The 287,099-nt window shown below is 46.0% G+C and overlaps 5 protein-coding genes, 1 long non-coding RNA gene, 3 other non-coding genes and 1 pseudogene across 13 annotated transcripts; 5 read left to right on the plus strand and 5 right to left on the minus strand.

The window, feature by feature from the left end:
* The first annotated feature begins 12,459 nt into the window (after nt 1-12,459).
* On the plus strand, nt 12,460-20,112 carry DLL4 (delta like canonical Notch ligand 4). Its single transcript, XM_040969366.1, has 11 exons — nt 12,460-12,872; nt 12,996-13,265; nt 13,741-13,798; nt 14,628-14,891; nt 15,242-15,302; nt 15,399-15,529; nt 16,969-17,138; nt 17,245-17,464; nt 18,466-19,171; nt 19,535-19,643; nt 20,041-20,112. Exons 1-11 carry the CDS (start codon nt 12,804-12,806, stop codon nt 20,044-20,046), a joined length of 2,064 nt encoding a protein of 687 aa, XP_040825300.1. The 5' UTR covers nt 12,460-12,803; the 3' UTR covers nt 20,047-20,112.
* Nucleotides 20,113-33,038: 12,926 nt separating this feature from the next.
* On the plus strand, nt 33,039-35,236 carry CHAC1 (ChaC glutathione specific gamma-glutamylcyclotransferase 1). Of its 2 annotated transcripts, XM_040969297.1 has the most exons (4): nt 33,057-33,339; nt 33,734-33,769; nt 34,178-34,219; nt 34,355-35,236. In XM_040969297.1, the coding sequence occupies exons 1-4, from the start codon at nt 33,115-33,117 to the stop codon at nt 34,577-34,579; spliced, it is 528 nt and encodes a 175-aa protein (XP_040825231.1). In that variant the 5' UTR covers nt 33,057-33,114; the 3' UTR covers nt 34,580-35,236. The 2 variants fall into 2 exon arrangements, with proteins under 2 accessions (XP_040825232.1, XP_040825231.1); XM_040969298.1 differs by having other exon boundaries at nt 33,039-33,339; nt 34,178-35,236.
* Nucleotides 35,237-42,467: 7,231 nt separating this feature from the next.
* Nucleotides 42,468-43,894, minus strand: LOC121149074 (annotated as a pseudogene).
* A 5,285-nt stretch (nt 43,895-49,179) lies between these two features.
* On the plus strand, nt 49,180-49,283 carry LOC121149552. Its single transcript, XR_005882708.1, has one exon. It is a non-coding gene; the product is annotated as a U6 spliceosomal RNA (small nuclear RNA).
* Nucleotides 49,284-50,863: 1,580 nt separating this feature from the next.
* INO80 (INO80 complex ATPase subunit) lies at nt 50,864-165,796 on the minus strand. Its single transcript, XM_040969963.1, has 36 exons — nt 165,488-165,796; nt 149,603-149,787; nt 148,919-149,088; nt 148,759-148,826; nt 146,005-146,166; nt 142,436-142,556; nt 140,889-141,103; nt 137,560-137,613; nt 136,051-136,254; nt 134,206-134,401; nt 133,386-133,453; nt 131,454-131,663; nt 131,016-131,096; nt 130,201-130,296; nt 125,146-125,205; nt 124,647-124,789; nt 123,281-123,365; nt 122,748-122,865; nt 121,807-121,892; nt 118,653-118,820; nt 118,305-118,438; nt 117,225-117,292; nt 115,920-116,013; nt 115,013-115,184; nt 99,062-99,202; nt 90,627-90,852; nt 86,552-86,679; nt 80,343-80,437; nt 72,762-72,834; nt 61,289-61,447; nt 60,173-60,275; nt 59,207-59,295; nt 55,158-55,313; nt 54,710-54,869; nt 53,415-53,630; nt 50,864-51,611 (listed from the first exon to the last, which is right to left on the minus strand). Exons 2-36 carry the CDS (start codon nt 149,743-149,745, stop codon nt 51,394-51,396), a joined length of 4,680 nt encoding a protein of 1,559 aa, XP_040825897.1. The 5' UTR covers nt 149,746-149,787; nt 165,488-165,796; the 3' UTR covers nt 50,864-51,393.
* On the minus strand, nt 142,791-142,953 carry LOC121149716. The gene has a single exon (XR_005882847.1). It is a non-coding gene; the product is annotated as a U1 spliceosomal RNA (small nuclear RNA).
* Nucleotides 165,797-193,735: 27,939 nt separating the features above from the next.
* Nucleotides 193,736-222,246, minus strand: EXD1 (exonuclease 3'-5' domain containing 1). Of its 2 annotated transcripts, XM_040968942.1 has the most exons (12): nt 222,209-222,246; nt 221,344-221,608; nt 215,040-215,108; nt 212,810-212,867; nt 212,418-212,545; nt 210,893-210,951; nt 207,586-207,672; nt 202,845-202,949; nt 202,411-202,491; nt 199,831-199,974; nt 197,567-197,758; nt 193,736-194,941 (listed from the first exon to the last, which is right to left on the minus strand). In XM_040968942.1, the coding sequence occupies exons 2-12, from the start codon at nt 221,474-221,476 to the stop codon at nt 194,276-194,278; spliced, it is 1,722 nt and encodes a 573-aa protein (XP_040824876.1). In that variant the 5' UTR covers nt 221,477-221,608; nt 222,209-222,246; the 3' UTR covers nt 193,736-194,275. The 2 variants fall into 2 exon arrangements, with proteins under 2 accessions (XP_040824876.1, XP_040824877.1); XM_040968943.1 differs by lacking the exon at nt 222,209-222,246 and having other exon boundaries at nt 221,344-221,648.
* On the minus strand, nt 205,222-205,328 carry LOC121149534. The gene has a single exon (XR_005882692.1). It is a non-coding gene; the product is annotated as a U6 spliceosomal RNA (small nuclear RNA).
* Nucleotides 222,247-226,210: 3,964 nt separating the features above from the next.
* Nucleotides 226,211-269,836, plus strand: CHP1 (calcineurin like EF-hand protein 1). The gene is made up of 7 exons (XM_040968867.1): nt 226,211-226,407; nt 236,650-236,722; nt 247,925-248,005; nt 253,369-253,496; nt 261,946-262,007; nt 267,567-267,689; nt 267,815-269,836. The coding sequence occupies exons 1-7, from the start codon at nt 226,341-226,343 to the stop codon at nt 267,866-267,868; spliced, it is 588 nt and encodes a 195-aa protein (XP_040824801.1). The 5' UTR covers nt 226,211-226,340; the 3' UTR covers nt 267,869-269,836.
* A 6,383-nt stretch (nt 269,837-276,219) lies between these two features.
* On the plus strand, nt 276,220-279,909 carry LOC121148305. 3 transcript variants are annotated; one of them, XR_005882548.1, is made up of 3 exons: nt 276,220-276,375; nt 277,878-277,961; nt 278,883-279,909. It is a non-coding gene; the product is annotated as an uncharacterized LOC121148305 (long non-coding RNA). The 3 variants fall into 3 exon arrangements; XR_005882547.1 differs by having other exon boundaries at nt 276,220-276,330; XR_005882549.1 differs by lacking the exon at nt 276,220-276,375 and adding an exon at nt 276,509-276,755.
* The last annotated feature ends 7,190 nt before the right edge of the window (nt 279,910-287,099 follow it).

Consider the following 287,099-nt stretch of genomic DNA (forward strand, 5'->3'; position numbering starts at 1 on the left):
GCTGTGGGGGGGTCACTCTGCCACGTGGTTCGGCACCCAGAGCTACCACCCCTTGCCCAGTCCCAGCACCCAATCTGAGAGGGAGCTCTTGTTTTGAATGTGTACATGTATTGGAAAGGCAGAGAAACAGAGATCTTTCATCTGCTGGTTCACTCTCCCACACGCCCAGGACAGCCAAGGCTGGGCCAGGTAGAAGCCAAGAGCCTGACATTCAACTTCGTTCTCTCACATGTCCTGGAGCTATCACCTGCTACCTCCTGGGGGAAGCAAGAGCAGAAGGCAGAGGGGCTGCAGGACTGGAACCCCGGCACTCCAGTGCAGAGCATGCCAAGCACCCCAACCATAGTGCCTGATGCCTGCCCGAATGAGGCTTCAGCAGGACGGGGAGCTCTCAGGATTGTGCCGGGGCACAGGGAAGGGTCGGGGAGGGGCTGCTGAGTCTTTACACAGTCTAGATTGTGCAGTCCACGTGTGTGATAAGAGCTATTAAAGCTCAATTTGTTTTTTAGTGAAAACAAGTCTTCCACCCCCATGGATGCCCTGCAGGGCATCCGCTGGGTATTGACAGCTGGGAGCACATGGAACTTCCCACCTTGCAAGAGGTAGAAGTGAGTGGTGACCCTCGTCCCAACATGCTGCCGAGCAGTCAGCTGCCAACTGTCATCTGAAGGTCTCCCAGTTCTTGTTGTTGGCCTGCAAAAAAACATGCTCATCTAAGGCAGGGGCCCTGTTGGCTGCAGAATGGTTACACTGTGGGACCCCTCCCAGCTGGGCAAAGCAGCCTGTCCCCAGCACCCTAGTAGCCCAGTCTATGCAAGAGGAGCATGCTGGCTGTGAACACACAAGTGCATGTTCAGGGCAGGCTCAGCAGCAGCAGCTCTGCCCTCGGGTATCCAGATGTGGAGGTTTCCCATGGATGGCACAGGTGCTGATAGGTGCCATTCAGGACCCCTGACGCTGAGTCAGCTGCTGGATCGCTTCTGTGGCTTCACATTGGTGCTGTTGGGGCAGGTGAGGCAGGCATCAGCGTGTGGATATGGGAGGGGGCATCCCAGGGCCTGGGGCCATGTAGGGAGCACCACAACTGGGGTACTCCTTTTCCCTACCACTGCCCTGCCTCCACAGGACTCCATTCTGATGTGTCCAGGGCCACAGCTGAGGGTTTGCCTGCCCTGTGTGCCCCACTAGCTTTTGTTGGGAAACAGGGGACCCATGTTGAGGGCAGAGATGCCTCCTCCATTCAAAAACTGAACATCAGAGGTAGCAAAAGGGGAGGGTGCAGGCGTGGGGCAAGCTCAGCCTCCAGCCCCCTCCCCCTTACCTTCAGCTCTAATCTGCCTGGGAAAATCTCTCTCTCTCTCTCTCTCTCTCTTTTTTTCCACACAGGAAAAAATACTAGTTGTCCTGATAACAAGGAAAACAAGATCCAGCGCAGGGCATCAGACTTCCTGAGGCGGGAAACAATGACCCCTGAGAGCTTGGAGGAGTAGGCCAAGCTAGCAGGAGCCCAGAGGGGACACTGGGCCAGTCCTATCCGGCCACTGGAGGGGCGGGGCAGAGGGTGCACACAGATCGAGGAACTTGGAAACAAGACTCCCCCCAACCCCTAAAACCTTGAAGTCTTGGCTGTTAAGCTACATCCGGGAAATGATTCAGGAGCAGAGCATGCCCCTTCATGGGACAGGGCCCCTCGGCTCAGGTGCTCGGCCGCCTCACCACCCTCCTCCCAGCCCCCATGCAGCCTGTTCTCCCAGGTGCTGGCCCCAAGCCCAGGGGTTTGGGAGGTGAGGCAGTAGATGTCTGCTGGGGGCTATGGGTTCATTGTGGTGTCTGCCCACAGCTGCCTCCCTGGTAACTTTCCACTGGACGGTGGGGGCAGAGTGAGGGTGTGGGGGGAGGGAAAGGCGTGGACCAAGAAGAGGACCTCTCTGCTGCCCATTTCCCTCGGGGCCACTTAGTACTGTGGTCCAGGGGGTGGGGGCAGGGTGGCCTCTGGGTAAGCAGTATGGAGAGGGGGAGGGGAAGTCCAAGCAGGCCCTGAGTTCGACTCAGCTGCACATGTGGTCACCTAGGGAGCTTCAAGAAGACACTAGGGCCTCCTACTGCTCCTCTAGACCAGCGACATGAGAGGTCTCGAGAGAGAAAGAGAGAGAGAGAGCTGCGCAGGTGGTGCGTGTGTGTGGTGGGGGCTGAGAACTCTGGGGCCGTGGCCAGGTAGCCCATTTAGTCACTTTCCAGGCAGTCCCCCTGGACCTCCAACATTAGAACTGGCCCCTTGGAAACGGCTACCTACATGGTGGCCTCTGGAGGTGCTGGCCCTGGTTGCAGGCCAGCTGCCCAGCCCACCCGCAGGGTCTAGGTTGCCCGCCCCTCCTCTGTTCCTTCACTGCCCCCTGGGCCCTGACGCCAGGGCCCTTTGTTCTCAGCCAATAGGAGTGTGACCAGAAACCTGCGGACAGTTTAATTACAGCTGCATTCAGTGGCCACGAGCTGGTCCCCACTCAACATGCCCAGCCCCGCTGCTTAGCATCACCCCAGCCTGTGGCTCCTCCCTGCCACCCAGGGCCACACAGCTTCCTCTTTAGGACCTAGGTGTGTGTCCCTCACAGCTCTGCATGGGCCGGGGAGTGCAGAGGCAGTCACCTCCCCAGCCAGGGGCCAGGAGTGCTGGCTGGCACTGCTGCTGGGGCATGCCACATCCTCAAATCCCTGCGGACCCCTCAATGTCCGAGCGCACCCCTGGCTCACTGCCCACCTGCTAAGTCTGCTCTTGAAGGCCTCGAGCTGGACGTACGACTGCCAAGAGCCATCCCAAGGCATGAGCACCTGCGTCCCTGAAACCTTCTCAGGAGCTGTCCCCGACCCCCTGTAGCCTGGTGCTGCAGCTGCTCTGCATCTGTTGAAGGAATATTTCCTTCCTAAGTGAAGTGGAGCTCCCTGATGCTACAAATAAAGGGGACCGCCAGGATCAGGGCCAGAGGGAGGGTGGTACAAGCCAGGGCCTATCACCTGCCCCACTGGCCTTTGCCAGCTGAGAGGCTCATGAGGGCCTGTGGGTCAGTGCCCTCTAACCAAAGAGTCTGGCCCAATGGGGTGGGTCACCCAAGTTAGCTTCCTCCTCCTCTAAGGGGTCCTTCTTGGCTTCAGATCCCTGCCCTCTGGGTCTCCTTTTTCCCTCTGGTGGAGCCCTCCCTACCCACCCCCTGCTCCCCACCCACCCTCAGCTCCTAGATAGCTTCACAGTGTTCTCCCAACAAGTAGAAGAAGCTGGGGACAAGGGGGGCCCTGGCTATGGGCTTCTGTCTCTCCAGGGACACTCAGCTGGTCCAGAAGCTGCAGCCTGTCTCCACCAGCTTAGGCTCTGACCCTTGGCCCGGGGCAGTGGGCAGCAGGCTTGAGGAGCTGGAGTGTGGCGCCCGGGAGGGAGGGAGGGGTCCAGGCCCAGCTGCCTTGCTGTGGGTACGAACAGGCCACGCCGGGGGCAGCAGTGGGGATGGGGGGGCACCACCACCTGCTTTTCCTTGTCTTGTTTTCAGGGCACTAATTACCGTGTGAGCTCCCAAGCTGCCTAATGAGGCCGTTTGGATTTCCTGTTGTTCTGGCTGCCCAAGACCCTTAAAGGGCCAGCACCACACCAGGAGCAGGCCCCCAGGGTAGAAAGTTGATGCTCCACAGGGGAATGAGTGCAAACTGGGCTGGGACTGGGCTGAGCCGGGACGGGGGACGCTGGGGGCAGTGACAGAATGAGGGGCTGCTCCAGTCCATTGCTCCTGCACCCTCCACCAGCGCCCACTCAGCAGTGCCCATGCCGGAAGCAGGAACTTGAGAACTGGGCACGGGCCACACGGGGAGGGGAGGGAAGGAGGAAAGGCTGGTGATGTCACCGGTACCCAGACTGTGAGAACCTCTGCAGCAGCAAGCAGGAGGGAAACGCCATGACGTCCTGTCCCCTACCCCACCTCCCCTGGAAAATAAACACTTGTTGTCTGAGCTGGCCAGCCGCTTGCCCAGGGCCAGGGCTGGGGGCCCAGAGGCAAGCCCTGGAGGCTGGTGCAAAGCAGGAGAGTGGACAAGGGCTGGGGGAAGGGGAGTGCAGGCCAGGCTACCCTCACCCTGCCCCTCTGTGGACTCCAGCCTGCCAGGCTTGCAGGATGCATTTGTGCCTCTGCCCCATCAGGGTGACCCTCATAGGCAGAGGAAGCAGCGCTGGTTAGAGGTGCCAGTTGAACTGCCTTCCAGGTGAGGGGGAGTCACCTGCTTGCTTCATACCCTCCCCAAGGGAGGAGGAACAGCCTGAGATCAGGGCCAGTCCTGACTGCCCCTCAAGTGGTCCCCTGGGTCCCTAGGCGCCTCCCCCCCACAGACAGGGTGACGACATTGTTGTTCTACGGGGCCTTCCGCCTGCAGTTCCGGCCCCACTAAATGGTGGGAATGAGGGTCCGCGGGACAAAGCCAGCCTGGTTCCCGCAGCCACCGCAGAATGGACGGAATCCCCATTGTGTGCGGGCGCCTAGTGCCCGCCCTCCCTCAGCCTCAGCCCGGACGTGCCAACAAACAGCTCATTGAGTTGGGGAGGGGCCCTGGAGACAACAATGTCCCCCAGCCGGGCCAGAGCAGTGAGCTCAGCTGGGGGTGGGAGCTGCCACAGAGGCCCATGATCTCAGGCTGGGAGGGGCTGGTCCCGTGTGTGCCCGACAGCCTGACCTGGGCCTGGCCTCCCTGGTGAGGCTGAGTAGGGCTGACCTGGGCAGCCGAGTGGGCGAGCCATCTCACTCTGGCTACTCCACCCCTAGGCTGAGCTGGGAACATCAGAACTTTCTGTGCTTAAATGGGCTGTGCCCAGTGTTGCAAGCAGGTGCAACAGGTGAGCCCCAGAGGATCCAGCCAGGCCATCCCAGACCTTGGTGGGCCCTCCTGCTGGCAGTGCTATACCTGAAGCTCTCAGCAAGATCCAGACCAGGGGCTGGTGCTGTGGCATAGCGTGATAAGCCTCTACCTGCAGTGTTGGTATCCCATCTTGCCACCAGTTTGAGTCTCGGCTGCTCAACTTCTGATCTAGCTTCCCAAGCTTGTGACCTGGGAAAGCAGCAGAGGATGGTCCAAGTCCTTGAGTCTCTGCATCCATGTGGCAGCTCTGGTAGGGAAGCTCCTGGCTCCTGGCTTCAGATTGGCTCAGCTCTGAGGCCACTGAGAGAGTGAAGTAGCAGATGGAAGAGTCTCTCTCTCTTTAACACTACCTTTCAAATAAAAATTAAAAACCTTATATAGGAGCCTGGTACAATAGTGTAGTGGTTAAAGTCCTTGCCTTGAGTGCACCGCGACCCATATAGGTGACAGTTCTGATCCTGGCGGCTCTACTTCCCATCCAGCTCCCTGCTTGTGGCCTGGGAAAGCAATCAAGGCCAGCCCAAAGCCCTGGGACCCTGCACCTGCGTAGGATATCCAGAAGAGGCTCCTGGCTTCAAATTGGCTCAGCTCCAGCCGTTGCAGCCGCTTGGGGAGTGAACCATCGGATGAAAGATCTTCCTCTCTGGCTCTCCCCCTCTCTGTATATTTGCCTTTCCAATAAAAATAAACAAGTCTTTTTTAAAATACATACACACACACACACACACGATCCAGACCAAACAGCATCCTATGTTGACCACAGCCAGACCGGCATATCTATAAGAACTCCCTAAAGAGCATGGACAGCCTGGAGAAGGGGCAACAGTCCTGTCCCAGAAAGCATCCATGCCCTTGAATTCAGGACATGAGAGCCATCCAGATGTCCTTAGGAGCTCAGCTCACCCCAAGCTTCTTGGAGATCCAGGCCTCTCTGGCCTCCGGGCCAGGCCAAGGTGGAGATTCAGGCCTCTGAGGGAAATGGGGAGGTCCTCCTGAGGAGGCCTCAGATATGCAGGGAAGGGGGTCTATCTGGGAATCAGGGAGCGAGAAGAGAGGGCAGCTGGCAGCTAGGCAAGTCTGGGGCTCCCTTAGTAGGTCGCCAAGCCCTGGCAGTCTCCAGTGTCCAGCCACTTAGGCATGGGAGCTGCCAACTCAGAAACAGGACTGGGCATTAGGAAGGCAGGCACTCTGGAATGGGCTGTGGGCATCTCCTGCAGCCTCTTAAGGCCTGTCCCTTGGTGGCACTTTTTTTTTTAAAGACTTATTTATTTTTATTGCAAAGTCAGATATACAGAGAGAAGGAAAGACAGAGAAGAAGATCCTCCATTCGATGATCCACTCCCCAAGTGAACACAACAACCGGTGCTGCGCCGATCCGAAGCCAGAAGCCTGGAACTTCCTCCAGGCCTCCAACACGGGTGCAGGGTCCCAAGGCTTTGGGCTATACTTGACTGCTTTCCCAGGCCACAGGCAGGGAGCTGGATGGGAAGTGGGGCTGCTGGAACTAGAACTGTCACCCATATGGGAGCTCGGTACATTCAAGGGAAGGACTTCAGCTGCCAGGCCACCTTGCCCGGCTCTATGGCACTTTTGGTGGAACTGTCTCAGGCCTCCCCAGATTCCTCCGCATACTTGGAGAGGGACTTGGTAATGGGGGAGGGGAACAAGCCACCTGGGAGAGGAAGGATTGAGGGAAGGGCAAGTTTGCCAGGGGCAGCATGGGAATCTCCAAGCCAGAACTGCTCCAGCTATAGAAGGGCTCATGTTGCCCCCATAGGATGTGTAGGATGCATGAGCCCAGCAAGACCACCCTCTGTCTCTGAGTGGATGGCTAACTGAGCTGCCATAGAGACCCCTGGCACTGCAGACTCCACAAATTCTCAGAAGGCACCCAGACCTTAAATGTAGGCTGCCTAGGGTGTGGCTGGAAAGGTTCCCAAGACTTGGTTTTTTGGAGACCAACCCTCCAGGTCTCAGGCAGGAGACACCTAGTGGCATTGAGTTAGGGTGGTCTAAACACTGTACCCCATACTCCCTGAGGCTAAAGGAGGTACTCGGTGCCTTTTGGGACTCACTGGACTTCTTCCCTGGGGACAGTCTAGACACCAGGAGAATCCTGGGCTGAAGTTCTTTGCTAATCACTGGCAAAGCAAGTTACTCATTAGCAAGCGTCAGCATGCAATTCTCATCAACTCCAGGGGAGAGTTCAACCTGGATTAGCAGCTGGGATATACACAGTGTAGGCGCTGTCACAGGAAGTTCTCCCATATGTCTCACTGAAATCCTTCCTCCAACGAAGCCAGTTTCCTCTCATTCTGACCACGGTGAGAAAAGCACATAGTCAGTTCCCATCCGCTGCTGGAGACCCATCACCTACTGGTCCTTGCCCATCAGAGTCCTCCTTGGACTTCTTCAGGGAACGATGGCCAGCCTGCTCAGGCAGCTGTTTGCAGAGTTGGCACCTGTTCTCAGTCTGTATGTGTGTGTGAGGATTTGAAGCAGCACTTCCTGGTTCAGGCCTGACCTTGCAGTCCCAGGGGGACTGCAGGGGACCACAGCTGCTGGTCTATATGAACCCCAGTCTCAGGCTCCTGCTGCTGAGAGGAGGGGTTTGGGCCCAACCCCTGCCCCTTGCGTCCAGGGTGGCAGCAGCTGGGATCAGAGATCAGAGGCTGTGTGGGGCAATGAGGAGAGGTCAGAGTTTCTTCCAGAAGCTGAGTTGCAAGGACTCAGGACGCCAGGGCTCAGGGTCCTGCGGAGGCTGGGATGCTGCTGGAAGGCGGCACCTGAAGAGGGGATTGGAGGCTGGGGGGCAAGCCTTCCTGCCTGGCACAGTGTACAGAGCAGGGGGGCTTTCAGACTTGGCTGGGGAGGGGACTCCAGCATGGCCAAGGTTAGCAGGGTCCCAAAGGGACTGAGCAGGTGAGGAAGAGGCTGGTTGGCAGGCAATCTCCAGCCTCAGGCTCTCCTCTGCTGCCATACTGCACGTGTCCTGTCCCACGACGTCTCCCGCGTCGGTGGATTCCCAGCAATGCCTGTGCCCTCTGCCCCATGTCCTGCCACCCTACAGGGTCGCTGTCCGAGGCGTCAGGGCCTTAGGGATCTAGGTCAGGAGGCAGCTGCAGGCTGGGGCAAGGCCTTGGGGCGGGGTGGGGAGGAGGGCAGGGTCTCTGGACAGGGGCTGCGGTTGGTCCTCCCCAGCCTCTGGGCTCGGTGACTCGGGTGGGGCAGGAAGCTGGGGAAGGGGAAGCCAGGAGCTCTGGGAAAGTTGCTGGGGAGGCTGCCCTCCGCCCCAGCCCCCTCTGGGCCTGGAAATACCCGCTGCTGGGCTCCTGGCTCTTGCCTTCCAGGCAAAGGAAACCGCGCTGGTAGCCAGGGCAGGCCTCCCTCCTCTTATCGCCTCCTGGGCAGGACTCTGGAGCCCCAGGCATGGGTAGGAGGAGCATCTCCTGATGTGGGCTGAGAACCCACCATGGCCGTTCTCCCCTCTTGGGCCCACCGCCTCTGCAGGCCCAATTCACACCAGTTGCACTAGCTGTTCCGGGGCCTTTAGGGGAAGGCACAAGAGAGGCCACACGTGGACATCTCCCCCAGGGCTCATGATCTGTCACTCAGCGGACAGCCCTGCAAATCCATGCCCCTTCTGGATGACACTGAGGGAGGACGGTGGAGTCGCCCTGTGATTTCAGGCACATCCCTGAGTGTGGCTGAAGGAGAAGCGAGTGCTGGTGTGAGACCCACTCACGGCCCTGGCAGGAAGGCGGCTCTGACTCCTTCCAAACCTTCCTCTTCCTCAGAACTAGCGCTGAGGGCCAAGCCCCAAGCCCTGTGGCCAGAACGGGTCCACCAGGCTCCGCCCTCCCTGATGGAGACTGCTTGCGGCTCAGGGTCCCTCACAGTACAGGGGACCATCATACACCTCCGACCCCCCAAGGAGCCTTCATCTTCCTCTCGTGGCAGCCAGCGTCAGGCCTATGCTATGGGGGAACCCGCTCTGTCCCGCGGCTGGATGGGGGGAAACCCGGAGGAGCAGGCAGTTCCCGGGCGGGGTTGCAGCGCAAGGTGCACAGGGCCCCGCGGGGGGCGCCTCCTGTTGAGCGGGAATCCCGTCCCTAACCGCTGGGGAGGGGAGGGGCGAGGTGGTTCTGCGGCGGCATCTGTCCCAGGCTGGCGGGCGGGAGGGCGGGCAGGCGGGAAGCTGCTGCATTAAATTGTAAAATCGATTTATTGACCGGCAGGTGCGAGCGGCGGCAGATGGAGAGTAGCGCTGCCGGGGCGCATCTGCGGGGAGCGGCGGCATCGATCCCGGTCCCCCTCGGAAACCCGTGCGTCTGGGTCCTCTCTGCCCCTCTCGCTCCCAAGGGCAGGGCCAAGGTCCGAGAAGGCGCGGCGCCCGAGTGGCTGGGGCAGCTCCCCTGGCTGTCCCTAGCCGCGGCACGCCGCAGGGCCCGGCCGTGCCCCCGCGGCTGGCAGGCTGCGCCAGCCCCACTGCCCCAGTTGGCACTCGGCGGGGCCGGGCTGACGCGTGGCAGCACCCGGCGGCAGATGAGGCACGCGCCGGCCTCATTTCAATGTGAATGGAGCGAATGGAGCAGCCATGTGGCAGCAACAGTTTGCAAATCTCCCCCGCCTTCTGTGCAGCTCCGGGGCAGCCCGCTCCCCCTCACGTGGCCCCTTCTCCGCGGCGACCGCAGCGGCGCCCCTCTGGGCTTAAGCGCCCCGTTTCACCAGGCCTGGGCAGCGGCCGCACTGGCCGCCCCGCACCCACCCGCATCGCTGCTCCCGGGGCGCAGCGTGCCCAGTGGACAGAGGTGTCCTCCGGGAGGCCCCTGCAAGCCTCTCGGGCTGCTGCAGCCGCGCCGGAGTCCCCGGGCTCAGCGCCCGCTCCCGCTACACCCCGATAACCCGGGGTCAGCCTAAGGGCATGCCTGGAAGGCAACCTTAGCGGTTCCCTGCCCTGGTGTTGCCTCTCCCTATGGGGTGACTGGGGGTAGGGGAATACGGTACACAGCGGCTACCTGGAGGAACTAGCCAAGGGCCCTGTGGGGAAAGCCAGGCCTGACCAGTGCGCAGGACCCCGTTCCCGCTCTGGGCAGTGCGGAGGAACCGCGCGCGGAAGGTCTACAGGTGTGAGCCCCTCCCTCCCACTCACCCGCCTTCCCCAGTGCTGCCGAGCGTCTGCCCCAGGTGCAAGGCCAGTCCCACCGACTCCAGCGGCCTTGGATTACCTCCCAGGCTCCCGCTCCGGGCGCGCCCACAGGTGCGGGAAGGGAGGAGCCCGGCTGCCCGCCTGCCTGCCGCGAGCGAAGAAAAGAAACGCGGCCTGCGGGCTCGAGTTCCCCGCAGGCAGTGACCCTCTCCTGCCCAGCCCTCCCCCCCCATCTGGGGCTTGTACTCGCTGCCCAGGACCGGGATGCCCTCCGGGCCGGGTCACTAACAAAGCTTCCTAAACTTAGTCTTCTGGTGAGAAATCAACTCTTTCTTGGCCCCGCGGGGGACTTAGCAAGTCTCTAACTACCTCTGTACGTCGCCCATTCCCCCCCATCCCAACTTCTGTTCGAAGGGCGTCAATGTGTAAAGTGCTTTGGGGTAGTTATTCCCGGTGAGTGTGAGAAATGCCTCATGTGGGACGCGATGTCTGATGTCTCGGTAACGGAGTGGGGAGTGGGCCGACCAGCGTGTTTCCAAGAATCCTTAGGCTGGGGTCGGCGGAGGGAGCGGGCAGAGGCTGGTTCCATCTCGGAGTGGGGTACTCCGTGGCATCCCGGAGGGTCTAGGGATCCAGAGGGCGTCCACTTGGCAGGCTGGCCAAAGGCACGCCCCAGCTCCCCCTCCCTCGGGCCTGCCCATAACCTACATTAACTCTCAGCGCAGCCTGGGCCCATCTGCCGGCCCCCGCCCTACCTCGGTTCCCCACGCCAACCCGCTCACACCAGATGGTGGCTGGGAGGGGTGGCCGTGCGTGGGGGACCCCGGAGCCCGTCGCCTCACCTCGCCCCTCCCCCGGCCCACGCTCCAACCTCTTGTTTCCCATCCTTTCTCCTCCCAGTCCTTTACCACCGTCACCCAAGCCAAAAAAAAAAAAAAAAAATCATACCATGATCAGCATCGGCAGCTGTCAGGCTCCTCACCCCCCCCCCCAAACACACACAACGGCCTCCCCAGGGCCCGTGCCGCGTCCCCCTCCCCTGCTGCGCTGATCTTATCGCCCGACGACAGCCATCACCGCGCGGGCGGGCTGACAGCTGAAGCCGCAGGGCCCCGCCGCCCTCAGCGTCCCTGCGAGCGAGCGCTGCCCGGCACTCCCGAGACTGGGAGAAGCCGGTGCTCTGGAGATCACGCCCGGTTCCGGGAAGCAGCTGCGCCGCCGCAGCCGCCGCTCGGAGGAGTGGGGTCACCCGGGGGATACGCGCGAGCGAGAAGAGCGAACAAATCGACCCAAACTATAGCCACCACTCCTGCGCGCTTCCAGTTCCAGTCCACGGCCGCGTTATGGGGTGGGGACCTGCCTGGTCTCAGCCCCTCACCTGGACTCCCAGGCGCCCGAGCCAACCCTGCAACCGGGAGCGTCCCCTTCCTGCCCCAGCGGAGCGGCAGGACGCGGGCGGGGGGCTTGGAGTCGCCGGGGTGTGGAGGAGGGGAGGGACACGGTGGGCGCAGGGAGCAGAAGCGGGACCCAGGTGAAGGGAGGCACTGGAGGCGGGACCAGGGCCTGATTACCATACAGCTGAGGACGCGCCCCCTCCTTACCTCGGGGGCCCCGCCCCGCCTCCCCGCCCCCACCCCGGGGACCACGCGTCCGGGCGCTGGCACGCGCCAAGCGCGGGCGGGAGGCGCAGGGGAGCAGGCACGCGCTGGGCACGCCCCGCAGCCAGCGAGGAGACGCCCACCAGGTGCTGGGCAGGCGGCAGCGCCTCCGACGCGGGCCCCTTGGCTGGTGCCGAGCGGCTGCGGGGAGGCCGACACGTCCGCCTGTTCTGCGGGTGGTGGGCGCGTAGGCGCTCGTGCGTTGGAGGCCGGCGAGGCGAGGGCTGTCGCAAGCAAAGGAGATCGGAGTCGTCCCACCCTCCCTACCCCCACCCCGTCCCTGGCTTTCGCTGGCTGGACTTCAGTTCTTATCACCTGTGCTAGGACCGCAGGTAACTGCCTCCGGCTGCGGATGCGCCGCCCTCGGGGACTCCCTAGTGTCTCCGCCTCCAGGGCCAAACGCCGGGAACAGCTCCAACAGCTCGCTTCCCTCCCCGTTTCCCCTCCCCTCCACCCTCCCGATTTTGCCCTCCCCCCCCCCCCAGGGCAGGGTCTCTACCGGTAAAACGGTGGTCGCGGAGGACGGGTCCTCCCCCCTCCCGCAAAGCTCCCAGCTGGGCGGCCCAGGGGTTAGGAGCGACACCGAGGGGCGGGGACACCCCTGACTGGCAGGGAGGGGCGGTGGGGGCGGAGGCCCCCTCCGGGCGGCGCTGGGACTGTAGCAGCTCCGGACCGGGAGGGGAGGGGAGAGTGACCACGAGTCTGAGTGACAGGCGATGAGAAGGGGACGCCAATATATAAAGCTGGCTCCGGAGCGCGCAGGTTTCAGTAGCGGCGCTGCGCGCAGGCCACAAACATAGAGCCGGGAGCCGCAGCCCACGCCGCGGTGGAGCAGCGTCCCCCGGGCAGCAGCCCGCTCGCAGGCTCAGGATTAGCCCCGAGGACACATCCTTAGCGCGGCCGCCGCTCAGCCACCTCCACCTGGATTACCTACCGCAGCAGCTGCAAGCGGAGCTGGCCTGAAGGCGAGGAGCGGGGAGCAGCGCCCCGACAGGAGTCCGGCTTTTCGGGGACCCCCGCCAGCCCCCGAAAAAGGAGGGAAAGAGGCGTCCCGAATAGAACCAGATTCGGGGCCGACCCGCGGGGTGGAGAGAAGGACAGCGCAGGGGATGGCAGCCGCGTCCCGGAGCGCCTCGGGCTGGGCGCTGCTGCTGCTGCTGCTGGCTCTCGGGCAGCAGGTAACGCCCCGTGCCCTCTCGGCTCCTGCCCGCCGCGCTCCCGGCCCGGAGCTCCCCGGAGCCCGCCGCGCTGACCGCCCCCTGTCTCTCTCTCTCTCCTGCCCTCCGTCCCCCGGGCCACAGCGCGCAGCTGGCTCCGGCGTCTTCCAGCTGCAGCTGCGGGAGTTCGCCAACGAGCACGGCATGCTGGCCAGCGGGCGGCCGTGCGAGCCTGGCTGCCGGACGTTCTTCCGCGTCTGCCTGAAGCACTTCCAGGCGGTCTTCTCGCCCGGACCCTGCACCTTCGGCAGCGTGTCCACTCCGGTCCTGGGCACCAACTCCTTCGCGGTCCAGGACGACAGTAGCGGCGGGGGGCGCAACCCTCTCCAACTGCCCTTCAATTTCACCTGGCCGGTGAGCACCGCGTGGGTCCCGGGGGTGACCACGAACCCCAACCCCCCACCCCCGGGAGGGAGCACCCTGCCGCTAAAGCCCTCTCCCACCCCACCACTCCCACCCCCTAAAGGTCCTCAGAGGCGCACCCTCCCCTGTCCCTTTCCCACTCTCTCCTGGGACTTCATCCCTCAAAAGGCTCGCCCCAGTCTTCCACCCCACCCCACTCCAGCTCCTGGGACATGGTTTTCATTTCCTGTCACCCTGACGCCCCCCTCTCACCCTGCCTACAGCTCTCACTTACACCTGCCCCCGCCTCCACTCGGGGTTCTTTGCCTTCCCTGCGCACAGACCCGTTATGTTGACCGGGAGCAGTAACTGTATCCTCCAATTAGATTAATTAAACCGGCTGCCACAAGGCACCCCCACCTCTCTCCCCTCCCGGCTCATCTCGCTTTCTCTCTTCCCCCAACCCCCCCCCCCTTGCTCTTCCCAGGGAACCTTCTCGCTCATCATCGAGGCTTGGCACGCGCCTGGAGACGACCTGCGGCCAGGTGAGTGGCTCTCCCGGCCGCCACAGGGGGGCGACACGCGCAGCGCCGAAAGAGTTAAAGCTGCGGCCGGGGGCGGGGGGCAGGACGCGGGCCCGGGACTGCGCCCCGCGCTGGACGCTCCGATTCCGCCCGCTGCCTGGACTCGGAGCACAATTGCGTTTCCTGCGGGTTATTTTTGGCGTGGGAACGCGGGGAGCACGGCGGTGAGAAAGGCCAAAGCTGCCAGCGCCGCTGACGGGCCCCTTCCTGTATTTTACACCTTTTGCGAATTCCGCTCCTTTGGAAAGGGAATAATGGCTTTGGGATGTTGTTCTGACACAGAGGAAGAGGATATTTCAGCAGCACAACAATTCTCACTTTGAAAAGGAAAAAGAAGACCAGCACCCACCTCTGGGGGCAACCCCCCCATGGGGGCACCAAAGGATCCCCTGCTGGGGGAGCCCCCAGCCCGCAGACCTCTGTCTCCTCCCCCTTTTTTAAACTTTTATACTTTTTATTTTTTGGCTTTCCCACTCATTTTGATTTCTTTTCCTCTTTCCCCTCCCTGTCTGCTTCCAGAATGCAGGGATCTCTTCATATCCTTCTATTGTCCCCTTTTTGAATGACATCAGGCCCCCCTCCATCCACATGCTTGTACACACACACACGCACACATGCACACACGCAGAGCAACTATGCATTGGGCCGTTTCATTCCCTCTTGGATTGTGCTTGCTGGCTGGCAGGTAGATTCACCTGGGCTCCATCACTTCAGCGGAGAGGGGTCGTGGGGAGCAGCTGCTGGCAGCCCCAGGGCCTGGCTCCCCTAACCTGCCCCTCTGCCCTCCCAGAGGCCCTGCCCCCAGATGCCCTCATCAGCAAGATCATCATCCAGGGCTCCCTGACCGTGGGCCAGAATTGGTTACTGGATGAGCAGAGGAGTACCCTCACCAAGCTGCGCTACTCCTACCGGGTCATCTGCAGTGACCATTACTACGGGGACAACTGCTCTCGCCTGTGCAAGAAGCGCAATGACCACTTTGGCCACTACGTGTGCCAGCCCGACGGCAGCCTGTCTTGCCTGCCTGGATGGACTGGGGAGTACTGCGAACTACGTAAGCAAGTCAAGTGCCCCTCCTGCTGGGACAGGGAGGGTGCCCCCCAGCACACTATGGCCATGCCTCTGTCGCAGGGCTGGTCTACATGCGAGCAAGGCCTTAGGACACCAGGGAAAGCCGAACAGTGGGTTTGGATGCAGACCCCTCCCAGGGCCCCTGCCCGTTGTGGCAAGTGCACAGAGCCCTGGTATTGCCTCGCATCCTGTGTGGTGTCAGCTGCCCTGTGCTAGGATTTCCCTTTGAGCTATTCAGAGCTCTTCTGGGAGGCCAGGAGGGCTGTTCCCCACTTCCAACCTGGGAACTTCTTTAGCACCCCAAACTTATGCAGGCCTGCTTTCCTCCCTTAGCTATCTGCCTTTCTGGCTGCCACGAACAAAATGGCTACTGCACCAAGCCGGCAGAGTGCCTGTGAGTAGGGGCTCAGGGAGCGGGTTCTAAGGCACCTTCAGCAGCCAGCCGGGCCTCTCACCTCACTCTCAGCCCATCCCCTCTTCTGTTCCACAGCTGCCGCCCAGGCTGGCAGGGCCGCCTGTGTAATGAGTGTATCCCGCACAACGGCTGTCGCCACGGCACCTGCAGCATCCCCTGGCAGTGCACCTGCGACGAGGGCTGGGGCGGCCTGTTCTGTGACCAAGGTGAGCCTGGACTGAGAGGTGCAGAGGAGAGAGCAGAGACAGAGTGGGGTGAGGAGGGTGGAAGCCATGGCTGTTGCCTGAACCCAGCTTTCCCAAATGGGCCTCAGGCAGGACTGCAAGTCCTTGGGTGCTGGGAAGCTGGGATGGCGGGAGAAGTCAGGCTGTGATAGGCCGGCAGCCTGGAGGTTACGCTCATAAATCCTGGCCAAAGAGAGAAGGAGGTCAGGTTGAGTTCCTCTTTCTACCTGTGGTTACCTATTAACCCCCTAAGTGTTTGCTCACCTCCCAAGGCTGTTTGAGCAGCTCTCCCCTAAACAGCTGTCTGCTGGGGTGTGCCCACCGGCTGCCCTGGAACCTTCAGGGGGCCGGGCCTCTGGGCGGAGTGCTGGCTAACCAACGGGCACTGGGGGCACTAGCAGCCTGCCTTGCTCCTCAGCAGTGGTTCCTGCCACACAGTGGCCAAGCCCACACTGATTCTGCCTGCTTCTTGGGCGCGGGCCAGTTGCACAGGACTCTCTGAGTCCCAATCCTTGGTGGGGTAGTGGAGGAGAGCCAGCAGCAGCAGCAGGGGCCTCCCACCATTGGGGTCATGTGGTGTGGCCACCACAAGGAGAGATGCCTGAGACCTGGGTAGCGTGTGCAGCAGGGTTGTCAGGCTGGGAAGAGCTCACCCGGGTCTTCCCTTGCTGTCAGCCAGGGGTTTGGAATGTGGTCCCTCTGTTCCTCTGTGTGTGATTGTGTGAGACAGAGACCTTGTCCTTCACCCCTCCCCCAACACACAAACATGCACATGCGTGCACCTGGTTCCTGCTCATTCATTTTCCTCTCTCCAGTCATTTCCAGGTGACATGGTCATGTATTCATGATATGCAAACACAGCTCTACAGTCCCTGTGTTTGCTCTGTCTGGTTCCCTCTTTCTCTACTCTCCAAATAAGAAGACAAATACTCATATTTCAGAATGCACTTGTCACCCCTCTATCCTGAACAAAGGCCTGCTCACTGCCCAGGACAGCTGCCCTCTCCACGCCACCTTTAGCCTGAGTGGAGCGTTCACCCCTCTCTCCACCTTCCTCCTCTCAGCTGCCGCTCCCCAACCAAGCCCTTCTCACTTCCTCCCCAGCAGTGGCCATGGCCTTGCCCACCCCTGCTCTTTTGTACCTTTGACCTCCTCGGGCCCCCAGCATCTGGAAGCTCACCTGGCAGGATGCTGTCCAGTTGTGCATTTCCCATCTTGATGGGCTACCCTGGCCACATGCAGTTTAAGGTGCTTCAACACTCAGAATCTTGTTGCCAGAGAAGGAAGGCTGTGTGGGCCTGGAAGACTGAGTTGAAGCTTCTCTGAGTGAGCCAGCGCTGGGGGTGAACCGGCCTGGCAAGGAGCCTGGAGGAGGCAGCGCTCCCTGGCCCTGCTCAGCAGCTTGGTTCCTGTTTCTGCAGATCTCAACTATTGCACCCACCACTCCCCATGCAAGAATGGGGCCACCTGCTCCAACAGCGGGCAGCGGAGCTACACTTGCACCTGTCGCCCTGGCTACACTGGCGTGGACTGTGAGCTGAAGCTGAGCGAGTGTGACAGCAACCCCTGTCGCAATGGAGCTAGCTGTAAGGTGAGGCCTGGGAGAGATGTGGATGTGTAGCCATGGACAGGCAAATCCCTGTCATGCATCCCTGGCTCTGTCGGGTCTGACTCTGGCCCCTTTGTGGTTTCTTCAGGACCAGGAAGATGGCTACCACTGTGCATGCCCCCCAGGCTACTATGGCACGCACTGTGAGCACAGCACCCTGAGCTGTGCCGACTCCCCCTGCTTCAATGGGGGATCCTGCCATGAGCGCAGCCAGGGGACCAGCTACATCTGCGAATGCCCCCCCAACTTCACAGGCTCCAACTGTGAGAAGAAAATGGACAGGTGCACCAGCAACCCGTGTACCAATGGTGCGTCCTGTTGCTTTGCCAGCCCTGGAACCCAGTCTTGGGGCTGAGAGCAGGCTGGAGGGGCCTGGCTATTACACCAGGCTGTCTGAGAGGGACACCTGTCTGCTCTGGAGGGTGAAGAGGGGTGTTTTGGGTAGAGGGAGCAGCTGAGAGCAGTGACACACACTCCTCTCAACCCAGTGTCAGGACTCTAGGTCTGTTGGGGTGACCTTGGACCTGAGCCAGGCAGTCCTGGGGCAGGGGATGTGGTCAGAGCCATACTCCTGCAGGCTGCATCTTGCCCCATGTGCAGCACAGCATGACAAGGCTTCTAGAATGTTAGGCTGCCTTTGGGATACAACAAAGCATGTTGGTAATCCCTGTGCACCTGGCCCACAATGACCATCAGCAAGGCAGGTTGACAGCAGTGAGGGCACAGGGGAGCTCGGGAACCAGAGAAGGTTTGGGAGAGCTGAGATGAAGGCTGAAGTGTCACTCTACTCCCTGGGGTCACCGTCCCTTCACCGGCCCACTGTCTGTAGTCCTTGGAGTAGCTGTGAAGGCAGAATGAGGCAGTGGGTGTCCCATGAACTTGAGCATTTGCTGTCTGCCAAGCATGAGCAATAGTCACAGGGCACCTTGCTACCTGCCCCTCTCAGAAGTAGCCTGTGAAGGGCACAGCCTTCTGCTCCAACAGAACAACAAGGAAGCTGAAGCTTAGAGATAAGGCAGAGTGACAGGTGCAGCTAGGCCGGGTCCCCCAGCCAGAGACAACTGAGCTCCAAACCCTAGCAAGCTTGGCTGAGCCAAAAGTTCTGTGAAATGCTAGCATCTTCTGTGTGTGAGCCCATGGAGGTGGAAAGCATTCCAGCCTCCCTGAACTCTGGCCCTCCTGCCTGTCTGTGCAGTTGTGAGTACAGTAGACTCCATCTGTGCTGGCTGTGTTCACGGAGGCAGGAGGACCCTCTGCACCAGGGACCTTCAGACAGTTTTGTTGACCTACGTCCTGTGTGTCCCCACAGGGGGCCAGTGCCTGAACCGAGGCCTGAGCCAGACGTGCCGCTGCCGTCCTGGATTCACAGGCCCCCGCTGTGAGCTCCACGTCCGCGACTGTGCCCGCAGCCCTTGCGCCCATGGTGGAACTTGCCATGACCTGGAGAATGGATTTGTGTGCACCTGCCCTGCCGGCTTCTCTGGGCGACGCTGCGAGGTGGCACCAATGCCCGGTGATGCCTGCGCCTCTGGGCCTTGCTTCAACGGGGCCACCTGCTACGCTGGCCTCTCCCCGGACAGCTTCGTCTGCAACTGCCCCTATGGCTTCGTGGGTGGCCGCTGCGAGTTCCCTGTGGGCCTGCCGCCCAGCTTCCCCTGGGTGGCCGTCTCCCTGGGCGTGGGGCTGGTTGTGGTCCTGGTGCTGCTGGCCATGGTGGCGGTGGCTGTGCGGCAATTGCGGCTCCGGCAGCCTGAGGATGGTGGCAGGGAGGCCATGAACAACCTGTCAGACTTCCAGAAGGACAACCTGATCCCTGCCACCCAGCTCAAGAACACAAACCAGAAGAAGGAGCTGGAAGTGGACTGTGGCCTGGACAAGTCCAACTGTGGCAAACAGCAGAACCACACATTGGACTATAATCTGGCCCCTGGGCCTCTGGGCCGGGGGACCCTGCCGGGAAAGTACCTCCACAGTGACAAGAGCTTAGGAGAGAAGGTGCCGCTGCGGTTACACAGGTGAGCTGCACCTGAGGGCACAGGGCCCTGACTCAGTCCTTTGGGGGCTTCTGCTCCAAGGCCCTTGTGACTGCCAGCACCAGAGTTCTGCTGGGGCGCCTCTGCCCTCACTTCCCATTCACTGTGTAGTCACAAATGTTGCAGCAATGGACTTTCCCCCCACCCCCCCCCCAGCCTGAGATTTAAGGCTGGAGAGATCTATGATTCCCCTACTCCCCGTCCCTCCCAGCCCCCACCACCTTCCCCAGCACCTTCTCTTCCAGTAAGAGCCCTGCCCTGCCGCTGTGCGAGGTCCAGGCTGGCCCCCTCCCCGAGCCGCTCCCCAGCCTGCTCGGGCTCAGCACCTGTCTTGTATTCCCTCAGTGAAAAGCCCGAGTGTCGGATATCTGCGATATGCTCCCCCAGGGAGTCCATGTACCAGTCTGTGTGTTTGATATCAGAAGAGAGGAACGAGTGTGTCATTGCCACAGAGGTGAGTGCTGGCCCCACTGTGCCCTCCTGCCTTTCAGGTGGGGGTATGGCCCAGTCCCTCTGGATCTTGTGGGCTGCTCCTTCAGGCTGGGGCACGGCCCCTCCCAGGGCAAGCTTTTGGGTCCCTGCTGGCCAGGCTACCACCAAGGGAGGGGTTGAAACAGGAGACAGATGCTACCACGGTCCGCCTGGTCTCTCCCGCCGTGTTGGCGGAGAGTTGGGCAGCTGTGGTGCTGGGGGACCAGTTCTTAGAAGCTGCTTCCCAAGTGTTGGGAACCAAGGTGGTTGCCTGGGGCCCTCCCAGCCCTTCCCCAGCATGTGGGAGGTATGTCGGGGTGGGAGCGTGGGCTCCACCCCTGGCAGCCCTGGCTCAGGCCCGCCTCCCATGTGTTCCACAGGTATAAGATGGGGCCTCCCCAGGTCAGCCTGGCATCGCCCAGCAGCTGGACCTTCCTGCTGCATTGTTTACATTGCATCCTGAATGGGGCGTCTTCCATATGCAACATGCTGCTCTCAGAGGAGGGAGGACGGCGGGAACTGGACAGACTGTGAACTGGCCAAGCGATGCAACTCCCCTGCACACCTTGGGGCATCCGCCTGGCATCAGATGGGCAGCTGCGCCAGCCAAGGCAACAGAGGAGAGGAGAGGCGCCCTTCGAACCTGCCCTGCCAGCAGTGGAGCCACATATGGCTCCTTGGGACCCTCAGGGATCCTCAGGCAGAGGGGCACTCCGGCCTGTTTTTCCAGAGTGGCAGTGGTTCTGTGGGCCTCCACTGACATCAGTGTTTCCAAAAGTGCCTTCGGCCCAGGCTCCGTGGAGATGGCCGGGCCAAAATCTGAAGGGAGATGGGACTAGGCAGGCAGGGCAGGGCCTGCTGGCGGACTGACAACAGGCCATCGGGGATGGCTTTTGGCAGGAGTTGGGTAGTGGCCCTGAAGATGAGGCAAAAGGTGCACTTTCCATGGCCCCTGCCCTCCACCACTGTGTGTGGGCCTTTCTCATCCCTCTCCCTGGCACGCCTCCCCTGAGCAAAAACGTGGGTAAGTCTTACCTGGCTCCCACTGCCTGCTGGCCCTGGCTGCCTCTGGGCAGAGGACCTGGTCCTTGGGCCCAGTTTGGCCACCAGGCCTACCAGAGATGCTCCGGGAACTGGTGGTTGGAATTCCACTGGGGGAAGAGACTGGGTGCTGAGATCCTTGCCTGCAACCTGGAGCCCGGGCTCTGACCGTGCCCACTACTGCCCTGCCCCACCCCCACCCTGGAAGCCGATCTTCAGAAATCAATAATATGAGTTTTTATTTTATTATTTTTTTTGTAGTTTATTTTGGAGTCTAGTATTTCGGTAATTTAAGAATCAGAAGCACTGACCTTTCTACATTTTATAACGTTATTTTGTATATCATGTGTATTTATAACATGGAAGAGATGTGTACAGGAGCTTATGCCTGCTTGGGTTCTGTCTTTGGGATGGCAGAGTGGGACGGGACCCTGTGCTTCCCTTCTGAGCCCAGGGGATGCCTCGTGCTGCTGGCCTGGACCCAGCTGAGGCCCTGGCACCTCTGTGTGCAGGTGGGCCTGGCTGGTCGCATCCAGGGTCCCTGTTTCCTCCTGGTTCCTTGGCTCACCTCACTAGTGTCCGACCTCGGCCAGTCTTCCTTGCCTTCTGGCTTTGGGCCTGGTCTGTCGGCTCTCATTGTCCTCCCTGGACCTGCACCCCTCTTCCCTTGCCAGAAGGTATCCTTAGTCCTGCCCGTTATTGCTTCATAAAAAGGATTCTCTTGTCAGATGCCCAGAGCTCTGCCCAGCCAACTCTGCTCCTCCTCCTGCCTACCTAGGGGTGGAGAAGGACAGGGCCCCTGTTCCTTCTGCACTCGGCTGGATATGGGTCCCAGGAGGCTGAGGCAGGAGATAGGGTGGCCTTGGATTTGTCCTTGCTGGTGGCAGCAGCAGCAGCTGTTTATGAATGGCTGCAGGGACTGGGAGGTGCAAGGCCGGGTCTCTGGCTGGGGTGCTAGAGAGGGAGTTTCCAGTTTCCAGTTCATGCTTGGCTTCCTCCAAAGCATAGGACACTCCCTAGGGTGCCACAGCACAGACCTCTTGCTACAGTCACAAAAAACCTTCCATGAAGAGCACACAACAGCCCCTGAAAGAAAAAAAAAAAAAAAAAAGCCATTGACACAAAAGTTGTGTAGACGCTACCAGCTCCACAGGGCTGCCTACCGGCCATGGGGCAGTCCTTGAGGCCAGGCGCCTGCACCTGCGCGCTCAGGTCAGTGAGCCAGGCGTGCACACCCCACGTCCCACTCAGCGCTCCCTGCTCCCTGCGCTGCGCACACAGGGTATCAAACAGGAAAGCATTCAGGGAACCGTTCCCACAGCCTGAGCCGGCAGCAGGGGGAAGAACAACACGACCTCACTCTTCCTGCCCAAAATGAAACAGGAAAGCAGCTCCCGGGCCCTGGGGGGCGGGGGAAACTGGGCTGGGACACAAGGCGATTTGACGAGGCTCCCATGTGGGGGCCAGGTAGGACACCCGCGGGCCTGCACGTCCACACCACGGGACTGTGCAGGGCCGCACGGGCCACTGGCCATGGTGGCAGGCCCCGGAAGGAGGGCTCGCTGCCAAAAGAGCTTTCTAGGGAATGTGGGGCCAAGTGCGTGGGCTCCATGGGTGGCCTGAGCACTCCAATCTGGTGCCTCTACTTTACACACAGAGAAGGAGCTGGGCCAGGCACCTGGGGTGTGAACAGGCCACAGCCCTGGGTTTCCTAGGATTTCCGGTGGGTCACCTCCCGACCTCCCCTGACTTCTCTGTGTGAGGTTCCCAAGACCTTTCTGACTCCTAGAGTGTCCAGAGATGCAGGAGGTAGCAGAGGCTGGGCAGGTGCATCCAGGACCAGGTACATCCAGGTCCAGGAGGCTTACTGTGAAGTACTGGCCCAAAGGTTAGCAAATGCCCAAATGCCAGGCGTTAATTTGCATGGCATTTTACAAGAATATTCAGAGCTGATCAGTTCCTTAAGGGCCTGGAGCCAGTGCCCGTCTGGAGAAAAATCTGACCCCACAGTGACCTCCAGCCATAAGGCCAGCTGCTCTTCCAGGGCTCTGGGCCCATCGGTAACCACCTGTAGAGTTGGTCTGGGAGGGGCTGGGAGGGAGGGAGCACAGCCTAGCTCTGCTGGGACCTGGGCCCCTTGTCCATCCTGCCTGTCCAGCAGCGGACCCTGAAGCCCGTACCCCCTTCACCCCCTCCACCCCCAGCCTCTGGCCCTGGGTCTGCAAGATCTGCCGACCCAGCCCTCCGCCCCACGTGGCCAGCTGCATTCCGGGAAGGAGATGGGAGTGATTCACTCAGGGAAACTGTGACTGTCCCTTCCCGGGGAAGGGATGCTCCTGGGAGGTCCCAGTGGCCTTCCCCAGGCCACCACGCCCTCCCCCTCACCCAGGGCGCACAGCCCAGCCCTACGGCCCGGCGGGATCCGGCGGGATCCGGTGGGATCCGGGCGTCCCCCACCCCGCTGTCCCCCGCGAGCGGCGGCGGCCGGAAGAGGCAGGTGCGCCCGCTGGCCGGGGTCAGGCCTCCACCTGCCGCAGCCGCCGCCGCGGCGGGGCATCCGAGAGGTCCCGCGGCTCCCCGCCCCCGCGCCCTTTGTTACCGCCCTACTTCCTGTTTGCGGCCGCCGACCCCGGCTCACTTCCCGGGCCGGGAAGCCGCCGAAGGCCGCGGGTTTCTCAGAGACTGCCCCCCTGCCGGGCTCCGCCTCCCGCGGCCGCGGATCCCGCCTCCGGCTCCCGAGCCCGCTCCGAGCGGCGGCCGCGGACAGCGGAGGCTGCGGGAAGGCCGCGCGGGCCCCGCTGCCCGGCACTAGGGGGCGCCGCGCGCCGTCGGGGCTGCCGTCTAGCAAGGCCCTGGGGTCCGCAAGGCGCCCGGCGAGGGGCTGAACCGGGGCGCTCGGACGCCTCAGTTAAGTTTGCGTCCTTGTCGGACAGACCTCTCTCCAGGCGCTGCGCCTTGGGCCGAGGGATCCCAGCACGATGCCCCCCGCCCCCGCCGCCCATAACGTCGGGGAGTGCTGAGGCGCTGGGCCCTGCTGCCTGCTCCGGCTCTCACAGTGGCCCGATTGGGGCGCATGGTGGGCCAGTCCTTCTGTGGCAGCCAATCGGGGGCTGTAGGTAGAGGGACTGGGGAAAAGATGCAGGCGTGCAATTTGGAGCCTGAAGCTCCCATTGCCTGCCTGCCCACCCACTGTGGCCACATCCACCCACGTCTTCTTCATTCCTTCAGCACCCAGCAAGATCTGCCAGACAATGGCTGCCGCAGCACGTGGTGGCCGCAAGCAACTGCTGTGGCTAAAGCTGGAGTCCCATGCCCTCCCAGCAGGAACCGAGGAAGGACCTCAGGAGCGCACTGTGAGCCCTGCCTGAGGCCGCTGTTGGGCAGGGCCCCTAGGCTGTCGCTGGGAGACCATTCCAGAGGCTGACGCCCCTTCCAGCTAGACTCCAGGGTGCTGGTGGGACCTCTGGCCACCACGATGTGTCAAAGATAGCAGCCCCACCCTTCATTGCAGCAGCCAATCAGTTCTTCCTGCTGGCGGACTGCAGCTGGTGTCCTCTAATTCAGCTTAATGCTGATGCAATGCTCCTGTAGATGGGCTCAGCTCCCGCAGGTGGAAGGGTCAGCCCCACAACCTGACCTCAGGCCCAGGGCCAGCCGCACGCACACTCGGACCGTTTCACAAGTGCCGCCGACCAGAGGTTCCACGGCGCCTTACCCACGACCCTCCAGGTGAATACGGTTTGCCCCAGTGGCTCACGGAGCTTGGGGCTCCGCAACTTCTCTTAGCTGAAGCTGACATCTCACCGAGGACCCCAGTGGTGGAGCGCCTGCGGGAAATGGAATGGAGGAGGGCGTGGCCTACTGTGCCCCCTCCCAGCGGTGACTGACGCAGACGTGGGCTCTTCGTTATCAACAAACTTCTGTGTCTCTTAGCTCCCCAGAGGAGGACACAAGGACACCTGTCCGGATGTTTCTGGTGACTTGCTCCAACCAGAAGCTACTTAAGGGCTGCCGACCACCAGTCATCTCATTAGCATATAAAAGGACATCTGTTATCTTGGGGAGTCCCAGGGTTTTAGGAGTGTGTCCCAGGAAGGGGATGGAGATCCAGTGTGTCTGTTGCAGTGTCAAAGAGTCAAGTGGCAGTGTCTCAGGCATCTGAGTGTAGCAACAGGTGGGCTGCGGCCACAGGTGTGCTCTGAGACTGGGTAGCCGCTGAGGGCCAGGCCTGAACTGCCTGTCTGTCCCCCAGTGACCCCTGTACCTGGCAGGGCTGAGGGTTAGTTGCTCTGAGGATTACTGTTCTATGTACACAGTGGCGTTTCTGGCCAGGTTTCCCCACCCAAGCTGGGTGTGTTCCATTCCACTTGTCCCCACCAATTCCCATCCCTTGGCACTTGCCCCTCAGCCTCACAGGCACGGAATGCTGGGAAGTTCTGGGATCCTCTGCTTTCACTCCCTAGCGTGCCTGTGGCTGCTCTTAACAACTCAGCCTCCTCTGCTCTCTGGGGGCTTCAGAGTCTGTCCTCTCTCCCTGCCCCCGTCAGGATCTCAGAGAACACTTGTGCATCCCAACAAGGGCTCTTTTCCTAGGGCTAGCTTCTGCAGTCAGGTGCCACCACACTGCAGAATTCCACTGCGTCTGAAGTGCAACCTTGAGTTTGCAGTTGGCTAACACCCGCTGACATGCTCCCGGTTGGCAGCAGTAAGCCGCTGTCTGCTACCCCTCACAAACTACACCTTGCTCTCTCCTGGGACTCGGGACACCACACCCTCATCCCTGCCCCCAGTCGGGCCCTGGTCCACCCACCCCCCCCTCCCCGCGCCCTTCCAAGTGGACTGCAAAGAACTGGGACATTGGCCCCCTGCAAGTTGCCCTGGCAGAAGGTCTTGTCCTGCGTAGAAGGCAGGAAACAGGCATGGAGCCAGGTTTCTCCGGCATCCCACAGGGCACCGTTCTGCCAGGGCAAGGGCCACATCCTCTCAGTCCCTGCTTTGCTGGACGCAGGGTCAAGCAGCCTGCCCCACTTGGCCCTGAGGCCAGCGGGCACAGCCAGCAGGTCCGCTGCCTCCCACCCTCTCTCCCTCTTCTGGGGAGCCCTGCCAGGAGTTCAGGAAGCTCCAATCCTAAATGTACTCCCTAGGGGTCCAGAGTGCAGAGGACCCTGGGAAGTGCAGAGTTGGTGACAGATGAAGTTCCCAGAAGCTCCTGACAAGTGCTGGGAGGAGCCTGCACCAGACTTGCCCTTTCTGCTTTAAAAAAAAGAAGAAAGAAATAAAAGTGCATCTTCATTGCATGTACATAATGTCTCCTGTCACTCCCCAAAGAGCATAGCGTTCTCATCGCATTGTACCATACTGAGGAATGTGGGTCATACAGGGTGGATTTAAAGTGCTAAGGCCAGGGCAGAGTCTGTGAGCACGTGTAGGCACACACACATGCTACTGCATTGTATGTGAGGACTGCCAGCAGCTGCAGAGTTTGGTGTCCAGAGGGGCCCCTAGATCCAGTTCCCTGCGGAGGTCGAGGGGTAACCATGTTGGAACCAACTCTCGCTCTCTCGCTGGGTTCAGTTTGTTTTCTTCTTGGTGTGCTGCCCCCGGGCACATGCGTATGGTATGCCTTTTCTGTTCACCTCCTGACTCATTTCATCAACTCAGTGGATGCTGCCTCCCTCAGCAGGGCAGAGCTGTCCCTACCCGACAGGCTGCGGGAGGGCCAGCCCATGAGGGAGGGTCAGCCCATCTACCTGTCCATTTGCCGGAGTGTTGGTGTGAGCAAGCACATGGGCTGCAGGCCTGAGGACTGGCTGATCTCCCAGAGGTCTGTGGGAAATGTGGCCCTCAAGGATTGTGGGTTATTTGTTTTGTTAATTGACTTTAGCATTCCCCCACTACCCTCAACACCTCTCTTTACTAAAGCACCAACCTATTATGCAGGCTGGGAGCAGGGTGTTAGCCATTCTGCCTTTTAAAACATGCTCCTTGCGTGCATGGTGTGGCACAGTAGATTAAGCCACTGCCTGCAATGCTGCATTCATGGTCCAGCTCCTCTGCTTCTGATCCAACTCCCTGCTAATGCACCTGGGAATGCAAGAAAGATGGCTCAAGTACTCAGGCCCCTGCCATCCTCACAGGGGACCAGGATGGAGTTTCTGGCTCCTGGCTTCAGCCCAAGGTATCCCTGGCTGTTATAGCTACTGAGGGAGTGAATCAGTGGTTGGGAGCTTATTCTTTTCCTGTCCAGTAAAGGTTAATTTTAAAAACCTTAAATAATAGAAAAATTGTAACAACCAAAAATCCTCCATTATCAACCTACTTGCTGGAACAATTTATGAATTTCATTTAATTGTGGACTTAATGGAGAATGAGGTGGTAGGAAAATTCCTTCATTGAATCTGAACGGCCATTTGGGGAATGAAGTAGCAGATGGAAGATCTTTCTGTCCCTCCTTCTCTTTGTAAATCCGCCTTTTCCCAATGAAAATAAATATAATCTTTAAAAAATGCAAAATGAAAAGTGTGAAGCAGCAATCATAAAAAGTTCACGTTTATTGCTTGCTCCCACACATTGAGTGCTCCCTCTTTTAATTCTTGCCAGACTCTATTAAGGTAGATGCTGATTCTGTTATTCTCCCACTTCACAGCTGAGAAAACAGAGGCCCAGAGGCACTGTGTCTAGGGCTCCTGGCTGAGTCAAACATAAGCAAGGACAGCTGAGAGTCCATGTTTCTCATTCTTCTGGAATCACAGCTTTTTAATTTTTTAAAAAAGATTTATTTATTTTTATTACAAAGTCAGAAATACAGAGAAGAGGAGAGACAGAGAGGAAGATCGTTTGTCCGATTATTCACTCCCCCCAAGTGACTGCAACGGCCGGTGTTGAGCTGATCCAAAGCCAGGAGGTAGGAGTTTTTCCAGGTCTCCCACACCGGTGCGGGATCCCAAAACCCTGGGCCATCCTTGACTGCTTCCCCGGGCCACAAGCAAGGAGCTGGATGGGAAGCAGGCTGCCAGGATTAGAACTGGTGCCCATATGGGATCCTGGCTTGTCCAAGGCAAGAACTATAGCCGCTAGGCTACCACACTGGGCCCGGAATCACAGCTTTACAAATGATTTTCTCATTGGACCTTGGAGACCCTCATCATCCACTTCCTCCCAAAGCCCCCTGCCGTCGTGGAAGTGGCTGCTTTAACCCCCCCGTGGGAGCTGACTGCAAGGTCTGGAATGAAAAGTGACAAGGAAACAAGTAGTGCCTGAAGGGGAACAAGCAGGAAGCATTAATTTGGGAAAGGCCCAAAAAGGAAGCCAGCACATGCACATCAGATGCCCGTCAGGTGCACTGCACCAAGTGGAGGTGACCTCACCCCCCTGTGACTTGGTCTCTGTGGTAGGGGCTGCTCTTCCAGAGGGGCCTTGGCGACAGCCATGGTAGAACCATGGCCAGCAGTGCCTTGTTGGGAGGGAGGGAGACAGATATTGTTGGCAAGGAATGGAAACAGGAAGATGTTTAAGATCCTTTTGGCCAATGTGTATAGAGATTCCTATTTTGAGAAGGTCAAGGTTGAGCCTGTGTCACACAGGACATGAGCCATAGGCCCGGGCTTTTCTAAGTCAGCGTTTCCCTTGTTTTACCCACTGTGTGAGCAACCTTGGACATGTCGGCGCTGTGGCAGCCTCTCCAGGCTTTCAAAGATGAGCTCTGCTCTGGGAGCAAGGTGGGTTAGAGGGGATGAGGAAGTCAGCCCACTGGCAGCCAAGAGTTCTCCAAAGGGGAGCACTCTCCACACAGGTGGAGGCCAGGGGACATGGACAGGCTGTCCACCCCCAGCCACGAGACAGCCACTCCTTTCTCTGCAAAATAACTTTTTGGTACTTGCAGACTGCATTTCAGGGGTGGAGGTTTAGCCCTGCAGTCAAGACCTGGGTGAGCACGCCCACACCTGAGGCCTGGGCTCCTTACAGGAAGTTCCTGATCCAGTTGCCTGCCAGTGCAGACCCTGGGAGTCAGTGGTGATGGCTCCAGCAGTTGAGGCCATGCCAGCCACAGGGTGGCCTGCACTGAGTTCCCACCTCTAACTCTCTGTCCCTCTGTTGTGCCTGTCAGGGAGTGAAGTGGCAAATGCCAGTTCTCCATCTCTTGCTCTCTCTGTTATTCAACTTAAAAACAAACAAAAACCCTGTCTTTTAGGAAGGGAATCACTATAATTCCAACATGACTATCACCAAATATTTGGTGCCCTCCATTTTTATCCTGTATGCATTTGTGGTTGCTTTTAGTAGTTTTCATCATGATGCATATTATAGGTCATATTGGTATTTCTGCCTTACTATGTAATCACAAACATTTATGTAATGTAGTTTTCACAACGGATTTTGATTTTTAACTTTTTTTTTATTTTTAACTTTTAAGCTAGATAGTCTTTAAATACAGAAAGCCTTCACGTTCTCATTTTAAAATTCCAGTTGGAATTGGCATACAAAAGTACAAATCTCATGTCATCATGTTAATATGTTCTCAAAGATTTTTCTGTGCAAATAAACACATATGGACTTTTTAAATTAAAAGTCATTAGTTTACTTTATAACCTGCTTTTTCACTTAATTATACTTTATAAATGTTTCCCTGTCAGTAAGTATAAGCAAACACAATTGTTTCGGATGGCTACACAGACTTAATGGACTCCGTCAAATGTGTGCTACCCTCTAGAGTTAAGCTCTTTCCTGTTTGTTTCTCCAGCATGTGAATTGACTGTAATTTACATACACATGTAGTTATATTTGGACATGTAGGTACTTTTCTTATTTTGTTTCTTTTTTCTCTTTACTATAAAAAATAACAATGCGTTGAAGCTTCAGGCATATGGCTTTTCTCATATTTTGAATAATTTCCTGGAATGGAAATATCAGGTCAAAGGGCAGAGGCATTTTATGATCCTTGATTTGAATCACCAAGGTGCTTTCTCAAAGGGTTGTTTGTGCCAATTCAGATCCTTCCGGCAACATGTTGGTACCAGTTTCCCACCTGCTGCTTGTTCTCCAAACGTGGACTTGTTCCTGAAAATGCTGGTGGCAAGGCAGGGGCCCTAGGGACTGCGGAGGTCAGGAGAGTGGGATGCAAAGGGGGGCTTGGGAACAGAGGCAAGGGGGACAGGGAACTAGGGACCAGTACTCATTTTTCCTGTCACTTTTTTTCTAATTGAGAAAGTAATTCATGCTCTTTGTAAAAAGAAATCCAAGTTTCCCCCCAAATGTTTAAATGTTAGCTGCTCCCCTCCCCCCATTGACAACAGATTGGGTTTATTTATTTATTTATTTATTTATTTTTTTATTGGAAAGGCAGGTATACAGAGAGCAGAGACAGAAAGATCTTCCATCTGCTGGCTCACTACCCAAGTGGCTGCAACAGCTGGAGCTGAGCTGATCCAAAGTCAGGAGCCAGGAGCTTCTTCCAGGTATCCCATGGGTGCTCTGGTTCTGATCTAGCTCACTGCTATGCACCTGGGAGAGCAGCAGAGGATGGTCCAGGTGCTTGGGTCTGGACAGTTGCTCTGGATTCATCGCAGTCCAGCTATGGTCATTGTGGCCATTTGGGGAGTGAACCAGTGGATGGGAGATCACAGTCTGTCTCTCCTCCACCTACCACCCCCCAGCTCTTCCAAAATAAAGCTTAAAGAACCCGGTACAGTAGCCTAGTGGCTAAATCCCCGACTTGCATGTGTGGGATCCCATTTGGGTGCCAGTTCATGTCCTGGCTGCTCCACTTTCCAAGCTCCCTGGCCTGGGAAAGCAGTAGAGGATGACCTGGAACCTGGGACCCTGAACCTGTATGGGAGACCTAGGGAAAACTGGCTCCCTATTCTCAGGGTTTAGACCTGCCAGCAGGCCCCAAGGTCACCGAGGGTGTGGCAGACAGTAGCCTTTGTCCCCAAGAACCACTGGAGACAAGCTAGTGAGGAATGTCTCCTTTATTATGTAAAGGTTACAGGTTTTAAAGGGTAAGGAAGGGGAGGGCAGGAGGGAGCCTTCCGGCAGACCCCAAGCCCACCAAAGATGCTGTAATTGGCTGTGTGACAGGTCTACTCCCTAGATCTTCCAGTGATGCCAGAGGTCATGTTCAGGCATACTCCCCTGGACCTGATATTCCTGTTGGAAGTCACATTCCACGTGCAGGCCTAAAGGCTGTGCCTCAGGCCATGGGGAAGGTTAGGCTTAAGCCAATCCTTCCAGGCAGCAGGGCAGGGGTCGAGGGATTGCCCACACCCTACTTTGGATCAGTTCAGCTCTGGCCCTTGAGGAAATTTAAGGAGTGAACCTTTCCAATAAAAATAAATACTTTTTAAAAAGATTTATTTATTTTTTTTTAAAAGATTTATTTTTATTGTTTTTTTGATTGGAAAGGCGGATATACAGAGAGGAGAGACAGAGAGGAAGATCTTCTGTCCGATGATTCACTCCTCAAGTGAGCGCAACGGTCGATGCTATGCTGATCCGAAGCCAGGAGCCTCTTCTGGGTCTCCCACGCGGGTGCAGGGTCCCAAGGCTTTGGGCCATCCTCTGCTGCTTTCCCGGGCCACAGGCAGGGAGCTGGAAGGGAAGCGGGGCTGCCGGGATTAGAACTGGCGCCCATATGGGTGCGCCACCGCATCGGGTCCCAAAAATAAATATTTTTAAAGATTTTTATTGGAAAGTCAGATGTACAGAGAAGAGGAGAGACAGAGAGGAAGATCTTCTGATTCACTCCTCAAGTTGGCTACAATGGCCAGAGGTGGGCCAATCGGGAGCTAGGAGCCTCCTCCAGGTTTCCCACACGGGTGCAGGGTCCCAAGGCTTTGGGCTGTCCTCCACTGCTTTCCCAGGCCACAAGCAGGGAGCTGGATGGGAAGTGGAGCTGCTGGGATTAGAACTGGCGCCCATATGGGATCCCAGTACGTTCAAGGCACACACACCAGCCCAGCATGGGATCCTGGCATCACTTGTGGCACTGTACCCACTTCAGCACATCAGTCCCCAGATTATTTCTTACAAGTATCAAATGTGTAACTTGTTTTCAAAGAAAGGGCTTCACCCTACACACAAGGTTGTGCAATACTGGGGGACATATGTTAAGGGCTCTGGAACGAGTATGCAATGTGTGCAGATAATCGGAAATCTCTAGATAGATGCAATCTCTATCTCTCTCTCTCTATCTCTATCAATCAATCTCTCTATCAATCTCTATCTCTCATCTATCTCTAATACATGCAATCTCTAGATGCAAGCCTGTCCATTCTCCTGTTGGGGCCAGTTCCTCCAGGGCAGAGACCTTCCATTTCCCTTTTCCCCTCCAATACAAGCTCCTGGTACAGCCTCTTGCTGCCGCCACAGGAGCCAGTGCCAGGAAGAAGGCCTGTGCCCTCTCCCAGCTCTCTGAGGGTTTCCTCGCTCGCTGCCCTTCTCTGCAAAATGCACTGCGGGGCGGGGGGTTGGGATGTTGGGGGCAAGACCGGTCTGGCGGGCCAGCTCTGAGGACCTCTGCCCAACCCAGCTTTGCAGAAGGCCTGAGCCCACCTGGCCAGGGGCGTGGTCCTCACGTGAGGCCTGCGTGCACGCGTCGCCCGAGCCTGACTCAGTCCCGCAGGCTCTGCAGAACACTGGACAGACCCCGTGACTCAGTTTCTCCATTCGCTCACGCGAGCCAACAGCGTGAGGCACCGGAGCGGAATGCGGAGGGTGCCTGTACAAGCTTCCCCGAGATGCGTGCTCTCGGGCGGGGCCCCAGGGGCGGGAGGTGATGCCACCCAGATAGTTCCTTCGGGGCGTGCCCAGCACCGGCCTCGGGCAGCGTGAGTGCGCGCTGCCCCGGCGTGGCCGTAGCTCGGCCTGGGGGACTGCCGAGACGCCGCCTGAGCCCCGCCTGGCCGGGGTTCACTCAGGGCGGCCGGCAAGGAGGGACTGCCAAGGAAGAAACCCTGTTCCCGCGTCCCGGAACGGCCCGTGCCCACCGCTGCCGCCGCCTGACGCAATCCGGGGCACCCTTGCTGCATGCCTGGCGCTGGGGAAACCTCCCCTGCCCTTGCATCACTCCTGCCAGATTCACCTCAGAGCGGGAGCCGAGCCAATCAGCGGGCGCGCTGGGTCCGGGGCCGGCCGCGCGGCTACCCACTCAGAGGGCGGCGCGGTTAACCGGGACGCCAAGACCGAAAGTAATTGGCTCAAAGGGGATTCGCCCCGCCCCAATCGCAGCAGCTGCTGGCTGCCGGGGGGGCGGGGTCGGGTGGCCGGAGGATTTAAAGGGCGCCGCTGGAGGGGCTCCGGCAGCTGAAGCGGCCAAGAACGGTGCCAGGCCAGGTGAGCGCGTCCGTCGGTCCTTCCGCGCCCGCGCCGGAGACCAGCCCCGGAGGCCGCTCGGGCCCGTCCCTGAGCCGGGCACCATGAAGCAGGAGTCTGCAGCCCAGAACACCCCGCCCTCCTCGCCATCGCCGTCCACGCAGCCCCCCGGGGGGGACAGCGACCCCCAGGCACTGTGGATTTTCGCGTACGGCTCCCTGGTGTGGAGGCCCGACTTCGCCTATAGCGACAGCCGCGTGGGCTTCGTGCGCGGCTACAGCCGCCGTTTCTGGCAGGGAGACACCTTCCACCGGGGCAGCGACAAGATGGTGAGCATCCATCCGACCATGTCCCGGGGGGCGCGGGGTCGGGGCGCCGGGTTCGGCTGGGTATCCGTGCCCTCTGGGCCGAAGGAAGGCAACGTTCCTAGTTGTGTCCCAGGTTGGCAGCTGCAGCGCCGGCCTGGTTGATGGCTGGGTTCCATGAACCTGTGCGGCTCCTGGTGCTGGTGACTAGACTGGGCCACTGCTGCTTGGGTCGGAGGCTTTTTGCAGCGTTCCTGCGTGGTTGCCTCCGCACCCTGCTCCCAGGCGCGTGGGACTTTGAGCACACACAGAGGGGTTTACCTAGGTCTGGAAGGGCCAGCTGAGTTTCTTCACACCCATGGCAAAGCTGTTTTACAACGTGTCTTTAATCTCCTCTCCCCCCCACCCCCATCTCCAGCCTGGCCGTGTGGTGACCCTTCTTGAAGACCATGAGGTGAGTATCTGAGTGACCTTGGCTCAGCATGCAGGGGCCAGGGCTGGTGGGCCTTGGCTGCAGGCTAGGGGCCAGAGTGGAAGCTGAAGTAAGAATCACCTATAGGTCCTGCTACAATGCAGACTTTGATTGAGCAGGGTTAGCATGGGGCCCAGGGGGAAAGCACTCCTAACAAGCCTACAGGTGCTGTGGCTGGTGCCTGGGTACGCCTCGAGCAGGAACCTTGTCCTATGAGCTCCCTATGGAGACAGACCAGCTAGTCTCCTCCCCCCTACCCCCTTCAGAGCAGAGTTCTGGGGCCTGGGAGGAGGGGGTTGGGGAAGGGTACAAGGGGTGGTGATTCCAGGAAGGGGTCTGGACCAGCTGGGAGCCCTGGAGGCTGACGCCTGGCATCCCATTTCTTCCCAGGGCTGTACTTGGGGTGTGGCATACCAGGTGCGCGGGGAGCAAGTGGCGGAGGCACTGAAGTACCTCAACGTGCGCGAGGCGGTGCTGGGCGGCTACGACACCAAGGAAGTCACCTTCTACCCCCAAGATGCTCCTGACCAGCCTCTCAAGGCCCTGGCCTATGTGGCCACCCCCCAGAATCCTGGCTACCTGGGCCCGGCTCCCGAGGAGGCCATTGCTACGCAGATCCTGGCCTGCCGCGGCTTCTCTGGCCACAACCTTGAGTACTTGCTGCGGCTAGCTAACTTCATGCAGCTCTGTGGGCCGCAGGCGCAGGACGAGCACCTGGAGGCCATTGTGGACGCCGTGGGCACCAAGCTGCCCTGCTTCTGCCCCACCGAGCAGGCCCTTGCTCTGGTCTGAGGGTCAGAGCCCGCGTGGACACTGTGGCGCTGATCCCTGGCCCAGTGCCTTGGTCAGACTTGACACAGACACAGACAGGAGCTGCCGGGGAGACCCAGGGGCAGATGATGTGTATGTGGTGGGGAGGGCTTCTCTTCTCTGCACCTGCCTGCCCACCTGGCTCTCTGGCTGGGCATTGACTCACTACTTGAAGCTTTATTTATTGCACCATGTTGGTGTGGCAGGCACCTGCCCTGGATTTGGGGTCCTGCTGAGTGGGGACCCCTACCCTGGCCCCTTGGGTCTGACCAGATCCCCCAAGTGCTGCTGCTGCTAACCGCATACGCTACTGGCCTCGACCTCCCCAGGGGCTCCCAAGAGCCTTGATCCCACAACCTCACATCTCCTACCCCAGGCCCCTGAGGCTTCCAGCCTGCTGGATGTGGCAGGACAGGGAGTGCAGAGAGGGGTCCTGGCAGTGGCTGGAGCTCCTGCCAGCTCTGCCAGTCCACTAGGTGCCCAGGGCTGGTGCCTGGTTCAGGGCCTCTGACCCCTCCCTACTTCTCTGGGTCATTCCTGTCTGTCCATTGGTTAATTCCTGAAGCTATTCATCCCTACGGGCCCTGGCATTTTCCCCATCTGTCCCATCTTCCCACCCATAAACGTACCTCTTCCTCCTATCTGTGCTGTGCTGGTCTGCTCTGCTTTCTTTTGGTGGGGAGGGATGCTGGAGGATGAGTGAGGATGGGGCCTTGGGAGGCTCCTCAGAGGGGAGGGGTTTCTTCCCCCCCCCTTCCAGGGAGCTGGGGTAACTGAGCGGCCCCCCTCCTTGGCACAGCTCCTGTCCTCTTGGTGTGGGCCAACAGTGCCCTCTGCATGGGGTAGAACTTGGTCCAGGTGGTGCCAGGTTCTGAGGACTGTGGCCTGCTGCTGAGCTGGGACACTGTGTGCTCCAGCTGTAGGGCCAACGTCTTGTAGTAGCCAGTGGATTAGGGCTGGCTGGGGACATGCTGAGAGCTGTCGGCAGGGACCTGTGGCCTGGAGGAGCTGGTAATAGCTGGCCCTTTGACTTTCCAGTGCCTACTCTACCCTGCTGTCTCCTGGGACTGCGGTGTCACCCACGCTGGCGTAGTTGTCCGTGTGCCCTCCAGACTGCTATTCCTGTCCCAGATGCCCTACCTCCCATCCTGACTCCCAGGAGACAGGTCCCAGCTTCCATAGCTCAGCCTGACCCGGGTTCCCTAAATCCTGGCCCCGCAGAGGGGAGTCGGATGGAGACGACTAGGCTTGTGCTGCCGATGGTCCTGGGTCTAATCCAGCCCTAGCCCATCCTCAGCTGTGACTTTGGCATCAGTTGACTGAGCCGACAACATCATCGACCGATATGTGGGTGAGGCTGCATGCTGCCTGCAGTCCTGAGACCAGTGATCTGGATGGGTCTGGGTGTCCCCTGCAGGTTCAGCTGTGATGGCTCCCCCATAAATGGGACCGCCATCATGCCCAAGTCCTGGCAGCCTTGCGTCTTGACCGTTGATGGGAAGAGCATGGAGTGTAGCCAGATTCTTCTGGGAACTTGATCAGGACCAAGAGGAGGAGGTGCATAGCAGGCAGTCCTGGGCAGTTGGCCAGTTGGGCCAGGGCAGAGAGCAGAGCCCTGCTTTATGCTGGGGTAGGCTGCTTGCCACCTGTCCTTGGGCCCAACCCTTCCATTCGGGCACCATTTGGAGAGCAGGGGGATCAAGCAGGGAGAAACTCCTTGTCCAGGGACTTGAAATCTGGAGGCCGAGGGAGACCATTCTGCAGGAAAAGGCCATGATGGGAGAGCTCTAGCCTACCCACCTACGCACCTGCCTACTAGGGTGTCGGGAGAGGGGCGGGCAGGGAAGGCTTCCTGGGAGAGGGAGCAGAAAAAAGACGCTTGGACAACCAGCAGCCAAAGAACAGTGTGTGCCTCAGTGAGAGGTAAACCAGAGCCGGGCCAGTGGCATGGGACGGGGCTCAGGCCTGCTGAGCCGGGAGGCCACAATCCTTCCGGGTCAATGTGGCCTCCGGGTGAGTAGGGGTCACAGGCAGCCATGGAGATCCAGGGAGGTGAAGGCGGCCAGAGCGGAGGTGGGACAGGGAGAGTAGGGGAGGCCCACGAGTTTGCTTGGTGACCAGTTGGTGAGAAGAGACCCTCCACGCGAGGTTCTCCTACTGCACTTCCCAGCTCACTTCAGACTTCATGTGTGTGGTTCCTAGCTTAGTTCAGGTTTGTTTCATTTTGACTTATTAGAAGGGCAGAGTTAGAGTCAGAGGGCGCTTCCATCTGAGGGTTCACTTCCCTGATGGCTGACAACAGCTAAGGTTGGGCCAGGCTAAAGCCAGGAGTCAGGAGCTTCTTCCAAATCTCCTGTGTGGGTGCTCAAGAACTTGGGCCAACCTCCACTGCCTTCCCAGGCACATTAGCAGGGAGCTGAAATGCAAATGGAACAGCCAAGACTGGAATTGCTACCCATATGGGACGCTGGCACCACAACCCTCAGTTTAACCTGCGTGTCATAGCTTCTTTTCCCATGTGTTCGTATCCCCCTCAGATGTGGATAATTGTTCTAGAAGTTCACAGGATTTAGGGAGCCAGGATGAAGAGTAGTTGTGTGGGGTGGGGGAGGCGTGCTGAGCTTTCTTGCTGCCTCTGTCCTTTCTTAAAAGAAGATTAAAAATTCTCTGTATGTATTTGTTTTATTTGAAAGGCAGAGAAAAGGAGAAACAGAGAAACATCTTCCATCTGCTGGTTCAATCCCCAAATGGTCAAACGGCCAGAGCTGAGGAAATCTGAAGCCAGGAGCTTCTTCTGGGTCTCCCACATGTCGTCGACTGCTTTCCCAGACCACAAGCAGGCGGCTGGAAGGGAAGCAGGGCAGTTGGGACACGAACTGGTGCCCATGTGGGATGCTGGTGCTGCAGGTGTGGTCGTACACGCTACACCACAATGCTGGCGCCCCCTCAGTTCAGTTCTGACCCCCGTTACCTGGAGGCAGCGTCAAAGGGACCACGCCTGCTGGGTGAGGCCTTGGCTCCGTGCCTGCCCTGGCTTCAGGTGCCGCCATAGACTTGGCTGTTTTTCCCATGCGGCGCACGACCCCCTCAGGTGTGGTTAATTTGCTCTAGGAGCCACAGGTGAGGAGGAGCGTGGGGTGGGGGAGGGGTGCTGAGCTTCCAGGCCCCCTCTCAGGAGCTTCACGAGTTCGGCTATCAGAAATCCTGTGTTTTCTTAAACATTTAAAATTTGTATTTTAAAAACAATTTAAAAATATTTTTGTTTGAAAGGCAGAATTACAGAGACAAGGAGAAACAGAGACGATCTTCCATCTGCTGGTTCATTCCCCAAGTGGCTGCAACAGCCAGAGCTGAGCTTATCTGAAGGCAGGAGCCAGATGCTTCTTCCGGGTCTATGTGGGTGCAGGGTCCCAAGGCTTTGGGCCATCCTCCTCTGCTTTCCCAGGCCACAAGCAGAGAACTGACTTGTGAATGGAGCAACCAGGGCACAAACTGGCACCCATGTGCTATGCCTACTATGCACCAGAACATTTAAAAATTTTTACTTATTTTATTTCAAGGGGAAAGAGAGAAAGAGAACTATCTTTCATCTGCTGGTTCACTTTCTAGTGGTCAGGTCTGTGCCAGGCTGAAGTGAGGAACCTGGAACTCCATTTGGTCTCCCACATGGGTGCAAGGCCCAACTATTTCCTGGTGTGTATGAGGGCGTTATCGGGCAGCTGAGTCAGAAGGGGGGCAACCGGCCGGACTTAACCCAGTGAGTGCTCTGTATGTAGGAGGTGTCACAGTGTTAACCCAGGGTCAAGAAGCTCACAGCATTGATAAGTTTAAAATTTAAAACTAATTTTAGAAAATGTTTTTAAGAGATTTACTTGGAAGGCAGCATAGCAGAGGGAGAGGGAGACAGATCTTCCCTCTACTCATTCACTCCTGCAATGCCCACAACGGCTAGGGCTGCGCCAGGTCGGAGGCAGGAGGCAGTGTGCCGGGTCCCAGCGCGTGGGCCGCCCGAGGGGTCCCAGCACGTGGCAGGAGACACCGCCAGGTCCCAGCACGTGGGCCGTCCGAGGGGTCCCAGCACGTGGCAGGAGGCAAGAGTGCGGGGGGAGGGGCGGGGGGTCCCAGGGTCCCAGCCCGAGGGCCGCCATCCTCAGCGCCTTTGCAGCTGCTCCGCCGCGGCGTGGGGGCGGGGCCTGAGCCACAGCAAGGAGTCCACGGGGGAGGGGGGGGCAGGGCAGGGCGCGGAGACATGCCGTGTGTTGGAAGCCCAGAGCTGGCCCTGAGGGCTTCGTTTGTGTTGTGGTGCTGTTCCCCCGTCCAGGATCTTCTGGGGTGGCAGGGGGAGCGACTTTGAGGGCCAAAGTGGGAGGGAGCACAGGGTCCAGCCGAAGCGACCAAGGCTCCCCGTGCCCAAGCCCCATCCCCCAACGGTTCACTAAGGTGTCACCATGGTAGCGTGGTGCCACTGGTGGGACAGGAAATGCCCGGCCAGGGAGCGTGGCTGGCTAAGCAGGCTGGGGGGCAGGCAGAGGGTGTGACCAAGGCCTGACTGGCAGGGGCCCCCAGCCCACCCTACCTCCACAGCCCAGGACACACAGCTTCTGGAGGAGGAGGCCTGGCTCTCTCCTCTCCCCTGCCTCTTGCTGGCTGTGCGGAGCTCCCCTCTTCCTAGGTCCACCTTTCCTCGGCCCTGCCTGCCTTGGGCCCTGCACTTATTGGGCATGGAGAGAGCACGCAAAGCTTCGTCCCTGCTCCCTCTGAGCTGCTCTGGTGGGCTTGCAGGCTCCTGTCCTCGCAACAGCACACGCTGTGTGGGGCCGGGGATTGTGCTCCTGCGCATGCTGCAGCACTGCTCTCCGGAAAAGAGGCTCCCGGCGGACGGGACCGTCCTGACCGCAATGTCACTTGTGTCCTCCCTGGGGAAAGCCTCCGTGAGACCTCATTTATCGCCACCACGGGCTACAGGCTGATAAGTCACCGTGGGTGTTTATGGGGCAAAACCCAGCCACGCAGGGTATGGGAAGACCAATAGGGGCCTGCTGCCATCCAACACAGGCCCTTCTCTCTCGCTGCTCCCCTCTTCCCTCCCGCCCCTTGCCCCACCAGGCCCTGGGACATGCACCAGGGGAAGGGGCTGCCCTCACAAGTTCCCAGTCCCCCTACTCAAGGCGCTCAACTGTGCTTCTCTCCTGCGGGAGTAGAGGAGGAAAGCAAACCTGGGTTCAGGAATACATCCCCAGTCCAGCCATGGCTTCCAGTCAGACTCAGCCCAGCCATGGTCCAGGACAGATGGGCTGGGCCAGGGAGGCCCTGCTGGGAAGGACAGTGTGCTGCCGTACTGCTCAGCTGGGGTGCCTGTCATCTGTGGAAGACCCTCTCCACTCTCTGGCCCAGCCCAAGGGTTCCCAGAAGAAGACCCAGTCCTGTGGAGCCCAGGCTCTGGAGAGAGGGGCAGGTGGGCCAAGCTGCCCCAGCACCAGCCCTTCCCCCCAGGGGCGGGGGCCTCTATCCTGGAGGTCTCTCCCTGTCCCTGGCCTGGCTGATGTGTCCCCTCAGGGGTTAGGGCTTAGTGTACCTGGCATCTCCTTCACCTCAACCAACGTGCTTGCTCAGAGTCACATGTCTGCTACCCCCCTCAGTGCTTACTTGCGTGTGTATGCACACTCTGTCCCGCACCTTTACACCTTTTCCATTCTATTTGAAAGGCAGAGAGATGAAGAAAGTTACATGTGAAGACACAGCCATCTTCCATCTGCTTCCTGCTTCCCCAATTGAACACAACGGCCAGAGGCTGAAGCAGGCTGAAGCCAGGAGCCTGGAACTCCATCCGGGTCTCCCAAGTGGGTGCCAGGGGCTCAGGCACTTGGGCCATCACCTGCTGCCTGCCAGCATGCACATCAGCAGGAGGCTGGGTCAGAAGGTGAGCAGCTGTTATCTACTGTGCCTAACACCTGTCCCTTCTGTGCTCCCTTAAAACACCCACGGCACTCTGTCCTTGCCAGTTCCTCCCTGCTTTCTGTGGCCCCCCAGCTTACTGTGAGCCCTGTGGCAGGTGTGCTAGCATAGCCTGCATTCAATAGATGCCCACATCATGTAGATGGCAAGAGGAGTGCAGTGAAATGCCTCCCCAGCAACACTGCCACAATGATCCTTCATCCTCAGCCATGTGGCTTCTTCCCCTGGGCCACCTACTCAGACACAAAGACAGTACTGGGCCAGGAGCCCGAGGTCCCTGTCCCCAGCTGGCAAAGGAAACCCTGGGGCAACAGCCTTGACAAGGCACTTCCTGGGCCTCCACTTGATGTCAAAGGCAGGGAGAGCCCTGAAACAGGGCAGGAAGCAAGTGCTTCCGGGCTGCCGGGTGCGGCCACATCGGCAGGGAGGGTGGGAGGAGAGGCAAGTGGAGAACAACAGCAGAAAGGAACCAGGGGGCTGGGGGACAGGGCTGCTGCTGCCTTAGGCAGTGACTCCTCTGCCTGAGTTCCTCAGGACCCTCCCCAAGCTGACTTACTAGGGACAGGGAGGAGCACCAGGGCTGGTTTAAGCCAGGCCACTCCAGTTTGTTTACCAACATTACAGCCTTCCAAGGTCAGGGCCCAGCCAGCAGCCTCTGACCAGGCAAAAAATATCCCCTCTGCCGGGTTGGACCACACAGCCAGTCTCTGTGGAGCCTGCAGGCCAGGGACCACCCACTCATCCCTCTTGGGCTGGGCCCTGGGCTGCCTCCTGACCCTGGAGCCCCTACATCCCCAGGGAGCAAAGAGCCAACCAGGTCCAAGCTTAACTGCAGTCACATCAAGATTGAGATCACAGGCGGACTCAGGGCCACAGCATGTACGTGTGGGCGTCTGTCCCCCCTGGAGAGCACTTGCCTGTACAACGTGCTTTCCCTCACCACTGTGAAACCGTACTCAGCTACAGGGACAAGGACAGCCCTGGGGTTTGGAAAGAATGTAAGGATGCCGGAAGGAATCGTCAGCACTGGCCACTTCTGGGAGAATACTCCCTGGGGCCATGGGAGTTAATGGTGGCTGCACCAACACTTTTTTTTCCTGTTGTGTGCTGTGGGACCTTTCTGATTATGAGCTGTGCAAGGTTGTAACTTACTCAGAATAGAATGCAGATCTGAAAAACAGGGAGGAAGAAAAGAGGGACAGGGAAGATGGTCTGAGGTTGAGTGTCCTCATTTGGGTGGGGATGGGGGCAGTACATGCAAGAGACTCCTCGTACTGCTTAGAGGGAAAGCTCAGTGAAGAACCAGCAATGCTTGCTCCCTCCCTCCCGCATGGCTCTCAGTGGCTAGCTCCCAAGATGAATTAGCAGGTGCCAGGAATCAAACAGGCACTCTAGCATGGTGATGGCTTAACCCAAGGTGCTGCAACACCCATCCCGACTGTAAAGCACTCGGTAGTCACAATTCCACTTCCAGAAGACCTCCCCCTCCCCGAGACTGGGAGAGAGGAGGTTGGTCCAGGTCTCCCACACGGATGACAGGGACCCAGCTGGAGTTGAATTCACATGGGAAGGTAGTAAAAAGCCAAAGTCCAATGCAGCTCATGCAATTTCCTAATACCTCGGGCAGGCTGTACAGTCGGCAGTCTCTGGTTTGCCTGCACATGATCCTGCCCTCACAGACATGCGCTTGGTTCTGGGTTTGGTCCTGTCTGGGGGAGGTACAGGACAGCCAGATCGCAGAATGGCAGATGGAGGCAATGACTGATGGGCCAGGCACGAGGACTCAGCCACTGGTCTGGGGGACAGGGTAAGGCTCAATCACAGGCTTTGTTGGGCTTTGTCTGTCCAGGGCTCTGTGAGGGGGCAGAGCAGAGGTGTGGAGACCTCTGCCATCCCACCATGGGACAGGCAGTGCCTAGAGTTTCAGGTAATCTGGCTCACCCCAAGAGTGGAGACATCCCTACAGCCTTGGCAGGGAGGGGAGGGGCTGGCAGGCCCAAGGGCTGGGGACAGCACTGACGCCCCTCTTAGTTCCTGGGGTCAGACAGGGCAGGACAGGGGACCACATGCTCATGTAGACATGGGAAGTTAGTGAGGCTCCTGGGACATGTTCCACATGTTAAGGCACCATGGTTAGACAGTCACAGAAACAGATGAACCGGTGGGGTGCAGCGGTAATGAGCAGAGGGCGGCCTCCCAGAGGCCTGGCATCATGCACTTTGCGAGGGCTGGGGTTCCCACCACAGGCCCTACCCCATTCTCCAGGCCAGGGCCTCAGCATGGCAGGGGAGGGGCCTGGAGGGAAGCAAAGTGGGTGGTGGACACAAGGAGGGCTGAGGGGATGGGTTGTGGGGTACTGGGCACAGGAGGGCTGAGGGGCCTTGTCAGCACTTTGGTTCGGGGAGGGTCCATCCATTTGTGGGTCTGCCAGGGGCTCAGTCCTTCCCCTCCTTCTTGATAATGAGGTTCTACTCGAAGGCCAGGTGGTGCATCTTGTCTGTGAAGTTGGACTTGATGCTATAGCTGCCCTGCTCCAGCACGCCTTTGTGCGCCTCCTCCTCTGGCGTCAGGAACTCACACTCCTTGGTGTGGGGCCCTAACTCCCCACCATGCATTCGGTCTTGTCGATCTTGACTACTTTCTTGAAGGTGTGCTGGATGTATTTCATGCCAGACATGATCTCTCGGTTCACATGGAAGGAGATCTTTATCCAGTACTTCATGCCTTCCTTCAGTTTCTTGAAGCTCTCCAAGTTGCCAGTCAAGTCTAGCTCCAGGGGTCCAGGTGCTGAGCTGCACACCAGTGTGAGGTGTCACCACTACGTTGGGCATGTTGGGGTAGGCAGACACAGTCATGTGGCTCATGACAGCACCTTTTAAAAATATATATTTATTTTTATTGGAAAGTCAGATATACAGAGAGGAAGATCTTTTGTCTGCTGATTCACTCCCCAAGTGGCCGCAGCAGAGTTGAGCTGATTCAAAGCCAGGAGCTAGGAGTTTCTTCCAGGTCTCCCATGCAGGTGCAGGATCCCAGGACTTTGGACTGATTTCCCAGACCACATGCAGGGAGCTGGATGAGAAGCGGGGTCACCGGGATTAGAACTTGTGACCATTTGGGATCCTGATGCCTGCAAGGTGAGGACTTTAGCTGCTAGGCTACTGCACCGGGCCCTGACAGCTCCTTCTTATACTTGTACAGGCTGGTGTCGTCCTTGTCCAGCTCCTGGATCTCCTGGATGCTCTTCTGCGCGGATGGCTTGTAACTGACCGAAGTGCTTGTCCTCCTCATTCTTGGCAGTGATCTGTGCCAGCTCTCGGTCGTGGGCTCTTGCTCAGCCATGCTCACTGCTCGTGGATGCTGGAACCTTGACCATGCAGCTTGCTCTTGCTCCTGAACAAGATGACAACTGCTGCCTGTTGCCCACTACTGTGCCTTCTTCCAGATTTCAAGGACTTGGGGTCATCTTCCACTGCCTTCCTAGGCCATAAGCAGGGAGCTGGATGGGAAAGGGAGCAGGCAGGACATGAACTGGCACCTGTACGGGATGCCAGCACTTGGAGGTAGAGAATTAGACAGTTGAGCCAAAGCACTGGATCCCATCCCATCAGCTCTTTTCTGGTCTGTGTGGAACCTGACACAATGGAACATTTCCCCATATAATTATTACTCATGCGTGTGTGTGCATGTACACACATTTCTTATCATGTACAGCACTTGGCATTTAGGTAGTACTTTAAAAATAAATTTTAAATAACTGTTTATGCCTTCTTTCCACTGGGGCACTGTGTCCCAAGACCAACAGGCTCTTTTTTTTTTTTTTAAATAAAATTTATTTTGATATTCTTTACATACTTAGTTAGAGTAAGAAGGTTCAAGGGCTACAGGAAAGTGGATAATACTAGTATGTTTTCCATATTGTTACCTTCATGTTTAAAAGGGGGGTATTAAGGGAAAAGGCCCACCCAATTTCCCACCCTCCCCAGGTCCCCAACAGGCTCTTTTTCAGCAAGGTACTAGGGTTTAATGTTCTCCCTGGCAGAATGTAAGGCAATGTACTGAGTCACTTAAGTGTCTAAGTGTCTGTCCCCTCCCTGACTCTCTTCTGCTCAGATGCTGCTGCAAGCTCGCCAAGGCATGGGTGGCAGGGAAACAGGTGTGCTGAAGCTGGGGCCCTGAGTGGCGGGACTGTGAAAGGATCCGTGTTTCACCTTTCCCGTCCCCATTGACCTCTAATATTGGCTAACATGGGCAGAGCTGCCCATGTGCTTAAGTATATATATATATATATTTTAAAGAAATTAAAGTAAAGTCAACAAAACTTCAGTGACTAGTTTCAAAGCAGAACACATCCAGCTACTACTTATTTACCCAAAACTTGAGCACTGGGGTGTAGAAGGGTTTGAATTAGGTGAAATTATTTCTAAATCCCCAAGAAAAGAGAACAAAGCGAATCAGAGGAAAAGGATTGCCTTGGTGTACAGGAACAGTGAGGTGGCAGCCCAGGCACTATTCAAAGGTGCCTTAGGGGTCATGCATGTCAGGATGACTGCTGGCATCATTGTCGGGCAGATGCAGCAAGCCTGGTAGTGCCAGAGGGTACCATGATCCAAGCCCTCAGGAAAGGATGAGATAAGTTCAGTATGTTCTATTTAATTAAGCAGAGTCCGCCCTAAACTGTCTTTATAGAGAATTCTAGCTGAGAGAAATCCTGGTACATACAGGGGTTAAGATGTCTGCTGCTCAGAATTTTGATGCTGAGTTTTCCAAACCCACCTGGCTGCCAATGGTGCAAGGAGCCAAGGCCAAACTGCACTAAGAATCCCCTGGGTTGGGTCCTGCCCCCATCCCACCCCACCCTACCCTTCAGACAAGTGGCATTACCTCTGGGGAAGGGGGTACAGGGCTTGGACCCCAGACCTGGTTCTGGCACTGGCAGTGGCACCGGAGCCCTTCTCTTTGTTCCAGCTGACTTAAGGGTTGTGCTGGAGATGGGACAGTGCACAGGATGTGGGTACTCTCCTGGAGGGCTGCTCTTGAGGAGGATACCAGCTGGGCTGGGGGAGTTTAAGAAATTCCCAATCTTCCTCTGCAATTCTGAACCTCTATGCTCCTGTTACCTCTCCCAGCCCATGTCAGACCGAGACACCATCCCACCTTGGGCCAGGCATCCAATATGGAGCTTTGCACCCCAGGACGAAGAAACTTTTTTTTTTGTTTTGGAGGCATGGAGTGGCGGGGAAGAAACTCAGAACTCTTCAAGAGGATACCTGAGTGAGGAAGCCCCTCATGCAGGAATCCTAGTTTATTTCCCCCAGGGGGTGAGGAGCGGCAGGCAAGGGACTCAGGTTGAACTCTGGAACACTGGAACTCCCCACATCCCGTATGCTTGAGCAAACTACCCACTCCCAGCAAGACACTATGCTCCTTTCTGGCTGCTGCTAGGAGAGAAATAAGGGCAAGACTCCCAGCAGCCAGCGTGAGGGGGAAGCTGGGATGAGAGTGGGTGGTGGCGGGAAGCCCCCTGATCTGAAGCAGATTAGAACTGAGCAGACAGGCCAGGCCTTGGCCATAAAGGAGGCTCCCAGTTTCCTGAGGGTCCCTGGACAACCAGGAAGCAGCCTTAGGCACGTCCTCTTACATTGGTCCCAGGGGAGTGGGGGAGGGCTTGGAGTGACCATCACTCAGGACTGGAAACTCCACAGCACTTTCTGGATGGCAAACTGGGTGTGGCTGGGTTGTTATTCCTACGAGGGATGAAACAGTCCAAGCTCTGGTCACCCCAAGTTCTCAGGCTCTCCCCTAACCCCCAATCAGACACCTTCTGTAACATCATTTGCTGCTATACAACTTGGATCTGGGTACACGAAGCTTGATGATGTCAGAACAGGATCAGCCTTCTTACCTCAGCGGCTTGAGTGTGATTCATGAAGGTGGTTGAGGTGGGCAGCCAGACTGACCGCAGAAGCTGCACTCCCCAGCAGCTACAGAAGGCAATGGAGTTACCCAACTTCTCCATCCCGTCCACCTACGCCCCCAGAAGAACTTAGCACCAGGAGAATGCCGACTGACACCAAGGAGGTGGGGAAAGCACAAGGGGACACATTGCAAGGGAACAGGGTCATTCTAGTGACAGCAGAGACAGTTGGGTCTTTGGAGGGCACACAGGAGAGGGACAGCAGTAAGTCACAAATCTGGGTAGCACAGTGGCCCCAGGCCCACTGTGCTACCCAGGACACTCACAAAAGGGAAGTATCATGAATTGACAGGTTTTTTTTTGTTTGACTGATTTATTCCTATTGGGCATGTCTCAGCTGTTTCTTCAAGGGACTGGACTGAAAATGGGTTCAGGGAACTGCACTATGCTGAAGACAGAGAAGATTTGGAAAGCTCAGATCCTTTTCAGGAGTCTCGCCTAACCACATGGGGTGAAGCCGATCCAGGCTCTCAGAGCTGTCAGGTCTCCAGAGAGGTGGCCATGGCTGACCTTGGCAAGGCTCCCATGGGAATGTCATCAAGGTCCCTGCTCAGGGAACTGGTGGATCTGGTGACACACTAGGTCACAGCAACCCCCCTGGTGATGGTCACAGGGCACTTAGTTGGGAAACCGATGTTGGTCTCTTCTGTGAGAGGCCTCGATCGAGTTTATCAGCTAGAAAAAGCAGGCCCAGAGTATCTGATGGAGCTATGGAGACCAGCAAGATGAAGCTGCTGATCCTTGTGACTCCAGCTGAGATGCAGCTGTCTGGAGCCTGCCAACTCTGATCAACAGTGCACAGGGTGAGCCAAGGGGTGGGAGGCCACATGGCTAGCACACTTGGGAACGGCATGAGCCTTCTCAAGGGTGACATCAGAGGGAGTCCGTGTGTTCTCACTCACAGAGATGCTGGCTGTCAGTCCAGACCAGGGCCTGGGCACATTCTTTCCCAGTGCTGACTGAGCTGTTTCCAGAGCCTGGGTGTCACTGGAATCCCAGAAACACATTTCTAGTTTCCTTCCAGGATTCCTAAAGGCACAGTGAACTCTGAAAACCACTTCAGGATTCAGATGAATACTACCTGCCTGCTGGTAGAATAGGTCAAACTGCCCATACTGAGTCATCAAGAGCCCGCCCCGCCCCCCCCCCCCCCCCAATACTGCCAAATGCTGAGACAAGGGGCAGGCATGCCGACTTGGCTTCAGTACCCACTGATATGTGTAAGACCCAATGCTGGGAGCACACCTAGTAGGGGAACCTCCAGGAGTCTCCTTCTGGGTTGCTGCATCTTTTAGTGTGTATTAGGACCAGAATAGGTGCAGGCCAGCTGGGCTAGGCCATGGAACGAGCTAGGAAGTGTCAGGACTTGGTGTGAGTCATGTAAGACTTGACTGCAGTACTTTGTGGCAAGTGCAACATCTAGGGCTGGGGACATGCATGGCAGGCGAACTCTGGGCACTACCCCTGCTAGGCTATACCTACTGCTGCTGATATCAGCCCTAGTATGTGAACCAGGACTGGGGACAGGCCAGGCTGGACAAGGCAATGGCATTTGCTGTCACATATGAGGGCTGGGTCTGGGAGAGGAGTGGGCTGAGATAAGCCACAGCACCCATAGGTGTGCACTAGAGCTGGATGGGATGTGGGTTGGGCTGGGCTGGGCTAAAGTGCAGCAGAAGCTGGCATGTGGAACATCTGGAGCTGGGAGTAGGCTTGGAGGGGATTACTGGGGGTTGTCCTGATTAGGCCTTGGCACCTGTTGGTATGTGTGAGGACAATGCTGTGGTGGGCTGGCTGGGCTTGGCCACAGCACCCACTGGTGTGAGATATGGGGCTGGGGCAGAACGGACCATCCAGCTGCATTCATCTGCATGTATGTGACTTGGCTGATGTTGGTTACAGACCATACCTGACACTGTACTGGCTGGTGTATCTAAAAGTCAAGTCTGAGGTCACCCCAGTGAGGTTTCCTGGGGAGTCCACAACTGGGCTGCTGGACTCAGACCCCAGCCATAGGGAAAAAAACCAAAAAAGCCCCAAAACACGCCACACAATTATGTGGTCTGACCTCGGAATGCACGTATTGAGACGGGGCCTCCTCAGTTGCTAATGCAGTGAACAGCATGCTGGATGCAAGCGGGGGCTATGACAGCCGACTCATCTAGGCAAGTAGGGGTCGTTGACTGCCTCGTTAGAGGATGGTAAACAGAAGAGGTTGGACAATTCTGGCCAAGCCCTTTAGCATGTTCCTGGGTATAGGGTTGCACTGAGGTGGACTTTGGCCAACTAGTAGACCTTGGAAAGATTTTCTCAACCCTGATGTAACAAAACAAACGTCTCAGAACTATCAAAACTACATTTGTTCCACTCACCTTCCTCCATACCTCGACTTTCTCCACCCTAATCAGAGACCTAAAAGGTGTATATCCCTCTCAATTATGTAAACAATATTTAAGATAACAGAAATTAAAAAAAAATCTAATATCACAGCAGAGGATGGAGGGCAGAACATACTGGACAACTATTCCAGCCATGCACTGAAAACAACTATCTCCAAGGTAGATTGTGTCAGCCAATGGACCTTGGCACGACCTCCTCATTTTTGGAGCAATGACATCAACAGCATTTCAGAACTATTGAAGCCACCTGAGTGCTTGCTTCGGCAGCACATATACTAAAATTGGGACGATACAGAGAAGATTAGCATGGCCCCTGCGCAAGGAAACCACTTGAGCAGAAACCTTGAAACATGCTCCACCCTGGGATGACACCGGGTGGCTGTTTTGCATCCCCAGGGACTGATGCGGTTAGGATGTGGGGGACAGCTTCCCCCTTTTTCTCCTTCCCCCAGATACAGGAAAAAGGAAAAGAAAATTGAAAACAATGGTCACATCTACTTTCCCCTAATTTTTGACCCTTCCTACCCTAATCAGTTTCCCACACAGGGATGCATCCTTCTCAAATAGGTAAACACCAAACCAAAGGGAAAAAAAGAGCCCACATGTAGATATAAGTTTAATGAAGACTGTGGGTAGGGCCCAGTGCGGTAGCCTAGCAGCTAAAGTCCTTGCCTTGAACATGTGACAATCCCGTATGGGCACCGGTTCTCCCGGGGACCCCGCTTTCCATTGAGCTCCCTGCTGTGGCCTGGGAAAGAAGTTAAGGACAGCCCAAAGCCTTGGGACCCTGCACCCATACAAGAGACCTGGAAGAGGCTCTGGGCTCCTGGCTTCGGACTGGTGCAGCTCTAGCAGCTGTGGCCACTTGGAGAGTGAATCATTAGATGGAAGATCTTCCTCTATGTTTCTCCTTCTCTCTGTATATCTGACTTTCCAATAAAAATAAAATAAATCTTAAAAAAGACTGTGGGTGAGAAACTCTCATGGTCCATGTAGCAGTCCTACCAACTCCATCTTCTGCGGCCACAGAATGATGCTTCCTCTCACTCTGCCACTGCTGCCAAGAGCCTTACTTTGTTTCCAAGAACAAAGACCACAGATACCCCAATTTACATAAAATTATCTCACTCCATTTTATTTAAGATTTTTTTTATCCAGTTAGTAAAAGAAAGATGTGTCTCTCTTTATACATATGTACAAGTTCAGTTATAAAAATAGACAGACATTCAAAGAGAAAAAAAGGCTTGGCATTTTTCTGATTCCCTCTAAATAGCATCTGTACACAGGAGTCTGGGCTGGGGCAGGGGAATCCTAATGATTTAAATTAAATGATTCCCCTACAACCCTCACTCCAAAAAGTTTTAAAAATCAATCTATCTAAATTCAATTCCGCGATTTTCAGGTGTGCAAATTAGAGGCTGGCCCGCGCAGAAGCACCTGCTCCACCAGGGACATCAGGCGGGGTGTGGGCGGAGGGGCAGAACTGCCTCCCATGCAGACATGACCCCTCTGCCTCTCTTGGAGGGCAGTGAGCTCAGGCTGGCGGGGCTGGGGCTGGGAGGGTGGCGCCGAGCTTGCCCTCTCTCTACCCTCTGACTCACTCCTGCTGTCCCTTCCTTTCTCAGTGCAATACAGACAGTGCATACAGCCAAGCTGGGAGCTGAATGGCAAGTAGGGGGAGACTGTGCATTCAGGATGGGCAACAGGGACCCTGCGACAGGGAAGGGGGCTGTCCTGCTGAGGCGGCTCCTAGTCTCTCCACTGACTTGTGAGAGATCCCGGTGTGAGCTGTTGTTGCTGCTGGTGGGACCTGAAGGTTCTATGGCGTGAACCACCCAGGATGGGGGAGGAAACATGAGAAAAACACCTGCCTGTTGCTGTCTCCTCAGTTCTCCATCATCCTTTGAAGCCACCACCTCCTCTAGTACTTACTGCTTCTCTTCAACAATGACACTGAGGCAAATGTGATTTGGAGACCTGGGGTGGTGTGGAAAGACTGTGGGCAGCTGCTACACATGGTCCTCCCTCCATGGCTCTACAACCTTAAGGTCAGTCTCCTCCCTCGACTGCAGGTACCTGTACACAGTACCTGTACAGTCTTCACGAGGAACATGGTCAGAGCCAGAAAGTGGAATGGGGATGGAGACAATGTGCCTGAGCATCTACAGGGGGTCTGTCTAGACCCTTCCCCAGTAAGAGGCTTAAGACTCGGCTTCAGGGGTCAAGTGAGATTCTGGAGGCCTGGCAGACTAATTCCTGTCCCTTCTTCCCATAGGCTGCCCCACAACATTCCTTTTGAGACAGGTGATAAAAATACTCCCACCTGCCCACCTGCCCATCTTTCCCCTGTTGCAACTGGTCACCTCCACCCTTTGATGAGAGATGTGAGATGCCGCCTGGGGCAAGTGTGCAGACAAGGGCTCCCACCCTGGATTAGGCTGAAGGAAGCTGGAAGCCGGAGGCAGTTACCGTCCTCCAGAGGAGTTGGTGCCCTTGGCCTGTTTCCGGACCAAGGAGTCCGAGGCCAGGCTGCTGGTCACGTGCAGGCTCTTAGGAGTCCCAGGTACATTGTTCCCTTTACTCAAAGGGGAACTCAAAGGAGAAGAGGCGCTTGAAGGTCCAAAGTCAGTAAGACCAGCAGGTCGAACAAGTGACGTCTGTAGAGGACTACTAGCGGAGATTCCTGTGGGGATGCAGAAGGAGACATGAGGGTAAGTGCCAGTTCTGCAAGGGTTGCCCTGCCGCCTGCTGAGGTGGCTCCCTGAATCAAGGTTGGAGGAGACAAGTTGGGCAATCTCTCTAGCTACTCCTACCCAGCCCCACATTTGCTCGCTCTTCCGGTCAACAGTCTTCATCGAGAAGGATGGGTTTTAAGAGAAAAGGACATCTACCTCTCCCCACAGGACCTTTTCACAAGAAGGAAATGTTGTTGTGATGCTGTGTACAGAATATACGATGCACAATCTGGGAGATGGGGGCTGCACTGCACTAAGCCCCCTTCTTGTCTCTTCTTGCTTAGGAGATGCCTTAGGATGAACTGCTATTCCCTCAATCCGCTTCTCCCTAGCGAGCAGGCTGCTTCCCCTCTATCCTGCCAATCCACACGCTGCTTTCTGTGCACTGGCCAGGGCCATCACAGCTCTCCAAGCCCTGCCATTGTCAGGAGCCAGCTCAAGGCTCTTGTCCTACCCTTGTCCTAGGGGATGGCTCTCTGGCGTGAGCCAAACCCACTTGTATATGCCAGCGTGCTGTCTGGTTTGACTTCTTACTGCTTTCTGTGTTGCTTTTCCTGCCCTACATTGTTCTGAGTGCCTGATGGGTACACAGGTCTCCCTCCAGTTCTACACATTTCTGCATCAATCCTTTATCTTCTTTTTCCATTCTTAGTTACCAAGCACTGTGGATGTTCCTTGTGCCGCCCTACCCTCCTGGTCTTCCCTACCAAGGTGTGCTCTGTCTCATGCCTTGCTTGTCAAGGATATGAACTGGCAATGGGTTAAAAAACACTGGAATAGGCTTTTATATTTTGTATTTCCTGAATAAACCAGCAAGGGAAAGTGGAATGTCCCATTGCAGGAGCAAGGGGAGGTGAAGTAACAATTACAGGGCACTTCCTCCAGCCCAAGCACTTTCCACTCAAGATCGTCACAATCTTGCTAATAGGGAGGTAGTCTGCTCTGAATAGGGTCTCCCTCCTTCCCAGGCTCAGCTGTGCTGCATCTCATGCCACAACCATCCTCTTCATATTATGGTCACAGCAGCCACTTCATTTCTCAAACGGTCAAAGCTCCTTGTTATGTACTGCTAGACTCTTGTCCTGCAGGCCTCACTGTGACCTTCCAACCCTGACTCCCAGTACTCCTCTTTTCAGCTTAACCTGGCTCATCTGCTCAGTGATGCCCTGTCCTACTGGCGCTCTGTTGTCCGTACAAATCCTGCGTAAACCTTGTCTTCCTTCCAGAATTACAGCCTGGCATCCCAATCAGCAGGTCCACATTTCCTCTTCCTTCTGACCCACAACCACAATTAAGCCTCCCCTCTTCCCACTTCTCTTTATCCTGCTGTCTAGCAAACATATTTCATGCATGGCTTCCCTTTCTCACTTCTAGTATACATCAAGTGCAGGGCCCATATGCTGTGCACACAGCACGTGCCTAATACCTAGGGGGACAGATGACTAGTTGAGTGAAGGTTAACTATGCCAGTCTGGATTACAGAAATGTAGTTTCCAGGAAACAATCTAGGTTCTCAAATAAGCAACAATTCTGAATATTCAAAGCAATATAGTCCACAGTTCAGTTAAGCTCTCCATTTTCACAGCTACCTATATATCCAAAGTGGCACCAAGCCACAAGGACCGAGGAAAGTCCAGACTACAGAACTCTAAACTTGGGTGCTGGGGAAGGGTCCTGGCCCGGAGGTGCCCCACATATTCCATGTGGCAGAATGCTCAACAGACTTTGTCAACTGCCTGTGGTCTCCGCACCTTTAGACACATTATACCCGTATGCAGCATAGGCAGCTGCGGATGCCGCCGCAGCCCCAGCCTTAGCTCCTGCCATGGCGGCAGCACTGCCTGCAGTGGACTTCCGGCTTCGGCCTTTCCCTGCTCCTTTGGCTGTGCTTCCGGAACCTTTGGGGCGGCCTCGGCTTCGGGCTGAGTGACCGCGTCCTGCAGCTGGCATTTCCTGAATGGAAATTCCTGTGGAAACAAATGGACCAAGGAGAGATGGGGAATGAAAACTCTTCAAAATGTGACTAGTCTTCCCTTGATGGGGAAAGCGGGTTCTATGGGTGTTTGCTCCAGACTCTGGGGAGGTCCAAAAGTCCATTTAAACCAGAGGATGGAAGGTTTTCTTCCCCTTCTCCGCCACTCTGCCTTCCAAATGAACAAATATAACAAAAACAATAACTCAGGGGTTTCCCTGTGAAATAACAGCAATACCAGGCCCACAACAAAGTGAGAGAAGGGCCAGAAAAAATAACTTGAATCAAAAGCTAACAAAAATTAAAGTGAAATGTGAAAGACAAGGGTGACTATACAACATACTTTATTTTTCCTTACATTATTTCTTTTTTTATTTATTTACTTGAAAGTCAGAATTGCCCAGAGAGAGAAAAAGAGAGAGATCTTCCATCTATAGGGTCACACCTGAAATGGCTGCAATAGCTATAGGTGGGGCCGATTTGAAGTTAGACATTAGGACGTTTTCCTGGGTTTCCTAGTTTCAAGCCGGGGCCCGTAGCTTTACTTCTTATGCCACAACTCCACCCCTACCCTTAAATATTTTTACATGAGAAGTTATCAGAAAATGAGCCTGTCAAAAATCTTTTTGCCCTATTCCATTCTTCGTTAAAGAAAGAAGAAAATGGGGCTGGTATGGTAGCGAAGCAGGGTAACCCTGCAGCACTAGCATCCCATATGGGCACTGGTTTGAGTCCTGGCTGCCATACTTCTGATCCAGCTCCCTAATGTGCTTGGCAAAGCAGTGGAGGATAGTTCAAGACCTTTGGACTCTGTATCTTAATGGCCCACTCAAAAGAAGCTCCTGGCTATGGATTGGTTTATCTCTGGCCATTGTAGCCAGCAGATGGAAGATTTCTTCTGTGTGTCTCTTTGTAATTCTCTTTCAAGTAAAACAAATAAATCTAAAAAAGACCAAAACCAAAAAACAAACTGTCACCCTAGGAAGAATCAGTACATCACCCAGCACACTGAGCTAATCAAGGTGTTTCCTGAGGCTACAGGGCAACCCAACTATGCATGGCAGCATCACCTACCATTCACGGTGTCTGAGACAGAGCCTGTTATGGAAGCAGGTGAGTTGGTGGCTCGGGACTGTGGGGCTGAGGAGGCTGGGTCATCCACAATGACCAGCATGTCACTGCTGCTCTCATCAGGAGGAATGGAGCCAGTATGCAGCTCACTGCTGATGGAAATCTAGAAGAGGAAGAAGGGCTGGGGTTATGATGACTGACAAAAGTGTGCAGTTACAGCCCTGTACCTGGAGGAGACCCTGTTTTGTAAAACATACCCTGTGTTCCCTTTCCTGGCTTGCTGCTGAGACGCAGCCCTTGTCTGGCTTCTGAAAAGCAGGCCTGCTCTCACTGGGTTTCCTTCTGAAGGGTCTCCTGCTCAGCCCCCTTCTACCACCCAGCCAGGAGATGCTCCCACATGGTCAGCCACAGTGGCTATTGCTGTGACAAAGGCCGGCTGAAGGAGTCTGACCTCACTGAATGGACTGGGCATGGCTGAGTCCACGCTGATAAAGGAGTCATCCCCGTCAGCTGAGAGGTTGGAGTTATCAGCTGAAGGAAGAAATGGGATCCCAAGGTTCACGCCTTCTTTCCTTCTCTTCCCGTCCAACTCATCTTCCTTTTTCTTCTGGGAACACACAGATCAGGAAAAATGAAAAAAAAAAAAAAAAAAAAAAAAGGCATGAGAACACATTCCAAGACAAAATGTGGGCCAGGGGAAAAAGATGGCAGAAGTTTTTTTTTTTTTTGACTTTGTAAACTTCTCAATGAGCACATTTATGAAGAAGAAACACCACATGTAAGGAAGGAGAGGGATAAGTTAACAAGATTTCATATGTATTTGGTCACAACAATGGAAGTGGAATTTAACTGAATTGGAGCCACTCCAAGCCAGATCCTCAAGGGTGAAGGGACAGCCAGCTAGGACACCCAGGAAGCAGCACACAACCTTAATGACTGCAGTCCCACAAATGGGAAAGCAATTTATTTTACTATTATTTAAAACATTTACTTCTTTTGGAAGAGTTATAGACAGCAGGGAAGAGAGAGATCTTCCAACCGTGGGTTCACTCTTCAGATGGCCTCAATGGCCAGTACTTGGCCAGGCTGAAGCTAGGGGCTAGGAGCTTCATCCAGTTTTCCCTGTGGTGGGTAGACTCAAGTGGGTGGTGGGACCCCAAACACTTGAGTCATCTTCTGCCTTTGCAGGTCAACAGCAGGCAGCTGGACCAGAAGTGGCACAACTGGGAATAGAACCAGAGCATTTGTGGTGCCAGTGCTATAGGAAACAGCATCTTCGCCCAACCCACCACAATGTCTGCACCTAGCCAGTGTTTCACTGTTTTCGCTTTACATCTCTTTTTAAAAACCTGTTTACTAACTTATTTTAATTCACCTGAAATGCTGAACTATGGGGAGAGAAGGGGGGGGGAGAGAGAGAGGTTGGGGTTAGTTCACCCCTAAATGCCTGCAGTAGCTAAGGTTGCACTAGGGTTAAACAAGCCTGAAACTGTATCCAACTCTCCCATGTGGGTAGCAGTGGCCCAAGTATTTGGGCCATCTTCTGTTGCCTTTCAGGATGCGCATTAGGAGGAAGCTGAGTTGTGGGCAGAGGGGCTCAGCTGAGACTCATACTATTCATTCCACTACGGGATGCAGGCATTCTAAGTGACTTATAAGCAGTGCCACACATGCTGCACAAATAAAATCTTTTACAGTATTTGTAGATTCACAGCAAATTTGAGAAAATATATGTGTGTGATCATTCCATGTGTTTATAGTAAATACAAGGAGAATGAAGAGTCTTGGGTTCCAAAAATAGTGCATTGCTTTTTCATTATTTCTGTAATTTCCACAGAAACTTGTATGGGTTGAGCAGCTGAGCTAGACTAAGTAGCTATAGATACTGAGTTCAATAAGCCTGTGTGGCAAATTTAGGACCTGGAATGACAGAATATGCTTGGTTATCCCTAGGATCTTATCTGCCTATGGCACCTGTATGTATACCTAGAGGTTACCTCTGCTATCACTGGGCATGTATTTTTCTACATTTAGCACAGGGAAGGGAAGACATTTGAAGCAAACCTTAAGACCCTGTGGGAGGACCACCTTTTCATCTTTGGTACTCTTTCTGAATACTATAAAGCCATAAGTACATACTTAAAAAAAAAAGATTTATTTTTATTGGAAAGTCAGATACACAGAGAGAGGAGAGATAAAGATCTTCTGTCTGATGATTCACTCTCCAAGTGGGAAGTGGAGCAGCTAGGTCACAAACTGGCGTCCATATGGGATCCTAGTGCATGCAAGGTGAGAATGTTAGCCTCTGAGCCACCGTGCTAGGCCCTGCGATTTTTAAAAATTTATTTATTTTTATTGCAAAATCAGATATACAGAGGAGGAGAGACAGAGAGGAAGATCGTCCATCTGTCGATTCACTCCCTAAGCGGATGCAACGGCTGGAACTAAACTGATCCGAAGCCAGGAGCTTGGAGCCTCTTCCAGGTTTCCCACACAGGTACAGGGTCCCAAGGCTTTGGGCCATTCTCACCTGCTTTCCCAGGCCACAAGCAGGGAACTGGGTGGGAAGCAGCCACCAGTATTAGAAGCAGTGCCCATATGGGATCCCGGCACATTCAAGACAAGGACTTTAAGTATTAGGCTATGATGCCAGGCCCAGACCTTACACTTTTTTTTTTATTGGAAAGGCGGATATACAGAGAGGAGAGACAGAGAGGAAGAGCTTCCGTCCGATGATTCACTCCCCAAGTGAGCGCAACGGGCCGAGATACTATGCCGATCCGAAGCCAGGAGCCTCTTCCGGGTCTCCCACGCGGGTGCAGGTTCCCAAGGCCTTGGGCCATCCTCGACTGCTTTCCCAGGCCACAGGCAGGGAGCTGGAAGGGAAGCGGGGCTGCCGGGATTAGAACCGGCGCCCAAATGGGATCCCGGGCGTGCAAGGCGAGGACCTTTAACCACTTGCGCCACCGCGCCGGGCCCCAGACCTTACACTTTTAAAATCAGTCAATAATTTTTTAAAAAAGAGAAGTTTGGAGCAGGAAATACAAGTGGCAGTGGGGGCGTTATTTATTCCACATGTCTGCTTCACCTAGGACTGAGCCAAAGGTGATGCTGGCAAATCAATCCAGATCTCCCAAATGAGTGGCAGAGGGGTAGTGTCCTAGGCAGGCAGGCTGCTTGACCAGGTCTGGGAACCTGCGCATGTTCTTGGGTCCTGGGTAAGTGTGCAGGGCCCCATGTAAGCAACCCACCCCACCACCACACTAGAAGACTGGGCTTATGAACCTTAAAGTTTGCGTTCATAGCACTGGGGGCCATGGATTGCTCAGGGAAGAGGGTATGGAGATGTTGGGGAGAGGGGTACTGCTGAGGGAGCACACTGCAGGTGAGGAATGACTTCTGGGGGACTCACACTGACTAGGCCACTGTACTTGGAGGTACGCGAGGGGGCTGAGACCAAGTGGGTTGAAGGAGGAAAACTGGAAGACCTTTCTGTGTTAGACCAATGTACCCATCCATGTGTGAGACCTGAGCTGGGCTAGTTATCACTGACCATCGCTGTCAGCCACCTAGCACCCACAGCCACACATGAAAGCTAGGGCTGCCAGATCGGCATCTGGTAGGGCTGGACCACAGTACCAGCCAGTGAGTGTTGGAATAATGGATGGGACATGTTAGGCTGGACCATGACACTAAGTGGCACGTGAGAGAAATGCTTCTGGGGGCAGATTCTATGGGAGATATGTGGGCTCACCCTTGTAGGACTACAATACCTGCTGGTTATTTTATTTGCTCTTTAAAGATTGATTGATTTATCTGAGAGTCAGAATTAGAAAGGGAAAGATACAGAGGAGAGATTTTTCACCTGCTTGTTCACTCTACATGACTGGAATGGCCCAGACTGGGCCAGGCTGAAGCTAGATGCTTCACCTGGGTCTCCTACATGGGTGTGTAAGGATTTGGTTACTTTGACCCTCTTCTGCTGTCTTCAGCAAGGAAATGGACTAGAAGTGAACAGCTGGGACATGAGCTGGTTCCCACATGGGATGCTAGTGCTGTAGGTGGTGGCTTTGTTGACTAGGCAACAACATAGCCCTCACCCCCCACCTTTATTTTAAATACTAGTAAGTAATAGGATTGACATAGGAGAATGTAGTTATACAACAGACAGAACAGATTGGCAGATTGATTTTTGTAGCAGGATATGACACTAAATGTAAGCAGAATTACGGTAGAATGAATGGACCTCATGATATCTGAGCCCCTTGCCAAAGGTCTATAGAACCTAGAAACTAATGGACAGAGCATCGAACCACTCACATGTAGCCTTGACATATGGTTTCAGTAACTGAACTGTGACCCTCCAACAGGTGATTTAGCACTGGACTGTTGCTAATCATTACACATGACTACAGTGATTACCAATCACCAGGCAAGATGACAAGTTCTAGGCCCTGAGCCTTTCTGTAAGCCCCCTATGCCTCCCCAGGCTGGAGATACCTTCTCTGCGTACTTTTCCCGCTTGCGCTTGCGCTCTTTCACTCGGTTGGTTTCCTCCTGCTGACGTTTCTCTTCCTGCCGCAGTCTCACTACCAAAAAAAATAAAACAACAACCCAATGAAGTGCCTATGGCAACCTTAATCACCATCCTCCGCAATCCAGGTGGCCTATTCCCTGCTGTTTTTTGGTCAGGACACGACTTCTATTTGTTTAAGGCAGGTAACTGGCATGTTTGTGACTTGGAGAAGGAGGGCTCAAGTCATGATTCAGATTAATTATTATGGGTCTTGCTTCTCCTTTTTCAGTCTTTCATTGTCTGCTGTGATGCTGTGGGTGTGCTCAGAGGTTTGCAGGATGAAGCTGAAATGCCATGTTCTCTAAAGCTAGAACCAGGAGAAAAGGGCTTGTGTGGTTGGGGTACAGTGCTTGTCCAGCTTCATTATTGCTGGAGGAGGATGTTGTCTTCCTCATGTAAGCAATGTTTATCTGGAGTGTATTTACTCTGAAATGCATACAGGGGTCGGTGTTTGGTGCAGCAGTTAAGACATTATCTGGGATTTTTGGATCCTTTATTTGAGTGTGGGATTCAGATTTCAACTTCCTACACAATGTGCACCCTGAGAAGCAGCTGGTGATAAGCTCCAGTACTTGGGTCTCTGCTACACATATAGGGATCTCAGGGTGAGTTCTGGCACCTGGCACTGGCCTAGCACAGCTGTGTTATCTGTTGGCATTTGGCAGAATGAACCAGTGGATGAAAGATCTCTTTCTCCCTTTCAAATAAAAAAAAAAAATGTCTTTAGCTATAAATTTTGTCTGCTATTCCACAATACATTATTTCTTCAAGTTTTCAAAGAATATACTAATATAATACTTTTTCTCCCCAAATGTTTCCCCTTTTCCTCTTCCATTCTCAGGAGTATGGGGCTGGAGAGGGGTGAGCAAGAGGAGGCTGAGAGTACGTACGCTTCTTCTCCAACTCTTCATCGTCTAGAAGGAGACTAACCACCTCTTTGGGTTTCAAGGTATCTGGTTTGAAGTTTCCACCCGAAATCACCATCCGCTGAATCTATACCAAAGCAAATCAAAATGTCACTTCTAGCCATTCATTCCCAGCCAATATCCAGAAACATCCCCTTCAACTCATTCCCAAGGTGAGTCGTCTGGTTTCCATACTTCCTTGTCTTTCATCTGACTAATTTACCCAGATCATTCTCCCTGTCCATCAGAGAGGACAATATGAGCTTCTTGCCTGAAGGTTAACCGATAGATGGAAAATTTGACAATATGAAGGATGGAAAAAGAGCAAAATAATCATTGATTTGGAAGCTATGGCACATGATACACAATTTTCTCACTAAGAACTTTAGAAATGATCCCTGAAAGTACAGTCTTTTTTTTTTTTTTAAAGATTTATTTTATTGTTATTGCAAAGTCAGATATACAGTGTGCAGCAGAGACAGAGAGGAAGATCTACCGTCCGATGGTTCACTCCCCAAGTGACCACAACGGCCGGTGCTGCACCAATCTGAAGCCAGGAGCCAGGAACCTCATCCAGGCCTCCCACACGGGTGCAGGGTGCAGACTGCTTTCCCAGGCCACAAGCAGGGAGCTGGATGGTAAGTGAGCTGCCAGGATTAGAACTGGCGCCCATACGGGATCCTTAAGTCCCTTAGTGGGACTTCAGCCACTAAGCCACAGCGCCGGGCCCCAAAAGTATAGTCTTGATATACAATTTTGAGGCAGATCAGCACAGGGCATTAGGAAGAGAGGACCATTTCTTTTCCTCTGCCAATGGGTCTACATCAAGCCTGCTTTTTTCAGGGCCATTACTGCCGTCATTCCATGTGAATGACAGTTGAACAAGCTCTGGACATCATGCTGTTGGAAAGGAAGTGAGGAATGGCTGGGGCAGCCAAAACAGTTATTATTAGGCCCCAACTCTATTTTCTAGTCAGACCAATTCTAGTTTGTCCAAAGTCAGTGAAAGGCAAGAGAGTTTTCAACAGCCTTAAACTAGTCAGTAGTGCTGCATCTCCAAGTCTCTCCTCCCTTCTGTTTGGCCTCAACCTCTGTGCTTACCTCACTTTTCTCCTTGGCTCTCTGTAGAATACGTTCTTCTATGGTGCCTTTACAGATGAGCCGGTACACAGTCACCTGCTTTGTCTGTCCCAAGCGGTGGGCTCTGTCCATTGCCTGCTGGTCCACAGTAGGGTTCCAGTCACTGTCATAGAAAATCACCTACACAGACAGGATGAGAATAAAAAATGATACAAGTACTATCAGCGTAGGACTAGAAATTGAGAGTAACCTGACTGTGTATCTGTTTGTGTGGCTTGGTGGCTATAATGTTAAAATTTTTATTCATAGCATTAAGATGCAAAGATATCACTACCCAGAAGACAAAGGCAGTAAGAGACATGTTGTTTGCTGTTTTCAGTTTCCATTTTTAAAGAGGTAGTAGTAATAATAAACATTTAGTTCTTAGTACATTAATACTGCAATACATTAATACGAACGATTAACTTGGAGCAGTTGCCATTTTACAGATGAAAAGACTGAAACACAGGATCTGGATAATTCATCTACAATCGTACAGCCTAAGTAAGTGGCAGGTCTGGGATGGGGAGGTGGTGAGGGAAGACCTTCCCATTAACGCTGGAGCTACCTTGGAAAGACACTGACAGGCAGGCTTTCCTGGCATTCTCAGGCTGCTATCAATAGGGTCATTTCCTGTTCCGTCAGTTTCAAAGACAGAATGTTAAGGATTGCCTGGAAGTTACTTCTTCTTCTTTTTTTTTTTTTTAAGATTTATTTATTTTTATTGCAAAGTCAGATATACAGAGAGGAGAAGAAACAGAGAGGAAGATCTTCTGTCCAATGATTCACTCCCCAAGTGATCAAAACAGACAGAGCTGAGCCGTTTTGAAGCCAGGAGCCAGGAGCCTCCTCCAGGTCTCCCACGCAGGTGCAGGGTTCCAAGTCTTTGGGCCATACTCGACTGCTTTTCCAGGCCACAGCAGGGAGCTGGATGGGAAGCTGCTGGGATTACAACTGGCGGCCATATGGGATCCCGGTGTGTGCAAGGTGAGGACTTTAGCCTCAAAGGCCACCATGCCGGGTCCTACTTCTGGTTTTGCTAAACAATATGCAAACAAAATGTAACATTACTTAGTGGGACTGGGCCCTAAGACTGGTGCCTAACACAGCAAAAATGTCTCATGAGAGAATCCCAGCCCCCAATTCTCCCAGATCAAGTATCCTTCTCTACAGCCAATCAAAATCACCCTCTTCTGCCAGTGCTTTTTCAAATGAGTCTGTCATTCCACATTGCCACAGTCACCATCCTGGAGCCGGCTCTGATCAACTTGTCTGTATTATTAGTGCTGTCAGCTCAGTGAGCTTCCCAAAACTGTCTCTCTTGTTCAGCATACCTTGGGTACCTGTCTATGCAATGAACAGATCAAGCCCAAACTCCCTTAAATAATCTGACCCTGCTATAGTGAGCCAACTTCACTTCCGGTTACTCCTTAAACCAGACACTCTTCCTTTCCTTTCTTTAGTGTTGCTCACTTATATTACACCTTTTCTCACACAAGTTGTTTTTCTGAAATAGAATCTGTAAGCTTTCTTTCTTGACCTTTTTAGTTCAGTTCAAGGTCTGATGATTCCAGGAATACCTGGAATGCTTCACTGAATGTTTCATAGCTGACTGTCCCCTTTGCCTATCCCTATTCTCCCATTACCAATCCTTATTAGAAACAGTAAAGGCTAAACTCTATAAAGCACCAGTGTGGGACTGACAGTCATCTTACTGAATTTTCACAAAAACCCTAGGTTTACCTACCACCTTAAATATGAAAGAGTTTGAGATCAGGGTGAATGGCTGGGCTGGATGCAACTTCACAAAGTTGGAACCTGCCACACCGTACACTAGTAACAAGACGCTGCACTGCCTATACAACTGGTCCAAGTCCCTGCTTAATCACTGACTATCTTCTTTGGGCGTTCCAATGACTTTATGGGTACTATTTTAAGGAATGAGTCATCTTTCTTAAAACTGTTTCTCTGTGTTCCAGGTTCCAAGACGCAACACTATTTCTAAGTAGTTTATTGGCTTCTTCATTTAAAGATGGAGTTAACTTTTCTGCTATTCCTTCCAGAATTCAGTTGTGGTTGAATCTGTGAAGGGGATAACAGCATTTTCAAGGTTTTTATCTCTCTAAAAGTGTGTCCAACCAGCTCCTCTTTTTTATGGTGCTGTTATGTCTGGCCTTAACATGAGACATAATCACTCAGAATTATCATGGCCAGGACTAATACTAGCACTATGAAATGTAATGCTGGGTATTGTAGGTGGCACCACAACCTGTTGTGATACAACACTGGCCCCAACTTCTCAGTTTTCATTTCTTCTTTTTTTTTCTCTTTCTTAAGATTTTTATTTATTTTTCTTGGAAAGGCAGATAAACAGAGAGAAGGAGAAAAAGAACAGACCTTCCATCCACTGTTTCATTGCCCAAGTGGCCACAATGGCTGGAGCTAAGCCAATCTGAATTCAGGAGTCAGGAGCTTCTTCCAGGTCTCCCATGTGAGTGAAGGGTCCCCAAGACTTTGTGCCATTCTCTACTGCTTTACTAGACAATAGGAAGGGAACGATGAGAAGTGGAACAGTCAGGATACAAACTAGGCTCTATATGGGATCCTGGTACGTGCAAGGTGAGAATTTAGCCAACTGAGCCATCAGGCTGGACCAACTCCACAGTTTTCTACATAGGTTAGAAACTGAGGAGTACAGTGTGAAATGTTAGCCAAATAAACTGTCATTGTGAAAGCTCATTACTGATTCTCAATATATTCATAACCCTGAGATGTAAAAGCACACAACAAAGGCCACTTATTCAGACATGGCATTCCTGATGACAGGATATATTAGACTTTCACAGTTATATAAAATTTTAAGACATTCTACTTTGGGGACAACATCGTGGAGTAGTGGGCTAAGCCACTAACTGCAAGGCCAAAGGGCACTGGTTCAGATCCAGCTTCCAAGTTGTTTCATTCCTATACCCACATCGAAGGCCTAGAAAAAGTTCCTGGTTTCAGCCTGGCCAAACCCTCACAGTTAGGGATACTAGGAGAGTAAAGCAGTGGGAGAGACTCCTCTCTTTGTAACTCTACTTTTCAAATAAACACAATAAATATACCCTTAAAAGAAAAAAGAAAGAATAAGAAAGGAAGGAAGAAAGAAAATAAAGTTTAATTTAGAGAACAAAGGAAGGGTTAGGAGAATTAATGAAAAAGAGGACAACCAGTGCCTGGGGGATCAAATTATGGCTCAATATACTTAAAAAATATAGTATGCAACTAGGGAACTGCTATCCTAACCAAAAGTTGGTACCTTGTGCTGTCCAAGCTTGAGGACATGCTACAACATGAATTCATAACTGAGAGACCTGTATCATTAATCATTTTATGGGTGTTTCTTAATATTTGATATTTTGTTCCCTAGAAGTCAGATTTACATGTGCCGGAATTCCATATGGGCACCCAGCTGTTCCACTCTCCATTCAGCTCCCTGTTTGTGGCTTGGGAAAGCAGCAGAAGATGGCTCAAAGTCTTGGGACCCTGCACTCCTGTGGGAGATCTGGAAGCTCCTGGCTTGTAGCTTTGAAACAGCTTAGCTCCGACTGTTGCAGCCACCTGGGGAGTAAACCAGCAGACAGAAGATCTTTCTGTCTCTTCTTGCTATGTTTGCCTTTCCAATAAAAATATGTAAATCTTTGACAAGAAATTTGAAACAGAGTGAGGGAATTCAAATCCAAGAGAGTTGTGTGTTCTGTATTCTGATAAGCAAATGAACATTTAATCTACTATGACATGAACCAAGGAGAGTGGGGAGGTAGATAACATACCACAGTGGGACAGATATGACACGTGTATTTTTAAATCAGCTTATGGAAATCTGTGAGACATGGTAGAGAAAAACAAATAACTATCAGAGGACTAGAACAACTCCCTTAACTAGGAAAAACTAAATCTAGTCAATCCATAAAGCATGGTCCAGCAATGACTAACAGGAAACCTATTAATAGCACCTTCATGAAGTTGTAAACACCAAGTTGGTCAGGCACAGAAGGAGGTGTAGGTTGAGATGGGACAGGGAACTCTGGCTATGCAGCCAATGACAGGGATTTTCAGAGGAAGAGAGAATTCAACAGAAAAAAGGAAAGTTTCTAGAACAACAAATGGAAAAATGCTAGACCAGTTTTCAGGTAGGGGGAGCTTTTTTCTGTTAAGAGTGTGTGGAAGATCAGCTCCAATGAAGGGACAAATCTGTCCATGGAACACAGAACTTCTCAGATTGCCACTGAGGGGGAAAAGGTCCCAAGTCTCCTTATGTGTAAATATTTCAAAGTAAACTTTATTTATTTATTTGAAAGGCAGAAGAACAAGGGGAGGCAGGGAGATAGGGGAGGGATACATAGATTGATTCATTAATTGATTTTGCATATCCTGGTTCTCTCTCAATTGACCTCAAAAGTTGGGGCTAGGACAGGGTGAAGACAGAGCCTGCAGCTTGGTCTGGCATCACACATGCTAGGCCTCAGAAATAGGCGGAAGGAACCCAAGTACTTGGCCATCAAGTATTGCCTCTCATATTAACAGGAAGCTGGATCACAAGTGCAGACTAGCTTGGATTCCAACAGGCATTCCACATGAAATGTGGGTGTCTCAAGCAATGTCTTAACCAGCTGGGCTACAACAGTCACTAACATTTAAAAGCCAATAAACATTTAAAACCAATATGAAATAATAATTTAAAAATGGAGAGAAGAAAAAAATAAAAACCAGTATGACACGAAAATAACAGAACAAATGGCATACTTTATAATAATCCATTACTAAACTGAGTGAAATGCAAAGAAAATCCTACTCCAGGAAGAATATCCAAAAAACACGGACAGCAAGAGGGAGCTGCCACTCATCATGTATGAACAGACATCATGTGTGAGTAGACCACTGTTTGAAGACATGTTTACACATGCATTCTCAATCACGAGACCATAGTCTTTCCTGACATTTTAGGCTGACTAACTTCTTCCTTGTCTATAAGTGGTTCTGGGGATTCCAAAGCTAAATAAACCTCAGGGCAAAGGAAAAATGCCAAACAAGCAACTCAATCTATATTCTCCAACAAAACACACACACACTCCACAACCACTTGAGATCAAACCAAGTATAATCTAGGTATATATTTCAATCTCACTGATACATTTTTCCAATGAATATTCCATGAACCTCTAAGTTACAAGTGAACAAGACTTTTCCTCTCAATTACACTGTAAAGATATCTTGGAATTCATGACAGTATTCAGGAGCCCCTCTCCAACTGTGGGGTTCAAAGGGATTCTAGCTTCTATCCCTGCAGCTGTGGATTAGGGCCTAGGCTCATTTGGTTCTATGTGGCTAGCAGGAGTTCCTCACCCCCACAGAGAAAACTACGTGAACTTTAGCAGCCAGATACAGAGCTCTGCTTTCAAATCTGCATAGTTTTAAAATTATTCAAATGACTAACTGCAGGAAATATTTGTTAAGAAACCACAGACTGAATCTGATTGGCAAGCTCAGAAGAAGGGAAATTTGTTTTAATAAAACACTAATGCTAGACCTTCCCAGGGACCTCATACAGCCTTGTGGTCTTATGTATTATCTTGGAATAATGAGCCCAAAATACCTTTCAGCCATATCTTTCTATTCACCTTCAAACCCTGCTGCTTGGGACACACTGCTATTTAATGTCTGATATCCCTAACAGATCCTCCCATGTCTTTATCTCCCCCCTATAGAATTTCAGTTTCCCTGTCTAAACAGAAGCCAGAGGGACATATTTAAAGCTAAAGCCAGATCAACTTACACTGATCAAATTCTTCCAATCCACTCCTCCAACCCATCCCCACGCCTCTCATCCGCCCCCAGTCCTCTTGCCATTTCAGTCCCTGGCCTGAGTGAGTCTGCAACCTCATCTTCTACCATTCCCCTTCTCCCTGACTGCTCCAGTGACGCTGGGCTCCTCGCAACTGCTTCACGGTTCTGAGTATGTCACCCTCAGGGTTTTGCATTTATCTGCTCTGGCTGGAATGTTCTTCATTCTGCCAGATACATGCTTTGCTTGCTTTCTCCAACCCCCGGATCTTGACTCAAATACCACCCAATCAGAGAGGTGTTACTAAATGACAGAAAATGGCAACCCCCAATCATTCTACAATTTTTTTTGGAAGTACTTTTGGTTATAACAGTCATGCATTTAGAATCTTTTTAATTCATACTTCCCCCATTCCAACTTCCTACTAGAAAGGTAATTCCTAGTAACTATGAGTAAACTTTGTTTCAATGTTTATTAAATTTTACTAAGGTCTAAAACAGTGCCAGGCCCTTCGAAGATGTTCATTGAACATTTGTTGAGTGAGTGAATGAAAGCACAAATGAATTATTCCAGGCACTAGAAATATGATTTACAACACTTCCTTCTACTAAGATCAAAAGCTAAATATTTAAAAAATTACTTACAATGTCATGATTAATTTGAATGGACACAGGGGCCTGAAAAGGAATGTGACGTCACAATAACATTATGCAAAACAAAAGTTTACCAGGCTCAGTGCAATGGCCTAGTAACTAAATCCTCGCCTTGCATGCACCAAGATCCCATATGGGTACTGGATAGTATTCCGGTGGCCTTGCTTCCCATCCAGGTCCCTGCTTGTGGCCTGGGAAAGCAGTAAACAATGGCCCAAAGCCTTGGGACCCTGCACCAGCATGAGAGACCCCGGAGGAGGCTCCTGACTCCTGGCTTTGGATCAGCTGAGCTCCAGCTGTTGAGACCACTTGAGGAGTGAACCAGTGGATGGAAGATCTCTTTCTTTGTATTTCTGGCCCTCTGCAAATATGCCTTTCCAATTTGTTTTTATTGGAAAGGCGGATATACAGAGAGGAGAGACAGAGAGGAAGCTCTTCCGTCCGATGATTCACTCCCCAGGTGAGCGCAACGACCGATGCTATGCCGGTCTGAAGCCAGGAGCCTCTTCTGGGTCTCCCACGCGGGTGCAGGGTCCCAAAGCTTTGGGCCGTCCTCGACTGCTTTCCCAGGCCACAGGCAGGGAGCTGGATGGGAAGCAGGGCCGCTGGGATTAGAACCAGTGTCCATATGGGATCCTGGGTGTGCAAGGCGAGGACCTTAACCACTTGCGCCATCGCGCTGAGCCCTAAAAAAAAAGTTATAATAAAAAAAGTTTTGGGGCCCATCACCATGGCCTAGCAGCTAAAGTCCTCGCCTTGAAAGCACTGATCCCATAAGGGCGCTGGTTCTCATCCTGCTTCCCATCCAGTTCCCTGCTTGTGGCCTGGGAAAACAGTCGAGAACAGCCCAAAGCCTTGGGGACCCTGCACCCATGTGGGAGATCCAGAGGAGGCTCTGGGTTCCTGGCTTCAGACTGGCTCAGCTCTGGCCACTGCGGCCTCTTAGGGACTGAATCATCAGACAGAAGATCTTCCTTTCTGTATATCTGACTCCGCAATAAAAATTTTTAAAAATCTTAAAAAAAAAAAAAAAGTCTTACCAGGTGGAAAAGTTGATCAAGGCTGAGGGAATGGTTTATGCAAATGTTCAGGAAACTACATGTCAATCATTATTTTTGGAAAATGAAATTTTGGAAGGGAAAGAAGTCTGGCATTTAGGTTAGAAAGGGAGATACTGACAACAAAGGCATTCTATTTTCTAGCTAATGGGAAATTTCAGAATTTTGTTTTATTGAGAGATGGGCAAGACAGACAATTCTCAATATGGATTTAATCCCAATATCTACACTGGCTTAGAGTAGGTCAGGCTGAAACCATAAGCCTGGTCTGTTGAATAGGTGGCAGGGACCTAAATGTACACACAAGGGCCGAGATAGGGGGTGGAGTATATTGGGTAGGGGCCAACCTTGTGCTGGTACACGTGAGATCCATGTCTGGGAGTTGGCCTGGTGTGAGAACTTGGGGAACTCCCCTAATAGGCTGTAGTCTTGCTGGTGAGCATGTGAGTCAGTGCTGGGTGTGGGCCAGGTGGGGCAAGGTTGTTACACCTGTCAACAGGTGTATGGGCAGGTCTAGAAGTGGGTAGCATACTAGGCCAAGCCATAGCACATGCTGGCATGCACAGGAGCAGCACAGGGGCAAGTTGCTGCACTCACTGGTGAAACTTGGGACTCAGGCCAGGGATAGAACTGATCAGGCAACTGCAATTACCACTATGTGTATCTGCTAATGTGGGTGACAGACTGAACCTGACCCTGAACTAACTGGAGTAAGTCAGGTCTGGGGTCACCCTGAATGAGGTTTCTTGGGAGACTTCAACTGATACTGAATGAGAAGACAGCATCTGTTTTTAATTTTTTTTTTAAGATTTATTTATTTTTATTGCCAAGTCAGATGTACAGAGAGGAGAGACAAAGAGGAAGATGTTCCGTCTGATGGTTCATTCCCCAAATGGCAACGGCTGGAGCTGAGCCAATCTGAAGCCAGGAGCCAGGAGCCTCCACCGGGTCTCTCAAGGGGGTGCAGGGTCCCAAAGCTTTGGGTTGTCCTCAACTGCTTTCCCAGGCCACAAGCAGGGAGCTGGATGGGAAGCAGAACTGCCGGGATTAGAACCGGCGCTCATATGGGATCCCAACATATGCAAGGTGAGGACTTGAGCAGCTACGTTATTGCACCAGGCCCTGTTTTTCATTCTTGAAGGCAAGCTGGCCATGGGGTAACAATAACTAAGGAACAGGAACAGATGTAGCTGACGAGTGGAGACAGGGAACACAGAGTCTAACTCTAGCTCCAGATTTGCTGCCGTATATTTATCAAGTCTCATCTCTGGGCCTCATTTCTCCATGACTCTTCTGCAAGCACACTCCTCAAACTTGTAGCAACACGGATGCATTGTAGTCCACTGAGAGGCATAAGAGTTATTGTGAGTGCCATTTTTTAAAGGTTTATTTTTATTAGAAAGGCAGATGTATGGAGAGAAGGAGAGACAGAGAGAAAGATCTTCTATCTGCTGGTTTACTCCCTAAATGGCTGCAATGGTCAGAGCTGAGAAGATCTAAAGCCAGGAGCCAGGAGCTTCTTCCAGGTCTACCACATGGGTGTGAGTTCCCAAGCTCTTAGACCATCCTCTGCTGCTTTCCCAGGTCACAAGCAGGGAACTGGATGGGAAGCAGAGTAGCTGGGACACAAACTGGTCCTCTATAGGATGCTGGTGCTTGGAGATAGAAGGATTAATAAATTAGACCATTGTCAGTACCATATTTAGAGTCACACTTTCTATAAAAATAATTTTGCAATTCTGCATTTTTAAGACACAAGGTTACTGAAATTGCTATTAAGTATTTCTGAAGCCTAGAAATAATTCTAGGATTCAAAAAAGAATCTTTTCTTTCTTTTAGATTATGAAGCATTCCTGCAAGGAAACTGGCTGGGGGAAAAATGGATAATTTGTTGCCAAATATGTATATTACTTGTTTGGAAGATAGAGAAACACAAATTTTCCATCCACTGGCTCACTCCTGGAACGGATGTAAAGACCAGGGATGAGGCCAGATTAAACTAGGAGTAAGGAGCTGCTTCTGGGTCTCTCATATGAATTCAGGGGCCCAAGGACTTGTGATACCCTCTGTTCCCTTCCATGGCTCATTAGCAGGTAGCTAGATAGCAAGAGGAACAGCTGAAACAAAATCATTGTCCATATATAATGTCAGCATCACGGGAGCAGCTTAACCCAATATACCACAACACTGGCCCAGAATATACTATTTTTTCAATTACAAATTTCACTGCTCTTTAACCATGTTTTGAAAGTTAAGAAACAAAAACATTTGAGTTTTGCAGAATAAGAGTAATAAGTTAACAAAATAAATGTAATCAGATTTCTGATATTTTCTTTTCAGTCTGTTTATTTGCACTGGTGAGTATCCCAAGCAGCCCAGGATATTTTCAACACATGGTAAAAATTCACTAAATATTTGCTGCTGATTAGTTGTGTAAGAAACTTATCCTTAAATGATCTCATTGACAAGAGCTGAGTCAATAAAAGCAAGAGCCAGGAGCTTCCTCTGGGTCTCCCACATAGGTGTGGGTACCAAGGCTTTGGGCCATATTAAGCAGAGAGGTAGATAGAAAATGGAACAGGGCCGCGGCATGGCCTCGTGGCTAAAGTCCTCACCTTGAATGCACCGGGATCGCTTATGGGCACTGGTTCTAATCCCGGTAGCCTCACTTCCTATCCAGCTCCCTGCTTGTGGCCTGGGAAAGCAGTCGAGGATGGCCCAATGTTTTTGGGATCCTGCACCCATGTGGGAGACCTGGAGGAAGTTCCTGGCTCCTGGCTCCAGACTGGCACAGTACCAGCCATTGCACTCACTTGGGGAGTCAATCCTGGGATGGATGATCTTCCTCTCTGTCTCTCCTCCTCTCTGTATATTTCTCTTTGTAATAAAAATAAATCTTTAAAAAAGAAAAGTGGAGCAGCCAGGACACACACCACTTTAATCCGGGCAGCCCCGTTTCCCATTTGGCCTTTGGTACCCTGTACCTGTGTGGGAAACCTGGAAGAGCTCCTGGCTTCAGATTGGCTCAGCTCTGGCTGTTGTGGTCTCTCCTCCTCGCTCTATGTATGTATCTGACTTTCCGATAAAAATAAAATAAATCTTAAAAAAAAAAAAAAAAGAAAAGAAAAAGAAATGGGTAGGCTTCTGACCTAGAGGCTAAGCCACTGACTGGGATGCCTGTATCATGCAATGGAGTTCCTGGTTGAATCCCAGTTCCTCTTAATAACATGCACCCTGGGAGAAAGTAGGCGATGGCTGAAGTGCCTGGACCCTTGCCTCCTATCTGGGAGATCTGATCAAGCTCCCAGGTTCCAGCTTCAGCCTTGGCTTGGTCCTGGCTGTGAAAGCAAGACATCTGAGTAAGAAGCCAATAGATGAGAGCCCTGTCTTAACATTTAGTTCTCTTCCTTTCAAATAATCTTTGAAAACACAAATAAACAAACGTAGGAGGACATTGTGACCCTAGAAGGTGAGAGCACAGAATTACAGCTGATTGGATAATATTTGCATGAGAACAATCAAATGGCTACCTTTTTTATACCTGATTGGATACCATTTGTATAAGAACAGTTGAGTGGACAGCATGTGTATGACAACACTTGGTGGAATATACAAGTCAAAAGGAGCTCCAAACTAAAGCATAGAAACAGTTGAAGGGTTTTGTTGATAAGCTCAATACATCCTCCCTTATCCCATATGACTCTCAGTGTATAAAGTCTGATATGACTAGTAAAACTTCCAGCTTTGACCATCAGTCAGAATCCACATGTGTTATAATTGGCTCCGAAAACCAAGTCCATTGCTGCAGGACGGCACGGCGACAAACAAACAAGTGGTATGTCACAAAAAGAACAAATGCCAACACCATATGAATAGTGGAAAACCTGCACTGCCCAGTATACTGTGCTGATACTCACTGTATCTGCAGCCGTGAGATTGATGCCCAGTCCTCCAGCTCGTGTACTTAACAGGAACACAAATATATCATTCCTGCAGCAGAGAGAAGCACAGGGTAAGAGGAAGAATGGAACACAGCACACAAATCTCTGGACAAAGGTGTTCTCTTGCTAAACTCTGGCAATGTGCAGTCAGACTGTAGCAGTCCTTTACTATTTGACGAGGAGTACAAATACAGACCTATGGTAAAAATATAACAGAACTGTGTTATGTGGAAGCAGAGATGTCTCTCCACGTAGCAGCCATTATTTAATTTAATAAGTTTATTTTATTATTGATGATGACCACATAGTTGAGATAGATGTATGTCCATGTTAAGCCAGTCTCCTTGCAGAAATGCTTCATTGATTAGAGGGCAAATGGTCAAGAAATAGGGGGAAATGAATAAGACAATTGCTTCCAATTTGTTTTTCTTCCTGGGGGGATGGGTAGAGGGCTGCACCAAGCAGCCTAAGCCTATCAGGTCCAGGAATGAGGGACAGCTTCATCCTAGGATCTCTGATGTGCAGCATCTTCTGAGGGTACTGCTTAAGTGCTGTGGTTTTGATAGTTCTGAGATGCTGTCATTGTTATCATGTGAAACCATTCATGATTCACAGAGAAGGGACAAATCAATCATTTTTTTCTGTTACTATCCCTAAGAACCATGACTTCTAGTAGTTCAGGAAATAAGCCATAGGAAAACAACGTGAGAAGGGCTGTCACTGTGATACAGCAAGTGAAATCGCCCCTTGAGATGCCGGTATTCCACAGGTAACGACCAATGTAGTCCCAACTGTTCTATGTTAATGTGCCTGGAAAAGCAGTGGGGGATGCCTGAAGTGCTTGGGCCCCTGCCACCCAGATGTGAGACCCTGATGGAGTTCTAGATTCCTGATTTTGGCCTGGCCTAGCACTAGTTGATGCAATTTGGGGTGTGAACCAGCAGATAAAAAAAATCTTGTCTCTATTCTCTGCTTGTGAAACAAATAAAATTTATTTATATTTATTTATTTACACACAGATTTTACTGGAAAAGCAGATTTACAGAGAAGGAGAGACAACAATCTTTCATCTGCTCTTTCTTTTTTTAAAGAGCTATTTATTTTTATTGGAAAGGCAGATATATAAAGAGGAACAGAGACAGAGAGAAAGATCTTCTGTCCAATGGTTCACTCCCCAAGAGGCAGCAACAGCTGGAGCTGAGCTGATCCGAAGCCAGGAGGCAGGAGCTCTTCTGGGTCACTCATGCGGGTGCAGGGTCCCAAGGCTTTTGGGCCATCTTTGACTGCTTTCCCAGGCCACAAGCTGGATGGGAAGTGGGGCTGCCGGGATTAGAACCGGCGCCCATATGGGATCCTGGGCGTTCAAGGCGAAGACTTTAACCGCTACACTATTGCGCCGGGCCCTCATCTGCTGTTTCACGCCTCAAGCAGACACATGGAATTGAGCTAATCTGAAGCCAGGAGCCAGGAACAACTTCTGAGTCTCCCAGACAGTTGCAGAGTTCCAAACACTTGATCCATCCTCCACTGCTTTCCCAGGCCACAAGCAGGGAGTTGGATGGTAACTGGAGCAGCTGGACATTCATTGGTGCCCATATGGGATACCAGTGCTTAGAGGTGGAGGATCAACCAATTGGGCCATTACCCTGGGTCCAACAAATATATTTTTTAGTGATATGAGGTAGGTATTAAAACCCAGACCATGATTTCTACCTACTAAATTGATCAGTCCATGAGACAGGCTGGGATTAAAGTGCTCTAGAATGAATGCCAAAATGATCTTAAGAAGTTTTCTCTGCTTCCACTTTTTCCTAAGTCCTTATAAAGAATCAGAAATACAAATAAACATAAGGTTCATTATCATTAATGGCAAAAATATTAACTTAGTGTTAATTTTTAATAAAGAAAAGATTTTATTTGATAGCCAGAATGAGGGGAGGGGTTAAAGACAGAGCTCTTCTACTTGCTGGTTCACTACCCAAATGGATACAATGGGTAGATCTTGGCCAGGCTGAAGCCAGGAGTCATGTGGGTGGGAGGACCTCAAGTCCTTGGCTCATCCTCTACTATTTTCCCAGGCTCATCAACAGGGAGTTAGGCCACAGGTGGAGCAGCATGACCTCAAACTAGTGCTCATAGGGTATGCTGAAAGTGTCGGCAGTGGCTTAGATGGCAGCATTTTCTTTTTTTTTAATAAAGATTTATTTTTATTATTTTTTTATTGGAAAGGCGGATATACAGAGAGGAGAGACAGAGAGGAAGCTCTTCCGTCCGATGATTCACTTCCCAAGTGAGCGCAACGGCCGATACTATGCCGATCCGAAGCCAGGAGCCTCTTCTGGGTCTCCCACGCGGGTGCAGGGTCCCAAAGCTTTGGGCCGTCCTCGACTGCTTTCCCAGGCCACAGGCAGGGAGCTGGAAGGGAAGCGGGGCTGCCGGGATAGAACCGGCGCCCATATGGGATCCCGGGCGTGCAAGGCGAGGACCTTAACCACTTGCGCCACCGCGCCAGGCCATTGGCAGCATTTTCAATGCCAGCCCCATCACTCGGTATCTTTCTAGGAACAAAACTCATGCCAGATTATAAAAGGAGGATACTGAACAAAAGACAACCCTGAGCACACAGAGACAGAAGCTCAGTGTTAACTCAGTTCTTGCAGATAATCAATATATCTTAATATAATTTTACATTTTCACGTTCCTGCCACCCTTCACTGTTTTGTTCAATATATATGAGTGAGGGAATGGGGCTGCATTATTTTGGTGTGACTGCATAGTTCTCTAAATCAGACTGTTCACTCCTTTTATGTCTGTAAGTAAGACTAAAAGTAGAAATACTTCTAGAGCAATGTTAGCTTGCAGGATAGAGCTATCATTTGTAACATCTATCCTTGGTCATATAATCAGTTTGATGGATCTGGACGGAAATAAATAATTAGAAGGAGCAGATAAGGGGCTGCAACGTCAGCATAAACACTTTTTAAAAAGAAAAAGAGATCTTCTATCTGTTGGTTTATTTCCTAAATGGCCAAAAATGGCTAGAGCTGAGCTGTTACAAAGCCAGGCTTCTTCCAGGTCTCCCATAGGAGTACAGGGTCCAGTCTCAAGCATTTGGGCTTTGTCTCCTCCAGTGCTTTTTCAAGCCCACTGGAAGACAGATGCCCCAGAAGTGGAGCAGCTGGAACATGAGTAGATGCTCATAGGGATGCTGGTGCCCCAGGAGGAGGTGTAACCTACTATGCTAAGGCATCTGCTCGTAAACTAAAAAAAAAAAAAAAAAAAAAAAAAAAAAAAAAAATCGAATGCATCAAAGGTTATAAAGCATAAAGCTTTAGATGAATTTTAGTCTGTGGGTTTCAATAATTAAAAAATAAAACTCTGAAACACACAGTCATCAGGATGCTTTTATTCCTTTAGGCTATTCTTTCTTTTAAAGTCACTTGACCACTCAAAGTCTGTTTCCTGGACTGTAAAACCAGTATGCTATGAATACCAATGAGGTGACTAACTGATGACGTAGCAACATGAAATGTTAGTATCAGTAAAGGAACAATTGTGAAATGAACATCTTTATGAATCACTCAACTGGGTAGGTCGTAGTGGAAAACTGCCAATTATTTGCAGTCAATTAAACATAACTTTCCTAGAAGCAGGTCTGAATAACAATGTCTAGAGGCCTCTTGTAAGTCATGATCCCAAAATGTTTGTACTACCAACAAATTCTGGTTTACCCCTGATATTTTAAAATTTTATTTTATTATTATTTTTAAAAGATTTATTTATTTATTGGAAAGTCAGATATACAGAGAGGAACAGAGACAGAGAGGAAAATCTTCTGTTCACTGATTCACTCCCCAAGTGAGCGCAACGGCCGATGCTATGCCGATCCAAAGCCGGGAACCAGGAACCTCTTCTGGGTCTCCCACACGAGTACAGGGTCCCAAGGCTTTGGGCCGTCCTCAACTGCTTTCCCAGGCCACAGCAGGGAGCTGGATGGGAAGTGGAGCTGCCGGGATTAGAACTGGCACTATATGGGATCCCGGCACTTTCAAGGCGAGGACTTTAGACGCTAGGCCACGCAGCCAGGCCCGATTTTTTTTTTTATTTTAAAAAGATTTATTTATTTTTTATTGGAAAGAAAGATATACAGTAAGGAGACAGAGAAGAATATCTTTTGTTCACTGATTCACTCTTCAAATGACCACACTGGCTGGAGCTGAGCTAATCCTATGATAGGAATTAGGAGCTTCTTCCAGGTTTCCCATGCAGGTGCAGGGTCCCAAGGCTTTGGGCCATACTTGACTACTTTCCCAGGCCACAGCAGGGAGCTGGATGGGAAGCAGGGCTGCCAGGACACAAAACAGAACCCATATAGGATGGGATCCCAGCATGTGCAAGGTGAGGACTTTAGCCACTAGACTACCGTGCCCGGGCCCTATCCTTAACTTTTATCATGAAATTTAATACTTCATAGTTAACTAGATTTACAAGGTAGCCTTTTTTATCCAACCATACAGCATAAATCATAAAGTTCCAAAGGGGGGCCAGTTCGTATTCTGGCAGCCCCACTTCCCATCCAGCTCCATGCCCATGTGTCCTTGTTTCAGATCAGCTCAGCTTTGACTGTCGCAGCCTCTTGGGGGTGAGCCAGAGGATGGAAGATTTTTTTTTCTCTGTCTCTGTTGTCTATAAATGACTTCCCAATAATAATAATAATAGCAATAATAACAGATATTCTATAAAAAAGTCACAAATATGAAGGATATATAGCAAAACATGATTAAAAAGAATACAAGAAAAATAAATCAGCAGGAAAATTTTGAAACTTGCTATAAAGTAATTCTTTTGTATGTTAATTATGTAGTGAAAAGATGCCTTCTCATAAAGAACATGACTATTTGGCCAAAATCACAGAAAATTATAGAAATCTTATTTATTATTGAAATCCAACTTGTTATCATCAAATAAATTAGTTTCTAGCCTACCACTTGATTATTTGTAAACAAAAACATAGATTACAAAATGCTAAGGAGTTTCTTTCTACTCCATAGATGTAGTGCTAATCAAATGAATAAAAATTTTGGAAACGAAACAGAAGAGCGAAACACTCCAAAGATAACAAAGACAACATGGTGGTTTGGGGGCCCTCTAGGGGACAGAGAATGAATCCTCAACTCAGGTTCCGTCAGACCAGGCTTCTGGGTGGTGTGTCCTGGGAAACCAAATAGCCAATACACATGTAGGTTTCATTCGTGTATGAGAGCACTGTGGTCTGTCTATACCAAACACTCAAAAACAGTGCCTGGGATGCACTGATTACAGCAAGAGAAAGGCTGCATGGATGAAAAATAATGAAAAAGCAACAAAGCTCTCAAGACAAGCTCACACGGTAGCCAGCCACCTTCTCTCATGCTTCCAGAGGGTGGTCACATTGTTAGGGTGCGCAAGGGGTCCACTGGCTCAAGGTCACAGGGCAGGAGGAAGGGAAGCCAAGACCAGGGAACTACAGAGCACAGCGCTGCCTCCAGGATCACGCCGGGGTCACATGGTCTCACTGCTGTGCAGCCAGGACATCCTGACCAAACAGTCTTTAGTCTCAGTCAGACATTTTCCTGGAAGGATCCCTCATAAATAAATCCCGTATGAAGGGAATGTAAATGGCTTTTTATAGGAGTTCTTGTTTACTCTCATTGACCTTTGAACCACAGGGCTTTCTAGCTGAAACTATTTTTTTCCCCTTTTATGTCTTATCATTAAAAATAATGAAAATATTTGGCAGGGCATCCTTTTTTGTTTTCAAAAACACCTGTTCTCTTTGGTGCTAATGCAGCCACTCAGCAGACAGGTTGATTATTTAGTCCTCAATTTAGGGGCCAGCTTGTAAGCACAAGGCACAGGTTCAGTTTCCATACATGAGAACATTTTTAAAAAGTTATATTTATTTATATTTTGTTGCTCATTTATATTTGAAAGGAAGTTACAGAGAGAGGAGACACAGAGAGGCAGAGCTTCCATCCACTGGTTCACTTCCCAGATGGCTGTAATAGCTAGAACTGGGCTGGTTCAAAGCCACGAGTTTTTTCTACTCTGCCATGTGAGTACAAGGTCTCAAGGCATTGGGCCATCCTCTGCTACTTTCCCAGGCCCCAAACAGGGAGTCAGATAGGAAGTAGAACAGCTGGAACTCAAACTGGTGCCACAGGCAAAGGCTTAACTTGACAAGCCACAGCACTGCAGAATATTTCTTAACCATATTGCCACTCTAAGCATTTAGCCTGTAAAGCAGGTAGGGATCAATATATTTCAATTTTGTTTCTCCTTTTCATAACATTTGATACAAAGTGATATAATCTCGACTCCAAATAAATTTAATGCTCTCTGGGTATCTCTCCATTGTAAGGTCTGGAGGCTCCAGTTAAAATCCTTAGTACATGCTATATACATGGTCAGATTTCTACTAAGCAAACAGGTACAATTTCACGGTGAAAATACCATTCCTTTAAATTTTGCAAACCTATTGTGTTACCAGGATTGTCCAAATAACCCTTGTAAATTGATTAAAATATTTTAGAGATACATCCATATATCCCCTCCCTCATTGGAAAACCTATTATTTTAATTAGATTATCTCTTAAAAAAAAAGAGAAAGATTTATTTATTTGAGAGCGAACATTACATAGAATGAGACAGTGAGAAATCTTTCATTTGCTAGCTGGCTCCCCAGATGGCTACCAATGCACAGGCTGGGACAAGTCAAAGCCAAGAGCTTAAAACTCTGGATCTCCCATGTGTCTCCAGGGGACTAAGGACTGGACTATTTTCTACTTCTCTAGGAAGGTTAGCAGAGAGCTGGAGTCTAAGGGATGGGGTATTGCAAGTGGCTTCTGATCTAGGGAAGAACGCTAACAGTGGAGTTCCACAGACCTGTTGCAGCAGCATTTGGTTTTCTCTCCCTGGAGAGAATAGTAATTAGACCCTGCTTACCATGAGAACAAGCACTCAGGATAATTATGGTTCTGCAAGCCCGCAGCACCCAGCAGACAGCATTGGAAATTTCACAGGCTCATTAGCAGGTGGGAGAGGCACTGTGCCAGGAGCTACCATTTAACTAGAGGCTGATTACAGCAGTTTGTCATACTCTACTATCCTGTAACATGCTGAAGGAAAGCGAGAAAAAGGCAGACATTTTCCCCAAACACAGATGTAAACCAAAACCCATTTTAAGTCAATACCCCAAGATGGCAACTGTTACCCACTGAGCAGAGATCTTGGTTCAGGTTCAGAAAAAGTTTCCTCTAATGTCTACAGAAGAGGTGCCAACTTGCAAGAAAGTAGATTTTAACACAAAAATTGCCAAGTATTTTCATGCATTCATTCATTCTGACACATCTGCAGACCTGAAGCATGATACGCCTATAGCAACCTCTTAAAATGGTAGCAACTATCACATGACTCTAAACATAAAAACACAAAAAACAAAACCAAACAAAAAACCAACCTCACCATTTCAAGAACTAGAAGAGAAAGAAGAATTTTTATAATTTGCATTAACATTACCTGTTCTGAAAGTCAGCAACCATGTCTCGCCTCTCTGAGATCTTGGATGAGCCATCAAGCCTCATGTAGGTATGCTTTCTGTAAACCATATATTCCTGCCAATCAGGGATAGAAAGACATTAAGTTCGATGCACATGGCTGTATTCTAATTCTCAAAAGCATCTACCACCTTCTACCTTACCACATTGGAGGCAATTCATTATGCCCAGAATGAAATGGGGAGAGAATAATCCCAACAGTCTGGACAGTTCTCCCATTAGCTACTTCCCATGTAACAACATCAGTGGGAATCTGAGATTGTAACTCCCCTCAATTTCAGCTTATGTATTAGAAAGGCAGAGCTACACACAGCGTGCATATACATTTTCACATATATAGAGATCTTCCATTTGTTGGTTACTAACTCAAATGATCCCAATTGGGTGGGGCTGTGCCAGGCCAAAGCCCAGGAGCCTCTTTCAGATCTTCCACTAAGGGTGAAGGGAGCTAAACTAGAAGCGGAGTAGCTGGGACTTAAACATGAGGTGTCCAAATGGGATGTCAATGTCCCAGGCAGATTCTCAAGGAGCTATTTCACAACACTTACCCCACCAAGAAAGCTTACATACAGTAAACCATCTCTGATTTAGACTGCAATACAACATAAGTTTCCTGAATAGACGCCTTTATCTTTTAAAAAACAGAACTTTTAACCTCAAGAGATCACTAGTGAATGAATCCTCCTATAAATCTTTGTTGTTCAGATCCTTATTTATTTATTTTTATTGCAAAGGTGGATACACAGAGGAGAGACAGAAAGATCTTCTGTCTGATGGTTCACTCCCCAAGCGGCCTCAATGGCTGGAGCTGAACCAATACCAAGCCAGGAGGAGCTAGGAGCTCTTCCAGGTTTCCCATGCGGGTGCAGGGTCCCAAGGCTTTGGGCCATCCTTGACTGCTTTCCCAGGCCACGAGCAGAGACCTGGATGGGAAGTGGAGCTGCTGGGATTAGAACCGGTGCCCATATGGGATCCCGGCGTGTTCAAGGCGAGGCCTTTAACCACCACTAGGCCACGGCGCCCAGCCCTGCTATTACTTTAAACCTTAACTCTCCTACTCAGGGGAAGAGTGGATTTCAGACAGCAACAAATGAACTTTTTGAGTCGATCACAGTAAAAGGCTTCAAAGTGACAAGTAAATGTACATGGGAAAAAAAATGCCTCAAAAACTAAACAAGGGGACCCAGAGTGATAGCCTAGTGGTTAAAGTCCTTGCCTTGCTTGCCCTGGGATCCCATAAGGTCACCGGTTCTAATACCGGCAGTCCTGCTTCCCTTCCAGCTTCCTGCCTGTGGCCCGGGAAAGCAGTCGAGGACGGCCCAAAGCTTTGGGACCCTGCACCCACGTGGGAAACCTGGAAGAGGATCCTGGCGTCAGATCGGCATAGCATCAGCCGTTGCGCTCACTTGGAGATTGAATCATCGGACGGAAGATCTTCCTCTCTGTCTCTGCTCCTCTTCTCTGTATATCTGACTTTGTAATAAAAATAAATAAAATTTAAAAAAAAAGACAGACGTATAATATCTAATCATAATAATCCAAATGTTTTACTGATATATATCTTACAAATTAAAAAAATGGCATGGGGAGAGTCAGTACTGTGGTGCAGGAAGTTATCAACTACCTGTAGTGACAGCATATCCTGAGTGTTGGTTCAAGGCTCCACTGCTCCACTTTCAAGTTAGCTCTTTTCCAAGAAGCCTGGGAAAGCGGCAGAACATGGCCCAGATATTAGACCTCTGCTACTTACCCGGGAGGCCTGGATGGAATTCTGGACTCATGGCTTCAGCCTGGCCCAGCTTCAGCCAATGTGAATACTTAGGGTGCGAGCCAGTGTAGGGCAGGTCCCTGTGTCTTTTTCCCTCTCTGTAATACTTCCTTTAAAATAAACCTTTTCGGGCTCAGCTCAATAGCGTAGCAGGTACAATCCTTGCCTTGAATGAGCTGGGATCCCATATAGGCACCAGTTCTAATGCTGGCGGCCCTGCATTCCATCCAGCTCCCTGCCTGTGGCCTGGGAAAGCAGTCAAGGATGGCCAAAAGTTCTGGGGCCCTGAACCCACTTGGGAGATCCAGAGGAAGCTCCTGGCTTTGGATTGGCTTATCTCCAACCATACCGGCCACTTGGGGAGATCTTCCTCTCTGTCTCTTCTCCTCTGTGTATCTGACTTTCCAATAAATAAATAAATCTTTTTTTAAAAAAGTGATCATAACGGCCGGTGCTTTTTTTAAAAAAAAGCTTTATTTATTTATTGGAAAGGCAGATATACAGAGAGGAGGAAAGACAGAGATTAAGATCTTCCGTCCGATGGTTCACTCCCCTAGTGAACGCAACAGCTGATGCTATGCCGATCCGAAGCCAGGATCCAGGAACTTTCTTCCGTGTCTCCCACATGGGTGCAGGGTCCCAAAGCTTTGGGCCATCCTCAACTGCTTTCCCAGGCCACGAGCAGGGAGCTGATGGGAAGTGGAGCTGCTGAGATTAGAACCGGCGCCCATATGGGATCCTGGCGCGTTTAAGGCGAGGACTTTAGCCACGGCGCCGCGCCCTATTTATTTTTTATTTCAAAGTCGGATATACAGAGAAGAAGAGGAGAGACAGAGACGAAGATCTTCCATGCAGTGATTCACTCCCTAAGTGATCATAACGGCCGGTGCTGTGCCAATTTGAAGCCAGGAGCCAGGAGCTTCTTCCAGGTCTCCCACGCGGTGCAGGAGCCCAAGACTTTGGGCCATCCTCAACTGCTCTCCCAGGCCACAAGTAAGGAGCTGGATGGGAAGTGGAGTTGCCAGTATCAGAACCGGCGCCCATGTGGGATCCCAATCCTGGCCCTCGGGCCAGGACTTTAGCTGCTAGGCCACAGCGCCAGGCTTACATCATTGACTTTTATCTGTGACAAAATGAAATGAAAATTTCTGGTGCTGGTAATTTTATCCCCTACCCAGAAACCCTATTTTGTGCCACATGAAAGGTTGAAACTTCTCAATGAAGAGTTCTCTTTGGAAAAAGAACTGAAATTTACACAAAAGTAAAAGTAAAGCCAGATTTTTACCTAAGAGAAGGAGGTGGCTATTCATCAGTTTACAAAATACTGAACAAGTACTAAGTACCCCAAACCAGTTCTTCTCACAGAATGAGAAATCATGTCTTCTAATTGTGCTGAGTCCCTAGGAACAGAAACACAGCCAGGCACAGGACACAACAACAATAACAACCACAAAATCAAAAGGCTGTAGGATGAGATGCTGACTCTGAACAACTACACAGCACAACCTGTCGCGCCCACGTTCCTTATTGTCCGGTGATAAGAGGCAGACGCGAGTGAAGTCTTCTGCGGTAATCTTTATTGCATGCACCAAGATGAGGAGGGAAAAGGCTCCGACCCTGGCAGGCTGTCTGCTCTTATGTACTGACTGGCCCCGCCTCCGCCGATGATAGGTCGGCGTCATGATTACGCAGGGTCCTGGGAAACTGGATTCGTCAGTCCCAGTGTTCATGCGCCGGCCACGCCTCAGCTCACTGCACAGGCGAAAGCTACGTCACCAGGAACCAAGGTGTGGCTTTTCCGGCCGGCGCCATTTTGGGTACGGCATGTGGCCAGATGCGGCTGGCAACAACAACCTAAATGCTCTTATGTGAGGATTTTTTTTTTAACTATTTCTTAAAGATTTCTCTTTTCCTCTTTATGCAGGGTACATGGTATCAAAGGAAAAAATACACTTGTGAAAAGAAAAAAATAACTAACATTTTGGCAACAAAGAAGCAAGGCAAGGGCCAAGGTGTTTTTATGAAAGTGAAGGTCACATGGACCTAAAGAAAGCACCTGTGCAGGACACTTCTCTAACACGGTCCTTGGGGCTCACACACACACACACACACACACACACACACACACACACACGATGGTGTTTTTAAGGCAATAACATGCTGTAATTGCATGTTTATACTGAAAACCTCCATTATAAAATTGACTAAACATACTCTTTGAAAGACAAATTCTTTCTATTTGAGGATTACAATTTGGTTCATTTAAGTAAGATAAAAAAAAATGGAACTTACAGAATATTTTCAAGAAATACCAGTGTTAAGGGAGCTACATAACAGCTTCATTTGTTTTTGAAACATGGCCAGATGTAACATCTTCTGGCTCCAGCTTCCTAGTTATATGTTAAACATACGCTGAAGGAATGTCAGCAGTCATGAAATTAAGGCTTGGAATTTGTTTGTTCCTCATGCATTCTTGTCTGCAAGCCCACCGTCTGGCAAGCCCATGCTCAGATGCTGGACTGCATATGCACAGGCAGTGACCCTGTGAGGAGGGCTGAGGGTACTCATTCTGAGCACAACTCTTTAAAATATCACAGTTTTACTTGTTTTAGTAACTTTTAATGAGCACAGAATGAAAGACTAAAAGGCAAGGCTGTATCAATTTTTAACCATCTACAACTACCTGCACCTACCAGAATTAGCTTATTTTTTGTTATTCACTAATTTCCTTGAAATTTCCCTTAAGAATCAAGGATGTTAAGGATTATAACATGCTGATACAGCCCTGTAAAAGACCTTTACTACTTTTATGAAATCCTTAGCCTACTACTTTGGCTAAAATAATTGGCAGTGGGCCTGAAGCGGTAGCATAGCAGCTAAAATCCTTATGCTGGTTCGTGTCCTGACAGTCCTGATTCCCACCCCAGCTCCCTGTTTGTGGCCTGGGAAAGCAGCTCAGGATGGCCCAAAGTCTTGGAACCCTGTACCCACATGGGAGACCTGTAATTAGCAGCAAGAATTACCAATTAATCTATACTTGTGACAAGATAAATGTACACACACACACACATATGAAAAGTTAGCCATATGATTTTGCTGTTGCATTACCTTGATTGAAGACAGCATGAGAGGTATAGATACTCCTTTTATTTTGGATTATTGCTTTTAGGACCTTCAATGTCGTCAATTTCCATGAGCTTAACCACTTGTCCAGTGGTAAATAAGTTAGTTGTAAGTATTTACAAGTAGATGACATACAAAAATATAGGCCAGAAAGTTTGTCCTACTGACAATACTCAAAGGGGTAAAAACCAAATACTGCTACTCTACAAAGTAGTAGGACTAGAAAACAAAGCCTTACATGTGAGAATCCAAGAAAAAAACTAGCCTCTGGATGTTTTTCTTACAGACACATCTTAGTAGTCTCTGATTATACGTTCTTATTTTATCCTCCTGTTTCTATGTCCATGACTTGTTCTTCTTCAAATAATAAGACTCTAAGACAAGTAGAGAAAATCTCAACATAGAACTAATTAAAGAAACAAAACCTGTCCTAAACAGTAAGACAGCTATATCTTTCACCATAAAATCCATTGGTTATCATCCTTTTTGCATACCAGAATACCTCAGAAGGTTTTATGTAGCCTGATACCCAGGCCTCATTCTAAACTTACCAACAATTCGTAGAGATGGAGGCAGATATCATTTTTGTTTTGTTTTATTTAAGGTATGTTTACTTATTTGAAAGGCAATGGAGGAATGAAGATCTTCCATTTATTTTTACTTCCCAGATGGCTTGATGACTTTAACAGTCAGAGCAAGTCAAAGCTAGGTCACAAATCCGACAACCCAATCTAGGTTTCCCACATGGGTGACAGGGCCCAAGTACTTCAGTCATCCTCTGCTATTCCCAGGCAAAGCACACCAGGGAGGTGGATCAAAAGGGAGCAGGTGGTACTTGAACTAATGCTCCAACATGTGATGCCAGCACCACAGGCCAATACTCAAATTTGCTGCAACACAATGCCAGCCACTCCCCACACACATTAGTATGTTTTAAACTTTCCCAGTGATTGTAATATGTAGAGAATGATTATATTAAGTCAGACCGAATTCCTGCTCTTTGGTTTTTAGCACACAAAGCTAATCACAGATTCTGTTTCCCTTATACAATTTCAGTGGACCTTTCAAAATTCCTAGTTAATAAGGAATGTTCTATTCCATTGGTAATGGGAAGGTGAGAATTAAATCCTTGGCATATTTTCCATCTGCAAAGACTGTAAAATCACAAAAAGGTTTTTTTGGGAGATTCGCACTAAACAGGGCTGACATTTGTCACGGACACCTGATTCCTACAAGTTAAATGCCAAGGTGTTCTAGATTCCAAAGGATCCTTCTCCTACCTCCAGCAGGTCTATCATCCTGGTCATCTGGGAGTAGATAAGGACCCTATGTCCTTGAGACTTCAGCCGAGTCAGGAGGACATCAAGGGCATACAGCTTTCCACTGTCAGTGATGAGGCTCTCCTTGCCTGGGGAGAAGAAAAGGGGTGGGGGTGGGAGGAAACTTTTAATTGAAGCAACACAATCACTCACTGCAAAGCTGTATGCAGCCAAAATTACTACACCCAGGACGCCTGTCATCATGACAGCAGGAAAGTGCTCCAGAGGAAAAATGAACGCCTAACCACAGGAGTGCTCTAGGAAGATGATCCTAACGGGAGGTGGGCCTACTCTGACATCTGCTGTGAGCTCAGGGACAGCCTCCCTGCCCCACCAGGTGCAGGCAGCCATCTCAGTGAGGCTGCATCTCAGTTAACAATGATTTTTTTTTTTGGGGGTCATGGTGGGGCAATAGTAGGGTTGTCCATCCTATCTCTAGTTATATCTGTTTCTGCCAGTTGTGGGTTTAATGTTTCTGTCCTGAAAGTATGAAAATGGACAGAAATAAGGGCTGTGCCTGCCTTGAAGAAACATAAATACCAAGAAACAGAAATAAAACACACCCTTTAGCCTTTTTCCCCTATATTTTACACCAGAGCTTTCTTTGGTAATTTCAAATAGTTTGTTTGGTCAAGGTCATAAGCCCAAGTTGTAATTCAATAAAGATACCACCAGGGCTCGTTGACGTTTCTTGACGTTTCTGTGAAACGAAGTTGTGTTACTCACTAACTTAGGTTTTCTCCTTCCTCTTCCCATAACCAAAGCATTTCAGCCAGAGATCTTTAAAGAACATTTAACTCACAAAATTTCATCTTATCCATTCAGTATCATTCAATTCCCATCATATTTCAGGAAGGAGAGTTTCCTGTTTGTAGACTGGTCCATAAACAGGCCCTGAACAATTGCTCCCATTAAGAGGGAAGAGATGTGGCTAAAGAGGTCAGGAACAGTCAGTGTGGAAGGGGCTGAGGAACCCAGAAAGGGAGAGACACCCTACAGAGATATCACACAGACAACTAACATTTGAAAGGATGAAAATCTGTTAGGAAAACACATTGTTTGGTTTTCCTGTTATAATCCTTATGTTTCCCTGAGACCCTGAGAACTGGAAAGGCAGTTTGTTCAGAGTAATCCAAAAGTTCTCAATCGTCATTTCTCTGCTCTCACCACTATTTGCCAAGTGCACAATTCTTGTATAAACCCAAGGAGAACGGATGTGCTGACAGCACCATAACAAATCATCACTCGTTGTTTTGCTACAAAGCCTCAGGTCCTGGATGTTTACTCGTCAGCACCGCAGCCTGCCTTCTCCCACCTTCGGAACGCTGCCAGGCCCCAGTGTTCCTTCCAACCCCCCCTCCCCCCATGCAGTAGCGCACACCTTTGTTCAGCCTCTTTGTTTGGTCCTGTTTAGATTATTGAAATGCTCCTCTTTTTGTTGGTCTCCTTACCAACACAATCACATGACTGCAGCTGGGACAGAAACAACTGCTAAGCCCTCTCCCTGGCACCAGAGAAGGAGGCCTGTATAAGTCTAATCAGGCAGCCAGGCTCTCATAACAACTTTCAGGTTCTCTTGTCATAATTACCCTTCTCTTTTCATTGCACTGCCTGGGGCCTCCAGATTTCTACAGCTTCTAAACCTGTTCCACAGAGCTATCAATCAGCTTCAGTTATTATATTTCTTTGTATTCTCATGCAAAGCACAGGAAAGTGGAAAAAAAAAAAAAACCTAAATATTTTTCAGCAACAGAGAGTAGGCAAGCCATGCTCCTCAGGTTTGGCAGCTTGCTTATCTATTCTCTCCAGCTAGATGTGCTCTGTGAGCACAAGTACTAAAGCATATACAAATCTGTTTTGTGCCTGAATTTTGATTTATTTAAAAATCATGATTCAATGGTTCTCACACATTCCTACTTTACACAACTATTTTGCTTTGCTAACCAAAATAACAGACACTAGGATTAGAAAGATGTGCATCCTTGGGAAATCTAACATGCCCAAAGGAGGCAGAAATGGAGCTAGTTGTCAGCTTGTCACTGTGTTGGTGTGAGAGGTGGAAGTGGATGAGTTAGATGTCTTAAGATTATTCTGAAGGCAAAGCTGAGAGAAGGAAACAGCGTTCAGCAATGAGCACTATTTCTGAATGCCTGGTGAGCATGCTCGACAGAGGCAAGCAGCCTCTGGTGTTTGCCCGACCCTGTTTGTTCCCTATTCACTGTGCTAAGGGTAACTACTAGGTTTGTCTCTCTGTACAGATTGTTGTCTTCTAGCCTGGCACTCACATTACAATTTTTGGAAGTTACTGAAGGTGTATTTGACAAAGAGTACCACCTGTTAGTAAGCCAGGAGAAACACAATTCCCTAGAAATCAAGCTGATTCTGCCACGTGAAACAGTGCCCAGGTCCTTCTTTGAATAGCAGCTCAGCAAATGCTGAGAGCTGTTCTCTCCTAATCTTTCCTGTGATTGGATTCTACGGTACATTCTTATGGTATTTTCACTTGGTACAGATTATTACTGTCCACAAAATATATCCTAGTCAGAAACAAAACAAAAAGAGGGTAGCAGCAATGGCAAATACAATTAAATTAACAGATTAATTAATTTTCTCCCTTTTGCAAAGACAGGAGCTTCTTAAAAGGAGTATAACTTTGTGCTCAAACATGGAGAAGCAATCTAGATTCTGAAGCCCAGGGGATTTTGGTTTCACACTTCTGAAGAATGTAAATGGAACCAACCCTTCCCAGGGAAGCAGAAAATGAAAAAGTATAGAGGAAAGAGATAAAATACAGGTTCCAGTGACTCCCCTACCCCACTGCCCTGCCCCAGCTAGTCTACAGAGCACAATGGGGTCAGAGAGGAGCTGGTTGGTTCTCACAGTAAACAGCCAGTGAGGTTGGTGCTTTTTATCGATGCAAAAAGAACTCAGACACTTCCTGCTATTTAAACAAGGTCCATTTTTCTTTCAAAGAACAGGAAAAGCCACAAGAGATTCCCACAGCGCCAGCAATAAGCCTTCTAACTCCTGTACTGGGAACATAGGAACCAGAATAAAGACAGGAGGAAGAAGAAATAGGTGCTATCTATCTAACTTCTTCCAATACTTCTGCTCACCATTCACCTGGGATTGTGTGGTTTCCAGACCAGCCAACTTTATCCTTTAGATTCTTCTCCTGATTTTCAAACAATATACTTTTATCCTTTGCTTTTTTGTATACTAAAGCAGTAACAAAGGTATATATTGTAACTGTTTTTAAAAAGGCAGCTTCTAGTTCAAGGGACTCACCAAGCTGCTAATAACCTAATACAAAACCTCCTGACCCTTGTAAAGTTAACACTGGTAGAAAAAACAAGCATTCAACCCTGAAATCCAGTTGTCTTTCATAACTTATATATATATAAAACTGAATTTATATATTCAGTTAACTGTTCAGCCAAATAGATACATATAATTAAGACATCAGAAAAATCTAGACAGCCAGAACTAATAGTAGCTCTAAGCTACCACTTTAATTCGCTAGCAGGTGTAATAAACAATAGGAGAGTATGTACTTTCCAAGTTCAATTTCCTTAAAAGTAATCCTATTGAGTCAAAGATGCAAACCCAGCGTATTTTTAAAAACCAACCTTGACCCAAGGGGGTCTGGGAATCTATTAGTGTTCTGGCACAAAGCACTGTTTTTCCTCTTATCATTTAGATCTCTAGTGCTTCGTGCAGGACACTGTTTATGAAATTAAAACTAGGCTTTCTGTGAATGACGACATTCTCATTCATTTCATTGGCAATGGCACAAGACAGCTGTAATCACTCAACCAGGATCCTTTCCGACCAAAGTACCAAACTATCTCTAACTTAAACAAATACATTTTTTTTCAGAAAAAAAGCTTCCTTTTTTTAACCGTCAAAAGAAAATGTTTAAGCACAAATGTAAAAACATTTATATCACCACAAAAATCACAAATTGATAGGTATTTTCACCTATGAGTTCCCTTGCCAAAGTTGGGAATGTGTTATAAGAGAATGGGGAACTCACCTGGAATCCTGATGAAAGACCAGCCATTCTGAGGCCTAATGCTTAAGAGTCCTCCAGCTGGCTCCGGGAAGAACTGGGATCGTCGATTTAGCCAGTCAGCAGCCAGTTCAGGGGCCCCATTCAACAAACACTGCTTGGCAGCCAGACTGCCTCCTTCCTTCAAAACTCGCCGCTCGTATTCTGCACTTCGGTCATTGCAGTAAGAATCCAATGGCACTGCGGTGACCTGTATTGAGAATCACAGGAGATGGCTCTTGCACATTTTCTACATTAAAACCTTTTGGAACCTCAATTTGGAAATCAAACTGAGAAGTTAATTTTTAGGTTAATGGTATTAAATACCCTGGTTCTGATGAACTAAGCTGTCCCTTGTGACCAATTTATAGATAAAAGGCCAACCTCATACAGCACAAGCTTGTAAACAATTCAAGATCCAGAGACAGCAAGAGTATTTACTAAAGCAGGATGCCATCAGTATCAGGATGCATGTGTGCACACGTGTACATGCCAAAGTCCTATCAATTGCTGCCTCCCCTCAGTGCTGGGCACCGTTCTTCTGTTAGTGAGAGCTAAGTGTGATGACAGAGAAGGAGCTGGAGCTAGTCAGTCAGCATGAAAGAACTAAAGAATACTGGCACAGCATATCTGATGTTATCTTTAATGCTTCTGTTGCACAGTTCATGGGCTTATCAATATTTTCCCCTTGTTCCTCATCATGCTGCTGACTGACAAACCTAATGGATGATAAGACAGGTTTTCTTTCATGCTATAAACGGGAAGGAGGAATGGGAAGGACCAGGATGAGAGAAGCAACTGGCGGAGAATAGCAGATTCATTTCCTGACTAGGACTGAGGCTATGCACAAATTCTTATCTCATCACGAGGGAAACGCAACACAAAGATACTCCTTTCCCAAAGTAGAAGGCTTTTATTAATGCACAGGTTTTACCCCTTCTCAGTTTTCTGGGACTATCGCCACTCTAACAAGCAATGCTACTGAGATAGATATGGAGTCATCTGATAAAGAACAATTAAAAATGACAGGCTAATTTCTTTCTCACAATATGGGACTAGGGTAATTGCCAAGCCCATGTTGATAAAAATGCTAAAAGCCTATTATAAACAATACATTTCTCAGACAGTTGGACTTAAAGATGGGGAAAAACTGGATATAGGAGACAGTACAGTAGAGATGAGACTATAAAGCACTGACTGTACCTAGATATTTTCACTTCTTCTCAGAAATCAGGCACTTAAAAATCTGCACCTCACTACTGACTTCTCCGTTTTGCACCAATCTGTCTTTACATCAACGGTTGTCAAGGTTTTTTATTTATTCATTTATTTTTAGATTTGAGATTATTGGACCTGGTGTAGTAACCTAGTGGCTAAAGTCTTCACCTTTTATGCGCTGGGATCCTAGGTGGGAGCCAGTTTGCGTCATGGTGGCCTGGCTCCCATTCAGTTCCTTACTTGTAGTCTAGGAAAGCAGTCGATCTAGTTATTTATTTTATTAGAAAGGCAGATATACAGAGAGAAGGAGATACAAAGAGAAAGATCTGTCTGTGCACTGGTTCGCTCCCTAAGTGGCTGCAACGGCTGGAACTGAGAGCCAGGAACCTATTCTGGGTCTCCCATGCTGTTTCCCTGTCCCAAGTTTCTGAGCCATGCTCTACTGCTTTCCCAGACTATAAGAAGGGAGCTGGATAGGAAGCGCAGCAGCCGGGATTAGAACCAGTGCCCATATGGGATCCTGGCAGTGTGTGCAAGGTGAGGACTTTAGCAGCTAGGATACCATACCAGGTCTAGCTGCCAAGTTTTGAGATGTCTAAGTACCTCTCTGGGAATGGATAAAATAAAATAAAATAAAATAAAATAAAATAAAATAACATAACATAACATAAAATAAAATAACATAAAATAAAATAAAATAAAATAAAATAAAATAACAGACACTGATCTAGAAGTTCTAAAGAAGGTGTTAATAGATCTTGGTGGTTTTTTGTTACTGTTGTTTTTAATTCTGACATATTTGTTTGAGAAGGAGAAAAAAATACTCTTGTTCATTGGTTCACCCCCCAAATCCCTATTCTGGCTGCCAAAGCTTACTGCCAGGAACTCAATACAGGTCTCTCATACGGGTGTTAGGAACCTACACATTTGAGCCATCATCCATGCCATCATCCATGCCTCACCAGTTTTGAATTATCAGCTGAAGGTGGGACCAGAGCCTGAAACCTAGGTGAAACCTAGGTGTTCTGAATCATATGCTGAGTGTCTATCATCTTATATAGGCTAAATTTTTGTCCCCTACATTTTAGTTTCTAATAAGCTTCACTAAGCCAACTCGTGAAAACACTGCTTTGAAACACATAAACAGCAAGCTAGCCAACCATGGGGCTGCAGGTGCCTCTTTGAAAAAACAGAGAGTACTAAAAGAAAGTGAAAGAGTATCATTTACCAATAACTAGAGAACACACTCTGGCTTGCAGATGGAGCTGAACTAAATTTGCAAGAGAGCAGTGCCATCTATCGTCCAGATGCAAAACTACAGAGGCTGAGAGCAAAGGACGTGGACTTTTAAAACCCGCCAATGGCTCAGCACAGAGTTCTTTCTAGGTGCTCTTACTTTCACATCTTTCAAAAGGAATTTCCATGTTTCCAACTTAGTGGCAGGTATTCGTTTGGCTTAGAAATCAAGATGTCTTTGTTTCCACATAAGAGTAGCCTAGGCTTGTTACCTATTCCAGCTTCATGCCAATACAGACCCTCTGAATCAGTTGTGATGGCTCAAGCAACTTGGATCACATCAGAAACGTGCAAGACAAGGACTGTGCTTCCAGGTCCCAGCTCATCCTTCCCTTCCCATTTTTGCCTCTCAAGCAGACAAAAAAAAAAATTTATATTTTTGCTTTTTTTTCAATTATTATTTTTTAAATCTGAAAAGCAGAATGGGAGGGAAAGAGGGGAGAGAGAGAGGGAGAGAGAGAGAATGAATGAATGAATGAGATATCTTTCATCTGTTGTTTCACTCCCTAAATGGTTGCAACAGATGGGAGTGAGGCCAGGAGTCAGGAACTTCTTCCAGGTCTCCCATGCAGGTACAGGATCCCATGCTCTGGGTCATCTTTTTTTTTTTTTCCTTCCTTCCTTATTTATTTTTTTAATTGGAAAGTCAGATACACAGAGGAAGATCTTCTGTCTGTTGATTCACTCCCTAAGTGGCCAAAACTGCCAGAACTGAGCCAATCTGAAGCCAGGAGCCAGAGGCTCCATCTGGGTCTCCCACGTGGGTGCAGGCTCCCAAGGTTTTAGAACATCCTCAACTGCTTTCCCAGGCCACAAGCAGGGAGCTGGATGGGAAGTGGGGTCACTGGTATTAGAACTGGCACTCATAAGGATCCCAGGGCATGGAACTTGAGGACTTGAGCCGCTTGGTGACCACGCCGGGCCTAGGTCATTTTCTACTGCCTTTCCAGGCCATTAGCAGAGAGCTGGATGGGAAGTGGAGCAGCCAGGACATGAGCTGATGCCTATATGGGATCCTGGCATGCACAAGGCAAGGATTTAGCCACTTAGCAATCACATCAGGCCTCTATTTTTATTTTTAAGATCCAACTATTTGAAACGCAGATTACACAGAGATAGGAAGAGACAGAGAGATACAGATCATCTATCCACTGGTTCACTTCCCAAATGGCTGTACTGGTCAGGCTGAAGCCAAAGGCTGGAACTCTTTTCAGATCTCCCATGTGAGTGCATAGGCCCAAGAACTTGGGGCATTTTTGTCTGTTGGAGCAGCTAACTTGAATGCATGGTCACACATGTTTTAAAATAAATCCCAGTTTCCAAGTCAGCTCCCATCTTCCACAGGGTCCAACCACTCTGTCAACCCCCAAAGGCCTTCCTGACTGCTCTGGGCAGCGGGACAAATGGAAATGCATCTTCCTGCTAGTCCTACTTGAACTAACCCCTCTCTTGCTTCATTAACCTTCTAGACCTCAGGACCCTCAGGGGCTGCCACAAGTGCTCTGTGCATCCTTCCTGGGAACATGCCTGTTCCTGTTCCAGCTGAAGAAACTCAACTGCTCCAAACACTTCAGACTTTCAGTAATATGAACTTCTAGGGAATTAGTTTATCAGGGTCCTCTAATGATAAAACAGTACCTGTAATCCTTTCTTTTTCCACCTAATGGTTAACATTCTTTAAGATCCCCCATCTTGATGCTGGACTGTGTACCATTGTACATGCCCACAATCCAGATGGATTTGTTACTGTTTATGAAAAGCTATACTACTGTATTAATATAGGGAAAATCAGTGGGAGAATTTTGGGGGAGGGGAGAAGGGAAATCCCCAAACCTATGGAAATGTATCATAAAGTAATAATTAAAAAAAAAAAAAGATCCCCCATCTCAAATGGAGGTACAGGCAGCTAGGAGACAGAAAGAGACATCTGCTTGAAGACCTTGCACTGACTAAAGGCTTTGACCACATGCTAGAAGGCTCCCTCTGAGGCACAGTATTCTCGAACCAATGTTTGGGCTTCTTTTTTCCAGGATCATTTCTTCCCTGTAAACAGTATATAGTATATCTACCCAACTGGACTCAGCTGCTATTGGTGGTTCCAAAGAGGGTGATACTGGCAAAGGCATTCTCCCTCAGCTTATCCAACCACTAGAACATTCAAGTTATGAGGGTTAAACTCATGAGGGTCTGTGTTAGGTCTTCAAATGTTACTCAGACAACCACAGGAACCAGCATCCTGGTCAAAGTGCTCCCCCAAACACAGCCCCCCACTGGAGTATCCATGTCAGAGTACTTGTGCTGACATCCACCCAACACAAAGGTATTCTTGGACAGGTGAGTAAAGGGATCCTGTGCTTTGGATTCTGTAGCCAGTGCCTGCTCCCATTCATCCATCTCTTCTCGGGAGCTGGGGCAGCTGCTTCTCTTCCTGTGGACCCTTCTACTTCTGTGCAATGTCCTTTAGGGGTGGATTTCTGCAAACTTTTTAGCATCAACCAGGCCATCTTCTCACAGTTTTACTTCCAACAGCTCAGAACAGGGCTGCTTAATACAGGTGAAGAATCAGCAGCTGATTTGGGGGAAAATCCTGGAGCAAAGTAGCCTCTTTATAGAGCCACAACATGGTGCTGATAACTGTGATGCCAACCAGTTTTATTCACTCACCCACCAGAAAAAGTCTCATCTTCAAGTAAGCATCAGGCAGTAGTAGCATTCACCTCCTCTGCTCCATTGCATTCTCAGTGGCCTGTTTGTCATGATGCCCAAAGGTGTGGGGGAACCCAAGTACTATGCCATCTTTGGCAAAGTTTGACCACTGTACAACCTAAACTGCTTCTTCTGAGGTTACTTCCCCACTGTTCCTCATTACTCACACAACAACCAGTAATAGTGCTCTCAAAACACAAAAAAGCCTCCAGGGCCAAGGACAATGGCTCAGTGGCTAAATCTTTGCCTAGTATGCACCAGGATCCCATATGGGCATCAGTTTGTATCCTGGATACTCCACTTTCTATCCAGCTCACCCTGGAAAAGTAATAGAGGACGGCCCAAAGCCTTGGCATCCTGCATTCATGCTGGAGACCCTGACGAAACCTCTGGCACCTGGTTTTGGATCAGATCAGCTCTGGCTGTTGCAGCCACTTCGGGACTGAACCAGTGGACAAAAGATCTTTTCCCCTGGCTCTCCTTCACTCTGTAAACCTGCCTTTTAAATAAAAATAAAGCTTTTTTTGTTCTCTACTTTTGTTACAAATTGGACAGTCAGATTCTCTCTCTCTCTCTCTCTCTCTCTCTCTCTCTCTCTCTCTCTCTCTCTCTCTCTCTCTCTCTCCCCCATCATCTCAAAATGCTGGCCAGCAAAGAATTTGTAGGGGAATTTAGTTGGTCTGGCCAACCTGGAAGCGAGACAGTGTGTATAGCACACAGACCTGACCTTAAGGTCCATCTAGTTTTCAGAAGACATATACAGGGTGCCAACATTGGCAGCGATTCCACTGAGAAAGCAGTGTAATTCCTGAGCACCACACTTCTTCCTAACCTGATCCTACAGCTTTCACAGCATGTGCCAGGGAAACTAATTTGTGTGAACTCAAGATCAGAGGCTAAGGTTTCAAAACAAATCACCATTTCTCTCCAGACAATAGCCTGTTTAGAAATCAAAAAACAACTAAGGTTTCTCAGGGAAAACAGCCTTATTCATACAACAGATAGATATCAAAGGTGAGAGTTGTGTGTGAAGGAATATTCAAACAGATTTAATTTTTTTTCCTATCTACCTACTCATGGTGTAATAACATTCATTCTCATGTTTTACACATTTTATGGAAGGAGATGGGCTAAGAAAGAAAGGAAAGTGTTGAGGACCAGCCTGTCAGTCACAAGATAAACTCTTTTGGGACTGGCACAATGATCTAGTGGTTATACTCTCCCCTCGCAACTGCCAGGATCCCATATGGGTGTCGGTTCATGTCCTGGTTACTCTACTTCCCATCCAGCTCCCATCTTGTGCCCTAGGAAAGCAGCAGAGGATGGCCCAAAGCCTTGGGACCCTGCACCTGAGTGGGAGATCCAGAAAAACTCCTGTCTTTAGATCAGTTCAGCTCTGGCCATTGTGGTTAGTTGGGGAACAAACCAGCAGTCTCTTTTTCTATATATCTGCCTTTCCAATAAAAATAAATTAAAAAAAAAGATAAATTATTTCTCCAACTCCCTGCTTACCACATGTTTATAGATACTATCGTCTTCCTCCAATGGTACCACGTTTGCTAAGGAAATAGCTGTATGAGGCACGGGAGCAGAGGCTCACTGCTCCTCTGAAAACAATGCTAAGGACAAGCAATGGCAGATATGCACAAGTGTTGGGTACATGGAGCTTTTTTGTTTTGTTTTGTTTTACATGGAGCTTTTCTTAACCAGTCTTTGCTACAGAGATGTTGAGAACTCCTGCATAGTAACAAAGAAAGAAATGTTTAGGTCCACAAATAAAATTACAGGGCAAGCTAGTTCACTTTTCATCAGCTTCGTTAGACACTGGGAAAATGGAAATAAATAAGGTCTTAACAGCCTCTTTCAGAAAACTAAACTTTCACTAGTTAGGACTCTCAGTGTACACCAGGCATATTAAAAATAAGAATGAAACCAACCATGCAACTTTGAAACCTCAAGGTTACCTTCTAAAGAAGCACTTGGCTTTAGATGCTTCCTAGATAAAAGTTTATTTCCCTGTATCAACTTGCACTTCCAAGACCAAGAAGCCTTCTAAGGACAGGATGCAAACAAAACACAAACACCTTTGAAACAGCCACTACAAATCAGTCTTCATATAGCATATCATCAGCTAAAAGAAATCTAGGAAGGTAGGAGACAATGGAACCTAATTTTTATTCAACATCTTTCTTTGGAGCCTCTGCCAGATGCTATCTGTTGGTAAGTCTAGTAACATAAGGATGCAGTTTAACAAAAACACCAGGGAAAAAAAAAAGTAAGCTTCTTAAAGTTCCCTGGCAAACCATGAGCTATTGCTTAAAGCAAAAGGGAAATGACAGCTAGAAAGACAAATTAGTTCTCTGCTCTAACCCCAGTGTCTGGCCAAATCTCTACTCTGCTTCTCCTTTCACATACTTCTTAATGGATGCAACAGAGAGCTTTTGTCTAGCTTTAATCAACAAGGATGAGGAAGGGGCGGGGGTATAAGATGTAAAACAAAACAAGGATGCAAAGTAAACAATCCTAGTGTGCCAATGGGCGCCTTTGCTGCTCTGCTTGTAGGCAACTGCAGTAGTGTTCTGCTTTGATAAACAGGGTATCAGGAAGGATCCAGACAGATGCTCAACATTGAAATTGCAATTTAAACTATCCCCACTCTGCAAATAATAGTTACAACTGCTGAATGGCAACTACAAGCTGATAGCTATTTTTTAGATGGACAGAATAGTGAACCATGGTCCAGGTGGCTTATGAAAGTCAAGAATAACCAGACGCAAATATTTCTTGATGCTAAGGTTTTAGGTTTCCCTGCGCCACATTGTGACTTCAATTATGAAAACCTTCAAAAACCCTAACACAGATGACATGGCTCCACTGTCCCTTGACTCTGCTGGAAGTCAATCTATGAGACATATGGCTTGCTCCATAAGTCACAGTAATTCACAGTCTCTGACTAAATGAGAGGAAAAGTTACTCATCATACAACACAATTCAAGGTGAGGAAATGTTCTCTTGGGAAGGTCATGAACATGGAAGCCTTTGTTTTTACATAGTTGAATATACGTGGTTTCTAAAATCCAAATAGCTTAACACACTAGCGTAAAAAAACAAAAACAAAAACAAACACACACACACACAATTCTTTGAAAGCTATTTTTGCATTATCATCTACTTCATCTCTCCCCTTCCATGGTACTTACTCGTGGACTGGCCACACACAAAAAAGATGGCAGCTCAGTGAGCAGGCAGCAACGAAGAGAGGAGGTAGCTGATCTTCGCTGATGGATGACCTGGTCGGAGTAACCACTCACTGCTTTACAGTGGCTACTGAAAACAAGTGACTACAAAACAAAACCACACATTAATGTCAATGACAATTATGTTGAATATAAGCCAAACAAAAAAAAGTCACTGTTAAGAATCTGAAAGCTGCTCCTCTAGTGAGTATTTTTTTAAATGAACAATTAAACATGATTAGAACTATATAGTATCGTTGAGACCTGTGGAAATCTTTGAATTAAAAAAAGTGATGACCAACAATGCTTTCTTTAAAATTTTTCTTATTCTTTTATTATTATTATTTTAAGGCTTAAATTGCCTTAAAGAAAAACCATATAGATGGGTATGGCTGATATACCAGCCTCTTTTGAGTCTTGTGTAGAACTTGAACAGGGCTGACCACCGAACACCAATCCATGAAAAAGCGAAGGCTTGGGGTTTGTCTAGCAAGACCATATCCTATTACCCGACATAATGATGGATCAGGAGACAGGTCACATTAGGCAGGGCCATAACATTAACTAGCACACGAGAGAATCCTATCCAGGGGTAGATTCTATGGGGGATGTGTGGGCCCAACCCTGTGCAAATACTAGTCCCAATGGTTAGCTCAGGAGTTGGGGTGGTAAAGGATTAGGTGTGACCAAGGAGCCTGCCATCACTCACCAGTAAAGAAACTGACAACAGTCTGGATTGGTCAAGGCAGCAGCACCCATATGTGCATCTTGAATAGAGGGTGGGATGGGTCAGGATGCAACGTTCACCAGTTCAAACAAGGCCAAACGGAAGGCTAGACTATGCTGGACACTGGCCTAAAACCTACTGGCATGTATGAGAACTGGGTCTGGGAGTGGGTCAAGTGGAGAAACTTGGGTAACTCCCTTGGTGGGTCACAGCTCCCGCTGGTGAACACATGAACCAGACCTGGGGATCGGACAAGCTGGGCAAAGTAGCTCTAATGGCTGGCTAATGTGTGGGTTGGTAATGGAATGGGGTGGACTGGGCAGGACCAAGCACACCTTAGCCCACAAGCAATATTAGAAATCAGCACAGAGCACAGGTCATGCCGAGCTAGGCTCTTACACCGACTGGTCTGCATAAGCTAGGGACACTAGGCCACAGCACCTAAGGCAAAGGCCAAGACAAGTGAAGGGCTATGCCAACCTGAGTCAGAGCAACCACTGGCATGCACATGATCTATGGCTGGAAACAGGCCAGGTTGGGGAGCTAAGGGGACACCCTAGCTGGGTTGTTACCACCGAGGATCATGGGGGATGGACTGGGGACTAAGTTCTGATCTGGATATGGCTGTAGTCTCCCTTGGTACAACTGTGGACTGGGACTGGACGTACCAAGCTGGGCCAGACTCCAACACCATCTGGTGCTCTGGAGGACCAGGGCAGATGTGGGATGGACTAGGCTAGATCTCAGCCCCTACTGAGCCATGTGTGAGCCATATGTGGGTATGGACGAGCCATTGCTGGGCTGAAACATCCAACAGTAAGAACCAGGTTGGGCTGAAGACCAGCAAAGAAAGGCCACTGTTCCTACTAGGACAGGAGGTGAACTCAGTAGGGCTGGCTCATGGACTCACTGGGATGCGCGAAATCTGGCATTGGGAAAGGTTCTGATGGAGGAACCTTGGCAACTCCTCTGGCAGGACACAGTCCCTGCAGAAAAGCGCAAGAAGCATTATAGGAAACAGTCCAGACCAGGCCAGGGAAAGTTACCCACTGGCACATATTTGGCACAGGTCTGGGGCAGACCAGGCTGAACCAGTTTACATCACCCACTGGCAAATTCGAGCACCAGAACAGAGTGTAGGTGGAACCAGGTTTGGTTGTGACAAAAACTAATGCACATTATGGAATACCAAGGTGAGGTGGGCCGTACCGGATGTGGCTGCAGTGCCCAACCAGCACACACGAAAACCAGGGAGGGAGGGGGCGCAGATGGCAGGGGGAATTATGAGGGCTCCCTTGCTGGACAACCATTTCCACTGGAGAGCATGGGTTGGGATGAGGGCAGACCAGGATAGGCAGGGCTACAACAACTGTGGACCTCATGTGAACTAGATCAGGGAAAAGCCAAGCTCAGCTGACTGTTCCGACTGGTGCAAGCAGAAATTGGAGTGGGTGAGGGATGTTTGGGCTTTGCCGCAGTGTCAGCTGGCAGAGGCTGGTACTGAAGGTTAATTCTGTCAAGCTGAATCCCAAAACCACCTGGAGAGTGCATAATCCAGGAGGGGTCTGGAAGGGAAATAGTGGGCTCCTCCCTCCTAGGTTACCTTTCCTACCGGAGAGCATGAAAACCAGGACAGGGGCAGGGGTGGCTATACAGAAAGGCACCTGCCAACATGTGTGTGGACTGGATAGTGGAGCTGGTATGGTTGAACTAGGCTTCAATGCCCATCAATATGTATGAGAGCTGAATCGGATGTGGGACAGACTAGACTAGTCTGCTGCACATACTGGCAATCATGGGAACCAGGGCAGAGGGTAGGCCTGGTGGAGGTTATTGTGGGTCGCTCCAACTAGGCTGCAGCTCCCATGGTTTGCGTGAGGGATGAGTATGAAGTGGGCAGGATCAGGCTGGACTGCAATGCCCATTGCTCCAGTGAAAGACAGGGCTGGAGACAGAACCAACCCAGCAATTGCAACCACCAGCTGATTGGGGCAATGGACTACGCCAGGCCCTGTACTTGCCAAGTACACACAAGAATCTGGCCTGGGATCACCTCAGACAAAGTTTCTTTGGGGATCTCCCCAATAGAAATGCCGGACTCAGAACCCTAACCATGAAAAGAAGAACAAATCAACTACCCCAGCCATATGTTGGGAGTGAAAAACTGAGCAAACAAGAGACTCTAAGATGTACTATGTCAATCAGTGGATTCTTAAACTACTTCATCGTGGTTGGAATGGCGAGACTGACAACAATTCATAACTGTTGAACTATCAAAAACCACTTTAGCAAGACCCTCAGAGTATGCTCCACATCAGGGACTTGGGATGGGTGAGAGACTGGGTGGGGCTTTCCCCACTACCTCCCCGCTTACCCCAGATACAGGAAAAAAAAATATGGAAATAATAGTCTTATCCACTTTCCTGTAGCCCTTGAACCTTTGTGTCCTAATTAACTATGTAAAGATTGTCAAAAATAAAGAAAAAAAAGGAAATTAATATAAAAAAAAAAGAAAAAGAAAAACCATGTAGGCCAACAAAGAGAAGTGTATTTCTATTAAGGGTAGTGGTTTAATTTATGTGGATATAATACACAAGTTGTTGGGCTCGGCGTGATGGCGCAGTGGTTAAGGTCCTCGCCCTGCTTGCCCTGGGATCCCATAAGGTCACCGGTTCTAATACCAGCGGTCCTGCTTCCCTTCCAGCTCCCTGCCTGTGGCCCGGGAAAGCAGTTGAGGACGGCCCAAAGCTTTGGGACCCTGCACCCGCGTGGGAGACCTGGAAGAGGCTCCTGGCGTCGGATCGGCATAGCATCGGCCGTTGTGCTCACTTGGGGAGTGAATCATCGGACAGAAAATCTTCCTCTGTGTCTCTCCTCTCTGTATATCTGCCTTTCCAATAAAAAAATTTTTTAAAAAATCTTAAAAAAAAATACACAAGTTGTAAGGAAACCAAAACATCTATTATTTTTCTCTTATTAAACATCAAATTTACAAATATATGCTTTTCAGGCAATGGTTCATGGAATTAGGTCCTTGTCACTCATGTTAGAGACTTGTGATGAATTTTCAGTCTGGCCTAAGAACAAGTGGCATTAGAAGAATAAGCCAGCACTTGGGACTATATATATTATCTGTCTCTCCTAGCAAAACAAAAATGAAAAACAATTTTAAAATTTATTCGGTTTGCAATTATTCTTGTTGCTAAAATGGGGCAGGGGAGACTGCATTATGGCACAGGTTAAAGTTGCTGCCTTCAATGCTGGCATCTTATGAAGCTTCTCCACTTCCTATCCAAGTCCCTGTCCAGGGAATATAGCAGAAGAAGGTCCACATATGCAGGATCTTACCACCCATGTGCTAGACCCAGATGGAGTTCTGGGCTCTTGGCTTCAGCCTGGCCAAGTATCAGTCTTTATACTCATTTGGGGAATGAATCAGTATATGAAAAATCTTTATTTCCATCTATTTGTAATATTGCCTTTCAAATAAATCACTGATAGAGAATCATTTTAAATATTAAATGTGACACATTGAAAAAATTCTTCAGGACCTGGTGTGACGGTTCAGTGGCTAAATCTTCGCCTTGTAAGTGCTGGCATCCTATCTGGGAACTGGTTAGTGTCCCAGCTGCTCCACTTCCCTTCTAGCTCCCTGCTTGTGGCCTGGGAAAATGGTAGAGGATGTCCTAAAGCTTTGGGATCCTGCACCCACGTAGGAAAAATGGAAGAAGTTCCTGGCTCCTGATTGGCTCAGCTCTGGCCGTTGTGGCTACATAGGGCTTGAACCAGCAGACCGAATCTATCTCTGCTTCTTTCTGCAAGTCTTTGTTAAAAATTTTGAAACAAAAATTCTTCAGAGGAATAATATTCTCCACTGGAGGTGCAGGAGTTCTTTCTTTAGCACAGTATCAGACTTTATATTAAGGATCATTTATTTTGAAAAGAGTTATGGGATGGGAGTGGGGAGGACAGACATAGAAATCTTCTATCTGTTCGCTCACTCTCCAGAGGATCAAGACAGCCAGTGCTGGGCAAGGCCAAAGGGAAGATAAGCCACAGTTTTATCCAGGTCTCCCGTGGTTTACAGGAGGTACAAACCGAGGGACCTTCTGCCGCCTGCTTTTCTCAGGCCACTGGAAGGAAGCTGGATCACAAATGGAGCAGCTGAATACAAACTGTTCCACTTATAAGCCTTCCTAGTTTCTCAATAAGCAAAGTTGATAACCTGAGTAACCATATGTATGATTTACAATTATGTACTGTTATAAGTACAAGCAAACAAACTGTAGGATCAGAATAGCATTCATAATCCTCTGTTATATATACATATAAATCTATAACTCCACTAACTGCAGCACCAAGTCTGTTCAAAGTTTCCTTGTTTAGCATACACAATGCTCTCCCAATTATACAGGCTTTTTTTTTTTGCTGCTGTTGTTTTTTCAGATCTCCTACAAGGACATCAGGGATCCATGTATTTGAGATACCTTTTGCTGTCATCCAGCATGCACATGAGCAGGAAGCTAGAAATGGGAGCTAGGAACCAAAGAAACATACTTTGAAATGGGATGCCCCTCTGAAATACAAAGATGAAATCAACAGTAGCTTCTCTCCTCACTCCTAGCAGGTGAAGAGATGACAAAGTCCAGCAATGTCTGCTCATTTCAGCTAGCTAGTTTAGGCATGTTAACTGCCACTCCGACCATTTCCAGTTAAGAAGCTGAGGAATCACAATGACTTCTGAACGCCACTTTTCTCTTTCCTTTAAGTTTTGTTTTTATTCATTTGAAAGGCAGAATTACAGAGCTACTCTTCCACTGCATAGTCCTGAAATGGTAACAGCCAGGTTTAGGCCATGAAGCCAGGAGGCAGCAGCTTCACTTGGTTCTCCCATGTATATGAGAGAAGGAACATTCCCTCCAATTATCTTCTTTTCAAATTCTTATTTTTTTTATTAATCTTAAAATCTTTTTTTACTAAAAAAATAAAAAGGTATGCAACATTGACTTTATGAACTCCTTGTAACAAAATGTGTTACTTGTGGTATAAGACTATAGTAATAATTCTACTCCCACTATGGTCACTCCCAAATTAGAACACATCATTGTGTTATACAACGTACATTAAGATGGTATTCTAATTGGAAGTCACTAAGTCAAGGCAATTTGTAATTTTCTGATTCCAGATTCCATACGAAATAATTTATTGGGGCTAGCACTGGGGCACAGTACATTAAGTCTTGGCCTGCAATGCCAGCATCCCATGGGATGCTGGTTCAGCTGCCAGCTGCTCCACTTGCAATTCAGCTCCAAGCTAATGTGCCTGGGAAACCAGCTTAAAATGGCCCACGTGTTTGGGCCCTTGTTACTCATGCAGGAAACAGGAATAGAGTTCCAGGCTCTTGGCTTCAGTCTGACCCAACCCTAGCAGCTGTATACATGTGGGGAATGAACCAGTCAACATTGCAAATAAGTAAATAAACAAACAAATTTTTTAAAAAGATGCAGCTTATTAATTCAAACCATTCAACACGCAGTCTTTGGAAAACCCCAGCTCCAGAATAGTTTACTTAATATCTGCTTGTCAGATTTTCTTAGCATTAGTTTTCTTATATCCTCTTTAGCACTGGTGGTCCTTGGTTTCACAATATGCAACCCATCTTTATGTAATGCCATGGATTGGCAGTCCAAGCCAGATACAGGAAAATTTAATGCCTCAAGCAAGATAACTTAAAGTATTTACTTAGTGTGTTCTTCCTATATCATTATTGTGCAGGATACCTGGCAATGAGGAATACAAGAGAACGTTTGTGTTGTTACTCTATTTTGGTCATAAACAAAACACTTAGGAAAAAAAGAAAAGATAATGCCACATTTTGGAGGATGTGACTTGGTTTTCATGCAAGTCACAGCTTTCACTATTCTGTTGTCCCTTTCTCCTGCTTTTGAATGTCTTATTACTCTGTACAAGCACTAGCAGCTGTGTGCGTCTTGCTGCCAGAAACATAATACATAGACTGCAGGGAAATTAGGCATTAAGGAAAAATCTTTTTGGCATCATGCAAAAGTCTCAAGTGAATATAAGTAAACCAGGACAATAGGCCCCACAGTTGTACACTCCTTGCCACCCTGTAGCATTGAAAACACATACTCTGTTTATTGAATTTCTGTTTTATTAAAGATTGTATGTATTTATTTGAAAGGCAGAGTTAAAGAGAGAAGGAGAGTCAGAGGGAGATCTTCCACCTGTGGGTTCACTCCCCAAATGGCTGCAACAGCCAGGGCTGGCCCAATCCAAAGCCCAGAGTCAAGAACTTCATCTGGGTTTCCCATTTGAATGTAGGGGCTCAAACACATGGGCCATATTCTGCAGCTTTCCCAGGTACATTGGAGTAGAACAGCCAGGACTCAAACCAATACCTATATGGGATGCAAGCACTACAGATAGTGGCTGTTCCATACATTTTTTCCCCTCAGCTACAGACTTACTCATTTAATAAGCACCATGTATTTTCCCATTTTTCTAAAATTAAGAAGTGCACTAATGTTAATATTTAAGTTATTATTACTTAAAAATTAGTATTCTGTGTCTGTTAACACGTAAAATGTGGACATGGAGAAAATGTCTCAGCTGCAAATAACGGGTGTAGTGTTTGTAAATCAAATGCTAAACATGGATTCTATTTTCACAGACATTTTCAGAGTTAAAACAAAACAAAAAGGGGGAAAATAAAATGCAGAAAGATACAATTGCTTCCCAGATCTTTCCATGAGGGGAGCTGGCAGCTCTCACGATCTCAGGAAATGATGATAAACGTAGATATTGTAACTGAAAGTTAACATCTAGCGGAAGCCTTTTTGAAAACTTCCTGTTTGGGAGATTCTTCACCAATAGCCAAGTCCTCTAAGCATATAATTAGAAAATAGTGTCTAAACTTTAAACATATACCAAACCTTCCCAAAACAATGCTGTATGTTTGGAACCTTTTGTATATTTCAAAAGGCAAACTCTCCAGTTTCTATGAGCTACTGAGCTCACAGGAGTTGTAGAATGCATAAACAAAGCTTTCAATACATACAGTGTCTAAGAAAACCATTACCATGGTAATAATGTCACTGAGACTGAGATAGGAAATATAATCAATGTTGGTACTATTTCTGCCAACTTTCAATTTTAATGTGGTATTTAACTGAGCAGTCTAAAATCTGCTACTTGAAAGAGGAGGAAATGGTGTATTTCTTACAGGATCTACTTTGGCTCTTTAATCTTCCAAAATTCTAACAAGCAGAGTATTCTTGGCATGCGGGTGGTGGTAGAGCTTCCTACCGAGCAGATTCATTCATCTCTATGAGGCAGAAGGGAAGAGAAGCACTGGATTATACTGCTCAGTATTACTGCATGAGTATTGTAAGGCCTCAGGCAACGTCTCACAAAGCTGAAGATAGGAAATTGTATTTAGAAGACAGGCTACTTCAACAATTATCTATTACTCTTTACAAATCAAATTAACAGAATGAAGGGTTTTCTATCTTCATTCTGAGGAAAAAGCTGAATACAGGAATATTAATTCAAAGCCTATCTGGACAGCTACAAAGGAATTTTATAATCCTGATATTTCTTCCAATTTTAGCCTGATTAAATTTTCATTTCATGTCTACGTATTTGAGAATAATCCCTACTTTCACTAATGCTGATCTGAACACTGAATCTGGGTTCAGCTTACACGTCACTATCCTGAAATCTTCAAACAACTTATGCATATTAAAACATGGCTACTATACTTACTAGTACTAGGATAAGCAACAAACAAACAAAAAAGAGTTGGTGAAATTCTAAGTTTTAGTGCATTATTCAGAAATAAACAAAGGTACATAATCAGAACAAGCAGGACAAATTAAACAAAAATGCAAGATACCAAAGATTCAATGAAGAACAAAACTAATAACACTGTTGTGTTGCTTATGAGCAATGATTCCCTGCTGAAGACGCATGTCAAATTTACACCATATTTACTACGTTTCCCAGGCAACATTTGCTGTGGCTAAAATAAAGTTGTGAACAGAAGCAAATGACAGAGAAAACAAGATTCCCAAATTCTGTCCTAATTATGAAAGATCTTTCATAATGCCACACTAAGAATCCATCTACAAAAAGGAACTAAGAAGGAAGTACCTAATATAATGGCATCAGTCCTAACAGTAAGGAGCTGTGGCTTTTTTTTAAAGATTTACTTATCTTTATTGCAAAGTCAGATTTACATAAAGGAGAGACAAATATCTTCTGTCCATTGATCCACTTTACAAATGGCTGAGCTGAGCTGAAGCCAGAAGCCTCATCTAGGTCTCTCCCAAGTGGGGTGGGCTCAACATCCCAAGGCCTTGGGACATCCTCTACTGCTTTCCCAGGTTACAAACAACGAGCCAGAAGGGAAGTGGAGCAGCCAGGATAGGAACTGATGCCCACATGCGATCTTGGCGCAAGCAGGGGGAGGAGTTCAGCCACTAGGCCACTGCACCGGGCCCAGAGTTGAGGAACTAAGTACGGTTACAAATTCTTTCACACTTCTTTCTGTTTAAAAGGTAGAGGGTACCTTGCTTCCTCTTGAATGGGAGCTAAATGTAAGACTGCAAAAATAGGACATAAAAGACATTATTTCTCTTCCTTGCTGCCTCTTGAATCACTCATTCCCAGACTGTACAGAATTGTACCATAAAATTCAAAAGAAAAAAAAATATATATTAATGTGGAAACAATGGTCTTACACACTTTCCAGGAGCCCTTGACCCTTTGTGCCCAAATCAACTATGTAAAGATTACCAAAATAAAATAATTTAAAAATAAATAAATTTAAAAACAAAACAAACAAAAAACCCCCTGCAGATTCTGGGCCTGGGGCGATGGCTCAATTAGCTAATCCTTCCCCTCCAACTGCTAGGAATTGACATGTGTGCTGGTTCATGTCCTGGCTGCTCCACTTCCTATCCTGCTCCCTGCTTGTGGCCTGGGTAAGCAGTAGAGGAAAGCCCAAAGCCTTAGGACCCTGTACCCATGTGGGAGACCCAGAAAAAGTTCCAGGCTTCTGGCTTCAAATCGGCTCAGCTCTAGCTATTGTGGCCATTTGGGAATAAACCAGCAGATGGTACATCTTTGTCTCTCCTCCTCTCTGTAAATCTGCCTTTCCAATAAACAAACAAACAAAAAATAAATAAATCTTAAAAAAATAAATAAACCAGCAGAGAGGACTGGGTCTGGAGTCTTCAATTCACAGACTTCTGGTGCCAGAGATGAATGCCAACATCTGCGGGTAATGTGCAGAAGTCTGAGACTAAGGTCAAGGCCTGAAGAAGGGCCCACAGTGAGCCAATGGTCCAGGGCCACAGATGCTTTAAGAACATCCTTGAGATAGTCATGTACTGACATCCACACTTGGGTCACACTGCTGCTTTCCAATTATAATGCATTGGCTGTGTTCAACACAAATATGGGTGTGGCTATCAAAGTTTGTGCCATTATCAATGCCTGTAATTTGACACTCCAAGCAGTTCTATGAAAGGCTAAGGCAATAAGCCTTCTGGGATAACCTCCCTTCCTTAGAGAGGGGGCTTTTCTCCAGCTACTCCACTTCTATAACCTTTATCTTGTGTCTGTCTCATTTCTAATTTTCCCAATTACACAATGCCTCTTACTCCAACCCTGTTCACATGTGGATTGCAAAAGAACTGAGACCTCTAGCTAACAACCAGTTTACAACTGACAGACATATAAGCCTGCAGACGCTAAGATTCTAGCCCATCTTCCAGTTAACTACTTAACTGTCTGGGCTACAACTTCATAAAGTATTCTCTTAAATAATTGTTTTCAGAGACACAAAAAGATCTCCCAACTATTGCTTGACTCCCCAGATACCCACAATGGCTAGGTCTGGGCTACACTAAAGCTGGGACAACACTGAAAACTCAATCCAGGTCTCCTGTATTAATGGCAAGATCCAAGTAGTTGAGCCATGACTGTTACATCCCATGGTCTGCACTAGCAGGAAGATGAAGATAGGACATAGAGCTTGGTATTCAAGCATCTGATATGAGACATGGGCATCTGAGCCACTAGGCCACACGCCTGCCCTTCATATGGTGATGATAATGATGATGATTGCTTTGCTTTTTGAGAGGCTGAGACAAAGAGAGATGCACAGAGATAGAATTTATCTGGGGGTTCAATACCAAGCACCTAGCACCCTGGAACTCAATCCAGGTCTCCCACATGGTGGCAGGAGCTCAACTATTTAAGACACCACCTGCTGCTTCACCTGCTGTTAACAGCAGGACAATGAAATCAGGATTAGAACAGACTTGAACCCAGGGTCTGATATGGAAACAAGCCACCCAAATGGAGACTTCAGTGCTACAGCAAGCACTCAACCAACCAGGAAATACCCTCCCCGCAAAAAAGCAGATTTACTTATTTATAAGGCAGGATGATAGAGAGATCTTCTATCTCTTGGTTTATTCTCCAGTCAGAATATCCAAAGTGGGGCCTGGTCAAATTCCAATGTGCCCCACACAGATGGGTGGGTACTCAGGTACTTGAGCCATTACCTGCTGTTTCCGAAGCACATCAGCAGGGAGTGAGATTAGAAGTTGCCAGGACTCAAACTGGCACTATGATATGTGAGGTGGAAATCACAAGCAGAGATATAACCCGTAGTGCCACACATCCACCTCAGTGTAACTAACTAGTTAATGTTAACGCTAATGGCTTAACTGTTTCTTGTTTTCAGCTTAAAGTTTTAGGTTATCATGTAAGTACAGATAACTACTTCAGGGGCTAACATTTACTTACGCTTCTTTCAGTTATTTCTGAGGTTTCTATATACGTTTCTCAGGCTCCTCATTCCCTAAAGAATGCCACTAGTGCTTATCTAAGCAAATGCATGACAAAAGTAACATATTAATAAAATTAGTAAATTATCAAATGAGTTACACATCTACCTGCCTACCAGGAAATGTTGACTCTTTCCAAAACTATGTAAATACTGAGCAAGACTATACTTGTAATTGCAGGCTGCAGAACACCTTTTCAGACAAAAATATACAACACATTCCAAAGACTAATATAATACGTACATCAATATTCACTAAGTCATCCAGGAAACATTTATTTAAATTGTTAAAAATCTGGGCCTGGTACAAGAGCCTAGCTGCTAAAGTCCTGTCTTTACATGCACCCAGGATCCCATATGGGCACTTGTGCTGATCCCAGGGGCTCCACTTCTTATCCAGCTCCCTGCTTGGGGCCTGGGAAGGCAGTTGAGGATGGGCCGAAACCTTGGTATCCCACATCTGCATGGGAGGCCTGGATGAGTCTCCTGGCCCCCAGCTTCAGATCAGTGGATTAGTGGATGGAAGACCTTTCTCTCTGTCTCCTTCTCCCTGTATATCTGAATTTCCAATTAAAATAAATAAATCTTAAAAATATATATATATATTTACTATGTTTTCTTTTATCAGAAAGGCAGAGAGACAGAGAGAGATCTTCCATATGTTAGTTCACTCCCTAAATGCTCAAAGTAACCAGGACTGGTTTAGGCAAAGGCCAAGAGCCTGGAACTTAGGTCTCTCATGTGGGTGGCAAGTACCCATGTTATCAGCTAGCTTGAAGGGCCTACAAAATAGGACTTTCCTTTTTTTGTGCTTAGTTTTAGTTATTCTGGATATTACAAGCCTTTACGTAGGTGTGTGTGTCAGACAATTATTGTTCTCTTACTTAAAGACCTCTATCAGTGTTCAGAGAATTTTCCACCATATAGAAGGTAACCACTTTTGCATTTTTACCAATTGCTTCTCTTACATGCTCAGTTTCCTTCTTAGCCCTCTTCAACTTTGAAACTTTTTTTTCCTACAAACTTAAATGTCCCCCAAAATATCTTCATATGTTTTTAAAGATTTCATTTTTATTGGACACTCAGATATACAGGGAGATGGGGAGACAGAGAGGAAGATCTTCTGTCAGCTGATTCACCCACCAAGTGTCCACCCTGGCAGGAGTTGAGTGGATTCGAAGCCAGGAGTCAGGCGCCCTCAAGCAGGAAGCCTGATGGTAAGTGGAGCAGATGGAACATGAACCAGTGCCCATATGATAACAGCACCTGCCAGCAGTGATTAGCTAACTAAGCCACCACACCAGCCTCCTCTATGAAATCTCTTACTTGGAATGTTTAACTTGATTCCGTTCTATGAAGATTTTTTTTGTTTCAACCTGAAGTGGTCTTCTATTCTGAACTGCACTGCTCATGATCTACCATTCACTTGGAAATTAACTGCATATTATGCTTTCTTTCAAGTCTTATTTTGAACGACTGTTACTTTCAGTCAGAGCATGTGTATATATTTTTAATGGGCATGAATGACTTTTCCCATGAGAAGACAAAGACTCTAACTTGTTCACATACTTTGCACACTATGATGCGTGTTACTTGGCTGCAAACAACCCTAACTACATGTGTTTTCTCTCTGCTGTATCAGATTGGCATTAGGAGGGCGTTATTTTGAAGGTAGGCAGGAACAAGGACAAAAAACAAGCACCAGACAACTAAGATGACAGTATACCACGAGATTTCAGTCAACTGGCATGACTTGTGATACACAAAGCAATGTCCTCTATTACTCAAATACTACTGACTGTTGAGATCAAACATTTGAAAACATCTTGAAATGGAGAATATGGGGGGGAAATAAGGAACCTCCCCTATCATCAATCCCTTATTAAACTAAGCTGCTTTCACAGTACAGAAGTGGTTTCCACAGTAAGCATGTGCAAAACTCACAAGAAAAATAATATTTTAACATATCATTATGATTTTGAACAAAAAACACAGGTTGCAAGAAATGGATTATGAATTTTTTAGTAAGTGAAACATAAAAGAACATTTGGACACCACTGAAATATGTATTTATATTGCCAAAAAAGAAATAAGATTAAACTAAGATTCATAAGCTGACCCCACAATTTAAAGGACAACATAAAAGATTAAAAACAGTCAAGGTAACACTGAAGAACAAAGCCTGAGGACCTGTGCTACCAAGTACAAAGATTCGTTATGAAGCTACAGTCGATACGGTAGAGCAGAACTAGTTCAAGAACAGACAGAAAGGCCTATACAGTGGAGGTCAGAAACACACTCATCCACACAAAGTCAATGGTAAGAAAAAACTTCAACTGTGGTGACCCAGCTGTTCCACTTCTGATTCAGCTCCATGCTAAGGTGTCTTAGAAATTAGAGGAGGATAACCTCAATAACTTGGGTCCTGCCACTCATGTGCGAGGCCCAAATGGAGTCTGTGACTCCTGGCTTTGGCTTGGCCCATCCTTGGATTCATCCATTTAGGAAATGGACCAGTAGATGAAAGATCAGGATCTCTTGCTCCCTCTCCCTCCCTCCTTGTCTTCCAAGCAGATAAAAACAAATGAATAAAATAAACAAACATTAAAATAAACAACAAGGGGCTGGGCTTGTGGCCAGCCCTATAAAGCAGTCATCCCAGATAAGCAGAGTTCCAGTTGAGCTGCTCTACTTCCGATCCACCTCCCTGATATGCAACTGGAAAAGTGGCAGATCATCACCCAAGTGCTTAGGTATCTGACCAATAGGGCAGATGTAGACGAAGCTGCTGGCTTTAGTCTGGCTCAACCTTGACTACTGCAGCCATTTGGAGGTAAATCAGGGATTGAGCAACTTGTCTCTTCCTCTCATTATCTAATTCTGCCTTTTCAATAAATAAATATTTAAACATAAAAAGCAAACATCAGTACATGTTTCAACTTTTTAAAGGATTATTTATTTTAAAAGAATTATTCATTTTTATTAGAATGGCAGATATACAGATATGAGGCAAGACAGAGAAGAGAACTTTCCGTCTGTTGATTTACTCTCCAAGTGAGCACAACGGCTGGATCTGCACTGATCCGAAGCCTGCACCCAGGAGCTTCTTCCAGGTATCCCACACAGGTGCAGGGTCCCAAGGTTTTGGCCTGTCCTCAACTGCCACAAGCAGGGAGCTGGATTGGAAGCAGGGCCACTGGGGTTAAAACCAGTGCACAACCAGTGGAATCCCGGTGCAGGTAAGGTGAAGACTTCAGCCACTAGGCTAATGGCTTTGTGGGTGTAGTGGCTACAACAAATTACTTTGACCAAGTCTGAACCACTTGTCTCTTATCAAACTTGCTTATCATTGCATTATCTCTGAACACAACATATTTGAAACGTGTATGGAAGAATGAGTATATCAAAACACAGAAAAACCTTGTGATGACTACATTTTAGGGTAACTCTTTAAAGAAAGATGCATACTGCTCTGAGTGGCTTCTGGATTTCCACCTAATATTCAGAAAGTAAGACATCATGAAGTCCCCAAAGATCAGTATTCCAAACTAAACAGTGTCCATATCCAAATACATATCTTGAAGCTTTAACCCCCCCAATGTGATGGCATTCAGAGACTTGGCCTTTCAGAGGTAATCATGCAGGGCTGGTGCCATGGCTCAGCAGATCAATTCGTTACCTTCAAGCACATACCAGGATTCCATATGGGCACCAGTTCTTGTCTCAGCTGTTCCACTTCCCATGCTGCTCCCTGCTTTTGGCTTGGGAAAGCAACAGGGGATGGCCCAAAGTCTTGGAACCCTGTACCCATGTGGGAGACCCAGAAGATGATCCTGGGTTTTGGCATAGGATCAGCTGAGCTTCAGGCATTGCAGGCACTTGGTGAGTGAAACTTTCTCTGTCTCTCCTTGCCACTATCTTTCCATTAAAGCCAAGCAAAGTAAAATAAAATAATAATAAAAAAAAAAACACAGCAGATGGGAGCTTTCTGTCAGTCACTATGTCTCAAAACAATCTACCTGAAGAGACTAGACCAATCTTCCCTTTCACCAAGAAATGGAACACAACAGTATTCTCTACCTTTATCTAGGTGATTTTTACCAAAATGTAGACTTATGTGTTAACCCACATAACCATAAGTATAACATCTGTCACACTTCTATATATAAATACATATATATGAATGGGTATTGTTATAACTCAGCTTACTAACTCTTTCAGGCCATCATTTCTTATTATCTTTACTGATCTTTACTAATGAAAAGGGAACAATGTGGTAACTGGTGATTTATGGTCAATAATTGCTTACCTTTAACAACGGGCAACTGCAAAGGTTGGGAAAGGAGAGTGGAAAGTTAACCCCAAGAAGAAAATCTTTGTTTTTCAGGAATCTCTCGTGGCTCTCGCCTTCTGACTCTCGCCAGGAGCGCAGCTGATGGAGCCTGTAGGAGGCTTTCAGAGACAGGAAACTAGCTAACCATCTGCAACAAACCACAGCAGACATGCTCATTCAGTGCTCCATGGAGTTGTGAGAGCTGTTCACAGCAGTGAGCAACCATCCAAGGGTTGTCTCCCACCAATATCTCTTATGTAAATCTTGAGCATTACAGAAATAGGACTTTCTTAAATTTCAATTAAGCTACTATTTCAAACTTGAAGCTAAAATCCTTCATAAATCTCGCTAGTAATGAAAATATTACAAAAACTACCACAAAAGAAGTCTTGACGCAAGGCAATTATTCCTAATGAATTCATGACACATTATATAAAGTACTCAAATGATTAAAAGCATATGTCAAATAACATACAACTGAACTTTTTAGAATATACGAGATAGGATATGCTGCCAAGTACCACTAACTGAATGAATCACCAGTTTGCTCGAAACCTGTACGTACTAGCAGGACAAAATAAGCTAACTTGAAGCTAGTACTTGGAGATCATCTTCCTGCATAGGAAAGAAAAGCTTAAATATTTTTTATTTGAGGTATACCATGAAGCAACATGTAATTAAATGAGCAAAAGAAAATTTACTATTCCCATGTAAATAACAAATGCTATTAACAACAGAAATAGAACCCGAGGCTTTCTAAAATTACATAACATGAAATCATTAATTTCAACTATATTCAACTATAGTCAACAAATTCAACAAATTCAACTATAGTCTCTTACTCCTAACTGCTTTCTCATCACAGAAATGACTGGTCTCTTACCTGGCCAAAAGTCCTTGCAGCATGAGGTTTGCCATTTCGGCTGGAGAAACATCAATAAAGCGAAGAAATGAAAAACAACTTTCTTCATTAACACCTGGAATATCAAAAATGATGTTAACACCAAGAGTAAACCAAGAGATAATTGTCAGCTAAAGCCTATAGCAGTTGCTGCATTCTGCCTTAAGAATTATCAAAACCTCTTGACAACTTCATGGAGTTGTAAATTTATATTCGTTTCCTTGTTGTTAATTTTTGTGTGTGTGGCTTTTCATTTAAGCGGATGTATAGTAATTGTGTTATAAAGATTATGATATTCAGATGTGAGGACACAATACAGTATGCATCTCTACTTCTAGATCAAAGATGGATTCCCAATGAAACTGTTAACTATATCTTACAAATAGGATGCTGGACTCTATGAAACTATATCATAAAATGATAATAATATATTTTTTATATATATGTATATATATATATATAATCACAACATTTTAAGAATCTTTTGGGGTTTTCTTTAGAGATATATATCTAAAACCAAAAGATTCTTAAAATGTTGTGATGTAGCCACTATGTCACATCTTTCTATGAAGATCACACAAAAAAAATCTTGATTGATACATGGCACACATGGTTCAGAACAGAAGTAGCTCAATAGTCTGTGGTTTTTAGATTCTTGGCTAACTGCTTTTTCTTTGTCATACCAGGTAAAAGATTCCAAAACTTGGACTTACTTTTGGACACTGGAGTCAGTGCTATAGCATAGCAGGTTACACTGCTACCTGGAGTGCTGGTATCCCATATGGGTGCCAGCTATTCTGGGTGATCGACTTCCACTGCCATTCCCTACTAACGTGCCTGAGACAGCAGCAAAAGATGGTCCAACTTGGACTGCTTGGACTGCTGCACCAACATGGGAGACTGGGGAGAAGCTGACTCCAGTGTCCCACAGGTGCAGGGTAACAAAGGCTTTGGGTCATCCTCTATTTTTCCCAGGCAACAGGCAGGGACCTCGAGGGAAAGTGGTGCAGCTGGAACATGAACTGGTGCCATATGGCGGTTGCAAGGCGAGGATTTAGCTACTGAGCCATCACACCGGGCCCTCCTGGACACATCTTCTACTGCTTGGTATTAGTATACAGAGATTGGAAAGAGAACTAATTTGCTTACTTCAACTGTAGCAAAGCTTTAGAAATAAAGGCCTATCATATAGGCAAAATTACTTCCAGCTCCAAAGTTCTCAGGGAAACAATGAACATCTTGGTAAATCCCTGACACACCTTCCTTTCCATGGATCATAAAATTTACCTTTCCTGTGGAAGAGAGACTGCTGAATATAATCTGGTGCGAATGGAGAAAGAAGAATTCTTAACCACCTATAAAGTGAATAAAATGAAGCCAAACTCAAATACAAATACAGGAAGATCAGATATTCCAAACAAATAGTACCTTAGATTTCTCATTGTAAGATTCTTACATTATCAAAAATAATTAAAGTACAAGACAACACAAGTTTAAATTAATCTCATTTGATTTAGCAAAAACAAAGTTATCAAATTTGATGTTTAACAAAAAACAATTCAGCATTGTAAGTTGCCAAATACAACATTAAACAAACATACCAAAAAAACAAAAAACAAAAAAACCCAACTAAAGTTCTGGCCCATATGTGCCTGCTAATTTAGTTAAGTATTAACCTGGAACTATCACAAAGAACTTATAAAAATGACATGTGTCTCAAATTTTCAATTGCAGGAGAACATGTTAATGATTATTTTTAGAACAAGGTCTACTGATCTCCACAGCAGGCGCTTTCTAAACCCATCATTCTCAAATGTTGGTTCATAGAAGAATCCTCTGGCAAGAGGTGAAAGTCTAGATGTCAGAATCATCCTACTTTGGAGATGCACAATGGAGTAGGCTACAAATTTTTGAAAAGTAAATTGTGTTTAACATATCAACAGCTACTCAACCTCTACTAAATTTATCATTGATTCTGTAAAGAGGATAATTTTAAATAATCTGAAATGCAACCAGTCCTATAAGTACAACTCCAGGCACAGAATAAATCCCTATAAACCAAATGCAATAACTGAGGCTTTTGAAGGCATTTATTAACCATACAGTAACTGCTGCATATACATATCTGCGTACAAGTGTACATTCCTGTCTTAGACAGGCAACTAGAAACTTTAAGGTTATCTAGTGGAAAACTTAATAGTGCTCAAATTCCTACCCCAAAACCAACAAACAGCAGTCAATGCTTTGCTTAAAATTAAGCTTCATTGCTGGGGATATTACATACTCTCTACCCAATTTATTCACTCAGACATGAAACCCAAAATTACAAAATGCACACAGGGTAAAAAGGTATGAACACCTGCTCACCTGTCTCGTGAATGGTTAAAGACCCTGATCTGTCCATGACGGTAGATAAACTTTGAAATCTGGTATGGCTTTAGGGAAATATGAAATGGAGACCACGTTTCTTGCCGTTCAAATAATTCTGGGTGATTACACACCTAAGAGCAAGAGAAATGGTAAAATAATAGTTATATGCACACACCATACTCAATGAACGGAGGGGGAATCCTGTATCTCCAATGTTTTCTCCTACGAACATTTACTCTCCCATTTTTCATCTTTTCACATCCCTTATTTGTTATTAGCCTAGGGCCTTTGTCTATAACTGGGCTGGTAATGGCATCTCCAACATTGGCTGACATCAGCCCTTACCTTCCGAAATTGCATGACCAGATTCATGAGGCTGCTGGTGGTGTTCTGCGCTTGCTGGGTAGAGCCCATAGAAGACTGCAATAAATCCTCAATGGAAATTTTGTTCTTTAGTGCCTGATACAACAGCTTTTGTCGGCTGGTCAGTTGGCAGTACATTAGAATCTCAATCTAAAAAACATTTGGAAAAACAGCTTGTACCAAAATTCATTATCACCTAGAACTTGACAACACATACAGATCAGAGCATGATTGAGAAATCAGTACTTAACAGAAATTTAGTATCAGTAAACTTGTGATGTGGGTATTGATCCAGAGAAAAGTATGAGTTGCATTCTTTAGTTGACTCTCTGGTCACAGGTGTTCTGTCCAAGCAATCGCTCCATTCTAGTAGCACCAACTAAAAGCTTTCACAGAACCTTACCAAAAATATATCTTCAAATATGCCCAGACTCATGCTCCTAGCTAAACATGACAGTACTACTCAATCTGTAGTAACTGCATATGTGATATATCAGGCAAAATTAGTACCTTTTGCACTACTTACTCAATTGGATAATAACATTACACCATTTGTTCAGTCTGCTAAAGACAAATCCTAAGCAAGTTCTGATTAGAGTCGACTCTGACGTTTGTCACACACCATTTTCTACCACTCCTAACACTCAACTCAACCTGAAATTTACCACTATTTCCATCACTAACTGCACACTGTCTTATGAGCTAGCCTCGACTGCTGTTACATTTCGACATTTCAGCCTTTAATCTTATTAAGTAAGACCCTTAGCTGTGCATTACTGTGTGTAAAATATCAAAACTTCTCATCTAGGAATTAAGGCCTACCATGACCTATCGACACTGTAGTTCTGGCCTTCCTATCAACATATCCTCTTCCTATGTATATTAGCTACAATGGCCTAAATGTTTGCCAAAACACAGCACATGTCTGAGTGCTACTCTACTGCTGCTCAGAAGGCACTCATTGCCTGGTACACTGCTTTGAACGTATTGACTAGTAAATACCAGCTCATCATTCAAACACAACTCATATGTCATTTCTGATTTCAGGATTCTCTGACCTTCACTAACAGAACTACAACAAGATTAGAAATATTAAAGGTTAAGAAATGTTAAGAAATGTGACTGAGGCACAGTGGTTAAGAACCAGACTATTTTCTGACCACCTTTATACTCACAACACTGCATTACACAAACTATGACACTGCTCCCTTTCTTTTTTTAATTGGAAAGTCAGGTACACAGAGCAAAAGAGGAAGATCTTCATCTGTTGCTTCACTCCCCAAGTGGCTACAAAGGCCGGAGCTGAGCTGATCTGAAGCCAGGAGCCCAGAGCCACCTCTGGACCTCCCATGTGGGTGCAGGGTCCCAAGGCCTTGAGACATTCTCCACTGCTACCCCAGACCACAAGCAGGGAGCCGATTAGGAACTGGGGCTGCCAGGACTAGAACCAGTGCCCATATTGGATCTTGGCACAAGCAAGGCCAGGACTTTAGTCACTAAGCTACAGCGCCAGTCCCCACTGCTACTGTTCTAAAGACTCATGATAGTAATGATACAAGGATCCATGCTTGGATAGAATTTTCCTCTGTCAGCTGCCTTCTCTGTGATACTATTATATTTATTAGGTAAAATCATCCAGTTTTTCAAAGCAGCTTTTAGGAAAAATAACTAGTAGAGGTACAATGCAACTCCTTTCTTGGAATAAAGGTATATGTCTCCACAACAACCCTACAAAGGTCATTACTGATTTCAAAATGACTCAAAATGCTTCCCGTGGTAACAGAGAATCACCTGACGTTGTCAAGAAATGTTGATGATGCCTTTAAGGCAGAAAACTGAATTGTAAACAACAGTTATAATCTATGGAAGATGGTGGCCAACTCCAAGGACTGGAAATGAAGAGAAAAAGTAATAGAGGATTCACAAAAGAATTACATGAAAATCTGGTACTGATCCTCCACAAAAATACGTGTAAACCAAAATTACAGGATTTATATAATAATAATAATAATCATAAACAACAAATCTCAGCCTGAAAGACATTAAGCTTCTACATCTAACAGTCATTTACAAAATACAGTAGATAGAGGGACATGTCAGACATCACAGGATGGAATCAGTGAAATCTATTACACGGGGAACTCCACAAAACCTCTTGGTTTCCTCAAAAAGTGCAAGGTAAGAAAAGATGTGAAAGAGATATAGTACCCAAATGTCAAATGTAGATCTTTCAACCAACAAGTTCTTTCAATAAGAGTTTACACAAATAAGTACATGATATACTATCACGGAATTATTGTCTTTAATAGGACTAATAATTGTCATATATTTTCAAAAAGATCAAATCTTGAACCAACTTGTACCCTAGTGATTAAGATGCTCACATCAATATGCCAAAGCTTGATACCTGGCTGAATACTCTGAATCCAGTATACTGTCAATGTAGACCTTCGAGAGCAATAATGATGGCTCAAGTAATTGGGTTTCTGTCACCCAAGGCAAGTTTGGATTCTGTTCCTGGGTCCAGTACAGCCTAGCCACATTCACTAAGGGAAATTGAGGAATCAACTATGGAGCTCTCAAACAAGTGAATAAAAAAGTAAAATGATAAGAGGCAGCATTATAACATGGTGGGGTAGGCCACCAGCTGCAATGCATGCATCCCATGTAAGTGCCCGTTCATGTCCGTTTTTCTTTGCTTCCAATCCAGCACCTGAGCTGATGTACCTGTGAAAGCAGCAGAGAAAAGCCCAAGTATCTGAGCCCTGCCACCCACTGGGGACACCTGGATGGAATTCCGGCCTCCTGGCTTCAACCTGGCTCACCCCAACAACTGATGTCATTTTATGAGAGAACAAGCAGATGAAGGTGGGACTCACTTTAGGTCAACTAGAACCAAAGTACTTAAGCCATTATCTGCTGTCTCCACATGTATATGTAAGTAAGAAGCTGTAATTCAAACCAGAGCTAGGAGCTGAATCCAGGTTATAGAACAGAAGTGTTCCAAACAGGAGCTCACATTTGCACCAAATGCCTGACCTTGACACAATCAAATTTACAGGCATTCTCCATGCATCAAGGAATTTATCACCCCTGGAACCATAACTTGGTGCATAGTAAAGGTTTCTTTCCTTACCTTATCAGACAACTCGTTTTCCACATCTTTCTTGATTCTCCTCAGCATAAATGGTTTCAAGATCATGTGTAGGCGAGAGAGTTGATCTGAAATGCCAGGAGGCCCCTCCACATTACATTGATTCAACATAAACAGTCAAAACAAATACTAAGCTCAGCCGTCACTAAACCTTTTATATCACAATTGTTTCAATAATTCTAGGAAAACAGATTTTAAACTTCTTTTAAGTGGAAATTCAAAGAATATTTTCTACACCATCATGCTAAAATCAACACCACAAATGAATTAGGCTCTAGTTTTCATTAGAATTTACTTTCATAGTGTTTATGCTTTCCCAATGATAAGATTCTTGTATAGGTCTAACACAGGCTATATCTGACTTCCAGTGTTCCCCTCAAAATCATTCAACTGCTAGCATTTTAACAACTTGTAGTATAAAATCACTAAAGGACATTTCTAATTATAATATCATCTCATACCGATGTAATAAGAATCACCAAGAATGCTCTTAAAATCAGGTAAGCATTATTCAACAAACTCAAAAGTTTAAATATTCACAATAGAATCAAACCTAATACACGAGAAAAAGTTCACAAAAATGATTCCTCTACTACTTTGCTTTTTCATCCTTAAAAGAAAAAGTCTTGATCCACCTATACAAAGAATATAATTCCAAAGTTAATTTTTGGGGATGTATATGAAAGATGAGAATTCCCCAAGCCAAAATGTTTCATTTTTTTTTTAAACTAAATCGTCTCTGCTTTAAGTAGTCATGACTACTCCTCAATTAGTCCTTTTTTTTCACTCGCTCAATGATATACAAGTCACATAATTATTTTATCAGAGAAACAACTCCCCATCTTCTAGGGGAAAAAAATACAAAATTATGTGATTTCCTACATGAATACAGAAAATTAAACGTAGCTCATAATAATACTCACTTTCATCAATGGCAGATTTATTTTCAGCATGGCTCTCAATGTCCTTGGAAAACCATTCATTAAATTCCTCGTGTGAATCAAATAATGTTGGCATAATGAAATGTAGCAGAGCCCAGAGCTGAAAAGAAAAAAAGAAAAAAGAAAGAAAGAAAATAACTGCAGGACAACAAAATGATCACAGGTGAAGGTTCACCAGAATCTGGAGTCAGAGACTGAAGAAAGTTTGGAGGTAGAGCTGTGTGTTTGTGTCTACACTGGGGCAGGGCTGGAGACTATTACTTTTCAATTTTAGTGTAAGAGCATCTCTCTATTATTTGGGAAATATTTTCAAAAGTGGTCACTACTACATTAGATAAAGGAATAAATACATCATTGGCATATGTCAGAGAATAAGAAAACTAAATGATGCCTAAAAGACAACTCAGGTTTGTTTTGGTTAACATGTTTAGCACACAGCAGCAGCACTACAGAGAGGCATGAGATAGAACCCTATGCTCTTTTGTAGACCAACCTGAATCTTGACCAGTGCCTACCTCAGCCATCGTGTTCTGGATAGGAGTCCCAGTGAGCAAAAGTCGATTCCGACACTGGAACTGTAAGAGGATCTTCCAGCGCACACTGTCCAATAAAATGATTTACACATTTCAGCTTAGTAATCTTTATCTAATTACCCTACCGACACCCCATATTCCTAAAAATTTAGTTTTACAAAAAACAATACTCTCAGAATCAAATACTTTCCCATTTATACAACTGTAAAATATTAATTCAACAAAGCTGAGGAATCCATTCTATATTGAAATGCTGATTTCATGGCATACAAGAAAAACAGCCCAGTGTAGAATCCCTTCTGGCTTTCAAAAGCCTCCGATGCTTAGTCATTTTCACTGATATAAGCCACTTAATAAAAAAGTAAGAGACAGTATTAAAACTATTAATCTATGAACTCAGATACAATAATGAAGGAATGAAGATGGGACAAGAACATACAAAATGAATGTTCAATGATCCCAGTAAACATGCATGTTTTCCCTCTACAAAGTGAAAAATGAAGCAACATGCTTCCGAGGATGTAAAGTCCCATGGGCAATACACCCTATAACTATTTAGTAAGAACTGATACGTTCTGTGCACTCACCATGAATTCATAAAACCACAAGCCTAAGGTTAATACCTTATAGCCAAATACTTTCACCATTCAATAATAGAATTCCTGGAGATACATTAACAACCAAGGGTCTGGGCCTGGGACGATAGCGTAGTGGTTAAAGTCCTCGCCTTGCACTTTTGGGATCTCATATGGGCGCCGGTTCTAATCCTGGCGGCCCTGCTTCTCATCCAGCTCCATGCTTGTGGCCTGGGAAAGCAGTTGAAGACAACCCAAAGCTTTGAGCCCTGCACCCGCGTGGGAGACCAGGAAGAGCTCCTGGCTTCGGACTGGGTCAGCTCCAGCCGTTGTGGTCACTTGGAGAGTGAATCATCGGACGGAAGATCTTCCTCTCTCTCTTTTCCTCTCTGTATATCTGACTATCCAATAAAAATAAATCTTAGAAAAAAAAAATCCAGGGATTGAGATAAGCATAGAAGAAATGGACAGAACTTCCAATCCACACAATTATAATGTTATAAATTCTGCTTGAAACACGGATCTAAAATGATCCTCCCAACAAAATAGGTCAGGGACTCATCTTTATACAAGTTTTTCTTGAAAAAAGAGCTATTAAATATAATAATGACTGAAGTATGGGAATAAATGTTTGTGCTCTAAGCATTAATATACGCATCCCATGAAAAACAGTAAAGAGGCCTATTTGGCTGATGCAGAGGAACTGTCACAATCTTCCTTCACATATATAGAAACACATGCACTTATTGTACCAAACCCGGGACCCTATATACCTGGAACTACTCTTGAGTGCCTGAGCCTCATCCAGTACCATGTATTGCCACTTGACCCGCTGGAAATACTTTACGTCCTGCACCACCAGCTGGTAGCTGGTGATCACCACATGGAAGGGTGCATCCTGAGTGTAGAGGGTCTTCTGCAAATACAAAAGGGGAGGAGTCAAAAGAGATTGCTAACAATTCATAATGGGGTAATGAGATTTAGACTCTTTTTTGTCAAGTCAAGATGTTAAAACTGTCATGGAAATGTGCAGGAAGAGGAACTGTGTTCTTAAATAATAAGCTGTACTAAGAAATAGCCTTCACCTTATTAAAGAAAAAGTTTTTTAACCTCATGTCCAGCTGACTGTGTAGTAGCGAAAGCATTGTGCCAGGGAAAAGTGCACTTGAAAAGTGTCCAAAAACATATAATGGGAAGATTTTATCTAAAAGAAATTATTTAAATCAACTGGAGAAATATAATTATTGCCATGTACAGAGTAAGCCAAATTACCTGACTCCAAAACCTCCTGATGACTTTTCTATCATGAGGATTTCCCCAATATGGTAGCACCTGGCAAAAGAGTCAAAAGATACAAAATTTGCTATTGATAATATTTAATCATCACCATTATTTTATTCAGCATGACTCAAAAAGAATTTAATTGAATCAGTCAAAGCTTTTCTTATTTCAAAGGTACACCACATGATCTGACATCTCTTGCTGTAAAATAAAAACAAACAATTCTTTCAAAGTATCAAAACTATTTAGGAAATTATACTACATTAGGAAATAATGGAGCCAAAAACCTGAAAAGAAGAAAACAAGTTCAGAGAAGTGAAGCCTCTGACATGACACTGGTATTGATCTATCCTCAAGTTCTACTTGAAAGGTGAGAAACTGAAGACCAGTTCGTTCTTAAAATAGGGATATTGGAACAAAAACTGTAGTGCAGTGTAAAGATGCAGACAGAGATCCCATCCATTGGTTCACTGCACACATGTAGTTAACGGCTGGGGGCTACAGTGAGGGAAAGGACTGGTGAAAGCCAAAGCTGGGAATGTAACCCAGGCTTCCCCTGAATGAGACAGAAACCCAAATCCATCAGCCATCACCCACAGTCCCCTACAGTCTACACAACCATAGCTGAGTATTTTTTTTAATGTTTATTTTGTTCTCTTTTTATTTTTACATAAACAATTTGTCCCCTATCCTCTGTTTACTAACAAGATACTGGGTATTGATTCCAGGTTACTCTGATATGGAACACAAATATCATAACCACTACAACATGTGCCTGTATGTTGTAACCTTCAAAAACACACAGAGGACATGCATAAACTGACCATATGTTGGGTCATAAAGGCCAAGATGCAACAAATTTCAAAGGACTGAAATCATAAAAACAATGTTCTCTCTTTAGGCTATAAAGTAATAACCAAGGTATGACATTTAGGAAATTCTTCCTGTTCAGAACTTCAGAAGTACACACAGTTATCTTCTGACAGCTATAGCCATGCTTACAAAGCAACCTGTAGTCTGAAATTCACAGACCCAGAAGCTGCAAACAAATCAATACTCCATCTCAAAACACTAGAAAAAAAGTTGCAAAAAAGTAGAAAAAAATGAAAACATACAGAATAGCTAATTTCATTAATGAAGAATGGTATAATGTCTTTTAAAAAACATAAATCACATTTCATAACACAAGGGAGAAAGGAAGTTGAGAAGGAAAAAAAGTAGGAAGAGGCAATGATCATAATAAAACCATAAAGGATATTACTAAGATAACTACCAAATAGAATAAGTTCTCAGAGATCTAAAGTATCTTTCACCACGATCTAACCATACACCTGAGCTGAATCTACATCAAACTTGTTCTGCAAGGAAGTGAATAAGTGTCCAACAATCCGAAGAATAATGGCCACAGAACCAATGGCTGAATTAGGACAGAGATGGCAGAGTTCAGCAAACCTTTTCTGTAAATCCTCCGGCTTTTGACTATTCTGCAAATAATCTAGATCATGCAGTCTCTGTTGTAATTCAACTCTACTAGAAACCAAATGTGCAAACAAAACAATAATCTATAAAAAAATGTGGTTATGTTTTAATATGTATGATGAATTTCACATCACATGATATGAAATATTCTTATCAACAATTTAAAATCGAAAAATCATTCATACATCATATAAGGAGATGGATTCCTAAATAGAATTATGATACGGCTTAGCAATTCTAACTCATATATATCTAAAGAAGTGAAAATAAGACTAGTGCTCAAAGTAGTACAAAATTTTGTACCATAAAAATTTGTATCTGAAAACAAATGTGCACAGCAGTATTATCACAATAGCCAAAAGGAGGGAAGAACACAAATTCCCATCAACAGAGATTGAGTAAACACAACGGTGATAAAGACATAAAACAGGGTATTACTCAACCATAAAAAGAATGAGCCGCTGATATATGCTACAATGTGGTGGACTCTGAAAATTCTACGCCAATAGAAAGAAGCCAGGCATAAAGAGCCATTCACTAGATAATTCCACTTATATGAAACATCCAGAATGAACAAACCCCCCTGCAACAGATTTCTGGTTGCCAGAAGCTGGAAGAAAAGGGGGAAATGAGAGTGACTGCTTGATTTATACTGCGATACCAGCTGGAGTGATTAAAAACTTCTGGAACTAGATAGCCAAGATAGTTGTACTTAATGCTATTAAACTGTACACTTTACATCGTAACTCTAAAGCATATAAATATAGAAACAACACAATATAAAACAGATGGTACCTGGAGTTGGCTCAAAGACTGTATTTTATGGACCTCTAAAATTGCATAGCAAAGGGAAATTTGGTGGAGGGAAGATTGGAAAAATCCGACCAATGGATATGAAGGACAAAGTTCTGGTATTCTAGTACACAGTGGGGTGACCACAGGGACATAAAAACAACAGGAGGGCTCAGAGCAATGGCTCAATGGCTTATCCTCTTCTTGCAAAGCAGGGGGATCCCACATGGCACTGGGTTGTATCACAGTTGCTCCACCTCCCATCCAGCTCCCTGCTTGTGGCCAGAGAAAGCAGCTGAGGATGGCCCAAAGCCTTGGGACCCGGCACCCAAGTGGGATGCCGAGAGGAAACTTATTTTTTTTAAAAAGACTTATTTATTTTTATCACAAAGTCAGATATACAGAGAGGAAGAGAGATAGAGTAGAAGCTCTTCCATCTGATGATTCACTCCCCAAGCAGCCACAACGGCTGGAGCTGACCCAGTTCAAAGCCAGTGAGCCAGGAGCCTCTTCCGGGTCTCCCACGTGCGTACAGGGCCCCAAAGGTTTGGGCCCGTCCTGCTTTCCCAGGCCACAAGCAGGGAGCTGGATGGGAAGTGCAGCTGCTGGGATTAGAACTGGCGCCCACATGGGATCCCGGGTGTGCAAGGTGGGGATCTTAACCACTACACTATTGCACCAGGCCCTAGAGGAAACTTTTGACCTCCTGGCTTTAGATTGGCTCAGCTTTAGCCACTGAAGCCATTTGGGGGAGTGATTTTTCTCTATCTCTCCTCTCTGTAAATCTGCCTTTCCAATAAAAATCATCAAATCTTAAAAAGAAAACAGAAGAGAATTTGATATTACAAATACTTGCAAAGATGTGTTTGCTTTGCTTTGAATATATCAAACACATTAAAACAACGAGACCTAAATCTTATATTATCAGTCAGAATTTCTTTAAAAAAACTAAATGGTGAGGGGAGGCTATATGGTGTAATGACTGAATTCTATACTGCAGTGCATGGGTTTGAGTCCCAGCTCTGCCTCCACCTAGGTTACTGCTAATGTACACCCTGCAAATAAGCAGGCTATTGCCAAAGCATCTGTATTCCTGACATCCACACGGGAGACACAGTTTCAATTCTGGGTTCCTGTCTTAGGCCTGGCCCTGCTCTGGCTATTGTTTTCATGCGAACAGTAAACTGGTAGATGAAAGATCTCTCTCTTGGTCTTTTTGTCCCTGACTTCCAGATTAAAAAAAATAATAAACAAAACAAGGAAAAACTCAAAAAGCAAACAAAAACTCAATTTCATTATAACTATAATGACAAAAGGTGCTACTATTGACACTGATAGTACCACACTGCCATCTATCATCCGGTAGAAGAACTACTGAAAATGGCAGCCATACGGTAGAAAAGTTATTTTCAAACAATACTGAATCTTTATGAAACAGGAGACAACGGAGAAAAATTATGCTCATCTGCATTTCCATATGCCACATAATTCAAGAGAAAATACACAAAAATCTATCCTTACCAGAAAGCAAAAACACCCATGTTAAACTCTATATATTTAATGTATCTTGCAAACAGTTCCTAAACCTATGATTCTATGACAAAAGTGAGACCACAGTCTTAAAATTACTCAAAGCAGGTAAGCTCATTCACACTCCTACTCTTTACAACACACTACCAGAGAAGTTCCTGCTTGCACCTCCACCCAACCTGGTCCTCTGTAAACTCTGCGGAACCAATGACTGCTACGGAAACACCACTCACACACTAGGACAGATGAAAACCTGGCTCCTAGTTCTGTCCTGACCCAGGGCCTGCTGTGGCAACCAGCTGGGGAGTGAGCCACTGCATTGGAGATCTCTTTCTGTGTGTGTCTATCTCTTTCTGTAACTGCCTCTCAAATAAATCAGTAAATAAATAATTTTCTCTTAAAAAGAAGCAAAACATACACACACACGCACCCATACACAACTGGCACTGTGGCACAGCCAGTCAAGCTAACTTTCAGCAAGCTCACATCTAATATCAGAGTGCGAGTAGCAGTCCCAGTTTCTCCATTCAGAATCCAGCCCCCTGGTAATATGCATGAGAAGCAGCAGATGATAGTTCAAGCACCTTTGTTGCTGATACTCCTGGCTCCTGACTAGAGCCTGGCCCATCCACAGCTATTGCCAATATTTGGCGAGTAAAAAAGCAGATGGAAGATATGTCTCATTCCCTATCACTCTATCTTTACAAAAAGAAGGAAGGAAGGAAGGAAGGAAGGAAGGAAGGAAGGAAGGAAGGAAGGAAGGAAGGAAGGAAGGAAGAGTAGGTCATGGAAAAATAGAATTCAAACGTAAGCATTTTTTAAAAACAAACAAATGAATAGATGGAAAGAGCAAGGCCATAAATTATAGCAGATGCAAGCTCATGTCTTACCTTATCAAAAATCTGTTACACTAAACTAAGCAGATAATTTCTGTTATAACAGATTGACTGGGAGCATTAATTTCTGTAATTAGATTAAGGAAATCAGACAAACTGGACTTAGACTTTCCCTGTTATTAAAGATGTAATATGTTTTCCTACTGCTCCCGTCAAAACTTTTATCTATTTATTTATTTATAAAATTTTTTTATCATCAGTAACTTTTATAGGTAACATATGCAAAGCATTTTTGGGAACATAAGCAATTTAAAGCTATTATGAGCGATTACATCAGTCAGTAAGGCAGCAAAAGAAGACTCAAGTTTATTTTAAAAAGCAGCAGTTTGTTTGGTTCAATTGTTGTTACCTTAAATTTAGGAACAAATCTAGTAAACTCCTGGTGCCAATTATTAAGTGTAGAGGCGGGTGAAATTATTAAGAACGGTCCCCAAATGTTCTCTCTCTGTAACAGAAAAACTGGGTCAAACAACTGCTAGAAATCTGAAGATATTTAAAATAATTAAAGAACAATTAAATAGGAAACACATAACAAGTAAAAGGTGCCTAGTTCCCAAATCTACAAATTAATATTAATAATAAAAACAACATATGGAAGAACACATTCTGAAGAAAAAAAATTATTCCCTCTTTTGTATTCTTACTTATGAGGGTCTTAAAATTTCATAAGAAGATCATATTATAAAAAACTATTTGTGGATTTGCATCAAAATCAACTTACAAATCCATTCTCCCATCAACAATTCACAACTAAATTTATTAGTATATAAATGTTCTCTAATTCTCACAAAATTCCTACAAAATCCATTTTAAACATGAGGAAACTAACCCACTGAGAGAGAAAATGAATTAAATTCAGCGAGGCCAAGTGAAATGTCCAAGTTTAGCCTGCTGGTCAAGAGCAGAGCTACGACTCTGGGTCTCAGTGCCTTACACCACGTCACAATGAGCTGTCAGGAGAGCTGGAGGAGTTTCAGTCCAGATGCTTAAAAACTGTCCCAGCCCTCTTGAAAGTTGAAGTGCTATATACCAGACTGTCCACTTGTAAGGGCCTTGAGGGCCAGGATTAAGTGCCTTAAGTGGCTGCAAGCTAGAGCTTTGAAAGTGGCTGACTAGCAACAGACAATGTTAGGGAGAGGGGAAGACAGATTGTGTTTTACCCACCTCAGCCAAGTGGGCCAGCAGGGCAATGCTCTGCACTGTCTTACCAAGGCCCATTTCATCAGCAAGGATACCATTAATACCCTGGAAAAAATATTTATAAGGTCAACATCTCCATTTCAGGACACAATGTTAAAACTATTACCAAAAAGAACCAACCAAAAAGACAGATTTGTTCAAATAAAAGTGCCCAGAGCTCCGTAGCCTCAGTACTATTTCTCACTGATTCAACAACATATGAGACCATCAGGCCAAGAACAGACCAACAATTAGTTCCTTATTTATACACCTGATAATAATGTTTGGAGTTGAATCTCCAAACATAGCAAACACTCCTTCTGCCTCCTATCTTGTACTTCTTCTACAATTACATTGAAGCAGTTAATTTAGAAAAGCGGTAACAGAAAAAGGGAATGGGTATGACATGTTTCTAAAATTCACCTGTTCATAGAGATTGGCCAACCAATTCATGCCTTTCAGTTGATAACCTTTCAATTTGCCATTAAAAATTGTAGGCTGTGGGATATCCTCACCAGCCCGGATAGATGGGTTTGCCAAGCTGTAACTCTCTCCAAACCCAGTGCCAGACTTGTTTGCTGCTCGTAGGGCAGCTGCTCGACTTTCTTTTGCATCTTCATCAAATGATCTTGTCTGGAAAATCAAAATTAAAAAAAAAGAAAAAAACCTGAAGAAACAGTAACAGCCAAAAAATTCATGATAAAACCATACTTACAGTGCTCTGAAATAACTAGAAGAACTGACACTTATCTGACTGATGAAATAAATATCACAAATCACAGTATATCAAAATATTCTATTAATATTAAGTATAATCACATTGAGAATGTAATACAATGGACAAATGTTAGACATCAAAATATATTACAACAGCAATGTTACATCAAGGAATTAAAGATTTGATACAAAATCAACTAGCATAGCAGGTAGACTGCATTCATATCTATTAAAAAAACTTTAATTTCTACTTTATTTCAGAGTTAGACAGAAACTTTCCATCTACTGGCTTACTTCCCAAATGCTTAGGAATGAGATCTTAATCCGTGTCTGTCTGGGCAGGAACCCAACCGCCTGCTGCCTCCCAGAATGTACTGAAACGGCAAGTTCAGTATCCAGCACTGTGCGGAAGCCCCACAATAGTTTTTAACTTGTTTTGTTTTTGAAGATTTATTATTTATTTTTATTGGAAAGGCAGATACACAGGGAGAACACACAGGAGAAAGACCTTCCATCCACTGATTCATTCCCCAAGTGGCCACACTGACCATAGCTAAGCCAATCTGAATGTGGCAAAAGATGTTAAAAACTGCTGTGTGCAGTTCCAGCACCCCATTCAGGTGCCAGTTCAAGACTAGCTGCTCCACTTCCAGTCCAGATCTCTGCAAATGTACCTGGGAAAACAGAGGAAGATGGTCCAAGTGCTTGAGCCCAAGCACCACATAGAAGAACCAGAAGACGCTCTAGACGAGGGCTTGGCTCAGACCCTGTCATTGCAATCTTTTGGGGGATGAACTAGTGGGTTGAGACTTGTCTCTCCCTCTATCCCTGTAACTTTACCGCCGAAATAAACAAAATAATAAATCTTTAAAGGAAAAAAAAAAGGAACAAAACTAAGTGTGTGTGGAGGTGGGAATCAAATGAAAGCTCTCCGTCACAGGATGTAGCATCTTAATCACTATCCCAAACACCTGCCCCCATTTATCTCTCCCAAATTTCTAGAAAGGTTCTTATGCAATTCATTAAACGGGATCCCATATGGGCACCGGTTCTAATCCTGGCAGCCCCGCTTCCCATCCAGCTCCCTGCTTCTGGCCTGGGAAAGCAGTCGAGGATGGCCCAAAGCCTTGGGATCCTGTACCCACACGGGAGACCTGGAAGAGCTCCTGGCTCCTGGCTTTGGATCGGCATAGCATCAGCCACTGCAGTCACTTGGGGAGTGAATCGTTGGACGGAAGATATTTCTCTCTATCTCTCCTCCTCTCTAAATGCATATCTAACTTTGCAATAAAAAAAAAAAAAAAAACCCAAATTTCAATTCCCTAAGGTGCCTGTAAAAGAAACAGAAGATGGCATAAGTGTTTGGAGTCCTATACCTATGTGGGGAACTGGAAGATTTTCTGAGCTCCTGGCTTGCAGCTTCAGCTTGGCCCACGCTTAGGCATTGCAGCCCTTGGAAACTTGCATGGTTGATTTCTCTGTGTGTCTCCCTATCTCTCTGTAACTTAGCCTTTCAAATAAATAAATAAACAAACCTTAAAATATATTTTAACAAACACATGTGATTAAGACCTCTTACATAAAAGACTTAGCTATTCCCAGGGCCAATTACAGGATGCTCTTTCACTTTTAACTCACCCGGGCTTGGTGGATATGGTAAGCATTTTCAGCATTCTTCAGGGCCTGAGCCTTGAAATGGTTACTATCTGAAAGAAAAATTTATATGGGTTAATCAAATTTCATCAACTTTAAAGATGCAACTGATGTGCAGAGGTGTGGATTCCTAATGCCTTCATTCTGCTCATGCTTTGGCTCATGAAGGGCAGTTAGGAAAAAGGCAAAATTCCTTGAGAGAGGTAAAAAGCTGAAAATGCAACACAGGCCAAGGCTGACATGTTTGCAACAGTCAAAGCTAGCTGGCAAAAAACACCAGGGGGTTGGGGCCCACTATCTCTTAGTTCTGGGTTTACTTCTACAAAGTGATGCCAAGAGCTAAGACAAACAATAGCATAAGGACCGCAAGTTACAATCGACTCACCTTGGGTGAAACAACTTGGAACAAAAGATATAAGCATGTACAAACCCCAAAATACTCTCACTGAAGCACCGCACATTCTCTTTATTTCTAGCACAAACTGATCAAATGAACATTCTCTGTGAAATTTCTCCCAAACTTTAACCTAATTTCTGTCTAACTTTGTGGTCATAAAAACACCAAACTGAAAAATCTTTTTATTATAAGAATTTTGTTATGAAAGAGATTGTTTTCCCTCCTAGGACACAGTTCTGATTCAACACATTCAACCTCTAACAAATCATAAAATACAAAATTTTCCAAAATGTTCTTCTGATTAATAGCATTAACACACGAAAAGTAAAACTCACAAGAATCCATAATACACACATTTAGGTACAAATGGTGGGGCTACCCAATCCCAGAACGCCCAGTCAGACTCACCATAATCCTCCTGCGTGATGTTAACTAGCACTCCCCCACCAATGTCAATCTGTCTCTGGGTAGAACTATCTTCCAGTTTCCTTAGAATTTCTTCCTGGATCCCATCATGGCCCATGTCTCGTTTGCGGCTCATGAAATGGGCATACAGCTCTGTTTGGGTGATTAAGAAGTTAAGTTTTCGCTGTTGTCTCTTGGCCTAAAAGAAACAGAATTTATAGTCAAACCAGAGCCAAATAATCAATTATAAGGAAGAGGTGGTAAGCATAAGTCAACAAACATGTTTGTTTGCATTCAAACTCCATTACAAATTTGTTACTTTAAAAATGAGGCAGCCAATGTTGTGACACAGTAGGTCAAGCTGGAGCCAGCTGGAATCCCAGCTACTCTGCTTCTGAGCCAGCTCTCTGGTAATGCTCCAAAGAAAGCAGTGGTGGATAGCGCAAGCGCTAAGGGCCGCCGGATGCACGTGGGACACCCAGGTGAAGCTACTTTGTCCTGGACTAGCTCAAGCCATCAAGGACACTTTGGCAGTGAACCAGTGAAAGGAGAGTTGTGGCCACTGGATAGTGAATCATCAGACAGAAAATATTCCCCCTCTGTCTTTCCTCCTCTCTGTATATATCTGACATTCAATAAAAATAAAATAAATCTAAAAAAAAAAATTAATAGAGGGCCCAGCACGACAGCATAGTGGTTAAGATCCTCACCTTGAACATGCCAGGATCTCATATGGGCACTGGTTCTAATCCTAGAGGCCCTGCTTCCTATCCAGCTCCCTGCCTGTGGCCTGGGAAAGCAGTTGAGGACGGCCCAAAGCCTTAGGACCCTGCACCCACGTGAGAGACCCAGAAGAGGCTCCTGGCTTCGGATTGGCTCAGCTTCAGCCTTTGCGGTCACTTGGGGAGTGAACCATCAGATGGAAGATCTTCCTCTCTGTCTCTTCTCCTCTCTGTATATCTGACCATCCAATAAAATAAATAAATCTTTAAAAAAATTAATAGAATGTATCAAACCACATTTCATATGTTCTGAGAAAAAGGTAAATAAATCAACAAAAGCACTGCTGCCATCAGTTATCCACAAGGTTTAGGGCACCTGGGTCATACACAGCTGGATTATAAACACAGAAAATCCTGCAAAATTTGCAGATTCTGGATAACTCTCAAATGCCTCATATTGTAAACTCAGCATTCTCAAAGCAGCAAATGCTTACAAATACACAAGATACCCAGGAAACTTACGACAAGTAGGATAAAATCCATACTCACCCTCAAAGCCATTATTAAAGAGGGGAAAGTCAACAGCACAGAGTGGGGAACAAAGCTCCAGTTTGACTAGGGTTTACCCTATACCTCCAACCCACTGGTTCCCATTCTTTATTCAAACTTGAACTTACTTTTACTTCAACTAACTCAAAAATGGCAACAGACTGACTTTTGTCATTCTTTCTTCCTGCTTTCTTCAGTGTTCTACATGGCCAAGATCAGTCCACACTAAGTTTGGCCTTACGCTTTGATCATCCAAAACAAAGGAAGCTACATCTACCACCTGGAAGATTTCTTCTGTTCATTCCCTTTGACTGCCTTTTCTTCCAGAATTACACTGAATGAAAAGGCAGCAAAAATTAGAAGATAGCATGAAAGAGATGAGGTAAAACACTAAGGGAAGGTACTTACTGAACGAATAAAGCAGCAATTGGATTACTAAGCTAAAACTAAAATTATGGTATTCAAAATTCTATCTTTAAAATTTTTTTGCCAGATTAATGGTTCGATACAATTTTCAAAATACAAACCAAGCCCATCCCACGGCTGTAAAGAGAATTTTCAACATGTTTTGCCCTACCTCCCGCATTTCCTCATCCAACTTGCGTTGCTCCAAAGCTTCCTTCTCTGCACGCTTGCGGTGTTCCTTCTCCACCTTCTCATATTTTTTCCAGTACAGCAGCATTTCCTTGGTGAGACGTCGCGCACGAGGTAAGGTCTCCTTACAGTTCTTCTGGGCTTGCAAGGCGGCTCGCCGTACCTCCTTCATGCATTGGTGAGCCAGCTGCAAACAATAACACTGTCATGACAGGGGTCCCAACAACAGAGGCCAGCTCCTCCAGGGCTGTCAACCACGGTTCCTCAACCTATTCAGTGTAAATGGCTGTCCTATTATTGCATATCTTTCCTCCTCAACTCAATCATTTCTTTGCACAATAAGACCCAGGTCTAGCTCCTAGGCCAATATCAAAAATAAGCAATATAGGAGGGCCTGGCACAGTGGTCTAGCGGTTAACGTCCTTACCTTGAACACACTGGGTTGCCATATGGGCATCAGTTCTAATCCTGGCAGCTCCACTTCCCATCTGGCTCCCTGATTGTGACCTGGGAAAGCAGTTGAGGATTGCCCAAAGCTTTGGGATCCTGTATCTATGTGGGAGACCCGGAAGGAGCTCCTGGCTCCTGGCTTCTGACCGGCTGAGCTCTGGCCATTGTGAGAATTTGGGGAATAAATCAATGAATGGGAGATCTTCCTCTCTGTCTCTCCTCCTCTCTGTATATCTGACTTGGCAGTAAAAATAAATAAATTAAAAAAAAAAAGTAGTATGACTAAGAGTTGACATTAGGGAGTTGCCAAATGTCACCACACACATGAATAGTAACAGACATAACTGCTTCTAATGGTATCTTATAAGCCTAACTTATATAATCTGTGTTCAAAAACTGCATTAGTTCCCCAAAACAAATTTCACAGGCAGTCATCTAATTTTCTCTTATGGAAGAAATGCACCTTAATCATTTGTTGCATGAAGAGACTAAATGTAAGAAGATTCTGTGATGTGCCCAAGGAACTTCAGTAGGATAATACACAAAAAGGCTGAAATTGGCCCAGCGCAGTAGCCTCCTGGCTAAAGTCATCAACTTACATGTGCCGGGATCTCACATGGGTGCCAGTTCATGTTCCAGCTATTCTACTTCCCATCCATGGCTGCTTGTAGCCTGGAAAAGCAGCAGAGGATGGCCTAACAGCTTGGGACCCTGCACCTGCATGGCAGATCCACGGAGGCTTGGATTGGCTCAGTTCCAGCTGTTGCAGCCTTTTGGGAAGTGAACTACGTGGATGGAAGATCTTTCTTTTGCCTCTCCTTCTCTCTATCAATTTGCCTTTCCAATAAAAATAAATAAAACTTAAAAAAAAAGGTGAAATACCAGAAAATGTCAAACAGCACCATTTTATTTATTAAGCAGATTCAGAACTATTAATCCCATTAGACTCACGATCAATAAGTCATCATCAACAAAACTGGCAAGAATCGACCTAAAGAACAAGAATATACTCAGGAAAACATAAAACAGTTTAAAATCTTACCTTTCGGCTGTTGGTGAGAAACAGGTTACGAGCCGAAGCTTTTTGCTTGTTGGCCTAAAATAATTTTAAGAGTATTTCACTGAGGATTCATTTTTGAAATAAAATCATGTACTGACATGCATTTTATTCAATCCTCAAAATATTAGAAAATAAATTACCAAATCAAACATAACCAGCATACAATATTTCTGAATGCCATCTAGATCCATACAGACTAAAGAAACATTAAACTAGGATTGATTACTGTTGCACATCTGGTTAAGTTACCACTTTGGGACATCCAAAGCCCTTACAGGAATGCCTGGCCAAAGTTGTTTCTGGTCAATTTCTAAGGTAGCTTCCCACCAATCATCCCAGGAGGCAGCAGAAAGGCTCAAGTGCTTGAGCCTTTGTCACCCACATGGGAAACCTGGATGGAGGCCAGGCTGGAGGATTCAGCCTATCACTGTCCTGGCTGATGGGGACACCTGGAGAGTGAGTGAGTGAGTGAGCATGAGTGTGAGTGTGTGTGTATGTGTGTGTGTGTGTGTGTGTGTGTTTTGTGTTCACGTGCGTGAAAAAAAGACATGGACTAAGACAACCATGTTCCAATCAAGTGCCTTGCTTTAATTCCAGGCTCTAGTTCTGGCTTCTGATTACAGTTCCCTATCAATGCAGACCCAGGAAATAAACCAGTGATGGCTCAAGTAGCTGGGTCTCTGTCACCATGTGGGAGACCAGGATGGAGTTCCTGACTCTAGGATTTGACCTGCAGAGACTGGCCACTGCATGCTTTGGAGAATAAACCAGCAGATAGGAACTACTTGTCTGCCTCTGTAATAAGGTTCTCTTAAAATCTATAATCTGGGGCCAGTGCCATGGCACAACAGGCTAAGTTTCTGCCTGTGGCTCTGCATTACATACAAGTACTGGTTCATGTCCCAGCTCACTGCTAATGGCCCAAGTGCTTGGGATCCTGAACCCTCACAAGAAAGCCAAAAGAAGCTCCTGGCTCCTGGTTTTAGACTATACCAGCTCCAGTCACCGCAGTTTTATGAGGAGTTAACTAGCCGATGGAAGACCTCTCTTTGTCTTTCAATTTCTCTAACTCAAATAAAAATAAATCTTAAATATCTAATTATCAGTATCATCTAAATATCAGAAACCAACACAGAAACTCAAATTTTCAAAGATTCACAAAAAAAAAAAGGACTAAAATAGCGTCATAAAAAACAAAAAGTAGAAGCAAAAGATTTTTGTGTCACAACAAATTAAGTGATTGCCTATGATGCCATAGTTCAGGCTATATCTGCTTGATACATCTCCCCGCCAATATGTCTGTAAAAGCAAATGGCCCAAGTAGCCGACTGCCCAACAAACATGTAAAAGATCCATAGCGTTCCAGGCTCAAGCTTCCACCTGAACCAGGCCAGGCCTTTGGAGATATTTAAGAAATGAACTAGTAGGGCCCGGTGGCGTGGCCTAGTGGCTAAAGTCCTCGCCTTGAATGCGCCGGGATCCCATATGGGCGCCGGTTCTAATCCTGGCAGCCCCACTTCCCATCCAGCTCCCTGCTTGTGGCCTGGGAAAGCAGTCGAGGACGGCCCTGAGCCTTGAGACCTGTGTGGGATACCCGAAATAGGTTCCTGGTTCCCAGCTTCAGATAAGCATGGCATCGATCGTTGCGCTCACTTGGGGAGTGAATCGTTGAATGGAAGATCTTCTTCTCTGTCTCTCCTCCTCTCTGTATATATGACTTTGTAATAAAAAAATAAATAAATCTTTTAAAAAAAAAGAAATGAACTAGTAAACAAATTCTCTGCCCCTTGCTTCCTTCCTCTGTCACTCTGCCTTTCAAACAAATACTCTTTAAATAAAAATATGTATATATTGTGCAATGTTCAATTCATGGTAAACATTAACCATTTTCTCAAAAGTTTAAAATCTTTTGTAACTATGTTCAAAAGTTTCTGCTGGCATTTAAAAATATACACATCATTGCTATTTGCAGTTAACCATACAATGCAAAAAAAACACCAGAATTTCTTTCACTTAAGTATAATCTAGCATCTATTAAGTAGCATCTCTCCATGCCTCCTACTCTACCCAATCCCTGGTAACTGAAATTACTGTAAACTTTTGTATCAACAATTACTTTTTCACTTCACATGAGTATGATCATGTGGAACCTGCTTTCTTCGTTTCTTTTGCCTAAATAAAACAATCTGAGCAGGCACTGCGATACAAAAATGGTAAGATGCCACTTGGGAAACTCAGAGAAGGAGTTCAAGTCCCAGCAACTGTTTCTGATCCAGCTCCATGCCAATGCACCTGACAACCCACAGAATTCCTGGTTCTTGGCTTTAGTCCAGCCCCAATGATGTTATCTGCAGATCAGTAGATAACAACATATTGTCTTCTCTCTTTTCTTCACCTAATTCTCTCTCCCCTCTTTCAGCCCTACAAGCAAATCACTGAGAAATAGGCTATTCATGCTGGCAGGATGTCTTCCTTTTTATGTCTGGACAGTATTCTATTTTGTGTGTGTATTTTTCTTTTTAATTGATCTATTCATTACTGGACACTTAGGTAGCCACACACCTGCAACATAAAGGACTAGTCCTAGGTCAGGAGCCAGGACATCAGTCTCAGTGTTTCATCTCAATAGCAGAAACCAATCACTGCTACCTACAAGGGTCTATTAGGGGGAAGCTGGGGTCAGCAGCCAGGGTCCAGTGTTAAACACAGACACTCCCACATGGAGTATGAATGTCTTAACTACAAGGTTAACCCCATCCTCCTTTTTCTTTTTCTTTTTTTTTTAACCAATAAGCAGGCCCAGTGCAGTAGCTAGTGGCTAAAGTGTTTGTCTTGCACGCACCAGGATCTGATATGGGCACTGGTTCACATCCCAGCTGCTCCGCTTCAAGCTCCCTGCTTATGGCCTGGGAAAGCAGTCAAGAACGGCCCAAAGCCTTGGGATCCTACACCCACATGGAGACCAGCAAGAAGCTCCAGGCTCCTGGCTTTGGACTGGCTCAGCTCCAGCCATTGTGGCCACTTGGGGAGTGAACCAACAGACGGAAAATCTTTGTATTTGCCTCTCCTTCTCTCCATAAATTTGTCTTTCCAATGAAAATAAATACTAAAAAACAAACAAACAAAAAAAAAACACAGCACCACATAACGACTGTCTTATAAATTCTGATCAAATCTTAAGAAAAATTTACTGAAACTTTTTTACTAGTCAGCAAACTCAGGTCCCTAGTTTCTTTCCAAACCCCAGTCTGAGCAGGTATTTGGTGCTCACACTTCTTGCTCTGATTAGTGTACTTGAGACACTCACTGACCTTTGGTAGCTCCTTCTTCACAATGCTGAGCCACACCTTCCTGCGGCGAGCATTGAGCTGCTCGATGGATAAGTGTTTCTTCTTAGTGCCTGGGGGAGGTGCATCATGAGAAAACTTGGCAAAGACTTTGGTCTGGTGGTGATGGCGACGAGGGGATTCTTCAGAGGAAAGCTCTTCATCTCTTCGTCTTTTTTTCTTCACTTTTTTCAACTTGGCTGCAACGAAAACAGAATAACAAGGAGTTGGATTTTGTCCCCTCCATAGGAGATAGTCCCCAAAGCAGTCTCTTCATTTTAAGTCTCTTTCCTCATTCTACCTGAGGCTAGCATTGTTTATTCCTTTATCTGTTCAGGCCCATAAACATGCCAGGAGAACGATTTTACTAGTAGGGAAAAGAACACAAGGAAACAGCATAAAACTTAAACACCAAGGTTCTTTGAACCCAGTAGAAGGAAAGGAGGCTTAAAGTACTACAGCTCAAAGAACAGTCACAAGATAAATCAGACAGAAGAAGAAAATTAATGCACTATTTGGGCCTGGCATGATAGCCTCGTGGCTAAAGTCCTCACTTTGCATGTGCCGGGATCCCCATGGGTGCTGGTTTGTGTCCTGGCTACTCACTTCCCATCTAGCTCCTTCCTGTGTGTGGCCAGGGAAAGCAGCAGAGGACAGCCTAAAGCCTTGGGACCTGAGACTGCATGAGAGATCCAAATGAAGCCCCTGGCTCCTGGCTTTGAATTGACTCAGCTATCGCCATTGTGGCCACTTGGGGAGGGAACCAGTGGATGAAGATCTTTTTCTCTGTGTCTTCTTCTCTGTAACTCTGACTTGCCAATAAAAATAAATAAATCTTATAAAATAATAACTGCATTATTTGCTATGACATTTCCACTTGTGAGAGAAAATCATGCATGGATTAACATTTCATACAGTTTAGGGGGAGGAGGAGGATCTGGAGGATAAGAAAGCAGAGAAACAAGAAGCACATGAGAGAAAAGAAATGCTAAACACAGTCTATTTGAGTAGAGTACACAGCTCCAGGGTAATAACCTTAACAAAAAATTTTAAATACCCCTTTCCCGAGGTCCCGTTGCTCAAAGCTCACTAAGAGACGAAAGTACACTTCCAAAAAAGAAGGAAAACATTACAGAAAATCATCAGGAAGTGATCTATTCTAAATCAACTCAGCAGCACCTTGAATTCAAACACCTTGAATTATTCTCCATATTCCCCTGTGTATAACCAACTTCTTACCATTCTTGAATATTTTCAATATTTGCAAATCATCTAGATGAAAAAAGGAATGAACTTGCTTAAACATTCATTCAAAGAACATATTTGTTAAATCTTTCAAGTCAAAGAAAATACTTCAGTCAAGTATGAAATAACTTTGATAATGTTCACTATGAACTAGAAAAGGGACGTGGAAGTTGTTCAAATACAGCTAATTTCTACTATAGGAACTCTGTATTACAAAAGTAGAATAGGCAACACACAATTCTGAAAATAAAAATGAATACAAAGGGAAGGCAAGTAAACACAGTCACCTTTAAGTTTCTTCTCCTCCTTGAATTTCTTTTTTCGAGGTCCAAGTAGGTGTCGCTGTTGCTCGTAGAAAGGGTCATACGTGGACAGCAAACCTGCACTGTAGTATTGATACTGCTGCAACTGAAGCATGAAAACCATGACAAGCTTGTGTGTGTTCTACTTCATGGAAAAGCTGAGACACAAAGCAACCACTGATACCAAAGACAGATGATTAATGACTCTTCCTTGGGTTAAAAACAAAATTGGTCCAACTGCCATGCACCTGACAGGAACTGGACAAAACTCGAAAAGGAAATCCATCATGCATCTGAGTTTCTATCTAACAGGTATTAATTGTGATACATGTCCCCCTGGCAGGGGAGAGCATGAACGCAGTTTGCCACGACCACAAGTGATGCAGTCGAGTGTGCCACATTTGGGGAAATCCCAGGGGTCAGCACATCCCCAGGACAACGGATGAGCCTCGCTCTGGGAAAACCACCTGCCTGATCATGGTATCTCCCTGTCAGGTAAGTATGTACGTTTGAGAGATGTAACCAACTCCTTCCCAAAAGGAATTTCTAAGGAGAAATTCATCGATAAGAAATAAACCAGGTTTCTCATCACCAATGTGGTTACACCGCTGAGAGTGGCCCTCTCCTCTCCTCATGTCCTCCAAATACGAGGAAAAAAAAATTGGAAGCAGTTGTCTCATCCACTTTTCCCAACACTTAAACCCATCCAACCATAATACATATTCTTCTCAACTATGTAAACAGCATCAAAAATAACCTAAATGCATCACAGCAAGAACCAGCTAAACTAATGGACCATTCATAAATCAATTTGGGACCCAGTGTGGTAGCCTAGTGGCTGATGTCTTCATCTTACATGTGCCAGGATCCCATATGGGCATCTTCGTGTCTCAGCTGCTCCACTTCCCATCCAGCTCCCAGCTTGTGGTCTGGGAAAGCAGCAGAGGACAGTCCTAAGCCTTGGGACCCTGCACCTGCATGGTACTGGACTGACTCAGCTCTGCTGCAGCCACTTAGGCAGTGAACCAGAAGATGGAAGATCTTCCTCTCTGTCTTTCCTTCTCTATAAATCTGAATTCCCAATAAAAACAAACAAATAAATAAATAAAATTGATTTTAAAAAGAATAAACCATGTTTTCAACTACCAGCAGGTCTACAAATTTACTAAGATTCCTGATAATTATGTTACATTTCTTTTAAAAAATTAACAATCATCCAAATTGTTTCATCTATTTTAACTCTTTTCCACTTCCACTAGGAAAGTCTGCTATTACCTGCCTACACTGCCATGATTCTAACTCTTGAATAATCTAACTTCTACTGAGGAAACATCAAGCCCTTTCAAACATTATTCAAATTACTTGTTAAATTTCACATATTCTCTCAAAATACAGAAGCACAAGGGAAAGCAACCTCCTGAGGCTAGCACCCCAAAGGGGCACCTCAAGTCCCGGCTGCTCCACTTCTGACCCAGCTTTCTGCTCATGTGCCTAGGAAGGTACCCATATAGGAAACCTAGATGGAGTTCCATTTTGCCAGACTCAAGCCATTTTGGCCCATTCCTGCTGAATAAAACCATTTGGGGAAGGGACCCACAGACTGAAAATTTCTCTGTCTCTATAAATCCATTTACTAAATAAATGAATATAAATATGAAATATAATATATATAGTAAGATTCATTTGTTTATTTATTATTTTTATTGGAATGGTAGATTTAAAAAGAGATGGAGAGATAAAGATCTTCCCTCCACTGGTTCACTCCCCAAATAGTCATAATAGCCAGAGTTGAGCAATCAAGAGCCAGGAGCTTCGTCTGGATCTCCCATGCGGGTGCAGGGTTCCAAGGCTTTGGGCTGACCTCTACTGCATTCCCAGGTCACAAGCAGGGAGCTGGAAGGGAAGTGGAGCATAAAGGATAGGAACCAGTACCCATATGGGATCCTTGTACATTCAAGGCGAGGAGCTTGGCCACTAGCCTACTGCACTGGGCCCATAAATAAATATATTTTTTTAAAATTACAGTCAGTGCTCACTATGACAGCAATAAACTAAAAAACTGCATGCTCCATTGTTGAATTTCATTCACAGATTACAGCCAAGTGAGTTGCCCAAGGACCAAAACCAGGATGAACAAGTAATATGGAGAACTATTCTGAGGTCCCTATCAAATAAGCACCCATCAATATGGATAAACTCTGTACATAACATAAACTCCCTTATTTATATGTTTTACTTCCATTTTAAAAATGAGCAAATACTTGGACCACCAAATGCTTTAGACTGGATTTGAAGAAACTGTGATTTAAAACAGTCTGGTATTCTGCTTATCACTTCTGTATTAGTAAGCCCTTAATTAGTAAGCCCTTAATTAAAAAGCCCTTAAACCAACTTTGGAATAACTGCTGGAAAAGTGTTAAATCCTCAAGTCCACTATTGGTTATTATGTACAATGAGTCACAGCTCTGGCAAAAATTGGAGTGATTTTCTAACAATGCTCAAAAAGCTACCCCTTGAAACTATTATTTCAATGTTAATGTGAGAAGGAAGTAGTTTTGTTTCAAGACTATCTGTGTTAACACTGGAATGCACATTTTACAAGTCCTCAAAAGGTTAAGCAGAAAATAACAAGAACCAACAACTCTAACGCCACAGAAATGAATGCAGAAAAACCTGCATACAAATTTTCCTGGTAGCACTAGAAATAATTGCAAAGTCAACCAGTGGATGGGAGAATAAAATGTGATATGAAATTTCTAGAGAATTTGGCAATAGAAAGGAATGAAATGCAGCCATGCCACATCATAGACAATCCTTGAAAACAGCCACTAAGACCAAGAATAAAAGTGCTAAACACTAAAGACTGCCTGCTGCATAATGTCCTGTGCAGTTAATGACTAAATGGGCACGTTTACAAAGACAGAAGATGGACTGGCAATTGCCTGGGAGATGGAGAATAAGGAATAAGGGCTGTGGATTTTCTTTCTGAGATGATGAAAATATTCCAGAAATAGTGATGATATTAATATAATCCTTTTAACTACTCAAATACATGCTTTGAAAGGTTAATTTTTGGCATGTGATGTATATCAACAAACCTAATAAAGGTCATCTAAATACAAGGTTAAAATGACATATCTTTAGGGTCAGCACTGCAGTGCAGCAAGTAAGCTGCCTCCTGAGATGCCAGAATCCCCACACGGACACCAGTTTGAAAACATGCTGCTAAAGCAAGGCATGGACATCAGTCTGATTCCCTTCCAATCCAGCTCCCTGCTAAAGCACCTGGGAAAGCAGTGGAAGATTGCCCAAGTGTTTGGGTCACTGTACCCCTGCACGTGGGAGACCTAGAAGACACTCCTGGCTTCAGAAAAGACTGACCCCGACCATTGTGGACATCTGGGCAGTGAACTAGTGAGTAGAAGAGCTCTGTCTCCCCAGCAAAACTATGTCTTTCAAATACAATAAATTAATAATAGTTAAAAAGAGATGCATATCTGATAATTACCAAGTAAATACTAAGCATAGTCTGAAGTTTCTCCTAAAAGGCATACCTCCTTGTCTTTACTGTACTTATTTTGGTGAAGTTTTTTGTACTTGTGGAGTCTAAGCATGTTATGAAGTTCTTCTCTGCTGAGGTTGAGCTCATCATCTTCTTCATCATTGTCTTCACTCTGAGACTCTGCCTCACTGGACTCGTCACTTAACAGAATGCTCTGAAAAGGCAGTGAAAGAGAAATTAACATTTGCCATGAACCAATTCCACATATATTCCAAGCATTTTTTCCAGAACTCAATACAATAATAAAAATAATTAAATATACTCTTTCCTTTTTCCCCTATACTACTCTTTCATCAATCCAACTGAAGAAGAAAAGGACAATAATTAAACTCAACAGGCGCAAGTTCAACAGCACCTAAACATGGGAAATGCTACAAACAGGAAGAAAGCTGAGCTCTACTAAGAACTTAAAATATATATTAAGCACTCTAATTTAAACATCAAATACCATGGCCAAAACAACTACTTCTTTGTTATAAATGAATACAGACAGTAAGCAGTAATGGCCAATAAAGGAGAATCAATCAAAACAGGCATTAATTGAAAAATGGATAAGTAAAATCTGGTATATTCAGGTAGTAAAATGTCATTCAGCCTTTTAAAAATGGACTACTCATATATACCACAATATAAATAACTTGGACATAACACTGAGTACAAGGAGCCAGACACAAAAAAAATGTACACGTTTTATAATTCAATTTACATGAAATGTCCAGACCATGCAAATTGATAGAGCCCAGAAATAGACTAGAGAATGTCAGGGACTTGTGGAGAGGGAGAGTAAGTAGAGCCAAAGCTATGTCATGAGAGATTAAGCCACCACCTGCAACACAGGCATGCATGAATGTCTGAGTCGGGGCTGCTCCACTTACAATCCAAGTCTCTGCTAACGTGACTGGGAAAAAACTGAAGATAACCAAAGCCTGGCCCCTGTTATCTTTGAGGAAGACCCAGATGAAGTTCCTGACCTGGATAGTCCAATCCATTGCAGCCATTTGGACAATTAAGCAGTAACTGGAAAACCTGTTTTCCCTCTTCTCTCTATAATTCTGCTTTTAAAATAAATAAATACTTAAAAAAAAAGAGAGAGATTAAAAAAAAAAAAGATGTGGGCATGATTGCCACAAGCACAAGATTTTGGGGTCAGCGCTGTTGGCATATGAGAGTCAGTTCAATCACCAGCTGTTCCTCTTTCAATCCAACTCTTTTAGGAAAGAAGTGCTTAGGCCACTGTACCCCCAGCAGCTCGTGGTTCCTGCCTTCGGACCAACCTAGCTCCAGCTGTTACGGGTATTTGGGGAGTGAACTGGCACATAAAAGATTCTCTAATTCTGCCTTTCAAGTAAAAATAAACAAATAAATAAATAAATAAAGTGATCTCATGTTATGAAACAGTGGCAATGGCTGCCCAGCTACATATATAAATACACTAAAAATCACTAATTTCAAACTTCAAAGATGTGGATTTTAGGGCAAGTGAATTATACCTCAATTTTACTTATTTTTTTTTTAAATAGATTTATTTTAATTTTATTGTCAAGTCAGATATACAGAGAGAAGCAGAGACAGAGAGGAAGATCTTCTGTCCAATGGTTCACTCTCCAAGCAGCCACAACAGCTAGAGCTGAACCGATCCAAAGCCAGGAGCTTCTTCCAGGTCTCCCACACAGGTGCAGGATCCTAAGGCTTTGGGCCGTCCTCGACTGCTTTCCCAGGCCACAAGCAGGGAGATGGATGAGAAGTGGAGTTACTGGGATTAGAACCGGCGTCTATATGGGATCCCAGCATGTTCAATGTGAGGACTTTAGCCACTAGGCCACCGCACTGGGCCCTATACCTCAATTTTAAATAATGTGACAGTAAAGCATAAGACATTTCCACCTTCCCAACTGCCTAAAGCCTCATTGGCTTGGACCAATCAGATATTCCACACAGGAGTCTCTAAAAGAGCTTTTAATCGAAGTGAAGACATAAACTGCACTGATTTCTTCAGGTAAAAGTAAGAAACAGAAATAATCAGTTAAATAGAAAAAAAAAAAAAAACATTATTCTTTATTCAGTCTGTCCATTTAATGGACCTTCTTCCAGGTCTTCCATTTGGGCGCAGGGTCCCAAGGCCTTAGCCCAACCTCTACTGCTTTCTCAGGCCACAAGCAGGAAGCTGGATGGGAAATGGCATAGCCGGATACAAACCATTGCCTATATGGGATCTCCACACATGCAAGGCAAGGCATTGCACCAGGCCTTCTGATGAATTTTTATATTCCTTCCTTCCTCACAGAAAATGGTTTCACTGGGGCCAGCATTGTGGCACAGCAAATTAAACAACTACCTGCGACATAGGCATCCCAAATATTTTCAGTCCAGCTCCCTGATAATGTGCCTGGGAAAACAGCAGATGATGGCCCAAGCACTTGGCAACCTGTCACTCATGTGGGATATCTGCTTCCTGCCTCTGGCTTGTTCCAACTCCAGCTGTTGTAGCCATTTTGGAAATGAACCAGCAGATGAAAACCTGTCTCTCCCTTTCTCTCCGTTATTATGCCTTACAGACAAATAAATAAACAAATAAATAAGTAAATCTTTTCTCTACAACCTTTGCAAAAACAACCCACATCCAGCACAACTGTTTCACATCTAAGAAAAACCTGTTATTCTGCCAAATGAGTTGGTAAATGTCCATTGTGTCAGGAATTTGGACAGATTATTTGGACAGCAAATACACTGCCTTATCTCTTCTTACCTTTAGCCACTTTCTGCTTTTCTTCAACTTAGAAAAGTTATATAAATTCCCCTTGTCAGATTTTGATTCTGTACAAAGAAACATAAAGAATTAAAAAAATGAAAGAATGACTGCCCCAAAAGAATTGCTGGTACAAAGGAGAAGCTCCAATCACACTGACCTGACTGCAGAACTCCATTCAGTGAGTATGTGTTTACCATTCCAGAACTGCTTGCTCCAGAAGTTTCACCAAGCAATGAATTTGGAGGTTCTTCCTTAACTTGTATTAAGGGATCCCCAGACTGGGGCAATAAAGGATTACTGTCATCCAACCCATCTTCACTGTCATCACTACAAATTGAAGAATGGTGGGTTAGTCTAGAATCACAAGTGATACAGCAAACTAGAGTAAACCAAGGTAAAGGGTCGGTATTGCAGCAGAGTGCAATAAGCTGCCACCTGCAATGTGGGCAACCTGTGTGAGCACTGATTCATGTCCTAGTTGCACCATTTCTGATCCAACTCCCTGATAACAGTATGGGAAAAGCAGCTCAAAATGGACCAAAGAGCTGGTCCCACCACCCAAGTGGTTTACCTTGAACAAGCACATGGACTCTGTATTCAGCCTGGCCCAGCCACAGCCATGGTGGCCATAAGACGACTTAACAGCGATTTTTCTCTCTGTAGCTCTCCCAAATAAATAAAAAAACTAATCCTTTGAGTAAGTTGTTATTTGAGAATTGAAAAAATACAATATAAAATGTAATAAAAGCCACAAAAAAAATTAACCCTAAAGTATGTAATGTAAGAATGTAAGAATCAGTATTGTGGTTATATATTATACTGCAAACATGAAATAACACACCTAGAAATATTTCTGTTGAAGATGGCTGATGTCTGTCGCAGAAAATGGTCCAAGCGGAGGGCCCTCTCCAGGTACTGAAGGTAGAGGGGCTTTGCCAGCTCAGAGCAGCTGCCATCGTCCCCGGCACCCAACTCCGAGGCCATAGAACAAATTTGTCTTCATGCACAAGGACTTCGACTGCACGGCTGCAGGACAGAGACAAGCATGAGAGGTGACTTAACTACCTGTTCTCCCTTCCCCTTGCCCTTTTGCTCTCAGGGTAAACTCAGACTTCCTAGAAAACAAAACACTGAGAAGACAGCAACCTACAGAAAGATCACAATCAAGTTCTTGCTAGACACTGATTCCTAATGAGAAGGCAGAAGTCAAAAGCAACACTGTCAAATGCCACAAGAACATTCACATGCTTTCTCAAAACAAGCATTACAAAAGTTCACTTATTTCCCACTTTATTAAAAATTTATTTTTTATTTAAATTCATCCACTTGAATTCATCCATGTATCTTTATTACATAGGGGTGGGAACAAGAGAGACAAAGGAGGTCTCCTGATGGGATGGAAAGGATTGGGAAGGACTGGGGGAGAAAGTGGGTGAGGGAAAGACCTCGTCCTCCCTCAGTGGGGACACCTACTGCCCTTTTCCCCTGTAATTAACAATTACCACAACTACTTGGCTGTGTAGTCACCAGCTATCCAAATCTGACCTGCAAACTCACCAGAGTACAAAGCACTATGGTAAGTACTAAAGGAGACCCAGGCAGCACTGCTTTCAAACTACTTATCAACCATGTACTAATATTTGTGGAAATATGTCAAGAATAGGTATAGATGGAGCCCAGTGCATTAGCGTAGTGGCTAAAGTGCTCTCCTTGAACGCAGCAGGATGCGATATGGACGCCGGTTCTAATCCCAGCAGGCCCACTTCCCATCCAGCTCCCTGATTGTGCCCCAAGAAATCAGTTGAGGATGGTCCAAAGCCCTGGGACCCTGCACCCATGTGGGAGACCCAGAAGCAGCCCTAGGCTCCTAGCTTTGGACTGGCTTAGCTCCAGTCACTGTGGCCACTTAGGGAGTGAACCATCAGACAGAAGATCTTCCTCTCTGTCTCTCCTCCTCTCTGAATATCTGCCTTTCCAATAGAAGTAAATAAATCTTTAAAAAATCATAATAATAGGTATAGTGGTAAGGAACCTTTTGTAAAAAGGCAACAATAAGGAAAATTTAGAAATGATTTTAAAAATTGAACTCTGGGGTGAGAGAGAAACAGTAGTCCTACGCAAGCACTCCTTTTACCACCGAACACTGAAGAAAATTAGTGAGAGCATCTTCACTGGGTCCAGTGTTGTGGCACTGCAGCTCAAGCTGCTGTGATCCCCAATTTCATGTTAGAACACGGAACATTTTGGTCCCAAGTGTTCTGCCTCTGATCTTTCAGCTTGACTCAGTGACACCTGCTTCCAACATTCACAGTACAAAGTAGCAGATGGAAGATCCAACACTGCATATATACATATGAGACACACACACATATATACACACAAATATTCTAATTAAATATCATGTATAAATGTTTATGTATATATTAAACCTTTACATATACATGACATACATATATACGTATCCAAATTTCAGTTTTAAGATAAGATGATAAACTATTAAATTTATTGAAACATTTGAAAACTTTCAATACTCTGAGATCTGAAAACTTTCAATACTCTGAGATCTGAAAACTTTCAATACTCTGAGATCTAAATATTTCTGGCCCAAATAATATCTTTTTAAAATAACATGCTTTTCGGGCCCGGCGCGGTGGCGCAAGTGGTTAAAGGTCCTCGCCTTACACGCCCGGGATCCCATATGGGCGCCGGTTCTAATCCCGGCAGACCCACTTCCCTTCCAGCTCCCTGCCTGTGGCCCGGGAAAGCAGTCAAGGACAGACCAAGGCTTTGGGACCCTGCACCCGCGTGGGAGACCCAAAAGAGGCTCCTGGCTTCGGATCGGCATAGTATCGGCCCGTTGCGCTCACTTGGGGAGTGAATCATCGGACGGAAGATCTTCCTCTCTGTCTCTCCTCTCTGTATATCCGCCTTTCCAATGAAAAAATAATAAAAATAAATCTTTAAAAAAAAAAAAATAACATGCTTTTCTTTTAAAAAACATGTTTATTTCTTTATTTTATTTGAAAGGTATATTTCAGAGACAGAATAAGAGATAAAGAGAGGTCTTCCATTTGTTAATTCACTTCCCCAGATGACAGTAACAGCCGAAATTGGGCTAGTCTGATGCCAGGAGCCAGGAACTTCCTTTAGGTCTCCCACATCGGTGCAGGGTCCAAGGATTTGTGCCATCCTCTGCTGCTTTCCCAGGCCATAAGCACATAGCTGGATTGGGAAGTGAAGCAGCCAGGACTTGAACTAGCACCCATAGACAATGTTGACACTGCTGGCAGAGAATCAGCCCACTAAGCTACAGAGCCAACCCTGAAATGATAAAATCTTTATCTTGAGTTTTGCTCTTACGACTATAACTTTTTTTTTTAAAGATTTATTTTTTTTTATTACAAAATCAGATATACAGAGAAGAGGAGAGATAAAGATCTTACATCCCATGATTTACTCCCCAAGTGAGCTCAACGGCCAGTGCTATGCCAATCCGAAGCCGGGATCCAGGAACTTCCTCCAGGTCTCCCACACGGGTGCAGGGTCCCAATGCTTTGGGCTGTCCTTGACTGCTTTCCCAGGCCACAAGCAGGGAGCTGGATGGGAAGTGGACCTACCGGGATTAGAACCGGCGCCCATATGGGATCCTGGCATGTTCAAGGTGAGAACTTTAGCTGCTAGGCCACACCACCAGACCCGACAGTTTATTATTGAGAATACAAAGAGATAAACCAAAAACACTTGAAATTCCAAACACTCGTGTATGTTAGATGTTTCTATAGTAGTCAGTTTTTATTTGGGGACTGGAATAATTTAACAATGTCTGAGAATCGGTACTCTGGTAATTTTGGCTAGAGTAAGCAAGAGTTCAATCGGATACTAACTGCCTCGTGCCTCTCGATCTCTTATACACTGGCTACTTAAACTTTCCATAGTTACCTTGACAAAAAACATAATTTCTTTCTCTTCACTAACTTGTCTAATGATGTGAACAAGCAGATATGTTTGCATCATACTAGCTAATGAACAGTTAATGAGTGTTCGTTAATGAGTGATTTTTTTTCCACTCCATGCAAGCAGCCTCCAAAGCCCCGTTTTTTTATTCTATCAAATATCAACAAACATAGGAGAACATACATACCTTCTATTGTGAGCTATGTGCCAAACATTTTGTATGTGTACCATATGAATACATTAATTCATTAATACCCTATATTAAGTAGAAGCTAACCAAACTACTACTTTACATGCAAACGGCTTATGAAACTCAAGGTCACATAGCCAGAAATGGCAGTCTTGGAAATCTGACACAACAGTTCCCAAGATAAACTCTCCTAAAGTCTCTCCAGCAAATCAGAGCACTGGAATACTCTTCCTTTTTCTTTTCTTTTTTTTTTAAGATTTATTTATTCTTCTTGGAAAGACAGATTTACAGAGAGGAGAGACAGAAAGCACTTCCATCAGCTGGTTCATTCCCCAAATGGTCACAATAGGAAGGGGTTAGCTGATCTGAAGCCAGGAACCAGGAGCTTCTTCCAGGTCCCCCACACAGCGGCAGGGTCCCAAGACCCTGGGCTGTCCTCCACTGCTTTTCTAGGCAATGAACAGGGAACTTCGTGGGAAGTTCAGCAGCCAGGACACAAAACAGCGCCCATTTGGTATCCCAGTGCTTGGAGGTGCAAGATTAGACAATTGAACTAACAGGCCAGTCATACCATAGAAATATTTCAAGCAAATCTGATGATTTTTTAAAATCAGTATAGTTTCATACTTATTTTACATTACAGATAATAACCCAACAGCACTTCAGTTAGTTTGCCATTTCCACTGTACTGGGTTGGCAGCTGGCAGTTCTTGTTGAATTCTTTTTTTTTTTTTTATATATTTATTTTTATTGCAAAGTCAGATATACAGAGAGGAGGAGAGACAGAAAGGAAGATCTTCCGTCCATTGGTTCACTCCTCAAGTGACACCAAAGGCCGGTGCTGCGCCAATCCGAAGCCAGGAGCCAGGAACTTTCCTCCAGGTCTCCCACATGGGTGCAGGGTCCCAAAGCTTTGAGCCGTCCTCAACTGCTGTCCCAGGACACAAGCAGGGAGCTGGATGGGAAGTGGAGCTGCCAGGATTAGAATCCATGCTCATATGGGATTCCAGCCCATTCAAGGCGAAGACTCCAGCTGCTAGGCCACAGCGCCATGCCCAGTTCTGGATGAATTCTGATTCGCTGCCATCACAGTGGGGTGGCTGTGGCTGCAGCAGTTGTTTCTAGGATACTTTCATATTTCCTGGCCCCACAAAAGGCTCAAGTTTTTCCTTATATACATTTTCTGCACCAATCTTAGAATCAGCCTTTTCAAGGAGTCCTAATCATGTTATTAGAACAGGGTTAGAAACTGAGGTATGGGGCCCGGTGTGATGGCGCAGTGGTTAAGGTCTTCGCCTTGCACACCCGGGATCCCATATGGGCGCCGGTTCTAATCCCGGCAGACCCACTTCCCTTCCAGCCCCCTGCTTGTGGCCCGGGAAAGCAGTCAAGGACGGCCCAAGGCTTTGGGACCCTGCACCCGCGTGGGAGACCTGGAAGAGGCTCCTGGCTTTGGATCTGCTCAGCTCCAGCCGTTGCAGCTGCCTGGGGAGTGAATCATTGGATGGGAGATCTTCCTCTCTGTCTCTCCTCTCTGTATATCTGCCTTTCCAATAAAAATAAATCTTAAAAAAAAAAAAAGCAAAACAAAAACTGATGTCTGCAGTAATTCAAGTATCTACACATCTGTAAATATTTCCTTTTTTTTTTTTTAAAGATTTATCTGAAAGATAAGGACAGAGAAATCTTTCATCCGCTGGCTCATTCCCCAAATGGACCTAATGGCCATAGCAGGGTCAGTCTGAAGCCAGGAGCTTCTTTCAGGTCTCCCACATTAAGTACAAGATCTCAAGGATTTGGTTCATCTTTCACTACAATATATATTTCTATACGTAACCATGCTGGAAGAAGTTCCTGGATCCTGGCTTCGGATCGGCATAGCATACATAACCATGTGTAAGTATACTAAACTAAGCATGGACTTGTCCTGATGTACCCAACTCTAATTCATCGCCATATGGATTACTGCAGTCACCTGCCTCTTTTACATCTGTATAATCCCAAACCAACAATGTGAAGTCTGTCACCCCACTACCCACTTATTTAATAACTGTTCAACTGCAGTATACCTGTCAGCGTTACTAGAACTGTTCACCTGAACCACTACAGGATAAATTTGGTCAGTTACAATGCAATGTTTACATGCCATTGCTTTTGTCTTACCACTCTCCCAGTTGTTTCTAAGGTTACCAAGATTGGCACCTTCTGCCCTACCCCTTATTTTTGGTAAGGTTGCTTCACACATTTGTGATACATTCTCTGTACAAGCACTGTTCTTTCCTGGAATCCCTTTAACTCTTACAATTCTAAATTGCACGCATTAAAGTTAACCCTTTGTGCTTTGCAGTCCTATAGGCTTTGACACACCTGATATCACGTATTTATTACTACAGTATCAAACAGAACATTTTAGCCAGCAATAATCTTAACTACATGGTACCACAATCCTTGAAAAAGCAGCACAGAAATGTACAAAAAGAAACTAAAGAGTTGTGATGCTCAGATATTTTCTCTGAGTTCCAACAGCCTGACTGTGAAAATTTAATTAAATAATAAGCACACTTATTGAACATTTACTACATGTCAGTCATGTGACTAAGAACTTCATATAGATTATCTCACATATTTCCAACTCTCATGTCCCAACTACTCTATTTTGGATCCACCTCCCTGTTAACATGCCTGGGAAAGCAACAGAAGGTAATTGCTTGGGAGAAAACCACCTCTTCTGGTCTCTTTCTTTTTGCCTTTCACATACAATGAATGGCTTCAGACTGGCTCAGCTCTGGCTGTTGCAGTCATTTGGGGAGTGAATCAGCAGATGGAAGACCTTTGTCTCTCCTCTCTCTTTACAATATGCCTGTCCAATAAAAAATAAATTTAAAAGCTTAAGAAAAACACTATGTTCTACATGTCATTCTCAACATGTGCTATATGCTCATTTATTTATCAGGATTATCCTCTAAAGTATATACTACTATAATCCTAATTTAACAGATAAGGAGGTTAAGGGCTACAGATCAAACCTGAAATCACATAGTTGGGGTCAGTGTTGTGATAGGGCAAGTTAAGCTACCACATACAGTACTGGCATCTCATATCACAACAGCAGTTCAATCTAGACTGCTGCACTTCTGATCTGGCTCCTTGCTAATAGATGTGGGAGAGCAGAATAACGGCTCAAGGACATATATCCCTGTAAACCACAGAGTTCTAGGCTCCGTATTTTGAAATGGCCTGGCCCAGCTCTAAATACTGGAGCCATTTAGGGAGGGAATCTTCTACAAGAGGAAAGATTTCCTTCTCTATTCCTATCACTCTGCTTTTCAAATAAGCACAAATAAATCTGGGGGAAAAGGGGGGTTTCAGTTGTACAGTGGCACAGTCTGTTATGCAAGCACCAGTGTGGGTCCTTGCACCCATATGGGACCTGGGTGAAGCTCCTGGTCCCTGCCTTTAGACCAGCCTACCTCTTGCTGTTGTGGCCATTTGGGAAGTAGGGAATGAAAGATCTTGCTGTTTCTCCCGCAAACTCTGCCTTCAATTAAATCAATGAATAAATCACTGACAAGGAAATGCAAGAAAAGAGTGCGAGCTAAGATTCAAGCCCAGATCCTGTAGAGCTCAACTACACTACAATGCAAACAGAATATTTTGCTTTTATTAGCAAGGCAGATTATGACCAATACATAAAAGAATGTGTCAATCAATATACGAAAGATGAAAGTTCTTCAAAAAGTTCACCTAAAATGTGTATGATGGAAACACTACACAATTCCAACATGCTTCTGGGTCAAAATAACTGTAAATTTTAAGACTTTTTTTTTTAAAGATTTATTTATTTTTATTAGAAAAGCAGATTTACAAAAAAAAGAAGAGACAGAAAGATTTTGCATCTGCTGGCTCACTTCCCCAAGCGGCCATGTGACTAGAGTTGAGACAATCCAAACCCAGGAGCTTCTTCAAGAACTCCCACACGGGTGCAGGGTCCCAAGGTTTTAGGTCATCCTGCTCTGCTTTTTCAGGCCACAAGCAGGGAGTTGGAAGGAAGTGGAACAACCGGGACATGAACCGGTGCCCATAGGAAATCATGGCACAAGCAAAGCAAGAACTTCAGCCACTAGGCTACCTCGCTAGTCCCAAGATTTATTTCCTTTTATTGGAAAGGTAGATTTGCAGCAAGGACATAGAGAAAGATCTTCTATCTGCTGGTTCACTCCCCAAGTGGTTCTCGGGGCCAGAACTGAACTGATCCAAATCCAGAGGTCAAAAGCTTCTTCCGGGTCTCCCAAGCAGGGTCCCAAGGCTTTAGGCGATTCTAAGATGCATTCCCAGGCCACAAGCAGGGAGCTGGATGGGAAGTGGAGCAACAGGACATAAACCAGAGCCTATCGGAGAGCCAGCATATGCAAGATAAGGATTTACCATCAGGCTATCACACAAGATCTCTAAAATATTAAACGTAGGTGTGTGGTACAGTGGGTTTATGTCACTGTGTGGGACACTGTCCCACATCACAGCTCAATTTCAAGTCCAAGTACTCTGATTTTGATACAGCTTCATGCTTCTGCACCTGGGAAAGCAGTGGTAATAGTACAAGTACTTGGACTCCAGCCAAAGTTGGAAACCTTGACGGAGCTCCAGACTTGCAGGTTGCCCATCAGACACATCTGTGGTAGGTATCTGAGGCAGTCAATCAACAGATGAAGAGCATCCTGCATCCATCTCTATGTATCACAGTGCCTTCCAAACAAATAAATCAAACAATCAACTTAACTATGTGTCCAGAGTTCCCCTGGGCAGATTTCTTTCTTATTTCTTTAAAGATTTATTTATTTTTATTGCAAAGTCAGAAATGTACAGAAAAGAGGAAAGACAAAGATATCCTGTCCGATGATTCACTCCCCAAGTGACCGCTTAGGCCAGTGCTGAGCCAATCCAAAGCCAGGAGCCCAGATCCTCAACGTCTCCCATGTAGGTGCAGGGTCCGAAAGCTTTGGGCCATCCTCGACTGCTCTCCCAGGTCACAAGCAGGGAACTGGATGGGAAGTAGGGCTGCTGGGATTAGAACCAGCACCCATATGGGATCCCGGCGCGTTCAAGGCAATGACTTTAGCCGCTAGGCCACGGCACCAGGACCCATGGTTTTTTTCCTTAATTTACTTTGGATTTTTGTTTTGTTTTGTTTTGTTTTTTTTGGAAAGGCAGATCAGACTTACAGAGAAAAAGAGACAAAGATCTTCCATGTACTAGTTCACTCTGCGAAATAACCACAAGGGTCAGAAGCCAGGAACTTCTTCTGGATCTCCCACCCGGGTGCAGGGTTCCATGGCTTTGGGCCGCCCTTCACTACTTTCCAAGGCCACAAGCAGAAAGCTGGATGGGAAGTGGAGCAGCTGGGACACAAAAAGATGCCCATATGGGATCCTGGCACTTGAAAGGTAAGGATTTACCCACTGAACTATAACACTGGGCTGGCAGGATTTCTTAAACCATGAAAGCAAATGGGGAAAAAAAACATATATTTTTTGCTGCCTATTATTGAAATTAGCATTTCCTACAACTCCAAATATAGGCATACACATTAGCATTGGAACTATCCTTAGTTGTAATTTAATTCAATAACAGAAAACAGATTTCTTATGTCAAATGTATTTTTAAAATGTGTTAACAATCTTGTAAACATATAAAAATAACGCAGAGAAGGGGTTTAAATTTAAGAACCATTTCCTGAGACCACTGAGGCTAGTTGTCAACTATGACCATGTCAGTTAACATAGACAAGTCAATTACCCACTGTATTATTCCATCCATCGTTGTAACAAAATATCTGAGGCTGAGTAATGTATAAAGAGAGTTTATTTAGTTCAGGAAGCTGAAAATGCCAACAGCATGGTGTCTGCTCTCCCACAGGTCTCCCGGATGTTTATCTCACAGTGTCTGACACAGGGCTAAGCAGACGCAAGGGGTCACCTGACAAGAAGCAAGCCAAGATGGGCCACTCCTTTCTAACAACTCTTAGGTAACTAACTTGAGGTACCACAAACATTTCCTGACAACTTCTTCAAGCAATACCCTCAACAACCTTCCCACTACTAACCCCTTTAACAGTCTCCATCACCTCACAAGACCACACCAGGGATCAGGGTTCCAACACATGAACATTTGTGAGTCAAACCACCACTAAACTATACTATCCCCCTCCTCAAATCTGTTAACAGGGACAGCATTCAGTCACAAAGGTTTTTTACTGTACAATTTGTCAACTACAATTACTATCACTCATCTTCCGATCTAACACATAAGACAATCTCCCACATGCACTTTAATTACACACAAGAATCATGGTTCAAGTCCTGACACTTGTACTTCCGACCCACAAGTAGTTGAGTCTCTGTACTGCAGTCCCTGCCACCCGCAGGAGACACAGAGTGCCTGGCTCTAGGTTTCAGCCTGACCTGGCCCTGGTTGTTGCAGGTATCAGAGAGGGGATCCAACAAACAGAAAATCTATTTGCCTTTCAAAATATGAAACTTCAAAAGTTTTTCACAATGTTTTTATAATTGAATATCTGACATACTATACATGAATAATTTTATTTTTTAACGATTTATTTTTCATTGGAAAAGGAAGATGTACAGAGAGAAGAGAAAAAGATCTTCCATTTGCTGTTTCAACCCTACCCCCAAGTGGTCGCAACAGCCACAGTTAAGCTGATGCAAAGCCAGGAGCCCGGAGCCTCTTCAAGGTCTCCCACACGGGTGCAGGGTCCTAAGGCTTTGGGCTCTCCTCAACTGCTTTCCAAGACCACAGGCAGGGAGCTGCAAGGGAAGCAGAACATCCAGGACATGAACTGGCAACCATATGAGATCCCCACAAGTGCAACACAAGGATTCAAACACTACACCATCATGCTGGACCCAACATGAAGAATCTTATTACTAACCTCACAATTCTCTACAAAACACTTTCAGAATATTTTTACAGGCCCAGCATGGTGGCCTAGAGGCTAAAATTCCTCGCCTTGCACACACCAGGATCCCATATGGGCACCAGTTCTAATCCCGGCAGTTCCACTTCCCATCCAGCTCCTGCTTGTGGCCCGGGAAAACAGTTGAGGACTGCCCAAAGCCTTGGGACCCTGCACCTGTGTGGGAGATCTGGAGGAAGTTCCTGGCTCCTGGCTTTGGATTGGCTCAGCACCGGCCTAAGCGGTCACTTGGGGAGTGAATCATTGGACAGAAGATATTCCTCTCTGACTCCTCTCCTCCTCTCTGTATATGTGACTTTACAATAAAAATAAAATAAATCTTCAAATATATATATACACACATATATTTTTGGGATACCAAAAAGATTGTAATTTCAAAAACATGGCCATTTAGCAGTAATATGACTTCAAAGGGTTTCCATTTCCTTATCTCTAACAAGGGAAAACCTACCAGTTTTTGCAATATTAAAATTACATACAAGGAGCCCTACACAATGGCACAATGGCTGAAACCTCACCTTGCAAGCACCGGTTTATGGCCCAACTGTTGCAATTCCCATGCAGTTCCCTGTTCATAGGTCGGAAGGATAGCCCAAAGCCTTGGCACATGCACTGATATGGGATACCAGAGATGTACTTAAGTTTCAGAAAAGCTTAGTTCCAGGCGTTGCAGCTACGTGGGGAATGAACCAGTGAATGGAAGGCCTTCCTCCTCCCTGTAAATCTGATCTACTTTTCCAATAGAAATAAGTTTTTTTAAAAAATTATATACAAGTTACCAACTAGGGTAACTAGTGCACAAGGGCTATAACATTTGTGCTTACTTGTATCCTATGAAGGTTACAGTCTATCTCATTCAAATTCTGATGAAAAGGGGACCCAGCACAAAGGCTAAGAGGCTGAATGCTCACCTTGCAGGTGCTGGGATCCTATGTGGTACAGGTTCATGTCCTGGCTGCTCCACTTCCCACCCAGCTCCTTGCTAATGGCCTGGGGAAGCAGGAGAGGATGGCCCAAAGTCTTGGGACCTATACACCCGTGGGAGACCCAGAAAAAGTTCCAGGCTCCCAAGTTCAAATCGGCTCAGCTCCAGCTGCTGCAGCTATATGGGGAGTAGACCAGCAGATGTAAGATCTTTCTCTGAGGTTTTTAATCTGTAAATCTGATCTGTCTTTCCAATTAAAACAAATAAATCTGAAAAAAAATTCTGATGAGGATATAACATTCAAACTTCTCACTGTCCTGACATATCAATAGTAAAGGCACCTGCCTTGTCAACACTCCATCTGGGCGCCAGTTCAGGACCTGGCTATCCCGCTTCCGATCCAGCTCCCTGCTAAACCACTTGGGAAAGCAGCACAAGATGACCCTGCAAACACTGGAGACCAGGAAGAAGCCCCAAACTCCTGGCTTCAGCCTGATCTAGTGCTGGCTGTGGAAGCCAAAGATCTTCCTCCATCTCTGCCTCTTTAACTCTTAAAATCTTCCAAAACTAAACAAAAATTCTCATCAACTTTTTCTACACAATTTCCTATTATATCTATCCAATTGTAACCAGCATCCTACATTTTATATTTTTGTGAATGTCTATGCTAACATGTTAAAGTTCCATTATCATACAGGCACCAGTTGAAGTCCTGGCGGTTCCATTTCCTGCCGAGCTCTTTGTAATACACCTGGGAAAGTAGGAGAGAATGGTCCAAGTGCTTGAGCCCCTAAACTCAAATGGGAAACCATACCTGAAGAAACTCCAGGCTCTTGCCTTCAGACTGTCTTATCCTCTTGCTCTCTCTGTAAATATGCCTTGAAAATAAAATGAAACAGCTAAATCTCCTTTTTAAGATTTTATTTTTATTGGAAAGTCAGATATACAGAGGAGAGACAGAGCAAAGATCCTCCATCCGATGATTCACTTCCCAAGTGAGCGCAACAGCCGATGCTATGGCGATCCGGAGCCAGGATCCAGGAAATTCTTCCAGGGCTCCCTCACGGGTGCAGGGTCCCAAGGTTTTGGGCTGTCCTTAACTGCTTTCCCAGGCTACAAGCAGGGAGCTGGATGGGAAGTGGAGCTGCTGGGATTAGAACTGGTGCCCATATGGGAACCCGGCACAATCAAGATGAGGACTTTAGCCGCTAGGCCATTCTGCCGGGCCCCTAAATCTCTTTTTTTAACATTTATTTTTATTTAGAATGCAAATTTACAGAAAAGCAGACAGAGAATGATCGATCTTCCATCCACTTGTTCATTCCCCAAGTGGCCACAATGGCCAAAGGTAATGTGATCCAAAGCCAGGAGCCTGGAGCTTCCTCTGGGTCTCCCATGCAGGAGGAGGATCACAATGGAGCAGCCAAGACATGAACAGGCACCAAAACAGGACCACAGCCCTCTCCTGGAAGGATTAGTCTGTTATGCCACTGCTCCAAATCCAAAATTTAAATAAATGGGTTTTTTTCTCTCTATAAGTTTTTATCTTTTACACAAGACACCAAGCATTCCTTCCTTACCCTGTATCTACAGATTTAACTAACCATCAAGCTGTTATGATACTTTGCCTCCATGATACCGCAACAAATGTTTCTTAAGTGAAATCACTGCACCATTGCTGATGATCTGCTGCTGTGACCAACACATTGTCACCTTGCTATTCTTAATTTCATTTATCATAACTTTAAATAATCACTTGTGTTCCAAAACTATTTCCCTAAAAAGTTTCACAAGGCATCTGGTACAGTAGCCTGGTGACTACAGTCCTTGCCTTGCAACTGCCGGGTTCATATCCCAGCTGCTCCACTTCCCTTCCAGCTCCCTGCTTGCAGCCTGGGAAAGCAGTAGAGGATGGCCCAAAGCCTTGGCAGCTGCACCCACGTGGGAGACCTGGAAGAAACTGCTAGCTCCTAGCTTCAGATCAGCTCAGCTCTGGCTATTCTGGCCACTTGGGGATTGAACCAGCAGACCATCTATAAATTTGATCAGCCTTTCCAATAAGAATAAATATTTTTAAGTCTGCCATCCCCCCAAAAATAAATCTTTAAGTATAAATAAATCATTAAAATCAACACACTTAGGCAAAGAACATAGTAAAATAATGAAATTTCTTTAAGATTTGTTTAATTTGTATTAAAAAGACAGATAAGGTTTATGGGAAGGGGAGCAGCCAGGACACAAACTGGTGTCCGTATGGAATCCCAGCACGTGCAAGGTGAGGGTTTAGCCTCTGAATCACCATGCTGGGGCCTAATAATAAAATGTAATCATTAAAAATATTCATGTCATGGGGCCCAGCATGGTGGCCTAGCGGCTGAAGTCCTCGCCTTGAATGCACCAGAATCCCATATGAGCTAATATGAGTTCTAATATGAGCTAATATGAGCTAATATGAGTTCTAATCCCAGTGGCTCCGTTTCCCATCTAGCTCCCTGCTTGTGACCTGGGAGAGCAGTGGAGGATGGCCCAAGACCTTGGGACCCTGTACCCATGTGGGAGGCTCCTTGTTCTTGGCTTCAGATCCGGTCAGCACCAGCCACTGTGGCCATCTGGAAAGTGAACCCGTGGATGCAAGATCTTCTCTGTCTCTCCTCCTCTCTGTGTAGCTAACTTTCCAACAAAACCAGTAAATATTAAAAAAAAAAAAAAAAAAAAAGAGCAGCAGAAAATAGTTCAAGCATTGGGTCCCTGCCACCCTGGGAGACCCCGGAGAAGCTCCTGGCGCCTGGTTTCAGCCTCGCCCAGCCCTCACTACTGTAGCCACTTGGATAAGTAAAAGATCTCTGTTTCCTTCTTCTCCCTGTAACTGTTTCAAATAAGTAAATAAATCTCTAAAATATATAAATAAATCTGGAAAGTAATAAACGTGCTAAGTAAATCTACAAAAAGTAGATTAGTGGTTACTAGGAGCTTGAAGAAAAGGAATGGGGATTGATGGATAAGGAGCTTCTGGAGTGGAGTTAAAACAGCACTGATACCGCCTTGTACTACTCTGAATGTGAAAAAGCCACTAAAAGGATGATGAAGTGGCTTATCACGCTGAGGTCTTGGCCACACCTTCAGGCGGGCGCAGCAACATTGCCCACCCATTTCCTGATTAACAGACCACCTTACCTCACCCAAGGACAAGGGGTCAGGGAATGCTTAAAATCCCAAGACCCTTCCTCAAACCTTTGGCGTCTCTCCCTGTCTCCTTTTGAGAGGCACTCTGCCTCCTGGCTTTCTCTCTGGAGGTGCTTTCCCCTTCCCTGTTCTCCCGGTCCCTTTGAAAATAAACTTTTCTGTCTGCAACAGATTCCAGCTTCTTATTTCTATACTGATCTGAGGAAAGAACCCACCGGGCATTTCTGGTAACATAATCCTCTGCCCACCGTGCCAGCATCCGTTCTGGGCCCAGGTTCATGTCCCAGCTGATGCACTTCCTGCTCCCTGCCTATGTGCTGGGAGAGCAGTAGAGGATGGCTCAAGACCTTGAGCCCTGCACCCACGTGGGAGATCCGGAAGAAGCTTGTGGTTTTGGATCCACATCTGTCTCTCAAGTGAAAATGAATAAGTCCCTTTTTTTTTTCCCAAACCATTTAGCTCTACACTTTCTTTCTTTTTTTTTTTTTTTTTAGCTCTATACTTTCAAGGATTCTATTTTTTGGTATGTAAATCACATCTCAACAAAGCTGTTACCTAAAAATAAATTTTAAAGGCTGCCACTGGTAAGTTGCTTTAACTATGAACTTTTTATTGGGAAAGGAAATCACGAAAAGTCAGCGACCAGCAGACCAAGCTGGTTACCTGTGATTTTGGTTAGGTCCCGCCCCAGGCTCCCCCTCCTATTCCTAATAAGTACAAGAACAGGAACCCACACAACAGTGTGAGAATTAGAAGGCCAGCTAGGTTGACTTTCCGGGCTCTATCACTCCCAGACTCTAGGGGGCTTCCTGGCGATCACGGAAGTAGTACTTTCCATTAGTAAGCTCCAGCAGAGGTGTCAGAATAGGATGACACTTGCCTAGATGCCCCCTCTAAAAGCCAGCTTGGGTGGGGGGTGTCACCCACACACCCTGAAGCCCGCGCACGTGTGGGCCTGCCCCCGGGCAACATCGCTGTGCAGCGTGCATCACCGATCCGTATCCCAACTTGCTCCCGAGGAACGGACACAGGAGCAAACCCCGAGATTTCGTCTGTTTCAGATGACAAGTACCAAACCCTCCACGGGTTCCCATCGGAGCCCAACCAGCCCCCGCCCTGCCCCTCCCCGTCCCCAAACCCACACACGTGTTAGCCCGACACCGCCCCACCGAGTCCCACGTGCACCTGGGCGATCACACGCCCCACGTGTGAGCGCCCCACGGGCTTCCTCAGAGAGTTGAGGTCACCGCATGACCCCTGGTCTCCAGGAGTCTAAGAGGGACAGGGCGAGGCCCAGATCCCAGGTCCCAACCCCGCGGGGAGAGTCCACACCCATCCTCTCAAGTAACCCCAACAAATCCCAGGGCCGGGGGCGACGGCCCCTTTAAGACGCGGCCCAGTCCTCGCCCGGCCAGAGGGGCACGACGAGGCCTACTCGAGCCCCCTCCGCCCGCCGGCCGCCCGACCGCCCGGGCCGCCTCACCTCGGGCCGCCGGGCCCCGCCGCCGCGGCGGCGGCGGAGGGGGGGCGGGGTGCGGGCGGGGTCCGGAGGGGGGGGGTCGCCCCGCCGACGGTGGAGACGCGGTTCGCTCGCTGAGGCCGTGGGACGGGGACTGCGCTGGGCGTGGACGCTCCTAGCTCGCTCCCTCGGCGGTTCCTGGGACCCCAAGATGGCGGCGGCGCTGAGGCGGCTGCGGGCGCTGGGCCGGCGGCGGCGGCGGCCACTTTCACTCACTGAGAGGAGCGGAGCAGGGACACGGGGAGCCATGGCGGGGGGGAGGAGAGGCGCCATAGCCAGGCCAGAACAATCGAGCGGCTACTCGGCTGGCGTACCCCCGCCCCGCCCACGCTCGCTGCCCGTCGCCAGCCCGTGGCCGTCCGCAGTACGGTTGTCGTCGACCTCGTGCAGTTCGCACCCCGCCGCTGCCGCCTGACGCCCCGCGCGGACCGGGGTTCGGGGGGCAGACCCTGATCCATAACATCTGCATGCAGATTGGTCAGGGCTGGGACTGGCGAAGATTGCCGAAAGGCGGCGGGGAGGAGGAGGAGGATGTCGTCGCTAGAGTGAGCAAGCAGATCTCGCGCGAGCAAATATCGCGATACCTTGTCCGCGGGGCAACTGCCGGAGAAAGGTTACAGTTCCCGGAAGTACCGTCAATCGAAACCGCCCGGGATGCATGGAATGGTGGATTGTGCCGGCTGAGCTTTGCTAGGGGTGACCCGAGGCTGAGTTAAAGGCACTCGAGGGGAGAGGCAGCCTCGGGCTGGTGTTTCGGACTCCTCGGGGACTGGAGGGTAGAATTCCTCGCGGTGTCACGCCGCTCCATAGAGGACCCAGTTGACGTTTTTCCCTTTAGGTGAGATGGCATAGTTAGGGAAGACCTGGGAATTGGGAGCACACACACCTGTTAGGGGTAACGCCACTCCCTTGTCACAGCCACAGAGCCTCTCATTAGCAAATCATTGACTTATAAAAAGGCCTGTACCAGCTTGAAAAGTGTGAACCTGGCGTGATCTCGTTCACATCCCGTAACAGTGGGTGCACCCGTTTGCATTGTCTTCTCCCTTTTTTCCACTCTTCCATCCCCCTCTAATTTATTTGCCCATTGTGACCATTTATAAAGGACTTCAGCCACTAGGCTGCTGCATGGGGTCCTAAATAAGTATATTTTTTAAGACCACCAGCCTGGCATGATGGTTCAGCAGCCCATATGGACACCAATGTGTGTCCCACCTGCTCAACTTCCCATCTAGCTCTCTACTTGTGGCCTGGGAAAGCCCCAGAGGACGGCCCAAAGCCTTGGGACCCTGTACCCACGTGGGAGACCTGGAGGAAACTCCTGGCTTAGGATCAGATCGGCTTCAGCTGTTGAGACCATTTGGGGAATGAAGCATTGAATGGAAGATCTTTCTGTCTCTCATTCTTTGGTTTTGTTTGTTTGCTTGCTTTTGTTTTTGGTTTTTTTTAAGATTTATTTTTATTATTTTTTATTGGAAAGGCGGATATACAGAGAGGAAAGACAGAGAGGAAGATCTTCCATCCGATGAGTCATTCCCCAAGTGAGCGCTATGCCTATCCGAAGCCAGGAGCCTCTTCCGGGTCTCCCACGCGGGTGCAGGGTCCCAAAGCTTTGGGCCGTCCTCGACTGCTCTCCCATGCCGCAAGCAGGGAGCTGGATGGGAAGTGGAGCTGCCGGGATTAGAACCAGCGACCAGCATGCAAGGCGAGGACCTTAACCACTGCGCCATCGCGCCGTGCCCACACTCATTCTCTTTGTAAATCTGCCTTTCCAATAAAAATAAAATCTTAAAAAAGTAAGTGAAAGACCCCATTTCCCATTCTGTTTGTTCTCAGGACCCCCAGCTTGGGTATTATCAGTAGTCACTGTTTCCTGCGGTAACAGGTTTTGGCAGCGTTTTCTGGCCTTTCCTTGGACACACCCAGCTATTGCTCTGTCCTTTCCAAAGCACAATTGGAAGTGGAGCAGCTCAGACACCAACTGGTGCCCAAATGGGATTCCCGCAAAGCCCTTTTTCTAAGGTCTCTCTTTCTCTCTGGAACCTGCCTTTCCAATAAAAATAAATAATGCTTTTTAAAAAGTTGCTCATGATCAGAAAAGGCTCCACATGATAATTTAAATGATTTTTTCAAAGAAATCACTATTAAGGTTAACTGTGAGATTCCCACCTTCCAGAGGCACACCTGTCACATCTTCTACCTTTCTCCAGTGCAAACTGGCCAACTTGTGTTTATCTTTATGTATCCAAGGATTGCATCAGTCTCCTCCCAGCTGCCTTTCACCATAACCCCCAGGCTTTGTGAGAGGACTCTTAAACTTAAATTATACTACAATCTGTTACAAAATGAAGTTAGATTAGGAGCCATCTGTTGCTTTCTCCAGGAAAAAGCCTTGGGGTGGAGGAGGGACAATGACACATACACTGAGGTCCAAATAATCCAGACTCGGGGTCTGGTCACAGGCCATGACTGGCCTCTCTCTGGAGCCTTCCGGAGGACCAGACAGGGAAGCAGGAGTCTGGGCGGAGAAGTGCCCTGGGTTTAGCTTCCTTCTCCCAGGACATCTCCTAGCTGCTCTCTGCTCAGAACTTCAGCAGCAGGGAGGGAAACCAGAGAATTGGTTAGCTCCTTCCTTTCCCAGGAAGACAGTCCAATCCCCATCCCAGGAAAGAGAGCTTGTGTTTCAGGGTGAATATTCCATGGTGGAGTTGTGGGGTGCAAGAGAGATCACACCACACAAGTCTAGGAAGATAGATGGGAAGCAGGGCCACCAGGAATAGAACCAGTGCCCATATGGGATCCCGGCACGTTCAAGGCAAGGACCTTAGCAGCTAGGCTACCGCACAGGGCTCGGTTTATTCATTTTTATTAGAAAGGCAGATTTACAGAGAGAAGGAAGTGCAGAGAGAAAGATCTGTCTGCTGATACACTTCCTAAGTGGCTGCAATGGCCGGAGATGAGCCCATGATAGGGAGGCGCTCTCTCACTTGCTCACGTGCTTCTGTCATTCTGGCGCCCTTATTCTTGGCCTCCCCAGTAGCTGCTTGGTCTCTGGCTTCCCATGCTCAGACTCCGGGGACAGGATCTCTCCTTTATCAACCAAGTTTTATGCTAACAGACCCAGCTAGAAAGCAGCAAATGACAAGTCCATATGGCAGTCCAGTCTGAATCAAAACCCTGAGAGAAACAAATAGTCATTACCCTGAAGTCCATCTGTTAAACTGAAGACCTATATCCCAGCTTCACCAACAATATAAGTTATCCTAACAGACATGCAGTGAACAACCTGGACAACTTACAAAGCTACATTCACCTTCTCTGTCCACATTCTGTTACTGGTAGGGGTCACCTCTCTTGGAGCTCTTGAAACTACACAAATCAGATACCAAGCATGCTAGCATTAGCATCTTTACTATACTGCCCAAGCAGTGAACAGAAGGTTTGAAATGCAGACACACAGGGGTGGTACTTGGATGAGGAATCAGATGGGATAGCAGGCAACGAGGGTTTTTCTGGTCGCTGGGCAGGAAGTTTTTTTTTTTTTTTTTAAGATTTATTTATTTATGGAAAGTCAGATATACAGAGAGGAGGAGAGACAGAGAGGAAGATCCTCCGTCCGATGATTCACTCCCCAAGTGAGCGCAACGGTTGATGCCATGCTTATCTGAAGCCAGGGTCCAGGAACTTCTTCCGGGTCTCCCACACGGGTGCAGGGTCCCAAGGCTCTGGGCTGTCCTCGACTACTTTCCCAGACCACAAGCAGGGAGCTGGATGCGAAGTGGAGCTGCTGGGATTAGAACCCGGCGCCCACATGGGATCCAGGTGCGCTCAAGGCGAGGACTTTAGCCGCTAGGCCACGCCGCCGGGCCCTTTTTTTTTTTTTTTAAAGATTTATTTATTTTATTACAAAGTCAGATATACAGAGAGGAGGAGAGACAGAGAGGAAGATCTTCTGTCCAATGGTTCACTCCCCAAGTGACTGCAACGGCCGGTACTGCGCCAATCTGAGGCCAGAAGCCAGGAGCTTCCTCCAGGTCTCCCATGTGGGTGCAGGGTCCCAAGGCTTTAGGCCATCCTCAACTGCTTTCCCAGGTCACAAGCAGGGAGCTGGATGGGAAGCAGGGGTGCTGGATTAGAAGTGACGCCTATACGGGATCCCAATGTGTGCAAGGCGAGTACTTTTTTTTTTTTTTTTTTTTTTTTGCACCGATCTGAAGCCAGGAGCCAGGAGCTCTTCCAGGTCTCCAACACGGGTGCAGGGTACCAAGGGATTGGGCCGTCCTCAACTGCTTTCCCAGCCACAAGCAGGGAGCTAGATGGAAAGTGGGACCTCCGGGATTAGAACTGGCGCCCATATGGGATCCTGGTGCATTCAAGTCAAGGGCTTTAGCCACTAGGCTGGTCCAGACTGCCACCAGCCGTATCTGTTGTGGATATCTGTGGATGTGTCAGTCTGGTCAGGGAGATACAAAATGGGGCAGTCACTTTGAAAACAGTCTGGAGAGTTCCTCAGAAAAGGAAGCATGCGTGTAGAATGGGATCCAGCAACTGCACCCCTGGGCTTTTCTCCCAGACAAAATGAAGACTCATGTTCACACACAGATCTGTTGATAGCAGCTTTTTTCGTAATAGTAAAAAACTGGCAATAACCCGGATTTCATTCCACAGAAGAATGGCTAAACTAGGGCAGATCCAATTTCGTGGAGCCTATTCACGTGAGAAGCAGTATGGGGTAAACACAACAGCCTAGAACCTTCAGAGAACCATGTTGAGTAAGAAAAGACAAACTGGGGCCCGGCGCGGTGGCACAAGTGGTTAAAGGTCCTCGCCTTGCACTCCCGGGATCCCATATGGGCGCCGGTTCTAATCCCGGCAGCCCCGCTTCCCTTCCAGCTCCCTGCCTGTGGCCTGGGAAAGCAGTCGAGGACGGCCCAAAGCTTTGGGACCCTGCACCCGCATGGGAGACCCGGAAGAGGCTCCTGGCTTCGGATAGGCATAGTATCTCGGCCCGTTGAGCTCACTTGGGGAGTGAATCATCGGATGGAAGATCTTCCTCTCTGTCTCTCCTCTCTGTATATCCGCCTTTCCAATCAAAAAATAATAAAAATAAATCTTTTAAAAAAAAAAAAAAGACAAACTGGGGCCCACACTGTGGCATAGCATGTTAACCTTCACCTGCAGTGCCAACATTCATTTTTGGGCTCTGGTTGCTCTACTTCTGATCCAGCTCCCTGCTGAGAAAGCAGCTGAGGGGTGGCCCAAGTGCTTGGGCCCCTGTACCCATATGGAATATCCAATAGAAGTTCCTGGCTCCTGGCTTTGAACCAGTCCAACTCTGTTGCAACCATTTGGGAGGAGTTAACCAGTGGACTGAAGATCTTTCTCTGTTTCTCCTCTCTCCATAAATCTGCCTTTTCAACAAAAATATATAAATCTGGGGTCCAGCGCAGTGGTCTAACAGCTAAAGTTCTCGCTTGGCATGCACTGGGATCCCATATTGGCTCTGGTTCTAATCCCGGCAGCTCCACTTAGCATCCAACTCCCTGCTTGTGGCCTGGGAAAGCAGTTGAGGACAGCCAAAACCCAGGAAAGAAGCTCCTGGCTTCAGATCATCTCAGCACCGTCCGTTGCGCTCACTTGGAGAGTGAATCATTGGACGGAAGAGCTTCCTTTCTGTCTCTTCTCCTCTCTGTATATCTGACTTTGCAGGGAAAAAAACAACAACAAAACACATAAATCTGGGCCCAGTGTAATGACTCAATTGACCAATCCTCCATTTCCAAACACCAAAATGCTATATGAGTGCCAAGTTGTATCCAAGCTGTTCCACTTTCCATCCAGGTCCCTGCCTGGGGACTGGGAGAGCAGTCAAGGATGGCCCAAAGCCTTGGGACCCTGCACCCACATGGGAGATCTGGAAGAGGCTCCTGGCTTTGGATCAGCTCAACTCTAGCTGCTGTGGCCTTCTGGGGAGTGAACCAGTGAATGGAAGATCTTTTTCTCTGTCCCTCCTTCTCTATGTAAATCTGCCTTTCCAATAAAAATAAATCTTTAAAAAAATACAATCACACACTATCAGATCTATGTACAAAACTTTCTTTAAGTTGTGGAATGATAGACATGGAGAACAGATTGTTGAGTACTTAGAATTAAGGAAGGGTGGACCCTTCAGTTCCCTTTCCCCTCGGATCAGAACACTAGTGTTGGTGGCCATACAAGGGGAAAATGTGATTCTAAAGCTTGCCTCATAGTGCTGCAGGTGAGGTACAACAATGGGGCAGTTTCATATACAGTTAAAATAATAATAATAAAAGGAGGTAGGGAAGAATGAGGGGTGACTAGGAATGCGGGTAGATAGGTGTTCTGCCTATCGGTTAAGACATTGTGCATGAAGCCCACATCACACACGGAGCACGAGTGCACCTCTAGATCCTGATTCTAACTTCCTGCTAAAGCAGGACCCAGGAGGCAGTAGTGCTGACTCAAGTGTTTGGATTCCTGCCATCCCCGTGAAGAGAGTCATGGATTGAGATCCTGGCAGGCGTTAGGGAATCCTTCTGGTTGTGGAAATTTTCTTTATTTTGACTGTATGGAAGTCAACACCCTGATTTTGCTATTGTACTATGGTATTTCAAGATGTTACCACTGAGACAAAATGGGTAAAGGCTAGGTAGGACCTCTCTGTATTATTCCTTTAATTACTTGTAATGATAATTTATTTCATAACAAAAGCTTAATTTAAAAATATAAAAATAACATTCCAGTGTTTTTTAAAAATGTCAATTTCATGAAATTCTTGAAAAGATTCCAGGAAAGGGTGTATTGGTTGAACACTAGCTTGGGATTCCTGCATCCCATATGGGGTTACTGGGTTGAAGTTCTCATTCTGGTCTGAATTCCAGCTTTCTGCTGATGTGTTCTTGGGGGAAGCAGCTGATGGCATAGGTGGCTGGGTCCCTGTCATATACATAGCAGATCTTGAGTTCCTGACTGCCAACTTGGGCCTGGCCAAGGCCTAGGCCATTGTGAGCCTTTAAGGGAACAAATCACAGGATAGGAGCCATCTATCTATTTTGTCTCTGTCTCTTTCTCTTAGTATATATCCCTGTCTATCAAATATGTATTTTTGAAGGTTTATTTTATTTTCATTGCAAAGTCAGATATACAGAGAGGAGGAGAGACAGAGAGGAAGATCTTCCATCCATTAATTCACTCCCCAAGTAAGCACAACAGCCGGTGCTATGCCGATCCGAAGCCAGGAGCCAGGAACTTCCACAAGCAGGGAGTTGGATGGGAAGTGGGGTTGCTGGGATTAGAACCGGCATCCATATGGAATCCTGACTCATGCAAAGCAAGGCAAGAACTTTAGCCGCTAAGCTATCATGTCTGGCCCTCCACTGAACCTTATTATTTTTTTCTTTTTCTTCTTTCTGCTTGGGGGGTAAGGGTACAATGGGAAAGACCACGCCCCTGTGCCCAGCCTCCCAACCTCCTCAGTACCCCATGCATCCCAGAGTCCCCACTGTGGAGCATTTTCTGAGGATTCTACTCAAGTGGCTTTGATAGTTCTGATATGCTGTTGATATTGCCACACCAAGGATGACGCAATGCTTCCAAGGTCATTTGACTGACATAGTCCACCTCAGAGTTTCCATTCGCTCAGACGTTTGCTGTCAAGCTTCACTGGGATAATTGATCAATTTGTCCTCCTCTGTAAACCAAAAGATGCTGCGACCCAGCCCAACCCTGCTCACTACAAACTCGGCCCTCGTGTACACCAGGGGGCGCTGCAGCCCAGTCAGTACGACCCCCCCAATAACCCGGCTGGGCTGGGCCTCAGCTCTGGCTCCTGTACCAGTCAGTGTGTGCAGTGGACTGGTCCGATTTGCCTCACATACCACTGAGATCTCATATACATCATTGGGCAATGAAGCCTAATTCAACCCAACTGACACCACCTCCCAGTCCACACTCGTGTCAGTGGGTGCCACTGTCTGGCCAGACCCACCCCTAGTCCTGATTCTCATGCTCACCCAGTGAGAGTTGCAGTCCATCAGAGTGGTGTCTGCAGCCCCCTGGACCTGCTCCCTGCCCCAGATATTGCCCTCTCTAGGTGGTTCCAACTCGACAGGACTTGTCATCTGATGCTTTGGCAAAGCCTAATCAGCTTGCCCTTACTCTGGCTCATGCCTGTACCTGCCTCCACTGAATCTTGATAGAGGTTATGCATGGTTTTGTGTGAATTTATCAGAATTCATCAAATGACACATTTATGTTTCTGCATTTCATAGTATATAAATTTGACTTTAAAAAAGTACCCAAGGGGGCCCGGCACAATAGTGTACCAGTTAGAGTCTTTGCCTTGATTGCGCTGGGATCCCATATGGGCACCAGTACATGTCCTGCTATCCCCACTTTCCACCCAGTTCCCTTCTTGTGGCCTGGGAAAGCAGTCACAGGCAGCCCAAAGCCTTGGGACCCTGTATCTGTGTGGGAGACCCAGAAGAGCTCCTGGCTTCAGATTGACTCAGCTCGGGCCATTGCAGCTGCTTAAGGAGTGAACTACCAAATGGAAGATCTTTCTCTCTCCTCCTTTCTGTGTATCTGCCTTTCCAATAAAAATAAATCAATATTTAAAAAAAGAAAATAAAAGAAAAATACCCAAGTGCTGAACTGTTCTTAATATATATGCTAAAGTATTTTGGAGTAACATGTTTTTCTGTCTCAAAGTTGCTTTCAAAGCTTAAAAAAAAAACCCGAGAACAAACAACAACAACAACAGAATCACCCTGGACCATGGATGAGTAAGTGATGGATAAATGGTTATAAATATGACAAAAAATGCTTGTTGTAGGATGTACGTGGTGGATCTGGTGTTCACTGTAAGCATTTCTGTGTGTTTAACTTTTTTTAGTGAGATACTGGAAACTAGTCACTGGAATCTAATGGCATACATTCAAGAGTTTCGGAAAATTTTACTGTTCAATTGCATGCAAATAATAAAATCTAACTCTGCCACTGAGCCAAGATTTGGATGATTTGCTACACAATTCTTCATCATAAGGACTATAGCAATGACCGTATTAACTTAGCTCACAAGTTTCATTTTCCAAACTTAAATTGATTTCTCAATGCCTTTTTAGTTGCACATAGCCTCATGCAACTTTCCTTGATTCTCCTTTCTCCCTTGTTTCCTCTCAGATTGGATCTGTATTTTTTTTTATTGTAAAAAAAAAAAAAACACACAGCTTCTTGCCAGTTGCACCAGCTCACATCCATGAGCAGTGACATCCCACCTCCATCCCACTACCTACAGATTCTGCCCCATCAATCCTGAGCCAGGGAGACCCTTGCAAGGACAATAGCTGCTGCTTTACTGCTAATGAGAATGTGGTGTGTGGTCTTGGCTTGAACAATCTTGGATGTCTGGATGGGCAGTGAACCGAGCCGTCCTGTTTGCTTGTGCGGGGCACATGGTCAGTCTGGGCAGGAGCCTTCTGCCCTGGGTCGCGGCCTTTCGGCCTTGCGGTCTGCTTGTGGAACCCTACATGTTCAGCTGTTACTCTGACCCCAACACGGTTTCTGACTCCAACACGGTTTCTGACCAGTGACTCTTATTCCTCCACTCCTTGGCCAGTGTCTGTGGTAATGTACAACCTTGCCACAGTTTCCAAATTCTTCACCTTGGGACCTCAGAGACAACCCCAAAAATCAAGTTCTTTGGACCCCATGATGGGTGTTCATCCCAGACGCCCTGCTTTATTCTGCCATCCCTCATCATGCTTATCTTAAAATTTACAAAATGATCTTATTTACTTTTTTGTTTGAAAAGTACATGAGAGAGAAAATCTTACTGTTCTCTTCCTAACTGGCCACAATAGCCAGGGCTGGGCCAGGTGGCAGCCAAGAGCCAGGAATTCCATCTGGGTCTGCTGTATACATGGCAGATACGGGAGCTATCCTCTGCTGCTTCCCATTCACATTAACAGGGAACTGAGTTGAACTATATGTGATGAGAGGAGTAAAAAGTGGAAAATGCTTCTTTCAAAAATTTTTTAAAGATTTATTTATTTATTGGAAAGTCAGATATACAGAGAGGAGGAGGCACAGAGAGGAAGATTTTCCGTCTGATGATCCACTCCCCAAGCGAGTGCAACGGCTGATGCTATGCCGGTCTGAAGCCAGGGTCCAGGAACTTCTTCCGGGTCTCCCGCACGGGCGCAGGGTCCCAAGGCTTTGGGCCGTCCTCGACTGTTTTCCCAGGCCACAGGCAGGGAGCTGGATGGGAAATGGAGCTGCTGGGATTAGAACCAGCACCCATATGGGATTCTGGCGCATTCAAGGCGAGGACATTTAGCCGCTAGGCCGCACCACCAGGCCCTTCTTTCAAATTTTTTAAAGATTTATATATTTTTTTTATTGGAAAGGCAGATTTACAGAAAGAAGGGGACACAAAAAGATCTTCCCTCTGCTGGTTCACTTCCCAAGTGGCCACAATGATCAGAGCTGAGCTGGTCCAAATCCAGGAGCCAGGAGCTTCTTGTGGGTCTCCCACACAGGTGCAGGGTCCCAAGGCTTTGGGCCATCCTTTACTGCTTTCCCAAGCCACAAGAAAGGAATTGGGTGGGAAGCGAAGCAGTCAGGATATGAACTGGCTGGCACCCTTATGTTGCTTGCAAGTCGAGGGCTTTAGCCACTGAACCATTGTGCCGGGCCCAATTAAAAAAGCTTTAAACGTGAAAGCTTTGCCTAATTCATCTTCCTATTTCTCATAGAATTTAGCACCCACCATGTTTGTATAGAATAATAGTCATAAACAAAAGACCAATAATAGCATATAATAAACCATGAGTATTTTCAAAACTTCCTAAGGAAGACTACTTTGATTCCCAAAGTTCAGAACTTGATCTGTTGAAGTATTCCCCGCTTGATGGCCTTGTACCGTGAATGTGCTACATGAATACTACGTGTGTATTCCACATGAATATTCACAGGTGGGATGATTGCTTAAGCCACAGACTTATGGAGCAGCCACTGCTGAGAGTGGAACCACAGTCATTTTGTGTTTCTCAGGTGTTTCTGATATGCATGGCTTTTCCAGAACAAACTGTTAGAGGGGCTTTGACTGTGGCCTAGGGTCATGTTCTGCAACACTCCTGACTCTTGGGGTACACCTAAACAGCTCTTCCAAAGCAGATTCTAGGACACTCAGCTCCAGAAGGTTCAGAAGGGCTGTAGAAATGGTCCTGGTGTGATGGCTCAGTACAAAATTCTCACCCTACAAGCGCTGGCTTCCCACATGGGCGTGGGTTCATGTCCCAGCTGCTCCACTTTCCATTCAGCTTCCCGTTTGTGGGATGAGAAAGCACCGAAGGATTGCTCAAAGCCTTGGGATGCTGCACCTATGTGGGAGACTCAGAAAAAGCTCCTGGCTCCTGGCTTTGGATTGGCTCAGCTCTGGCTGTTACGGCCACTTGGGGAATACATTAGCAGATGAAAGGTCTTTCTCTGTCTTTTTTCTCTCTGTAAATTTGACTTTCCAATAAAAATAAATAAATATTTTTTTAGAAAGAAGAAATTACTGCTGTTGAGTTCAGTGCTGTCACATAGTGAGTAAAGCCTCCCACCTATGGTGCTGGTACCTGGGTCATCTTCCACTGCATTCCCAAGTGCATAAGCAGGGAGCTGGATCTCAACTGAAGCAGAGAGGACTTGAACTAGCACCCACAGTAATGCTGAGGGCAGAGGCTCAACCTACTATACCATGACTTCAGCCCCAAACACAAATATTACTGAGCACAGGATTCTATAATGCAATTTATGAAGTGAATATAGTCCTATTACCAAAATCTAAGTAAGAGAGAAAAAAATTACACAACAATTTCAAGAAAAATTAGCAATGTAAGCTTAAATACTAAGTCTTCAAAAACAAATCCTATCCATTAATATATAAAATACTGCTCAGTATCAACAGTACTTAAGAAAATGTAAATTAAGGCTTTAATGAGAGACAATCATTAAATTGTCTTACATAAAAAATTAAGGGCCCGACGCAATAGCGCAGTGGTTAAGGTCCTCTCTTTGCACAGCCTGGGATCTCATATGGGCACTGGCTCTAATCCCAGAAGCTCCACTTCCCATCCAGCTCCCTGCTTGTGGCCTGGGAAAGCAGTAGAGGACGGTTAAAGCCTTGGGACCCTGCACCCATGTGGGAGACGCGGAAGAGCTCCTGGTTCCTGGCTTCGGATCGACTCATCTCCAGCAGTTGCTGTTGCTTGGGGAGTGAACCATCGGATGAAAGATCTTCCTCTCTGTCTCTTCTCCTCTCTGTATATCTGCCTTTCCAATAAAAATAAACAAATCTTGAAAAATTAATAAAAAATAAAAAATTTAAAAGACAGCACACAAAAGGAGGGATAACATTGCTCATGAAAATTTTTTTATTCCCTTTAAAAATAAAAGGTTTTATTACACACACATGCACACACACATACACACACGGTGAGCTTGTATGCTCTGATTGACTCCACAGCGCTAAATCATCAGATGGAAGATCTTCCTCTCTGTCTCTCCTCCTCTCTGTATATCTGACTTTGTAATAAAAAAAATAAATCTTAAAAAAAAAAATTAAGAGTTGGCAGGAGGGCAGACACTTTCCATTTACTAGACAACTCCCCAAAAAGGCCACAATGGCTGCAAACACGCTGGGTCACCCACAGCAGCCTGGAACTCAATCGAGGTGTTCAACATGGTTGGCAGGAGCCATCATCTGCTTTGGCAGGAAGCGGAGGCAGGAGCCAGAGCCAGACACCATGATGTGGAATACAAGCTTCCTCCCTGATTTAATCGCTAGGCATACGCCCACTTTTTTTAAAACTAGATGTTGACTTCTCCTCTTTTTTCTTTATTTCTTTCTTTTTTCTTTAACTTTTATTGGAAAGTCAGATATACAGAGAGGAGGAGAGACAAAGAAGAAGATCTCCCATCCATTGATCCACTCTCCAAGTGGCCTCAAGGGCTGGATATGATGCCAACAGCCAGAAGCTTCCTCCAGGTCTCCCACATGGGTGCAGGGTCCCAAGGCTTTGGGCCATCCTCTACTGCTTTCCCAGGCCACAAGCAGGGAACTGGATGGGAAGTGGGGATGCCGGGATTAGAACCAGCATCCATATGGGATCCTGGGGCATGCAAGGTGAGTACTTTACCTGCTAGGCTACCATATTTGGCCCTGCTTTATCTTTTAGTTTTGTGTTTCCACAAATCTCAGAAGTCCCTATGTGTGGTCACCATGATTGTGGTGTATTAGGGACTTTCACACTGTGCAGGTGGGCCTGTAAATCATTTCTGGGAGCAATTTGGCAGAAAGGAGGAAAGCTGCATAGATACAGATCCAGCAATTCCGCTCCAGGAGAAACCCTCACACAGCTGCCCCGAGACAGATATGCTCAAAATAAAGCTGATGACCTGGCTTTTTATGGTGATCAAACATGGGGACTACCAATAGTTCTGGCACATTATACCCTTTTTCTGATAATAGGAAAGGACTTTGTAGCTCCCCACATGTGCATTACTGTACTTTCTGGAGTAGAAGTATACATTCAGTATAACAACTGGCTTTAGCTTGGGTATCAGACAGGTTTTGAACAAGAGATAGTGAGCAGAGCAGATATAATATACCATATATTCCATTTGTGCAGAAGCTGTAAGAGTTGCTATAAGCTTCTACAAGACTTCTGCTTCCACCACAAAAACACCATGTCCCAGAGTTTGCTCCTTCTATCTGAATCTTAGAAAACACAGATAAAGGGCCCAGCATGGTATCCTAGAGACTACATTCTCTCCTTGCATCCACAAGGATCCCATTTGGGCACCAGTTTGTATCCCAGCTGCTCCATTTTCCGTGCAGCTCCCTGCTTGTGGCCTGGGAAAGAGCAGAGGATGGATCAAAGGCTTGGGATCTTGCACCTATGTGGGAGACCCAGAAGCAGCTCCTGGTTCCTGACTTTGAATTGGCTCAGTTCTGGCTATTGTGGCTATTTGGGGAGTGAACCAGCAGATGGAAAATATTTCTTCATGTGTCTTCTTCTCTTTGTAAATCTGCCTTTCCAACAAAAATAAATAAATCTTGGTCTAGTGTGGTAGCCCAGTGGCTAAAGTCCTCACCTTGTGCCTGCCGGGATTCCATATGGGTGTGGGTTCATGTCTTGGCTGCCCCGCTTCCTATCCAGCTCCCTGCTTGTGGCCTGGGAAAGCAGTAGGGGATGGCCCAAATGCCATGGGTCCCTGCACCCACCCACATGGGAGACTTAGAAGAAGGTCCTGGCTTCTGGCTTTGGATCAGCTCACTTCTGGCCATTGCAGTCATTTGGAGAGTAAATAATTAGCTATAAGATCTTTCTCTTTGTCTCTCCTCTCTGTACATCTGACTTTCCAATAAAAATAAATGAATCTTAAGAAAAAAACAAAACCCAGAAAAGAACTGAAGCTGATAATTTCCAAACATCATAAGCAAGAAATTTGGATATTAAATTTGTACTCATCAGCCCATGAGTTTTAACTGTTTATTAATACACACAATGGAATACCTTGTGGCAATAATAGAACATTATAAAGCAATAGAACTGAGTAATTTCTGCACATTGGATTATCTAAGTTGTCATCAAATGACGTCCCTCATCCCTGAGTGCTGATGAAGTCTTACAGCAAACTCTCCTCCACTATAGACACAGGAGAAAAAAAATGAAACATTCTTCCCACTCACTTTCCTCCATATCTAGCCTTCCCCATCCTAATCAGAGGCCCACATGGGTATGCATCCATTTCAACTACATAACAATATTAAAAGAAAATTTACAAGAGTGAGACCTGACACAATAGACAATACAAAATGATGGTGACTCAGAAAGCCAGATGTAAAAGATGACATGCAGCATGAGTAAAAGGCAGGTACAGCTGTTCTGTGGGGAGCTCTTGGGACAGGAACACTACAAAGAACAGCAAGGATGGAACTGTGAAGGAGGGCGGGGTAAGGCTTCTCTCCAGGTGCACAGAGGATGTTGTGATGGAAAAGGAGCCAAGGTGAGACTGTGGTCCTCGCCACGTTCTACTTCTTGCCGCGGGTGTTCACTTTAGATTGTTCTTGAAACAGCACTCTTTCATTTTACCAACTTTTATGCGTATTTCACAATAAGAAAGTTTTTAAAAATTCCCTGATTTTGCCTGTTTGTTCCTCTAAGTCTTCTTTGAAAGTTTCCAGTTACAACTCTCACCTGGAAGTCACTGCAAGTGAATTTCGTAATTGAGATTTCACAAGAGGCTAGATCAAAATGTTTTAGTGATAGCTCAACACAGAGCATCAAACCCTTGTGTCTTCTGTTGTTCCTGGAATTCTTCATCCAAAAAACCCCCAGAAACCCACTCACACCAATCTGGCAAGGCCCAGCATCTCTCATTTATCACTGCTGTTGATTAGCTGGAATTCCTGCATCCTTTAGAGACTCACACATTCCTTTCTTTTTAAATATTTATCCCATTGTGTTATCTAATGCTGAAATCACAGTAGCCTTATGATTTCCAGAAATACTTTTTGACATTACTCACCGATGACTTTCTTATTCTTCCATAAGTTGTATTAATTGCCAGCACCTACAAGGCCAACAGAGATGTATGACCATTACAGTGACAAGTTGTTGATATTTTTTTAAAAATAATAAGAACATTTAACCTATGTTGTAGAATTACAAACCCTCCTAAGGGATGCAACTTTGATTGCACTGCTGTTTTACAAACATCAGCAATGATTCATGCAAGATTACTGGTGTTTGCATTTCATCATGCCTGGGCTTTTTTTTTTTTTTTTTTTTAACTGAAGAGAGATTTTCAATACATAGCTTTTCAATCAACTAGGCATTTCCTAGTGATCTGTTCCTTGGTGTCTGTTTCTTCTAATCTCATTTACAGGATACCATTGCAAAGGCTTCTTCCTCTCCTATACACAAAATGCATGAATATACTTTTCCCAAAGCATCAAGGTTTGTCTTACTCTTCCAGGTTTTATATGGATAGCAGGGCACAGATGGGACAAAACCACTTCACCTCTGATTTCCTACCCTTAGGGAAAAATTGCAGCTGCTGAGTGCTACAACTGCCCTCTGAAGACATAAATCAAAGAAATGATATGTGCACCCCAGTATTAGTCAGCCTTTAAGCAGGAAAACAGGAAGTATGCAAGCATTTGATACAGAGAATTAATGCAAAAAATTACACAGCTGATGAAAAACCAACATGGATGTCTGGCAGTCTGGAGATTACTAATGGTGGGAAGATAGTTTGGCTGCAGGGACAAAGTACCAAAGTGGAGCCAGCAGCCAGGGTCCCTGTAGAAGCAGAAGGGACAGCAGGTCAGCTGGCTGCTAATGGAGGCACTGGGGAGACACAGCTTGGGCTAGAAACATGAGCGCAGCGACCTGCTAGCTTCTCTCTCTCTCCAGCCACTCACTGGGGCTTCCCATTAACTAACCTGTGCAGAACGCAGCAGAGGCAGGGGAACCAGCAAAGACAAAGACACGCAGCCAGTAGGGAGCCAATTCAGAGTGGGACTAACACTGTGGTGTATTGGGAAAGTCAACATGGGTACCAGTTTGAGTTGCTGCCACTCCACTTCCAATCCAGCTAATGTACTGGAGAAAGTAGGAGAAGCTGGCTCAAGTGCTTGGGCCTTTATGCCTACACAGGAGACCCAAAGGAAGCTCTTGGCTGCTAGATGGCTCAGCTCGGGCCCTTGTGGGCATCATGGGAGAAAATCAATAGATGGAAGATGTCTCTCTGTCTCTCCCTCTTTCTTCCTGTGAATCTGCCTTTCAAATAAACAATGCAATTAAAAAAATAGTCAGAGAAGTCATGAGACTGTTTTCCAAGCTATCAAAGTGATACCACAAGGGAGAAGGAATGGATTTATTCTCCACAGCACATAACACAAATGGAACATTCAACAAAGCAAAGTACAGCTTAAAATCAGGAAAGAAGAGAGGCAGGTACAATGGCTTAACAGCCTAGTCTTTCACCTATAGTGCTGGAATCCAATATGGGTGTTAGTTCTAGTCCCACCGGCTCCACTTCTGATGCAGATCTCTGTTAATGCACCCAGGAAGTAGTAGATGATAGCCCAAGAAGTTGGGTTCCTGCACCCACGTGGGAGCCCTGGAAGAAGCTCCTGGCTTCTTATTTCAGATTGCCTCAGATCCAGCCATTGTAGACATTTGAGAGCCAACCAGTGGATGAAAGACCTGTGCGTGTGTGTGTGTGTGTGTGTATGCACGTGCTCTATAAATTTGCCCTTCAAATTAAAAAAAAAAACAAACTTTGTTAAAAATTAGAAAGAATATTTAAATTGGCAGAGTTGCCTCCAAGTGGAAATAATTTGTCTCATTAATTTTTGCTTTTGGAATCCAGTGTTATTTAAAAATATTGTTGAGATATCATGAATGAATTTTTTCCTACAAGTTCTAAATGATGTCATTGAATGCCATAGAAAATGCTGGCATGATGGCTCAGTAGCTAAATCAAGCTATAGGCTGGGCTGCAGGCATCTGACTGGAGAGGGCCAACCTCTGAACTCATTCATGCACACAGTCCCTTACAAGCTCTTGGCTGGAAACCTTTGTTGTTCGTTATTTGACCTCTTTATGGAGGTGGGCCAAAGTATTCTCCCAATAGGTAGCTGATATCCCCCAGAGGAAGTGACATGAGGAAGATTATGCACCAAACACAGAAGCCTCAGTTTTAGATCTCTGAGTAAGAAAAATAGAAATATACACGAAGATTATGGGAAGGTGGCAGCAATAGAATTGGGGGCATAATTTTAATATCTTTACAAATTCCCACACAAAAACGGAGTAGAAAACAAAATCCCAAACTACTGGACAACATTTATACAAAATTGGGTGACACAATATCCCAAATTACAGCAGTTAGGGATAAACCAAGAGCTATTGACAGGGGCATTTAATGGCTCAACTGGCTAATCTTCCACCTCCAAGTATCAGTATTCCATACGGGCGTGGTTCGTATCCCAGCTGCTTCACTTCCCATCCAGCTCCCTGCTTGTGACCTGGGAAAGCAGTCGAGGATGGCCCAAGTCCTTGGGACCCTGCACCCATATGGGAGACCTGGCTTCGAATAAACTCACTTGTGGTCATTGAGATCATTTTGGAGTGAATCAGCAGATGGAAGATCTGTCTCTCCTTTTCTCTATATCTCTGTGTTTCCAATGAAAACAAATAAATCTTTTTTTTTTTTTTTAATTGCTCAGAAAGCAAGAACAATGGCTGAAACAGGAAGGAGGAGCAAAAGAATGGAAGGCTCCCAAAGCGTTTTGTTCAGCCTGGAACAGAACCAACTAAAGCTCCCTGCCAGGGCCAGTTCCCACAAGGGCAAAAAATACCAGAAATGGGATAAGAACTCAGCAGGGTGGGCATAGAGTAGGAAACAGAAACTCTGCATCAAAATGGGAGCGGGACAAAGCCAGGAAATCTCAAAGATGAGATTTAGCAGCTCTAGGGGAGAACAAATAAAAGCAGCACTGTGAGTGAAAAGCTAACTGAACTAAGTCTCCTTACAAAATGTTACGGAAGCTAATGACATGTAAAGATGAGCAACAGAAAGGCATACCACGTGAATTCCATGCAAGTTTATTATCAGAGAAAAAAGGATGAAAAATAATATCCCAATGAAATTAAACCAGAAACTCATGTTCAAACACAAATGAACATTCTACTATTGCACAAAAGGTAAAAAGGCATACAAAATACTGTGCAGGACATAAGAGAACATAAAATATAAAATTTACAACAAATGAAATTGAAGACCCTGAAAATGAGAAGCACAGGGCCCAGCCCAATAGCCTAGTGGCTAAATCCTCACCTTGCACCTTGCTTGTTGGGATCCCATGTAGACACTGGTTGGAGTCCTGGCTGCTCCATTTCCTATCCAGCTCCCTGCTAGTAGCCTGAGGAAATAGTGGAGTACAGCCTAAAAAAGGCTTGGGACTCTTCACTCAGGTGGGAGATCCGAAAGAAGCTCCTGGCTCCTTGCATTGGATGGGCTCGGTACCGGCCATTGTGGCCACTTGGGAAGCAAACAAGCAGTTGGAAGATCTTCATTTCTTCTTCTCTCTATAAATCTGCCTTTCCAATAAAAATGAATAAATCTTTTTAAAAAATGAAAGTACAAACCACTTAAAAATAGACTAAACTAAAAGAAGTACAAGAGTAAATGAACCAACATGAAGTACTTTTGAAAAGATGAAAGGAGGACCATCATTCCTTTTGCTTACTTGTCTTTAAAGATGTATTTTATTTATTTAGTGGAAAGGCAAATGACAGAGAGGAGTTATAGAAATCGTCCATCTGCTGGTTTGCTCCCCAAGCCACTGCAACAGCCAGAGCTGAGCTAATCCGAAGCCAGAGGCCAGGAGCTTCTTCCAGGTCTCCCACATGGGTGTAGGATCCCAAGGCTTTGGGCCGTCCTGGACTGCTTTCCCAGGCCACAAGCAGGGAGCTGGAAGGGAGGTGGAGCCGTCAGTTTATGAACAGGCACACATATGGAATCCCAGAGCATGCAAGCTGAGGATTTAGCCATTACGCTACAACACTAGGTCCAGGAGGACCATTTTTATTTTTTTTTAAAAAGAAGAAATTTGGGACCCTGAGTAATGGTTAAGATGCTCGCCTTGAATGCGCTGGGATCCCATTTGGGCATCAGTTCTAATCCCAGCAGCTCCACTTCCCATCCAGCTCTCTGCTTGTGGTCTGGGAAAGCAGCAGAGGACAGCCCAAAGCTTTGGGACCCTGCACCTGTGTGGAAGACCTGGAAGAAGTTCCTGGATTCTGGCTTTGGATCGGCATAGCATCGGCTGTTGCGTTCACTTGGGGAGTGAATCATCGGACGGAAGATCTTCCTCTCTGTCTCTCCTCCTCTCTTTATATCTAACTTTCCAATAAATAATCTTTTTTTAAAAAATACTTGAGAAAATATATTTTTAAAAAGTATATTGGTGATAAGTCAAGTATTGAGTTGTTTCTACTGAGGTGAAAAACCTGAATTGATTTCATGGCTGTAGACTTCTCCAATAGGGCCTATGTGAGTATTTCGGTAGTGAACCAGCAAATTCGAACTCTATCCATCTGCTGCCTATACTCCAACAATAATATTTTGTGTCAGAAAGAAACAGAGTAACATCGTGGAGACCCTTAATGGTAAAATATATGAGCCAAAGAACTTGCATCAAATAAAGTTGACTTAAAATATAGATATTAAATTTTTGTTTGTTTGTTTGGGAGTTATACATACAGAAAGAAATAGGCAGGTGCCTGGGAAAGCAGTAGAGGATACCCCAAGGTCTTGGGACCCTGCACCCACGTGGCAGACCGGGAAGAAATTCCTGGCACCTGGCTTCGGACTGGCTCAGCTCTGGCTGTTGCAGCCACTTGGGGAGGGAACCAGTGGATGTTAAATCTTTCTATATCTCCTCTCCAAAAATCTGATCTGCCTTTCAAATAAAAGTGAATCTTTAAAAAATTGTAAATACAAGGCCTGGCAGCGTGGCCTAGAGGCTAAAGTCCTCACCTTGAATGCGCCGGGATCCCATACGGTCACCAGTTCTAATACTGGCTGCTCCACTTCCCATCCAGCTCCCTGATTGTGGCCTGGGAAAACAGTCGAGGATGGCCCAAAGCCTTGGGACTCCTCACCCACATGGGAGACCTGGAGGAGGTTCCTGGCTCCTGGCTCCAGATCGGCACAGAAACGGCCGTTGCAGTCACTTGAGGAGTGAATCATCGGACAGAAGATCTTCCTCTCTATCTCTCCTCCTCTCTGTACATCTGACTTTGTAATAAAAATAAATAAATATTTTAAAAACTGTAAATACAAAATAATAATAATAAAATTTAATTTTTTGGATCCAGTGGTGTGGTACATCAGGTTTCCACTGCCCACAATGGCAAATTCCATAGAAGCATTGATTCAAGTCCCAACTGCTTCACTTTGAATCCAACTCCTTGCCAGCGTACCACAGAAAATCAGTGGAAGATGGTTCAGGTACTTGGGCTACTACAACCCATATGCAACACCCACATGTGGCCAGCACAGTAGCCTAGTGGCTTACGTCCTCACCTTATAAGTACCAGGATGTCTTGTTGGTGCTGATTCATGTCCCAGTTGCTCCACTTCCCTTCCAGCTCTGTCTTGTGGCCTAGGAAAACAATAGAAGATGGCCCAAAGCTTTGGGATCCTGCACCTGTGTGGAGGACCCAGAAGATGCTCCTGGCTCCTGGCTTCAGATCATCTCAGTTCCAGCCATCGCAACTGCTTAGGGAGTGAGCTAGTGGACAGATCTTTCTCTCTGTTTCTCGTCTTTGTAAATCTGACTTTCCAATAAAATTAAAAGAAATCTAAAAAAAGAAACCAAAGAAGGAAGGAAGGAAGAAAGGAAGAAAGAAAGAAAGAAAGAAAGAAAGAAAGCAAGCAAGCCAGCCTGGCGCAGTGACCTAGCAGCAAAAAGTCCTTGCCAAGGATCCCATATGGGTGCTGTTTCAAACTCCGGAGTCCCTGCTTCCCATCCAGCTCCCTGTTTGTGGCCTGGGAAAGCAGTTGAGGACGGCCCAAAGTCTTGGGACCCTGCACCCATGTGGGAGACCCAAAAGAAGCTCCAGGCTCCTGGCTCCTGGCTCCTGGCTCAGATGGGCTCAGCAACGCGATCACTTGAGGAGTGAACCATTGGATGGAAGATCTTTTCCTCTGTCTCTCCTCTTCTCTGTATATCTGCCTTTCCAATAAAAATAAGTCTTTTTTAAAAAGAAAGGAAAGGAAAGGATATGCTTATTAAAACAAACAAACAAAAGACCCAGAAGTAGTTCCTGCCTCCTGGCTTCAGACTGCCCAGTCCTGATCATTGCCATCATTTGGGGAATGAACCAGTCAATGGATTCTCTCTCTCTCTCTCTGTAACTCTGTCTTTAAATAAACACATCTTTTAAACTTACTTATTTATATGAAAGGCAGAAACAGGTACAGGTAGACTTCGTATTTACTGTTTTACTCCCCGAATGCCTGCAGCACTTGGGTGTGGCTAGGCTGAGAGCCAGGAACTCATTGTGGTTCACCTGTCAGAGTGACGGGAAACCCACCACTTGAGTCATTGTCTCCTGTCTCTTAGGATGCACACTGACAGGAAGTTGGAAGCAAAACTATTGCTTGGACGTAAAGCTAGGCATTCTGCTAATATGGAATATGGGCACCCCAAGTGGTGTTGTAGCTGCTCCCCCTAATCACACTCGATGCTATTTTTAGAACATGATTTTTCTCATTATTATCTCATATACTCTATATTGATTTTTTTTTCTTTAAAGATTTAATTTTTTGAGGGGCCCGGTGCAGTGGCCTAGATGCTAAAGTCCTCGCCTTGAATGCACCAGGATCCTTTATGGGCACCCGTTCTAATCCTGGCAGCTCCACTTCCCATCCAGCTCCCTGCTTGTGACCTGGGAAAGCAGTTGAGAACTGCCCAAAGCCTTGGGACCCTGCACCTGTGTGGGAGACCTGGAAGTGCTCCTGGCTTTGGATGGGGCAGCACCGGCCATTGCGGCCACTTGGGGAGTTAATCATCAGATGGAAGATCTTCCCCTCTGTCTCTCCTCCTCTCTGTATATCTGACTTTGTAATAAAAATAAATACATCTTCCGTCCAATGATTCACTCCCCAAGTGAGTGCAACAGCTGATGCTATGTCGATCCGAAGCCAGGGTCCAGGAACTTCCTTCCTCTGTTGGCACTGTACTTTTGTGGCTTCTCATTTCCCCAGTGTGTGCAGCGTTGATTGGACAGCAAATTAATTTTTTTTTTTTTGCCCTGGATAGGTTGGTACACACCATAAAGCAAGGTAATTCTCCTTCTCAGTATTCATAAAACTGAGTCGCAGCATGGAGGGATGGAAAAAGCAGCTTGGTTGTCGCTCACTCCAGTTTAATAGTTCTTGTTCCTTGTGTTCTGCAGTGGACCTTGATCCTGTTTGCAAACAGTTTTCCTGTCAATACTGTGAACTACCCGTCTTCCTAATAAGCTCACTTTGTTTACATCAGCCCAGTCAGTTCTTTTGCTTGTGAGCAAACAACCCATAATAGATACACAGACCTTGTTTATCTTCCCATCTGAACTCCCCCGTGGTTCCCTGATGCGCTGCCCTCCGACATAGTTCTCTCAATCCAAATGCAGCCTTCCCATCCGGCCTTCCTCCCACACACATTGAAGGAGCTCATGGGTACCTTCCATGGATACCACTCTGCCTTTCCCATACCCCTGACCACGCAGTAACACCCTCTGACTACAGCCCATTTCAGTCACAATCTATGTGTGTGTTCCCATTAGACTCCTGGAGAGAGCAGTCTCTCTCTGATTCCCCAACTCGGTCCTATGTGTGACTCCACAAAGGATTCCCCAAGTGTTCGTTAATGCGTACACAGAAAACAGCCTTAGGGCCATTCATTATGCTCTATTTTATTTTTAAGAATATTTATTTGAGAGGTAGGGAAACAGACAAAAACAGCAACCTCCCATCTGCCTGTTCATCCTCCAAATGTTCAAGATGGCTATTGCTGGGCCCGGCGCGGTGGCACAAGTGGTTAAAGGTCCTCGCCTTGCACGCCCGGGATCCCATATGGACGCCGGTTCTAATCCCAGCAGCCCCGCTTCCCGTCCAGCTCCCTGCCTGTGGCCTGGGAAAGCAGTCGAGGACGGCCCAAAGCTTTGGGACCCTGCACCCGTGTGGGAGACCCGGAAGAGGCTCCTGGCCTCGGATCGGCATAGTATTGGCCCGTTGCGCTCACTTGGGGAGTGAATCATCGGACGGAAGATCTTCCTCTCTGTCTCTCCTCTCTGTACATCCGCCTTTCCAATGAAAAAATAATAAAAATAAATCTTTAAAAAAAAAAAAAAGATGGCTATTGCTGGGCCAAGGCAAACCTGGAAACAAAATTCTGGAGTGGCAATGTCCCAGCTACTTGAGATGTCACCTGCTATGTCCCTGGGTATTCAATGGCAAGAAGCTTAAAACGGTGAAGTTCAGAAAACTTAGGGGCTCTGGCATGGGGTAGGGGGCATCCTAGGTGTGGTCTTGCAACAAAAAACACCCGTTCCTTTTTAGGTAGGAGTGTGGGTTACTCATGCATGCTTACTTTGACTTCTATTTTACTACTTTTAAGATTTTAGCGGGCTTGGATGGTCTCAAAGTGGGCCTTCACAGAAAGAAGAACTGGGGAGGTTTCCTTTTCTTTAACGTTAAAGTTTTGCTATCTCCATGACTTCTTGAAAAAACAAGCTGTGGATGGCATTCAAGCAAGTTATGCAATAAAAAGAGCATTCCCCCCTCCCCCCCCAGTCTTTCCTTCATTCCTGGAATTTGCCATTTTGGCTCTTCCTAAGGAACATTTTCATCAAAATTTGTTTGCATTACAAAGCCCTTATTTCAAATACTCATGGTTTATCCATCAGGTGGCTTTCGAGTTATAAACAGGAATGCACTTTGGGGAACTAGGAACTCCAGAATGGAGAAGTTTCACACATTTGACTCAGACAGATCAGAGAGGTCCTCCTTGCAGTGGAGCGATCTGACTTACATTTCTATAAAATGCCTCTTGTCAGCTGCTCCATATCTACTAGACATGTGCTCATCCATAGGGAAAAGAAGGAAGTGATTATTGAAGATTTAAAGGTGAGACCTCTGGGAAGCCAGACTGAGATTGGGAGAGAATGGGGACAAGGAGACTTTAATTTTCATGATAAACTCTTTTTCACTATTATTTTTATTGTTTAAGATAAAATTTATTTATTTTTATTGGAAAGGCACATATACAGAGAGGAGATATAGAGAGAAAGATCCCCGGTCTCTTGGTTCACTACGCTATTGGGCTGGGCACCTCAAGAATTTATTTTACTTGCTAGTTCTATTTCTGAAATTTCAACCTTTCCAAAATGATCGAAAAAAATAGTGCTACAGAATAGTGAAGAAAGCCTCTAACTGCTGCGCTAACATCCCAATGGCTCCTCTTCAGTTCCAGCTCCTTAATTATGGCGTGAGAAAGCAGCAGAGGATGGCCCTAGACCTTAAATCTTGAACCCGCATGGGAGACCCCAAGAAACTGGCTCCTGGCTTCAGATCAGTGCAGCACTGGCCGTTGGTGCCACTTGGGGAATGAATCAGTGGAGAGAAGACCTTCCTCTCTGTCTCTCCTCCTCTATGTATATCTGACTTTTCAATTAAAAAAAAATGGACAGAAATGTGACATTTATCACAATGTCAGATATACAAAGAGGAAGATCTTCTGTCTGATGGTTCACTCCCCAAGTGGCGGCAACAGCTGGAGCTGAGCCAATCCAAAGCCAGGATCTTCTTCCGGGTCTCCCACTTGGGTACAGGGCCTCAAGGCTTTGGGCTGTCGTAGACTGCTTTCCCAGACCGCAAACAGGGAGCTGGATGGGAAGTGGAGCTGCCAGGATTTGAACCGGCACCCACATAGGATCCTGGCGTGTTCAAGGTGAGGACTTTAACCACTACGCTATTGCGCCAAGCCCAATATCATATTAATTATAAAATGAAACATCTGGGCCTGACATTGTGGTGCAGAAGGTTGTTACTGCTTGTACCCCCAGCATTCCATACAGCGGCTTGTTCATGTCCTGGCAGCTCCACTTCCCATCAAGTTCCCTGACTGTAGCCTGAAAAAGCAGCAGAGGATGGCCCAAAGCCTTGGGACTCTGTATCAACATGGAAACCCAAAAGAAGCTCCTGACTCCTGGCTTCAGATCAGCTCAGCTCCAGCCGTTGTGGGCACTTGAGGAATGAACTATGAAATATCTTTGTCTTTTCTACTCTGTAAATGTGCCTTTCCAACAAAAATAAATAAATCTTTAAAAATATATATATGTCGGGCCCGGCGCGGTGGCGCAAGTGGTTAAAGGTCCTCGCCTTGCACGCCCGGGATCCCATATGGGCACCGGTTCTAATCCCAGCAGCCCCGCTTCCCTTCCAGCTCCCTGCCTGTGGCCTGGGAAAGCAGTCGAGGACGGCCCAAAGCTTTGGGAACCTGCACCCATGTGGGAGACCCAAAAGAGGCTCCTGGCTTCGGATCGGCATAGTATCGGCCCGTTGCGCTCACTTGGGGAGTGAATCATCGGACGGAAGATGTTCCTCTCTGTCTCTCCTCTCTGTATAACCGCCTTTCCAATGAAAAAATAATAAAATAAATCTTTAAAAAAAAATATATATATATATATGTCACATTGATTGTAAAATAAAGTATCCTGGGCCTGACAAGGTGGTCATCAGTTAAACCCTTTGCAACCTGTTATGGCTGCAGTTTTGAGTCCCCACTGCTCCATTTCTGACTCAGCAGTGGAAGATGCACCATTTTCTTGGGCCTCTGCTTTCCAGTGGGTGACCTGACGGTGTTCTAGGCTCTGCTTCTGAGCTTCCCCATCCCTGATATTTGTGCCCATTTGGAGCGTGAACCAGTAAATAAAAGATCTGTCCTTCCCTTTGTGTCTCCATTGACAGAGTAACTCTGCAACTGCTGTGACTCTGCAACTCTCTTGGTAATTTTTTTTTTTTTATTTACTCATTTCTATTGGAAAGGCAAATTTACAGAGAGGAGAGACAGAAATATATTCTGTCAGCTAGTTCACTTCCCAAGTGGCTGCAATGACCAGAGTTGAGCTGATCCAAATGTGGGAGCCAGGAGCTTTACTCAGATATCCCATGCTGGTGCCATCTTTAAAAAATGTAATGCATTCTACCTTGTGGCATGGTATATACCAGGGCACATAAAAAATTCATGGGAAAAAGAATAACTTATTTTGCGGTGGTGACTTGGCCTATTTATTAGGACAGCAGTTGAGTGTCAATGTCCCCTCTTGGAGTACCTGGATTCCAGTACCCAAATCTTGAGTCCAGCTGCCTGCTAATGCAGACCCTGGGCAGGCACAGGCGATGGCTGAATTCACTGGCTTCCTGCTGCTCGTGCAGAACAGCTGGATTCAGTTTTTTCACTCCTGTGTTTAATCCCAGCACATTTGCAAGTGAACCAAGGATAAGAGCTCTGTCTCTGCCTGTCATATAAATAAGAGAATATATATATAAATAAATATAAATATATATGTATATACATATAATTTTATTTTGGGGCTGGTATTGTGGTATACTTGATTAAGCTGTCCCCTGCAATGCCCACATTTTATACAAGTGCCAGTTCAAGTTCTGGCTGCTCTGCTTCCCATCCAGCTCCCTGCTGATGTGCCTGGGAAAAGTAACAGAAGGTGATCCAAGTGTCTGGGCACTTGCCCCTACATGGGTTGCCCAGATGAAGAAGCTCCTGGCTCTTGGCTCTGGCCTGACTCAGCTCTGGCCATTACAGCTTTTTGGGGAGTGAATCAGCAGACAGAAAAGTTCTCTCTCTAATTCTACCTTTTGAATAAATAGTTAATTTTGGTGCAAAACTCCACATATGGTTTTTGTTCTTTTTTAAAAATAAAGATTTTATTTATATATAAAGAGAGCAAAAAGGACAGAGGTCTTCAATTTGTAGTTTCACTCTCTAAATGCCCTGAATAGCCACGGCTGAGACAGGCTGAGGCAGGTGCCAGGGGCTTCTTCTGGGTCTCTCACATGGGTGCAGGGCCCCAAGACTTTGGGCCGTCTTCTGCTGCTTTCCCAAGCCACAAGCAGGGAGCTAGATGGGAAGTGGAGCCAGGACTTGAAAAGGGGCTCCAGGGGATGCTGGTCAATGCTGGTTCCCCGTAGGCGTTGGTGGTATAGTGGTGAGCATAGCTGCCTGCCAATGCTGGTCCCCAAGTCATAGTTTTATAAACCAGAGTCTTGATCTAGACATGTAGACCTATTCTAAACACTTCCTATCCTGGCCCGATCAAAAGAGTGAGTCTCATGCTAAAACAGTTTATTGGTTATTTTACACACAGTCACACGCAAATATGTGAGTTGCAAATATTCAACAGCAACAACCAAAGCTCTGCACAAGCTGCTTTCCTTTTGCTAAGGAAAGAACTCCAACCCCAGGCCCATACACCAGTCAGAGCTGACACAGCCTCCTAGACTAAGGCACAAAGCAGCCCGGGGTCCCCCTGCTGGTGAGAGAACAGAAAAACCTTCTAAAAGTTAAACAAGAGACCTGAACATGGAGAGGCTATCTGAGATATCAGACACGGAAACATTCCAAACCCAAGCATAAAGATCAGACTTTCACAAAGGAAAAGAGTTCTGGTACAGTTTGTTAGGTGCTGATTTTTTCAAATTTACAGCACAATTTTATTGATTTCCCCCTCTCCTTTCAAATCAATCTAAAAGCCAAAAAAAAAAACCCTTTTAAATTACAAAGTTTTCTCTAATACGAAACCTATGGTTTTTCGTTGGGTTTTTTCACCTTCCTCTGTAAGTCCTCTTTACCGTAAATCCAAATTCTTAGAAATAATTCACTCTGGCCACTAGGAACATTTCCACCCAGTGACATAATCAGAAATCTTCTGTTATTTAACTTATTAATTCCCATCTTAATCCTAATACCAGGAAGGCAGGGGGTTAGCCAGAGGATACAATCTGACTTAAGCACACTCCAGTGTAAGCATGGGGGAGGCCTTTTGGCAGCCAGGATGTGAGCCGCCCTGGGAGCTTGGAGAACAAACTGAATCTTCAGGATAGATGTGGGGATAGGTTGGTCCAGGAGTCAGCCCTCTCCAAGGCAGGGCAGGGAGGGAAGGCGGGCAGCTCAGCTCCTGTGGTGGGATGGCTGCCGTGCTCTGGCGACCCTGGGCATGCCACTTGAGGCGGGAGAGAGGATCCTGCCACAGCTTGCTTCGTGCACGCATGGCCTTTCTGGATCTCCATCATCTGCAACAACTGTTCAATCTCCTCTTTCAGGGAAGTGGCCTGGGCCTTGCGCACGGACCCCCCACGTGGGTCTTGCTGAGCTGCTCTCTGCTTCTCGGAGCCCATGGGCTCCGAGCAATGGAGCTGGGTGTGAGGAGCTTCCCAGCCCCCTTCCCTTTGAGGAGGCACATGCTGAGGTTTCGTTGTTTCTTTACTCATACTCTCAACTTTCAACAAATTTGTTTCTTGATGAGATTGACGAGATATGAAACTTAGAGCTTTGTTGGTTCTCGAGTTTTTACAGAGCACGAGGCCTTGGACCTGTTCCTCCCTGCCAGTTGTCTCTGCAGCAGGCTCCTTGGCCTGGAGAGGGCTCCGTACCAGGAGGCCCCGGGCGTTCACACTGTATTCCTTGGCAGCTCTTTCTTGGCGCTGCTTCTGAAAGTCCTTGAGCTGCAGCAGCTCCTCGGGCAGCTCCATACACGTGGGCTAAGGACAGAAAACCAACACACGTTTGCTACAACAGAAATTGGGAATGTGCTTTCAGAGTCACTTCCAGTGTAACTGCTGGCACTCAGGGATGGAGGGAACGTTCACATGTGTGCCTCTAGCACCCCCAAGTGTCTGCATATAGAATAGCGCTATTTTTCTAGCAATTTAAATATTTTCAAGACAGTCAACACAATTGTGTTGAGCATACATGAGAATTTCAAACAGTTTATGAAAAATGAAAAGATAAAAACATACATTTTATTTCTCAGCACAAACTCCTTAAGTTTAAGACAGTTTAAAAAAGAAAAGATTTCTGGGGCCTGACTTGGTGGCTAAAAAATCCTCAGTTTTACAGTGCTGGCATCCCATACAGGCAGCAATCCATATCCTGGCTGCTCCACTTCTTCTTCTTTTTTTTTTTTTTAAGATTTATTTTATTTTTATTGGAAAGGCGGATATACAGAGAGGAGAGACAGAGAGGAAGATCTTCCGTCCGATGATTCACTCCCCAAGTGAGCGCAATGGCCGGTGCTGCACCAATCAGAAGCCAGGAGCCTCTTCCGGGTCTCCCACGCGGGTGCAGGGTCCCAAAGCTTTGGGCTGTCCTCGACCGCTTTCCCAGGCCACAGGCAGGGAGCTGGATGGGAAGCGGGGCTGCCGGGATTAGAACCGGTGCCCATATGGGATCCTGGGCGTGCAAGGCAAGGACCTTAACCACTGCGCCACCGAGCTGGGCCCTCCACTTCTTCTTTAAAAGATTTATTTATTTTTATTGCAAAGTCGGATTTACACAGAGAAGGAGAGACAGAAAGATCTTCCATCCACTGGTTGACTCCCAGATGACCACAGTGGCTAGAGCTAAGCTAATCTGAAGGCAACATCCAAGGTCTCCCACGTGGGTACAGGGTTCCAAGGCTTTGCTGCGTTTCCAGGCCACAAGCAGAGCTGGATGGGAAGTGGAGTGGCTGGGACACTAATCAATGCCTATAAGGGATCCAGGTGATTCCAAGAGGAAGATTAGTCAATTGAACCACTGCGCTGGGTACTGCTGTACTTCTGATCCAGACCCCTGCTTATGACATGGGAAAGCAAGGGAGGATGGCAAGAGCCCTTAGGCATGTACACATGTGGGAGATCCGAAAGAAGCTTGTGGCTCCTGGCTTTGGATCGCCTCAGCTCTGGCCATTGCAGCCATTTGGGGAATGCATCAGTGGATGGAAGATCTTTCTGTCTCTCTGTAAATTTGTCTTTCAAACAACAAATAAATAAATCTTTTAAAAGAATTGAAGAGCAGAGTTTGAGACAGATATTTTTCCTTCTCTCTCTGTTTCTTATCATCAAGATTTATTTATTCATTTTGTAGGTGAACATTACAGGGCCCAACTCAACAGCATAATGGTTAAGGTCCTTGCCTTGAATGAACCAGGATCCCATGTGGACGCCAGTTCTAATCCTGGCTGCTCTATTTCCCATCCAGCTCCCTGCTTGTAGCCTGGGAAAGCAGTTGAGGATGGCCCAAAGCCTTGGGACCCTGCACCCGCGTGGGAGACCTGGAGGAAGTTCCTGGCTCCTGGCTTTGGATTGGCGCAGCACCGGCCATTGTGACCACTTGGGGAGTGAATCATTGGACAGACAGAAGATCTTTCTCTCTGTGTCTCCTCCTCTCTGTACATCTGCCTTTCCAATAAACTAAATAAACCTTAAAAAAAGAAAGTGAGAATTACAGAGTGGCGAGACAGATCTTGCATCTGCTGGTTCACTCTCCAGGTGGCTGCAATGGTCAGCTGGCCTGAAGCCAGGAGCCAGGAGCTGCATCTGGGTCTCCCACATGGGAGGCAGGGCCTTAAATACCTGAGCTACCCCTTGCAACTTTTCCCATACCATCAGCAGGGAGTAGGTTTGGAAGTGCAGCAGCTTGGCATGAACTGGAGCCCACATAGGACTGGCATGGCAGGTGGCAGCTTAATTCACTAGATTACAATATTGGACCCGGAATCTATAGTTTTCCTACATTATTACAGCAGCAGAAAAAGAACTAGTGTATTGTTAAATTTACCCATTCTTAGATGGAAATATCTCCTGGAAACAAGAATAGTGTGAGAAGGTACTCAAGGGGATGGGGATGGAGGAAGCTCAAATTGTAGCACCTACAGAGATTTCCTGCCAAATCAGCTGTGAAAGTTACAGAGGCTGGGGCTGGCACGGTAGCCTAATGGCTAAAGCACCGGGATCCCATATGGGTGCTGGTTCTAATCCCACTGGCTCTGCTTCCCATCCAGCTCCCCACTTGTGGCCTGGGAAAGCAGTTGAGGATGGCCCAAAGCCTTGGGACTCTGCCCTGCATTGGAGACCTGGAAGAGGCTCTGTTTTGGCACAGCTCCGGCCATTGTGGCCACTTGGGGAGTGAATCAATGGATGGAAAATCTTCCTGTCTCTCCTCCCCTCTGTATATCTGACTTTCCAATAAATTTTATATATATATATATATACACACACACACACACACATATATATATATATATCTTTTTAAAAGAAGGTTACAGAGGCTGTGAAAAGTGGGCCCTATGATGGAGGCCCCAAAGGCACGCACATGTGCACACACACACACTGAGTTCCACGTACCGCTGTGCCCCCGAGACGGTCGGCCGAGCCCTCGCGGTAGGTGTTGAGGTAACTGTCCACCAGGGTGGTGAGGTCAGACATCATCTCGTCCAGCAGCACCAGGCGAAGGCGTAGCAGGTAGGTGGCTTCCAGGGCCAAGATTTTCAGTAAAAAGGGTGAAAGAGGGCGGGTGAACCACACATCTGGATTTTCCTGGAGACACCACATTAATTTACTCTGAATAGTATAGCAAAACTTTCAAGAAAACAACTGTACTAAGTGTTGCTTAATTTAAGATACTTCACTTTCTTCTTTTATTACCTTTACTTTCATGGTATTTAAAAATAAATGCTTATTTATTTCAGATGCAAAAAAACAGAAAGAGAGAGAGAGCTGTTTTCACTTCTCTTGGTCTCAGCCAAAGGCCGAGAAGCGATGTTTTCATTTCTCATATGTCTGCGACAGCAGCCAGGGCTGGACTAAGCCAAAGCCAGGCACCAGAAGCTCCATCTGGGTTTCCTACATGGGCAGAGAGAACCAAGTACTTGACTCATCATTTGCTGCCTTCCAGAATGAGCACTGGCAGGATGGTGGGTGGGAAATAGATTAGCTTGGACTAGAACCAAGTACTCCAATACAGAATGTAGGCATCCCACATTGTGCTTGAACCCTCTCCACTACACCACAATGCCTGCCCCACATTAGATCTTCCGGATCTCACACTAGGTTGTGGGGTTTTTTGTTTGTTTGTTTGTTTGTTTTTGAAATCATCTATTTATTGAGAAGGCAGGCTGACATGGAGTGGAACCACAGAGACAGAGTGACTGAGAGCTTCCATCTGCTGAGTCTAAACCCACAACAGCCAAGCCTGAGCCGGGTCCAAGCCAGAAGCCCAAAACTCAATCCCTGTCTTCCATGTGGATGGCAGGGACTCGATGAATTGAGCTCATCTTCTAGGATGTTAGCAGGAAGCTGGAATTAGAAGGGGTGGGGTTTCTTGAATCCAGGCACTCTTATATGGGATTTGGGGGTCCTCACTGCTGAGTCAAATGTCCACCCCTACATTTACCTTACTGCTAGTCTTGCGAGTAAACATGTATACGCATGTCTGCGTACACAGTGTGTACAAAATGGAGAAAGTAGTGATGAGTAGGTAGTGTAATTAGAACTTTCCACTTACAGCTGGCGGCAGGAGACTTGAGTATGTCACCAAAGCTGGAGCCAACACTGTCATCATCTAAGTTTGCAAGCAAGGATATTAGGAGCTAAAGAAAATTCCTTTGCTTTAGGAGAAATAACTGGGATGATTTTGGTCCCACTGCCACTATAATCCATGTTCCCACAAAAAATTCTCCTTATCTTAACTCGAGGATATATTTCACAAACTTTAAAAAATATTTATTTACTTATGTAAACAATAAGGGACAGAAACAGGGAGAAAGAGAAATTCTATATTGGTTCTTGCCCCAAATGCCCAGAATAGCTTGGAGGTTGTCCACACTGATACAGGACCTGGAACTCCAGCTGGGTCTTCCACTTGCATGGCAGACACAAAAGCACTTGGACCATCATCTGCTGCCTACAGAGTGCATGAGCAGGAAGCTGGATTGGAAGCAGAGAGTAGTCGGACATGAACCATTCACTTAGGTGTGAGGTGCAGGTGATCCACATGGATGCTTAACGCACCGAGCCACATACCTGGGCCAAGCTTACATTTTAATTTTTAATTGAGGATTTTTTTTTATGTTTTGGTTTTTTGCATTTTTTAAAAGACTTATTACTTTTTTAAAAAGATCTATTTTATTTCCATTGCAAAGTCAGATATACAGAGAGGAGGAGACAAAGAGAGGAAGATCTTTTCACTCCCCTAGTGACCACAAAGGCCTGTGCTGCGCCAATTCGAAGCCAGGAGCCAGGAAATTCTTCTAGGTCTCCCACGCGGGCTCAGGGTCCCAAAGCTTTGGGCCATCCTCAACTGCTTTCCCAGGTCACAGGCAGGGAGTTGAATGGGAAGTGGAGCTGCTGGGATTAGAACTGGTGCCCATATGGGATCCTGGGGCATGCAAGGCGAGGACCTTAGCCACTAGGCCACCACGCTGGGCCCTTAATTGAGAATCTTGACTTTTACTTGAGACCATAACAAACTGTTCCCCTCTTGAGTAACTAGAGGGCTGGTGCTGGTTCTCTGCCATAGCAGTTTCATTTTTCTACATAGAAGGCTGGCAATGCTACTCTGAAAACACTTGGAGAAGTCAAGGTCAAATGAGGCATCCTTTATCACTCACCTGAATCAATTTTTGTTTCTCTTCTAGAAAGGAGAGATGCTTAGGGACTACCTTAAGGTATCTGATTAAGCTCTCTTGCAGAGTACTGATGCAGTTTGGAAGAAAGCCACCTGTTTCCATGGAGAACTGAAGGACATCTGCTACCTGTGATATTTAAAAAAATAAAAATAAAAAGCCAATCCAGTCAAGTACATGGTATGTGTAGAAAGCTTTTGTGAGGTAGAAGCGTATTTATAGGAATGTCTTTAAATATAATTTTCTCCAAGAGTTCATGTGACCGATAAAAAAATTAGCACATTTGAAATGGAAAAAGAGGGGCCAGTGTTGTTGCGCAGCAGGTTGAGTTGCCACACGTGATGCTGGAGTCCTATAAGGGTACTAATTTGAGTCCTGACTATGCCACTTCTGATCCAGCTCATGCACCTGGCAAAACAGTGAATGATGGCACAAGTAATTGGGCCCTGCCACCCATGTGGGAGACCTGGAGAAAGCTTCTGGCTCCTGGCTTTAGACTGGCCCAGTTCCAGTTGATGCGGCTATTTGGGGAGTGAGCCAGCAGATGGAAGACCTCAATCTCTCCCTCTGTAAACTCTGCCGTTAAAATAAAAACAAATAAATCTTGTTAAACCTCCTCAGAGACTCAGATGGAACAGTGGACAGCATATCCAGGTTCACATGGAGGATATGGCAGTCCATCGGAACCCGCAGAGGACACCTGGCACCACCAACAGAGGACGGAGGACAGAACAAATCAATCAACTACCCCAGCCATGTATTGGCAGTGAATATCTGGGCAAACAGAGACTGCAGGGTGGATTATGTCAGCCAATAGATTTTGCAGCGATTTCATCGCTGACTGGAATGGTGAGATTGGCAGCAATTCAGAACTGTTGAACTATCAAAACCACTTGAGCAGGACCCTCGGAGCATGCCCCACATCAGGGACCTGAGATGGGTGGGAGGCTGGATGGGGCTTCTCCCTTTATCTACCCCTTACTCCAGACACAGGAAAAAAATGTGGAAACAATAGCCTTACCCACTTTCCTGTAGCCCTTGACCCTTTGTGCCCTAATCAACTATGTAAAGATTATAACAATAATAACAAAAAATAAAAATAAATAAACCTTTTTAAAAAACTAAAAGAAATAGGTCACCCAACTTTAAAAACAAAAAGAAAAAAAACTCTAATCTAAGCCTAGAATAGTGACATCATTGGTGAATTCCATCCAACATATATATGTATATTATATATAATGTTTTTGAAAGGCAGAGTGACAGAGAGAAAGAGAAAAGTGTGACGACTCTCCGATTCACTCCCCAATAGCTGTAATACCCAAGGTTGGGACAGGCTTCAGCCAGAGCCCAGAATTCCACCATCTGGATCTCCTACATGAATGGCAGGGACCGAAGTAATTGGGCTTTCATCCACTGCCTTCCAAGTGCATGAGCAGGAAGCTACATCACAAGTAGAAGAGCCGGAACTCAAATGCACACTCCAGTACAGGGAGTTAGCATCACAGGGGGCAGTTACGCCGCTGTGCCACAATGCCAGCACTAGGTACCCTACTTTAATGTATCTTTGTCTACTTTCTCTTTTGCTTCTTTTGTGTCTTAGGATTCTTACCTTCTTTTAAAAATATTTTTATTTCAAAGGCAGAGTTACAGAGAAGAGAGAAAAAGAGAGAGATAGATATTTTGTATTCACAGATAGAAACAGTGGAGCAACAGTGGAGCTAGACATATCTGAAGCCAGGAGCCAGAAGCTTCTTCTGGATCTCCCACATGGGTGCAGGGTCCCAAGGACGGGGGACATCCTTTGCTGCTTTTTCAAGTCATAAGCAGGGAGCTAAATCAGAAGTAGAGCAGCTGGGACTCGAACTGGTGCCCATAAAGGATACCAGAGCCACAGGTGGAGGCTTAGCCTACTGTGGCACTGCCCCCGGATCCCACTCATTTTTTGTTTTTGTTTTTGTTTTTTAAGATTTACTTACTTCTTTTGGAAAGGCAGATACACACCCAAGGATAAACAGAGAGAAAGATCCTCCACCCACCAGTTCATCCCCCAAGTGGCTACAATGACCAGAGCCAAGCTGATCTGAAGCCAGGAGCCAGAAGGTTTCCCTGGTTCCCCCACATGGGTACAGGATCCCAAGGCGTTAGGCTACCCTCCACCACCTTTCCAGGCCACAAACAGGGAGCTGGAAGGGAACCTGAATGCCAGAGCTTTAGCACTAGAGGCAGACTTATGCTTGCTCGTGGCATACCAAGCCTCCCAGGTCAGACTTCTGAATGATTTCCCAATGGCTCAAGCTTTTGAATGCTATGGAATATGGAGGTTGTTTCTCATTTACAAGTCTTGGAGCAATGTGAGGAAAGTGCAGGCCTAAAGAAAAGCAAATAATTTTCTGCAGTGTTTCTGGAGTTCACTAAACATTCCCACACGCTGTACTAACATCTCACAAGAGAAGGGGGCAGAGATGAGGCAGCAGCACCAGCAAGGCGCTTAAACACTCAGCAGATAAGGCCTGTTTCCTGCAGGAGCTATGCACATGATTTCACTTCAATGTTTCCCTTAAATACCTGAGTATCAAAGACATTATTCAGCATAATTCCATACTGATGAGAGAGGCAATCAGAGAGCCAACGACAGTCATGGATAACCTGAACAAGCAGAAGATGGAGACAATTATTAGAATTGGGTTGCTCATCTTACTGATAAGCAATCAGTGTACACACTTGCCTTATTTTTATTTTTTTTACTTTTTTATTATTATCATTTTATGATACAGTTCCATAGGCCCTGGGATTTCCCTTCTCCCTCTCTAAGTTCCCTCCCCCACCCCACTGAGTTCCCCTATATTATTACTATAGTATTGTTCTTCATAAACAGTCATATGTCCATCATTGCAGGCACAGACATGGCAGAGAAACAAGCAGCCTATTATTAAGATATAGTTAACATTTACATTGGAAGCCCATCTTTGATCTGGAAGTAGAGATGCATACACACTTGCCTTTAAAATTCTCTTGTCTTCCAATATCATCTTAAGCCCATTGTTAAAAGCTCGACGTCCCAAAAGGAAAATGTCAAATAAGTAAACTTGGCTATTTGAGGCCACCTACAACACAGCATTCAAACGTACATATAAGACACTAATGAAGAACCAAAGAAGGTAACATGAAGACCAGGAATAAAATACAGGTGGCAAAATGTTCACCATTATGGAAATCATAGGCATTCAACAAGTTTTGGGGAAATCAAGCTTAAATTACTTTTTTAGAGATTTATTTGTTTATGTCAAGTCAGAGTTACAGAGAGAGAGAGAGAGAGAGTTCTTCCATCTGGAAAGAAAGAAGAAATTCCTGGTAAATGGAAGGCAATAGACAAAGCTAGGGAAGACAACCTCCAGCTCAAGTCTTTGAGGTGGCAACAAAGGATATCTTTGTGAAACCAACAGAAGACAGAAGTCCTTTCTTTTTTAAATATATATTTTTTTAAAGATTTATTTTTATTATTTTTTTATTGGAAAGGCGGATATACAGAGAGGAGAGACAGAGAGGAAGATCTTCCGTCCGATGATTCACTCCCCAAGTGAGCGCAACGGGCCGATACTATGCCGATCCGAAGCCAGGAGCCTCTTCCGGGTCTCCCACGCGGGTGCAGGTTCCCAAAGCTTTGGGCTGTCCTCGACTGCTTTCCCAGGCCACAGGCAGGGAGCTGGAAGGGAAGCGGGGCTGCCGGGATTAGAACCGGCGCCCATATGGGATCCCGGGCGTGCAAGGCGAGGACGTTTAACCACTTGCGCCACCGCGCCGGGCCCTTAAATATATTTTTAAAAGATTTATTTATTTTAATTGGAGAGGCAGATTAGATTTACAGAGAGAAGGAGAAACAAGGATCTTCCACTTGCTGGTTCACTCCTCAAATGGCCGCAACATTGAAGCTGAGCTGATCTGAAGCCAGGAGTCAGGAACTTTTCCCAGTTCTCCCACAAGAACGCAGGGTCCCAAGGCTTTGGCCAATCCTCCATTGCTTTTCCAGGTCTCAAGGAAGGAGCTGTATGGGAAATGGAGCAGCTAGGACACAAACTGGCACCCATACGGGATCCCAGCACTTACAAGATGAGGATTTAGCCAACTGAGCCATTGCGCTAAAACCCAATATTTCATTTTCTTTTTAATACTGTTTACGTAATTGAGAAGGACGCACACTCATGTGGGCCTACAATTAGGATGGGGAGATCAGGTATTGAGGAAGGCAGGGGCACAAATACTTGTTTTTTTACTCCTGTGTCCTTAGGGGAGACATGGGAGGGGGTCACTCCTTGCTGTCAAGCTACTTCACTACCCTGGTTGGGGGACAGTCATTTAATGGGTCATTAGAGACCCCAATGTGGGGAAGGCCATTCCGAGGGCATTTTTACTTGAGTGATTTTGATAGTTCTGAGAGACGTTGTTGGTTTTATTAGTGTTGAGAAAAATCTTTCCAAGGTCTACTGGTTGACAAAGTGCACCTTAGTGCATTCACAGATCCGAAAGCAACATTCTGGTTCTCATGCGTGCCAGCAGGTGCTGGAGCACTGCCCAGTCAGGTTTGCCCTCACGCCCAGCTCATATGAATGCTGATGGGTGCTACAGCCTTGCACAGCCTGGTCTACCCACAGCCCTAGCTTTCACGACCACCAGAGGGAGCTACAGCTCAGCAGGGGAATTCTCAGTGTTCCCCTACCAGGCTCATTCCCAGTTTTGCAGATACTGGCAGGTACTCACACCCAGCCTGGCATGTTCTTCCCACAGTGTCAGCTTTTGCTGGTGGGTGTTGCAGTTTAGCCCAGCCAGGCGCAGCCCACACCCTATCCTGGCTCTGTACATGTCAATGAGTGCTGCAGCCTGGCCCAGCCCAGCCTAGACCCAGCCCTGGCCCACACAAACGCTGAAGAGTACTACAGCCTTGCCTGGCTCGGCGTGTCCCCAGCCCTGGCTCTTGTGCTTTCCAGTGGCAGCTGTGGCCTAGCAGGGAAATTCCCCAATTTCTCCTGCCAGGCTTGCTCTTAGCCCTGGATTTCATGCATGTTGGTGGATGCAGTGGCCCTGCTTGACATGGCCTACCCTCAGTCCTGGCCTTTGCATCTGCCAATGGGTGCTGTTGCCTGGCCTTACTGAGTCTCCTGCTAGCCTCAGCCCCCATGAGTGTCAGGTGGGTTTGTGTCAGGTGAGTTCTTTTTTTGTTTTGTTTTGTTTTCTGTTTTTGGGGGATTTTTTTGTAATATATATATTTTTTATTAATAACATTGCATTATGTGACACAGTTTCATAGGCTCTGGGGATCCCCCAACCCCTCCCCGGACCTTCCCCCAATGGTGGATTCCTCTACCTTATTGCTGTTTTACAAAAAATATGGAACGCTTCACGAATTTGCGTGTCATCTTTGTGCAGGGTCCATGCTAATCTGCTCTGTATCATTCCAATTTTAGTGTATTTGCTGCCGAAGTGAGCAAATCAGGTGAGTTCTATGATCCAGCCTGGCCTGGCCAGTCATCATCCCAGTTTTGACCAGGAGGGTACTTACCTAAGTTCCCCTACTAAGCCCACTCTCGCCTCTCCCAGCCCTGAATCTCATGTGTACTGGCAGGTGCCGCGGCCCTGCCTGGCATGGTCAGTGGGTGCAAGAGCCTGACATAGCCCAGCTCTCTTCCCAGCCCTGGCTGCTGTGACTGTCAGGTGAGTTCCATAGTCCAACCTGGCTCAATCCATCACCACCCACACTCTCTGAGTGAACCAACAGGTTCTGCAGTCCCATAGAGACAAGACCACCAGAATTTGCCCCCAGATCAGGTTCTCTCTCATTCTGGCGGGTGCTGTGCCCAACCTGACACAGTCAACTCCCTAATCTGACACTCGTGAGTGGGTACTGCATCCTAGCCCCATCAGGCACGTCTCCTAGTCCTAGCTTTTGCGTGTACCAGTGGGCCAAGGGCTATGGTATTTAGCCCAGTCCAGTTCTCCACGTGGGTGGGTGCCATGTCCTGACTCTGGCATGCCCTCTGATTTTCCCCCTTAAACTGCTCCATCTCAGTTTCCTCGCCTACCTGCGAGTGCAGTGGCCCAGTCCTTGGAAGACTCCAGAAGTCATTCCTCCCCTGTCAAACATGATCTCAGCTGCTCTCACTCCAATATGTTCCCAGACCCCCTCCCCTGGCAGTTTGCACCTCTCCTCTGACAGGAGGCTGCAGGGACATGTCTCAGCCTGGCATTCCCTGCCTTTTTCATATATCTTAAGAAATAATAATAATAAGCAATTATGCTGGCATAATACTGGTATAGTTACATAGTTAACACAAATTTGGCATTAACATAAATCTGGGCCCAGTAACTGGGCCCAGAATGCCCGCAGCTAGTGGCTGCTTTTCTCCCAGCAGTGTAATAATTGCCTAGTTACAAATTAACCTAGGCAGTAGCCTATAGGTAGGAAATCTTTTCCTTGTAAAAAGAAAAGTTTTTCCTTCGAAAAGGAGAAAGTTTAGCCAAGAGAATCTGAAAAAGATGCTGCATTTTATAACCAGGGCCCAATTTCTTTCTTACATTTGCCATACTAATAAATACAGTGTATACGCATTGCCACTGAAGGTTCAATTGAAATTACTTTAACATTTTGGAAATTGTTAATATCACTGAAAATATGAATTGGAACTGTACTAAAAGTCAATTCTCTCTAAAAACAAATGAATGTGACATCTCTCAGAAGCAAAGTTCAGCTTATTTCATAACTGCCTACGTTTATCACAGTCCTGAATGCTGCATGTCTGTCTCCCCAACAGCCTTTCTGGAACTGTTGAAGAGGTGAGAAGGCAGTAGGCAAATGGAGGAAAGGCTACTTCCTTTGGTGTTTATTTTAAAGCTTCAAGTTTGTATCATTTTAAGAAAAAGGAGAACAACAATCCAAGAAATTTACAAAGCAATGACACTGAGGTGACAGAAAAGAGGATTAAAAGCCATTTGTGGGGTATGAATAAAAGAAAAAATAAATAAATGGAGGGGCAGGTATTTGGCCCAGTGGTTATGACAATGCATGGGCCATCGGCATTCTACTTCAGAGGGCTTAGGTTTGAGTCCCTGTTCTGTTCCCAGTTCCAGCTACCTGCTAATATGCACCTTGCAGAGGCAGAAGGGGGATTGGCTTGGTCACTGGGACCCTGCTGCCCAGTGAGAAACCTGGATCAGATTCTCAGCTTTTGCCTTCACTGGGGCCCTGTGGGTTTTTGTAGGCATTTAAGAAATGAGATAGTAGGGCCCAGTGCAGTAGCCTAGTGGCTTAAAGTCCTCGCCTTGCACGCACCAGCATTCCATATGGGCGCCAGTTCTAATCCCAGCAGCCCCGCTTCCCATCCAGCTCCCTGCTTGTGACCTGGGAGAGCAGTCGAGGGCAGTTGAAAGCCTTGGGACCCTGCATACACATGGGAGACCTAGAAGAAGCTCCTGGCTCCTGGCTTCGAATTGGCTCAGCTCTGGCTGTTGCAGCCATTTGGGGAGTGAATCAATGGATGGAAGATCTTTCTCTCTGTCTCTCCTCCTCTCTATACATCTGGGTTTTCAATAAAAATAAATAAATTAAAAAAAAACTCAATAAGAAGAAATGAGACAGTAAATGCCAGCTATCATCTGTGAGCCTGTCTCTCAAAATATATTTTAAAAAACAAATAAATAAATCAGCAAATCTCTAATCATGTCACCAATAAAATAAAAAAATGCTTTCACCTGTAGCCAGCACAGCTTCCCATGACGACACACGTTCGCCCCTGCCACTGCCACACTCAGGACAGTCTGCTTCTTGATATGCAGCATCTGGTAAGAAATGGACGAAGCTGCAGGTGACCGTCACTGGCATCGTAACGCTATGAGCAGCACAGGTCAAACGGCCGGTGGCAGCCAAAGTAGATATTTTAAAAATGAACCATATCTCACCAATATTTCATATTTCTTGTTCACACACACATATCAATCACCACTGAACACTTTGATTCTCTTTACTTCTAGTGAAAAATTCCACAACTGGAAACTAATCACTCATACCATAAACGTTAGTAAGAATAGCAAACTCCGGGACTTCTTATCAGCACTGTCAGTATTTAGAATGTGTTCTTACCTTTGATGTGATTCCGCACAGAAACTAGAGCGCATAAGTAGTGGATAATTATCATAATGTCCACTGTTCAGCAAGATAAACACAGGACGCCACAGTCCCTCTAACCTTGCACTCACTGAATTACTCAAAACAAACAATGTTCTCAGCAAAACAAACAAGTTCTCAGGAACTTACTCATCTCTCTTTTTTTTTTAAGATTTATTGTTTTAATTTTTAATGCAAAGGCAGATTTACAGAGAGGAAGATCTTCTGTCTGATGTTTTACTCCCCAAGTGGCCACAATGGCCGGAGCTGTGCTGATCTGAAGCCAGGAGCCAGGAACCTTTTCTAGGTCTCCCACATGGATGCAGGGTCACAAGGATTTGAGCCATCCTCTACTGCTTTTCCAGGACACAAGCAGAGACTGGGACGAGAAGTGGAGTAAAGCCAGGACTCTGAAGTCAGGAAGCTCCTGAGCTTCCTCCAGGTCTCACACACAAAATATATAATTCTGAATCCTTAACCCATCATCCATGAAATATCTGCATAATACTAGCTTTAAATTACTTGAGAATTGTAGGGCACAGTAATTTGCATTGGTACAAAATCTTGTATTAGCATAAAATGTTCTACATTCTGAATATCTCCTCTCAATGAGAAGAGCAAAGTGAATTCCAGTTTAATCCTAGATCAGCAACAAAAGGCTTTCAGAAGAAGCAGCAAAAACTATGCAGGTATTTCCATGTGGGTAATAATTAAAAGCACCTCTCTCCAATTTTGTATAGTAAAAGTTCTTATTTTTGTTAATTTGTTATTGTCACACTTTTTTTCAAGATTTATTTATTTTTATTGGAAAGGCAGATATACAGAGAGGAGGAGAGACAGAGAGGAAGATTTTCCTTCCGATGGTACACTCCCCAAGTGACCGCAATGGCTGGAGCTTAGCCAATCTGAAGCCAGGAGCCAGGAACTCTTCCAGGTCTCCCATACGGGTGCAGGGTGGCAAGGCTTTGGGCCATCCTCAACTGCTTTCCCAGGTCACAAGCAGGGAGCTGGATGGGAAGCGGGCCACCGGGATTAGAACTGGCGACCATATGGAATTCTGGGAGTGCAAGGCAAGGACTTAAACTGCTACATTATCGCGCCAGACCCATCACATTTTTAAAAATAGACCTGCAGATATGTTAAAACCTGCACCAATGTTAAAAACATATTTTTTTTATTTATTGAAAGACAGAGTTAGAGGGATGTAGAAAAAGAAGTAGAGAGAGAGACAGAGAATCTTCATCCATTGGTTCATTCCTCAAATGACTGCAACTGCTGAGGCTGCGCCAAGCCCAAGACAGGTGCAAGGAGCTTTATCCAGGTACTCCACATGCGTGCAGGGACCCAATCCACCAGGGAGCTGAGTCAAAGGTGAAGCAGCTGGGATCTGAACTGGCACTCATATGGGATGCCGGCATTTCAGGTAGTAGCTTAACCCATTACCCCATAGGCTTAGCCCATTTATAACCCTAAAGGATTTTTATAATTCAATGATAAAAGAAATTATTTTGACTTAATTTAAAAATGAACAATTGATCTAATTATGCATTTCTCCAGAAAGGCTACACAACTGGGCAACAATCACATAGAAAGATGTTCAATATCATTAGGCATTAGGGAAGCACAAAGCAAGGGTATAATGAGATCGTTTATACCCACTGGAATGGCTATAATAAAGACAATTAATAACGAATTGGCATAATAGCTCAATTAGCTAATCCTCTGCCTGCAGTGCCAACATCCCATATGGAAGCCGGTTCTTGTCCCGGTTGCTCCACTTCCCATCCCACTACCTGCTTATGGCCTGGGAAAGCAGCAGAGGACAGCCCAAGACCTTCGGCTTCTGCACCCACATGGGATACCTGGAAAACACTCCTAACTTGGGATTGGCTCAGTTTTCATCATTGCAGCCATTCGGGGAGTGAACCAGTGGATGGAAGGTATTTCTCTGTCTCTCCTTGTCCCCATAAATCTGCCTTTCTAATAAAAATTAACAAAAAATATTTGAAAACAAGTGGTGGCAAAGATCTGGAGAAACTGGAGTTTTCACATCCTGTGGGAGGAATTAAAACGGTATAGCAACAATGGAAAATGGTCCAACAATTCCTCAGTTAGATATAGAGTTATCATCTCATCCAGCAATTTCACTCTTGGGTATCTCATCCAAGAAAAACATGTGTTTACCCTGCTCCCTACTATTGCACCTGGGAAAGCACCCCAAGACGGTCCAATTGCCTTGGTCTCTGTGCCCATGTGACAGCGAATCACTGTATGGAAGACCTCTGTCTGTTTGTCTCTCTCTCTGTGTAACTCTGCTTTTGAAATAAAGAAATAAATGCTTGGGCCCGGCACGATGGCCTAGTGGTTAAATCCTCACCTTGCAAGTGCTGGGATCCCATATGGGTGCCAGTTTGTGTCCTGGTGGCCCTGCTTCCCATGCTGCGCCCTGCTTTTGGCCTGGGAAAACAGGAGAGGACAGCCTAAACCCTTGAGACCCTGCACCAGTGAGGGAGACTTGGAAAAAGCTCCTGGCTCCTGGCTTCAGATCAGCTTAGGTTCGGCTATTGTGGCCACTTGGGAAGTGAATCAGCAAATGGAAGATCTTTTTCTCTCCTGTTTGCAAATCTGTTTTTCCAATAAGAATAAATATAAATAAATAATAAAAAGAAATCCTTAATAAAAGGAATATATGATCACAAGAACTTGAACATGAATGGTAACTGTACCATTATTCACAGTAGTTAAAAAGTACAAACTGCTCAAAATTGCCTCAAAATAAATATCACATTATTAAATATTTTGTTGGAATGAGAGAGAAAACATCAATGATCTTAAAAGAGATGTATGGGACATAGACATGATACCTTAACACAGACAAGACTGCATGATACTTACTGCAGCACCAAATTTTTGCTGAAACTGATCAATAACTGTGTATGTCACCTCCTCTTCCTCTACAAAGGAAAGACAATGGTATGAAATATATTTTTCAGCTTTTGCAACAGGAGAGCTCTCCCATTAATTGTGGTGATATTCATAAACTCCTCCTATATTACTAATCAAATGGCTTATGCTATTTTCTTAGTTGCACCAGTTTATTCCACAGTGTACACTAATTTGTAACCTGTGCGTCAACTGGAAATAAACAGAAGCCCCACAATGATATCCTTACAAAATGAACTGTTTAGTCATTTCTTGTGATAGCTCAACAATGTTTCACCCCACATGAGTTTATGTCTCGAGTGCTTCAAGATGTCCACTTTAAACATTATTTATCTGAGAGAGGAGGGAGACAGAGAGAGGGGAAATGGAGAAGGGAGGAAAAAAGGGGGAAAGAGGGAGGGAGGGAAGGGGAAGAGGAGAGGAAGAGGGAGAGAATCCCTTTCTCTGGTTCACTTCCAAATAAAATTTAGGCGCTCAGGCCAGGTGTCCCACGTACATGGCAGGATTCCAGTTGCCTGAGGCATCTCTGCTGCCTCCCTGGTCTGCTTCAGCAGACAGCTGGAGCCAGAGGCACGTATAGAACCCTGGTCCTCTAATGTGGGATGTGATGTCTTAACTTTAGGCTAAATGCCTACCCAAGACATGAACTTTTTAAAAGAAAAACATGAGCTTGGGGGAACTGGTATTTGGCATAGTGGTTAAGATGCCTCTTAAAAGGACTGGTGTCATAGTGTAGCACATGAAGTCACCACCTGGAGTGCCAGCATCCCATGTGGACACTGGTTCAGTTCCTGGATGCTTCACTTCTGATCCAGCTGCCTGCTAATGTGCCTGGGAAAGCAGCAGAAGACAGCCTGAGTGCATGGGCCCCTCAGTCATATGGGAGACATGGAAGAAGCTCCTGACTTTGGACTAGCCCAGCTCTGGCTGCTGTGACTACTTAGGTAGCGAACCAGCGTCTCTCTCTCTGTAACTCTGGCTTTCAAATAAATAAAATAAATCATTTTTAAAAAGAAGAGGACCACATAGACATAGACAGACAAAAACAGACCACTATACTCCCTGTTTCTCATCATGGGATGCCCAGCCTTGAGACCCTGTCAGCAGAGGCCTGATGAGTGGGGATAGCCCAATCTTGTATTGTAAACCTCCAGAAACATGGGCCCAAACAATTCTCTTTTTCTTTATAAGCAGGATTCCTCAGACATTTTGTTTCAGCAATAAAACCTAAGCTGGCTTCCCCAGATACAGGAAGAAGAAAAAGAAAATTTGGAAACAATGGTCTTACTTACTTTCCCATAACCCTCAATCCTTCCCACCCTAATCAACTATGTAAACATCATAAAAAAATAACAAAAAACAAAACTAAGCCAGCCTGCCTAGTATTCCATTACAGATTCTTGAATCAGAGTTTTGCTACCTCTAAAGAGTTCTGAACCACAATACTAGCAGTCTATATAATTCAGTCCCTATTCACCTGATGGGTTGTACTTCAGGTTGTTCAACAAGGTCATGGGCGGGGGTCCAGAATCAGGAGAAGCAGGCTCACACACATTGAGGTCTTCATCTTGCATTTTATCCACACTTGTTCTTTCCATATTTAGACTATCCCTACAACAACAGAACACCCAGATGAACTTATCCTTTGTGGCTGATGCCATATACTGATTCTGCCATACGTTAAAGATAAGGACTGTGGTAGTCCCTCAAGTAGTGGGCCATCCATTCACTGCCTACACTGAGGTGAGGACGTTATCTAACGGTAAAAGAAAACATCACTACTCACTTGCTAAGTTTTTGGAATTAAGCTTTCTACACTAATGTGTACACTTGGGAGACACCATAACTCAGATAATTATTGCATCATACCTGACAGAAGATGTCTTTTCTCTCACTGCTCCTTGTTCTACTTCATCCAGTAGTTCCACTGTAAAAATAATCAAATGATTTCCAATAGAACTTCTAATCTAAAAGCAATAGCCACCCCCCTCTCCATACACTGAGTGTGACTTTATACTGTACACAGCAATTGGAAATGATATGGTAGCCCACTGAGACTGTCACTGGCTGGCAAGAACCAGAGCAGAAAAGAGTATCCAAAGTACTGAAAACTCCTGAAATTGTGTCCCTAAATAGCTCCTTGGTTATTTATGATTCTCAATGAAGGTAGAAGTGGAGCAGCTGAGATATGAACCAGTGCCCATATGGGATGCTGGCGCAGGAAAGTGGAGCATTAGCCAGTTGAGCCAATGCACTGGTCCTCAAAATAAATAAATCTTAAAAAAAAAAAAAAAAAAAGAATTGTGAGGGAAACATTCTATGAAGACTCTGGAATCTTTTTTTTTTTTTTACCATAATTCTGTAGAGAGAACAAGAAAATAATGTATTTGATTCTAACATGCACATTTTAAATACTGAAACTGGATATGATTTATAATAAACCTACATAACAGTCTAATTGGCAATTTTTTCTTAAGGTGAAAAAGTAATGATGTGTTTTATAATAACAGCACCTTAGATTCTGTGAAGTAGACTGTGGTACTTTTCAAACACATTCCAGTACTTTTTGAAGAAAAAACCTTTCAGGGGGTCATTATTATTTCAGATGTCTTTTTCCACTTTCTGTACCATCTACAAATACTAAGTTTGGGACATGGAAAAATGAGATTCAGTAAAAGTGATGATTAGCCATTATTATCCTTCTTGATAATTCTTCAAGGTATGTTTTGGGGAGATTCCACCATTGGTGAATTGGGTCACAGGGCAAAGCAGGTGCGGAAAAGGCCAAGGCCTGGGAAAGAAACTTGGTGCAGATGAGAGCTCCCTGTGTTCAGACAGATGACACAGACTGTGAGGTGCCCATCTTCTGAGTTAGAGGTGGCAGGCTGATTCCTCTGCTTCTCTCTGCGCGCCCACCCATGGCCTAACTTTGCTCCAGTCCCTAGATCTAGTCAACTGCAAAGGCCAACAGTCCAAACAACTAAGAATTCCACTGCTATCCTCACAATCACTACTACTGTAAACAGGGGCTTCAGGGATAAATAGCACTTACATGGCACCATACTCAGTGAGAAAGGACAGTCCCAGGAAGGAAGGGTCCAGATTTGTCAAACATGATATGAATCTGGATTGACAGTCATTAACTTGGTGAGACTTTCATCTCCTAATTTCTAGTTTTCTTAAAAACAAAGCAATCTTTCAAGCAGAAGTAATCGTGTGTCCTGGCGCTCTTTCCTTGCCTCAGCTCTGTCCTGACAGCGAGAAGCACCGAGCCCTAAGAGGTCTCAGTGCTCCCTTCTCACCTTCCATCCCTTACTCATCTTTACTTTTCCCGGGGCGCCAAAAAAAGACAGAGTCTGAGTCCTGGAGAGCAAAATCTGTTCTTGCTCCCAACCCCTTTCTCACATCCTATTCACTCAGTCTGCAGCACAGTGATTAGAGGAGCTTTAATAGCTGTTCTTTCAGGTGACTCTTCTACAAAGCTTTTGCAGGTAGAAAAACAGAATTACAGCTGCTTCCTGCAATTCCCAAATCCTGATGACCAAAACTTTGAACTCCTCTGGTGATGAAACCTGACCTTCATTCACTTACACTGATTACCTACCATTCCCCTGAAGCAAAGTGTGGCCTCACACAGCGCTGCCCAGCCCCTCTGAAGTGTTGTATGATAGGAATGGTATCTCATTTCATGGTTGCCTTACATTTCCCCAAACATTGTGGATTTGGAGATATTTGGCTCCAAGGTTAAAGATAAGGACCTAAGGACCGCAGTGTTTAACTTGTTTGCAAGACTATTCCTTCCCGGCCAGGTTCCTAACTCTGCCTGCTCTAACCTCCGTCTCCCAGGGTGGGCATTGGCATATCTCAAAGAGTGAACCCAAGATGACCACAACTGTGCAAGCTTGTGCTGCTCACAGAGCACCCACAGACACGGCTCAGAGAACAGCAGCTTCTCAGCAGCCAACTTCAAAGGTCTGAAGATGCAATAGGCAAAGCAAGTCTACTTCTCACATTAGCTTACATATTGGAATGAGGCAAAGGAGTGAAATTAATTACCAGTGTAAACGTGAACACCAGCATTCAGGAAGATGAAACTCACCATTCACAATCTCATGCCCAAAGAACATCTTCACTCCTGGGACACTTCGACCAGTCTCGACATTCTTCACTGTTAAAAAAAAAAAAAAAAGCATGTCCTTCAAAAGTGCTTCAATCTTTCTTAAAAATCCCCAAAATATTTTCTCAAGTGGTGAGTGGACAACAATAAATTATAAAGCTACAAGCGGTGAACCCAGTAGTACAGAAGACAGAGTGGAACCCAACTTAGTCCAAGACACACTGCAAATGGAAAAGGCGTACACTAAATTTAAACATCCCTCAAGAGTGTTCTATGGCTTTAGGAGCCAAGGATTAACTATTACTATATTTCTGTTTATTTTTACTCCACCTAACTCCAGAAAGAAACTCTAACAGCTGATTACTTCTAGAGTCCATACCCAGTTTCATGTTATGCCACACGCACAAAAATATCAGGAACAACGATACAACTCCTAGCCAAACACAGGACCCTCTTGTGAGAAGGTAAAGTAGTTAGGAGAGGTTTAGATGTCACATGTGCAATATGCTGTCACTTTTCTATATGAAAATTTATTAGCCATTTTCATATCTGTCAGCAATCCAAACAACTGAGTTCCACTCTTACTATTCCACTGAACATACATTATATATATATATTTGATTATCATATATGTATATATATGATTTTTTTTATTGGAAAGGCAAATTTACAGAGAGACGGAAAGATCTTCCATCCACTGTTTCACTCCCTAAGCGGCCGCCATGGCTGGAGTCAAGCTGATCCAAAGTCAGGGGCTTCTTCCAAGTCTCTCATGTGCATGCAGGGGTCCAAGGCTTTGGACAATCCTCCACAGCTCTCCCAGGCCACATACAGGGAGCTGGATGGGAAGTGGAGCAGTTGAGACACGAACTGGAGCCCATATGGGATTCCAGTGTGTGCAAGATGAAGCTTTAGCCACTGAGCCACTACACTGTACCCCCACTGAATATATTTTTACTGAGGTCAAAGATCAACAGTTATCTATCTGTGGAATCCAGTAAAAGTTTTCCACTTATCTACCAATCACCTATTTACCCCAGGGAGCACCCACTCTGAGCCAGGCCCTATGCTATTTACCTACCTCCATTCTCTAGTAACATAATGAGATAGGCATTTCCTTATCTCTACAATGGAAAAATCTGAGGTTCAGAAAGATTGAACAACTAGCTCAAGGGCATACACTGCCAGTAATAGGCCTTAGCGACTTTGACAGTCATTCCTGTAACCATGGTCTCACCAACTCGCAGATTTGTCAGCTCCAGTTGCCCTGGCTGGCTCAACTCGCTCTGCCTGCCCCTCCCACACTGATGGTCCCCTTCAATCTCTGTACTCCTTGAATGACCATACCCACTTCCCAGGGGCAGGCGTGGTGGCATGGCAAGTTAAGCCACCACTTGGGATGCCTAATTCCTTATTAGGTTAATGAGATTCAGGTCCTGGCTACTCCACCTCTGATTCAACTGCTAATACATCCCGAGAGGGAGCAGATGATGGCATAAGTGCCTGGCTCCCCAACCACCTAACTGGGACAGCTGGACAGCACTCCATGGAGGCTCCTGCTTTGACCTGGTTGAGCATTAACAGGGAGCTACACTGGAAGTGGAGCAGTTGGAAATCAAGCCGATGCCCATATCGGATGCTAGCACACTGCAGATGGCAGCTTCACAGGATACACCACAGAGGTGGCCCCAGGAATATTTTTTAAACATACCAAAATGAACATCATTTTTATCTATACAATCAGCATAAAATTAATGATAAACAAAAAATTGTAAAATTCAATACTGGATTAATTAACTTACTACTAGTAACAAAATAAAAAGACAGAACACTTTGATAATTTATTTAGAAATGGTTATCAAACACTTAAAATTGGGCTGAACATTTGGCTGAGTGGTTAAGGTGCTAATTAAAATGTCTGTTATTGGGCCTGGGGCGGTAGCCTAGTGGCTAAAGTCCTTGCCTTGTGGCCCGGGATCCCATATGGGTGCCAGTCTGTGACCAAGCAGCTCTGCTTTCCATCTAGCTCCCTGTTTGTGGCCTAGGAAAGCAGTCAAGGATGGCCCAAAGCCTTGGGCCCCTGTATCCGTGTGGGAGACCCGGAAGCAACTCCTGGCTCCTGGCTTCAGATCAGTTCAGCTCTGGCCATTGCGGCCACTTGGGGAGTGAATCAATGGACAGAAGATCTTCCTCTCTGTCCTCTTCTCTGTATATCTGACTTTCCAATAAAAATAAATCTTAAAAAAATAGATATCTGTTATTTCACTCTGGAATGGTTGGGTTCAATATTTGTTTCTAGACCTTAACTCCTGTTTCCTGCTAATGTGGACTCTGGGATACAATGAAGGCTCAGGTAATTGGCTTCCTGGCTCTGATGTGGAAACCTGGGTGGTATTCTGGCTACCAGCTCTGGCTTCTGGCCCTGCCACAGCTGCTCTGGGCATCTGGTGAATGAAACAGCAGATGAGAACTTTCTCTTTCAAAAAAAAAAATTTTTAAAAAACCCATAAGTAAATTACTCACAACTACCCCAATAATTTTATTTTTGGGAAATATTCTTAAGAAAAAACTCTAACTCCAAGTATAAAACTTTTTAAACCTTTTTGTTTATATTAATTACAGTTTTTCTTTTTTTTTTTTTTTCAGTAAAGCTTTATTTATTTGTTTGAAAGTCAGAGTTATAGAGAGATGGAGCGAGATCTTCAATCTACTGGTTCAATTCTGAAGTGGCCACAACAGCTAGGGTTGGGTCAAGCTGAAGCCAGGAGCCGGCACTTCTTCTGGCTCTCCCACATGGCTGATAGGGGCTCAAAGACTTGGGCCATCCTCCGTTTTCCGAGGCACATTAACAGGGAACTGGATTAGAACTGGAGTGGCTGGGATTCCAATCAGTGCCCATAGGGGTCAGTGGCATTACAGGTCTTAAGCTGCTATGCCACAGCACCCACTCCTAAATTAAACATAAGAAAATAATTGTTATGGTGCTAAACAAAAGGATATATGATATACTTAACTTACTATGTTAACTATATAAATCTGTGTTAAGGTACACCAAAATACCTGTCCAGGACTGAGTGTTTCTGTGAACCAAGCATGGGACTTTTACTGCTTATTGTCTATTCAAGGCCATTTATGCAGGTTGGCAATGTGCCCAGACAGTGGCCTTCCAGGGCATCTTTTTAACAGGGCTGACTCAGCTGGGAGGCACACCCTTCTCCCCACTGCTTTCCTCATCCTTGTCTGTATAACACATTACCCTGAGGTGAGGAGTCACATGTTAAAGGATAAAGATTACTGTGTCCTTGCTAACTGGGGACAGTCACAGTAGCCCTGGGCTGCTTTCCTTTCATATGAGAGAATAAACTACCTTGTTTAAGCCACTGGAGGTAGACTCAGTTTCTAGCCACCAAGTGTGGCTCCCATTCGACACAGTATTCACATCTTTAGGCAACGCACTTGAGAGTGTATATGCTCTGCACTCAAAAACCTTGTAGTGTTCCTCCCTCCTTTCAGAACAGTGTCCATCAAATGCTATGACTTGTATGATCCTTTTAGTTTGTCTCATATCAGCCAGTGTTAGAGCACAAGAGGTAAAGTCACTGCCCACACACCGGCATACCATGTGGGGACCAGTCTGTGCCGGGCTGCTCTCTCTAAGCTGGTTCCCTGGGAAAGGCAGCTGAGGGTGGTCAAAGTGTCTGCGCCCCTGGCTTCTGCCTGACTCTGTCTGCCTTAGCCATTGTAGTCCCTGAAGAGTGACCAGTGGAAGGAAGAGCTGTCTCTCCCTCTCTCTCGGTAGTTGTGACTTCCAAGTAAATAAATTTTACATATATATATATAAATCTATTTACATATACTTGTATATGTAATTTTTCTCACACCCACCTCATCAGCCTTATCTCCCATTACAGCCACAGAACATTGTCACATTTTTATCATTCCACATATGGATATATACTACTGCTGCTCCTTAACAGCACGGTCCTCTCATAGTGCGCCCCAAAGCACAGCACCACCTGAGAACTTGCTGGAAATGCTCATTCTCAGGCCCCAGCCCAGACCTTCACAATCAAAAACTCCATGACTACAGCAATCTGTGGCATTTAAACTACCCAAGTGAGTTTGATTCCTGGGTGAAATTTGAGAAGTACTGGCTTCAAACAACCTTCTCCTATAGTCTTGTCATTAACGCCTACTCACCCAAATGCAGTTCTGCAACCAACTACTCCTTTAGGAGCCTTACCCACTGTCTTAATGGAACGATTCCCAGATCTATAGTAGCTGAATCTGGACGAGCATTGCAGGGCAGAGGTTTAAACTGTCACTTGTCGTGCCAGCATTCCATATGGGAGTGCCAGTTTGAGTTCCAGCTGCTCTGCTTCCAACTCAGCTCCCTGCTAAAGTGGCTGGGAAGGCAGCACTAAAGGGCTCAAATGTCTGGACTCTTGCCACCCACATGGGAGAGTCAGATAGAGTTCCTGGTTCGAGCTTTCCACCTGGCCCAGTCTAGCTGTTGTGGACATGTGGGCAGTGAAGTAGCAAATGAAGAGCTTTGTAGTATGTCTCTCTCACATCCTGGCTTCCAAATGAATAAATGAAAAGGATAAATTAGTTGACTGTGCTTTCTTAGCATCTTTTGTGTCTATCAGGGAAAATTTCCTCCTTCATTACACCTGCTTTTTGTTTGTTTTTCGTTAAACTTATTTATCTATCCCCTTACGAGGCTGTTTTATAAAGACAGGGCCCATGTAATTTCTATCTGTATTCCTGGTACCAAGCACAATTCTTGGGATTTAAAATTACTAGTAAGTGGTAGGTATAGCGGTATACAGACTAGTCATCCCATATTGGCTCTGGATCAAGTCCTGGCTGTTCCAGTGCCCATCCAGCTCCCTGCTAATGGCATGGGAAGCAAAGAGGATGGTTCAAGCTCTTGGGTACCTGCAAACACATGGAAGTCCTGGAAGAAAACTCTCAGTTTTGGATGGGCCCAGCCTCTGGCCATTGTGGCCACATGGGAGGAATAAACCAGAGTGAAGATCTTTCTCTCTCTCTTTCAAATAAATAAATCTTTGTTGTTGTTGTTTTAAAGATTTATTTATTTTTATTGGGAAGTTAGATATACAGAGAGGAGGAGTGACAGAGAGGAAGATCTTCTGTCTGATGGTTCATTCCCCAAGTGACTACAATGGCCGGAGCTGAGTCAATCCGAAGCCAGGAGTCAGAAACTTCTTTTAGGTCTCCCACGCGGGTGCAGGGTCCCAAGGCTTTGGGCCATCCTTGACTGCTTTCCCAGGCCACAAGCAGGGAGCTGGATGGGAAGTGGAGCTGCTGGGATTAGAACCGGCGCCGATATGGAATCCTGGAGTGTTCAAGGCAAGGACTTTAGCCGCTAGGCCACCACTCTGGGCCCATAAATAAATCTTAAAAAAAAAAACTATCAGTAGGTGATCCTCAATAGATTAATGTCAAGAAAGCTTTGAAAGTCACAGACATGCAAGTCTATTTTAAGTTCATGTATGACTTAAGAATAAGATGAATCTTGCCATTTCTAGAGGTTCCTATCGTACACTTAAACCTTATATCAGAAAAGTAACTACCCTCGCTGGTCAGTATTCTAGCTGAATAGAAATGATGTAATGTAATGGAGTTTCTAGGGAGGAGGGTTGGTGGGCAATGGCATAGCAGAGAGGTCCCGAGAGTCCCCACCCCTACCATGAGCCATGCATCTTTTTGGTTTGACTATTCCTGAATTATATCGTTTTATGATAAACTGGAACTGAAGCCAGGAGGTGCAGCAGCCTTGTGACCACAGTCTTTTTAAGGACCACTGCGGGGCTGAACAGGAACCCAAGGCCCCTGTCCCGGTGGCTGCTTATCAGCCACTGTTCTGTCCACATCCTACCTCTGGCCTTGACTTTGTATGAGAAAAACTGTGATCCTTACTGTCTTTGTGAATCCATTAGTTAGGCGATTATAACTGAGTGGTTATTTTTAGCTTCTAGAAGCATATGGAGACAAATTAGAAATATCCAATAAATGAAAGAAAAAACACATAAATACTGAAATTCCCTCTACCGTGTTAGTAAGTCTACAGGCATGAAGATGAGTCAGCATAAGCTACCATGTTGCTTCATTAGGGAAAACTACACTGAACATGCTCTGACCCCTCTAAAACAGTGGCTTTTCAGTGGCTAACAGAGCCCCAAACTGTCATTCAACCTCAGGCATCAATCCCCCAACATGCAGAAGAGTACAAAAACCAGAAAAAGAAACAGAACGGAACCTTTCTTTAGGATAAGAATCTTGTTAGGGTCCACATGCTGGAGCACACCCTCGAAGACGCCACACACCAAGGTGAGCTTCACCCTTCTCCACAAAATCTGATTGAGGAAATGGTAGTCACTGCTGGGATCCATTCTATTCAACTTCTGAAGTACTCTTTAAATACTCTCTAAGCATCAAAGCACTTGGAAATTAATAAAGAGATCTATGATCTTGAAAAAAAATCTTGAGGGGCGTAGGGTTATTTTCCTCTTCCTTGTTCATATCTGTAAGACAAGAATATAAAGAATATGAATAGTTCAGCAGCTCATCATTTTACAGCAATGACAAAAGGATCATTAGAGCATGAATTCTGGGCCTGGTGTGCTAGCCTAGTAGCTAAAGTCCTCACCTTGCATGCACTGGAATTTCATAGGGGCATCAGTTCATGTCCTGGCCATCCTGCTTCCCATCCAGTTCCCTGATTGTGGCTTGGGAAAGCAGTAGAGGATGGCCCAAGGCCTTGGGACCCTGTACTCATGTGGGAGACCTAGAGGAGGCTCCCAGCTCCAGGCTTCAGTTTGGCTCAGCTCCAGCCATTGTGGCTTATTGGGGAGTGAACCAGCAGATAGAAGATCTTTGTCTCTCTTTTCTGTAAATCTGCCTTTCCAATTAAAATAAAATAAATGTTAGAAAAAAGAAAAAGAAAAAGCATGAATTCTGGACAAGCGTTGTGTTACATCAAGTTAAGCCACTACCTGGCATGCCTGCATGCCACATTAGGGTTTAAGTCCTGCCTCCTCTAGTCCCAATCCTGCTGCATGCTAATGCTCCTGGCAAGGCAACCGATAATGAGTGGCCCAGGTACCTGTGTCTCTGCTATCCACCTGGCAGATTCAGAGGAGTCCCTGCATTCCTGCCTTCAGCTTGGTCCAGCACAGGCTGTTGTGGGCATTTGAGAGTGAATCAGCAGATGAAAGATCTCTCCCCGTCACTCCACCTGTCAAGTAAATAGATAACAATACAAACAAGCATCAATTCTAATTTATACAGAAAAGTCTGGGCAAGATAGACTTGCTACTTTGTAAAATGAAGATAATATCACCTTTTCCTTAGCTAGGTGGGACTAGCAAAATGCAAGTTTTTAAATTGATGAAATTTACAGTATCTTTTTTTTATTATTATTGGAAAATCAGATTTCCAGAGAGAGGAGACAGAAAGATCTTTCATTCACTGATTGACTCTTCAAGTGGCTGCAATGGCCAGAACTGAGCCAATCTGAAGCCAGGAGTCAGGAGCTTCATCTGGGTCTCCTATGTGGGTGCAGGGTACCAAGGCTTTGGGCTGTCCTTGACTGCTTTCCCAGGCCACAGGCAGGGAGCTAGGTGAGTAGTGGAGTAGCCAGGAAACCAACCGGTATGGGATGGGATGCCAGTGCCACAGGGCTTGAGCACCATCAAGTGAAAAAGATTGATATGAAGAAAGATACTCACCAACAACACATCCTATAATAAAATTTTTACTCAAAAATGGCTGGTGTACAACTTCTGCATTTGGAAATCTTCCAGATTAATAACATTTCCAGAGTTTGACATTATTTCCAAGCAAAGCTTTAAGTTATTTAGAACTATCACAATTTATACGTGGCACAATGATGTGACTACACAGGCTGTTCCATGTACCCTGGCTACTGCTCTAGCCTAGGCTACTATAGTGTCACCAACCAGTCATACAGACTGACAGATCAAACTGCCAATGCCTTACAAACAAACGTTTTTGTGAGGATGTATGTTTATGTGAAAAAAAACTGCGACAAATTAGGTGTGTACAAAGAAAAAGCCTCATTTTACAGATTTTTAAAAGTTACTCACTGCAATATTGTTGTGTTCTTTAGCGTAATGATGTAATTTAAAACACGAATCATTTCTGAAAAATAGCATCTTCAGAAACAATTCTGGGGTCAGTGCTGTGGCTCAACGGTCTGATCTGGCAGCTGCAAGCACTGGCATTCCACTGGTTTGTGTCCTGGCAACTATATTTTCCACCTAGCTTCCTGCTTATGACCTGGGAAGGCAGCAAAGGATAGCCCAGATCCTTGGGACCCTGAACCTGTATGCAAGCCCTGGAAGAAGCTCCTGGCTCCTGGCTTTAGATAAGCTCAGTTCCAGCTGTTGTGGCCATTTGTGTGGTGAGCCATTGGATGAAAGATATTTCTGCCTCTCCTTTCCTCTGGAAGTCTGCTTTTCCAATTTAAGATAAATATATAAATCTTCAAAAAAAAATCTGCTATTTGTAGGCCCTAGTGTATAGGACCCATATATTGTTTTGCTCTCCAAATGGCCACAACTGCTAAAAAGGAGCCGATTTGAAACCAGAAGCTTCTTCTGGGTCTTCCATGTAGGAATAGGAGTCCAAGGATTTGGGTCATCCTCTGCTGCTTTCCCAGGCCACAAGAAGAACTCCAATATGGGATACTGATACTTTCAGGTAGAGGATTAGCCAGTTGAGCCATTGTGCCAGCCCTGATAAAGGTTCAACAGAGGCTTAAATTTATAAAAGCAGCTTGCCATAGCCTAGTGGCTAAAGTCCTCACCTTGCATATGCACCAGAATCCCATATGGGCACTGGTTCATATCCTGGCTACTCTACTTCCCATCCAGCTCCATGCTTGTGGCCTGGGAAAGCCACTTGTGGAGTGAACCATAGGATGGAAGATCTTCCTCTTTGTCTCTCCTTCTGTCTGCAAATCTGACTTCCCAATAAAAATAAACCTTTTAAAAAAGAAATAAGCAGCTTGCCTTTGCCACACTAGGAAAACTCAGCGAATTTTGCAACTTCAGTATAAAATGACAAAATATACAGAGGCTAATTCCAGCAGGAATAAGGTGAAAAGTTACACAACATTTCTAGCCACCGAACCAGCATAATTTTAAAGTCAAATACTTTCACCATCATTGTTTGATACTTAAAAATGTTACAATCTCATTTAGAGATGAAGACACCTGCCCAAAGTCACACAGCTAGAAGTTAATGGGACCTAAACTAAATTCACGCCCCTCGTGGAGGGCCTTTGTGGCCTGGTGTTTTATGTCCCATGGGAACACTGGCGAAGCAAGTCAAGGGGGAAGCTAGGAAAAAGTGCCTTTGGCTAAAGTTCCTTTGACAGGGAAATAAGGATCATTTACAGATACAAAGGAGGACAAGAAGGAAAAAACAGATAAACTTACATTCAAGATAGCCGGAGGTGGGCAGAGGGAAGCTTGTGAAGTGCTTGGAAAAAAAAGAACATGAAGCAATGAAAGCTCTAAGTGGAGACCCTACAAATGGCAAGAAATATCAGATTCTTCAAGCTATAGCAGACAGGTTGCTAACATGTTTGGCTACTACACCAATATTTGCAAGACAGAAAAACAAAAACAAAACCAGCTCCAGGGGTCAAAGCAATGGCTCATCTGACTATGCTCAACCTGCATGAGCCAGCATCCTATACAGACAGAGGTTCATGTGTGGGATGCTTCATTTCCTATCCAGTCCCTGTTTGTGGTCTGGGAAGGCAGTAGAGGATGGTTCAAAGCCTTCCACCTGTGTGGAAGACCTGGAAGAAGTTCCTGGCTCCTGGCTTCAGATTGGCTCAACTCTAGCCGTTGAGGCCATTTAGGGAGTGAACCAGTGGATGGAAGATCTGTCTCTCTTCTCTCGGTAAAATCTGCCTTTCCGATAAAAACAATTAATTAAAATTAAAAAACAAACAGCACAAGAAACAGCTCCAGGAGCTTCTTGGGAAGCTGCTATCAGCGAGGCTGACCAGAGCGCGCCAATCATGAAAAACAGCAGGTGAGACTAAAAACCCTCTCTGCCAAGAAGCTCTAGGGCAAGTGTGAAAGTAGGGGTGCAGGGGGCACTAGGGGAAACATGCCCAGTCAGTGTACCCTAGTCACTGGGTCATGCCAGTGGTTAGCATTTGGTTCCTCCACATCTGAACCAGGAGCGGGACGAGCAAGACAGTTGAAGCCCCTTGCGCCTGCCGACCCCGGAGTGTAGTAAAACTTAACCTGCAGCTTCCAACTCTGTCATGAAAGCACGAGTGGGACCTAAGACCAGCCAGCAGAACTCCACAGGTTGAGGGGAAAAAAACAAGGCCCTTCCACTAACTCCGCGGATCAGATGCTACAAGTTCACGGTCCTCCACCGCTCGTCAAGGTTCTGCTTTGCACGCGGAGATTGAGAATGAGCCAAACGCACGAGCTCCGCGCACTTGGCCCTTCAACGCGGGGCTACAGTGACGGAAGTAGTCTCGGGGCGCGTCGGGCCCCGCAGCAGTGGCCGTCAGCCCTCAATCCCCAACACGCGCGGAGTGGACGCCTGTGGGCCCCAACTGCGAGAACGGCTGCTCCTCCTCACCGTCGGCCTCAAGGCCGGCGCCCCTAGCGGCCGGGAGGAGGCAGCGCAGCCCAGGAACCAGAAAAAGGGGGAGACTCCCGGCATGCAGTTCCGGGGTGGGGTGTGGGGGGGATACACCCTAGGCGAGGATGGGTGCTGGGGAGAGGGGACCTTCGTCTACCGGCCCCGCGAAGCTGTGTCTGTTTTCCTCTGTCACCAGCAGTATGGCATTCCTAGTGGGAGAGTCCTGTAAGAAACTGGCTGCCGAAGTCACTTTATCAATTTGCCCTTTTCGGGGCGGGGCTTGGAGCGCCCCGCTGGCATCGCCCCTTTAAGGCCGGAGGCCGCCGCTGTTCCGGGGGCGGGGCTCGTGTCCTAGACGACGGGGGCTGGCGCGGGGCTGCGTCCGCGGGAGGCCGACGTCTGCGTCTGCGCAGGGCGCGGCCTCGCTCCTGACTGGGTGCCTCCCCGGGCCGCCTCCCCCGCGCGCCGCCCCTCGCTCCGCTCCCGGGTCCGCCGTGGAAACGCTGCCCTCTCTCTCTCTTCTTGACCCCTTCTCCCTTCTTCCCTTCCCTCCTCTTCTCCTGCCGCCGTCGCTTCGGTCTGCCAAGTGCTCCTTGAGGAGCTGCCGGCGCGGCGATGGGGTCTCGGGCCTCCACGTTACTGCGGGACGAAGAGCTCGAGGAGATCAAGAAGGAGACGGGATGTGAGTCCGGGCTTGGGGAGTGGGCACCCGGCTGACCGCCTCCGGCTCGCCTCAGCTGGCCCGGAGCTGGGGTTTCCCGGCAAGTTCAGGGGGAAAGGGAACGGTGGTTCCTGGGCAGTCTGCAGCTCTGGAGCTTCGGGGTCGGAGAGGCCGGAGGAGCTGTTTGCCCCGTTGGAGCTTCCCGGAGCGGTGTGGCTTCTTTGGGGGGCCGCCGTTCTCACGACGTGGACGCTCAATCACCTTTATATTTATCACAGACGCTCTCTTTTATTATTATCATTTTTTAAAGTTCTACCCTCTTTCCCCCCTTGAAAGCCCTTGGACTTCCTTTCTCTTCCCTGGCACTGGTTTTACCTCGGGGAGGGACACCGTGGAGCATAAGGCAGAACCGGAGAAGTCAACCCCGCAGTGCAGCCGGGTCCTGTCAGAGAACGGAATCCGTTCCCGTGACGTTTCTGGGCCAGGACCTGAAACCATGGGCAGCCGTGGGAAATGACAGACAACTGCTCGCCATAAACTGGAAAAGTAAACCCAGAAAACTGAAAACGCTTGGGAAGCCGTGCCCTGGGGTGGAACTGGAGGGGTGAAGGTGTGGAGGTTTTTGAAAATTTTGAGCTGGTGCAGACACACGTGTGCTGCGACCCCTCGTTTTTGTCTTGGTGGATAGTGGCTGTTCTGCTTTCGTGTATATGCTGGTATTGATTTTTACTCCATCAGTGGGTATTAGGTGGTTTCAATCGCAATTGGATACACTCCAAAAATCTCAAGTGAGTTTGTTCTGGGAACTGATTTTTTTTTTTTTTTGAAGTGGTCCGTTCTCTTCCTCATTACCCTGAGCAGAGGAACAGCAGGGCTTTGGGAGTTTAGGAACTCTGTAAAACCCGGTTGTAATTTGAATAGCCCTTGAGAAGTTTGTGCAAAGTTAGAATTGTATTGTTGCCTGCAGTGTTTTCTCAGTGTGTCTTTATGACTCGCATTGAATTGTGAGTTATATAAGCAGCTGAGCACCTGGGGTAGGCTAAATGTCCTGTGTTCTCTGACAAGTTTAGCTTTCTGGGATCTTCAAATGGGGACGTGTGTGTTGTCAACCTGCCTGTTTCATCTGATTTGATTTGTGTCTTTTAACACTCATTCTCCCCTACATAATGCCAATAAACTTCTCCATAGAGACTTATTAAAAATATTTACTTATTTTTATTGCAAGGGTAGATCTTCTCTCTGCTGGTTTTATCCCCAAATGGTTGCAACAAAAAGAGTTGAGCTGATCCGAAGCCAACTTCTAGATTTCCCACGTGGGTGCAGGTCCCAAGGCTTTGGGCCGTCCTCCCCTGCTTTCCTAGGCCACAAGCAGGGAGCTGGATGGGAAGTGGAGAGGCTGTGACATGAACCAGAGCACATATGGGATGCTGGCAATTGAGGGTCGAGGATTCGCCAGTTGAGCCATTGCACCAGCCCCTCATAAAGACGTGTAGTGATGGCAGTCTTACTGCCTACCCAGGCGGTCCTGGTCATGGCTTTGAATGAATGACAGAGGTGGTTAGCTGTCTACAATTTGAAGTACTGGTTTGACCACTTGACCTTATGGTCTTTTTATGACTTGCTCTGACTCCAGATGTTGACATATGGACAGTTTGGAACCAGCAAGCATTTTATTACGTTTTGTGGCCATGATCTCCGACCACAAATATAATAACTGCTTAGGTCTTGGGTAACACCCACATTAAAGCTTCCATACTGAAAATAGAGGATCACATAACCAGGGGTTGTAAACCGTAGGAAAAGCTATTTTTGTCTCAGAATGAAGGGAACAACAGTGCCATTCTGGTTTATTTACATTTGAGAAAATGAAAAGGGCTTGAATTCTAAGACTGGGTTCTGGGTCTGTCCATTTGACCTGTGGGCCAACAGAACTGAGACTCGTGGAAGAACTTTCTTTTCGGGTGCCAAAGAGTAAAGCAAGCACAAGGAAGGTTCTTAACCACAATGCTTAGCGAAGCTAGTGCTGACTGCGTTTTCCCAGCATCTGTGTTTAGAACCATGCTAGTCGCTCAGAGCAGATGGTGACAGAAGACACCCACAAACTGAATGGGAGATAAGCCCAATAGAGTTATGATTAACACTGAGACATAAGGAAGTTGAGTTTGTATGGCACCCACCTTCTCCAGGAAGAGACTGTCATTGTAGAGAACGGAATATGGACTTGGAATCGTCCATAAATGGATTAGAGTTGGATAAATCAACCTGGGACGTTTCGGGTGGCTTCCAGGAGTGATTATCCCTGTTCTGCTACAAAATCCTTCCTACCGCTGTGGCTGGGACCGTCAGTCTACCTAGTCAATACTCCTCAGCAGGGTCAGTTTTCTTTATTTAATATTAAAATGTTTATTTTGTTTCATTTTAATTGTAAAATCAGATATACAGACAGGAAGATCTTCCATCCACTCGTTCGCTCCCCAAGTGGTCACAATGGCTGAGCTGAGCCAATCCAAAGCCAGCCCAGGAGCCAGGAGCTTCTTCTGGGTCTCCCACGCAGGTACAAGTTCCCAAGGCTTTGGGCCATCCTACATCTGTTTCCCAGGCCACAAGCTGGATGGGAAGTGGGGCTGTCAGGATTAGAACTGGCTCATGCAAGGTGAGGATTTTAACCACTAGGCTACTGTGCCTAAAAATTTGTACATGTTGGTTTGAGAGGCAAGAGAACCAGGCATTCATATATTCTTGTACACAGCCTAAATTCCCACAGTGCCTGGAGGGCCTAAACCAGGAGCCAGGAGCTTAGTGCAGGCATCCCAAGGGGATGGCAGGAACCCAGCTACTTGAGCCTTCACCGCTGCCTCCCCGATGGGCATTACAGGAAGCTGGAGTCAGGAGCCTGGGCGAACCCAGGGACTTGGCATCCTACTCCGTGGCGTAACTGCTACATCAGATGGTCACTGCCAGGAGTTTGGTTTGTTTTTAAAGCAGTAAAGTTAAGTCTGATGCCAAAGAATAAAACAGCAGATGTCTGGAGGTTGGGTTATGGAGGTAAAATCTGACCTGTTACTTATTGCTTCTTGTTTGAGGAAGAACAATTTTGGGCACTCTAATCACTCTAAGTATAGGGTATTTTACTGTTTGTAAGAAAATGTATCATATGGAACTGGTGCGATAGGGTAGTGGTTCAAGTCCTCGCCTTGTATGTGCTGGGATCACATATGGGCGCCAGTTCTAATCCCGACAGCCCGCCGCTTCCCATCCAGCTTTCTGCTTGTGACCTGGGAAAGCAGTCAACGAACGCCCAACACCTTGGGACCCTGCACCCACATGGGAGACCCAGAAGTTTCTGGCTCCTGGCTCCAGATTGGCTCAGCTCCAATTGTTGCGGCCACTTGGGGAGTAAATCATTGGACGGAAGATCTTCCTTTCTGTCTCTCCTCTCTGTATATCTGCCTTTCCAATAAAAATAAATAAATCTGGGTCCGGCAGCATGGCCTAGCGGCTAAAGTCCTCGCCTTGAACGCACCAGGATCCCATATGGGTGCCGGTTCTAATCCTGGCAGCTCCACTTCCCATCCAGCTCCCTGCTTGTGGCCTGGGAAAGCAGTGGAGGACGGCCCAAAGCCTTGGGACCCTGCACCCATTTGGGAGACCTGGAGGAGGTTCCTGGCTCCTGACTTGGCTCCAGATCGGCACAGAACTGGCCGTTATGCTCACTTGGGGGTGAACCATTGGACGAAAGATCTTCCTCTTTGTCTCTTCTCCTCTCTGTATATCTGACTTTGTAATAAAAATAAATAAATCTTGAAAAAAAATCTTAAAAAGAAAAGAGAATGTATCATAATTGAGAAAAACTGACTATATTCAATGTGAAATCTGCTTTGGAATTGACCATTACATATAAGCATTTTAAAAAATCATCTTAATTGATTAGACCTCATATTTGAAATTTAATCACTAAATATTTGGTAAAATAATTCCAAGTAAGAATTACTGGTGAGTGTCAGTTTCATGGTCTGTAAAGTGGATAGTTGCTCCTGCTTTGTAGGATTCTTACCATGGTTAAGCGAGATAAATTATTCAAGCGAGTTAGGATAGTGTTTGGTATCATACGTGTCATTAAATGTTGCTGTTGATATTTTCAACCATAGATAACAGCCATCTTTTGGGGAAATATCATCTCTATGTACCAGAGAAATAAATTATACAGAACTATGTAATTGGGAGAATGACAGCATTTTAAACTTTTTTTTTTAAGGAAGAAACAATATTTCCTGGCATAGAACATTTGCTGTTTTTTTTTTTTTTTTGTCCTAGTATCTCTTTCACATTTTGCTTTTTTAAAAATTAAGGCTCGATGGACTCTGCCATTGTCCATGCCCACAATGATGGACATATTATTGTGTATGAAGAACTATGCTTCAGTAATGATATAGAGGAACTAGGTGTTGGGGGGAGAAATTGGGGCGGGGATAAGGGAAGCCTCAGGAGCCTCTTTAACTGTATCATAAAATGATGATGATGATAATAATAATAATAATAATAATAATAATAAAACCTTCCAAAAAATTAAGTCTCAATTGAATGAAAGATGTAGTTGAAGGAAGGTCACAGATGTCTCAGAAGTTCCCGTAATCTCCACCGTGAACTGTGCAGTTCCCCTAACTACGGTGGAAACATGACTGTGCATTACTTAAGACCTTATCTGTGAGAAGCAGTCCACGTAAGGAACGCAGTGATTTATTTTTAGTCTACCTGCTGGAGTGATCATGTGGAGAGTGTTGAACAGGTTTAGGAAGTAAGCTGTACAGCCGGTTGAGGTTTTGTTTGTTTGAAAGGGTGTAGTGATGATAGCATGGGTGTGGGTTTTTCTCTAGTTCTAACAAAGGGCACAAAGGCAGTAGCTTGAGAACAACATCCCGAGATAGTGTGAAGTGACGTTCAACTTTGAATTGCTCCTGCCTCCCACTGGGGCCCTCACCCTGGCAGGCTATGCCACCCTGTCTGCAGGTTCTGGGACTACCGAAGGCCCTGCACTGTCTTTTCTGTCTTTTGTAATGGGAATTCACAAATCATACCTTAAACTCTGCGGGGTCCAGTAATGTTTAAACCCTGAACTGTTCTAGTATGGTCCGAAATCTTACTTGCTGCCAGAAAGGAATAAAAGGAGCAACCACTTGTCTTCTGATAGAACAAAGCTCTGATGGAGCGAGACCTGGGCAGCAGCTGCAGATGAAGGCTGAGTTCTCTGCTTTAAAGGGGAGAAAAGTAGTGGTGAGCGCATTATATGCGTCAGATTTTATTATGGAAGATAACAAACAATAGATTATTGAGAGAAGGCAAACTGTGACCTGAATTTATCAGATAAAGTAGATTCTCCCAGCTTTTCAGGATGATAACACAAAAGAACATAGAAAAATTAATATAGTGAACGCCCACACTATTTAAGTTAGCTTTTTGCTTGATTTATGTTTTTTTTTTTTTTTTTTTGGAAAGTCAGATATATAGAGAGAGGAGGAGAGACCAGAGAGGAAGATCTTCTGTCCACAGATTCACTCCCCAAGTGGCCGCAACGGCCGGAGCTGAGCTGATCCAAAGCCAGGAGCCTGGGAGCTCTTCTGGGTCTCCCACATGGGTGCCGTATCACCAGACTTTGAGCTATCTTCTACCACTTTCCCAGGCCACAAGCAGAGAGCTGGATGGGAAGCAGGGACTCCGGGGTTTGAACCACCCGTATGGGATCCTAGCACATACAAGGCAAGGGCTTTAGCTGCTAGGTTACCATGCCAGGCCTGATTTATGTTTTTTGATGAATGTGGAAGGTTGCATATGTCAGTGCTATCCTTTCCCCAGATCTTCTGCATGTTTCTCCTCAGAATCGAGACTTTGTGTATAGCATAGCCACAATACTATTTTTCATACCCAACTAGACAGTAATTCTAGTCTCTACCATTGGGTCTATATTCAAATTTCCTGAATTATAACAACATAGATTTTGTTTGTTTCTGTCATGTCTATTTTAACCCCTGAGAAAGTTCTTGAGTCCAAGGAAACAGTGGGACGTAGAGGGTTCTGGAGGGATGGTTTAGGGTGCGGGCTTCATCTTGTGTGTGATCTTTCAGCTAGTGCTGCCATTGGTTGTACTTGCGTGCTTTCCTGAGCTATTGTTCTGTGTTAAGATGAAGAAAGCAAGGGAAAGTAATTTCCACTCTGATTTTATGTTTGCCTTTGCCGTTCCTCCTTAGTGCTTGGCACAGCTCTCAGGTGCCATCCTCCTCTTAGACGGTGATAACAGTGAGAAAGATTTATAGTCAGGAAACTTACTGAACCTTTTAAATCATTTTTCAACAATATAAAATGATTTCCTGCCCGTGGTAAACATTATAGATTGATTTAAAATAAGTTCATTTGTTAGCAGTCTTTGGTGAGAGTTAACCAATTCCTTAGACTTTGAGCTACCAAGAATGGTGTAGGTTTTGACACCACCTGTTCCACTAGTTTAGTTGCCATAAGGAAGACTAGTTTGCTAGAAACATGTCTTGCCTTCAGTTGTGGCAGTTCCTCTCCCCTAGTGGCCACAATGGCTAGAGCTGAGACAATCTGAAGCTAGGAGCCTGGAGCCTCTTCTGGGCTTCCCACACGGGTGCAGGGTCCCAAGGCTTTGATCCATCCTCAGCTGCTTTCCCAGGCCACAAACAGGGAGCTGGATGGGAAGTGGGGCAGCCAGGATTGGAAGCAGTGTCCATATGGGATCCCAGTGCGCTCAAAGCAAGGACTTTAGCTGCTAGGTCGTGACACCGGCCCAAAAGATTTATTTTCATTGCAAAGGCAGATTTGCTGAGAAAAGGAGAGGCAGAGAGGAGGATCTTCCATCCACTTCCCTGCAATAGCTTAAGCTGAACTGATCTGAAGCCAAAAGCTTCTTTGGTTGCCCCATGTGTGGGTGCAGGGTCCCAAGGCTCTGGAGCATCCTGTACTGCTTTCCCAGGTCACAAGAAAGGAGATTAAGTGGAGCAGCCAGGATATGAACCAGTGTCCACATAGGATGCCAGCACTTGAAGATGGAGGACTAGCTTCACTTACTACATATTTAATCATTAATTTATCCCCAACCATGTGAAGTTAATCCAAAGACAGGAGCAAAATATCTTTCTTTCTGTATCATCTGATGATAGCATGGCCATTTTATAAATTGTTTAGTTTCCTTCCTTGGTGTAGTTCATTTCCATGGGTCTCTTGTAGTCACAGGAAAGAAGCTGGTCTGAAGTTATGGAAAAGAAGAGCCTTTAATGCTTTTTTTTTTAAGATTTGTTCATTTTTATTGCAAAGTTAGATATACAAAGAGAGGAAGATCTTCTGTCCAAAGATTCACTCCCCAAGTGACTGCAACGACCAATGCTGCGCCGATTTGAAGCCAGGAGCCAGGAACTTCCTTCAGGTCTCCCATGTGGGTGCAGGGTCCCAAGGTGTTGGGCTGCCCTTGACTGCTTTCCCAGGCCACAAGCAGGGAGCTGGATGAGAAGTTAGTGTGGGAATTAGAACCGGTGTCCATATGTGATCCCGGCGCATTCAAGGCAAGAACTTTGGTTGCTAGGCCACGCCACCGGGCCCTGGGTAAGAAGGGCCTTTAATGCTTAATTAGAAGTAGATTTTTTGGGCCCGGCGCGGTGGCGCAAGTGATTAAAGGTCCTCGCCTTGCACGCCCGGGATCCCATATGGGCGCCGGTTCTAGTCCCGGCAGCCCCGCTTCCCTTCCAGCTCCCTGCCCGTGGCCTGGGAAAGCAGCCGAGGACAGCCCAAAGCTTTGGGACCTGCACCCGCGTGGGAGACCCAGAAGAGGCTCCTGGCTTCGGATCGGCATAGCATCGGCCCGTTGCGCTCACTTGGGGAGTGAATCATCGACGGAAGATCTTCCTCTCTGTCTCTCCTCTCTGTATATCCGCCTTTCCAATGAAAAAATAATAAAAATAAATCTTTAAAAAAAAAAAAAGAAGTAGATTTTTAAATCTCTTTTGTTTTCTTGTTTTAAAGATTTATATTTTTGAAAGAGTTATGCAGTGAGAGAAAGACATGAAGAAGTCTTCCATTCTCTGGTTCATTCTCTTAAGTGGCTGCAACAGCCGGGCCCAAGGCAGCAACCAGCAGCCAGGAGCTTTTGTGGGTTTCCCATATGGGTTCTTGGGCCCAAGCACTTTGGTCAATTTTCAGTTGCCTGGATGGGATGCTGGTGTTCAAGGTAGCTTAACGCGCAGCAGTACAACGGTGGTCCTAAGTTGTTGTTTTTTTTTTTGTAAGGTTTTATTTGTTTTCAAAGCAGTAAGAGTGCGGTTTTCCATCTCCTGATTCACTCCCAAGTGGATTCAATAGGGGGATGTAAGCCAGAGGCTTGGAATTGTATACGAGTGTCCCACTTGATCACTAGTGGAGCAGCCAGGACTCCCAAATATTCCCGTATAGTAATCTAGTACAGAAGGGGGTAGTAGCTTAGGGGCTAGTGCCCCGGCATAGTAAACTAAGCATCTGTGTGCGGTGCCAGCATCAGTTTGTGTCCCATCTATTTCACTTCCAATCCAGCTCCTTGCTCATGTGCCTTGGACAACAGCCTAAGTGTTTGGGACTGTGCATAAGAGACCCAGAAGAAGCTCCTGGCTTCTGGCTTCTGGCTTCAGACTTGCTCAGCTCTGGCCATTGTGGACATTTGGGGAGTGAATCAGTGACCAGAAGATCTCCTTCTCTGCAAATTTGCCTTTCAAATAAAAATAAATCATAAGAAAGGGAAAAAGAAAGTGGTGGTTTAACCTGTTGCTCTGCAATGTGTCATCCAGATTTTCAAAATTGAATTTGACATGTCGCAGTTTTTAATTCAACACAGGCTCCCTATCCAACAGTACCAGCTTGAAACACTGAACTTACTAGTAGATGTGTGTTTTTAGTCAAAACATGCAAAATCAAAGATGTTTTTCCTTTAAAAAATTTCATTTATTTGAGAGACAAAGAAAGGTTTTTCCATCTGTTGATTTAGTAGTTCCCAAATACTTTCAACGGTGAGGGGTTGGTGAGGAAAAAGGCACGAGCTTGCAACTTAATCTGTTTAACTCATAAGACTGAAGTGCTTGGAGGATGAATTGCTAACTTCTAGCATACTCAATAGCAGGATGCTGGAATTAGAAACATACCTTGGACTTGAATCAGACATTTTTATATTGTCAGGCATACCTAGCATTGTTTTAACCACTGTGTCAAATATCTTTTAAAATTGTTTAAATATTTATTTATATATTTAACTTGAAAGGTAAAAAGACAAAGAGCTGCTGGTTCACTCCCTGGCAAAAAGCCAGGGCTACTGTAGGCCAAAGCCAGGAGCCAGACACTCAATCCAGGTCTCCCATGTGGGTGGTAAGACCCAACTACCTGAACCATCACCTACTGTGCACTCCCAGGGTGCGCATTAGCTGTAAGGTGGAATATCTAGGACTCAAACCCATGCACTCTTGGGGTTGCGGGTTTTGCAAATGTTTCATTTAATTTTTTTTTTTCTGCAAGTGGCGTTCTAACTGTAATAGCAAACACCCACCTGAGCGCATGGATTTTCTTTTAAAAAAAAAAGTTTAGAAAGTAGTTTTAAATTGAATGCCAGAGAAACAGTGAGACAGATGGAATAAGATTTGTCATCTTCTGTTTCATTCCCTAATGCATACAGGAGCCAGGAATGGGGCAGGCAGGTGGTGGCAACCTGGAACTCAATTCATATCTCCCATGTGGGTGACAGAAACCCAAGTAATTGAACCATCCTTGGCTGCCTCCCAGGGTGCACATTAGTGGGAACCCAGACGGGAAACAGAGTGGCCAGGGTTTGAACAAGGCACTGTGACAGTACAGTTGGTGGCTTAGCTGCAGGATGTTAACCCTCTCCCCCACATGTATTATGCAGTCTTCCAGTCAGGACATAAAAATGTGTAAGTTTGAAGAATTTCCTTTAAACTCAGTTTGACTTTGTCTAGTTGAATCTTAACCACATAGTTTTGATTAAGCTTAAACTACATTGTTGAGTGACTTTCAGTTGCTTTCAGTGTAATTTGTTTTCTAACTCCCACTGGTCTTGAGTTTACACATTTTATGCTTTGGCAAGTAAAGAGTTTAACTCGGAGTTGCAGCATCTATGTGTCTCGCTGTACTGCGGGTCCTTGGGAGCTGCAGGTGGGCTGCTGGTTCATAGGGAGTGGGTCTCTGCTAACCCAGCCTGGACTAACTTTGTGCTCTTTACAGTTTCCCACAGTCAGATCACTCGCCTCTACAGCCGGTTCACCAGCCTGGACAAAGGAGAGAATGGGACTCTCAGGTAGGCAGCTCCTTTGTTTATTTTCTTTATAGAAAGTAGATATTCTGGCAGCGTCTGAATAGCTGCCTTTATCCCACGGCTGACTGAGAGGTATCCAGCAGGTGGAGAGCAGGGGCCATTCTGTACTGGCTTTTGAGCAGCAGTGAACGACAAGGGACTTAAATAAGCACAGCAGTGGCATTGAATTTGTCAGCAGGTATTTGTTGCTTTATACCAACTCCTCTCGCCTGAGGTGGCCGTTGTTCTGGTCCTAGGAATGTGCTTTTGGGATCTTAATACTTGCTCTCTCTTACATTTTCCCACAGTTCCCTTTTTCAAACATTGGGCTTTTGAAGTCCCAAAGCAATCCCAGGTGATTTTGTCTTCTCATGTCCCACGTTAACCCATGATTCTGCGGTAAATCACTGTGTATTTGTAAATTTTTAAAATTGTTTATTGTAATCTGAGAGGTCAAGAAATCAACAAAGGAAGGAGGGGCAGAGAGTAGGAGTGTCACCACTGGCTCACTCCCTAGATGCCTTCAGGAGGCTGGGCCTGAGGCTGCCGGCCAGGAACTTGGTCCTGACCTCCCGCAGGGGTGACCTGAACCAAGCCTATTTTTCAGATATCTCTTTCTCACTACTCCCACCGTAACTCGTGTTAGTCACCTTTTCCATATTGTGATTCTTTAGCTTGGTTGGCTGGCAGGTGATGAAGCTGCCTAGCTTTCTGGCATGTAGTAGGTTTGGACTTCTTGGAAGGGCCTGTAGCACAGGTGTGGGCTGTGGCAGCATAAGGGGGAAAGAATATCGCTGCTAAGCCTGTGAAGGTAATTCGCAGGCGGAGGAGCTGGAGAATGCTGGCGGATACGCAGGGCTGTGTGTTCTAGACAGAGATTTGTCAGCACTGGAGGCTGAGATTGACTAACATCATGTTGCATAACTGTTCAGTCAATGACTGTGGATACCTTCCACGAGCCAAAACCAGGCTGGATGCTTTTTCCCTTGTGTTGTATTGTGATAAAATGCATATAAACAACTGGAACTAGAGAGTGGTGATGATTGCATAACATTTTGAATGTTTATTGCCATCGAGTCCTTATTTCTCTTGCTTATAGGTTTAGGAATGGAACTATGGCTCAGATGGTAATTCTATTTTTAGAGAGGACTCACCAAACTGTTTTCCATATGGTTGGATCATTTCATGCTTTTTAAAAAAATACTTGTCTAATTTTTAAAGATATTGTTATTGGAAATTCAGATATACAGAGAGGAGGACAAATAGAGAGGAAGATCTTTTGTCCAATAATTTACTCCCAAAGCAGCCACAATGGCTGGAGCTGAGCTGTTCTGAAGCCAGGGGACTGAAGCTTCTTCCAGGTCTCCCAGTGCCAGGTGCATAGTCCCAAGGTGTTTGGCGGTCCTTGACTGCCTTCCCAGGCCACAAGTAGGGAGCTGGATGGGAAGCAGGGCCGCCGGGGTTAGAACCAGTGCACATATGGGATCCTGGCACGTGCAAGGCGAGGACTTTAGCCATTAGACTACTGCACTGGGCCCAACTCTACTTTTTAAAAAACATACCTATTTATTTAAAAATATTTAGAGAGCTTTCATTTTCCTGGTTTATTCCTCAGTGGGCTGTAATGACTGAGACTGGGCCAGGCTAATGCCAGCAACAGGAGTTTCATCTGGGTCTCCCATGTGGCTGGCACAAACACTTAGGCCATCTTCTGCTGATTTCCCACATCATTAACAGGGAGCTGAGGTGAAAGTGGAGCAGCCAGGACATGAACAGATGCCCATGTGTGATAGTGGTGTGCAGGCAGCAACTTAACCCACTATATCACAGTGCCAGCCCCAAACCTGTACTTTTATTTCGGTTGCTAGAGATTTATTTATTAATTTGAAAGGGTTTGCAGAGAGAGGGAGCAATTCCATCTGCTGGTTCATTCCCTAGGGAGGTAGTAATGGCCTCTGCTGAGCAGGCTAAAAATCAGCTTCTGGGAGCTTCATCTGGGTCTCCCATATGAGGAACAGCAGCTAAGCTCTTAGGCTGTCTTCTGCTGCTTTTTCCAGACCATTAGTAGGGTCCTGGATCAGAAGTGGACATGAATCAGTGCCCACATGGGAGACCGATGTTGCTGTAGGTGGCTTAACCAGCCCTATCATAATGCCAGCCCCTCAAATCTGTGCTTTTTTAAATGAATATTTTCATGTCATTTGGAAAATGAAAGAGACTGAGATCTTGCACCTGCTGGTTTCCTTCCAGAACTCTGGGTGTCCTGGAAGGTGGGGCTCCACATACTTGAATTTGAATTGCTGTTTCCTGGTCCCTTGTTAGCAGGAAGCAGGAACAGAGGAGCCAGCTCATGATTTTTTTAAATTGGAAATTAAAATTCATTGGAAAATAAATTCCTTTTATTGTAAAGGCAGATTTATAGAAAAGAAAGACAAAAAAAAAAAAAAAAGATTTTCCATTTGCTGCTTCACTCCCCAAATGTTTGCAACAGCCAGAGCTGAACTGATCCAAAGCCCCAGGAGCTTCTTCCGGGGTCTCCCAAATGAGTTCAGGGTTCCAAGGATTTGGGCCGTCCTCACTGCTTTCCCAGGCCCTAAATAAGGAACTGCATTGGAAGTAGAGCAGCTGGGACATGGACCAGTGCGCATATGGGATGCCAGCACTCACAGGTTAGTTGAGCTATTGCGCCAGCCCCGGGAGCCAGGACTTAAAACAGGCCACTCCAATATAGGATAGTCCATATATTGACTTAAGTTCATCAAATGCCTACCCTAAATTTTCTATTTTTAAATTTTAGTTGTGATACTTTAGTAATTTTAGTTCAGGTTTACATCTTCCTTTTAAATTCATATTTAGCCACTAGGTAAGGATACAGTTATATTAGTTCTGAGTTCCTTTCTTATTTACAGAAAGAGGGTGATCTGGAAGGCTAGTGTTGTGGTATAGTGGGTTAAGCCACCAAATGGGCTGCTGGCATCCCATATGAGTTTTGTTTCCTGTCTCAGCTGTTTGTTTCCTATTCAGCTCCTTGCTAATGGCCTGGGGGGGGGAAAAAAGAACAACAACAACAAAAACAAACCTGGAAGATGATCCAAGTGTTTGGGGCCCTGTCATCCATGTGGGAAACCCAGATGAAGGTCCTGGCTCCTGCTTTGGTGTGGCCCATCTCTGGCCATTGTAATCGTCTGTGGAATGAACCAACGGCTGGAAGATCTCTCTCTTTTTTTTTTTTAAGATTTATTTTATTTTTATTGGAAAGGCAGATATACAGAGAGAAGAGACAGAGAGGAAGATCTTCCATCCGATGAGTCACTCCCCAGGCGGCCGCGACGGCTGGAGCTGAGCCAATCTGAAGCCAGGAGCCTCTTCCGAGTCTCCCACACGGGTGCAGGGTCCCAAAGCTTTGGGCCGTCCTCGACTGCCTTCCAGGCCACAGGCAGGGAGCTGGATGGGAAGTGGAGCTGCTGGTATTAGAACTGGCGCCCATATGGGGTCCTGGGGATGCAAGGTGAGGACCTTAACCACTGCGCCATCGCACTGGGCCCTGGAAGATCTCTTTATGTTTCTCTCCACCGTGTAACTATGATTTTTGAAAATAAATAAATCTTTAAACACTAAAATAGTTGATTTATAAAGATATATGTTTTCAACCCTTTTCACTGCTGGAAAACAGTGAGGTTGCTGTTGTAAAATGAGCTGTTTCTCCACAAGTCAGTGTGCCATGTACTTAGACTGGGTGAACTTGCTCAATCCCTGGAACCCCAGTTTTCACTGTGCAAGACCAGGGAGCTAACTCTCGGGTCTGTGCTTGTTGAGCATGCGCAGTGCACTTGACACAGCTCTCAGTGTTGGTTGCTGTGAATTCGTGATGTGGAAGGAGTTAGTAGGAGGTGGTGGGGTAGTTTTTGATTTCACAGTCACCAAAAGGTGAGGTTCTTGTATTCACCTTTCTGAAATTCTTTCTTCTCTTTTTTTCTTTGCTTTTTTTTTTAAAGGTTTATTTATTTATTTATTTATTTTAGCATTGGAAAAGATCTTCCATTTTCTGATTCACTCCTCACCTGGCTGCAATGGCTTGAGCTGGGCCAGTCGAAAGCCAGGAACTAGGAGCTTTTTCTGGTCTCCCTTGTGACTGCAGGGGCTCAAGGAGTTGGGCCCAATCCACTGCTTTCGCTACGTTACCTTGTTACACCGTATAATATGCTGTATGATATGGTAAATGGCAGCACATTTCATGTATCATTTTGTTGGGCATGCCTGCTTTATGGCATTGTAGTCTGCGACCTCCTGAAGATGTCCTTCTCATCCTCTGGGTCTCTTCGTTTGTCCCATCTCCTCTTGTTCCCACTCTGGGGTTATCTGGAACTATACTACTCTGTAGGCTAGGATTACAGGTGCAGCTCTCTGCATCCTTTGTTGCCAAACTCAGTTTAAGACCCATCTTGTTCTTTCCAGAACCCTGCAGGGCTCAACGAAGTGCAAGTGGCCTCCAGGCTTCCGTCCACAGGCCCTAGCTTCTCAGGAAGGCGGTTCTGTGGCTTTTGGAAGGAGGACTTTTCCTTCTGCATGGTTTTTCACTTTGCTCTTCCACAGTGCACCATGTCTGGGGCCTGAAGGCAAATTCTGTGGAGACTGTGGTGTACTGTCCTTGGCATTCTGTGTTCTTTGGTAATCCGCCAGGCAACTTAACTGCTGTCCCACATGCCCGTGCCACCACAGCCTTCATGTAGTGGTGTGAATCGGAGATCTCCAGGAGGGGCTTATAAACAGAAGGGGCCCCATTGACTAGTTGATTTATGTACTCTCCCTTGATGAGGATCTTCTGTTCAGATTAGTATTTTGCAGGCTGTGAAGAACCATTTTAACCTTACAAAGCTTCCTTTCTTCAATGAGATGGATGTTTGCTGTTGAAATTGGGCTTTGTAGAAACACGGTTGAGTTTCTGGAAGAGGTCACGGAATGATCCTTTGTAGGTCAGTTAAACATCTGAGGACAAAGGTGTCTCTTTGGTTTAGGTGTGATGTGTACTGATCTGATCTGTGCTGGTCCACGTCAGGATTCTGTTTTGGTGGCCAAGGAGGAAGCTTCTGGGTATCGATAGTCATTGGTTCCTTAGTCTGACTGCTGCCTACACTCTTCACCTGGTGAAGATCATGCTTAATGCTTTTTGACTTCTGCATTTTGCTTCATGTTGCACTTTACTAAATGTTAGCTTTAAAAAATTCCTTTTTGGGGCCTGGTGCTGTAGCTGCGTAGATTTAGGTGACCATAGGGGACAGCATATACCAATTAAACCCTTGAAAGTAAGTTTTTGGGGTCTCAGGATGGGGTCTCAGGATGGTGTCTGGATCCCAGACACCAGCCATCATGTGCATGTTGGCAGCGAAATATGGGGCAAATGGAGACTCTATGATGGGCTATGTCAATCAGTGGATTCTTCAAAGACCTCATAGTGCTTGGAGTGGCAAGATTGGCAGCGATTCATAACTGGTCAGCTATCAAAACCACTTGAGCAAGAACCTCAGAGCATACTCTACATCTGGGACCTGGGGAGGGTGGGAAATGGATGGGCCTTCTCCTTAATACCCCCCTTTAAACATGAAGGTAACAATATGGAAATAATAGTCTTACCCACTTTCCTGTAGCCCTTAAACCTTTTTACCCCAATTAACTATATAAAGATTGTCAAAAATATAATTTAAAAAAAAAAGAAAGTAAGTTTTTAGTGGGACTTGATAGTGTGTTGTTACATGTCACTTGAAAAAAAATTATTTGTGCAGATTGTGATCTGAACAGTACCCTTAGAGCTCTCCAACACTGGATGCCTTTGAGATGCCGAGAGGAGTGTGTGAAGGTCCTGGACAAGCCCTGGCTTTGTGCAAGGTGGCATCCGTCAGTCCAGATAGTGCCACAGGTGACAAGCGATTCCAGTCCAGTGCTTGTGTTTGCTTAACTTTTTCTCTCCAAAAGCTTCAAATACCTCCTTTTTTATGCTCAATATTAAGTGAACTTATGAGTTTGAAGTCAGTCTTTTACCTTAGAAACAAATATAGAAGTTTTCTACACTCAATTTTAGCCAAAAGGCTGAGAAATAATGCAAGTTTTCTTCTACTACTGTTTTATTTTTCTTCGCATGCCTTTCCTTTATTTATTTTTACAACATTTCTGTTCATTGCTTTTTGGACTATCAGAATCAACTTTTACATTTTCTGACTTTGAAATTTTCTTTTGCTGTCAAGAAGGTATACTTGAATTTATTTTTGAGTCCTTAGAAATATTTTTTATTCATTTGAAAGATTATTTTTATCTTTAATCTCTAATCCCCCCCAGTATTTACATAGTTTGTTTAAAGATCTTATTTATTTTTATTTCAAAGCCAGATATACAAAGAGAAGCCTATCCGAAGCCAGGAGCCTCTTCCAGGTCTCCCACGTGGGTGCAGGGTCCCAAAGCTTTGGGCCGTCCTCGACTGCTTTCCCGGGCCACAGGCAGGGAGCTGGAAGGGAAGTAGAGCTGCCGGGCTAGAACCGGCACCCATATGGGATCCTGGGCGTGCAAGGCGAGGACCTTAACCACTTGTGCCACCGCGCCAGGCCCCTTTTGTTGCCTTCTTAGGCTGCAAATGGGGAGCTGGATCAGAGTTATAGAGCAGCTGAGACATAAACTGGCACCCATATGAGATGCTGGTGTTGCAGGTAGAGGATTAGCCGACTAGGCCACGGTGCTGGCCCCAAGTTTGTTATTTTAATTTGAAAGGAGGTTACAACAGAGGGAGAGGTCTTCCATTGCTGCTTCACATTCCAAATGGCCACAATGGCCAGAGCTGGGCTGGTAATAAGATAGGAGCCAAGAGCTTCCCCAGGGTCTCCCACATGGGAATCATGGCCCAAGCACTTGGGTCATTCGCCACTACTTTTCCAGTCACATTAGTAAGGAGTTGAATTGGAAGTGGAGCAGCCAGGACTGGAACTAGTGCCCCTATGGGATGCTGGCCCTGCAGGTAGTGGCTTTACTTGCTATGCCACCATGCTGTTCTCTCAAATGAATCTATTTCATTTCATTTTTTCTGTTCTATTTCATTTTATTTTATTTTTTGTGAGACATAGGATTCAGGGCTGGGAGCAGGCCTGGCGGATGTTATTGGGGGTTGCCCTGACTAGGTTGCAGTTCCTTCTGGTGAATGTGAGGGCTAAGTGTGTGGTTGGTGGAGTGAAGTGGTCAACAGCATCCATTGGTTTACGTAAGAGATGGGCCTGGAGACTTTTTTTTTTAAATTACATTGCATTATGTGACATAGTTTTTTAGGCACTGGGAATCCTCCCACCCCTCCTCCCATGGTGGATTCCTCCACCTTGCTGCATTGCCACAGTTCAAGTTCAATTGAGATTCTTTCATTGCAAGCATATACCAAGCATAGAGCCCAGCATCTTATTGTCCAGTTAAGTTCAACAGCTTCTTGAGGAGACCATCTCTGGTCTGAAGGTAGAGCCGGCAGAGTGTCATCCCGACCAATCAAAAGCCCCAACATAACATCAGCAACAATCCACAATGTCCTTTTGGGATTGGCTCAGGCCTGGAGACTTTTAACCACCACCAGTATGTGCATAGCCTGACGGACTGAACTGATCCTCAAACGGGGAAATACACACGAGAGACAGGTTCTTATATTGCTGTAGACAAGATTTCTGTGAAGATCTCTCCAACTGACATAATGGACTCAGAACTCCAATCATGGGGAGAATTGCAGGATCTTTTGTCTGACTGTGGATTGCATGTGTCAGAACTGGACCTCTTTAGTGGCTAAGAGAGAGCAATGGATGGCATGCCCGAGTGCACATGGAGGATATGGCAGTCCACTCAGGCCTGCAGAGGACATCTGGTACCATAGCAGAGGATGGAGAGGAGAACAAATTGCTCTACTGCCTCAACCAGGCATTGACAGCTAATACTGGGGCAAATGGAGATTCTGGGGTGGACTGTGTCAGCAGATGGAACTTGGAAGGATTTCCTTATCCTTGGAGTAGTGAGATCGACAGCATTTCAGAACTATCGAAACCACTTGAGCAGATCAAGGATCCTAGGCTGGCATTGGGTGGCCATTCCCCATCCCCAGGTACCAGGGCAGCTGGAAGGCTGAGTGCAGCTTCTCCCTAACTTCCCTCTTTGCACCAGATACAGGAGGAAGAGGGGGAAGGTTTGGAAACCCACTTTCCTCTAGTCCTTGTCCCTTCCTACCCTGGTCAACTATATAAACATCAAAAATAAGGGTTTTTTTTTAAATAACTTATTTTTATTTGAAAGGCAGATTTAAAGAGAGAGGAAGAAACAGAGCGAGGAAGACACCTTCCATCTGAAGGTTCACTCCCCATATGGCTGCAGTGTCCGGAGGTGAACTGATCCAAAGCCAGGAGTTGCTTCTGGGTCTCCCACATGGGTGCAGGGGCCAAGAATCTGGGCCATTCTCTGCTGCTTTCCCAGACCATCAGCTGTGAGCTGCATCAGAAGTGGAGAAGCCGAAACTCAAACTGGTGTCTGTATGATATTCAGCCACATGCAGAGACTGCCTGCAATATACCACCGTGTTGGCCTGAAGTATTTCTTTTTCTCTATTGGATTTGTGTTAGTGGACAAATATGAGAAGCTTAGTTACATAGAAATTGCCCATATGGGCTCCAATCTACATATTCTATACAATTATTTCTATATCGTGTAACAGCAAACTCTTTTTTGGTAATCTTCCATTTTAGTTTTGACACACCTAGCAGTCCTCGTCTTGATCTCTGGTGATTGGGACCTCATTTATATACGTAATCCAAGCACCAAGGCTGAAGTCAGGTAGTAGCAAAGGCTAGGATTTAGGTCCTTAGGCCGAGATTACCTCATTGAGTCTGAAGTTCAGGCTAGGTTTTGCACTCATTACTTGATGCTAGAGCTCCTGTTTAAACTGTGCCTTTCCTCAGCTAAAATTTCTTAAAAGTTGTTAGATATTAAGTTGAGGTACATGGCCATGCTGTTCAAATAAACTTTATTTAAAAGGGACTAGCATTCATCAAATGAGAAGGGGCTATGTTTTGGTGATAATGTGTACATACAGCAGTATAAATTAGGTAAGCAAAGCTTTGTACATGTGTGTTGAATTCACGACTCGTTAGCTCAGAGATTTTCTCATCTTCAGCTATGCAGTTTTCCTGTGGCTCCTTCATTGATCTAAATCAGTGGCCTCTGATCAGGGGTGATTGGAAGCCAGGGTGAATGTTGTGGAGCTTTGTGCTTAGTCGATTTGGTCAGTTTCTTCCTGTTCCCAGATGTGGGAGATGATCTTGTTGAATTATTTAAGCGCCAGGTAAATGTTAAACCACAAGAGGAACAAACTGAGAATGCTCCTTGGTAACCCTGGAGAACTTGACAGTCTTCTGTTTTTGTTGGCATTCAGTGTGAAGACGGTAGGGGAATGTGTTTTGCATCTTCTGTGAGCAAACTTTTTGAAGGCAGGAGTCTTTTTTTCAGGTTTATGTGAGTTTTTTCCTTTCATCTGAAAATAGCTATAGCTACAAGTTTATAGAAGTATTACAAGAACAGATACATAATTTTTGACATTTCTTCCATATACTTCATTGTGCTTTTCCTTAAATAGTGTATTTTTTTTTAAAGATTTATTTTTATTATTTTTTCATTGGAAAGGCGGATATACAGAGAGCAGAGACAGAGAGGAAGATCTTCCGTCCCATGATTCACTCCCCAAGTGAGCGCAACGGGCCGATACTATGCCGATCCAAAGCCAGGAGCCTCTTCCGGGTCTCCCACGTGGGTGCAGGTTCCCAAAGCTTTGGGCCGTCCTCGACTGCCTTCCCAGGCCACAGGCAGGGAGCTGGAAGGGAAGCGGGGCTGCTGGGATTAGAACCGGCGCCCATATGGGATCCCGGGCGTGCAAGGCGAGGACCTTTAACCACTTGCGCCACCGCGCCGGGCCCAATAGTATATGTTTTAAGATCAAAATCTCAAGATATTTGCATTTTGATATGGTTCTGTTGCATAATACTCCATATTCTGTATGGTCCATGTTCCATTTTTCACATTAAACCCAAAATGACTCTTAAAGCAGTGCTGTGGCTCAAAAGGCTAATCCTCCACCTCCCAGCACTGTTCCAATGCTCCCTGCTTGTGGCCTGGGAAAGCAGTCAAGGATGTCCCAAAGCCTTGGGATCCTGCACCCGTGTGGGAGACCCGGAAGTGCTCCTGCCTTCAGATTGGCTCAGCTCTTGTCATTGTAGCCACTTGAGGAGTGAACCAGTGGATGGAAGGTTTTTCCTCTGTCTCTCCTCTCTGTAATTCTGCCATTCCGGTAAAGATATGTAAATTTAAAAAAGGTGCAGTGTGTATGTACTGTTGGACAGCTGTGTATTCTTGGCACAGGACATCAACTAAAGAACTTAGAAACATTTTTGGGAGAGCAGTTTTGTTTTCCCCAAAATGTGTTTAAACCATAGTTCTGCTCCTGAGTAGTTGTGTGGCTCTGGACAAATTATCTCTCTGTCAATTTCCTCAGTTCTAAAAAGGATATAGATCAAGTAAGGGAGAGAGGAAATGTACGTCAGCAGAGTTGGAGCAGCACCCTGGGAAACGGGCTTCGCAGCAGCAGAACCTGCAGGCTATCTGAGGGCGAATGCTTTTGCCTTTCCCTGAAGTTGAGTACTTCTCTAGCTGCAGTTTGTAAAAGAGACAGAGAGCTGGAAATGTGGAAATCCAATGGTTGTTACAGTCTTTGCTTTGATGTAAATATCACCCAAGGATCCCTTCCATTTCACTGCTCCTTTGTATCTGCACAGGGAAATTTTGGTTCCCCGTTCATATTCCCTGGGGTTAGGTACTTTCCATTTGTTGTTTCTTCTCCAAACTTAGTAACTAAGTACAAAATGATAATGTCCAAGGAATCATTTACTAAGAAATAACTTAGCATTTCTTGTTGGTTGGTTTCCGTGTGCTGAATTCGCTGGAATGTGGCCTTGACAAGTCTGACTGCTAAAACCCTGTGGGTACAGGAAACACTTGGCAGCTATTAAAGTGCTATTCGTTGCAGTTATTTTGTGTGATTTGTAACAGAGGTAAATTCAGCAGATAATATTCTTGCAGTTACACGCTGTTTCAGGCTGAAGGAATTCATGCTAGGGGGCAGTGGTCTCTAACCCCAGATGTTTTTCTTGGCAGCCGTGAAGATTTCCAGAGGATTCCAGAGCTTGCCATCAACCCACTGGGGGACCGGATCATCAATGCCTTTTTCCCAGAGGGGTGAGTGGGTGCAGTTGGGGGCATATCTCCTGAGGCTGTCTCTGCACATGTTATTGCCATCTGAAATGATGTTGGTTGGATCGTCGCAGACCACCATCCCCTCAGTTACATTGAACAACCCTACTTTGTCAAGTATAAAATGTCTCCTCTATCATGTCAGTCTTCCTCTCTTAATTACAGAATGTAAGCCTATGTTGAATTCTCTTAAAATATATATATATATATACATACATATATATATATGAAAGGCAGAGAGAAGGGGGAGGGATGAAGAGGGACAAAGAGACAGAAAAAATGTTTCAATTACTGGTTTACTTCCCAAATGGCCAGAACTACCAGAACTACCAGGCCTGGGCCAGGCTAAAGCCGAAGCCTAGAATTCTATCCAGTTCTCCAGTGTGGATGCCCTACTTTTCCCCAGCCATTAGTGGGAAACTACATCAGAAGTCAAGCCAACTGGATCTTGAACCAGTGCCCATATGTAATTCTGTTGAAAAGGGTGTTGATTTAACCCACCGCATCACAACACCATCCCTTATTTATTTATATTTGAAAGGCATATTTACAAAGAGAAGCAGAGAGTGCAAAGCCTGGAGCCAGGAGCTTATTCCAGGTCTCCCACGTGGGTACAGAGACTCAAGGATTTGAGCCATCCTATCCTGCTTTCTCATGCTATTAGCAGGTAGCTGGATCAGAATTGAAGCAGTAAGAACATGAACTGGTGCTCATATGAGATGCCAGCATTGCAGGCAGAGGATTTTCTTGTTCTGTCACCACACTGGCCCCACTATCTTGTTATTATATTCTTTGCATTTTACCTCATTTGTGTGCTATCTTACAGTAATAGCCAATAAAAATACTGGCATGTCACATATATAATTACATATATGGAATAGCCACATGAAAAAACAAAAGATGATGTTAAATTAAGTTTAGCAATGTTTTATTTAACCTAGTATGTCCAAACTATATTAACTATAATGTTTAATGAATATTAAAAACAACTGAGATTTTATAGTCAATTTTCATATTAAGTCTTTGAACTCTAGTGTATAATGTTTATGGTATATATTAAGATACTAACTATGTGTCCCATGCTTGTAGACACTTGTGCTGACTGCACGTGGGGTGGTGTCTCTGGTTCCCTTGGCTCACTCGTGTTTACCCTCTTTCTCCCCCTCTGTATCTACTTTTTTTCCCTCTCTCCTTGTTCTTCTCTCTGTGTCTTTCTCCCTCTTTACTCAAATACCATACATGCCTTCTCTTTCTCTATGTACAAGTGTACATATACATATAAATGCATATTTATACTTAAGACACACTCACATATCATACTTACATAATGATTTCTCTGAATGTGCATTCACATAATTTTATTTCTGGAACATTTGAGGGTAAGTTACATAGTCAAGGGCCCTATATTTCTGAATGCTTTGATACATGTTTGCTATGAAGAGGACATAGAAACACTTATCCACTTACAGAAACCTAACACTAATCCAGTATTCTAGTAATTTATTACTCTGTTTTCTGTTGTATCCTAATCTATTAATCATGTTCCAATTTTGCCAGTTCATCTCATCTCCTTTATTACGCTTTTCCTCCTTGAGTACAGGATCTAATCTGGGTCAGTGTTGATGTCTCTGTAGCTTTCCTTCTTTCTTAAAGATTTATTGTTATTTTTGGAAAGGTAATTTACAAAGAGGAGAGGCAGAAAGACCTTCCATCTGCTTGTTCACTCCCCAGATGGCCACAACAGGCAGGGCTGGGCCAGGCCGAAGCCAGGAGCTTAACCTGTGTTTCCCATGTAGATAGCAGAGGCCCAAATGCTTTGGTTTTCTGACCACTGCTCTCCCAGGCATATTAGCAAGGAGCTAAATCAGAAGTAGGGCAGCTGGACCCGGCGGCGTGGCCTAGAGGCTAAAGTCCTCGCCTTGAACGTGCTGGGATCCCATATGGGCGCCAGTTCTAGTCCTGGCAGCTCCACTTCCCATCCAGCCCCTTGCTTGTGGCCTGGGAAAGCAGTGGAGGATGGCCCAATGCTTTAGGATCCTGCACCTGTGTGGGAGACCTGGAGGAAGTTCCTGGCTCCTGGCTCCCGGCTCCGGATCAGCACAGCACTGGCCGTTGCACTCACTTGGGGAGTGAATCATCGGACAGAAGATCTTCCTCTCTGTCTCTCCTCCTCTCTGTATATTTGACTTTGTAATGAAAATAAGTACATCTTTAAAAAAAAAAAGAAGAAGTAGGGCAGCTAGGACTCAAACCGTTCTTCTGGTATGGAATGCTGGAGTGTCAGACAGTGTCTTAACTTACTATGCTGCAATACTGGTCTCTTTAGACTTGTCTAGTGTAAAGCGAGACTTTGACTTGCTTTACTATATAATGCACTGCATTCACTGTACTGAGTTAATATTGATTGGATCAGGTACCTTACCATGCATATGGCTTATCTTATAATCTTGTGAGTAATTACCCAAACATCTCTTCCTGGTTTTCTGTCAAGGGCAATTAAATGTTATTATGTGTGCCAGTTCTTAAAAATGGCACTGTTGGGGCTGCTGTTTTAGCATAGCAGGTATGATGCCAGCATCCCCCATGTGTGCCAGTTCAAGTCCTGGCTGCCCTCTTCTGATCCAGCTCCTCGCTATGTGTGCTTGGGAAGAGCAACAGAGAATGACCCAAGTGTTTGGGTTCCTACTACCCACATGGAAACCTGGAATAAGTTATTGGCTCAGCTCTGGCTATTATCTATGGAGTGAACCAGTGGATAAAAGCTCTCTCTGTCTCTCTCTCTCTCTGTGGCCCTCACTATCAAATCAATAAAACTTTAATTAAAAAGAAGTGTCACTGTTAATGAATTTGCTAGTTAAGAGGGTTTCACATTCAATGAATTGAAATGCTAAAAGAAGAGGGCTATAATTCATTTAAAGACAATAAACAGGGTTCTGGCGTGGTGGCCTAGCAGCTAAAGTCCTCACCTTGTACATGCCGGGATCCCATATGGGTACTGGTTTGTGTCCCAGTGGCCCTGCTTCCCATTCAACTCCCTGCTTGTGGCCTGGGAAAGCAGTCAAGGATGGCCCAGAGCCTTGGGCCCCTGTATCCGTGTGGGAGACCCGGAAGCAACTTCTGGCTCCTGGCTTCAGATCAGCTGAGCTCCAGCCATTGTGATTACTTGGGGAGTGAGTCATTGGACAGAAGATCTTCCTCTCTGTCTCTCCTCCTCTCTGTATATCTGATTTTCCAATAAAAAATAAAGTAAACCTTACCAAGAAAAAATGAAGACAGTAACCATTGGTTATGGTGAGTAGGTTAAGCCACTGCTTAGGATCCAATGCAGATTCCCAATGTGCCTGGGAGGCAGTCAATGATGGCCTGAGAACTGGGGTTTCTGCTACTCAGCTGGGAAACCTGGATGGAGTAGTCTGCTGAATTTTGCCTGGCTAAGTCCTGGTTTTTGCAGGTGTTTGGGATACTAGCATATTTTTCATTTCAAATAAATCTCATTTCAAATGAGATTGAGACTTAATTTTTGTCTCCTTCTGTAAAATTTTATTTGAAAGAGAGAGAGATCTTTTATCTGCTTGTTCACTTCTCAGATGTTTGTAAACAATGGACTGGTCCAGGTTGAATCCAGATTATCCCATAACTCAACCCTGGTGTTCTGCACAGGTGACAGGGATCCAAGTAACTTGAGCCAGTGACTGCTGTTTTCCTGGCTGTGCATTAACAGGAAGATGGAACAGGGAACATAGACAGATCTCAAACCCAGGTACTCTCACAGAGGGTACAGACATATTAAGTGCAGTCTTAACCACTGTACTGCCCCCTAAAACTTTGTATGCATGTATGCATGAATACTATTTATTTTAAAGTCAATAGAGAGAGGGAGAGATAGATATCTTCCATTAGCTGGTTTATTCTCCATAACAGCCAGGGTGGGCCAGGCCCCAAGCTTTATCCTAATCTCTTGTGGAAGGCAAAGGCCCAAAAGCTTGTGCCATCTTACGCTGCTTTTCCCTGGCATTAGCAGCAGGCTGGATCACAAGCAGCTGGGACATGCCACAGTGCCAGCCCTGAGACTTACTCTTTAAAGGGCTGAATTGACCATGCATAATCTCATAGCCTTCCCCCCTTTACCCGCCTTCTTTCTCTTTGAACTCCTTTTTCTTTCAAGTTTGGCTTTATGCTGAATTCCTTCATTTTTTTGCTTTCTGTTCTAGCCCCTCCCAGAGAATTGGACCCTCTCCAGACATATCTTTCATAGCCACCCTTCATATCCAAATTAAAGAGACTTTGAACTCTACCTTCACAAGCTGTCTGAACAGTGTGTCTGCCTGGCAGTGCATACTTCATCTGTTCTATGGACACACAAAGACGGGATTCTTTGTAGGTAGCCACAGGAACCAGATCACCTGCTGTTTCCATGACTGCCTAAGATAAATAATAATTAAGTCAAATGGCACATTCTTTCTTAATGTTAAAGTGAATTCTTCAAGTTTTGCAAATTATTTATCTGATTATCTATTTGATGTTATGAAAGTTTATCCTTAAATACTGAAAAAGTTTTACACAGAGAAAAATGAGAAAAGAATCCATTGTCTTACCATATGTCGAATCATGATATGTACACATTATTATGCATTTTGAAAAGTTTACATTGATTAAAAAAATACAAAGTTTATAAGATTTTATATATATGATTATATATATATATGCATTTAGGATATACATATATATGAACCAGTGAATGAAGAATCCCTCTCATAAGCAATTGTCCAAAAATTTTTTTTAATTTTTTAAGAATTAAAAGGTATAGATTCATATCAATTGATTGGGGAAGTAGGAGTGTTCTTTTTCTATTTTTTTCCACAACTTTAAAAATTATAAAAAAAATTATAGTCAGTTGCTTTTGTAACTAAATAACTTTATTTTAAAAGCAACTTTTTCATGATATTCTTTACTTTAAAAATGTGTCTGTAGCTAGGTATACATTATTGGAAGGATACATGGAAGTGGTGCAGAAATCATTGGTTTCAAATAGCTAATATTGCTCACTGTAAAATTCAAAGAAGGGAATTCAGGTTCTGGCTGTCCTCACTGTGTAGCTCTGGACACTACTCTAAATGCTTTTTTTTTGTTCTAAATGCTTTTTTGAGAAGAGAAATATAAGTAAATTCAATAGCTAGTTGTGCCATTTGTAAGTCTTTCTCAAAGGATTTGAGTGCAGCTTAAGTAAAGCTACAAAAACCCTAGCACCATGCATGTGGAAAGAGATCCCATGAAATGAACTGAGGTTACCAGTATACACCATTTATCCTGATTGACCTAATATTCTCTTTATTGTGTTTTCCAATCAGAGAGGACCAGGTAAACTTCCGGGGATTCATGAGAACGTTGGCTCACTTTCGACCCATTGAGGATAATGAAAAGAGCAAAGATGTGAATGGACCAGAGCCACTCAACAGCCGGAGCAACAAACTGCACTGTAAGGAGTCCAAGTCTTCTGGCTTCAAGTATCTGCTAGTATATTACTTGTAACAAGCCTTTTAATTTTAGTTATGTGTCAAGTTGATGTTTAGAAGTAGACCTTGGTGACTAAGAGCTCATACTGTAGAGCTGAACCAGTTGATTTTTTCTTAAAGAGTTGTTTATTTATTTGCAAAGCAGAGTTATAGAGAGGAAAAGAAGAAAAGAGGGAAGGAATAAGAGAGGAAGCTTCCATCCACTGGTTTACTCCCTAAATGGCCACGATGGCCATGGCTGGTCCAGGCCAAAGGTAGGAGCTTCATCTGGGTGTCCCAAATGGATAGTAGTGGTTCACTGCTTTTCCCTCGACATTAGTATGGAGGTGGGTTGGACTGGACAGCCGGGACATGAACTGGTTGTTTACATGGGACGTCATTGTCACAGATAACTAAAATTGCTATGTCATAGCCCTGACCCCTGAACTAGGTAAATTTGAATCCCGGCTCTACCATTTTTTGGCTTTGTGATACTTTTTTCTTTTTACTTTTTAAAAATATACATACATACATACATACATACACTCAAAGCTGGACCAGACAGAAGCTAAGAGCTGCAAACTCAGTTCTTAAACTGTATGTGGTATGAATGACAGGGACCCAAGTCCTAGAACTGTCATCTTCTGCTTCCCAGAATATGCAATTGCAGAAAATTAGAATGGTATACACTGCAGTGTAGACATCTGAAGCGTCCCATACACCCAATCCAGTCCTTTAACTTTGAGAAGATTTCTTAAGATCACTGGGCTTCAGCTTCTTGTGTAAGATTGAGGGGTTTCACATTAGGTTGTTGTGAAGATTGAGTTTACTCTGTGCTGTGCGCTTCAAGAAGTGCTGGCACATACTAAGTAGTTGGTAAATACCACCTGCTATTATAATCATACTCCAGTAAACACCAGCCATGCATTAAGGCAGTGTGGTAAATGCTAGTGTGACCCGGCCGCACTCCTGGGTGTAATGACTCCATCTGAAACTTGATAGACACTAGATAGGTTGTAACTGGGAACAGGTAGCTGGGTTAGTTCTTCATGTGTCTCTGTTTCCCTTGCTTCTGGCCTTCTGTCCTTGGATGCTTGTTAGATTCCCCTTCTGCCTGTGCTGATTGATGTGATATTATCCAGTCTCGTACAGTACTTTTCCAGGATATCAAAATTGAATTTTTCTTCTTTTTCAGCATAGGTTGAAGTTGAAATAATGTAAATTGAGTGAGCCTCAGATTTTCCTACTAGAGTGCACAGTAGTAGAGAGGTCTGTAAAGACACACCCATCAAGTTCCTACTTGACAATTTTTAAAAAAGATTTAATAATATTTAATAATGACAAATTATACATCATAATGCCACATACATTTGAAACATGGTGCATAATGCTTATGTTTTTATTGTGGCCTTTGGCTATCTCCCCCTGATCTTTCTGGATACAGCAGCAGTTTTGTTGTTGTTTGTTTGTTTTAATTTTGAATTTTATGGTACAATTTCCTAGGGTCTGGGATTTTCCTAACAGCAGTAGTTTTTTACTGCTGTGTTGATGTGGTCAGATGAGGATTTTGAAAAGCACTTAAAATTTTTTTGTTATATAAGACAAGGAGTTTTGAACCAGTGAAAAAATATTGCTCAGCCTTACCACAAGCTCATGTACCTTTTTTAAAAAGATGTAATTAATTAATTAATTTATTTATTTGCTTACTTACTTATTTTTATTGGAAAGTCAGATGTACAGAGAGGAGAGACAGAGAGAAAGCTCTTCTGATTCACTCCTCAAGTGGCCACAATGGCTAGAGGTGGGCCAATCGGGAGCTAGGAGCCTCCTCCAGGTCTCCCACATGGGTGCAGGATCACAAGGCTTTGGGCCATCCTCCACTGCTTTCCCAGGCCACAAGCAGGGAGCTGGATGGGAAGTGGGGCTACTGAGATTACAACTGGCACCTATATGAGATCTCATCGTGTTCAGGGTGAGGACTTTAGCTGCTATGCTATGTGCTGGGCCCACATTGTATAGTTTTATCAAGAGTTAAAAACAGTTTTAGGACAGCTGCCCTCCCGACTTAGTTGCTAAGTTGAACACAACCAGTGACATGCTTACTCAAAATTAGCATGAGAAAGCTATGGAATTGAAATAGAAGTTTACTCAATAAAGTATGAAAACAACTCTGATATAGTACTAGATGTGCTTCCTCTTTACACATTGAGTTGTAGAATATAGCAGTGCACCAGAGAACCTTTAGTTCTGAAGCAGTGGTGAATTCTGAAGCAGTGATGAGCACAAATGATAAATTAAGTATATGCAACATCTGTAAATGTGATTTTAATACATTCTATTTCTGTTGTTAGCATCACAGGTACTGCCATTACTACCATGCTTGCAGCCGACTCAGCCAGGGGTTGGCTTGTTGTCAGGTTCTCTGATTTGGTCTGCCATCCCTGGGGTTTACCTTAGGACATCGTGGGTGTATGATGGCTCTCAGTGGCTGTAAGGCTGCGTACTTCTTGTTCACACTTGGCAGTAAGATGAGGACAGAGAGAAATGAGGCTGCAGATGAAAAACACTTCCCGCAGGTATGGAGCAGAAATCCTTTTTCACTTCTAAGTAGGAGAGAGCTGAGTGCTGAGGGAACTCAGCCTATCAGATTGCCCTTCTGAATATGTGGGGTGGGGCTGTTACAGAGAGGAGGTTTGGGATGCCACAGAAATGGCAAATTTAGAGTGAGATGGAAGAATAGCAAAGTGTGGTGCAAATTTGCATGTTCTTTTTTGTTATTTCAGTCCTGGTTCCTAGACTGACTTTCGCCAATAGCTGAAAATTACTGAGAATGCTGGTGTGTTCTCTGTGTGAGGATCACATTGATGTCATTTGACCATGAAACTGAGTCAACTTAGAGCTCAAGGGAAGGCTGCAGGAGGCCTCGGTGTCTTTTTGATGCTTCTCTTGGAGTTCCTACAGGGCACAGAGGCAGCAGGATGCAGGCAGAGAGCGATGGAGATTCTTCCACCTGGTGACATATTGTCTACTCTTGCCTTCCAGAAGAGGGTTCAACTGCTTAAAACTGTGGCCTAAAGGAGAAGTTGAATCAAAGTCCACATCCACCCTTTCATATCCGCTCTTCTCAGGAATTCTGAGAGCACATATTATCTCAGTTCTTTCCTGTGGCACATTGAGAGAATTTCAAATGCAGTCCCTAAGGCCAAACTGTACCTGTGTAGGCACAGGCACCCAAGCACACCCAAGCTTCTTTTGTCCGCTCTCTATTTGGATTGGTGCGATGATAATAATGCCAGTGGGAAAGGTACAACCTGCTTCAAAATACTCCAGGATGTGATGAGCCAGCGGGCCACAGATGTCCCTTTCCATGGTCTAATAGTCCTCTTAAATGACTTGGGTTTTATAAAATATGGGGTTATGGAAAGTAATCCCATATTGGCTGCATGAGACTATTGTGACTCTTGATGAAGTGGAACTTGAGAGAATAGCAGGAAGAAAAAAGGAGCAACAGCGTTCATAGTTGCCAAAAGATGGGAGCAACCCAGTGTATGCAGACATTTGGATAAACATACCGAAGTAACTGCATTCAACACGATATTATCCTGCTTTGGAAAAAAATAAAATAAAACAAATTGGGGACTGGTGTTGTGGTGTAGCACGTAAAGCCACTGCCTATAACACCAGCATCCCATATGAGCTCTAGTTCACATCCCAGTTGCTCCACTTTCCTGCTAGTGGTCTGGAAAAAGCAATGGAAGATGACCTGAAGCATCTTCTGTACCCTCATAGGAGACTTAGACGAAGCCTCTGGCTCCTGACTGCGGCCTGGCTCAACCCTAATGTTGTGGCCACTTGAGGAGTGAGTCATCCAGCTGATGGAAAGTTCTGAATCCATTTTTCTCTCTCTCCATCCTTTCCTCTCTCTATAACACCACTTTTTTTTTTTTCTAAGATTCATCTGGTCCCCCCCCCCCCCCAAATGGCCCCGGCAGCCCAGAGCTGAGCTGAGCTGAGCTGATCTGAAGTCAGCAGCCCAGAACCTCCTCTGGATCTCCCAAGTGGGTATAGGGTCCCAAGGCTTTAGGGCCATCTTTGACTGCCTTCCCAGGTCATTAGCCAGTAACTGGATCCAACATGAGGCAGCCAGGACTCAAACTGTCACTCTTATGAGATGCTAGCAATATAGTGGTTTAGCCTGTTATGCCAGCATGCCAGCCCCTAACTCTGGCTTTCAAGTAAATAAATATTTTCAAAACAAATGTCACGAAATTCTGGGGCCTGCATTGTGGTACAATGGAATATTCCGCTGCCTACAGTACTGGCATCCTGTATTTGAACACTGGCTTGACGCCTGGCTTCTCTACTTCTGATTCAGCTCTTTGCTCCTGTGTCTGGCAAAGTAGCAGAATATAGTGAAAGCACCTGTGGGAGCTCAGATGGAGTTCTTAGGTCCTGGCCAGCCCTGGCTGTTGTGCCATTTGGGGAATAAACTGGCAGGTAGAAGACCTCTTTCTGTGTTTGTCAGCATGCCTTCAAATTAGTAAAAATAAATCCTTTTTGCTTTTTTTTTTTTTTTAAAGAAATTGTTACCTAAGGTCATGAAAAAACAGTAAAAACATGTTGAGTGAAATGAAGCAGACAGAAAGGACACACGTGAAATTTCAGGTTCTCAGAGCAGTCGGAGGGAGGATGAAGGTCTGCAGGAGCTGCTGAGGGCTGGGCTGGAGGTGGTGATGGGGAGCTGGTGTATAATGGGAATAATTTCCTGTGGGAAAGGTGAAGAGATTTGGGGAATGAATGAAGGTGATGGTTGTGTGTAAGTGCTTAACACCACAGAACTGTACCCTGAAAAGGGTGGAAATCTTTACTTTTGTGTGTATTTTACCACAGTTAAAAAAAAAAAAGGCAGTGGTGATTGAAAGGTTAACATTTGAAGTGATTCTTTTGGTTCTATAAAAAGCAATTATTTTAGCACCTAAGGTACATCAGTCACCATTTTAGCCTCAGGGGGCGGTGATGAGTAAATCAGATGAGGTCTTACCTTCAAAGAGCTCGTGATCTAGCAGGACAGGTAGACTGTGCAGAAGGCAAATGGATAATTAAGATTTAGGACAGGGCCTGGTACAATGACTCAGTTGGCTCAGTTGACCCCCCCCCCCCCCCGCAGTTGCTGCTGGTTCATCTCCTAGCTGCTCCACTTCCCATCCAACTCCTTGCTTGTGGCTTGGGAAATCAGTCAAGGATGGCCCAAAGCCTTGGGACCCTGCACATCTGTGTGGGAGACCCAGATGAAGCTCCTGGGTCCTAGCTTCCAATCAGCTCAGCTCTGGTTGTTATGACCATTCAGGGAGTGAACCAGTGGATGGAAGAGCTCTCTCTCTCTCTCTCTCTCTGTCTCTCCTTCTCCCTGTAAATCTGTCTTTCAAAAAAAAAAAAAAAAAAGTTAAAAAAAAAAAGATTTAGGACAGTGGCATGTTCTGTGAAGAAAGAAAGTACAGGGAAATGAAAAAGTGACAAGGAAGACAGAGTGATCAGTGGAAGCCTCTGGAAGGAACTGAAATTGAGCTAAGAAAGGGCCAGCCTTGCACAGAACAAAAGTGCTCTCAAGGTAGAGGAAGAATGACTATAAAGGCCTCTGGATAGAAGTAAGGGCCAGTCTGATGTGTTTAGAGAACAAAGAAGCCCATTGTGGCCCAAGCATTATCAAGAAAGTAGTGAATGATATGAAAGTGGAGCAAAGGTAATGTTAGGTGACTGATACTGATTCAGCTCATGACATTCAGACTGCCTTTTGTGTACTAGCTCATCTAATACCAATAGCCCTATGTTTGATTCTGTTCTCATTTTATATGGATAAAGCAACTTTCTAGAGACAGAACACAGAGAGGCTGAGTAATTTACTCATGTTCACATAGCTCCTAAATTTCAAAGCTGGAATGGAGCAGAGCTAGAGTCTGTTGTCTTTGTTGTTGTTGTTTTTTATTTTTGTTGTTGTTTTGTAATTTTATTTTTGATGATCTTTATATAGTTAAGAAGGATGCATGCCCATGTGGAGCATTGATTGGGGAGGGAGAAGGATTGAGGAATAGGGGAAAGTGGATGAGACAATTATTTCTGATTTTATTCTTCTTCCTGTATCTAAGGAAAGGGGGGAGGGAAGGAGAGAGGGCTACACCTAGCATCCTAACCACATCAGTACCCAGGTATGGGGAATGGCCACTCAGTGTTATCCCAGAGTCCCCCAGTGTGGAGCATGCTCCAAGGGTACTAATACTTAAGTGGTTTCAATAGTTCTGAGATGCTCAGCAAATCCTTCCAAGTTCCATTGGCTGACATAGTCCACTGTCCTGGATACTCACTGTCAAAGCTTGACCAGGAGAACCTGGTTCTCTGGAGGTGGGTGGTGTGCTGGTCTGGAGCCCTGCCAACTCACCCAGAACCCCAGCAAATGTAAGAATCTCCAGAAGGGTCCCCTGGCACACAGGCTAGTCCTGAACTTTATCCACCACCTGTCCGGGACCCAAGCAGTTACATGGGTCCCCTAGGCCCATGCTTCTGAGCTGGCCTGGGGTCCCATCATGTGCACAAGTCCCCAGTCACAGTCCACCAGCACACCATGCCAGCATGGTAGCCTGAGGCCCTGGAGCCCCCTCCCCCTGCCCTCCTGGAACTGAAGGACGTATGTGAATCCCATACAGGCCCACTCTGCTGGTTCTGGCCTGTGGCACAAGCTTCACAGCCCCTGGAAGGTAAGCCACCTGGCAGAGCAGCAGAAGCAGCAGAGCCTGTGGTCTTACCCCTGTGCAGTGTTAAGAGGGGTCTGAGCGGAAGCCACCCACTGGGAGACATCAGTGTCAGAGGACTGTGAAATCATGCAACATAATGAGGGTCCAGCACATAGACCAAATGTTGAGGGGAAAGAGCGGAGCAAGAGAGGAAAGAAGGAAAACCTTAGCAAAATAAAGAAAAGATGGGGGGATTGGTGAACTTGCTCCCGCAACCTCAGTCATTCCTGCATTTGGCTATTAATTGTCTTGGGAAGATGTTCCTGCTAGTTGACAGTTAATGAACAGGCATCCAAATCAGTTCAAGAAATAGCTAGTACTACTTGGGGGAAGGGAGAGGGATGAATTGATAAAGATAAAAGTTTTAGGGACATAAAAGTATGCTGCTTGTTGCCTCACGTGGATTTGCTATGATCCAAAGAAGTTTATAAAACAGAATGAATCTTCATATAAACCACGGATTTGGGGACTCCAGCTAATGATAATGACCAAATACTCTTTCAGTACCTGAAATATATACACTAATGCAAAGATTTAATGATGGGAAAAGCTGGAGGTGGGGGAGGGGAACTCAGCTATTTGCTCAGTTTTTCTTTAAAAAGAAATTACGGGCCCAGCGCGATAGTGTAGTGGTTAAAGTCCTCACCTTGCACGTGCCAGGATCCCATATTGTCGCCGGTTCTAATCCCAGTGGCCCTGCTTCCCATCCAGCTCCCTGCTAGTGACCTGGGAAAGCAGTTGAGGATGGCCCAACTCCTCACCTATGTGGGAAACACAGAAGAAGATCCTGGCTCTGGATTGCCTCAGCTCTAGCCACTGTGGCTACTTGGGAAGTGAACCAGTGGATGGAAAATCTTTCTCTCTTTCTCTTCTTCTCTCCATAAATCTGATCTGCCTTTCCAATAAAAATAAATCTTTAAAAAAAAAATGCAGCTTAGCAATGTACTGAAGTGACTCATAAATCTTGAAAGCACACTGAAGTCAGCTACTTGAAAGGATAGCTAGCTCTTCCATGTTACCATTTCTCAGGGTGCCTATAAAATCACCTAGTGCTATCACATTGTTGGCTCGCTAGCCCTTCAACATTTTCTGAATTCCCTCTCACATGAACACAAAATCCATGATCTCATATATCCCTGCTTCTGGAAGACTTATCTGTTAAAAAGAGAAACATGATATGAGTGTGGTGTGTTTATTTGAAACTGAAGTTTGTTACCTGCAGGACTCCCAAATGAAATGGAATTACTTGAATTCCCAAGGCAGTACTGTGCGGAGTCAGCTGTCACAGTGCCCCCGTGGCCCCTGTGTGGGTTTCCTCCAAGTGGGCCACGGTAGAACAGATGTTCTATGTGGGGTTAGCTAACTTAAGAAGCTCTTCAGGGTTGTTCTGACATTCTATGATGAGAAAAAGGACATTTGAAGTTTTATGAGATTTTCCTATTTGTTGAAAAAGAGAACATAGTTTATCAAATTTAAGATGCCATCAGTTTTCATTTTCTAAATGTTATAATAATGTTAAGTCATGACAGTTGTTTTTGCAAAAACTATTTGTCATCAGTTTTCTAAGTGTCCTTTCTACCTTTAGCTCCCTGCTGAGGCGGGGAATCAATGGAGAATTTCCACTAATGTGTTCTTTTTCCCTTACCAGTTGCTTTCCGATTATATGATTTGGATAAAGATGACAAGATATCCCGAGATGAGCTCTTACAGGTACGTAGCAGAACCCCTCGGATAACTTCAGGCCCTGCCCTCTTATTTTTGTGGATCAGAATTGTCTGGGGTATTTTGGGGGGGGGGGGTTGTTTAGTTTTGTTTTGGTTTGGTTTTGGTTTTTTTTTGGTCCCATGGGCATTTATTATTTAACACCCACTGTGTGCAGAGTCCTGTTCTAACGAGAAAGAGCAAATGACCTGGGGAAGCTTGAAATGGCTGACTGAGGCTTCTCAGATGGACATTACCAGTGTTTCAATTAAGTTCATCCAGGAGAATTAACCTAGCAGTTAAAATACCCACAGCTATATTAGAGTGAATGTCCGGCTTCACTTCTGACCCTAAATTTCTGCTAATGGAGAGTCTGGAGGCAGCAGTGATCGCTCAGGAGGTTAAGTTCCTACTGTTTCCATAGGAATCTGAATCGGTTTCCTGGCTCCTGGTTTTGGGGCTTTTGTGGGCATTTATGGAATGAGCCAGTGATGGGCACTTGTACTCTCTGCCTCTCAAATAAATATAATTTAAAAAAAAGATGTATTTATTTTTATTGGAAAGGCAGATCCTACAGAGAGAAGGAAAGACAGAAAGAAAGATCCTTCATCCACTGGTTCACTCCCCAGTAACTGCAACAGCTGAAGCTGAGCTGATCCAAAGCCAGGAATCTCCTGTTTGTCCCCATTGCGGGTACAGGGTCCCAAGACCTTGGGCCATCCTCCACTGCTCTCCTAGACCACAAATAGGGAAATGGACGGAAAATAGTGCAGCCGGGACATGAACCGGCGCCCACATTTGATCCTGACAGTTGCAAGGCAAGGATTTAACCACTAGGCTATTATGCCGAGTCCAGTAAATACAACTTTTAGGCAAATTTTTATGCTAACCATATGTCATTTAGATAGCTAAAATATATGACATGAATTAGATCACATAGTCAGTTATTGCCAAAGCAGCTTATTGACAGCCAAGTAGGTTTTGATGATGATATATATATAGATGCTGCCTTTTTTTTAACCCCTGAAGTAATTTAAATCTTAAACATTTCATTTGTTTTTAGTTTATTTGAAAGACAAAGATATGGAGAAGACACACACAAATACAGCAAAAGAGAGGTATTTTCTATCCTCTGATTCATTCCCCAAAGGCCCACAGTGCTGGGGTTGGGTCAAGCTAAACCCAAGATCTGGGAACTTTGCATGGCCCATGTGAATGGTAGGAACCCAAGTCCTTGTGCTGTCACTTGCTGCCTTCCAGGATGTGCATTAGCAAGAATCTGGAATTAGGAGCAGAGTTGGTAATGATCCTACTCTGATATGGGTGTAGACTTCCCAAGTGACACCTCAGCCACTGCACCAGATCTCTATCCTGGTGCTATTGTTCAGTGTGAACTTGGGCTTGAAGTAACATTCAAAGGAGGGCTCGTGCTGGTGTTCTCTCAGTTCACGGCCTCCTATTGCTCCCATGACCACTTCCCTCTCATCACAGGGACTGGTATTAACATTACCCCATTCCTCCCTTCTCCTCAACTCTCCACTCCTGTATGTTTGAAAGAGGAGAAAATTGGTCCTTTTAAATATATTATGATTCTGGAGGACCCCAGGAAGCTAACACATTGAGAAATTTTCTTAGAAAATTTCCCGTTTTCTAGATATACCTAAAAAGCAAGGTGGTTTTCACTCCCTCTTGCAAAAATCCAAGTTCATTCAGCCTCTTCTTGAGAAGTCTTTTTAAGTTGAGGACTGTTCAGGTCTAATGAAGACCAGTCCTTTATATTCTTCAGTTCTGGCCTGGACCAGAGTCAGATAGTCTGTGGGTTGGGATAAATGTCCTTGCTTGGGGCTGGAAAATCTGTCTTCTCCAGTAAGAGTTGGCTTTATCAAAAGTTGTCACAAGTGGGCTTCTGGATTCTAATGAGAAAAGAGAGGCAGTTGCCTTAAAGTTGGTGTGTTTTCATCCTCTGGCCTGGATCTGGCTGCCAGAAAGATCTTTCTGGAGTAAAAGATCGATTAGTTGTCTATTTTTAGGAGCCATGGGGGAGGAGGAGACCATATGGCGAGAGTGCCAGTCAATACACTGGAATATTCCTGGGGCCAGAAATGACTTTAGGACAGATATGCTGATGCACTGCTGAAGTGTTAAAGGACAAGTTTCCTCCCAGCAAAAAGAGTATGTGAACACTTTGCCCAAGTGAGAGAGAATAGTTTATCTTTGTAGATACTGCAGTTTCTCAAACATTACATAACTCAGTGGGTATTAAAAGTTGGTCTTGAATTTCTGCTAAGGAAAGACTAAATGATACTGTTTTTATTAATATGATTTTTGAATAGAAAAAAAAGCATCTAGGCCTGGTGCGATGGTGTATTGGTTAAAGTCCTCTCCTTACACGTGCCATGATCCCATATGGGACTCCAGTTCTAATGCCATCGGCTCCACTTCCCATCCAGCTCCCTGCTTGTGGCCTGGGAAAGCAGTGGAGGATGGCCCAAAGCCTTGGGACCCGTGGGAGACCAGGAAGAGCTCCTGGCTCCTGGCTTCGGATTGGTTCAGTTCCAGTCATTGCGGCCACTTGGAAAGTGAACCATTGGATGGAAGACCTTCCTCTCTCTCCTCCTCTCTGTATATCTGCATTTCCAATAAAAAAAAAAAAATAGATCTTTTTTTAAAATTATAAAAAAAGAAAAAAAAACATCTGATAGGATTATTCATTCATTTATGATTTGAAAGAATCTAGGGCCAGCACGGTGGCTCAACAACTGGTCCTCCAACTTCCAGTGCCAGAATCCCATATGGGTGCTGGTTTGTGTCCTGGCTGTTCTACTTCTGTTCCAGCTCCCTGCTTGTGGCCTGGAATGGCAGTGAAGGATGGCCCAAGTGCTTGGTCCCCTGTACCCATGTGGGAGGCTTGGAGGAGTCTCCTGGCTCCTGGCTCTGGATCAGATTGGCTCAGCTCCACCTATTTTGACTACTTGGAGAATGACCCAGTGAATGGAAGATCTTTCTGTCTGTGTCTCCCTCTCTCTGTGAATCTGCTTTTCCCATACAAATAAAACAAATCTTGAAAAAAAAAATGGGAAAGCAGAATTGGAAGGATCTCTCTTAAATCAGTAAAGAGTTTATACAAAAACTTTCAACAAATATTGAAAATATAATAAAGGTCCCATTTGTTAATCAGATTTCAGCAAGAACATAGTATCAGCATGGCCTGATGGTCAGAGCCTTGGCCTGGTCATGGAGGCCTGCATAGATGGCTCATGTGGTACCTGCTTGGACCTGCTTCAGGCCACTTTTAGGCCTTCATGTCCTCCTTCACAGGTTGAACAAGATGATGTTTGAGATATCACCACTCATCGCAATAACCCCACACATACAAAACATGCATACATCATACATGTCTATAATTCATGTAACCACTCATCCCAGCACCCTACACTCATATAAAATGCACATGCATCGAACAAGTCTGTAATTCTGAACATGAAAACCCTGAGAAGGTAATTGGACTAAGCAGAAGCCTGTGTTGGAGGATAATTTTGAAAAATTAAATATTCTCTGATAATTATGAAAAGTGTGTTTATTAAACAGAAAAATTTTAGAAATGATCTTAAAATTTAGGCTTCCTGGCCCACCGCAGTGGCCTAGTGGCTAAAATCCTCACCTTGAATGTACCAGGATCCCACATGGACACCGGTTCTAATCCTAGCAGCTCCATTTCCCATTCAGCTCCCTGCTTTTGGCCTGGGAAAGCAGTCAAGGACAGTTCAAAGCCTTGGGACCCTGCGCCCTCGTGGGAGACCCAGAGGAAGTTCCTGGATCCTGGCTTCAGATCAGCCGAGCTCTGGTTGTTGCGGCCACCTGGGAGTGAATCATTGGATGGAGAATCTTTCTCTCTGTCTCTCCTCCTCTCTGTATATCTGGCTTTCCAATAAAAATAAATAACATATTTTTTAAAATGCTTATTTTGCATATAGTAGTACATTTTTTAAAAAGATTTTTACATTTAAAAAAAAAAGAATTTTAAACTTAACTTGAAAGAGATACATTAGAAGGTACTCTCAGATGGCCACAATGCATGGAGTTGAGCCGATCCAAAGCCAAGATTCAGGAGCTTATTCCAGGACTTCCATATAGGTGCAGAGACCCAAGTGCTTGAGCCATCCTCCGCTTTTTTCCCAGGCCATAAGAGGAAGCTGGGTGGGCCCGGTGGCGTGGCCTAGCGGCTAAAGTCCTTGCCTTGCATGTGCCGGGATCCAATATGGGTGCCGGTTCTAATCCTGGCAGCTCCACTTCCCATCCAGCTCTCTGCTTGTGGCTTCCGAAAGCAGTTGAGGATGGCCCAGTGCTTTGGGATCCTGCACCTGCGTGGGAGACCTGGAGTAAGTTCCTGGCTCCTGGCTTCAGAATCAGCACAGCACCAGCCGTTGTGCTCACTTGGGAATGAATCATCATACAGAAGATCTTCCTCTTGTTTCTCCTCCTCTGTGTATATCTGACTTTGTAATTAGAAATAAATTTAAACAAAAAAAAAGAGGAAGCTGGGTGGCAGGGTATTTGCCGATATTATGCTACCATTCTAGCCCTGGTAGCAGTTTTTGATGTGTTTTCACATCTGAGTTGTTTGTAAAATGCTAATGATTATAGAGTTCCTTGAAGACAGTTCAGCTTAAAAAAAAAAAGTAGTTGTTTTTTTTGTTTGTTTGTTTTGTTTCTCATGTCCTAGGCACATTAGATTTGATTTAGTTTTTATTTCTTTTCATTTCATTTGTGAGAGAGAAGAAAGACCTTTCATCTGCTAGTTCATTCACTTAAATGCCTGGAACAGTTGGAGCTTTCCCTGCCTAAAGCCAGGAACTTGGAGCTCAATCCAGGTCTCCCATCTTGGTGATGGGAACTCATCTGCTGCCATCCCAGTATGTGCTTTAGCAGGAAGCTGGATCAGCAGAGCCAGGACTTGAACCTGGCACTCTAAAATGCATGTGTATCTCTCACACAACATCTTAACCACTGTGCCAAACACCCAGCCCAGGATTTGTAATTTAACACTTGAAGGATTTTTCTGCTTTTTGCTTAATTTTCTTAGAAACAACTACCTTACTGTACCACCTCAAAGGCTGTAATTGGATAGAATTCCAAAACATCCCACCAAAATACAAAGCAGTTGTTTGCCTCATGCAGCAAGAAGCAAAAGTATAAATTATTCAGGCTGGTACTGTACCTGTGATGTCCAGGAAACAGGTTGCTTGTGATCTGGCTTGCAGAGGACATGACTCACCTCATGGCCCCAGAATGACTGCTGTGCCACCACATGTGTATTTGCCTCTAGGCAGAAGAAGTAAGGAGAAGAGCAAAATGCAAAGTACTCCATGCCTTAGTTCGTCTTTCCTCTCCTATTCATTGGCCTTGCCAGAGTTCTGTTCACATCTTTGTCTGGAAAGGCCTAGAAGAGAAGATAAGGTTCCAGCTTTCCAGCTATTATGTTTGAGAGAATCAAAAGGAAGCTTGGATGTGTGGCTTTATCTTCCCGATCCCCGTGACTCCTCTGATTTCCAGCTGTTGGTCTTGCAGGTTCTACGCATGATGGTTGGAGTGAATATCTCAGATGAGCAGCTGGGCAGCATCGCTGACAGGACCATCCAAGAGGCTGATCAGGATGGAGACAGTGCCATATCTTTCACAGAATTTGTTAAGGTAAGTTAGTTCACCTCTTGGTTTGGGAATAATTAGATTTTCCTGCACACGAAGGAGAGGAGTGAGCTAAGAGTTTGAGACTTGCCTGCACCCTTCCTAACTATATTTGTTTTTCCTCCCCTTAGGTTTTGGAGAAAGTGGATGTGGAACAGAAAATGAGCATCCGATTTCTTCATTAAAGGACAGAGACCAAATTGTTCCTTGCTTCCTAGTATTTATAACTGGAACCTCAAGAGTCCTCCTGTCCACCAGCTCCCCCTCAACCCCATCATTTCCCTTCTCCCAAAGTACTACTGCTGTTGCATGACTACCCCAATTATGTTCTGTTAACACAAACTTGCCTTTGGTGTATGAACAGGGCATTACACAATGGTACACCCAGTCTATTTCTGTTCAGTATCTGTACACGGGTTCTCCATTTACGTCTCCTCCTGTTCTGCTGCTGAATGCCACACATCCATCCATCTGACAAAAGAGAGAGAGAACCATGCCAAGAACCAGCCAGCCAAGCTCTTTCACTGGTTTAGAGACTAGCCCTGCAGCTTTCCCTCCAGCGAGGCTTCGGCAAGCTCCGTCACCCTTTGTGACTGTCCTTTGCTTCATGCTTCTCCCGGACACCCAAACTACTATTCTCTTAGTCTTTCAGTGTCCTTTTGATTGAGCCTGAAAATCCCCTCTGTTCTGCTTGGCACCCCAAGCTATGCCTGATGATATTTCTGGCTTGGCAAAATAGTTCAGTGGTCTGGCCAGGCTTAACTACCTTTGCTCGTGAGTTAACTCTCTAGGATGCTGCTTCTCCAGGAAATTTTTGGTGATTAATCCTTCTCTCAGAAGAGTGAGACCAGTTCTTAGTCTCCTGCAATCTACTTTGTCATCAAAGGGCTTCTGGGTAGAGATGTCCTTGAAAGGTGGCCTTGGTGAGAAGTGTGGAGCCAGTTATTCTAGGTGGTTTGCCCAGTCACCCTACCTCTGGCCTCTGGCCTCTGGCCTCTGACCTCTGACCTCTGATTCTCTCCACTACATAGCTTTCTTGCTAGTTGAGTGATGAGTGTTCATTCAAGAGCCAACTGCCTGCAGCTTTGCTTGTTCTTGGGACACTGTCACCACCAGAATGGCTGCTCTGAGCAATGTATACGGGGACTTTTTCATGGCTTTTTGAGCAAGGATGCTGGGCACCCTGTAAAGCTCTGCATTCACACCATTGCAGCATGATTTCCGCCCCAGTGTTACATGCACTCTGGAGTGTTTTTCACTTCACATTTCCAAGTAGAAAGATTAATGTTAATGGAAGTGCCTAACTTATCCCAGTCCAAAAGATAGAAAGATTGTCCTCAGCATCTGGACGTTTTACACAAAATTCTTTATGAAGAATTTTTATACTTGGTTAATGTTAATGCTGGAAGCCATAGTCAGCTCCTAATACAGGTGCAAAGCATTGAATGTATTTGTATCATTCATTGCCTGGTTATATTCATTAGCTTCCTGATTCTTCCTGTAGACTACTGCTAATCTATTGGAAACAAGGGGTCTAGCACCACTGGCTCAACCTTAGATGACATTATCAATCTTTAAGCAAGCCAGAGCAGCTTCTCTGCCAAATTCAGCTTAACCTCGATGTCCCTGTTGCCATTCTGTATGAGTCTGTTCACCTGTGTGAGTTTATCTGCCCTTGCCTAACTTTCTTTAACTCATTGCTTGCTGTGTGCTTGCTTCTTTCCTTGCTTTGAAAAGCTATCCAAGATACGTACATGATTCTTTAAAGAGGAAAGGTATTGCTAAAAATAAATATATATATGTATGTGAGTTTGTGTGTGTGCATATATGCACACACATAAAAGATGCTGCAAAGATGTGAGGAATTGAACAGAGGAGTGGCCAGGCTGACTATCGAAATGAATGCAGAATTCTTTATAAAGTTTCAGTCTGACTTAGTGATCAAGTAATGTAATATAGGAATTGTATAAAAGGGAAGAATGTTAAAGAGGTACTTCAGAGGCTCCTTGATTGCATATTTAAAGTTCCTAAGATTATGGCTTTTCCTCCCTTTTGGCTGTAGAGCAAACTGTTTTAATCCACAGTTGTGCCTTATTGTCCTGTTAAAATTGTATTCTTCAATCCATCAATAAATACTTGTGGTTAAAAAAAAACTTGATTGATTCTGTCAATGTGTTTACATTTCTATAACTGAAAGACCTGTAAGCTTGGAATCATCAGCAGTGTCTTTCCTACTTAGTTTATGTCTGTATCATCACAGTCAGCTCTTGGCAGCTGCCAGGACATGGGAAGTAGAAGCATTCACCTGGGCACCAGTGCCATGTTATTCAAGGCAGAATTTGTCAGACTGAGCCACTTTCAATTCATTCCAGGTAAGATTCAATTTCTTAATTCAAAAAATTCAATATCTGGACTCTGAATTCTGAAGTTTTTTTTTAAAGATTTATTTTTTTTTATTTTTATTGCAAAGTCAGGTATACAGAGAGAAGGAGAGACAGAGAAGATCTCCTGTCCGATGATTCAATCCCCAAGCAGCCACAACAGCAAAAGCTGAGCCAATCCAAAGCCAGTAGCCTCCTCCATCTCTCCCACGCGGGTGCAGGGTCCAAAAGCTTTGGGCCATCCTTGACTGCTTTCCCAGACCACAGGCAGGGAGCTGGATGGGAAATGGAGCTGCTAGCATTAGAACTGGTGCCCATATATGATTCCAGCACATACAAAGCAAGGAGTTTAGCCGTTAGGCTAGTGTCGCCGGCCCTAAAATGTTTTTAAAGGCCTGTTGTTTCTTGACTGGTGGCTAAGATCAAATTTAAAAAAAAAGGCTAAAAATGGCTTTATCTATTGCTTGTTTTTAAATTATCTATTGCTTGTTTTTAAATTGTCCACCCCACATTTATGTGCAGCCTGTCTCTGATATACCATATTCTACATGACTTTTCATGGTTTTTTTTTAATTTATTTATTTTTATTGGATATTCAGATACGCAGAGAGGAGGAGAGAGAGGAAGATCTTCCGTCCAACGATTCACTCCCCAAGTGAGCGCAATGGACAGTGCTGTGCCGATCCGAAGCCAGGATCCAAGAAATTCCTCCAGGTCTCCCACATGGGTGCAGGATCACAAGGCTTTGGGTCGTCCTCAACTGCGTTCCCAGGACACAAGCAGGGAGCTGGATGGGAAGTGGAGCTGCCGGGATTAGAACTGGCACCCATATGGGATCCGGGTGCTTTCAAGGTGAGAACTTTAGCCTCTAGGCCACCATGCCGGGCCCAAGCTAGAATTTTCTTTCTAGTCAGATAGATAGCAATGGTCCAAGCACTTGGGTCCTGCTCCTCTGCTTTTCTGAGACACATTTTAGGGCACTAGATTGGAACTGGAGCAGCAGGACCTGAGTGACACACACATGGGATGTGATGGCTTTACCAACTACGGCATAGTACTGGCCCAGTTTATTTTTAATTTTTTAAAAAGTTACATATTGCGCATCTGCTGTACTTGCCAAAAATGCCTGCAACGGCCAGGACTATTTCATTTTATTTGACTTGATTATTGTGTGCCTTTGGAATAGGTTTTTAATGGTAAACTCTATTGTTGATGCTAACATGACATGCAAGAGGCCTTTTAATGTACTCTGCAGTATGAGAAATTTGAAGACCAGGAGCTTTTCTAAGAAGACCATTTACAAAAGGGAAGTATTTCTTAGAAGGAATGTAGAAGGGTATTCAGAGTACCTGAATACCCTTGTCTTGGCCAGCCTTTGTTTTAACCCAGAGGAAAGAAAAAGAATGGAACCTGTATTGAGATAGCCCAGGGTCTGCCTTGAAAGCTGCCCGTGCTTTTCAAGAGGACAAATAGTAGGGTAGTTTAATGTGGGATTTATAAACATGGACTTTGGAAACACTGGGTGTGATCAAATTCTGATTATGCCACATAATCTGATCACATGAGCTTAGGCAATTCATGTAACTTTGTCTGCATTTCCTCAACTATAAAGTAATGATTACCATGATGATCATAAAATATCAACTTTTTATAGATTGCTGTGAGGGTTAAATGAGTGCCTGACACATACTAACCGTCATGCAACATTTTAAAAAATAGTTATTTCTTTTCAATATTTGAAAGGTAGAAAGAGTTGCAGAGAGGGAGAGGAAGAGAAAAAGTCATCCATCCACAAGTTGACATCACATGGAGCCCACATTGGATGCAGGGGCTCAAGTATTAGGACCAGCTACTTTTGCTTTCCCAGGTACCTGAGGAGGAAGCTGGATTAGAAGAAGAGTGCCCGGGCCTGGCACAGTAGCTAGTCCTAGTGGCTAAAGTCCTCACCTTGCATGTACCAGGATACCATATGGGCAATGAATGGTTCATATCCTGGCTACTCCACTTCCCATCCAGCTCCCTTTCTGTGCCTGGGAAGGCAGTTGAGGACAACCCAAGACCTTAGAGCACTGCACCTGTGTGAGAGACCTGAAGTAAGTTCCTCGCTCCTGGCTTTGGATCAGCTTAGACCCAGCTGTTACAGCCATTTTGGGAGTGAAACAGCAGACGGAAAATCTTTCTCTTCTCTGTATATCTGCCTTTCCAACAGAAATAAATAGGGCCGCACAGTAGCCTAGTAGTTAAGTCTTTGCCTTGCATGTGTAGGATCCCATACAGGCGCTGGCTCTTACTCTGGCTGCTCCACTTCCCCTTCCAGCTCCCTGCTTGTGGCCTGCAAAGGCTGTGGAGGATGGCCCAAGGCGTTGGCTCCCTGCAACCATGTGAGAGACCTGGAAGAGGCTGCTGGCTTCTGGCTTCATATTGGTTCAGTTCCAGCCATTGTGGCCATTGGTGAATGAATCCTCAGATGGAAGATTTTTCTCTGTCTCTCCTCTCTGTAGATCTGACTTTGCAATAGAAATAAATAAAAAGAAAAAAATGTGCAATGACCAGGACTTGGATGCATATCCATGTAAGAGATCCGGCATTGTAATATTAGCTTAATGCACTTCACCACAACACTGGTCCTAGATTTTTCTTTTTAAGATTTATTTGGGGCCCGGCGGCATAGCCTAGCAGCTAAAGTCCTCGCCTTGAACGCACCCGGATCCCATATGGGTGCCAGTTCTAATCCCGGCAGCTCCACTTCCCATCCAGCTCCCTGCTTGTGTCCTGGGAAAGCAGTCGAGGCCGGCCCAAAGCTTTGGGACCCTGCACCCATGTGGGATACCTGGAAGAAGTTCCTGGATCCTGGCTTTGGATCAGCATAGCATCAGCTGTTGCACTCACTTGTGGGGTGAACCATCAAACGAGAGATCTTCCTCTCTGTCTTTCCTCCTCTCTGTATATCTGCCTTTTCAATAAATACATAAATCTTTTTTAAAAAATAATTCACTCCCTATGTGACTGCAACGGCTGGTACTGTGCTGATCCAAAGCCAGGAGCCAGGAACTTCCTCCAGGTCTCCCATGTGGGTACAGGGGCCCAAGGTTCTGTGCAGTCCTCGACTGCTTTCTGAGGCCACAAGCAGGGAGCTGGATGGGAAGAGGAGGTGCCAGGATTAAAACCAGTGCATTCAAGGCAAGGACTTACGCCGCTAGGCCACCATGCCAGGCCCCTAGATTTTTTTTTAAAGATTTATTTTTATTATTTTTTTATTGGAAAGACAGATATACAGAGAGGAGAGACAGAGAGGAAGATCTTCCGTCCCATGATTCACTCCCCAAGTGAGCGCAACGGGCCGATACTATGCCGATCCGAAGCCAGGAGCCTCTTCCAGGTCTCCCACGCGGGTGCAGGGTCCCAAAGCTTTGGGCTGTCCTCAACTGCTGATTTCCCAGGCCACAGGCAGGGAGCTGGAAGGGAAATGGGGCTGCCGGGATAGAACTGGCGCCCCTATGGCATCCCGGGCGTGCAAGGCGAGGACCTTAACCACTGCGCCACCCTGCCGGGCCCGATTTTTTTTTTTTAAGATTATTTTTTGAAAGAATGACAGGCAGGGAAGACCAACTCTTTCATTCTTTGGTTTTCCCTTTAAATGGTCCCCAGGGCCAGGCTGAAGCGAGCTGAGACTACAAGCCAGCTAAAATCCTGGCCACACTCTTCAAGGGGCTTGCATGGGAACTGCCCAGCTAGTTTCTAAACAGCTCACCAATGCAGAATGTCTTACCTGCAGTTTCCGGGCGAGACAAGGAGGGGTCAGAGAACTCTTAAAAAACCTTGGGCTCTTCCTAAAACCCTAGTGTCTTTTTTTTTTTTTTTTCCAGAGGCATCTCATCTCCGGGGAGGTGCTTTTCCCTTCCAACTTTTCCTGTTTGCTGTTCACTTCACAAATGAAACTCCTGCAGATGATTCCCGACTTTTTATTTCTATACTAAGCTGAGGAAAGGACCCTCTGAACTTTTCTGGTAACATCTGCCACCCAGAACATCCTCCTGGTAGTCCACATGGGTGGGCGTGGCTCCAGTCCTTGAGCCACCTGCCTGTTGGGTTCTCTGGATCTCATTAGCAGGAAGCTAGAATGGAAGCAAAGCAGTTGCACTCCCAGCACTCAGCTGTGGGATGCCAGTGTTACAAGCACCAGTTTTATCTGTATCCTGCGCCTATGTAAGATTTATTAGGTGGTGGTTGGAAATGACAGCTTTAAAGATTAGAGTTTAATATAGGAGGTGTTTTATAATAAACAGTATTGCTCAGATTAGGAATAGGATATCCCCAGAACTAATGTAGTCAGTCCCTGGCCCTTGGTGGCTAAAGGTGATTTTTTGTTTGTGTTTTTTTTTTCCTCTGTAAGACTTATTTTTAAGGAATATTTACAGAGAGAAGAGACAGATTTCCCATCTGTTGGTTCACTCCTTAAGTAAATTCAACTGCTAGAGCTGAGCCGATCTGAAGCCAGGGTCGTCTTCTGGGTTTCCAATGTGGGTGCAGGGTCTCAAGGCTTTGGGCCATCTTCCACTGCTTCCCTAGGCCACAAGCAGGGAACCAGATGGGAAGTGGAGCAACTGGGATATCAGCTGGCACCCAAATGAGATCCCTGCACAGGCAAGGTGATGATGTAGCCACTGGTCATCACTCCAGGCCCTAAGTATTTTCTTTTGAAGATTAGTTATTAAAAATATAAAGGGATGATACTCTTTCGGCTGTACCTTCAGACCAGAGACTGTCTCCCCATGAAACTGTTGAACTTATCTGCACAATAAGATGCTGGACTCTATGTTTGTAGATGCTTGCAAGGAAAAAAAATCTCAACTGAATTTGATCTGTGGTAATGCAACAAGATGGAAGAATCCACCATGTGGGGGGGAGCAGGTTTTGGGGAGGGGAGGGGGAATCCCAGTGCCTGTAAAACTGTGTCTCATGATGCAATGTAATAAAAAAAATAATAATTAAAAAAATATATAAAGGGAATTGTTTCTTGACCTTTTGGGTAAGATTAAGTGTAAAATATATATATATGGGGGCCTGGTGTGATGGCGTAAAGCTAAAGTCCTTGCCTTGGGCATGCCAGGTTCCCATATGGGTACCGGTTCTAATCCTGGTGGTCCTGCTTCCCTGCCTACATGGGATACCAGCAAATGCATGATGAGGACCCTAGCTGCTAGGCTACAGCATCAGGCCCAAAAATTTAAAATTTCTTTAATGTACATTTATTTATTTGAAAGCAGAAAAATGGAGAGAGTCTATTCACTGGTTCACTCACCACATTCTAGGTACAGCCAGACAGGCCCCAGGCTGAAGCCAGGAGCCAGTGACTGCATCTGGGTCTCCTACCCAAGTGTCAGCGACACGATTACTTGAACCATGATGCTGTCCCCACTGCACCGGGAGGAAGCAGGAGTCAACAGTGGGTTTTGCAGAGTGGCTCAGAGGACAGCTCTCAGGCTATTGGGGAGGTCTGTGGACTTCCACCACTCACCCAGGGGTCTGCTAGTTGCAGCCCGCCGCCACTCCTGGAACCATGGACAGAGGAGCATGGCCTCACAGCTAGGGGTAGCTGGTAAAGACAGAAGGGACCATGGCCGGCGCGGTAGGCTAGTGGCTGAAGTCCTCGCCTTGCACGCGCCAAGATCCCTTATGGCGCCCGGTTCTAAATCCTGGTCTGGGAAAGCAGTCGAGGACGGACCAAGAGTGAGACGAATAGTGCAAACGGCAGGTCAGCGACCAGGCTCTTCCGGAGTCGGACAAAAAGATTAGAATCAATAAATTTTCTACCTAGAAGTAGAAACCCTGGGACCGGAGAGCGAAACTATTAGCCTGTGGTTTAGCCTAATAGTGGCTTAAAATAACCGCCAGGCCTCTGCATACCTACCGCGGAAGTAACCTCACATTCCAATAAAGGTATCACAAAAGAATTTCTCCCTATTACCTCAACCCAATGACCCAATCCAACCAAAAGGAGATCGAAAGACTTGGGCCGGCGCTATTGATGGAAATACTTTCCAACCAATTGACGGCGGGCGCACAGCGCGCGCGTGCGAACCCGTGTCCAATCAGCTCTCAGTATTAGCGGCAGGGGCGGGGCTCGTTGGAGGGGCCCGCTGAAGGGTTGGCGGATCTGAGAAGGAGCGAAGATGGCGGAGTGATGCGCCCCGGGGTCCGGCGGCCTCCCGCCCCGGGGCTGCACCGCCCTTGGGAGGCCCAGGGGAACCGTCGGACCGTGTGAGGTGAGCTGAGATGCCGACGACGGGAAGCGAGCCGACGGTGTGGAGGTCGGTGCGGCCTAGCGTGGTGGGGGACGTGAGTGCCCTGGAGGCGGCGGCAGCGCGGCCTCCAACCGGGTGCGGCCCCCAGTCGGGCGGTGTCCAGTCCCGGGAACCGTGTCCGGCCGCACCTGCTTTCTGGGCGTACGACCCGCCGCCTCCTCAGCCGCCGCTCCCTCCGAGCCCCGGGGCCGTTCCTCAGGCTGCCCTTGTTCGCCACGTTGGCTAGGGATCACACCCGCGCGGGCCCGTACCTGGCACCTGCTGCGTCAGCCGCGGTTGTATTTTCTGTAGAATAGCTTTGTTTTGTGGACTGAATCAGGTCCTGTGCCCGCTCTTGCCCCCAGACTCGTGGATTTCCCCCGCCGTTGACCTTGAGGGGTGGTGCGGTGAGTTATCCCCAACATTTCCACTGAGCTTGGTTTGTCGCCAACACCCTCGCGCATCCTGGTTCCCCTGCCCACCTCCCAGACTTAGGGTCGGATGGGCAGCTTTGCCCCTGATGGCCTGTGGCGCATTCATTTCTGCCAGCTCCAGGTCTGTGCAGAATTTTCGGCTGTTGGTTTCCCACACAGCACTGAAGGAGTGCTTGTTTTTACTGGGCGAGAAGTTGTTTTGTGGAAATTTGTGTATTACAGTAGAACTGCAGACGATCTTTATTTATTTACGTTCCTGTTTAATTGTATATGGAGTATCTCTTTGTAATTTTTTTCTTTTTAATATTGTTTACGTAATTTAGAGGGATGCACGCCCATGTGGGCTTCCATGTAATTCGGATTTTAATACCCCTCATTCAATCACACAGTTGAAATCTAGGAAAGTTTCTGTAATTAGGTTTCTGCATTAGTTAGGCCTGTTTAAAACTCAGGCACTTTAGTTGGGTCCAGTGCACATGGACAAAATACATAAATTTTTTTGGTAGGTCATATATACTCGTTTTTGGCCCTGAATTAGTGTATGGATTGTTTTTAAAGGTTTGTTTATTTGAAGTGTTAGAGAAAAGGGGAGAGACAGAGAAATCTCCCATCTGCTGGCTCACTCCCTGAGACCCCAGGTTAGGCCAGGCTAAAGCCAGGAGTTTCTTCCAGGCCTCCCCAGTTTGCGGCAGGGGCCCAAACACTTTTTGCTGTCCTCCACTGTTTTGTCCAGGCCATCAGAGGGAGCTGAACATTTTTCTTCCCTATCTTAAAGTCTGGAGTGACTCTAAAGACCTATAATCCCCCTGATACTTTATACACAATTAGACATTCTTGTTGGAATAGAGGCCATATTATCATCAGAATCTCAGCGGAGTGTGTTTTATACAAGTTTGACAACTGAAGTACAAAGAGTAAAAAATTTCAAGATTTAATGACAATTCAGATAGAGTAATTTCTTTCTGGTTGTTCCTATTGAGTAATTTCTGACAGTGATCTCTTTCGCAAAAGTAGCTTGATTTGTTTGAGTAAGATTGTACACCAGTGCATATAATACAGGTCTGTGTTGTTACTTTACTGTTTTTTCATTTTCAGATTCCTTACAGGAAGAACATCTCTTGAGATTTAGGTGCTTTTCATTCATCTCAAAAGCAAAATTCTGAACTCAGGATTTGGCAAGTAAGTAATAGTGAACTCACCATTCTAAACTCTACTTCAGTGGCTTGATAATTCTAGAAAGGTGTGGGTGTTTATCCTACTGGTTTTCCTGCTTCTCACCTAGTTCCTTGAGTGGATTTTCAGTCGCCACTTCCCGTGCAGGCTGTGAGAGGCAATTGTTGAGCCCAGTAATTGGGTTCCTGCTACCCGTCATGAGAAACCTGAATGGAGACCCTATCACATAAAGGTTTTTTTTTTTTTTTTTAGATTAATTTACTTTTATTGCAAAGTCAGATATCTATATATCTATATATATATAGAGAGAGAGAGAGAAATATCTTCACTCCCCAAATAACTGCAACAGCTGGTGCTGTGTTGATCCGAAGCCAGGAGCTCTTCTGGGTCTCCCATGCAGGTGCAGGGTCCCAAGGCTTTGGGCTGTCCTCGACTGCTTTCCCAGGAGACAAGCAGGGAGCTGGATGGGAAGTGGAGCTGCCGGGATTAGAACCGGCGCCCCTATGGGAGGTGAGGACTTTAGCCGCTAGGCCACACTGCCGGGCCCACAGTTTGGCATTTTTAAAAGATTTCTTTATTTATTTATTGGAAGAACAGAATTATACAGAGAAAGAGTGAATTTTCCATCCATTGGTTCACTCCCCAAATTGATGCAGAAGTCAGGAGCCAAGAGCTTTTCTTAAGTCTCCCGTGTGGATGCAGGGGCCTAAGTATGTGGGCCATCTTCCACCACTTTTGTAAGCACATTAGCAGGGAATTTGACCAGAAGAGGAACAGTGAGACTCAAACCAGCACCCATATGGGATGCCAGCCATGCTGGCCCCATGGACATTTTATTTTACAACAGTGTCTCTTCCAAAATACTCTGTTAGCTCATTCAGAGCTGCCTGACCTAATGTTTGTATTTTTATTTCTTTGTATTTTTAGGTATTTCTGTGTTGAACTACTCGAGTGGGTAGTACTGCTTCTTTTATCCAACCACTTTCCCTCTTCCTGAGATGTGGGTATCTTCTGCACGTGTCACCTCCACGATCGGGGATGGAAAAGACTGCTTTTGTTCCACCTTGCAAATTGAACAGAAAACCCCTCGGTGTGCTGCTATCCTGATGGCTTCCCCAGTAAGAGAGAAGCAACTGACTCAAGTCTTCTCCTGCAGTCTGCCTAATTTGGGGGAAATGGTTTAACATGCTAAAGGATATTTAATTTGAAACAGGTGGCTTAGATGGTGGTGGTTATGAATTCTTTAAGTTTTGTTCCAAACAAGAAAACGAGCAAGTACAGATGATTTCTGGGCTTTTGCAATTGTCTTCCAGTTTTAGCCACTAGTGTGCTAAGCATATTTGAGACTGCAGCGGTATATTCCAAAATCACCATTCTAGTTTAAAATTAAGTGAAGTTAAAAAATGATTTGTTTGTATATTTGAATCGTGGCTCATCCTGTGACATTAATCCCCTGTGAAAGTTCAAAGGTCAGGTTTTCCTGGTAAAGCAGCATGAAGATGGTACATTGAGGTTCATGTCATGAGTGAAGAAACCATCAGAGCTTTGCTTAAAATACACATTTTCACATGCGTTAACTACATTTTTGTGTAAGAAGAGGGATTTTTCTCCTAGAGACGAAATTGTTGATTTCTTTCTTGGAAGTCTTTGGACATTTGGTTTTTAAAAAAAATGTATTTTCATTTCTCTAAGGAAGAACCATGTTGTGCAATGAAGGAATGATTGGACTTAGTTGAAAAGATGTTGAAAGAAAGCAAAAGGTTTGTGTGATGACACCCTATTCACCTCGCTAGATGGGAGGCTGCTGTGTTACAAATTCATCCCTTTTTTCCTGGACTAACAGCACATGGAAACTTTGTGTTACTACAGCTAGAAGAAATTGACATAAGTGATTTCTCAGTTCAGAAGATGTGATGGACTCTGGCATAACCTGCCTTCAGCTTTGGACATAGAGTAATGAGAACAACGTTTCCATGTACTTCCTTTTTCCTAAGGTGGGGTGGGAGGGGAGGTGTCTTAAGTAGCTCTAGCTGACAGTATGACATTTTACCATAGATCTTGCCTTTTTTTTTTATAAAAGCCTAGATGACCCTTTTCTGTCAGCTCATGATGGGTACCTGGATGTTTGATTGACTTTTCTCAGTGGTAAGTGTAACATGATGTGGAGGAGACTGGGGCTCAGGTGTCTTTCCCCAGTGGAAAGTGAACTCAGAGAATCTCAGAAGCACTGTTCCCGCGTTTGTGATTAGGCTGTGGTAAATTTAGAAGAACTGGGTCTTCCTTTCTTTCCTCCTTAACGATTACAGTGAGTGACAAGCAACTACGGGATGCTACCTCCCACACCAACACAAGACCACTGTGCTAGTTCTTAGAGCTGTACCCAAGAGTGGATCCTTTGCTTATTGTTGTTTGTGAGTGAAGAGAGTTTTGAATTTTCTTAGATGAAATGTAAGTACAGGTAGTGGTGGTGGTGTTTTCTGAATGTCCACCCAGAGCCTTGTATGCAGTGATGCTAGAAACCTGGGGCAGGGTTGTCAAATTTGAACATGATAGAAATGACCAAAATAGGAAATGTTGAGCCCTCGAGTAATTTGATTGGTAAGTCAGTCTGAGTTGGGATGAACTTTTTAGCAAAATAAATAGTATAGGTAAAATCTAATTTAATTGTGGGCAATTACTGAGGGTAAAATGTAGCAGACATAACTTTGGTTAAAGGTTCTTATACTTTTCTCCTAAGTGATGCTTTCCTTGTAGTAGTTTCAGTATTGCAAATGAGATGGAGCCTGTATACATAGGTTCCACTGGTGCGTTGAGAATTTTGGATCCTGGAGAGTTTGTACCTTCTTGTGGTCTTACCCATCTTCTCATGTCCTTACCACATCTTTGTGCATAGATTCCTTTGGCAGGGCATATCGGCATCCATCAGCCAGTGCTGATGCACCTGTTTCGCCAGGTACCAGACTTTGCCTCTGCAGATGCTTTCTGCGCTTCACCTCACAGCTCAGAGAACTAGTGTGTTTAAATGCTCTTTCAGATTGTTCCTGCATCTCCCATGGTTGATACCAGGTAGTAGTTAACAAAATCGGTATATTCCAGTTGTAGTTACCCAGTGTTTACCTAACTCATCTGGGGTTCTTTTTTGGGGGAGGGGATCGAATTTACTTCTCTTAATGGCAAAAGCTGTAATCTTAGGCAGGGCTGTGCCTCATGCTGTAGCTATGCCTCCTTTTTCTTTGCTCATCCATATTAGCTAGCAGTTTTTCTTTTGAAAAGTAAACAAAAACGGGATATGTGCAATAGAAATATATATATGTATATTTTAATACTTGTGGACAAATGTTACAAGTTGTTTAAGAACAACAAAATCACCAATGTCTTCCATTTTGAGATGTGTATAGTTTTGTAAGCATTAGTGCTTGGTAGCATATTGTAGTGCCATGTTAGGGGTTAGTAGTGCATGAGCCTAGTAATAATTTTAAACTTCAGGATGAATTATTGATAATAACCAATAGTGTAGAAAGAGTAGATTAAATAGATCTTTTATTGTTAATATCTGAATCTGTGATATTCTCCCTGGGGAAAAGAGTTTAAGGCCAAAAAGACTCATTTATAAATAGAAATAGGGGTTTGCAACTTGAAATACTTTGAGGATATTTTTTTATGAGGTAGCTGGAAACCAGCTGCCTTTGTATCTTGTGAAACCTCAAATCTAAATGAGGCCCCGTTTGATGATTCTGCTCTATTAGTTTGAAATGAGCTTGTTCTCACATTGTATGTTTTGGGCTCATTATTTTTCACTCCATGTACATCAGAAACTTTTATATTTTGCATGTCTTATTGAGATGCTATGTTAATTGCTTCGATTGCTTTCTAATTGCAGGCCATTTATATTTCCTCTCTGTAGCATGTGTGTTAATGGACAAATGCAGTCCATAGTTTGGACTGTCCTAAAGTATTCCTACCCTCTTCCCCCCTCCCCCGTTTTTTTTTTTTTCCAAATCTGCTGAATTGAGAATTGGTAGTGTAGCCTACCTAGGTGATAAAATGACTGTTTCCCTTGGTACAATAAACCTCAGGCAGCTTCCACTCTTTACTTCCCAAAATGGTTCTTTTGTTCTGAAAGCACAGATAGCTTTCCTATAGAAAAGCTACCTCAAAAAGCTGCCATGAGAACTTGGAAGTGGCAGTTTTCTGGGGTGGTTTGTCAATCCCAGTAAGAGACCAATATTTTACATGAGTATGATAGGAAATGCAAATCTGTGTTAATAATGTAGCATATCTTGTACATGAGCAAGCAAGAACAAGCAGACTGGCCGCAGGGCTCCTGGCCGGAGCATCAAACCATGTTAGTGTGTTTAAAGTTGTGTGGCTGAGAAAATTCATTTTTGAAAGGCATTTAATTTTTTACAAATACCTCTGAAAAGGTAATGCTACAAAAGGTACAAAAGTGGCACAGTATATAGGCTGGTTCCTGTTGCAAAAAATAAACAAACAAACAAACAAAAAACCTTGTAAAGCCATAAAATTAACTAATAGTTTTCAAGAGGTAGAAATTTAGTAGCAATAACAGTTTTGCATGTGTAGCGAGTGGCTTCAGCAGGGTTTGTAGAGTAAGTGATTGCTACCTGAGTTTGTGGAGTTCTCTGACCAATAGAATGGCACAGAAGGAAAAATGCTGTGGGCAAAGATCATATAAAAGGTACTTTGTTTTAAAACAGTGTGAATGTATATGGCTATGTAAATGTGTTAGAAAAATGAACTTCTGTTGGAGGCTGACCCGTTTTTCTAAAGCACAGGGTCAGAGCTGTTGCTGTGAACCCTTCCTGGAAATGTCCGGGCAGTCCCAGGGAATCCAACCCTCAGGCTTTTTCTTTCATATGTTCTCCATGCCATTTACTGTACGGTTCCTTTAATCTTTGTTCCTCGTCCTTCTCCCTGGGCTTCCAGGTTCACTTTCAGGAAGAAAGTGTGGGGTGTATGGGTTAAGGGTCAAAAATAAATGAACAATACACTTTTCCTCATGCTTATGAAGTTAGAATTTAAAGGTGAAAAGGAATAGCCAAAGACTTTTAACAGACTTTTTTAAAAACCTTTGTCTAATGCAGATGTACTGAAGCTTCTGGTCTATGACTGCTCATTCTTTATTTACTTATTTATGTTTTAACAAGCAAAACCTGGGAAACTACTTTTTCTTGATCTCTGGCATCACATATGACAGTGGAAAAGGCATGACCTCCTCTTTCTTTTGCATCATGTCCACACTGGCCATCGGCACCTTGAAGATCCAAGAAAAGGCTGGATCTCTGGGCCTTTAGTGTCCCAAGGGAAAAATCTCAAAAGTTGGTTAAATTGAAGAGTATCATGAATATTCAGTTACTAAAGGGGCAATTCCAGTAGACAGGAAAAAGTTTTAAATTGATTACAGCTCTTCTAAATGTCTTAACACTGTCAGTTGATGTTCAACATTGAAACAACAAAGCAATATTCAAGCATCTGCACAACCGGAGGAACATAACTGCACTCCCAAGTGATGGCAAAAATTGGGTTACCCTTAACAGCCATGGTGATAGTTCCAGTGCTAAATAAGACATGGCACAAGTTTTTGTAGATTTAGAGCATGTATTTAATTTTGGGAGCTGTGATCTCATGTTTACTTTTTATGTACCTATGATATGCAAAATATGAACAGACCCCCCGCCTCCAGGAGTTTACATTCTCATGGTGCTGTTGGTGCAAGCAAATTGCTTCTAGTTTTTTTTTTAGAACATTGCTTGGCTATTCGACCATATTTGGAAGGCTCCCCTGGCAGACAGTTGAAAAAGCAGAGGACTATACTAAATTTCAGGGCATTGATGTTTGCGTTTACATTGTATTGGCTCTGCTCTTCAGCAGTTCTCCCCCGCCCACCGTGAGCTGTGCAGGCAGTGCTGTGACTCAGAAGCCCATCCCGCCTAACGGCACCTTCACCACAGGCCACCTAGAGTAGAGCTCTCAGTGACTGGCCGTGGCTTTTCCTTTCCCACTGCTTTCACAACAGTCTTTGCCCAGGAGGGCCCCCATGATTTACATGTAAGCGTTTTATAACCCAACAGTGATCCTAATTTTAACCTTTTGGCTTGACTTGCACCTCTGCCGTGAAGCAGCATTTTGTGTTAGATATGAAGCATCGGCCTGCATTCCTAAGCAGTTACTTTACTTCAACTCCAATCTTCCATTGGCACTTTGCATGCATCCTTGTTATTTCCCATAACTCCTCTTGAACATGGGGTTTCTTTGCATGCTTATTACAACTGGATCTGGTTGAAAGTGCAAGTGAGTAGTGGCACTTTCAACTCTGATTTCACAGTACTAATATTCTAATGCATGAGTGAAAAATTCCAGTACTGTGTGGCTACTAGTAGTTTTATATATGCATTTCTTAATAATGATGAAGCAATAGACCTGAACCAATAGCTTAAATTTATTGTTTGTATCATTTTCATTTTCTAATCAAAGATTACCTTACTTCCACTGAAAATGGGAAGTAGAACAGGGGCAACCACAAGACATTCATACTAAACTAGCAGAGCATAATGATGCTCGCCCTCTAACCTCTTTTCTAGACTCAATAGTCCACACGCATGTTTCAAAATAAAAGGCACAAAGTAAGCATGTTGGATGAACACGCTGCTATAATATCAAAAAGGTGCAGGGTTTTCAGGGAGGGTGGGAAAGTAGGGAGTGTTAGTATGGCATGTATAGAATAGCTAGGTATGCAGTTTGTCTGAAAACATTTCTGTAGACTGAAATATCTCAGACGTGAACTGTCAGTACACACATATCCCCCACGCTGTGGCAGCTCTTGTGCATGGCTCTTGTCCTGACCCATTGTTCAGGATCCATGGTGCGAGGGAGACGATGCCATTCGGCAGAAATAGTCCTCAGAATGCCTGTACATCTAAGTTTTGCGTTTTCTAGTTACTGTATTTACATTTAAATATTTGTTTTAATAGCTAGAGTGTCATCTTTGATAGTTTTTTTGTCACAGATTTTGATCCTAGGTAAATAGAATATGGTTTTCCTACTTCAAAAAAAACAGAAAACCTTGTTTTAATGGGGAAAAAAATCAATTTATTGTTGTGGGTTAAAATTTTTCTGATAAAGTTGATGTTGAAAGAACCACAGGTGAAATTCCTACTGTCTGAATGGAGCCACCAGGGAATTCAGATCAGCCTAGGGGACCGTTGGACTGCTGGGCTTCTATGCTGGGAGAGGGAGAATACTATCTCCAAAATCATGTTCACTTGTTTGTGATATGAGATGTCTTGGTCAGCACCTCTAGCAAAGGTATCTGTCCATGATTTGGAATTAGACTTGTCTTTGTGAAGTTTGGTTTCTGTTCAGGTATAAGAAATGAGATGTATTTCCCACATAAAAATTTCTCTTTTGCCACTTACTGATAATGTGTCTTCCAGCCAGTAAAATTTAAGCTCAGAGTTAACTCTGTTCCCATTATTCCAGTGAAAGACATATTCAAATAAATATCAGGAAACCAAATTCTCACAGGTGATTTCCCCAGAGACCTCCACTAGAGCGAGAGTAGATAATCTTACGTTTACTATTCTCAGGTTTTGTCTCCTGTGGTGATGGAATATAATTGATATTAAAATATATCCTCCCACAGGTTAATAAAAGCTATTCTGGCAATGCATTATCTTCAAGCTTAATGTACTAGTTTTGGATCATACCTTAAAATAACACCTCATAGTAAAAACATGAAGACTATGGGAGTGACTTCACAATGTAGTTCCTTTTCCCCATGTATGAGATGCTCAGTGTGCTTGTTTTGTGTTGTCTCCTTTGCATCACTGGTATGTTAAAGAATTGCTTTGAATATGTTTGAAGTATTACAAAGGCAGCTTGCTTATTATCTATGCATTTTTGGGATTTCTGAAGGAGAAATTTTATTCTTTGATGTGAAAAGGAACTGTTGTAGAGTTGGAAACTCTGCACCTATGTGTTTGTATATATTTACTTCTTAGCAATAAAGCAGCATGGGCTGAGAATGCACTGAAACTTTTGTTGTTGTTGTTTATTAACTAATAGACAACATCAAGAAATGCAGATTGGTGAAAATGAAAGAAGCCTTTCCATGGACATGAGGAGAAATAGATATTTAAGAACAAAGTCATGAGTTTTTTGAAAACTTATTTGTGGCAGTTTCTGGTGTTACTGTTTGATGTGAAAAGAAATGCATGTGTTTAAATCGCCCTGTTTTACCATTAGGACCAACCTGTGAACAAGTATGCTTTGTGGTAAAGGGATAGTGAGATACTAAGCATAATGATGAAAGAACCATTCCAGCGACTCCTTCCCATCTGAAATGTAAAGCATCTTAAGATGCTATTGTATTTAATATGGAAGTATTGGTTTTGTCATAAATTCTCAGATGGCTGCAATGGTCAAAGCTGTGGCAGGGACCCAACCTCTCAGGCAGGGTGCTGGGAACTACCTGATATCTAAGTGGCATCTTAACCTCTAGGACAAATTCTGTCACCGCTCAACTTAATTTGATGCCAGTTCAAGCATTTAATTTTTAAAATTAATTTTCACTTGAAAAGTAGTTATTACAAAAAGAGACAGAATCATCCATCAGCTTGTTCACTCTAAGTGGCAGCAGCCTGAACTGGACCAGTCAGAAACCATAAACCAGCAGCTTCCTCTAGGTCTCCCACATGGTTGCCAGGGACCAAGAATTCCAGCCATCTTGCTGCTTTTCCAGGCCATAAGTGAAGAACTGGTTGGAAACACAGTGGTTGGGACCTGAATCAGTGCTCATTTGAGATACTAGAACCACAGGCAGATTAGCCACTATGCCATAGCACAAGTATCCTAAGCATGCATTTATTTGAAAGGCAGATTTCCAAAGAGCACATCTTCTGTTCACTGGCTCACTAAGATGGCCACAGTGGTCCATGAGTAGAGTTGAAACCAGGAGCTTCATTCTGCTGCCTTCCCAGGCACATTACCAGAGAGGTAGATTGGAAGCGAAGCAGACAAGACTGCAACTGATAGTGGCCCACAGGTGATGGCTAAGTCTCAAACCTGGTTTCCAAGCACTTAGTATTATACTGAAAGATCTCAAACAAGACCAACTCCACAGGT

This window comes from Ochotona curzoniae, unplaced genomic scaffold (genome assembly GCF_017591425.1).
Source record: "Ochotona curzoniae isolate NIBS_2020 unplaced genomic scaffold, NIBS_Ocur_1.0 scaffold_4701, whole genome shotgun sequence".
Lineage (NCBI taxonomy): Eukaryota > Metazoa > Chordata > Mammalia > Lagomorpha > Ochotonidae > Ochotona > Ochotona curzoniae.

Bases quoted from the DNA above. Each gene is read 5' to 3' on its own strand.
- DLL4 (XM_040969366.1), top strand. From the start codon at position 12,804: ATGGCAGCCGCGTCCCGGAGCGCCTCGGGCTGGGCGCTGCTGCTGCTG. The intron at 13,266-13,740 runs GTGAGCACCGCG...TGCTCTTCCCAG, and splicing joins CCTTCAATTTCACCTGGCCG to GGAACCTTCTCGCTCATCAT. The intron at 17,465-18,465 runs GTGCGTCCTGTT...GTGTCCCCACAG, and splicing joins CAGCAACCCGTGTACCAATG to GGGGCCAGTGCCTGAACCGA.
- CHAC1 (XM_040969298.1), top strand. From the start codon at position 33,115: ATGAAGCAGGAGTCTGCAGCCCAGAACACCCCGCCCTCCTCGCCATCG. The intron at 33,340-33,733 runs GTGAGCATCCAT...CCCCATCTCCAG, and splicing joins ACCGGGGCAGCGACAAGATG to CCTGGCCGTGTGGTGACCCT. The intron at 33,770-34,177 runs GTGAGTATCTGA...ATTTCTTCCCAG, and splicing joins CCCTTCTTGAAGACCATGAG to GGCTGTACTTGGGGTGTGGC.
- INO80 (XM_040969963.1), bottom strand. From the start codon at position 149,745: ATGGCCTCGGAGTTGGGTGCCGGGGACGATGGCAGCTGCTCTGAGCTG. The intron at 137,614-140,888 runs GTCAGTGAGTGT...AAATTATTTTAG, and splicing joins TGAAGAAGGAGCTACCAAAG to GCCAACAAGCAAAAAGCTTC. The intron at 122,866-123,280 runs GTAGGCACTGGT...TTTTCTTTTCAG, and splicing joins TCCAGAACACGATGGCTGAG to CTCTGGGCTCTGCTACATTT.
- EXD1 (XM_040968942.1), bottom strand. From the start codon at position 221,476: ATGGATCCCAGCAGTGACTACCATTTCCTCAATCAGATTTTGTGGAGA. The intron at 207,673-210,892 runs GTAAGTATCATG...ATTTCTTACCAG, and splicing joins AGCAAAAATTTGGTGCTGCA to ATGCTGCATATCAAGAAGCA. The intron at 194,942-197,566 runs GTACGTGGAACT...TTCTGTCCTTAG, and splicing joins ACCGTCTCGGGGGCACAGCG to CCCACGTGTATGGAGCTGCC.
- CHP1 (XM_040968867.1), top strand. From the start codon at position 226,341: ATGGGGTCTCGGGCCTCCACGTTACTGCGGGACGAAGAGCTCGAGGAG. The intron at 226,408-236,649 runs GTGAGTCCGGGC...TGCTCTTTACAG, and splicing joins GATCAAGAAGGAGACGGGAT to TTTCCCACAGTCAGATCACT. The intron at 236,723-247,924 runs GTAGGCAGCTCC...TTTTCTTGGCAG, and splicing joins GGAGAGAATGGGACTCTCAG to CCGTGAAGATTTCCAGAGGA.